Raw genomic sequence first — 288,358 nt, 5'->3', positions numbered from 1 at the left:
TCTAAATTCATACAAACCCTGGACCAGCACCCCCTAAATTAATACAGACCCCTGACTAGACCTTCTATTATCAAGCAGACCCAAGATAAGACCCTGGACCTTAAGCCCCTAAATAAATACTGAAAAGTCCTGCAAAGTAATACTAATCCCAAACCATACCCTGGTACAGCAGCCCGTAAATTAATACAGACCCCAGACCAGAACCCTACATTATACAAGTCCAGTACCAGAGACCTACATTATACAGACCCAGGACGAGAGCCCTACATTATCCAGACCCCAGACCAGAGCCCTACATTATACAAACCCCGGACCAGAGCCCTACATTATACAGACCCAGGACGAGAGCCCTACATTATCCAGACCCCAGACCAGAGCCCTACATTATCCAGACCCCAGACCAGAGCCCTACATTATCCAGACCCCAGACCAGAGCCCTATATTATACGGACCCCAGACCAGAGCCCTACATTATACAGACCCCAGACCAGAGCCCTACATTATACAGACCCCGGACCAGAGCCCCACATTATACAGACCCCAGACCAGAGCCCTACATTATCCAGACCCCGGACCAGAGCCCCACATTATACAGACCCCAGACCAGAGCCCTACATTATCCAGACCCCAGACCAGAGCCCTACATTATACAGACCCCAGACCAGAGCCCTATATTATACAGACCCCAGACCAAAGCCCTACATTATACAGACCCCAGACCAAAGCCCTACATTATCCAGACCCCAGACCAGAGCCCTACATTATACAGACCCCAGACCAGAGCCCTACATTATACAGACCCCAGACCAGAACCCTACATTATCCAGACCCCAGACCAGAGCCCTACATTATACAGACCCCGGACCAGAGCCCTACATTATACAGACCCCGGACCAGAGCCCTACATTATACAGACCCAGGACGAGAGCCCTACATTATCCAGACCCCAGACCAGAGCCCTACATTATCCAGACCCCAGACCAGAGCCCTATATTATACGGACCCCAGACCAGAGCCCTACATTATACAGACCCCAGACCAGAGCCCTACATTATACAGACCCCGGACCAGAGCCCCACATTATACAGACCCCAGACCAGAGCCCTACATTATCCAGACCCCAGACCAGAGCCCTATATTATACGGACCCCAGACCAGAGCCCTACATTATACAGACCCCAGACCAGAGCCCTACATTATACAGACCCCGGACCAGAGCCCCACATTATACAGACCCCAGACCAGAGCCCTACATTATCCAGACCCCAGACCAGAGCCCTACATTATACAGACCCCAGACCAGAGCCCTATATTATACAGACCCCAGACCAAAGCCCTACATTATACAGACCCCAGACCAAAGCCCTACATTATACAGACCCCAGACCAAAGCCCTACATTATCCAGACCCCAGACCAGAGCCCTACATTATACAGACCCCAGACCAGAGCCCTACATTATACAGACCCCAGACCAGAACCCTACATTATACAGACCCCAGACCAGAGCCCTACATTATACAGACCCCAGACCAGAGCCCTACATTATACAGACCCCGGACCAGAGCCCCACATTATACAGACCCCGGACCAGAGCCCTACATTATACAGACCCCAGACCAGAGCCCTACATTATACAGACCCCAGACCAGAGCCCTACATTATACAGACCCCAGACCAGAGCCCTACATTATACAGACCCCAGACCAGAACCCTACATTATACAGACCCCAGACCAGAGCCCTACATTATACAGACCCCAGACCAGAGCCCTACATTATACAGACCCCGGACCAGAGCCCCACATTATACAGACCCCGGACCAGAGCCCTACATTATACAGACCCCAGACCAGAGCCCTACATTATACAGACCCCAGACCAGAGCCCTACATTATACAGACCCCGGACCAGAGCCCCACATTATACAGACCCCAGACCAGAGCCCTACATTATCCAGACCCCAGACCAGAGCCCTACATTATACAGACCCCAGACCAGAGCCCTATATTATACAGACCCCAGACCAAAGCCCTACATTATACAGACCCCAGACCAAAGCCCTACATTATACAGACCCCAGACCAGAGCCCTACATTATACAGACCCCAGACCAGAGCCCTACATTATACAGACCCCAGACCAGAGCCCTACATTATACAGACCCCAGACCAGAGCCCTACATTATACAGACCCCGGACCAGAGCCCTACATTATACAGACCCCGGACCAGAGCCCTACATTATACAGACCAAAGACCAGAGCCCTACATTATACAGACCCCAGACCAGAGCCCTACATTATACAGACCCCAGACCAGAGCCCCACATTATACAGACCCCGGACCAGAGCCCTACATTATCCAGACCCCAGACCAGAGCCCTACATTATACAGACCCCAGACCAGAACCCTACATTATACAGACCCCAGACCAGAGCCCTACATTATACAGACCCCAGACCAGAGCCCTACATTATACAGACCCCGGACCAGAGCCCTACATTATCCAGACCCCAGACCAGAGCCCTACATTATACAGACCCCAGACCAGAGCCCTAGATTATACAGACCAAAGACCAGAGCCCTACATTATACAGACCCCAGACCAGAGCCCTACATTATACAGACCCCAGACCAGAGCCCCACATTATACAGACCAAAGACCAGAGCCCTACATTATACAGACCCCAGACCAGAGCCCTACATTATACAGACCCCAGACCAGAACCCTACATTATACAGACCCCAGACCAGAGCCCTACATTATACAGACCCCGGACCAGAGCCCTACATTATACAGACCCCAGACCAGAGCCCTACATTATCCAGACCCCAGACCAGAGCCCTACATTATACAGACCCCAGACCAGAGCCCCACATTATACAGACCAAAGACCAGAGCCCTACATTATACAGACCAAAGACCAGAGCCCTACATTATCCAGACCCCAGACCAGAGCCCTATATTATACAGACCCCAGACCAGAGCCCCACATTATACAGACTGCAGACCAGAGCCCTACATTATCCAGACCCCAGACCAGAGCCCTACATTATACAGACCACAGACCAGAGCCCCACATTATACAGACTGTAGACCAGAGCCCTACATTATCCAGACCCCAGACCAGAGCCCTACATTATCCAGACCCCAGACCAGAGCCCTACATTATCCAGACCCCAGACCAGAGCCCTACATTATCCGGACCCCAGACCAGAGCCCTATATTATACGGACCCCAGACCAGAGCCCTACATTATCCAGACCCCAGACCAGAGCCCCACATTATCCAGACCCCAGACCAGAGCCCTACATTATCCAGACCCCAGACCAGAGCCCTACATTATCCAGACCCCAGACCAGAGCCTTACATTATCCAGACCCCAGACCAGAGCCCTACATTATACAGACCCCAGACCAGAGCCCTACATTATACAGACTCCAGACCAAAGCCCCACATTATACAGACTGTAGACCAGAGCCCTACATTATCCAGACCCCAGACCAGAGCCCTACATTATCCAGACCCCAGACCAGAGCCCTACATTATCCAGACCCCAGACCAGAGCCCTATATTATACGGACCCCAGACCAGAGCCCTACATTATCCAGACCCCAGACCAGAGCCCTACATTATCCAGTCCCCAGACCAGAGCCCTACATTATCCAGACCCCAGACCAGAGGCCTATATTATACGGACCCCAGACCAGAGGCCTATATTATACGGACCCCAGACCAGAGCCCTACATTATCCAGAGCCTTACATTATCCAGACCCCAGACCAGAGCCCTATATTATACGGACCCCAGACCAGAGCCCTACATTATCCAGACCCCAGACCAGAGCCCTACATTATCCAGACCCCAGACCAGAGCCCTATATTATACAGACTGCAGACCAGAGCCCTACATTATACAGACCACAGACCAGAGCCCCACATTATACAGACTGTAGACCAGAGCCCTACATTATCCAGACCCCAGACCAGAGCCCTACATTATCCAGACCCCAGACCAGAGCCCTACATTATCCAGACCCCAGACCAGAGCCCTACATTATCCGGACCCCAGACCAGAGCCCTATATTATACGGACCCCAGACCAGAGCCCTACATTATCCAGACCCCAGACCAGAGCCCCACATTATCCAGACCCCAGACCAGAGCCCTACATTATCCAGACCCCAGACCAGAGCCCTACATTATCCAGACCCCAGACCAGAGCCTTACATTATCCAGACCCCAGACCAGAGCCCTACATTATCCAGACCCCAGACCAGAGCCCTACATTATACAGACTCCAGACCAAAGCCCCACATTATACAGACTGTAGACCAGAGCCCTACATTATCCAGACCCCAGACCAGAGCCCTACATTATCCAGACCCCAGACCAGAGCCCTACATTATCCAGACCCCAGACCAGAGCCCTATATTATACGGACCCCAGACCAGAGCCCTACATTATCCAGACCCCAGACCAGAGCCCTACATTATCCAGTCCCCAGACCAGAGCCCTACATTATCCAGACCCCAGACCAGAGGCCTATATTATACGGACCCCAGACCAGAGGCCTATATTATACGGACCCCAGACCAGAGCCCTACATTATCCAGAGCCTTACATTATCCAGACCCCAGACCAGAGCCCTATATTATACGGACCCCAGACCAGAGCCCTACATTATCCAGACCCCAGACCAGAGCCCTACATTATCCAGACCCCAGACCAGAGCCCTATATTATACAGACTGCAGACCAGAGCCCTACATTATACAGACCCCAGACCAGAGCCCCACATTATATAGACCCCAGACCAGAGCCCTATATTATACGGACCCCAGACCAGAGCCCTACATTATCCAGACCCCAGACCAGAGCCCTACATTATCCAGACCCCAGACCAGAGCCCTATATTATACGGACCCCAGACCAGAGCCCTACTTTATCCAGATCCCAGACCAGAGCCCCACATTATCCAGACCCCAGACCAGAGCCCTACATTATCCAGACCCCAGACCAGAGCCCTATATTATCCAGACCCCAGACCAGAGCCCTACATTATCCAGACCCCAGACCAGAGCCCCACATTATATAGACCCCAGACCAGAGCCCTATATTATACGGACCCCAGACCAAAGCCCTACATTATCCAGACCCCAGACCAGAGTCCTACATTATCCAGACCCCAGACCAGAGCCCTACATTATCCAGACCCCAGACCAGAGCCCTACATTATCCAGACCCCAGACCAGAGCCCTACATTATACAGGTCCAGGACCAGAGCCCCACATTATCCAGACCCCAGACCAGAGCCCTACATTATCCAGACCCCAGACCAGAGCCCTATATTATACGGACCCCAGACCAGAGCCCTACATTATCCAGACCCCAGACCAGAGCCCTACATTATCCAGACCCCAGACAAGAGCCCTACATTATCCAGACCCCAGACCAGAGTCCTACATTATACAGACCCCAGACCAGAGCCCTACATTATCCAGACCCCAGACCAGAGCCCTACATTATCAAGACCCCAGACCAGAGCCCTACATTATACAGACTGCAGACCAGAGCCCTACATTATCCAGACCCCAGACCAGAGCCCTATATTATACAGACCCCAGACCAGAGCCCTACATTATCCAGACCCCAGACCAGAGCCCTACATTATCCAGACCCCAGACCAGAGCCCTACATTATCCAGACCCCAGACCAGAGCCCTACATTATCCAGACCCCAGACCAGAGCCCTACATTATCCGGACCCCAGACCAGAGCCCTATATTATACGGACCCCAGACCAGAGCCCTATATTATACAGACCCCAGACCAGAGCCCTACATTATCCAGACCCCAGACCAGAGCCCTACATTATACAGACTGCAGACCAGAGCCCTACATTATCCAGACCCCAGACCAGAGCCCTACATTATACAGACCACAGACCAGAGCCCTACATTATACAGACCCCAGACCAGAGCCCTACATTATACAGACTGCAGACCAGAGCCCTACATTATCTAGACCCCAGACCAGAGCCCCACATTATACAGACCCCAGACCAGAACCCTACATTAAACAAACCCCAGACCAGAGCCCCACATTATACAGACCCCTGACCAGAGCCCTACATTATACAGACCCCAGACCAGAGCCCTACATTATACAGACCAGAGCCCTACATTATCCAGACCCCTGACCAGAGCCCTACATTATACAGACCCCAGACCAGAGCCCTACATTATACAGACTGCAGACCAGAGCCCCACCACCCGGCGCTACTGTGCACATATCTGTTAAGAAGCTCCGCCCATTAGGCACATTAAAGGGGTATTCCAGGAATCAGCATAATTCATATACAAGTGGGCACTCAAAATATAAGCTAATGTGTAATTAGTTGTTATTTAAAATTTTGCTCCCCTTAGCAGAAAATGCTGATGACATAGACTGTAATGAGGAATTAAAATGCTACTGGCCCTTTAATCAGTCCGTTAATTTCCTCCGCGCGGTCCGTTGCAGAAAAGAAGATGGCTGCTGGTCACATGTCCACATCACATGTCCTGTACCTGCCTGGGCAGGTCATGTGATCACCACTATGTTTGGCTGTAGTCGGTTGGTTGCAGTGCATCCAGTATGGCCAGTGTTGTGGTGATGGCACTTACACATCATTACTATGGTAACAGAGCAAGAAAACCTGTTACATCATCACTGTTAGCAGAGCATAAGTGGTAGGAGGAGTTACTGAGAACTAAAGGATCATGGAACTTGTAGTTTCCAGTGGCGGCCATCTTAGTGATAACTCCACCTACTTTAGAGAGGCCATAAATTTAGTAAATCATAAAATCATATTATTTTAGCTCCGTTTTGTGACTAATGACATTGAGTATTGTTGTATTCATTTATTTATATCATCATGGGTTTTTGTGTCAGACGTTCATATTCCCGGAATACCCCTTTAAGGTATAATAAATCTCCTCCATTGCTAGCAAACAAAAAGAGAGAAAATGTATCTTTACTGTAAATTATGGCATTTATTATACAGCTCCTTTATAGGCCTATGTGTCTCCATGGTAACAGACTACAAACAAACCTTGTGTAGTCAGATCCTATGATTTTAACAAAAATTTACCAGGGAAAAGTTACTTCCCTATAAGGGGTGAGATGGTCAATGTCCCCTTTTTATTGGTAACAGGGGTCCAGTTTTCAGGACGCTCCGTTACAGGTAGAAGGGACCCCCACAGAGAAAGCAAAGGGGGCCACAGCAAGAGCCAATATGATGGGTGGGGGGGGGGGCTGTGTGCATGTGGGTGCCTGGCACATGGGTGGCCTCCTTTCAGCTCCCTAATAATCCACATGTGGGGTCTTGTTTGTAGTTCCTTCATTTCGTTTGGAGTTTCGCCACATTCCCTGGTGAACGGCGACGGACGTCGGAAATCTCCTTTACATCTTAGGAAATAATGAAATAAATCTTGAAAATAATTTTCCATCGCGTTTTCATCTTTTGTTTATTCCCAAACACTAAACGGACAGATGAGAAAGATTCAATTAGTAAAACTAATAACTTATTCCCTCCAGGAGGCAGATGTAGCAGAGCCCAGATCTGCTGTGCTGAGTATTACACTGGGAAGGGATTGTCCACAGCAGCACAGAGTATTTCAGGGATGTACTTACCTATACGGGGCGTGTGGCCAGTGACTTATCTGTTCCTATGAGAGGCAGAACTGCAATGACATAATATAAGAAGCGGAGACAAGGGAGAAAGAGTCATGCAGCAGCACAGAGTATTTCAGCAGATTAACCACAGCCGAAGGGAAGTTTCATGGTCTGTCACAGCAGCACAGAGTATTTCAGGAAACAAGTGTGCTAATTTGAATATGGGGGGAACAGCACTGTGAGAAGAAGCTCCCGGGTCTCACAGCAGCACAGAGTATTTCAGCACATAAATACATGGATCAGGTGGAAAGCATGACACCCCATGTTAAAGGTGCACCAGAAAAAAACTGGTGCACTCTGTTGGGCCAGTGCAGGGGGCGACAAATTCATGAAAACCGGGCGCCAGAAATCCTGAATATGCAGCTCCCTGACTATACACAGGCAATGTACCGTATTTTTCGGACTATAAGGCGCACCGGATTATAAGGCGCGCGATCAATAAATGCCTGCTAAAACGTCTAGGTTCATATATATATTAAGTGCCCTGGATTATAAGCCGCACCTGATTATAAGGATGAATGACCAGCCGGTGGCAGACCTGTGCACAGTTCAAGGCAGCCGTTGTCTGTAAGTACGGTTCATATATAAGGCGCACTGGACTATAAGGCGCACCTTTGATTTCTGATAGTCCGAAAAATATGGTACCCAGCAGCACAGAGCATTTCAGAATAGGATTATCCTAGTCTTGTAGGAGGTGAGGGATAACACATTACTACAATAACAAAACACTGCAGACTGGTGACATTTCAATAAACTTTATTTATAGAAAAGTAGACACAGGCCTGTTTTACTCTGGCTAAAGAGCTAAAGGGCTAAAGGGGTTTTCCCACTAACAAAAGTTAAGCCCTATCCACAGGATAGGGCCTATATTGCTGGTCAGTGGGGGTCCGATGGGGTCCCACATACCTCAGACGGACCCCTTGAGAGCGCGGCGCTCAGTAATTTCCGTCTGCTCCATTAGTCTGACAGAGCGACAAGGGGTCCGACGGAGGTATATAGGACCCGATTGGACCCCTCGTTTTCGTGATCCATGGGGATCTCATCACTGAGACCCCTACTGATCAACAAGTTAGGCCCTATCTTCTGTTTGTGGGAAAACCCCTTATAATTCACTGCATAAGATTGAAGGGTGCGGTCACACGTTGCAGTTATGGTGTGAACATGGCGTTTTTGGGCCGCTTTTGGGCCGTTTTTTGTTAGTGCGTTTTCAGATCGTAGCGTGGTGATAAGCCAGGAGGTTTCTGCTGATATGACTCATTGGGGCAGATTTACTTACCCGGCCCATTCGCGATCCAGTGCCGCTTTCTCTGCGCTGGATTCGGGTCCGGCCGGGATTTATTAAAGTAGTTCCTCCGCCGTCCACCAGGTGGCGCTGCTGCGCTGAAAAGCATCGGAACGCGCTGGAATACACCGAGCCGGGCTGAGTGAAGGTAAGTGCAAGCTCCACGACAGATTTTTTGTTTTAAATGCGGCGGTTTTTCCGAATCCGTCGGGTTTTCGTTCGGCCAGGCCCCCCCGATTTCCATCGCGTTCATGCCAGCGCTGATGCGCCACAATCCGATCGCGTGCGCCAAAATCCCGGGGCAATTCAGGGGAAAATCGGAAATATTCGGGTAACACGTCGGGAAAACGAGAATCGGGCCCTTAGTAAATGACCCCCATTGTAGTCGGCAGTTTGATGCTTTATGATAAATTGCAGTCTTTATAGAGCATATGACGCAGATTTGAGGTTTATCCATAACTGCAGTCAGTGAACCTCAGGATGTTTCCCAGGAGTGTGACCTCATAGAACTTTTACTTTCTCAGATTTTCTATTGTAGCTTTAATAGTTTTGGGTTAAAAAAAAAAAAACTCAAAGTCATAAAAAGTGCGGCCTAAGAATAACAATCCCATAAAATCACAAAAAAAATCATAAAAAGCCCAGAAGCCTCCGTCACCCTGGACCTTCAGCTTCTTTCGCTTGACCTTCTAAAAAATAATTTTTTTCTCTTATTTTTGACCCCATAATTGGGGATTTTCTTAGCAATTATGTTAATTACAGTGTGTTTTTAAGCAGCAATTTTGCGAGCGGAGCATGTGATTGCTATAATTTCCTAATTTGCTTGTATCATCCCGTAATTTCCTGAATTAATATCTGACTGTTTCCTCGATGTCGATCTCTCCCTTTCCCTTTTTCCTAAAAACAATAAAGAAAGTGTCATTCCCCTTCAGCTAAAAAGCAAAATCGGTAAAATGAAAAATTTTTACGGAAAAATTAGAAAATAAACATTTTTTAAAATTTGTGTTTGTAACCGCGAATCAAATTTTTACTTCCGGACTCGATTATCCCAATAAAATGTATTTTTGACTCTAACTTTTTAAATTTAATAAATTTTTAAAAAATTTGTTAAAACTATATCTTATAAAAAAAAAAGAGAGAATACATTGAGAATAAAATGTAAATAGTAGAATATTTCTTTTAATAAAAAAATTTAAAAAATAATGAAAGTATTAAGAAAAACAAATTTGAAAAAAATCGGTAAAATGATTCTAAAGTTAAATTCCATATAAAAACATCAAACAGGTAGGAGACATTTTTTTTTGACATGTGTCCGATTGTGATAAATGACTGCCCCTTCTCCTTTTACCCTAAAGCTGAAAAAATATTGTTTTTTTTTACATTTACAGATATAGCTCCAATTATTTACAATTTGGGACATAGAAATTTTTTGTTTGCCTCCCGGTCCTTTTCTTCAGGTTAACAGAAAAATGTTTGCATGAAATAACCAAGACATTTCTTTAAAAATTTATTTTCATTAAAAAAAATTATTTTTGCCAAATTTTCGTGACATTTTCTTAACAAATTCGCTGACTGCCTATATTTTGCTGTTTTTAAGCAATTGCTAAGACAGAAACTTTGTTTTAATTGGAAATATTTATGAATATTTTTCTATTTTTAGTTATGTCTAAAGATATTTTTCCCCAGATATAAAGTAAACATTTTCTAAACTTCATTAAAAAAACATTATGATGTGTTAAGAATAACTTTAAATGAAATCTACCATCAAAATCCATCACGATAAACCAGGGACACTTACTCATAGCTCCAGGCACCGTGACTGTGGCCTCCCTACTTGTAAAATAAACTTTTAAAATTATGTTAATGAGTCAGGGAGGCTCTGGGGGAGTTACCAGAGCCCCTGTGTGCTTTAGCTTCTCAGGCTGTTGTACTGTACTGGAGCTCTTCCTTTACTGTGTGAGACTACACCAAAAATCTGCAAAGTTTTCCAGGATGGGATAAGGAAAACAATAGGGGTCATTTAGTAAGGGCCCGATTTTTCCCAACGTGTTACCCGAATATTTCCGATTTGCGCCGATTTTCCCTGTATTGCCCCGGGATTTGGGCGCATGCAATCGGATTGTGGTGCATCGGTGCCGGCATGCACGCAACAGAAATCGGGGGGCGTGACCGAACGAAAACCTGACGGATTCGGGGAAAAGTGTTGCGCAACTTGCACTTACCTTCACCAGGAATAGGCCGGTGAACTTCAGTGCATTCCGGTGGGCCTCGGGGAACTTCAGCGCAGCAGCGCCACCTGGTGGACGTCAGAGGAACTACCTTAGTGAATCCCGGCCGGACCCGAATCCACCGCAGAGAACGCGCAGCTGGATCACAAATGGACCGGGTAAGTAAATCTGCCCCTATGTCTCTTCTAGCTACCTTGTAAGGCAGCTCCCTTGACATCAAGCATGACCTACAAGAGGCTTTATGACATGATGTGGGATTAAAACCAGGCAAAGGAAGTAGGAAAGTGCTGCTGGAGCAGAAGAGAAGACAGTACGTAGGGGTTCTGGTAACAACCCCCTCATTAGCATAATTTTAACAGTTGATTTTAGAAGGATCTAGGTCTATAATTAAGTGTCCCTGGTTTATCATGATGGATTTTGATTGTAGATTTCCTTTATCTTTGTAAAATAACTCATGCTTATATAAGAATTCACTTATTTATTCTTAAAACATTATTTTCTGCTGATCTTTTAAAAAATGTTTAAATTGATGTCATTTAATAGCTCTTAGGTGGAGACCTAGCTGCTGTGACTCACTCCCCCCCCCCCTCTTTTCTCCATAGACTTTTATGTAATCATATACTGAATATCATTGAGCTTCTGTCCACCCTTCAAGCAAGAGGAAATTCAGCAATGACTTCCTGAATGAAAATCATATTAGGATGGAAGGAAGGAGAATGATAAGAGATGATGTAAGTGGAGAAGGAAGCAAATTAATAATGCCATCATTATTAGGAGATCAATTTTTGGTGACATTGGTGTAGGATGATATGGACCATTGTAGATCCGGCTAGTACGTGCTTGACCCCCCGATAGAGCTGTATAGTAAGGGGGCATAAGATGTCTCTTACCTTTAAGGCCTGGTACAGAGTATGCATTGGACCCTGCATTGGAGTCACAGCAGCTAGGTCTCCACCTAGAAGCTCAGAAAGGACTGACAATTTACAGATAGATGCAGAGAAGAGAACTGATGAAGATCTTAAAGGGAACCTGTCACCAGGGACCTCTTTTATACTAAAGACAGGTTGTAAAAGCCCATGACACCTGCAGTGCACATCTGCCTCTCTGCCTTTTCTAAGCATTTGCATTACAATATAATTGTGTGTTATAACTTACTCTTACATCCTGACATAATCCTGGGGTAGTCACAGGGGTTGGACTTTGGTTTGGATGCATTTCAAAAAACAACATGTGACCAGGTTGTGACCTCTGAGAAGGAGCAGGGGGTGGAGCTGTACAGGAGCACAAAGGTGGGGGCCAAGCTGTGAGGAGGGAGTAACACAGACAAGTCACATGTTGTTTTTTGAAATGCATCCAAACCAAAGCCCAAGCCCTGTGACTACCCCAGGATTATGTCAGGATGCAAGAGTAAGTTATAACACACAATTATATTGTTATGCAAATGCATAGAAAAGGCAGAAAGGTAGATATGCATTGCAGGTGTAATAAGCTTCTGCAACATGTCTTTAGTGAAAATGAGGTCCCTGGTGACAGGTTCCCTTTAATCATGTACACTCACTGGACTACTGACTTATGATTTGTTAAAAAGTGAGATAAGCTTTAAGTAGTAGAGGCAAACAATATCAAAAACACTATTGCTCCAATGGCTAAATAATTCCGAAATTGACATCTATGTTGCTCCCCTCAAAATGAAGCACTGCCATCTGTGCAAAACAAGGCAAGAAGGAGACATAGTGAGAACCAGAAACAGACAGAAAGGGAGCAAGAAATGGCATCAGGAAAACCGCACATGAGGGCGGGAAGTGTCCAGGGTCAGAACCAAACACATAGCAACCAGAAAAGAAACAAGAGTAAGAACCAGGAACAGGAAACCAGTGCAGGATGTCAGAACCAGAACTCAGATTTGGCAGAGTCCAGGAGAAGAGTTGGTCAGAACAGACGGTGAGGCAAAAAAGTCCAAGAGATGTAAGAAGATGGACAAACCAAGGAACTAAATTGGAAGAGGCTAAGATGGAGCAAGGCGAGATGGAATACTGGATCACACTGGGTCATGACCAGGAAGACAAGGAAAGTCAAATACCAGGAGAAGGTCATGTTGGGGCCTGGAAGAGTCCATGAGAAGCCTGGGTGTGATTCTAGAAAAAGTCCAAGAGCTGAAACAAGATGGAAGGACAAAAGGAAACCAAAGTACCAAATAGGAGGAGGCCACAATGGTTCACACTAAGTCAAGGCAAGAAGAAAACCAAGTTAGAAGCAAAGCAGAAGCTAGGATCACCCTTGATTAGGACCAGAAAGCCAAGATGAAGGCACAATCCCAGAGAAGATCAAGTTGGAACCAGGAGAACAAGCCCCTGTATCTGCCCATTAAGGCTGTTAGTTTGATTATAGGTCCTCATTGGGATGAACATGGCTGACGCTTTTTAGCCCATGGAGCAGATCTTTCAGAGACTGCAGGGAATGGATGCTACACACATGTGAGTGCGGGTGGAGTATGGGGTTCATGTCAGTGGGGCATCTGCTGCACATGTGTCTTCTGATCATCATCATCAGGAAACAGCTGGAGACTGACAGCAAGAGACAACGATGGAACCCAGCCCTAGGGTGCGAGCGACAGACACTGATATAACTGGATCTACAGGGGATCTACATGTAATATCAGTTATAGCCCCAACCACAAAGACCTGTCCTCTGAGCTATGGAATAGTGAGCGCTGTAACTCGGAATCTCTGACGCCTGCCCTGACCTTGTGTCTGGACCTGACCATGAGATTGTCTGCTGTTCCTGTACCTCCATCTTGGCTGCCACTGCAGACAGGTCACGCCTGTGGAACGACCTGGTGGTACCACGCCGCAGCAAGTCCAACCCGCTTTGCGGCAGGCTCTGGTGAAAACCGGGTGCCATTTAGACTCCGCTCCCAGGTAGTGGCTTGTGTCATTGTCCGCGGTGGTCCAGAGGATCCACAACCCCTGAGCCTTACACCGTACAGTGTGCGCTGTGGAGGACAAGCGGCCATGACATCTAGCTGCGGTTCTGCCGGCTTTGGGGAGGACTGGGACAGTGACCATGGAGGGGCGCTAATGGCTCAAATCCGACGGCTCGAGTCCCCCGTGCCCCTCCAAGACTATTCTGTGAAGAAAGGAGCGCAGAGAGGAGGCGCTGGAAGGCAGGATCGGCTAAGGCTACTGGGGCGGGAGTAGCTTTTAAGCCACGCCCCTGTAGCTACGGCGGAAAATTGGCATAAATAAAAGATACGTTTTTTCTCTTCTTCTTATATAAACTTAGTTTAGACAAGGACTGTATAGAGATGAGGAAGAAAGAAGAAAACTACCATCAGATCCCTATCGCTAGGCCTATGGCCATTAGAGCAGAGGGTGGCAGGGATAGGGGCGCGGGGGTCGTAATTAATTTTATTATCTTTGCTGTATATTATTTAACCAAAAAAAAAAAAAAAGTATGGCATATAGTCTATTTTTTAATAATAATAATTATTATTATTACTATTTTTGTTATTTGTGCTTCAGAATAATTTGTGGGGTTGGGGGGGGGGGTTAAGGTCATTCTTTGGGCCATTTGCTGGTGGTTTATTAGTTTTATTAGTGGGAGTGGCTAAAGTTGTGGGTTACGGTATGTGGTATTATTATTATTATGATTTTTGGTGTAACTTTTATGTGTTCCTATTATATAAAGGAGGGTCTGTTAGTGGGTGAGAATGACGCCGGAGCAGCAGGTGAGCCAATAATTAAATTTTTTTACATATTGGGGCTCATTTACTAAGGGCTCTGCGGCCGCACTTTCATCAGGTTTCCCGAATATTTCTGTTTTGCTCCGTGATTTTGGCACAGGCGATCAGCTTTCACGCGACAGAAATCGGGGGGGGGGGGGGGGCCTGGCCATCGGACAAATCGACGGATTCGGAAAAGCTGCGAAATTTAAAAAGCAAAATGGGTCAGATTTACTTACTCGGCCCATTCGCGATCCAGCGGCGCGTTCTCTGCAGTGGATTCGGGTCTTCCGGCGATTCACTAAGGCAGTTCCTCCGACGTCCACCAGATGTCGCTGCTGCGCTGAAGAGCATCGGAACGCACTGGAGTACACCGAGCCGGGCTGAGTGAAGGTAAGCGCGTGCCGAGCGACACTTTTTTTTTAAATGCGGCGGTTTTTCCGAATCCGTCAAGTTTTCGTTCGGCCAACCTCCCCCCCCGATTCCGTCACGTGCATGCCGGCGCCGATGCGCCACAATCCGATTGTGTGCGCCAAAAACCCGGGGCAATACAGGGAAAATTGGCGCAAATTGAAAATATTCGGGTAACAGGTCGGGAAAACGCGAATCAGGCCCTTAGTAAATGACCCCCAATGTGTCGCAAGATCAAGCACTCACACGCACCGGGAAGAAGCAGGTGAACTCCGGTGGACCACGGCGCAGCAGCGACACCTGCTGGATATCGGGTGCACGACCTTAGTGAATCCCGGCAAAACCCGAATCCTCGTCGGAGAACGTGCCGCTGGATCGCGACTGGACCGGGTAAGTAAATGTGCCCCATAGTGTATAATAAGGGGGGGGGGGATGGAAATGATTGTGTTTATATCATTTATGTTATTGTTAATGTTATGATTAGTGTTATGTTCTATATGTTAATAATAGTATATAGTAAAGTACATTATATAGAATAATAGTATATCGATACAATAGTCAGGATTGTGGTCTCTCTGGTCAGTACTGGATGCTCATTATTCCTGCAGCTCCCCCTGTATAATCCCCCATATCCCTGTATACAGGGCATATACACAGGTCTCAGCCCTCAGTTGGGGTCCTAGTCCAGTTTGTACATAAGGCCAGTTAACCCTATGAACCTTTGTTGACTTGAGCCCCTTATAAAAAATGCAAAATTCCACCAAATCATATGGAGTCTTCTCCTTATGTCTGTAAGTGACCTTTAGCTTTTGCCCCCCGTCCTGCGAGGTCAGGAGGTGACCAGCAACATGTCATCCTCATACACACACATAGGGGGGAAATGTGCAGCATGGATTTTATTGAAGATTTCCCACTTTTGTTCCCGTAAAGTCACCGGGATTCCTGCTGTCTGGAGTCAGGAACATGGCAGGAGGTCGCAGCCAGCGCCGGAGGGGAGAGAGGTAGAAAGGCACAGCTGAGAAATCCATCACATCACTGTACAAGGCATAGAAGACAGCAGCAGCATGACTGTATATATGTAGGAGTGTTACTGTATAGTAGTTATATTCTTGTACATAGGGGCAGTATTATAGTAGTTATATTCTTGTACATAGGGGGCAGTATTATAGTAGTTATATTCTTGTACATAGGGGGCAGTATTATAGTAGTTATATTCTTGTACATAGGGGGCAGTATTATAGTAGTTATATTTCTGTACATAGGGGGCAGTATTATAGTAGTTATATTCCTGTACATAGGGGACAGTATTATAGAAGTTATATTCTTGCACATAGGGGGCAGTATTATAGTAGTTATATTCTTGTACATAGGGGGCAGTATTATAGTAGTTATATTCTTGTACATAGGAGGCAGTATTATAGTAGTTATATTCCTGTACATAGGGGGTAGTATTATAGTAGTTATATTCTTGTACATAGGGGGCAGTATTATAGTAGTTATATTCTTGTACATAGGGGGCAGTATTATAGTAGTTATATTCTGGTACATAGGGGGCAGTATTATAGTAGTTATATTCTTGTACATAGGGGGCAGTATTATAGTAGTTCTATTCTTGTACATAGGGGGCAGTATTATAGTAGTTATATTCTTGTAAATAGGGGCAGTATTATAGTAGTTATATTCTTGTACATAGGGGGCAGTATTGTAGTAGTTATATTCCTGTACATAGGAGGCAGTATTATAGTAGTTATATTCTTGTACATAGGGGGCAGTATTATAGTAGTTATATTCTTGTACATAGGAGGCAGTATTATAGTAGTTATATTCCTGTACATAGGAGGCAGTATTATAGTAGTTATATTCTTGTACATAGGGGGCAGTATTATAGTAGTTATATTCTTGTACATAGGAGGCAGTATTATAGTAGTTATATTCCTGTACATAGGGGGTAGTATTATAGTAGTTATATTCTTGTACATAGGGGGCAGTATTATAGTAGTTATATTCTTGTACATAGGGGGCAGTATTATAGTAGTTATATTCTGGTACATAGGGGGCAGTATTATAGTAGTTCTATTCTTGTACATAGGGGGCAGTATTATAGTAGTTCTATTCTTGTACATAGGGGGCAGTATTATAGTAGTTATATTCTTGTAAATAGGGGCAATTTTTATTAGTAGAAACATACAAAATACATAGTACATTCCAATCAGAATTTAACAGAAATCATACATTGAAATTAATAAATAAATGTATAATAAGTAACTTAAATGTCCATCATTGGTTAAAGGTAAAAGGATTAAACATAATTACATGATCCATTAGTCCAAACATATATTCCTCCATAACTTCATATTTCCATCTCTTTTTCCTATCTCTATGGATCGGATCCACCTGAGCTCAGACATGATGAGTGTGACTGCGGTCATGTGCTGGAAGGTCTCGCTATGGATGGAGACTCGGGTCCTGTTGTGCCAGTGATAATACTTTATGGTGGTGATAATGAGGTACATGGTCTCCCTGTTGATGCCATCTACATGTGATGTTACCCCATAGATGATATCTGGGTATCTGAGAGACAGTAGACGTGGTATTTTCAGCCTGCGGGACACCTCCTGCCATATCCGCCTCCCTCCCTGGCACTCGGTGGTAAAGTGCTCCATGGTCTCCTCCTGCTGACATCCTAGGGGGCACAAACGGTCAGAGACGCTCAGGAATTTTAAATTGCCCCTAACAAAGAGCCTCCCATGCAAAGACAACCAGGCGATGTCAAATAACTTTGCAGGAAGCCTAGGACTATTCAGAAATTTCAGACTCTCCTGCAGGGCGGTCGTCGTGCAGTCCCTCAGAGCTGGCTGTACTGTATAGTAGGTCTTACAGATATTAGTGTACAGCTCCTTCCTGGTCTTACTCTCCAGATAGGTCTTATCTATTCTCCACTTTTTCAAACACCTAAGACCATACTCCAGATACTGGGGGAGGAAGCCAGGAGTCCATCGGCCCCTCTTGAGACTGCCGCCTCGCACCCAAGACTCTGCAAAAGGCAATATCCAGTCCCTGACACTACTTACCCACAGGAGACCATTATTTGAGTCCAGGCAACCAAAATTGACTTTCAGAAACATGGAGTCAAAGAAAACCCTTGGATTTAACATATCCAGCCCACCCTCTCTCCTCTGCAGGTAGGTGATCCCTCTTTTTACTGGGTTCAACCTGTTCCCCCATAAAAGTTGGAAGAACAGGCTAAAGAGCCTAGCGGAGAAAGATTCTGGCAATGGAAAGACGACAGAGACGTAGAGGAAGACAGGGACCAGGTAAGTCTTCAGCAGAGTAACCCTTTCTCTATAGGTCAGCCTCCAGTTCTTCCATCGCTGAACCTTTACATTTCCGGCTTCCAATTTCTCTTCCCAATTTAGTTTGGCATTGTCTTCCCTCCCAAATTTCACCCCAAGGATCTTAATATGGGTGGAGGCCTTGGCGAACTGTGGCAGATCAAAGCCAGGAGCAGCATCCAATGTCCAGAAAGCCTGACTCTTCTCAAGGTTGACCAGAGACCCGGAGGCCTCTGAGTAACTTCTGATGGCTGCAGACAACATCTCCACCTCACGAGGTTCAGATATCACCACAGTCACATCATCCGCGTAGGCGACTACCTTCAAAGGCAAGCAACGGGGGACCGGCACCCCCTGAAAATCGCACCGCTGCAGTGATCGCAGAAACAAGTCTATGGCAAACACATACAGCAGTGGACTCAGGGGACAACCTTGTCGCACCCCTGCCTCTACTTCAAAAGTGTCCCCCTGCCAACCATTGATCAGAGGAAAGCTCTTCGCCTCTCTATACAAAGTTCTTAGCCAATCTATAAATTGTCCCGGAATACCGTACTTTGACAAAGTGGCCCATAGATAATCGTGATCAACCCTGTCAAAGGCTTTAGCCTGGTCCAGACCTACAACATATCTCCCACACCTCAGGGCTTTACATCTCTCAAACATCTCCCTTATCGAGAGGACTGCTCCAGAGATGTTCCGCCCTCTTACTGTGCCGTACTGAGAGCCTGCCAACAGTGCCGGGGACAAACAGACTAATCTAGAGAATAGAATTTTTCCCAGAATTTTCCTGTCGACATTCAAGAGGGCGATCGGCCTCCAGTTCTTGATGTCACTAGGCTCCTTACCTTTGGACAGCAGAATAAGGGAGGACACTCTCATGGATGGAGGCATCAGGTGATTTTCTAGACAATTTGTAAATACATCCACAAGGATCGGGGCTAAGAGGTCTTTAAACGTTTTATAGAATTCAGCTGTTATCCCATCTGGTCCTGGTGCCTTCTTCAGATGTAACTTATCAATGGCCTCTTTAACCTCCTCCTCTGTTATTCCTGCTGTCAAAGGAGAAAAGTCCAAATCTCTAGTGTCAGGGCCTGGAGTTGCCTCCAAGAATTGAGCCATTTTCTCTTTATCCAAAACCTTTTTCTGAAATAACTCAGCATAGTAGGATCTCACCACCCCCAGGATACCCTCCCGAGATTCCTGTAAAACTCCCTGGGAGTCAGTGAGACCTGTGATCGATTTCTTGGCCACACGTGCCCGGCAATTTTCATACAGATCAGGGACGCCTAGAGTCCCGTAATCTCTTTCTATTACCAGGGACGTGTAGCGGCTGTACTGATACTGCTTTATTTCAGATTTCAGTCGGTCAATATTTTGTTTGTCATCCCCACCCGCCGAATACAGTGACTCCAATTCTTTCCGCAGCTTCAGATACTGGCTGTACTTACTCTTACCCTTTTTCACTGACAGTCTCCTTAAGAGGGACCTGATCTCCTCCTTGACGTTCTCCCACCAGTCAGATATGTTGTCATAGAAGTCCTGTCTCTGGAGCTGGTCCTGAAAAAGGGAGTGGACACAGTTCTGGACATATACATCATCCAGGATGCTGGAATTAAGCCTCCATAACCCCCGTCCAATATCAGAACGGTTAGTGGCGCCTAGGTGAAACAATAAGACAAGATGGTCAGAATATGGGACGACCCTCTCAATCATCCCACTTACAGTCTCCGAGGGACTCACAAACGCCATGTCAATTCTACTGTTCCTGTCAGCACATGTGTAGGTATATTTAGGTTTCCTCCCGTCCAGGGTGAATACATCACATAGATGGGCCTGTGATACGATGTTCTGTAGTACTTTTGAGTCTCTGACCACTGCTCTGCCCGAGGACCTGTCACCCGATGTCATGGTAACATTAAAGTCGCCCGCCAATACTAAAGGGATCGAGGTAAAAAGATATTGTTTTACCTCGTTGAACAGCTGGATTCTCTCTGTCACTGTCTGTGGGCCATAGATGTTGATCAGCCGGAGCCGCCTACCATGGATGGTCACCTCCAGCACCAGGCACCTCCCCATAGCAACCTCCGTCAGCCTGTGCACCGTCACGTCTGTGGTGTTAAACAGTATGGCGACCCCGGCGTACGGCTCCACAGCCAGTGACCAGTAAGAAGGACCAGACCGCCACTCACGCTCAGCCTCACGGAGATGCCCCAAGGTGGTCAGACGGGTCTCCTGCAGGAAGATGACATCAGTGTCCAGATATCTTAGGTGGTCATATACAGCGTGTCTGGTCCTTCTTACTTTAATGCTGTTGACATTGCTAGAAGCAACTTTTAGAGAGAATCCAGCCATTACAATGATAAAGAGCAGAGCAGTGATCCCCATCATCATATGTCAGAGTCAGAGTCCCTCTGTACACCACCAGTCTCCATGTCCGACTCCTCAGCAGCCTCTACAGGAGGGGGCTTCTTCTTAGTTGGGGGGTCTCCTGTGTCCACCTCACACTCATTATCAATGCGCTGTAACTCGCGCTCATAATCACCTTCTGACTCAGACAGAACATCATATCTGTTAGATAGGACCATGACCCCGGTATCACCACTGGACTTTTTCCTGGTTTTTGGACCTAAGTTGCTTTCTTCCTCTGGTTTACGGGAGGACTTATCTTTTTTCTTTCTTTTATTTTTTTTTACCTCCTCATATTCACCAGGAGCTACAGAGGTGGCTGCCTGAGGCTGCTTCTGAATTACCACCCCCAAACTCCCCTGAGCACCATCCGACATCTGAGGTGCTGGTACAGCATCACCTGACCCCTGTACCTCCCGCCTGGTCAAAATTTGCCCTGACACCAAGGCCTCCTCCTCTAAGGCGTCTGCCTCCTGCACCATCTCATCATCTGAGAAGTCCCTGGCGATGTTATGCCAGGCCTCCGGGCAGTCCTTGTGCGGGTGGCCCATCTCTCCACAGAGGTTACATTTCACCCTCTCACAGGTGGCACTGAGATGACCGACCTCCCCGCACAGGTTACACTTCACCACTGTACATATATTGGCCACGTGCCCGATCTTACCGCACTTGAAGCACTTTCTTGGTTGCCCGGGATAAAAGCAGACACCTTTCTCTCTCCCTATGAAGAAGCTGTTGGGGAGGTGCAGGGTGATATTATTGTACTGCCTCAGTTTTACCAGAACCTTCCACCCACCAGTCCAGATGCCGTCGGCATCTCTGTTCTTAGTGAGGTCAGACACTAGGTCACAATGGCGCCTGAGCCACACTATAATATCCTGAGGGGGAACTGACTCGTTCCAGAATATCACATTGACCACTACGGTACCTGGCCTGGATATGGGGACAAACGTGAATTTACACCAGCCATCCTTATCCCTGAACCGAGGGAGTTTATCCCAGAACCTATCCAGACTGGACATGAGCTTAAAGCTGACATCGTAGCCCTGTCTGTCTGGAAGGTTGATGACTGCCAGGATATCATCTGGGGAGAACCCCATCTGGCTGCACAGGAGATCCCGGACCACAAACCTCCTATCTGGGAGATCTTCCTTGGTGCCCCTGTTTTTAAAGCGCACCACGTTCCTCCTCTTAAACGCCTGCCCTGTGTAGCGTGCGCTAGAGGTGAAGGAGGGAGCGCCGCGGCTCCAGGCGTTTCTGGGGGGTTCCTGATGGGGCTCACTCCGGGTATTGGGGGGAGGGTCTGGGCTAGAGCGACCTGACTCAACTGGGGGGCTCGATGTTATAGGGGGGAAGTCACTTACATTATCCTGTACCCCCTTTCCCCCATCCACCTCTATGTTATCCTCAGGTGACTGCACATCCCATACAGATTGAGGGTCCCCTCCATCCCCCGACCCCTCAGGAACATCATGATGTCCGCTAGTGTCCCCAGTGTCTGCTCCAGCAGTAGAACAGTCCTGGATCACCACATCACCCTGACACATAGGTGTATGTCCACTGTCCTGCTGCGGTGTAGTGCCTCCTGGGACTTGTGGTGCCTGTGCCTGCTGCGGTGTAGTGCCTCCTGGGACTTGTGGTGCCTGTGCATGCTCCTGCTGATGGACGGCTGCAGACCTTGGCAGCTGCTGTTTTCCCTTCTCGCCCTCATGAAACACAAAGCTTGGTGCCTGCAGTATGGGACGTGTTCCTCTCTCATCAGGAGACATGCTGGACACTGACGCAGCATCAGAGGGTCTGGACATGGATGCAATGTTCTGTCTGGCAAAGCGTTCCTTGTTCCTATAGGACTCAGACAGCGGCCCCATCTTCTCCAGGACACAGTCCATCTCTCCCACCACCACTGCCAGCTCTTTACTCAGTGAGTGCAGCTTGGAGTCATACAGGGCGCTACTCTCAGGGTGCGCAGTTTTTAGTGAGTACATGCAGTCTATTTGCATTTGCAGCATTTGTTTGTGGTGACTAAGCTCCCCCATCCTCCTTACCAGTGCTGGGATCTCCTCTGCTAGCCTCAGCTCAGGTGCTCGGGTGGTCTCCTTCACCTGCCGAGCTGGTCGCTGTAGTCCTCCAGGCTGTGTGCATCCACCTGTCTCCTTGTGAGTCACATCTCCAGGCTTGCTGCTTGCACCGGCCTTTGCAGGAACACTTTGTGGCTTCACAGCAGATCTGGTGCGGCCTGGAGCGGCCATGCTGGTCACCACATCCCTCTGCTGGAGGTTTTCTTGCAGGGTTTGTTTCTCTATGGACGTTCTCCTCTGTCTGGGTGCAGGAGTGGGGGGCTGTGCACCTGCTGCTGGTCTGACAATCTGCTGCTTCACCTGTGCTCCTCCACGCTGGGCTGGTGAGGAACTTCCTTCTCTGCTTGCTGCACTCACTTTCTTCACATCAACTTTCTTCTCAACATAACTGCAATTCAGTTGATTCTCTTGCTTACTGAGAACTTTTGGATTTGCATCCATCTTTAGAGTTATCTGGGAGTTCACTCCCGGTGTAGGCCTGGAAGCCTGGGCCTCGCTTGGGGAATCTCCCCACCCAGGGTGGCCCCGCCCTGGGCTAGCTCCAGACATCAGGAGACTCAGGAGCTCAGCTCTAACACAACCTCCCAGCAAGGGGGCAGTATTATAGTAGTTATATTCTTGTACATAGGGGGCAGTATTGTAGTAGTTATATTCTTGTACATAGGGGGCAGTATTATAGTAGTTATATTCTTATACATAGGGGGCAATATTATAGTAGTCATATTCTTGTACATAGGGGGCAGTATTATAGTGTTATGTTCTTGTACATAGGGGGCAGTATTATAGTAGTTATAGTCTTGTACATAGGGGGCAGTATTATAGTAGTTATATTCTTGTACATAGGGGGCAGTATTATAGTAGTTATATTCTTGTACATAGGGGGCAGTATTATAGTAGTTATATTCTTGTACATAGGGGGCAGTATTATAGTAGTTATATTCTTGTACATAGGAGCAGTATTATAGTAGTTATATTCTTGTACATAGGGGGCAGTATTATAGTAGTTATATTCTTGTGCATAGGGGGCAGTATTATAGTAGTTATATTCTTGTACATAGGGGGCAGTATTATAGTAGTTAAATTCTTGTACATAGGGGGCAGTATTATAGTAGTTATATTCTTGTACATAGGGGGCAGTATTATAGTAGTTATATCCTTGTACATAGGGGGCAGTATTTTAGTAGTTATAGTCTTGTACATAGGGGCAGTATTATAGTAGTTATATTCCTGTACATAGGGGGCAGTGTTATAGTAGTTATATTCTTGTACATAGGGGGCAGTATTATAGTAGTTATATCCTTGTACATAGGGGCAGTATTTTAGTAGTTATAGTCTTGTACATAGGGGCAGTATTATAGTAGTAATATTCTTGTACATAGGGAGCAGTATTATAGTAGTTATATTCTTGTACATAGGGGGCAGTATTATAGTAGTTATATTCTTGTACATAGGGGGCAGTATTACAGTAGTTATATTCTTGTACATAGGGGGCAGTATTATAGTAGTTATATTCCTGTACATAGGGGACAGTATTATAGTAGTTATATTCTTGTACATAGGGGGTAGTATTATAGTAGTTATATTCTTGTACATAGGGGGCAGTATTATAGTAGTTATATTCTTGTACATAGGGAGCAGTATTATAGTAGTTATATTCTTGTACATAGGGGGCAGTATTATAGTAGTTAAATTCTTGTACATAGGGGGAAGTATTATAGTAGTTATATTCTTGTACATAGGGAGCAGTATTATAGTAGTTATATTCTTGTACATAGGGGGCAGTATTATAGTAGTTAAATTCTTGTACATAGGGGGCAGTATTATAATAGTTATATTTTTGTACATAGGGGGAAGTATTTTAATCGTTAAATTCTTGTACATAGGGGGCAGTATTATAGTAGTTATATTCTTGTACATAGGGGAAGTATTATAGTAGTTATATTCTTGTACATAGGGGGGCAGTATTATAGTAGTTTTTATATTCTTGTACATAGGGGGCAGTATTATAGTAGTTATATTCTTGTACATAGGGGCAGTATTATAGTAGTTATATTCTTGTACATAGGGGGCAGTATTATAGTAGTTATATTCTTGTACATAGGGGACAGTATTATAGTAGTGATATTCTTGTACATAGGGGGCGGTATTATAGTAGTTATATTCTTGTACATAGGGGGCAGTATTATAGTAGTTATATTCTTGTACATAGGGGGCAGTATTATAGTAGTTATATTCTTGTACATAGGAGGCAGTATTATAGTAGTTATATTCTTGTACATAGGGGGCAGGATTATAGTAGTTATATTCTTGTACATAGGGGGCATTATTATAGTAGTTATATTCTTGTACATAGGGGGCAGTATTATAGTAGTTATATTCTTGTACATAGGGGGCAGTATTATAGTAGTTATATTCTTGTACATAGGAGGCAGGATTATAGTAGTTATATTCTTGTACATAGGGGGCAGTATTATAGTAGTTATATTCTTGCACATAGGGGGCAGTATTATAGTAGTTATATTCTTGTACATAGGGGGCAGTATTATAGTAGTTATGTTCCTGTTCATAGGGGGCAGTATTATAGTAGTTATATTCTTGTACATAGGGGGCAGTATTATAGTAGTTATATTCTTGTACATAGGGGGCAGTATTATAGTAGTTATATTCTTGTACATAGGAGGCAGGATTATAGTAGTTATATTCTTGTACATAGGGGGCAGTATTATAGTAGTTATATTCTTGTACATAGGGGGCAGTATTATAGTAGTTATATTCTTGTACATAGGGGGCAGTATTATAGAAGTTATATTCTTGTACATAGGAGGCAGGATTATAGTAGTTATATTCTTGTACATAGGGGGCAGTATTATAGTAGTTATATTCTTGTACATAGGGGCAGTATTATAGTAGTTATATTCTTGTACATAGGGGGCAATATTATAGTAGTTATGTTCTTGTACATAGGGGGCAGTATTATAGTAGTTATATTCTTGTACATAGGGGGCAGTATTATAGTAGTTATGTTCCTGTACATAGGGGGCAGTATTATAGTAGTTATATTCTTGTACATAGGGGGCAGTATTATAGTAGTTATATTCTTGTACATAGGGGGCAGTATTATAGTAGTTATATTCTTGTACATAGGTGGCAGTATTATAGTAGTTATATTCCTGTACATAGGGGGCAGTATTATAGTAGTTATATTCTTGTACATAGGAGGCAGTATTATAGTAGTTATATTCTTGTACATAGGGGGCAGTATTATAGTAGTTATATTCTTGTACACAGGGGGCAGTATTATAGTAGTTATATTCCTGTACATAGGGGGCAGTATTATAGTAGTTATATTCTTGTACATAGGGGGCAGTATTATAGTAGTTATATTCTTGCACATAGAGGGCAGTATTATAGTAGTTATATTCATGTACATAGGGGGCAGTATTACAGTAGTTATAGTCTTGTACATAGAGGGTGATGCTGCTCTAAATTCATTATTTTATATATTTATGTTAATTGTTGACCCCAATCTTAAATGTCTTTTATCTAGAGATGTAAGGATAACTGTATGGAATGTCTTATTGCTTAGATAAGACAAGGTTCCGGTGTTAGTACAGATTTTCCTATGTACCTTGGAACGTCTCGCTATCATTTATGCGCTTCCTCTGATACAATCTAGAACCTCAGACATCCCCAGTTTTACATTGCGATGAATGTGTTATGAAAAGGTTCAGATCTTCTATAAAATCCGTCCATTCATTATACAGTTTATTTTAATGATCTGTTCAGTTACGTGAAGCAGGTTGCGGTTTGTTTTTCCGCGAAGTGAAATGGTCCTTGCTATGACATGACGGCTGAGTTTTTCTCTCACCCAGTTACTATTTTCTGTCCATGTGTGAACCACACACAGGAGAAGGTGTAAGGTGTATATAGTCCAGATACAAGCTAAATGTATCTAGACATTAACCTGTTTCCGCTGCATGACATACTGTTACTGCATGGAGATCGACAGATAGCGCTCTATGCCGTAATAGTCAAAGAAGCTGAAGCGGCATTGGAAAACACGGGATGTCAGCTGTAACTTACAGCTGACACCCAGAGTAACTAGCACATTTAAATGGCTTTCTGGGGGTTTCTCCCCCACGATTGACCCCCCTCCTTGTCTTTGCGAGGCTACATTTGTTGATATGGCAACCCTGAGGTCCGATCAGGACCCTATGGCTGTCCACAAGCAGTGCCTGTTAGATCCTGTCTGTGACAGGATCTTACAGTCACAGTGTTAGCCTATGCGTATGGCATAGACTGACTTAGCGAATACCATGCAATACATCTGTATGAGTAATTTAAACAAAAGTAAACAAAGGTTTTAAATTTAAAAAATATATATTTATAAAATATATTTTATAAAAATGCCCATAAGCCCAATTAACATATAAAATTATATATTGTGCCAAAAAAGTATCATTAAAACTATAACACAAAGTCCACACATAGTATAGCATAATGACCTGTAGAATAAAAATAAATCATTATTGAACCCGCAAGATGAACACCGTAGAAATAAATGTTAAAAACCCACCAGAAAATTTGTGATTTTTACTTATTTTATCCCACAAAAAATTCTATAAAAAGTCATCAAAAACATGTATCTACTCCACAATAATACTGGTGTAAAGTAAACTTGTCCTGCAAATGCAAGTGCATTTAACTGCACTTGAATGCTAGAGTCTCACAGGACTATATACACCTCTTCATAAATTTGGTGTGAACATAGAACTACAGGCGGTCCCCTACTTAAGAACACTCGACTTACATACGACCCCATACTGTTAGTCCAACCACGTGCGAAGCCTTTGGGATTTTTGCAAAAAGTCCCATATTCTATACATTTCGAGACTTTTCTAACAGAAAGCAGACCATTTATTAACCCCTTTCCGACATGTGACTTAATAGTACGTCACACGTTGGGTCCCAGTGCATGGAAAGGGCTCACGGGCTGAGCCCTCTCCATAGCCGGTAAGTCTTTGCTGCATATTGCTTGCACCAATCGCTGATGTTAACCGCTGGCGGCTTAAAAAAAAATGACATCATTGAAGAGTGGCAATTGGTCGCCATGACAGCCTTGGGTCTTCTGAGGACCCAAGGCTGTCTCGTTTAAGCCCATTGATTACAATGGGGCACATTTACTTACTCGATCCATTCGCGATCCAGCGGAGCGTTCTCCGTTGAGGATTTGGGTCTTCCGGCGATTCACTAAGGTAGTGCTGATGTCCACCAGGTGTCACTGCTGCGCTGAAGTCCACCGGAGTACATTATCCTATTCCTGGTGCAGGTAAGAGCGTGTCAAGTGACACATTTTTAAAAAAAATTCCCCGGTTTTTCCGAATCCGTTGGGTTTTCCGATGGCCATGCCCCCGATTTCCGTCGCGCGAAAGCCGGTGCCGATGCTTCACAATCCGATCGCGTGCGCCAAAATCCCAGGGGAATTAAGGGAAAAATGGAGCAAAACAGAAAAATATGGGAAACCCGACGAAAATGCGCGAATCGGACCCTTAGTAAATGACCCCCAATGTGCAATTTGCACATTTTAAAGAATGAGGTGGAAAATCCCCATATAATGCCATACTGTACTGTAGTATGACAGTATATGGTAGGATCGAGCAGGCAACCTAGGGTTAAAGTACCCTAGGGACTCTGAAAAACAGTAAAAATAAAAATGTTTAAAATAAATTATTAAAAAAAACTAAAAATTCAAATACCCCCCCAGTAAAAATCATAAACACATTGCCTGATCTATCAACCTATAATAACAGTTTTTCACTGCTTTGAACCCTGTAATGGAAAAGTAAAAAAGGCACTTTTTTGCCATTTTGAAAAATATTAAAAATTCAATAAAAAGTGATAAAAAGGTCGCACAGTCCTATAAATGGAAGAATTGAAAACGTCATCAAAAGTCGCAAAAAATGACACCACCCACAGCTCCGTACAATGAAGTATGAAAACGTTATTAGTGCCAGAATATGGCAAAATAAAAAAAATTTCTTTGTACTGGAAGTTTTAATTCTTGTAAATGTATGAAAAAATTATAAAACCTATAGAAATTTGTTATCCCAGTGATCGTACCGACCCAAAGAATAAAGTAGACAAGTCATTTGTGGCGCATAGTGAAAATCGTAAAATCCAAGCTCACAAGAAAATGGTGCAAATGTGTGTTTTCACCATTTTCACTGCACTTGGAATTTTTTCCTGCTTCCCAGTACATGGCATGGAAGAATAAATACCGTCACTATGAAGTGCAATTTGTTATGCAGACAACAAGCCGTCACACAGCTCTGTACATGGAAATATTAAAAATGTATAGATTTTTGAAGGTGGGGAGTGAAAAATGAAAACGCAAAAGTAAAAAAGGGCCTCGGCGGGAAGGGGTTCTCCGTCGCTTAATTGGGTTCTGCCGGGATTCACTAAGGTCGTGCGCCCGATGTCCACCAGGTGTCGCTGCTGCGCTGAAGTCCACCGGAATTCACCTCCTGTGTCTCGCTGTATGTGAGTGCTATTTTTGCGACACAATGGGGCAGATTTACTTACCCGGTCCGTTCGCGATCCAGCGTCGCGTTCTCTGCACTGGATTCGGGTCCGGCCGGGATTCATCAAAGCAGTTCCTCCGCCGTCCACCAGGTGGCGCTGCTGCGCTGAAGTCCGCTGGAATGCCTCGAAATACACCGGCCTATCCAGGATGAAGGTGAGTGAAATTTTCGCGACACAATTTTTTTTTTAAATGCGGAAGTTTTTCCGAATACGTCGGGTTTTTGTTCGGCCACGCCCCCCGATTTCCGTCGCGTGCATACCGGCGCCGATGCGCCAAATTCCCATCGCGTGCGCCAAAAACCCGGGGCAATTCAGGTACAATCGGCGCAAATCGGAAATATTCGGGTAACACGTCGGGAAAACGCGAATCGGGCCCTTAGTAAATGACCCCCAATTTTTTTAAAAAAATTCTGCGGCTTTTCTTAATCCGTCGGGTTTTCCGATGGCCACGCCCCCAGATTTCTGTTGCGTGAAAGCTGGCGCTGATGCGCCACAATCTGATCTGGTGCGCCAAAATCCCGGGGCAATTCGGCGCAAATTGGAAAAATTTGGGAAAGCCGGCGGGAAAAGTGCGATTCGGACCCTTAGTAAATGTGCCCCACTGTGTCATTGGGCTATACAGTGAATACCAAAATAAATAAAGTCAAAAGTCAATTGCGAATTAATGTTTTTCTACTCCTCCCAAAATAAAAGTAAAAAAATTTTCAACAATAGGGCATAACAACATTATGCGCCCATACAACAAGTACCATCCACATGATTGGATCGTCGGCTAAATGTACATATTACCCAAAATATTAGACCCTTCTAAATTTCATCTCCATTCTGTTTTAACTACTATGCATTGTTCGAAGGGTTAAAAATCTTCCTAAAACTAGTTTTTATTAGTTTGCAGGATTTAAGTTTTTAAAATGCACGTATTTATGGGGGAATTCTAATAATTTATATTTTAAACACATTTCTAAAAAATAAGACCATCCCAAAAAAAGTAGAATTTCGAAATTTCAGGATTAAAAAAAAACGGGATTGTGAGCCGCCGAACACCGTTTTAGAATAAAAAACTTTTTTTAGATGACAATCTAAAGTTAAGATATGGGAAATGTTAGTTAGCAAATCATTTTGGCGGTAAAACTAACTCAAAAGCAGATAATTTTCAAAATGACGAATTTCTCAAAAAATTCTGCACATTTTTTTTTATTTTTATTTTTAATAAATTAAAGCAAAACTTATCAACCAGAATTTAGCACTAACATAAAGTACACACAAAAAAAAAAAACTTAAAAAAAAATCTAAATCATTTTGGTAAGTGAACATGTACAAATGTAAACCCATATAAAGGACACATATGCCAGATTAAAAAAAAAGAGGCTGAGCCTTAATGTATAAACTGGCGGTGTCCTGAAGGGGTTAAAATTATGGATGTTTATGCTGAGCTCTATCTTCCTGTGTTCTGATAAAGAGTTGCATAACCTAGTCATAACCACTAGGAGGAGCCGACTGAAGACAGATCCATCACTGAGGTCAATGTATAAACTTACTGCAGGAAACTCTTCAGCTCCCCCTTGTGGTGGCTGCAGGAAGGCAGATTAACTGATAGTTACTGTTGTTATTGAGAAAATAAAACTGATACAAGTGAATTTTAGCTCTTCTGTCTAGTGCCCATCATATTAGCATATAGTGGGATTATAAAGGGGGGCTCTGCCCATTTCTGTGTAGTTATCAGTCATATAGTTATGGAGAAATAATATAAGCCCCCCTGATTAGACATCATCTTAACTGCTAGGTTCCTCCATCTACATAGTGTCGGATATCAATCATATGATGTCACAGAACAGCATCACATGGGCATCTAAAAACTGTACCAGCTCAGCCTGCTGGGAGGACAGTGTGATTATCATAAGTATACAGTCAGGGAGACATCTCCTACATTATAAATTATAGCGTTAATGAGCACACAGCTCTGCAGAACAGCATCACATGGGCATCTAAAAACTGTATCAGCTCAACCTGCTGGGAGGACAGTGTGATTATCATAAGTATACAGTCAGGGAGACATCTCCTACATTATAAATTATAGCGTTAATGAGCACACAGCTCTGCAGAACAGCATCACATGGGCATCTAAAAACTGTATCAGCTCAACCTGCTGGGAGGACAGTGTGATTATCATAAGTATACAGTCAGGGAGACATCTCCTACATTATAAATTATAGCGTTAATGATCACACAGCTCTGCAGAACAGCATCACATGGGCATCTAAAGAATGTACCAGCTCAGCCTGCTGGGAGGACAGTGTGATTATCATAAGTATACAGTTAGGGAGACATCTCCTACATTATAAATTATAGAGTTAATGAGCACACAGCTCTGCAGAAGAGCATCACATGGGCATCTAAAGAATGTACCAGCTCAGCCTGCTGGGAGGACAGTGTGATTATCATAAGTATACAGTCAGGGAGACATCTCCTACATTATAAATTATAGCGTTAATGAGCACACAGCTCTGCAGAACAGCATCACATGGGCATCTAAAAACTGTATCAGCTCAACCTGCTGGGAGGACAGTGTGATTATCATAAGTATACAGTTAGGGAGACATCTCCTACATTATAAATTATAGCGTTAATGATCACACAGCTCTGCAGAAGAGCATCACATGGGCATCTAAAGACTGTACCAGCTCAGCCTGCTGGGAGGACAGTGTGATTATCATAAGTATACAGTCAGGGAGACATCTCCTACATTATAAATGTGTGACATCATCAGTAGTAGAAGTGATAGAAAACTAACCCTTGTTCTGACCTGAAGGCCATCATCTAAGATGTTCAATCTAGAAATTCTAGAGTGTTTTTTTTAGGTTTTAATAATAACACAGCAATTTGGGGCCCTATTTTTGATTCAATGGCAACTAATGTCTAGCTCAAACCAAATTTTTCTCGAAGTGTCCAGTCCTATTATATCAAGGAGGTCATGTGAGGTATAACTGGTTGTGATGTGTCCTTCAGCACCAGGTGACCCCCATCACGGGCGATCCTATAACTGATTACCATCATGTCTTGGGTGTACGGTTTCTCCTTCAGACTTGTGGTGCTTGAGTTATTTGTTGTTAAAATATCCTACAAAGACCAAATCACCTGGGGAGAGGGAGCCAGACTGACACTGTCACCGGCCTAACCTTGGAGTGACCTGCCCACCTAGATGCTATCAGTCCTGGTGTAATCCTATATCCACACTGATACTATGTAATGGATGGGAGGATCCATGTTTGTTGGGTTTGGTGACCACCACAAAGGATTACGAGGTCTGGACTGTAGATGTTTGGCCAGCTGTTGCCTGCTCGAGATGTCTCCTGTTGTGTTCAAACCCGAGGCCTTCAAAGAACATGACAAGCTCACATGGCCAAGTCCCGGAGTCCATGTCAATCCAAGGCTTGATGGATCTACAGAGAAATTCTTCTGATGGGTTATGTTCATGGTCCTGTCTATAGATCTTCAAGTAGAGCGAAGAGGTCTCCAAAATAGTTTCCGAGTCTGGAAACCCAAGCAGGTCCTATAATTGTGTATAGTTTCATGTTAGTCCTAATTGGTGGTCAGAGGTTCTGCATTTCCAAGTCGAGGCTTCAAATGATATCAAATTATGGTTTTCTCTTCCGATAATAACCTCGGGGACAATACGTGATTTTGAGTTTAAAATGTTGATACCAGAACTTGTTCATCCATGGTTTTGGTCAGAAATTCAAGTCATCGGGGCAGATTTACTTACCCGGTCCATTCGCGATCCAGCGGCGCGTTCTCTGCGCTGGATTCGGGTCCGGCCGGGATTCATTAAGGCAGTTCCTCCGACGTCCACCAGGTGGCACTGCTGCGCTGAAGAGCATCGGAACGCACTGGAGTACACCGGCCTATTCCTAGTGAAGGTAAGTGCAAGCTCCGCAACACATTTTTTAAAAAAATGCGGCGGTTTTTCCGAATCCGTCTGGTTTTCGTTAGGCCACGCCCCCGATTTTCGGCGCGTGCATGCCAGCGCCGACGCGCCACAATCTGATCCCGGGGCAATTCAGGGGAAATCAGCGCAAATCGGAAATATTCGGGTAACACCTCGGGAAAACGCAAATTGGGCCCTTAGTAAATGACCCCCATTGTGTTGAATTGAAAAATTGCATAGTGTAATACCTTGTTTCTCCTGTGGGAGTGCTGTGGGATAATTGAACACTCTGGATTGTACTATAGATGCCAGAGGATTGTTTTGGTCTTCTAGTAACAGTATTACAATATTGGTAGACAATACGTATATTTGTCCTTCTTACTGGCCAGAAAGAGCTAGGAAGAAAAGGTATGATCACACAGCTCTGCAGGGACAATACTTAAGACTGTCTTCATGGTCAGCCTCCTAACTCCTAGGTTACATTGGGTTTGTGTGCAACGTATATACGTCTTCTTAGATGTGGTCTACACAAAATATTTGGGAACATCCTCAATAGGTAAAACATGTCTGCTTTATTGAAGAAACAGCGCCCCCGTGGGTCACATCTGGTATTGCAGCTCAGTTTGAAAGACGTGATCAGGGCAAGGTTGCAATACCACATGTGGCCTGAGGATGAGTGTGGGGCTGTTTCTGGAAGATAAAAGCTGGATTTTTCCAATGCTGGACAACCTCTTTAAAGGGAAGGGTCAGGACAACCCCTTTAAAGGGACGGGTCATATTTTTGCCCTTGTCTTGATTATACAGACCTTGGAGATGTGATGTTAAGATTTAGGACAGATCCTCTGCAGGGGAAGGTGATACCAGATAGGAGCGCTCTTTCTCGTCTTCTGGGGGTTCACATACTTATCCAGACCACGTCTCATTTTACAGTAAATTGTTCCTGGAAGACAATGGACAATGATCCGGTAATGACAGACGCGCCCCCCTGAGCGGAATATCCCCGGCTCAGAACACAAAACCACAGACATGGAAATTAGTAAGAGACTCGTAATTTACATTCTGATCCCCCGACATAAGTCACGTCTTGGCGTTCTCTGGACGCCGCTGTTATTCCGGGCACTTGCCCCAGCGAGGCTTATTACACACGCTCTGCCAATGGTTCACCCTGGCACTGAGCGCGGCTGATGCTAGTTAAATCCATGGAGCGTGGCGCACCATGACTCCACTAACGCGCTGGGCATAATTCATCATAAGGTTGAGGGGTGGTTGTTATAGGTGGCAAACTAATCAAGTGCCTAGGGGGCCCCAAGGACTAACAGGAGCCAGCCCTATGTTTATTGCATTAAATCACCAGGGAGAGCATTAACAAACTTTACTGCCCTAGACCACCAGGGACAACATCATTAACACGCTTTATCACCCTATACCACCAAGGACAGCATCATTAACACACTTTACCACTCTAGACCACCAGGGAAAACATCATTAACATGCTTTACCACCCTATACCACCAGGGACAGCATCATTAACATGCTTTATCTCCTTAGACCACCAGGGACAGCAGCATTTACATGCTTTATCTCCCTATACCACCAGGAACAGTATCATTAACACACTTTACCACCCTATACCACCAGGGACAGCAACATTAACACACTACACTACCCTACACCACCAGCAACTGCACCCTCAAGTCCCTTTACTTTCCTAGACCACCAGGGACAGCATCATTAACATGCTTTACCACCCTAGACCACCAGGGACAGCAGCATTAACATGCTTAACCATCCTTAACAACTAAGGGTAGAACCATTAATAATGTGTTACCACCTTAGACCACTAGGGACAGCAGCAGTAACATGTTTGCCACCGTAGAAAACTAAGGATATCACCATTGTTAATGATTTAACATCTTGGACCACAAGAGACAACATCATTAACCTACTTCACCACCTTATACAACTAAGGGCAGCACCAACTAAGGTCTACCAATGTAGACCACCAGGGACAGCTTCCTACCCTAGGCTACCAGGAATTTTGGCTTTGAATCCTTTTACTGCCCTAGACCACCAGGGACTTTACTATAGACATTTTCTAATTTCCTAGTACAATGAACACCCTACCTTCTACTAACTTTACTCCTCACTGGTTTAGATCCCTGAGGGCTTTATGATGATGACATCGGCTCCACTAGACCACCAGCCACATTAATATTAACCATTTTACTGCTCTAGACCACCAGGGACATTAATATTACCTATTTTACTGTCCTAGACCACCAGGGACATTATGATGTACACACTTTACTGCCGTAGACCATCAGGGACTTTATCATTAAGACTTTCTTCTAGATCACCCAGGACTTTATTATTAACCCTTTTTCTGCCCCAGACCACCAGGGACCATCCAACTCATCTCTATTACGACACTTTACTACCTTAGACCACCAGTGGCTTTTCCATTATGGCGTTAATGTACCTCGCCCACCATGGACTCTCTGACCATGGACCCCCTAACCCTCATTAACCCCTTCACTACCCTAGTCCCTGCTATTGATCTGGTCCACCATGGACGCCGATCAGGTTGAGTGCGAGGTGATCGAGGTGATCCATCTTCTACATCTCAGTTAGAACCTTGCAGAACTTTTGTCGTTTATCAGTTTCAAGGTTCCGTGCAATGATAATTGGCTCTTAGACTAAACTTTATTGACAATTTTTAAAATGACGGCCCCCAGGGAGAGATTTCGATGACTGGTTTCCTTCACTGTCACTATACAACACATGGTGACGGGCGCTGATGGGTCGGATCAGTATAATTGGTTGTCATGTTCTGTCCTTCATGTCGATGAGCAGAGCGTGGCCCCCGCAGCTGTCGGCGCCTGGGCGTCATGGCCGAGTGTTGTGACTTTGTAAGGACGTGATTGGTCCCAGGTGGACGGTGGCGCGGCCTGAACATACATTGTCCTGCCGATTATCCTTGTAACTCATCAGCGGCCCCGGGGCCCCCCCAGCGTTCCCAAGGAAGGTCAATCCGAAAGTATGGAGGAAAAACGACACCGCGGGAGGGGGCGCAAACTTCAAAGGCATTCTGGGGAATTAATTGTAATAATTTCCACAAAGTATGTGACACTTAGGACATGTTATCCGGGAATGTGAGGGAGCCCGGGCAATTATTGGACGCAGCAGCTGTTCTCCGGGGATGGAAGGTGTCGGAGCGAGAACGCGCCCGGGGGAGGGGGTGATACAGTCACATATATCACTAATACTCAATATATAATATACATAAAGATGGACTAAAGCTTCTCAACACCCAGGGTAGTACCCGGAGTCCTGCTGGTATATCTGCCTAGTTATACAGACTTGCCGCTCAGAGCTTTAGGAAAGCTGGGTAACACAAGTATAGCGATCTAAGATTACATCCAGTTCTCTCTATTTTTAAGAGGTGGAAGGATATTTGAGGGTACAGCCCACTTATAGCACACCTGTACACCTGCAGCATATCCACATTAAAGCTGCAGCACATCCACGGAAAACATGCGCAGTATAACCACAGCTCATCTGCAGCATATCCACAGCACACCTGCCCCTTCTCATATCACATCTGCAGAATACTCACAGCACACCTGCCCCATACTCACAGCTCACCTGCCGAATACTCACAGCTCACCTGTAGTATATCCACAGCACACCTGCAGCATATCCACATTTAGGCTGCAGCACAACCACAGCTCATCTGCAGCATATCCACAGCACACCTGCCCCATACTCATATCACACCTGTACACCTGCAGCATATGCACTTTAAGGCTGCAGCACATCCACAGAACACCTTCCGAATACTCACAGCACACCTTCAGCACATCCACAGCACACCTGCAGCACTGTAACAACACACCTGCAGTATATCCACAGCACACCTGCCGAATATTCACAGCACACCTGCCCCATACGAACAGCACATCCGCAGAATACCCACAGCACACCTGCCCCATACTGACAGCTCACCTGCAGCACATCCACAGCACACCTGCCCTATACTCACAGCACACCTGCCCCATGCCCAAAGCACACCTGCCCCATACTCACAGTACACCTGCCCCATACTCACAGCACACCTGCCCCATACTCACAGCACACCTGCCCCATACTCACAGCACACCTGCCCCATACTCACAGCACACCTGCCCTATACTCACAGCTCACCTGCCCCTAATCACAGCACACCTGCCCCTAATCACAGCACACCTGCCCCATACCCAAAGCACACCTGCCCTATACTCACAGTACACCTGCCCTATACTCACAGCACACCTGCCCCATACCCAAAGCACACCTGACAAATACTCACAGCACACCTGCCCCTAATCACAGCACACCTGCCCCATACCCAAAGCACACCTGCCCTATACTCACAGCACACCTGCCCTATACTCACAGTACACCTGTCCCATACTCACAGCACACCTGCCCTATACTCACAGTACACCTGCCCCTAATCACAGCACACCTGCCCCATACCCACAGCACACCTGCCCTATACTCACAGCACACCTGCCCCATACCCAAAGCACACCTGCCCCATGCCCAATGCACACCTGCCCCATACTCACAGCACACCTGCCCTATACTCACAGTACACCTGCCCCTAATCACAGCACACCTGCCCCATACCCAAAGCACACCTGCCCTATACTCACAGCACACCTGCCCCTAATCACAGCACACCTGCCCCATACCCAAAGCACACCTGCCCTATACTCACTGCACACCTGTCCCTAATCACAACACACTTGCCCCACACCCACAGCACACCTGCCCTATACTCACAGCACACCTGCCCCATACTCACAGCACATCTGCCCTATACTCACAGCACACCTGCCCCTAATCACAGCACACCTGCCCTTCACTCACAGCACATCTACCTCATACTCACAGCACATCGGCCCCATACTCACAGCACACCTGCCCCTAATCACAGCACACCTGCCCCTAATCACAGCACACCTGCCCTATACTCACAGCACACCTGCCCTATACTCACAGCACACCTGCCCTATACTCGCAGCACACCTGCCCTATACTCGCAGCACACCTGCCCTATACTCACAGCACACCTGCCCTACACTCACAGCACACCTGCCCTACACTCACAGCACACCTGCCCTACACTCACAGCACACCTGCCCTATACTCACAGCACACCTGCCCTACACTCACAGCACACCTGCCCTATACTCACAGCACACCTGCCCTATACTCGCAGCACACCTGCCCTATACTCACAGCACACCTGCCCTACACTCACAGCACACCTGCCCTACACTCACAGCACACCTGCCCTATACTCACAGCACACCTGCCCTACACTCACAGCACACCTGCCCTACACTCACAGCACACCTGCCCTACACTCACAGCACACCTGCCCTATACTCACAACACACCTGCAGCACCAAAACAACACAACAGAAGCACTGTAACAGCACACCTGCAGCATATCCCCATCACCTCTACAGCAAATGCAAGGCCGATATATCTGGAGGTGCAGGTTTGGATTTTGTACATGTCACATATTAATCTGATGTGTGACCATAGAATCTTCCTATGAATAAATCATGAAGTCACATTACACCTATGAGCGGAGGGGCATAAAACCTGAGAACATGGCGTGCAGCTCCTCTGCAGGGACAATACAGCCGAAACCCGGACTGTAGCTCCTACAATCTGCCGCCAAGATCTGGACATGTGATTGAGTCGTATTATAGGAGGTTATTCTAACCCCGTCCTGACTCCCTCTGTATCAGTCATCAGATTCGGAGAGGTCCTGATTACATCCGGCTCTAGGAGCTGACACAATCCAACCTGGAGAAGACATGACAATCCTCCCCGGAGATGGCGGAGCCTCCACCATGACTCTCGCAGTAGTCGTGTTATGATGACTCTACATGGAGAGGTCTCAGGGGGAACAGCGGGAGAAACAAGTCAAAACAGATGAAGTTCTGGACAAGATTCTGAGGATTATTTTTTGCAGCTGCAGGAACAGACGAGATTCCGAGGAGAGAACATTCCATGAATCCGTGTGTCTGTCCAGGTATCCGCCAGACCAGGACTACGTCCTCACCACTGCATGACCAGCACTGGCCATAATGGCCACCAAGGAGAAGACAACCCTAGAGAGCAACCTATGGTTTTCAGAGCAGATTTTCAGTCTGTAACAGCAAGCAGAGATGTGATTGGCTGGTACATGCGGCAGCATGATGTACGCAGGCCTCCTGCCGTCCTGCCATCACATATATCCAGCTCAGCGTGAGGCGGCCATTCATCACCAGGAGACCGTCCCGCGCAGATGTTTTTATCTTTTGGGTCTCGTCAATGTGTAACCTCTTTCCAATTTGCTGTTGTGAATGTAGATGAGGTCGTGCCGGAAATATGCGCACAAGTCGTAAATCTGACCCGATATATCATGTCTGTCCGCTGAATCCTTATAGAGTCGTGATGACAAGAAATCCGGGGAAATAGATGGCTGCAATCTGGAGGACTTCTCGAAATTGGAATAACAGGCGCCGGTAGAGTCATATCTCGTTGATGTATCTCATTGTCTAAGAAAATTGATTATTTTTGGTTGTATTTTGTTGCCCAGGTTACAAAAAAACTTCTCGAAATATTGCACTTATCTTATTGGCCACATCGGAGGCTGACATTTCCTGTTTTTCTCTGCTTTGCTGCACAGCCCTAGTCATGTCTAGCAGAGTCATCTCAGATGTGACTACTTTATTGTACTGCTGGCCTGGAGGTCTTGATAAGGCAGGACAGTTACATTATACATTATACAGATCTGTATGTCTCTGTATACAGCTCCACCGTGACTCCCTAAACTTTCGGAGGATCTTTATATAACTGTCAACTTTTGGGATGTGGAAAAAACAGGGAGTTTTTAACCTTTTCCTGACTTCTTTGAACTACAAATCTGTGGAACCTGCCCTGACCTACAGCTGGTAACATGACTTTCTTTGAACTCCACCTGCCCTGACCTCGGCCTGCCCATGACTCTTCTCTGCCCGACCCCTTTGTGCCTCGCACCGGTATCTTTTGACCCGGTTAACTTCAAGAGCTTGTAGCCTGGGGATCATCTTGTAGATCTCTATGTAGGGGGTAACCCTAACTGGTTTAGGATTAGTCCAAAGTCAAACCAGTTAGGAGGTCCCATTCATCGCAGCAGCTGTAGAGCAGATACCTACTGAACTGAGACAAAAATAGTAGACTGGAGGGATTTGAGACTCCTCCCGGTATCTCCGCTACCCCTGTAGCTCGTCCAGTGACTCCTGATGGCCTGTTCATTACACATCGAGCAGATGCCTTGGGTTCGGCCTTTGACAGGTCTCGTTACATAGACCTGACATTTAGTAGGACGTTGGGATAATAAGACTCCTCGGCCAATCAGCTGCCTCCATTAAACCCCAATAACTTCTCCTTTTACAACCCGATCCAGATCTTTTACGTTCAACATTTCAAATTAAAGCTAATGACTCCAGATGTCCGACCCTTTACGAGGCCCTCTCCTCACCTCAATAAGAAAACACAAACTTTTTTTTTTTCGGAAGTGGCATTATTTGTTCTTAATGTTTTTCCGCAAAGCTTTTGGTAATTATGATTACGAGCCCGGTGCCCCCTCCACCCCTCCCCCGGTGATCCCTAGACGGCCGCTTCTGCCTGTTATAGGCTGTGGAGAAAGCGATATGGGAAGTGTAACTGTTTTGTGGGTCTCGGGGGGTTGAGATATAATTAGTTTTAATGATTTTTTTCCTTGAGCAACAATCAAAGTTTAATGGCCATGGAAGGGTAATTTTGGAGTTAACAAGTGATGGAGAAGATGAGGAGACTTTTGGGGTCAGAGTGAGGTCTCCTACCCGACCTGTGTGTTATATATGGTTGAATATGCTCAGAAATTAGCTATAAGGATTTAACATATTTGAAAACCCAAACACTATTATGGCACATGATAGGTAGCACCCACATATAGAATAAGCACCAGGAGCTGATCCAACGATCTCTTTGATTTCCTAAGCAATAATCTCCAGCTTCCTGTATGGGACCACTTTTACACAGGTACCACTAGGGGTATATCCTAAAATACAGATTATAGAGACACTACTATGTAAAGCCATTACTAGTGGAAGTTCACTATATAAAGATCAAACAGCCACCACTAGGGGGAGCTCACTAGATACATGTTATACACAAGCACTAGGAGGAGCTCACTACATACAGATTATACAGCCACCACTAGTGGGAGATCACTACATACAGATTATACAGCCACCACTAGGGGGATCTCACTACATACAGATTATACACCACCACTAGGGGGAGCTCACTACATACAGATTATACAGCCACCACTAGGGGGATCTCACTACATACAGATTATACACCACCACTAGGGGGAGATCACTACATACAGATTATACATCCACGACTAGGAGGAGATCACTACATACAGATTATACAGCCACCACTAGTGGGAGCTCACTACATACAGATTATACACCACCACTAGGGGGAGCTCACTACATACAGATTATACACCACCACTAGGGGGAGCTCACTACATACAGATTATACACCACCACTAGGGGGAGATCACTACATACAGATTATACACCACCACTAGGGGGAGATCACTACATACATATTATACAGCCACCACTAGGGGGAGATCACTACATACAGATTGTACACCACCACTAGGAGGAGATCACTACATACAGATTATACACCACCACTAGGAGGAGCTCACTACATACAGATTATACACCACCACTAGAAGGAGCTCACTACATACAGATTATACACCACCACTAGGGGGAGATCACTACATACAGATTAAACAGTCACCGCTAGGGGGAGATCACTACATACAGATTATACAGCCACCACTAGGGGGAGCTCACTACATACAGATTATACACCACCACTAGGAGGAGCTCACTACATACAGATTATACACCGCCACTAGGGGGAGATCACTACATACAGATTGTACACCACCACTAGGGGGAGATCACTACATACAGATTATACACCACCACTAGGAGGAGCTCACTACATACAGATTATACACCACCACTAGAAGGAGCTCACTACATACAGATTATACACCACCACTAGGGGGAGATCACTACATACAGATTAAACAGTCACCGCTAGGGGGAGATCACTACATACAGATTATACAGCCACCACTAGAGGGAGCTCACTACATACAGATTATACACCACCACTAGGAGGAGCTCACTACATACAGATTATACACCGCCACTAGGGGGAGATCACTACATACAGATTGTACACCACCACTAGGGGGAGATCACTACATACAGATTATACACCACCACTAGGAGGAGCTCACTACATACAGATTATACACCACCACTAGGGGGAGATCACTACATACAGATTAAACAGTCACCGCTAGGGGGAGATCACTACATACAGATTATACAGCCACCACTAGGGGGAGCTCACTACATACAGATTATACACCACCACTAGGAGGAGATCACTACATACAGATTATACACCACCACTAGCGGGAGCTCACTACATACATATTATACAGCCACCACTAGGGGGAGCTCACTACATACAGATTATACACCACCCCTAGGGGGAGCTCACTACATACAGATTATACAGCCACCACTAGGGGGAGATCACTACATACAGATTATACAGCCACCACTAGGGGGAGCTCACTACATACAGATTATACAGCCACCACTAGAGGGAGCTCACTACATACAGATTATACAGCCACCACTAGGAGGAGATCACTACATACAGATTATACAGCCACCACTATGGGGAGCTTACTACATACAGATTATACACCACCACTAGGGGGAGCTCACTACATACAGATTATACAGCCACCACTAGGGGGAGCTCACTACATACAGATTATACACCACCACTAGGAGGAGCTCACTACATACAGATTATACAGCCACCACTAGGGGGAGCTCACTACATACAGATTATACAGCCACCACTAGGGGGAGCTCACTACATACAGATTATACAGCCACCACTAGGGGGAGCTCACTACATACAGATTATACAGCCACCACTAGGGGGAGCTCACTACATACAGATTATACACCCACCACTAGGGGGAGCTCACTACATACAGATTATACACCCACCACTAGGGGGAGATAACTACATACAGAATATACAGTCACCACTATGGGTGCTCACTACCTACAGATTATGCAGTCACCACTAGGAGGAGCTCACTACCTACAGATTATACAGTCACCACTAGGGAGATCACTACATACAGATTATACACCACCACTAGGGGGAGCTCACTACATACAGATTATACAGCCACCACTAGGGGGAGATCACTACATACAGATTATACAGCCACCACTAGGGGGAGCTCACTACATACAGATTATACAGCCACCACTAGAGGGAGCTCACTACATACAGATTATACAGCCACCACTAGGAGGAGATCACTACATACAGATTATACAGCCACCACTATGGGGAGCTTACTACATACAGATTATACACCACCACTAGGGGGAGCTCACTACATACAGATTATACAGCCACCACTAGGGGGAGCTCACTACATACAGATAATACACCACCACTAGGAGGAGCTCACTACATACAGATTATACAGCCACCACTAGGGGGAGCTCACTACATACAGATTATACAGCCACCACTAGGGGGAGCTCACTACATACAGATTATACAGCCACCACTAGGGGGAGCTCACTACATACAGATTATACACCCACCACTAGGGGGAGCTCACTACATACAGATTATACACCCACCACTAGGGGGAGCTCACTACATACAGATTATACACCCACCACTAGGGGGAGATAACTACATACAGAATATACAGTCACCACTATGGGTGCTCACTACCTACAGATTATACAGTCACCACTAGGAGGAGCTCACTACCTACAGATTATACAGTCACCACTAGGGAGATCACTACATACAGATTATACACCACCACTAGGGGGTGCTCACTACATACAGATTATACACCACCACTAGGGAGATCACTACATATAGATTACTGCCCAGTTTCGGTGCCTAATAATAACACCCTAGTGGTGTTAACCGGAACTACATAATTTATAAAGCAAAGAACAGTTCTCCATTTAGATTTGTTATGACATCAATCAGCACAGAATTAGGACCCCGCAGTTTATTCGGCAGAGTTCTGGGACTTTTTCTCAAGATGTTTTTCTAATTATTCTTCTTATTAGTGGAGGAGTGAGACTGCAGCCGCAGTGTACACAGCGATATTAAGTCCTTCCCCATAAATCTGCCTAAATCTGTATATGTTAATCCACGTCCAGATGTAAGGGGGCTGCTGGGTCACCCCGCTGCAGGATCGGGCGAGGTGCCTAATACCGGGCTTCCGCATAGACTCCTGATAGTAAATCAGCCTCCGATTTCTCCTCAATCCTGCGGCCAAAATCTCCGGCTTTTCAAAGGAAATGAAGGTGAGTGGCTTAGCGGTCCTTGGCTCAGACTCACGGGAGCTCCGGGAGGACAAGACTCAAAAGAGGCTTCAAAAAGGAAGAAAAAAAAGTTTTTGAAATAATATTTAAAATGTGAAAAAAAAATGTGTTTATTATTTTTTTTTTTTAGTCATTTAACTATTTCAGTGGAGCTTTTTGTATTACTTACATGTTGGACAGTTGAAAGTTTTTTTCTTTTTTTTATTGTTTATATCAGGATGTTTTATTTTTAATATTAAAAGTTGAATTTGAAAACAAGTAGTTTTTTTTTAATTAAGTTTTTTTCCCCCTTAGTTAAAGGGAACCTGTCACCACATTTTCATATATACAGCTAGTGGCAGGATCCTATAGAGCCCTAGAGCCCTATTTACTATTTACTCATTTTAGCTAAAAATTGTTTCCCATAAAAAAAAAACTTCATATATTATAACTTATAACTTATATTACCTGGGATCAGGCCGACCCCTCCCATCTACTCCTCCCCATGCCTCTTCTCAGCATGCCATGTGACCAAGGTGACATCATCGCAGGTCCTTTAGCCTCCTAACATTAGGAAACTGTATACCATGCATATAGGAAAAAACAGGAAACCGGCACTCACCAGCGTCTTTTTCTTTAGTCCATTTTTATGAATGCATACTTACAAAAACAAAATCATACTGACGATTTTGTAGAGGGAGGGAAAGGTGCAGGGACTCATAAAACCGCAAATTGTCCATGCATATATCTGATCACATGAAATCACATCAGTCACCGTGGACTTCTTTTTCTCCACATCCTCCATGGAGGATGCGCAATGTTAATGTTGTTAGCACAATATTAATGCATGTGTTTTGTAATGTAATTAGCAATGTAATTAGGCAAATCTCCACTTCTCAGCTCTTGTGAGAGATTCAAAAATGCATGCGTTAATGCCATGTGTGAACACATCCTTAGAGATAAGGGCAATGCTTTTTACACATAGTTTTAAATGAAGTCTTTATGATGGGTTCTTCAAAGGAGTTTTATTTAAAGGGGTTTTCCAAAATTTTGATATCGCATTTTTTTAAAGATGGATCATCAATATTAGCTAAAGAAGGTCCTGATGGTCACCAAAAACTATAGCAAAAGTGCTGTGTATGTATATAGAGCAAAGTGGAGGCAGCTCTGCTCCCATTCAAGTGATGAGAGGTTGAGCTGTACTAATATGGGCAATACACAATGGGGGTCATTTACTAAGGGCCCGATTCACGTTTTTGCGATGGGTTAACCGAATTTTTCAGTTTTGCGCAGATTTTCCCTGTATTGCCCCGGGATTTTGGCGCACGCGATTGGATTGTGGCGCATCGGCGCTGGCATGCTGGCGACGGAAATGGGGGGCATGACCGTGAAAAAATTTGGAAAAGATTTGGAAAAAACGCCGCATTTAAAAAAAAAAGTGTTGCTCGACATGCGCTTACCTTCATCCAGGATGGCTCGGTGAACTCCAGTGCGTTCCGATGCTCTTCAGCGCAGCAGCTACACCTGGTGGACGTCGGAGGAACTGCCTTAGTGAATCCTGGCCGGACCCGAATCCACCGCAGAGAACGCGTCACTGGATCGCGAATGGACCAGGTAAGTAAATCTGCCCCAGTGTGTCAGGATATCTATTTCTACCTCCATACACTGTATATTTGAAGCTGTATGAATATTGATATAAGACATTCCATGGTTGTAGATTATCCAAGTTCACAGGGGACATGTCCTCACACTGCTGTGCTCTGTGCTCTATGCAGCCAGTGTTAGGTACTGTAGCTGAAGAGATGTACAATCAAACCTTTGTGTATGTTGTTGTTAGCAGCAGGACTGTGATATATGGATTTATATTTTAGGATTGTAGTATCTCAAAGTGCACTGGGAACACATCCTCACACAGTTGTGCTCAAAGTTCTCTGAAATCAGTGTTTGGTAGTGTCCCTGGAGAGATTTGTAATCATTCCTTTGGGTACATTGTTAGTAGCAGCAGAACTGTGAAATATGGATTTATATTCCAGAATTATAGCTTCTCCAAGTGTACTGGGAGCATGTCCTCACACAGCTATTATCTGTGCTCTCTGCAGCCAGTGTAATTTATTGTCCCTGGAGAGATGTACAATCAAACCTTTGTGCATGTTGTTAGTAGTAGCAGGACTGCCATATATGAGTTTTTGTAGCTTCCCCAAATACACTTGGGTGTGTCCTTACACTGCTGTGCTCTGTGCTTTTTACTTTTGAACCTAATTCTGCAAGGGGAGAATCACCATCATCATCAGAAGGGATTTGTCCACCTGCCACCATGTGGTTGATGTGGTCTGGGGGTCAGTATTCTGCGGTGGCTCTGGGGTCACATTACGGACTCGTCTTATTTACTTCCACGTTTATGGTTTTGCTTATATACAGATAGTGAATATAGGAGAAGATAGATGTGACAGAGAATCGCCTCCACCCGGACACTCGTCTGCAGCTTCTTCTCACTACAAAGTCTCTTTTACCTTCTATAAGAATCTAGAGGGCAGATGGCAGAATCTTCTATAACTTGTGGCCCCCTTATAATATAATACCCCCTGTGCCCCCACACTGTATAATACTTCCTTTGTGGCCCCCACAGTGTATAATACCTCCCTTGTGGCCCCCACAATGTATAATACCTCCCTTGTGCCCCCACACTGTATAATACCTCCCTTGTGGCCCCCACACTGTATAATACCACCCTTGTGGCCCCCACACTGTATAATACCACCCTTGTGGCCCCCACACTGTATAATACCTCCCTTGTGCCCCCACACTGTATAATACCTCCCTTGTGCCCCCACACTGTATAATACCCCCCCTTGTGGCCCCACAGTGTATAATACCCCCCTTGTGGCCCCCACACTGTATAATACCTCCCTTATGGCCCCCACACTGTATAATACCTCCCTTGTTCCCCCACACTGTATAATACCTCCCTTGTGCCCCCACACTGTATAATACCCCCCCTTGTGGTCCCCACACTGTATAATACCCCCCCTTGCTGCCCCCACACTGTATAATACCCCCCCTTGTGGCCCCCACACTGTATAATACCTCCCTTGTGCCCCCACACTGTATAATACCACCCTTGTGCCCCCACACTGTATAATACCACCCTTGTGGCCCCCACACTGTATAATATCCACCTTGTGGCCCCACACTGTATAATTCCTCCCTTGTGCCCCCACACTGTATAATACCCCCCCCCCCCTTGTGGCCCCCACACTGTATAATACCTCCCTTGTGGCCCCCACAATGTATAATACCTCCCTTGTGCCCCCACACTGTATAATACCTCCCTTGTGGCCCCCACACTGTATAATACCACCCTTGTGGCCCCCACACTGTATAATACCACCCTTGTGGCCCCCACACTGTATAATACCTCCCTTGTGCCCCCACACTGTATAATACCTCCCTTGTGCCCCCACACTGTATAATACCCCCCCTTGTGGCCCCACAGTGTATAATACCCCCCTTGTGGCCCCCACACTGTATAATACCTCCCTTATGGCCCCCACACTGTATAATACCTCCCTTGTTCCCCCACACTGTATAATACCTCCCTTGTGCCCCCACACTGTATAATACCCCCCCTTGTGGTCCCCACACTGTATAATACCCCCCCTTGCTGCCCCCACACTGTATAATACCCCCCCTTGTGGCCCCCACACTGTATAATACCTCCCTTGTGCCCCCACACTGTATAATACCACCCTTGTGCCCCCACACTGTATAATACCACCCTTGTGGCCCCCACACTGTATAATATCCACCTTGTGGCCCCACACTGTATAATTCCTCCCTTGTGCCCCCACACTGTATAATACCCCCCCCCCCTTGTGGCCCCCACACTGTATATTACCCCCCTTGTGGTCCCCACACTGTATAATACCTCCCTTGTGGTCCCCACAGTGTATAATACCTCCCTTGTGGCCCCCACACTGTATAATACCTCCCTTGTGGACCCCACACTGTATAATATCCACCTTGTGGCCCCACACTGTATAATACCTCCCTTGTGGCCCCACACTGTATAATACCTCCCTTGTGCCCCCACACTGTATAATATCCACCTTGTGGCCCCACACTGTATAATACCCCCCTTGTTGACCCCACACTGTATAATACCTCCCTTGTGGCCCCCACACTGTATAATACCCCCCCTTGTGGCCCCCACACTGTATAATACCTCCCTTGTGGCCCCCACACTGTATAATACCTCCCTTGTGGTCCCCACAGTGTATAATACCCCCCTTGTGGCCCCCACACTGTATAATACCCCCCCTTGTGGCCCCCACAGTGCATAATACCTCCCTTGTGGCCCCCACACTGTATAATACCTCCCTTGTGGCCCCCACACTGTATAATACCTCCCTTGTTCCCCCACACTGTATAATACCTCCCTTGTGCCCCCACACTGTATAATACCCCCCCCCCCCCTTGTGGCCCCCACACTGTATAATACCTCCCTTGTTCCCCCACACTGTATAATACCCCCCCTTGTGGCCCCCACACTGTATAATACCTCCCTTGTGCCCCCACACTGTATAATACCTTCCTTGTGGCCCCCACACTGTATAATACCTCCTTTGTGCCCCCACACTGTATAATACCTCCCTTGTGGTCCCCACACTGTATAATACCCCCCCTTGCTGCCCCCACAATGTATAATACCTCACTTGTGGCCCCACACTGTATAATACCTCCCTTGTGCCCCCACACTGTATAATACCCCCCCTTGTGGCCCCCACACTGTATAATACCTCCCTTGTGGCCCCCACACTGTATAATACCCCCCTTGTGGTCCCCACACTGTATAATACCTCCCTTGTGGTCCCCACAGTGTATAATACCACCCTTGTGGCCCCACACTGTATAATACCTCCCTTGTGCCCCCACACTGTATAATATCCACCTTGTGGCCCCACACTCTATAATACCTCCCTTGTGCCCCCACACTGTATAATACCCCCCCCCCCCTTGTGGCCCCCACACTGTATAATACCTCCCTTGTGGCCCCCACACTGTATAATACCCCCCTTGTGGTCCCCACAGTGTATAATACCACCCTTGTGCCCCCACACTGTATAATACCTCCCTTGTGGCCCCCACACTGTATAATACCCCCCTTGTGCCCCCACACTGTATAATACCACCCTTGTGCCCCCACACTGTATAATACCTCCCTTGTGGCCCCCACACTGTATAATACCACCCTTGTGCCCCCACACTGTATAATACCTCCCTTGTGGCCCCCACACTGTATAATACCCCCCTTGTGCCCCCACACTGTATAATACCACCCTTGTGGTCCCCACACTGTATAATACCTCCCTTGTGGTCCCCACAGTGTATAATACCACCCTTGTGCCCCCACACTGTATAATACCTCCCTTGTGGCCCCCACACTGTATAATACCTCCCTTGTGGCCCCCACACTGTATAATACCTCCCTTGTGCCCCCACACTGTATAATACCTCCTTTGTGCCCCCACATAATATAATACCCCCCTTTTGGCCTCCAGACTATGTAATGCCCTGAAGATTTGATGACTGTTCCATGACTGTGAGGGTCTCCCCTTGATCAGGAGCCCCCCAGCAGTTCTGGACAAAAATCATAATACAAAATATCAATTGAAGGTGGTGGAAGTCCATCATCAGAATTAATAGTTCCTCACACCATCCCTTTAACAGCACCTTCTAGGACACCTATGTGTCCTAGATTATCAGCAGGACAGTATATGCCATGGGGGAGGCAATATGTGGGTGCTCTGAGGATAGTATTGTGTGGGAGTTATGGGGTGGGCAATATATGGGGGCTCTAAGGATATTAGTATCTGGGAGTTATGATGCAGGCAATATATGGGTGCTCGGAGGATAGTAGTATCTGGGAGCTATAGGGCAAGCAATGTGTGAGTTTTCTGAGGATAGTAGTATCTGGGAGCTGTGGGGTAGGCAAGATATGGGTGCTCGGAGGATAGAAGTATCTGGGAGCTATGATGCGGGCAATATATGGGTTCTCAGAGGTTGGTAGTATCTGGGAGCTATGGGACAGGCATTATGTGGGTGCTCTGAGTATAGTAGTATCTGGGAGCTGTGGAGCAGAAAATATATGGGTGTTCTGAGATTAGTAGTATCTGGGAGCTGTGGAGCAGGCAATATATGGGTGCTCTAAGCATAGTAGTATCTGGGAGCTATGGGCAGGCAATATATGGGTGCTCTGAGGATAGCAGTATCAAGAAGCTTTAGGGGCGGGCAATATATGGGTGCTCGGAGGATAGTAGTATCTGGGAACTATGTGGCACTCAATATATTCATTTTCTGAGGTTAGTAGTATCTGGGAGCTATGGGGCATAAAATATATGGGTGCTCGGAGGATAGTATTATCTGGGAGCTATGCGGCAGGCAATATATGGGTGCTCGGAGGATGGTATTATCTGGGAGCTATGGGGTAGAAAATATATGGGTGCTTGGAGGATAGTAGTATCTGGGAGCTATGGGGTAGAAAATATATGGGTGCTTGGAGGATAGTAGTATCTGGGAGCTATGCGGCAGGCAATATATGGGTGCTCGGAGGATAGTAGTATCTGGGAGCTATGCGCCAGGCAATATATGGGTGCTCGGAGGATAGTAGTATCTGGGAGCTATGCGCCAGGCAATATATGGGTGCTTGGAGGATAGTAGTATCTGGGAGCTATGCGGCAGGCAATATATGGGTGCTCGGAGGATAGTAGTATCTGGGAGCTATGCGGCAGGCAATACATGGGTGCTCGGAGGATAGTAGTATCTGGGAGCTATGCGGCAGGCAATACATGGGTGCTCGGAGGATAGTAGTATCTGGGAGCTATGCGGCAGGCAATACATGGGTGCTCGGAGGATAGTAGTATCTGGGAACTATGGAGCAGGCAATATATGGGTGCTCGGAGGATAGTAGTATCTGGGAACTGTGGGGCAGGCAATATATTCGTTCTCTGAGGTTAGCAGTATCTGGGAGCTATGCAGCAGGCAATATATGGGTGCTCGGAGGATAGTAGTATCTGGGAGCTATGCGCCAGGCAATATATGGGTAATTGGAGGATAGTAGTATCTGGGAGCTATGCGGTAGGCAATATATGGGTGCTCGGAGGATAGTAGTATCTGGGAGCTATGCGGTAGGCAATATATGGGTGCTCGGAGGATAGTAGTATCTGGGAGCTATGCGGTAGGCAATATATGGGTGCTCGGAGGATAGTAGTATCTGGGAGCTATGCGGTAGGCAATATATGGGTGCTCGGAGGATAGTAGTATCTGGGAGCTATGCGGCAGGCAATATATGGGTGCTCGGAGGATAGTAGTATCTGGGAGCTATGCGGCAGGCAATATATGGGTGCTCGGAGGATAGTAGTATCTGGGAACTATGGGGCAGGCAATATATTCGTTCTCTGAGGTTAGCAGTATCTGGGAGCTATGGGGCAGAAAATATATGGGTGTTATGAGATCTGAGAAACATCGAGACACTGTATGACGAGACAAATCCTTACTCAGTGCTGAACTGGTAAGCAATTCTAGCAGCCGTATTGAAATGATTACCCATGGAGATTCTCTGCATTATCCCGTCCTCTCTTGCATTTATCTTTCAGGGGCGACCAGCCTTCTTGGGGGATTTGAATAGGCTGCGTTGAGGACAGTAGTGTTGGGGGCAATGCATTTGGTGCACCAGTGATCTGCAACTACATATAGCACTTACCACAAGGGGAGTAGGTAATGAAGATTTCACTGACTACCATGACCTAGGTCACGTACCCTGGATTTGGGGTGTGGAGCACTGTCACCTATGACCCCTGGCAATGTGATAGGGGTCATAGAGGAGGGGACGAGCACAGAGGAGACAGGTTGTCCTGCAATAACCAGAATAAACAGTTTTCTTTATGATATAATTACAGTCCGCAGGATATCACTACAAATAGAGACGCTCTGCATGTGCCACATTGTTATAATTAACATGAGAAGAGCGGGAGCCATCATAGATTCACAAGCCGATATACAGTGTCACCACGCTGCAGGGGCAGAATGGGAACTGACACCACCTCATTACATGTGTCTGCAAGAGGAAGCAGATAAAAGGCTCATACTGTAACACAAGATGGTGAACATATCAGGAGGCACAGCAGGACCCGGCCAGCACAGCCCCAGATCACAGGAAGACATACTGCAAGATCCATATTCATCAAAGAGGAAAAGTTATGTGCAATCTCATCCCCCCGTATGTTACACTGGATCTTATAAGAGAAGACAAGCAACATGTAAACACCCGTCATCCGTATATAAACCTTCTATTATCTCCAGATGGCAAGCAGGGCACAGTATGACAGATTTATAGCAGTTATACATGAGAGACAGCGTATAGCACGTATTTATATGTATATAGGGGGCAGTATTATAGTAGTTATTTCTTGTACATAGGGGGCAGTATTATAGTAGTTATATTCTTGTACATAGAGGGCAGTATTATAGTAGTTATATTCTTGTACATAGGGGGCAGTATTATAGTAGTTATATTCTTGTACATAGGGGGCAGTATTATAGTAGTTATATTCTTGTACATAGGGGGCAGTATTATAGTAGTTATATTCTTGTACATAGGGGGCAGTATTATAGTAGTTATATTCTTGTACATAGGGGGCAGTATTATAGTAGTTATATTCTTGTACATAGGGGGCAGTATTATAGTAGTATATTCCTGTACATCGGGGGCAGTATTATAGTAGTTATATTCTTGTACACAGGGGCAGTATTATAGTAGTTATATTCATGTAAATAGGGGCAGTATTATAGTAGTTATATTCTTGTACATAGGGGGCAGTATTATAGTAGTTATATTCTTGTACATAGGGGCAGTATTATAGTAGTTATATTCTTGTACATAGGGGCAGGATTATTGTAGTTATATTCCTGTACATAGGGGGCGGTATTATAGTAGTTATATTCTTGTACATAGGGGGCAGTATTATAGTAGTTATATTCTTGTACATAGGGGGCAGTATTATAGTAGTTATATTCTTGTACATAGGGGGCAGTATTATAGTAGTATATTCCTGTACATCGGGGGCAGTATTATAGTAGTTATATTCTTGTACACAGGGGCAGTATTATAGTAGTTATATTCATGTAAATAGGGGCAGTATTATAGTAGTTATATTCTTGTACATAGGGGGCAGTATTATAGTAGTTATATTCATGTACATAGGGGGCAGTATTATAGTAGTTATATTCTTGTACATAGGGGGCAGTATTATAGTAGTTATATTCTTGTATATAGGGGGCAGTATTATAGTAGTTATATTCCTGTATACAGGGGGCAGTATTATAGTAGTTATATTCTTATACATAGGGACAGTATTATAGTAGTTATAGTCTTGTACATAGGGACAGTATTATAGTAGTTATATTCCTGTACATAGGGGGCAGTATTATAGTAGTTATATTCTTGTACATAGGGGGCGGTATTATAGTAGTTATATTCTTGTACATAGGGGCAGGATTATTGTAGTTATATTCCTGTACATAGGGGGCGGTATTATAGTAGTTATATTCTTGTACATAGGGGGCAGTATTATAGTAGTTATATTCTTGTACATAGGGGGCAGTATTATAGTAGTTATATTCTTGTACATAGGGGGCAGTATTATAGTAGTATATTCCTGTACATCGGGGGCAGTATTATAGTAGTTATATTCTTGTACACAGGGGCAGTATTATAGTAGTTATATTCATGTAAATAGGGGCAGTATTATAGTAGTTATATTCTTGTACATAGGGGGCAGTATTATAGTAGTTATATTCATGTACATAGGGGGCAGTATTATAGTAGTTATATTCTTGTACATAGGGGGCAGTATTATAGTAGTTATTTCTTGTACATAGGGGGCAGTATTATAGTAGTTATATTCTTGTACATAGAGGGCAGTATTATAGTAGTTATATTCTTGTACATAGGGGGCAGTATTATAGTAGTTATATTCTTGTACATAGGGGGCAGTATTATAGTAGTTATATTCTTGTACATAGGGGGCAGTATTGTAGTAGTTATATTCCTGTACATAGGGGGCAGTATTATAGTAGTTATATTCTTGTACATAGGGGGCAGTATTATAGTAGTTATATTCTTGTACATAGGGGCAGGATTATTGTAGTTATATTCCTGTACATAGGGGGCGGTATTATAGTAGTTATATTCTTGTACATAGGGGGCAGTATTATAGTAGTTATATTCTTGTACATAGGGGGCAGTATTATAGTAGTTATATTCTTGTACATAGGGGGCAGTATTATAGTAGTATATTCCTGTACATCGGGGGCAGTATTATAGTAGTTATATTCTTGTACACAGGGGCAGTATTATAGTAGTTATATTCATGTAAATAGGGGCAGTATTATAGTAGTTATATTCTTGTACATAGGGGGCAGTATTATAGTAGTTATATTCATGTACATAGGGGGCAGTATTATAGTAGTTATATTCTTGTACATAGGGGGCAGTATTATAGTAGTTATATTCTTGTATATAGGGGGCAGTATTATAGTAGTTATATTCCTGTATACAGGGGGCAGTATTATAGTAGTTATATTCTTATACATAGGGACAGTATTATAGTAGTTATAGTCTTGTACATAGGGACAGTATTATAGTAGTTATATTCTTGTACATAGGGGGCAGTATTATAGTAATTATATTCTTGTACATAGGGGGCAGTATTGTAGTAGTTATATTCCTGTACATAGGGGGCAGTATTATAGTAGTTATATTCTTGTACATAGGGGGCGGTATTATAGTAGTTATATTCTTGTACATAGGGGCAGGATTATTGTAGTTATATTCCTGTACATAGGGGGCGGTATTATAGTAGTTATATTCTTGTACATAGGGGGCAGTATTATAGTAGTTATATTCTTGTACATAGGGGGCAGTATTATAGTAGTTATATTCTTGTACATAGGGGGCAGTATTATAGTAGTATATTCCTGTACATCGGGGGCAGTATTATAGTAGTTATATTCTTGTACACAGGGGCAGTATTATAGTAGTTATATTCATGTAAATAGGGGCAGTATTATAGTAGTTATATTCTTGTACATAGGGGGCAGTATTATAGTAGTTATATTCATGTACATAGGGGGCAGTATTATAGTAGTTATATTCTTGTACATAAGGGGCAGTATTATAGTAGTTATATTCTTGTACATAGGGGGCAGTATTATAGTAGTTATATTCTTGAACATAGGGGCAGTATTATAGTAGTTATATTCTTATACATAGGGGGCAGTATTATAGTAGTTATAGTCTTGTACATAGGGGACAGTATTATAGTAGTTATATTCTTGTACATAGGGGGCAGTATTATAGTATTTATATTCTTGTACATAGGGGGCAGTATTATAGTAGTTATATTCTTGTATATAGGGGGCAGTATTATAGTAGTTATATTCCTGTATACAGGGGGCAGTATTATAGTAGTTATATTCTTATACATAGGGACAGTATTATAGTAGTTATAGTCTTGTACATAGGGACAGTATTATAGTAGTTATATTCTTGTACATAGGGGGCAGTATTATAGTAGTTATATTCTTGTACATATGGGGCAGTATTATAGTAGTTATATTCTTGTACATAGGGGCAGTATTATAGTAGTTATATTCTTGTACATAGGGGGCAGAATTATAGTAGTTATATTCTTGTACATAGGGGCAGTATTATAGTAGTTATATTCTTGTACATAGGGGGCAGTATTATAGTAGTTATATTCTTGTACATAGGGGGTAGTATTATAGTAGTTATATTCTTGTACATAGGGGGCAGTATTATAGTAGTTATATTCTTGTACATAGGGGGCAGTATTATAGTAGTTATATTCTTGTACATAGGGGGTAGTATTATAGTAGTTATATTATTGTACATAGGGGCAGTATTATAGGAGTTATATTCCTGTACATAGGGGGCAGTATTATAGTAGTTATATTCTTGTACATAGGGGGCAGTATTATAGTAGTTATATTCTTGTACATAGGGGGCAGTATTATAGTAGTTATACTCTTGTACATAGGGGACAGTATTATAGTAGTTATATTCTTGTACATAGTTGGCAGTATTATAGTAGTTATATTCTTGTACATAGGGGGCAGTATTATAGTAGTTATATTCTTATACATAGGGACAGTATTATAGTAGTTATATTCTTGTACATAGGGGACAGTATTATAGTAGTTATATCCTTGTACATAGGGGGCAACTTTTTTTGGTGCACACTCCTGTCGGACCTTGCATGATAAATGTGTCTCATGGTCCGACTGAGCACCGGAACGCCACCTTCAGTGACAAAAATTTGTGTCTTGTGTGACCCATATGGGGCGCGGACACTTCTTAAATACCTGTGTAAGCAGTTTGCACAGAAAAGAACGTGCAAAGTCCAACAGAAAACTGGCGCAAGGACCTTAATATATGTGCCCCAAAGTTTGTGTACAGTTCAGTAAATGTATCAACACTTTCTTCTATTCTATTTCTCAATGGATGGAACATATGATACATAAAACTAAGTATTTCAATCTGGATATCAAAGAGCAGCAGTTATGAATGTGCCTGGTGATAGGGGGTCCATGGAATGAGCTCCATTCGGGGCTCGTGATAGTTTTAATTTGCTACTGATGTCTATTAAAGTCATTCTCTTTGGTCAGATCTTAATCTAATCTCTGCCTTGTTACGAGCTCGCAGCGGATAAGATCTGTGTAATGTGACAACCTGCTACAAATCATCGCTCCAGATACATTAAAGTAACAATTTATTGAATTAGGATGAAATATGTGACTCAATAAGTACCATGCCGGGTCCTGTTCCAGATTTGATGTCTCTACAGGTCCCAGCTTAGGAATGACAAGCTTTCCAATTATGGCTTTATAGAGAGAAGATGTCACAGGTTATTATTTCCCCCATCCATCCCACATAATGCAATATAGGATAATACATTGCAGGCCGCTCCCGGGAAGACGTCTCCTATTAGATGGAGCGAGGAATCCTTTATTCCTAGTTGGATACTGGATAGTGGAGGATTATCTACCGTCACATCAAAAAGATGTACATATAATTAATGGAGGATGAATAGAACAACAAGCGGAGATCACGGAGGCTCTTCTGAGAAATGGAGATGGAAATATCCATTCCTTACTGTCCCCTCCAGCCTCATCCTAGTAAAACTTGGTGCAGATGGTGAGACAGACTCAAACACAAGCCTGTGAGATACTTTCATCTGTGCAATACTAGATACTATAGATACTAGAGAGCCTTTACATGGAGAATGGATAGACCCCAGTGTGTCTCCCCAGAGACATCTCCCAATTTCCCAATTTCTATGTCCCCTCCAGACACTACTATGTCCTGCAGACTCTGCTGCCCCTTCCTCCAGACCTTTGTGCCATTCAGTACCCTCTATCCCCTTGTCAAGACTTTCCTCCAAACCCTTATATCTCCTCAAGACTTCAACCACCTTTGTGGCTTCCAAACCCCTTCAGACCCCTAAATCGCATCCTCTCATAGGTCCCTCTATAGGTCCCACTGTTCTCTTCCAGATCCCTCTGTCTCCTGCCCCAGGCACCTGTTCTGTCCAGACCGCTGTATCCCCTCCAAACTGCTCCTTCCCATGTTTGATACCAATGTGTCCCCTGCTCTAGACCCATGTTCAGATGCCCTCTCCAAATGCCAGTGTCCCCTCCAGAGCCCTATGTTCCCCTCAGACCCCTTAACCCTTTCCAGTCTTTTATTTCCCCATCTTTGAGATCCGTGTGTCCCCCTTCTTCTGACCCATGTTTCCCCTCCAAACCCTGTTTCCCTTCCAGACCCCTCTTTATGCTGCTCCAGAACCCTGTGTTCCCTCTTTAAGACTCCCATGTCCCCTTCTCCAAACCTTCATTTCCCCTCCAGAATTCCTTGTCTCCTCCAGGCTCCCTCTTGAAGACCCATGTACCCCCTTCTTTTAACCCATGTTTCCCCTCCAAACCCCTGTGTTCCCCCTAGACTCATCTTTCCTCTGCTCCAGACCCCTGTGTCTTCTTAAAGGAAATTTACCATCAAAATCCATCATGGATAAACCAGGGACATTACTCATACATACAGGCACTATGATTGTGGTATCTTATTATATTTCTTATCCATGGCGTCCATCCTTCTAAAATCAACTGTTGTTATCATGCTATTGAGCCAGAAAGGCTCAGGGGTGCGTTACCAGGGCCCCTCCATGCTGAAGCTTCACAGGCTGTTGCACTGTGCAGGAGCACTTCCCCCTCACACTTTGTGAGTTCACATCAGGTGGTGAGGGAGGAGATGTTGAGGAATTGAAACACAAAATATATCAGAAATGTTTATTTTTTATTATTTATAATTATTACATTATTATTATATATATTATATACTATATTATATATATATTATTATATAATTATTATTATTATTAATTAAAAAATATGCGTGACTTTTTGTGCTTTTTACTTCGGGCTTAGGAACTGTAGTCTGATTAACACTGTTATAATTAATGCTAGAACTTAGTTTTAACTTTTTAACATTCTAATACTGACCCCCAATTATTATCCTTGAGGAATCCAAGACACAACATTATAGGGTGGCTACGGGGGCTACAGCAAGATAGTATGATAGGTCTTAGAAAGTTCAAAAACATGGGCTTTCCCGCTCTGGTAATGCTAGGGCTTGAGAAACAGATTTGTAATTGTTCCTATAGGTTTCCTATTAACTAAATGACACCATTCTTTGAGCTAAAAATTGTTTCCATCACATCCCCATAAAATCCTACTACTTTACTTTACCCACTAACATTTGCAAAATCTACCTTGTGTATGTAACTGATCCCATGACATCACAGTAGGCTCCTTAGACTTCTTCCTCTCCCCATCCTCCATGGAGTGATTTCATGTGATCAGATGCATATATGGGGTAGATTTTGCATATAGCAGTGGATAAAGGACCTTAGCTGACATCACCCTGGTCACATGACATGAAGTGCTGAATGGTGAGAAGGAGACATGAGAAGGAGCACCTGGACTCAGCCAAGCAGGACACACCCCCTCTGACTCGATCCAAGATCTGGCTGTATGCCAGGAAAGATAACAAAGTTGATTTTATGGGGCTGTGAGGGAAACCATTTTTAGCTAAAAGAAGGGGGGATTTAATAAATAGGGCTCTATTGGGACCTATCAGTGACCTTAGTTTGAAAAATGTGGTTTGGGAAAATCTCACAAAAATTTGTAGCGATTTGCTTCACTCATGTCTAGTTACATAGCATTCTACAGTCAGATACTAGAACATTGGGGGAGATTTATCTAGCTGCCTAAGAGTAAGAATGTGCATAGTTGCCCAAGGCAACCAATTACAGCTCCCCTGTATTCATGAGCACTGGTACAATGAAAGCTGAGCTGTAATTGGTTGCCATGGGCAACTAAGCATATTCTAAATCTCCCCCATTGTGTTATGCTCTGGTGCGAGAAGTGGCCACAGTAGAATGTAACGTCCATGGTATCACAAACAAACAGGTTGTCCAACACTGATGGATGTATGGAGCCCCTGAGGCCACATTTTGTATATACAGGGTTTAATATCCATGAAACAGTAATGTATCAAAGTCACCATTATTAGAAGATCAAAAAGAGAAGGCAAAGTAAAGTAAAGATTTCATCAACATCCCCCCCTTGATGTTCTGCTCCAAAGTCTTTGCCTAATTCACACTTTCTTATTTACTTACTTAATCAGTGACCTGTTGTCTGAAAGCCACAAGGATCCAATCACTAGACATCACCCGTGGGCAATGTGCAGGGCCAGCTCTGTGATTGGTTCCTGCTGAGAGTTAAAATACGGGTCGAGGTTCATCGGAGCCGAGCAGCGCCCTAATTATTTCAATAAGGGTTTTAACAAACATAATAACATACCAAAGCAAGAATGAATAGTTTCCTCCAGCAATCATTTGTATTTATGTATACACCAGCCCAGCTCCGCAACCCACGTCCCATGCCAAGATGTGGTCACATAAAAAATGTCTCGCTTTATCAGCTCCGCAATCGTAACTGATCCCGGACACAATATCCAGATGAAGTGGAATGAGAGAGGGGATTTAGCAGATTTTATGTGCCCTTGATGGGCGATAAGGACAATTAGAAACGAACATGTGTAAAATCACATCGTAAAAAAAAAGTATGGTGGAACCATGACGAAGACTTCCATGCAAGACTCAACTGAGATGTGAGGCTTCAGTCTTGAAAGGTCAATGAGACCAGGAGATCAATGATAAAACCAGTAGAGCAGGTTCTATCATATTAGAGGAGAAGTAACCTACATATTAGGGCCATGTGGGTATGGTGGACCCAGGAAGAATACTGCATGCAAGACTCAACTCAGATGTGAGGCTTCAGTCTTGAAAGGTCAATGAGACCAGGAGATCAATGATAAAACCAGTAGAGCAGGTTCTATCATATTAGAGGAGAAGTAACCTACATATTAGGGCCATGTGGGTATGGTGGACCCAGGAAGAATACTGCATGCAAGACTCAACTCAGATGTGAGGCTTCAGTCTTGAAAGGTCAATGAGACAGGAGATCAATGATAAAACCAGTAGAGCAGGTCCTATCATATTAGAGGAGGATTAAACTACATTTTAGGTCTCTAGAGAAGCCGAGGTCCAGGGCCGATTCTAGCATATTTGCTGCCTGAGGCGAATATTAAAATTCTGCCCCCCCCCCCCACTCCCTGTTAAGTAAATCCTTAAACTTTACTAACAATTAACAACCCTACAGACAGCTCCCTGACACTGTGTGACTGACTACAGGATCTGAGAGGCATTAGTGGCATCTAGTACCTTATAGATGACAATCTCTTCCATCAGGAGGACTTCATTCCGGGTTCTCCAATCCATGACGTATCAAAGGTGAATTCACAGCCGGATATCTTCAGCTCCGTGCAGCATCTCCACCCGGCGTCCCTAAAAATACCACAGTCACTTACAGTATAAAGTCTCCTGGATAACACACTGTGCTCCTAAATAATATATACCCCTCACAACACAACTGACCGCACACTACCCCACATATAACACATCCCTCATTATATAGGGATAAAATCTATATACATATAATATACTGTATCCCATATACAGCCCCTGCAGCTAAGTAATATACTGTACCCGATATACAGCCCCCCCCAGCTTAGTAATATACTGTATCCCATATACAGCCCCTGCAGCTAAGTAATATACTGTACCCCATATACAGCCCCCCAGCCTAGTAATATACTGTATCCTATATACAGCCCCCCAGCCTAGTAATATACTGTATCCTATATACAGCCCCCCAGCCTAGTAATATACTGTATCCCATATACAGCCCCCCAGCCTAGTAATATACTGTATCCCATATACAGCCCCCCAGCTTAGTAATATACTGTATCCCATATACAGCCCCCCAGCTTAGTAATATACTGTACCCCATATACAGCCCCCCAGCTTAGTAATATACTGTATCCCATATACAGCCCCCCAGCTTAGTAATATACTGTATCCCATATACAGCCCCCCAGCCTAGTGATATAGTGATATATAATATATACAGCACCCCCCAGTATAAAATGATTCTGGCCCCATATAATATATACTGAATCCCCCCAGTATAAAATAATTATAGCCCCAAATAATATCTATAGCACCCCCCCCAGTATAAAATAATTATAGCCCCAAATAATATCTATAGCATCCCCCCCAGTATAAAATAATTATAGCCCCAAATAATATCTATAGCATCCCCCCCCAGTATAAAATAATTATAGCCCCAAATAATATCTATAGCGTCCCCCCCCCCAGTATAAAATAATTATAGCCCCAAATAATATCTATAGCATCCCCCCCAGTATAAAATAATTATAGCCCCAAATCCCCAAATAAAATATACAGAAACCCCCCTCCCACCCCTAGTATAAAATAATTCTGGCCGCATATAATATCTATAGCATCCCCCCGGTATAAAACAATCATAGCCCCAAATAATATCTACATATAGCATTCCCCCCAGTATAAAATAATTACGGTATAGCCCCAAATAATAAAAATATATATAGCATCCCCCCCAGTATAAAATAATTATAGCCCCAAATAAAATACATAGCATTCCATCATCCCCCCCCCCCCCCCCAGTATAAAATAATTCTGGCCCCATATGATATATATAGCGCCCCCCCCCTCCCCCCCGCAGTATTAATTATTAGCCACAATTAATTAAATACATGAAAAATAATAAAAATCCTACTCACCTGCAGGCAGCTGCCCCCTCGGCGCGGCTCCGGTGTTCAGCGCTGCCGGAAAGGCGCTGCGTCGCTCCGCATATAAATCGCGCCTGTGTCTTAAAGAGACAGGCGCGATTTATTTAGCTGGTTGGCGATTCGGGCGTTAATGGACGCCCGAATCGCCAACTTTAGAGCGGCGAATTTCGCCGCCCATTACAGGGACCCGCATTCTGCCGCCTGAAGCGAGATTTTCATCTCGCCTCATGGCAGATGCGGCCCTGCCGAGGTCAATGGTAGATCCACAGTGGACCCACGTGGGTATGGCAGACTCACAACAAAGACTGCCATGCAAGACTCAACTGAGATGTGGGGCTTCAGTCTTGGAAGGTCAATGAGGTCCCAAAGGACTCAGAAATCAACGATACAACCAGTAGAGCAGGTTGGTTCTTTCATATAGAGGAGGTGTAAACTACATTTTAGGTCTATAGAGAAGTCAAGGTCAATGGTATGCTCACAGTGGACAGACATGGGTAAGGCAGACCCACGTCAAAGACTGCCATGCAAAACTCAACTGAGATGTGGGGCTTAAGTCTTGGAAGGTCTATGAGGTCCCAAAGGACCCAGAGATCAATGATAAAACCAGTAGAGCAGGTTGTCTCATATTAGAGGAGAAGTAGACTTCATATTAGGTCTCTAGAGAACCTGAGGTCAATGGTAGATCCACAGTGGACCCACGTGGGTATGGTAGACCCACGATGAATACTGCCATGCAAGACTCAACTCAGATGTGAAGCTTCAGTCTTGGAAGATCAATGAGGTCCCAAAGGACCCAGAAATCAACGATACAACCAGTAGAGCAGGTTGGTTCTCTCATTTAGAGGAGGTGTAAACTACATTTTAGGTCTCTAGAGAAACCAAGGTCAATGGTAGGCCCACAGTGGACCGACGAGGGTAAGGCAGACCCACGTCAAAGACTGCCATGCAAGACTCAACAGAGATGTGAGGCTTCAGTCTTGAAAGGTCAATGAGACCAGGAAATCAATGATAAAACCAGTAGAGCAGGTTCTCTCATATTAGAGGAGAAGTAGACTACATATTTGGTCTCTAGAGAAGCCGAGGTCAATGGTAGACCCATGGTGGACCCACGTGGGTAAGGCAGACCCCCGACGAAGACTGCCATGCAAGACTCAACTCAGATGTGAGGCTTCAGTCTTGGAAGGTCAATGAGGTATAAACCACATTTTAGTCCCTAGAGAAGTTGAGGTCAACAGTGGACCCACATGGGTAAGGCAGACCCAAGACAAAGACTTCCATGCGAGACTCAAATGAGATGTGGGGCTTCAGTCTTAGAAGGTCAATGAGGTCCCAAAAGACCCAGAGATCAATGATATTAGATGGAGAAGTAAACTACATATTAGGTCTCTAGAGAAGCTGAGGTCAGTGGTAGACACACGGTATGGTGGACCCAGGATAAATACTGCCATGCAACACTCAACTCAGATGTGAGGAGCTGTGGTCAAGGCTGGGAACCATTGGTTGTGTAAGTCATCATTCACACAGTGGTACTATGGATGGAACCATGTTGTGCCCCTGCTATGTACCCCTACATGTAGCTCTATGTACAGAGGAATATGAAGGCCCTTATTTTATGGTGTGATTCATTGTATTAAGGAAATCAAACTGCACTATGAACTTCTTGTGCTGCACCAACTCCCGATCCCAGGGAAATATAAGTAAGTAGTAAAAATGAGTAAGTAGACCCCAAGCTACCATGATGGGAATCTTCATGCCTATATGCATCTCCTACAGCTTCTCCCCTGGTACCACATTAGACGGTTTGGGCACACAGTTTGTCATAAAGGAAATCTATCAACAAAAACCATCAGACCATTAGACCAGGGACACTTACTCATAGATCCAGGCTTATATTTGTTATCCATGGTCTCCTTCCTTCTAATATCAACTTTTAAAATTATGCTAATAAACCAGGAGTTACCTTAACCCCTCCATCCACTGGCTTCACAGGCTGTTACACTGTGCAGGAGCACACTTCCCCCCTCTGCCTGCTGTAAGTAATATAGGGGAAAAGAACTCATCTGGACACACTGCTTCTTCAAGAGAAAAGTCAACTCCATGCACGGACCTGTAGTGCCACAGTCTTAATATCATCAAACATAAATATCCTGGACAACTGCCCCCAAGTGGCCAGCGGAACTCGCTGGCCACCGACAGGATGGCACAAAAGGGGGGAGGAGGGGGGAAGCAGGAGGGACCGTGCTCTTAAAGGTAAAGAACACGGTCAGTCCTGCAGCCTCCCGGCTTTGGCAACCCGCGGGCTGAGCATCCAAATGTCTCAATTATACACCAAAGAAAAAAAACTCGAGATAAAGATACATGAGTCCTAAACTTGTCTGGAAATTCAAAAATGTTCATTGAGGATTGCGTCTGCGTTCCACATCCAGAGGAGACCACGGTAGTGGCCCCACATATGCAAGAGACTCCATTATAATAACATTTTTGAAGATTTTTTTTTTTTACTACATTTTTAAATGTGTAAAAATCTTTTAAACCAACAGGAGTGCAGTCCATGAGGCCTCTAATCGGAGCAGGAAATTACAAAAACTATATATGTTTTGCATCTACGTGATCTTATTGACCCACAACATAAAAAGGAGTTGTCATTCACACAGTAAAGACTGTAAAAACAAAGACCATATACATATGGCACAGCTGTTTTTTTGTCAATTATACTGCATTTGGATTCTTTTTTCCAGCTTCCCAGTACATGGTTATTAAATACTGACACTAGGAAGCACAATATGAGATAACAAGACCTTATATGGCTGTATAACCAGAAATATTAAAAAATGGACAAGACATGCAGTGTTAAAGGGGTAAAATAATGTAAAAGTAATTAGGGGGGGGCACCAGCCATGAGGTGAGTTGAGCCTCTTGCCTCAGGCAGCACCACCTGCAGCAAGTCGGGGGCAGTATCAGCAGCAATCACCTGCTATTAAGCTGAACCGGACACTTAAGAGTAGCGTTTGTTCACACCAGATGTCAGCACGGGGGAGAGATGCTGCATGGAGAACCCATGAACTAAAAATAACCTGATATATTGGGCGGAGGGGGCACCATTCTTTAGCTTACCTCAGGATCTAGTGCAACTCGATGCCCTTCTGAAATGAAATCTTAGTAAAAATTCTAATTATGGAACATTTTGCACATTTTTGACCCATTCATCTAGACTGGAAGCAGCAAAAATAATTGTCAATTAAGATTATATTTTCTAAACATTAAATAAGCAAATAATTGGGACTTTTTTATTTTTCGGGATAGACATTGGAGAATTATGCTCTTTGAACAGAAAGAACAGATCAATCAACTTTGTACAAATAAAATCGGAACAGGTTTTCATAAAAACTTGACCCCTTTTCTACCTAGCCAGAAGGATTTTGACCTGCTTTGACCTTTCACCAGAACAAAACTCCACCTTACAGAACGGAGCATTCTGCCGATATTTCCTTGATTGCTTTCCTAATTGGTTCAATCCATAAAATTGGTCCCCACCATATAATTATCCGATCTCTCCGAGGGTCAAATAAGTTTACTCCATGTTGCTAAAAGTTGCGTAAGAAAATCTGAGGAAGACCCAGATCTTGTCTCTGCGATCATCGGGGTTGGGGAACCTTTATGGAAAGTTCTTTGAACGGAATGAAATGTGAACCTCATGACTGCAAGTTTTTTTGGAATGTGAGTTGAGAGTTTGACAGTGGTATCAAAGGTCCTACAAGTGATTGACAAGGGTTAGGTTACTCTGTATGGTCAGATAAGTCTTATGGATGAAGTCTTCCACATAAGTTTTTGATTTAGGTCAGAAGAAAACATTTAGCACTACTATGTTATTGCAGTTCTGGAGTAAAGGATCCTCATTGTGAGATCAACGTTGATGAAATATTTCTGTATGGTTTTTCCTCTGGATATTAACCTTGGGGTCAACATCTTAGAATCTAACCTGATGTTTCTCTTTTCCAATATTTGCTACTATGGACAGTAGCCGACCACTAGACACATAAGATTGTGCCCAAAATGTACTTGTTTTGCCTACTTCAACCTAAGTACGATTGTGTGGCTTCTTCTAATTCGAGTGTGACTGCTCTTAAAGCAGAGAGCTCCATTGAGTAACTACTCTTATATTAGAGATCACCGTAGTTTGATTACTCTAACGTAGAAAGCAACATTGTGTGACTACTCTTTTTTGGACGTAATAATCTTAGATAACTCCAATCAGACTTGGAATCTCTTCGAGACTGCTTTCATGTCTGGTCTAGCAGTATTTTTGGAGCAGGTACCAAATCTGCCATCAAATAAATAGATATCAAAATACTTGTGTCTTCATATCTTCTCCTCTAACCAAGAACTTCTCATGGTCTGAAGGCCAAGTCAAAGGGCTTGTTTTGGATTTGAAAACCTTGAGTAACTTTAGTCAATCTTGGAATCTTCTCAAGATTTTTTTCAGTACTCATTGTTTTAAACACTGACTGAACAATTTGGGGCATCTACTGCCAACAATTTGTCCACATCTTCTTCTCCAGCCTAGAACTCATCAATGTAGGGCAAAACAAAAAAAGTTCTTGACAAACTCTAATCAGTGTTGAAATCTCTTCAAGCTTGGTTAAAGCCACTAAGCTTTTGAGTTAGGTGTCCCATCTTGGATCAGATACTTATTATTTTATTCTGTTGATGATCTTGGCATCTTCAATACTGCAAGCGGTTTGTCCACATCTTTGCTTCCAATCAAGAATTCCTCAATGTCTGAAGGCCAAAAATTGCTTTGAAACAACTTTTTGTACTTGAAAACCTTGGGTAACGGTAATCAGTCTTGAAAAATTATAAAGGCAGGTTTCTAGACTGATAATGACAATTTTTTGGGTGAGGTAAACTATTAAACTTCAGATGTTCAAGTATACTTCTTATGCTTTTACATTTCCCAAAATATCTGGACATCTACCACCAGTGGCTTCTCTGTATCTTCTCTTCCAACCAATAACTTCTCAACGTTTGATGGACTTACTGTCAAAAAAAACTTTTTGGATGTGAAAGCCTTGAGTAACTTTAATCAGTCTTGGAATCTCTCTATTCCTCATGTTGAAATCAAAACCTAACCATGAACCCATGAACCTCCACGATCTATCACTGCTTCATCACACATTTCCATGTATTTATATAGACTTCTACTTGGCCGTTCAACAGTCATGGCGTCAAGGAATTTTTTTCCCCCAGCAATACTGGAATTACCCTCACCTCCCCTTATTTCACGTCAGTTTCTATTAAGCTTAGTCTGGTTCTATTTACCACCAAATCCTCCGACCTCCATATCTAGGAATATATAAGGTTTCTGGGCTATCAACCGATGATGAGAAGTAAGTTCCTCGTAGAAGAGATAGACTTGGCTCATAACATACACTTGGAAAAAGAATGTGATACAGATGTGTCCCCGTGCGGGTGTGTGAGTGCACCTCCGAGAGGTACCTTAACCTCTAGTAATAATTTGACATCACGTTTCCTCTTCAAAAGAATAAATTAAAGTGCTTCGTTTTAGATCTGGAAACCATTACGAGGGTCTCGGGAGAGAAAGAGTCGAGAAACTCAAGGCGAGCCGGAAGACGAGAGGGGACTGTTGATCAGGTATAAGGTTTAGTGTGTGATATGGAATATCATATGAGATGGTTACGTTGTAGAAACATGTGGCAGGTTTATCAGGGATGGAGTCATTTCATTATATCCTATTTATATTGAAGGGGTCTGGATTGTGTATTTCTAGGGTCGCCCCAAAGTCAGGTGTTGTGTGGGGAGGTTTATGATTTTTTTAAAGGCTGATTGAAAATTCTTAGGAAGTATTTTAATATTCTGGAGGTTGATGTTGACTTTGCAAAATTGTGTAGTTGCTGGAAAGATTGGGTTACATTTATTGCACTATTTTTAGCATAAAGACGACAGAAACCTTGAAAAAAAACCATTGCATCCTGTTATAAGTCAATGAGATGGATTTGGTGGCACTGGTATCTGTTGATGGACAGCACTGGATTTCATTTGAAATCTGTGACATGGTGAGACCTGAGCTTTAGAACTAATATCAGGACCGGATTATAGGGTGGGCTCCAGGAGCGCATGCCCTGGGGCCCCCACCAGCAATGTCCCACAGTAAGCTCACAGCTCTGATGTGCAGCGGCGATGCCACCCTGCCACACAAGCTGTGACAGTGACTCACTGGCTCTGGTATCAGTGAGAGCATGCCCGTCTGTACTCTTCTCACTCAGCATGCAGTGTGCTTTTCAGCAGCTGTGCTGCATGCAGAGTGGCACCTGGCCCCCCCCCCCTTGACATTGGACAGCTGAATTCTCTCTTGTGAGAGCAAGAGAGAGAGCTCTTAGGAAAGCAGTGGCACATGGGACTAGTGTGGCAACTAGGACTCGTAGTAGGTATTATTGCCATTATGCCAGCCAGGCTAGCAGCTAGGCTAACACCACTGCCACTGTGCCAGCTAGGCCAGTAGCTTGGCTAACATGACCTGCCACTGTGCCAGCTAGGACAGCAGCTAGGCTACATCACTGCAACTGTGCCAGCTAGGCTAACATCTGTCAGGATCAGTAGTAGTGGATCCTCTGTACCAATGGGGACGATGACGTAAGCCAACATCTGGGACCAGAGTCTAATTGGTACCCGGTTTTCACCAGAGCCTGCCGCAAAGCAGGTTGGACTTGTCGCTGCGTTTTACCACCAGGTCGTTCCACAGGCGCAACTTACGTACAGAAACGTAAGGCAAACTCATGGTCGGGGACAGACAGGAGGTCGAGACAGGCAGCATAGGATCAGAGTCAGGAAGGGAATCAAGGTCACAACGAAAAATCGGGATAATCGCAGAGGGCTTGGAATACAGCTTTCTCTCAGGCATGGAAGCACAAAGATCCGGCAGGGGACATAGGAAGGGGCTGGAATTTATCAGGGCAGGCAGCTGGTCAGTGCCAATTTGCGGCGCACTGGCCCTTTAAGTTTTACAGAGTCGGCGCATGCGCGCTCCCATGTCCCAGAGTGCGGACATTGCAGGGAACGCCGCTGGAGCCGGGATAGGTAAGTTAGGGCCTGGGGCATGGGTCACAGGGGCACCCGTGACAACACCACTGCCACTGTACCAGCTAGGACAGAACTAGTTTTATTATGTTTGTATTTGTCCCCTATGATTTGTAAAGCGCTACGTAATATGATGGCGCTATATAAATAAAGATTATTATTATATTAACTAGGGTAAAATGTAAGAAAGTAGAAAGTTTAGTGTCAAATTAGGAACCCCACCCATCATAGATAGATAGATAGATAGATAGATAGATAGATAGATAGATAGATATGACATAGATGAAATATATAGAGAAATAGAAAGACAGAAAAAGAATGATAGATAAGTAGATATTAGAAGGATAGATGATAGATCTGGTTCTTTTCCATCACTGACCCCCATAGTATCTGTCATCCTCTAGTAGGTAGCAGGTCAGTGAGAGTTCACATATGACCCCCCAATAGAGTGTGATATAGGTGCAGTGTCTGGGATATGGACAGGACCTCTCAGTTTCCAGACCACCGTGACCTCTGGTAGTTGGGGGTCCTGCTGAAATTAGTTTTCTGTGTTTTAGTAGAACTTGAGAAGTGTTTGTCTTGTGATCTATGACTCCCCTGGAATAAGGAGACAGATTACTACATAGAATTAGCCGGAGAATCCTGGAAGCCATAATTCTACTCCTCGGCTCCTGTAGGCACAGCATGTTCTAATAACCTGATATTCCATCATGTGTAATGAGTTCATGGACACAATATCTGCTGTGTTCTAGATAAGAGGCGAGGATTGGGGTCTGTGGGGTCAGGTCATGGAGGGCATTAGATACTAGAGGCTGACACTGATCCTACTATTATTACCGTATATATGCATTACCCTTTATAGGTACGTAGATTCCTGAGGTGCAGAGCCGGTAATTGCACCTATTCCATCCCCTATACAGGTTGGGTGGGGAGGGGGCAGTGCCGGGCCATGCTGTGCTCCAACACGGTGCAGGATAAAATGTAATACTACGTCAGGCAGGACCTGAAGTAGGACTGAGCCGGGCATAATAAGACCCAAAGCAATTAGCGAAGGGGCGGAGGACTGTGGGGGGGGGGGGGGGATGGGAGGTTTCAGAGCCATTGGTTTAGCTTTTGGCTATTGGCCTAAGTGAGGTCACCAGGGGGCGGTTTTTGGGGTGGGTGAGGACCCACCCAGGATCTTTATAAAGTTTGAGAGCACGTAGGGGGGGCCTCTTTCCTTCTGCCCCCAGGACCGGAGCGACGAGAAGTCTCCCACCCACCTTGCCCTAAAATGTATCTCTTCTTACGTCACAGCATAGGTGGAGTTTTACACAGGCCCAAAGGCGTTCGGAAGTTTCCCAGATCTGCCGGTCCACAGCAGCCATTTGGACGAAATTTCCCCAAGATTGGAAGAAGTCGAATGGGCCTACCGAGTCTAAAAAATATTTACCAATTTATTATGTTATTTAATAATTTATGTTTCCTGTGAAAATAAAATGTTGTGGCCTACACTTAAGTTTCCCGGTCTTTAATGTTAGGTTGGGTTTTAGGTACAGGGCCAAGTGCCAGGTTTCTTGGTTGGTTTTACACTCCCTACAGTCCACGCTGGGACTGGAAATTGTGCCAGGAAATGCGACTTCTCAGCCAAATTCGGTGGGGAGTGGGTGGTCCTGTGCTATACAGTGGTCCGGCATTGCTGCCCCACCTGGAGCACTGCCTATGACCTGTGTCTGGCTATGGTGTCATTCTACGGCAGGTCAGGAAGACGGAGCCAGGGGTTGGGAGCAGCGTCACACACTGGTGCAATTCCCACCAGTGTATGATAAATGTGCCCCTTGGAGTTTATTCCATACTCTACCACTAGTTCTCAGGCCTAGATAAATAATTGATAGGTAAAAGATAAATTGATTGTGGGACAGATAAAGGACTACATTTATCAGGGATTGTACCCCTGAAATTGTGCCTATTTCCAAGTGGACATGGAGGTGTCTGAAGGGGACGTGGTCAGAGGATCAGTGGGCCCCAAAGTTCTCTGTAGAAGTCCCTCAGAGAACAAGGAAATCCATCTTCCACCTTTTTTGGAAGAACAACAGAGCCTTACTGCAGAGCAGGCAGAAGGGGGGACACCTGCTACAGCCGGTTGTTTTACAGAGGAGAGATGGATGGGGACATGTCTGACTCTATTCCTTTATAACTATTATATGAGGCAAATAAAATGGCTAAGCGGAAGCAGAGGATGAAGGGAGCAAGTTTAAGAATATTTTTATACATAGGCACATTTATTTGTGGTGCAGCGGCACTAGTTACCATGCGGCACAAATTAGGGAGTGTTCCGGCACTCAGTTGGACTGTGCCAGATTTAACATGCAAAGTCTGTGTTAAAGGTGCACCACAAAAAAGTTGGTGAACTCTGTTGGGTCAGTGCAGGGAAGCGACAGATTCATGATTTCTGGTGCCTGTTCTTCACGAGTCTGGCGCACCAAGAATTATACTGGGGCAGAGCACTGTGAATTTTACCACATTCTTAGTAAATGTGCCCCATTATACCCCAAGCCTCCTAACAGAACAAGTGGTTTCAGCAAGAATATTTACAACTTTTCAAAATTTTATTTGGTGAACAATTGATGGCCCCAACCTCTTTCCCTTACAATTTTATAAAACAATAAAACTATTCTGTTAAACTTTTACTTGGTTAATCCCAAAAAGTCCCAAAATCCTTGATATGGGATGAAAAGATGTAGCCACTTGTCTCTTTGGACAAAGTTACAACGTTTTATTAAGTCAGATACTGACAGTGGGGCTCATTTACTAAGCGCCGCGGATCGCACTTTCATCGGGCTCTTTGCCTTTTTTGGGGATTACATGGCTGGCACAGGTATTTAACAGGTGTCTACGTTGGGATTGTGTCGCACGCGATCGGATTATAGCGCAGCTGCGCTGGCTTCCATGTGACTCAAGTAGGGGGGTGGCTGGAACGATCCAACTGATTCGGACTGAGCATGTGATTTAACTTACAAATTGTGTAGCAAAATCAAACGCTTACATGCACCAGGAAGAAGAAGGAGAACTCTGTTGGACCTGAGCAGGGGAGCGACAAATGCAGGATATCGGACTCACGACCTTAGTGAATCGCGGCACAGTGCATTGTCGTCAGACAATGCACTTTTGGTGAACTCCAGCGAACGGGTAAGTAAATGTCCCCCTTTATGTCTCAATGATCAGATGGAAGAAGTCTGGCACCTAGAGCCCCACAGATTAGATCAGATGTTCTCAGCGATTGGAGCAGGATGCAGACAGCGCCATTGTGGTCAGACCAGGTTCCTGTAGACCAGGTCCCATTCACATGAATAGAGCTAGACTGCAATGACTCAGTTCAAACACTACACAAAAATGGCGCTGTTCTCTTGTTTCATTCTCAGCTCCTGCACAAAACCTGATTTCTGTGGGTTCTAGGTCCCAGCTCCCTCCAATGTGATACTGAGGAACTATACTAAAGTTAGGTCATCAATATTTTTAACCTGGAAAAACTCTTGAAGACTGCCTTAAGGTTCCTTTTCTTGTCCAAGCAACATGTTGATAGATACAGTGTGGATCATTTACTAAGGGCGCGAATCGCTATTTTTCGTCAGGTTTCCCGAATATTACCGATTTTCGCCGTTTTTCCATGAATTGCCCCGGGTTTTCGGCACACGCAAACGGATTGTGGCACATCGGCGCCGGCATGCATACGACGGAAATGGGGGGGGCCATGACCGTCGGAAAACCTGATGGATTCGGAAAAACCGCTGTATTTAAAAACAAAAATGTGTCGCTTGACAGGCACTTACCTGCACCCAGGATAGGATGCTGAACTCCGGCGAACTCCGGCGGACCGCAGCGCAGCAGCGACACTTAGTGGACATCGGGTGCACTACCTTAGTGAATCGCTGGAAGACCCGAATCCTCGGAGGAGAACGCACCGCTGGATCGCAAATGGATCGGGTAAGTAAATCTGCCCCAGTGACTACATCCCTCTATGAGAAGCCTGCAGGTCGACATAACTCCAAATAGTAGAGATTTTCATGCAGGTTCATCCAATGCAAACAGAGCCGCCCAGGGGACAGTAGGGGTTAAAAAGTTAAGTTCTAGCCTTGATTTCTCCAAGTTCTGCCATTTGTAGTTAAAATGATAATTTTTATAAAGCCCAGATAATCCCTATAACTGAGACCAGAACCCAAAATTTTCCAGATCCCCCGAAATGCCTGTAATGGTGCAGATTCCTGGTGCTCTCCAGCTGTTGGATATAAGACATTACATCATCTTTATCATCATCCTAATCATCATCATCATCTCCTTCTTCTTCTTCTGCAGCAGATTTGAAGTCGCTCCGACTTTACAAAAACAATCTTGTCGATACAAAGGATTTTTTTCATATTTGCAGAGAGATTTTTGCTCAGTATCCAGGGCGTAGATCCAATTTCAGCAATCAGGCCCCAGGCCCAGAGCTTTCCTCCTATATATATATATATATCTGATGACATGAACGCAGGTGTAGAAGATAGGGGGGGGGGGGGGCACAATCAGGACCCCCACCGCTGAAGCATAGCCTCATCAAAGGAGAAAGACCTGACCCAGCGAGACCGGAGCGTTCATCCTAAACTTCAAAGAGAATGACCCACAGTAAAGAAACATCAAATTGTGGAGGCCAATTATTATATAGAGCCAGGGGCACTGAAATACACGGAGAAGGGAAGAGCATGAAGAGCATGGCTTGGATTCAGGAGTTGTTTATAATTGTGTAGATAATATAGTAAGATACTGCCCCTATGTACAAGAATATAACTACTATAATACTGCCCCCTATGTACAAGAATATAACAACTATAATACTGCCCCCTATGTACAAGACTATAACTACTATAATACTGCCCCCTATGTACAAGAATATAACTACTATAATACTACCCCCTATGTACAAGAATATAACTACTATAATACTGCCCCCTATGAACAAGAATATAACTACTATAATACTGCCCCCTATGTACAAGACTATAACTACTATAATACTGCCCCTATGTACAGGAATATAACTACTATAATACTGCTCCCTATGTACAAGAATATAACTACTATAATACTGCCCCTATGTACAAGAACATAACTACTATAATACTGCCCCTATGTACAAGAATATAACTACTATAATACTGCCCCCTATGTACAAGAATATAACTACTATAATACTGCCCCCTATGTACAAGGATATAACTACTATAATACTGCCCCTATGTACAGGAATATAACTACTATACTACTGCCCTCTATGTACAAGAATATAACTACTGTAATACTGCTCCCTATGTACAAGAACATAACTACTATAATACTGCCCCTATGTACAGGAATATAACTACTATAATACTGCCCCCTATGTACAAGAATATAACTACTTTAATACTGCCCCCTATGTACAAGAATATAACTACTATAATACTGCCCCCTATGTACAAGTATATAGCTACTATAATACTGCTCCTATGTACAAGAATATAACTACTATAATACTGCCCCCTATGTACAAGAATATAACTACTATAATACTGCCCCTATGTACAAGAATATAACTACTATAATACTGCCCCCTATGTACAAGAATATACCTACTATACTACTGTCCCCTATGTACAAGAATATAACTACTATAATACTGCCTCCTATGTACAAGAATATAACTACTATAATACTGCCCCCTATGTACAAGAATATAACTACTATAATACTGCCCCCTATGTACAAGTATATAGCTACTATAATACTGCTCCTATGTACAAGAATATAACTACTATAATACTGCCCCCTATGTACAAGAATATAACTACTATAATACTGCCCCTATGTACAAGAATATAACTACTATAATACTGCCCCCTATGTACAAGAATATACCTACTATACTACTGTCCCCTATGTACAAGAATATAACTACTATAATACTGCCCCCTATGTACATGAATATAACTACTATAATACTGCCCCCTATGTACAAGAATATAACTACTATAATACTGCCCTCTATGTAAAAGAATATAATTACTATCATACTGCCCCCTATGTACAAGAATATAACTACTATAATACTGCCCCCTATGTACAAGAATATAACTACTATAATACTGCCCCCTATGTACAGGAATATAACTACTATAATACTGTCCCCTATGTACAAGAATATAACTACTGTAATACTGCCCCTTATGTACAAGAATATAACTACTATAATACTGTCCCCTATGTACAGTAATATAACTACTATAATACTGCCCCCTATATACAATAATATAACTACTATAATACTGCCCCTATGTACAAGAATATAACTACTATAATACTGCTCCTATGTACAAGACTATAACTACTATAATACTGTCCCCTATGTACAAGAATATCACTACTATAATACTGCCCCCTATGTACAAGAATATAACTACTATAATACTGCTCCTATGTACAGGAATATAACTACTATAATACTGCCCCCTATGTACAAGAATATAACTACTATAATACTGCTCCTATGTACAGGATTAAAACTACTATAATACTGCCCCCTATGTACAAGAATATAACTACTATAATACTGCTCCTATGTACAGGATTATAACTACTATAATACTGCCCCCTATGTACAAGACTATAACTACTATAATACTGTCCCCTATGTACAAGAATATAACTACTATAATACTGCCCCCTATGTACAAGAATATAACTACTATAATACTGCCCCCTATGTACAAGAATATAACTACTATAATACTGCCCCCTATATACAATAATATATATACTGTAATACTGTCCCCTATGTACAAGAATATAACTGCTTCAATACTGCCCCCTATGTACAAGAATATAACTGCTATAATACTGCCCCCTATATACAAGAATATAACTACTATAATACTGCCCCCTATGTACAGGAATATAACTACTATAATACTGCCCCCTATGTACAAGAATATAACTACTATAATACTGCCCCCTATGTACAAGAATATAACTACTATAATACTGCCCTCTATGTACAAGAATATAACTACTATAATACTGCCCCCTATGTACAGGAATATAACTACTATAATACTGCCCCCTTTGTACAAGAATATAACTACTATAATACTGCCCCCTATGTACAAGAATATAACTATTATAATACTGCCCCTATGTACAAGAATATAACTACTATAATACTGCCACCTATGTACAAGAATATAACTACTATAATACTGCCCCCTATGTACAAGAATATAACTACTATAATACTGCCCCCTATGTACAAGAATATAACTACTATAATACTGCCCCCTATGTACAAGAATATAACTACTATAATACTGCCCCCTATGTACAAGAATATAACTACTATAATACTGCCCCCTAAGTACAAGAATATAACTACTATAATACTGCCTCCTATGTACAAGAATATAACTACTATAATACTGCCTCCTATGTACAAGAATATAACTACTATAATACTGCCCCCTATGTACAAGAATATAACTACTATAATACTGCCCCCTATGTACAAGAATATAACTACTATAATACTGCCCCCTATGTACAAGAATATAACTACTATAATACTGCCCCCTATGTACAAGAATATAACTACTATAATACTGCCTCCTATGTACAAGAATATAACTACTATAATACTGCCCCCTATGTACAAGAATATAACTACTATAATACTGCCCCCTATGTACAAGAATATAACTACTATAATACTGCCCCCTATGTACAAGAATATAACTACTATAATACTGCCTCCTATGTACAAGAATATAACTACTATAATACTGCCCCCTATGTACAAGAATATAACTACTATAATACTGCCCCCTATGTACAAGAATATAACTACTATAATACTGCCCCCTATGTACAAGAATATAACTACTATAATACTGCCCCCTATGTACAGGAATATAACTACTATAATACTGCCCCCTATGTACAAGAATATAACTACTATAATACTGTCCCCTATGTACAAGAATATAACTACTATAATACTGCCCCCTATGTACAGGAATATAACTACTATAATACTGCCCCCTATGTACAAGAATATAACTACTATAATACTGCCCCCTATGTACAGGAATATAACTACTATAATACTGCCCCCTATGTACAAGAATATAACTACTATAATACTGTCCCCTATGTACAAGAATATAACTACTATAATACTGCCCCCTATGTACAGGAATATAACTACTATAATACTGCCCCCTATGTACAAGAATATAACTACTATAATACTGCTCCCTATGTACAGGAATATAACTACTATAATACTGCCCCCTATGTACAAGAATATAACTACTATAATACTGCCCCCTATGTACAGGAATATAACTACTATAATACTGCCCCCTATGTACAGGAATATAACTACTATAATACTGCCCCCTATGTACAAGAATATAACTACTATAATACTGCCCCCTATGTACAGGAATATAACTACTATAATACTGCCCCCTATGTACAAGAATATAACTACTATAATACTGCCCCCTATGTACAGGAATATAACTACTATAATACTGCCCCCTATGTACAGGAATATAACTACTATAATACTGCCCCTATGTACAAGAATATAACTACTATAATACTGCCTCCTATGTACAAGAATATAACTACTATAATACTGCCCCCCATGTACAAGAATATAACTACTATAATACTGCCCCCTATGTACAAGAATATAACTACTATAATACTGCCCCCTATGTACAAGAATATAACTACTATAATACTGCCCCCTATGTACAAGAATATAACTACTATAATACTGCCCCCTATGTACAGGAATATAACTACTATAATACTGTCCCCTATGTACAAGAATATAACTACTATAATACTGCCCCCTATGTACAGGAATATAACTACTATTATACGTTGGTTGTGTCACATAACCCTGTATGCTGAGTGTGTGGGGTATACAGAACACACAAGTGATATATAAGTCTCAGTCCATGTTATGTGCTCCTTCTCCTCTATTGTTCACCTGGTAGAATGATTTTTTCCCTCTGTCTATCGCAGGATTATAGTTTTTTATTGATATCCCTCTCGGCCGCGGCCAGAAACCTTCACTATAAAATCCTGAAATTCCTGTGTGTCAGATTGTGGTTTGAAGATCTCATTAAGACGTTGCAGTTACTCTCTGCGTTCAGACGTCCCATCGTACGGTATAAGATCCTCGTGTATGTAGCGTTCGGCAGCCTCTCGCAGATCCTTTTGAAGTAACTTTCACCGTCCCTTTAACAAAAACAGATTTTGTTAAAAAAAATTTTTATAAAAAGTTGTCTGTGGCCGTTCTGGTCAATAATGATGGAGTTTGCAGATTTTTTGGTCTTGGCTGGAGGTGAATGTTGGATTCTTAAGGGTTTTTAGCGTTCGAATTACGTAATGGCCTCATAAAAGCATGTAAGTGGTTATATACGGCGCACTACCTCGAGTTAATGTCCACATAAAACATTCCTTGGGATTTGTGATGGATGGGAATTTTACAGTACGGAGAAGTCAGAGAGAGATTGAGTCACGACTGAGTATTGGCTTCTCGTCAGGACTGTAAATCATGTACAGAGGTCTGAATATCCCTTTAACTGTAGTGTAGGGTCCTGATCAAGGCGATTCACTCCTGATATATAACTTAGGAGACCCCCAAAGGGACCTTTAGTGCACATTCTTAAGTTTCAATCTCCCATATTACATACTAGTGCACTGGACAGGTGTCCTCACACTGCTGTGTTCTTGGCTCTCTGCTTCAGAGCCCCTCCATTAGTCGTGAGTGCCTTCTGCAGTATAGAAGCAGCTGCTAAAGCTGTTATTCAGAGAAGACGTGCCATGGAGAAGCTTAATGCAGAGCTGAGGGCACAGCAGTGTGAGGAGACACACCGGCGGTTAGTGCCGCCACTAGGAAGTTTGGGTCCCCCCCGGACTGATAGTCTGGCCCTGTGTGCACAGTGAGTTCCCTACATCTGGGAAAAGAGGAGGTGTTTCTGTGACTTGGGGCCCCGTCTCCTCCTCAGGGCCCCTGAACACAGTCACACTAAACCCCCACTGATGGCGGCCCTGTCTGCGGTGTATTTGGAGAAGCTACAACCCTGGAATATAAATCCAAATTTGACAATCCTGCTGCTACTAACCACACGCACACACTAATAAAGTATGGTTAGAATTCTCTCTCCAGGGACAATACCGAACAGTGGCTACAGAGAGCACAGAGCACAGCAGTGTGAGGACACACCCACACTGGAGAAGCTACAATCCTGGAACATAAATCCAAATTTTACAGTCCTGCTGCTACTAACCACACACACTAATAAAGCATGGTTATAATTCTCTCTCCAGGGACAATGCTTAATAGTGGCTACAGAGAGCACAGAGCACAGCAGTGTGAGGACACACCCACACTGAAGAAGCTACAATCCTGGACAATAGAAAATATAACCCAAAACAAATCTAAATCGAGCCAGACTGCAAAACAAATCTCTCAAAGTAAATTCAGACAGAAGTCTAAACCCTAAAGCTCCGATCCCTGATCTAGGGATTTCCCAGGTCTCCATCAAAACTGAACGTGTATACGGCAGCATACGGTGCACAACTGTATGCAGCATGTATTTAGCCCGTATTTTATACGTTCCCATTGACTTCTATGTGCTGTACGGAATGGAAATTCGGTGGGAAATAGGACATGCTCTAGATTCTTTATATGTCCTGCTCACGGTGCGGTGGACGGTCGTATTGGCCATTGGAATGCATGGGGCCGTATGCCAACCATATATACGGCCGTTTTAATATGTTCTCTATACGTTCGTATGGACGTTCTGAGCTGCCTTGACAGCCTGCAAATGCAATGTGCCCAACTATCCAGAATCAACTTTGTATTACCCCCTCTCCCAAACCTGACCCTATGGGGGTCATTTACTAAGGGCCCGATTCGCGTTTTCCCGACGTGTTACCTGAATATTTCCGATTTGCAACGATTTTCCCTGAATTGCCCTGGGATTGTGGCGCATCTCGTGTGGCACGCACGCAACGGAAATCGAGGGGGCGTGGTCGAACGAAAACCCGACAGATTCGGAAAAACCGCCCCATTTAAAAAATAAAAATTGGTCGCACGCGCCATACTTACATGCACCAGGAAGAGATCAGTGAACTCCGGTGCAGCATCGACACATCGTGAACTGCACTTGCATCCAGGCTGATGATCTACATCCTGTGGCTCCCTCCAACTACATCTCCAGCATTCCACCATCCTGTTAAGGCACGTTGCTGCGGTTCCTGTCGGTTCCAATAAAGGACTGTAAGTTGTTTTTGTTCAACGTCTGCCTCCGTCTGGTCCCTGCTACTATGGCTGCCACCATCATGGGCACCCTGTCCACCACACAGAGACTCATACTCTAGTCACCAAAGGGTTGTCCCAGGGAGATCCGCTATAGCAGCCTCTCCCTCATCATTTCTTGCCAACACCACCCTGCTGGAGACCTGCCAGGCTGTAGGACAGCCCTCCGGTTCCCCATACCAAGCACCGTGACACTAGCTTGCCTAGGCCGCAACCGCCAGCCACTCAGGTACTGCGGGCCCCGGCTGACTCCAGGCCCCAAGAAAAGGCTAGGCCCCGGTGGGGGATGTTGCAGTTGTGTAAGCAGTAACATTGTTTTGCCTTGATAGTGATGACCTGATAGTTCCACTAATCTTTCTCATCCACGTCTGGTTGTGGCTTCACAAACTGCATGAGAAATCCTAATTGTTGGGACCTTCACATTTTTGGAATTATATGAATTTTGAAAGATTATGGGGCACATTTACTTACCCGGTCTTGTCGCGATCCCTGATCTGTATGGTCCGACGAAGATGAAGTCCGGTGCGATTCACCAACATCATGCGGCAGAGTTCCTGCATGTGTCGCTTCCCCGCTCTAGTCCGCCGGAGTTCACCTTCCTCCTTCCGGTGCTTGTAAGTGTGTGTCAAAATTTACGATGTTAAATCCTGTGCGTTGTCAGAATCTGTTGGATCGTCCAACGGTCTGCACACTGATTTGTGTCGCGTGGAAGCTGGCGCCGATGCCCCAAAATACGATCATGTGCGCCAAAAACCCCTGTTAAGTGCGGCGCTAATCAGAAATCATCGGGAAACCCGACGAAAATGCGCTCCGCGGACCCTTAGTAAATGAGCCCCAATGTGTTTTAGTCAGTAAAAAGGCTAACCCCCTTATCATTACCCCAGTACCCACCATCACCAGGGGTCCCAAAAAGAGCCAGGTACAATCCAATGCCTAAATTTGTATAGATGGTGAAGAACTGGCGTGGCCACAGGCTGCTGGGAAAGCCTAAAAACTGTGTGTTTTCCCTAGTAATGTCAGGCTGCTACTTTATTGTATTTTGCTGGTATTTTGCTGGTATTTTGCAAAATGGAGGCAACCCAAAAATTTTATTTTATTAAATAATTGAACTAAAACAATGTGAGGGCACCCCCAACAGAATCCAAATGGAGAGGAACACAGATGGCAAGATGTTTTGGGAGAATTGGCGATGTTGAGTAACCTATTAGCCAGAATCCCAGTTTGAGGGGGTCACATGCAGCAAAATTTCATGAAGTTTCTTCCCCTGGATGGTTAAAGTTGCATTCCACCAATATTTGGGCTTGTAGTTCTGCAAACAATCACGATTTACCTTTGAATACTAAACGTTACAGTTACACAAAGGAATTCCCAACCTCCTCCGCCACCACTGAATCTTTTGCCCTCTGGCGATGCTTGTAGCTTCTTTCCTGCCAAAAACCATAGACAATGTTTAATTTCCCCTTACACTCTTCTTCGTAATCCGGGTCAACAAAGCTCTTTATCTCTTTTGTCTCATTCTGGAGAAAATCAAACAGAAAACATATTAATAGATTGCCAATCCAACCCAAGGACAGATCTCGGGAATCCTGAAATAACATGGAATAGAAGTGCTGGAGACAATGACATGCCTGGACCACCTATCCTGCTAAAGTGGTCTTGGCATGGATGGTAATGAGGGTATGTGTAGGCCTGGTGCTGCCAGCACTTTACTAAAGCCACAAGTAAGTATTGTTTGACTCATCGCCTTCAACAGGCATTGTGGAGACGTTAAATGGCGTCCATTGTTCATCAATCTAAACTCGTCCTGCCAAGAGACTGGCAGCCATAAAGCGTGAATGCTCTCATGTGTTACACGGCTTTGGATGTTGTACACTATGAAATCAGTTCCTATAAAGAACATGAGCTCAACAGTCCCTGGCAATAGAGGAGGACATAAAAATCAGGACCTCAACCCTGGTGTTGCTCGTTACAATGTTCCAGATTCTCCAACTTCTGAGACGGAACATCATGGAGACCCAGGAAATGTTATTTACACTCCTCCCAGTTGTACAGGAAAGCCCTCCAAACTATCACAGACATAATTAAAAAGAAGATCTTAGATTAGACCACCAAAACTTCAGACCCCAGAACGAAAATCCTATATAAATTTGGGCCCCAGACCAGACCTCCTTAACTAATTCAGACCTCAAACCAGACTAAATCAATGAAAACAGGTCAGGGTCAGAGGTGGTGGACCCACTGAACCACCGAGAGCGATGATGTAAGCCTACACCTGGGAGTCTAAGTGGCACCGGGTAAGCATCAGAGCCCGCTGCAAAGCAGGTTGGACTCGCTGAAGGAACGTGGCAGAAGGTCACAATGGATTATACACAGGAATCGCAACAGGAATGCTTTCTCTAAGGCTATGAGGCACAAAGATCTGGCAGGGGTCACAGGAAAGGTTGGCTACTTATCAGGTCAGGCGGCTGGCAGCTCCAATTAGCGGCACTCTGGCCTGTTAAATCTCATAGAGCCGGTGTGCGCATGCCCTGGGAGGGGGGAACATGCACACCCTACCAGAGGAGCCGTCACTGGAACACGGACAGGTAAGTAAGGCTGTGGCTAGCATGGAGGGGCGCACAGAGGCACATGGGTGCGCCTGTGACCCGAGACATGGGTCGCAGCAGCACCCGTGACAGATTATACTTATGATTAGACCCCAAACCATAAAGTTTACCCACCCCAGACCCACCTAACCAGTGCCAGCTCCAGGTTTCAATAGGCCCCTTGGCGACAAAGCCTCAGTAGGCCCCTTTGCAATGAACTCAGGTGGTGGAATTAAAAATTCAGAAACTACAAATAAAGTCATGAATAATTACTGACCACAAGCCTGGTCCTTCAGAAAAATACTAAATCCAGACTATAAATAAATACAGCAAACCAAAACTGCTAAACTAATAGACTTCAGGCCACGACAGGACAGTATATACATCCCCCAGACATGACCTCCTAAGATAATACAGACCCCAAGTCTCACCTTTAAATAAATACTCACTTCAGGCACCCTTAATTACTACAGACCGCACAGACCAGACCCAAAAACTAATCCTGACCTCAAACTATACATGCGTACCCCAGACCTCCTGAAATAATACAGCAGGACACAAACCATTAGACTTTCAATATATATGAACCCTGCACCAGGCTCTTGGAATAAAGATGGATTCCAAAGGGAAATGTATCATACGCTGACGCGCAGTCACCGGTGTATGAGACAGTACTACGAAAGGTCTAACCTATTATAGATAAGCCTTAGCCTGCGCACAAATTCTGATAAATCCCCCCAATTTTTTTTTTTTACTTCTTTCACATTTTTGCTAAATTGTTGCTGAATCTCCAGTTATTAACATTTTATGCATCAAAAGTTCATCCAGACTACAACCATGATGAGTAACGGAGACTATTGGCAAATAGAAATCCCTGGACCATATTATAATTCTGGGAAAAGAGATGGAGAGGATTAAAGTGCAGATATCACTAAAGACTATCTAAAAATCTATCTATCTATGTCATATTTATCTATCATATCTATCTATCTATCTCATATCTATCTATCTCATATCTATCTATCTATCTATCTATCTATCTATCTATCTATCTCATATCTATCTATCTATCTCATATCTATCTATCTATCTATCTATCTCATATCTATCTATCTATCTATCTATCTATCTATCTCATATCTATCTATCTATCTCATATCTATCTCATATCTATCTATCCATCTATCTCATATCTATCTCATATCTATCTATCTATCTATCTATCTATCTCATATCTATCTATCTATCTATCTATCTATCTCCTATCTATCTCATATCTATCTATGTGTCTGTCTCCTATCTTTATATCTATCTATCTATCTCATATCTATCTATCTATCTATCTATCTATCTATCTCCTATCTATCTATCTATCTATCTATCTATCTATCTATCTATCTCATATCTATCTATCTATCTATCTATCTATCTCATATCTATCTCATATCTATCTATCTCATATCTATCTATCTCATATCTATATATCTCATATCTATCTATCTATCTATCTATCTATCTATCTATCTATCTCATATCTATCTATCTATCTATCTATCTCATATCTATCTCATATCTATCTATCTATCTATCTATTTATCTATCTCATATCTATCTATCTCATATCTATCTATCTATCTATCTCATATCTATATATCTCATATCTATCTATCTATCTATCTATCTATCTATCTATCTATCTATCTCATATATATCTATCTATCTCATATCTATCTCATATCTATCTATTTCATATATATCTCATATGTATCTATCTATCTATCTATCTATCTATCTATCTCATATCTATCTATCTCATATCTATCTATCTATCTATCTATCTATCTATCTATCTATCTCATATCTATCTATCTATCTATCTATCTATCTATCTCATATCTATCTATCTATCCATCCGTCTATCTCATATCTATCTATCTATCTATCTATCTCATATCTATCTCATATATATCTATCTATCTCATATCTATATATCTCATATCTATCTATCTATCTATCTATCTATCTATCTATCTCATATCTATCTCATATCTATCTATCTCATATCTATCTATCTATCCATCTATCTCATATCTATCTATCTATCTATCTATCTATCTATCCATCTATCTCATATCTATCTATCTATCCATCTATCTCATATCTATCTATCTATCTATCTATCTATCTCATATCTATCTATCTATCTATCTATCTATCTATCTCATATCTATCTATCTATCTATCTATCTATCTATCTCATATCTATCTATCTATCTATCTATCTATCTATCTATCACATATCTATCTATCTATCTATCTATCTATCTATCTATCTATCTCATATCTATCTCTATCTATCTATCTATCTATCTATCTCATATCCATCTTCTATCTATCTATCTATCTATCTATCTATCTATCTATCTATCTATCTATCTATCTCTCTCATATCTATCTATCTATCTATCTATCTCATATCTACCTTCTATCTACCTATCTATCTATCTCTCATATCTATCTATCTCATATCTACCGTCTATCTATCTATCTATCTATCTATCTAATATGTGTCTATGTCATATCTATCTCTCATCTATCTATTTTATCTTACTTATCTATCTACTTATCTTATATTTTTCTCTTCAAGACACCTTAACTACATGGTCTGGTAAGGTCACTGACCTTATTTAGAGGTGGGATACAGACATAATATATTGGGAAAGTGAGGAAAGGGATTCTCAAGTTTGGGGAACAGCCCAGGGTCCATGGTTTACATAATTTGAGTTTGACATTTTGTGTTGGGTCCAAGAAGCCTCACATTTCCCCTCTGGATACAAGTTTGTTTCTATCAGGTGGTTAGAAGCTTATTTTGCTCCATCAGCAATCTACATAAATGGGCCCTTGTTAACATCAAACATAAACCAGGCCCGTCCTGGGTAATCCATATCCATTATTAAACAAGACCCCATTCATGGTGGCTTATGGGTTTATCATGACATCATACTTTCCAGCCGTATGGATCATAGGTAATCAAATGCCCGGTGTCGGGGGTATTCCTGCATTGAAATCTGCAATCATCTATAACCCAGGAGGTGAAGGATAAACATAGTGATAAGTAAAACCCAAGGAAGGGGATTGATTGCTCAATAACCCCTTAATACAGTGTAAATAAACCGAGCGTTACGCCCCAGAGTGGAATCCACCAGACGTCCCTCTATGATCTCTCCATGACCTTGGTCTTAGTCCGTGATGTTGTTCTCCTCGGCACATTCCTGGTGCTTGGTTACCAGGCCCATTCTTTATTTAGGGGGGAAGTATAGATTTAAGGGGAATTACATCAAGTGCAAATGACCTTCACTCATAGAATACGTCTACACCTGCTATAAATTACTCAAAATCCTCGGCTCGTTCTTACGTCCCGTGAAGGTTCCCATCACAACAGATTATGACTCAACTGAAGTTGTACTGTAACATCTTCTTAATCTTAAGAAAACATTGAATGCAAGCCACGTCTTATTTGGTGTGGTGGACCCCTACTTAGCCCTTAAATCCAAGGTTTAACATCAGCCCCAAGTTGGCTCTGGTACAATTAGACAAGGTCAAGAATGGGCCATCTGGTTAACCGTTCCTCTGACAAGATGTCGTAGCCTAAGGCCAAGTCTAGGGAAGGGGATGTTAAATGCGTCTATGTGGTATGATTCAATGAATGTAAGAATGTGAATGAGGACCATTAATAATCCCCCCTAAGCCAGGGACTTTGTACAACCCAGTCAGGTGCAACTCTCTCAGAACTCTCATACTGAGCTCCATTATGTCCACCTTCAAGAGACGGGATTAATCTGACGGAAGCCGCTTTTATTAGAGCAGGATATCTTACCAAAAAGTCTTCTCTAACTATATCCGGGCTTAAGGACGTTAGATGTTAGAAGACGTCTTATTTCAAGTCACTTCTATAGATAGGTTTCAGTTTTCTGGTCGGGGGTCTCGTAAAGAACAAGACGTTAATTTCTCTTAGAAGTCGAAATAATACCTAAAACTCTGGGGGAAAAAAGTGATGGGTCAATGAAAAATAACTTAATAGTGTTTTGGTATTGTTTGGTGTTTTATGAGGTCAGGCACCATAAAACATGTTGTATTGACAAATTTTTTGAGAAATTTTAGACATTGGGGCTAATTTACTAAGGGTTTGAATTGCGCACTTTCGTCGAGTTTCCCGACGATTTCCGTTTTGCGCCGAATTGCCCCGGGATAGAAATGGGGGGGGGGGGGGGTGTTGGCCATCGGACAACCGGACGGATTCAGAAAAACCGTGGAAATTCAAAAACAATTTGTGTCGCAAGATCATCAGTCACATTCACCAGGAAGAAGAAGGTGAACTCCGGTGGACCTCGGCGCAGCAGCGACACCTGCAGGATATCGGGCGCACAACCTTAGTGAATCCCGGCAGACCCAAATCCTCGTTGGACAACGCATTGTGGGATCGCGACTGGACCGGGTAAGTAAATGTGCCCCATTATGCCAAATTTAGATGTCAACATTGGTTGCAGATTGAAAACATTTAGGTTTTGCATATAGAGGACTGAGTACTTTACACTTTAGGTAAGGGTTGGCCCCAACTAGTCATCTCAGATGGCAGGCAACGTTGATGCTAATCTTGACCTAGTTTTTTAGGATGGCTTTCTTCCTTGGATGGGTCACCTTGTACTTTGAGCCTTGGCTCCATTTCTGATGATGCCTTTGTCTGGGCTATAGGGCAGACTGTGTCTCCTACCATAGCTAGTGCACCCAAACCATGACTGATAGTTGGAGAACCTCCGGACTACACCAGAAGGGAGGTTTTCAGTATTACACTCATATCCTAGCTCTTCTCATTAGTAATGACTTGGCCAAACTTGTCACAATCCTAATTCTTGGTCCTATGGTGAAGGACGGCTCTATAACTATGTTGTTGCACCTGTGTTATCGGTTAACTGGTTCATGAGAACTGAGGAAACCAAGGAAGGTTTCCTCTGGAAGTAGATCTGGAAGTAGACAAGGCAGTAGGTGGGTGGGTAGAATGTAACACCCAATGGAAAAGTTCATTGTTCCCTCTACATTTGGGGAACATTATGACTAAGATGCTAACAATATAATTATCCATTTAAAGGTCTGACAATTGTATGATGACCTGACATTGACTATCTGTTTTCTTTACGGGTTGTGCAGTTACTATGGAGCAAGACTCTAGACTCTACAGATAAGAAGCAATGGGTTGTCTCTAGGAATTGATTATATAATTTCCACGGATATTATTAGTGTCTTAAGATGAGTATCACAAGAAGGAAGGGGCAAGGGCCAATTTCTCACGGTAACCTCATGGTCTTGGGGTAGTTTTATGTACTTTGAGAAATGAACACAAATGATGGATAGTTTCGAGGAGATAGCATAAAACTTTGCAAGTTGATGGATGGTTTTAATCTTGGATAGAAGAAGCTTTACACATTTCAGATTTCAATATTGAAATATTTATTTACTTCAATATACATAGAAGAAACTTATGGGATGTGCCGTGGATCGGCATAAGGATCATTTTCATGTAATGTTGGGATGATCTGCTGGTGATACTATGCAGATTCTATCTTATGGCAAGTAATCTGATTCGGTAAAATCTTTGACAAGAGGACATGTATGGGATATTATGCTAATGTGGCGCCATAATTTATATTATCGATATAGAGTAGACACCTATAGCAATTTCCTGCCTGAAGGAATACATTTTCCTGTAGAATATAATCACTGTCCAAAATCTGACATCAGTAGGTAAGATTGATTCATGGAAGGCACCAGATACCAGTTGAAGAAGGTGGAGATAGCTGTAGGCACCAAAGGTGGTACCCCCATCTATTGGGCAGATTGGAACACCTCTTTAAGCGATATCCTATCAATCCTGCTTGGATTTCTAGGCTGTGGTCCCCATCATGGTTAATCATTGGTGATGAGTATGCCGCTAGGACCATCTGGGGATGGTCAAGAAAAAGGGAAAGTCAAGAACAAAGAGCTGTTCAATGAGACAAAAACATAACCAGAAGGTGACATGGTTGGCAATGCAAGAAGAGGAAGATAGGTCTAAAGACAAGAAAAGCTAAAAAAATGAAAGGCAAGACTTAAGCCATTGAGAAGAAGTTGGTGGTACTGCTCCTAAGATCAACCCAAGTCCAAATTCGAGATATGTTGACGGGTAGCAGAGAGTCCAAAATATAGCTGCCCTAATAATCAGCACATGATGTATCTCCAGTTCCAAGAACAAAGATATAACTCAAGGATTTTAGGCTTAACTCTACAAAATAAACCAGCACTGAATCCATGACATGTCTCTCCTGGACTTAGAAATGCCTCCCTATAATCAAATTATTAGAAGGTAGTGAAGGTAATTCATAATTAGTGAGGTCCACCGCCCAGATGTTTCATATCTGGAACATGCAGAATGTTTTAAAGAAAATCTTTAATGCCTCATAATTTGGACAAATTTGAAAGAGAGCAGAAGAGAGCGAGTGAGCCAAGGTCAACGGAGCGGACAGGCCACGTCTATCATCGAAGAACGGAGGGAACGTGTTATTCTGGGAGAAAAGAATGATACAGGAAGAAGAATGGAGCGGAATGGTAAGATCACGTAACATATTATCATTACATTTCAGCTTCAATAGACTGATCCTGATGTTATGACACGACGGATACTACTACAGCGAGTGTCTGCCTCCTAGTCTGTCATATGATATAGTTGTAATAATTTTGGAAATCTGAACGAAAGTATAAAGGGATTTCCTTGCTTTAAGTAAAGTAAATCCATGATTCATGTCTACTCTAAAGGTTGTGTTACAATTCATCAATTCAAGATCTCTATTAGCTGTCAGTGAGTGAGAAGACTCCGGTAACCATGTATGTGGATAGTCTGGGACTAAGGTCAAGTGGAAACAATTGTATCCAGTCCTAACAGAATGATACATTGTAGCAAACTAGCAGTGAGATTTGTGCAGCTCCCAGTAATGCGTTTAGCTCACAGAGCATTGTCTAAGGTGGATACAATTATATTGTCCTCATCTTAGCTTAGATGAGGATACCATTGTAGTTCCAGTTGTAACAATTAAAAGACCTGGGGGGATATTGATCATGGCTCGTACACCGGAAAACACTCCGCCATCTATGTCAGTCGTGCCAGGCTGTGTTCCTGCGGCGGTGCCCCATGTTTGCTCATTGCCTATAGCCAGCGCCCGTTCAAGCACAGGTTAGGGCACAAATTTACACCGGGTCAGACCTGGTGTGGAAGTGTCATGGCGGTGCAGCGCTTTGGAGCTGTCTGCCGGGATTTATCAGGAGCCTCCTGATAGATCCATTACGTTTTCAAAAAACTTTTGGAAACTTTTGTATGAATCTGTATAATTGAGTTGCATGATGTATATCAGCTGTAATAACGCTACTGTGTCAGGCATCGCAAATCAAAAAGTGGCTGCAGACCAACATCCCAAGAATCGCAAGATGACGTCCATCTGGCCTACAGATGACCCTACATATCTTTAGCATGGTGCCTCCTAGAGGTCATGGCGAGCAGTCTAGTCTATCATTCTGCTTTATGGCTGAGTATTGATGAATTCCCACCATATCTCTATAATGTACCCGCTCTGATAGCAGAACTAGTTATGTCTAAATCTGTCATGCCAAGGAAATTATGGGTTGTTATCAACAATAATATCAACCGTTCCACCATAGCTGTAAATCACTTAGACATGAGGACATACAGTGAATTTCTAAGATTAGGGCTGACAGGAGCCTCGTTGACATCTCTATATTGGCTCGTCGACAACAGACCCAGCCGTCCATCCGTAGTCACCCCATGTAACCCAATAATCTTCAGGTTTGTGATGTCTCAGCTCAGCTTGATCTAGGTGGATAAATGGTCAGCAGATCGACTCCTGCTGATCAAATATTAACCGCCATCATAAGATTTAGGTGTCAATGCATTCAGCTGATTGATAGGGTGGCAAGAGTTGGTTCCACTACTGATCAAATATTAAAGGAATTTCTCAAAGTAGTTGTCAACTCATTGGGACACCTATTGATCCTAAGATTAAGTTGCAATACACATCAGAAATGAATGGCCTATCTGAAATGACTTGGTCCAAGTGGGGGAATTTCCATTGATGCCAAGAAAAGGATGCCTATTCATACAAATTATTGGTTGGGTTTCAAGAGCTGGATCCACTACTGAACAAAAATAAATGATCTGTTTCAAAGTAGTTGGGTCAAATAAGTGGGACCCCTATTGGTCATAATTTGAGATGAGAGGATGAGTTTGGATCTCTAAAATAAGATTAAGATGCCAATGTATTCATTCAGTAGATAGTCTCTACAGAGAAGATATTAGGATATTAATGGCCTATCTTAAAGGGTTTTATCCAAGTTGGTGGGATCTCCGTTGATGCCAAGAGAAGGGAGCCTATACATTCAATCCAATACCATCCAATATTAATGGCTGGTCTTAAAGGAGTTGGCCCAAATTGGAGGGACGCCCAAAGAAGAGTGCTGATGCCTTCAGCTGTTTGCTGAGGTGGCAAAAGATAGAGCTCTACTGATCAGATATTGATTTCTTGTCTCAAAGATGTTGAACCAAGATAGAAGGACTCCCTTAGATAAGTTAGGTAAGTTATTTCTAAGGGTGTCTATGCATTAAACTTATGGGCAAGGTTGTTGGAGGGCCACATTGGCGGGGCACCCATTAATTGCAAAGGAGGCATGCTAAAAAATTCAGTGGTTTAGGAGATTGGTGGGTGATAGAAAACTATTGATCAGATGTTGATGGCCAATCTAGGAGGGGTTGGAAGGACCCCTCACTTATCTGAAGAAAAGGGACAGCATACGATTGGATCAGTGTGCCATAAAGGCATATTGCCACTCCATCACTCTCTTTTACCTTAGGGATGAACTATGCTGTCTACGGAACCGAAGTTCCTTTGGAAAAAAGTGCATCTCGTTCTTGGGATTGGTGAAAGTCCTAGTGGTTAGACCCAACTGATTAGCAGGTTGTGACCTATCCTTTAGATATGCACATTTGCTTAATTCTTTTCAGGCTAGTCCATCACTAATATACACCTAAAATAACCGAAATGAAGTGTCAGTGGAGCCCCCTAGTGGATTGATAAACTAAGAAAAACCCATTGATATCACATCTGCTTCTGCATCATTTCTCTAACAGTAATTTCAGCTGAAGACCTGCAGGAGATGTAAAAGTCACATCTAATCGAATTACAGGAAACATACACAGGCATTAAAGCGTAAAGCAAATATGTTGAGGCGGATAATAAAGAAATATGATTCCTGGGTGGGCCGAGTAACTGCGCCGGTGGGGGTCACTAGAGAATCTTGGGAAAACCGCCCTGTAAGATCCCGATATTTACAATGGATACTAAAACAAAAGTGGCCGAGCATGAAAAATCAGGTACAAAAACTGGAAGGAAATGAGGTTGAGGCCATAAATCACCAGACGGGATCCAACCCAATCTCTATTTGCGTTTGTAACTTTTTTTGTATTGGATAATAACCCTCGCTTTGCCTTTAAAGAGCCTCTGCCTGGAAACTACAGAGGGTTGTCTGGCCATTATCCGAGGTCCTGGTGACAGACGTAGAACAGTTTGCAGGATCCCTGCATCTCGCAACATGTGGATGCAAAATAACAGAACGTTCCTAATGGGCTCGTATTGTTGTGTGCTCAGGGGGTAGGAGGAGGAAGGGGCGAGAGGGAGGAGCAATGTACTTGACTCTGAACATCAGGCTGAAATAAAACTCCTTTGATAGACTTTCCCTCGGCCGGCGGCTCGTTCCACAAGAGTTTATTATTGGTAACCGCAAAATCCCATCGGGGAACGGAGCCAGGAATGATCATTAGGCGGTGGTGTGTTCCAGACAATTAATTCGCTTTTATATGGAGTACACATCTAGGTTCTTCTATAGGGTTGCCCCGGGGCCAGGGTAATTACACACGGTGGAAGCCAATTTTGTTTTATTGCACTGTGAGAAGGGGGGGCGGATGTTTTTTTCTCAAGTTTATTAGTGTCCATGCTCTTTAGATTGTGACCTATTGATTTAAAGGTGATACTACACTTATAGGGGATTGGAAAGAGTCATCTGGGCCCTCAGCTGCTCTGTACACAGAAAAAGAAGCTTAGGGTGATGCCACACATGGTGTTTTTGGCCCGTTTTTAAGCATGCGTTTTCAGTCCATCCGTTTTTGTCTGTTTTTCCCAATTATCTCAATAGATAAACAGGTTGTAAGCAGCCAAACGCATGGTAAAATGATCAAAAAACGGATGCGTTTTAAAACACACGCTTAAAAACAGACCCAAAACGCCATGTATGGCATCACCCTAACCAACATGTGATATAGATGATCTATCCTTAGGAAGCGTTATTGATATCAGATTGGTGGAGGTCTGACACCTGGCACAGGTTTTACCCATAATGTAAGAGGTGGGATTCCAGCTATTCACCTAGGCAAGTGGTGGCGAACCTATGGCACGGGTGCCAGAAGTGGCACTCAGCGCCCTCTCTGTGGGCACCCACATCCTCAGCATAGAGTACATAAGACAGGACCCTGCATTCTTCTTGTACAGGGGACCCTGGAGGGACGCTACAATAATAATCTGAATTTCTCCTCCTTCTACTGTACTGATGTCCTCAGGACGTCAATAAGATTGAAAGCTTTGACAAAGCAATAAGCAATAAGTGTCACGGGTGCCCCGCGATCCCTGTCTCGGATTGCGGGCGCACCCGTGCCCCTCAGTCTCTCTCCAGAGCTCACTCATCTTACCTCCCCTGGCTCCAGCGTTGTCCTCTCCTGCTCCCGCGGCTCGGCGCGCCGGTAATTGGCGCTGGCCTGCTATAAGTTTCTGCCTCTTCCTGTGACCCATGCCGGATCTTCAAGTCTTCCCCATGAAGTGAAAGCTCTCCTGTGATTCCTGTGTCCCTGTGATTCCTGTGTCCCAGTCCGTTCCTGTGATCCTGCGTTCCTGTGATCCTGCGTTCCTGTGTGCCTGTCTGTTCCTGTGATCCTGCGTTCCTGTGTGCCTGTCCGTTCCTGTGTGCCTGTGCGTTCCTGTGATCCTGGGTTCCTGTCTGTTCCTGTGATCCTGCGTTCCTGTGTGCCTGTCCGTTCCTGTGATCCTGCGTTCCTGTGTGCCTGTCCGTTCCTGTGTGCCTGTACGTTCCTGTGATCCTGGGTTCCTGTCTGTTCCTGTGATCCTGCGTTCCTGTGTGCCTGTCCGTTCCTGTGATCCTGGGTTCCTGTGTGCCTGTCCGTTCCTGTGATTCTGCGTTGCTGTGTGCCAGCTCCTGCGATTCCTGACGTGAGTCCTACTGTGCATTCCAGTGCTATTCTCCTGCCAATACTCCGAGTACAGACTGTCTCCTGTGTTACCGCCTTGGCAGCCACCGCGGGCTAGTCGCACCTGTGGAATGACCCGGTGGTATCCCGCTGCAGCAAGTCCATCCCGCTTTGCGGCGGGCTCCCGTACCGCTCCCGTACAGGGCCGTGAGCCCATAGCGATGTATGGGGGATGTTTATCGGCCGTATATACGTCCCCCATACATGTGTGCGCATGTAGCCTTAGTCCGAATCAGTCCGGTTGTCCGACGGCCATGCCCCGATTTGTGTCGCATGAAAGTCGGTACAATTGCGCCAAAATCCGATTGCGTGCGCCAAAACCCCCTGTTAAACGTGGTACTAATCGGAAATAGTCGGGAAACCCGATGGAAATACGGTATGCGGACCCTTAGCAAATGTGCCCCATTGTTTGGTCCCTAGAATTGCCAGCAAAAGATTTAACCTTTACATTTTTTCATGTTTTGGTAAATGTGTTGTTTTTCAATGTAATAAACTTTGTCTAGACAGTCCTCCTCTCCCATGGAAGTGTTTCTTCGCTCCTTGACCAGATTCCCATTGCTTTACAATTTGGCAATGGATGTAAATGTGGTTTTCCGCAGACAATGTGATATGTGATGATGGGCCAGGACCAGCGCCGCGTCCCTGTATACTGAATGCTGAAACTGGATCTACAGACGTGTCCAAATGAGCCTGAGATATTAATCCAAATTAGAGGTTAAGAAACTGCAACAAGGAAAAACAAACCCTCCTTGCGCTTGGCGATATAATCAAAACAATAAGATTACCGGGGGGACCCCGAGCGCTGAGGAACGCCGCCCTATGTTTATTTGTATCTGTTCTAGAATCATCCATCACTCTAAGAATAATTCAGTCAGATTTCTCATTTACATCTATTGCGGCCTAGTGGGAGTTAGGCCTCGACGCCTGCAGTTTTGGTTATGTAGGCCCATGGCAACCAATCAGAGCTCAGCTTTCATTTTCCCACAGCTGTTTATAAAACGAAAGCTGAGCTCTTATTGGTTTCCATGGGAAACTAGAACAGTTTTACCTCAGAAAATTATAATAAATGTCCGCCATTGTATGTAATTTTGCCAAAAATCCTTAATTCGGGGTAGATTTCTAGCTGTGTCTTTGTTACCCATAGTAACCAATGAAAACACAATTTTTAATAAAACTGCACCTTTTGGGAACAGCATCTCCGCAGCCAGTGTTATTTATTGGTCCTTGAGAGATGTGTAAAAGTGTGCATGTTGTTACTAGTAGCAGCAGGATTGTGAAATATGGATTCCAGGGCTGTAGCTTCTCTTTGTGCACTGTGGGTGTGTCCTCACACTGCTGTACCTGGAGAGATCATACCTTTGTGTGTGCTGTTAGTAGCAGCAGGACTATGAAACATGGATTCAAGTCCAGGGATTGTAGCTTCTTCAAAAGCACTGGGCACATGTCCTCACACTGCTGTGATCTTTGCAGCACATCGTAGGTATTTTGCCTGGAGAAATATGTAATAATTACTTTGTGTATGTCGTTAGTAGCAGCAGGACTGTGAAATATGGATTTATATTCCAGGTTATAGCTTCTCTAAGTGACCTGGGGTTGTGCCTTCACCCTGCTGTGCTCTGTGTTCTTTGTATTGAGCTGGTCCAGATCTCCTACCATAGTCAGAGTCAAACTGAACTACATGGAAGGGCCGCTACCCAAGACATGGGTGTCAGTACTGCAGCCTCAGGATTTTGGCCGATCACTTCACAACACAGATCAGCGCATCTCCTGACTCCATGTACGTAACATTGTGTAGGTTTCGGGTTATGTGCGTCCAGGAATGTGGGTGTTGATGGCTGCAATGTGTGTGACCCGGCTTGACTGCCATATTTGTTATTATTCTCTGCTCCATGACAATGATTAATGAGGGGCTTATTATTCACATTTCTTAATATTAACCCTGTAGAGGATCTCTTCCCGACTAAAAATTTTTACTCCCGGGGTGTGATATCTGTCGGGTCACCCAGCTTTTCTAAAATCCTGAATGTTGAATCTGACCTGTCATGGGATGAGATATTTGCCAGTAGGCCTTGTGGGGTCACCCAGCTTTTATAGAATCCTGAATGTTGGATCTGCCTTGTCATGGGATGAGTTATTTACCAGTAGGCCTTCTGAGGTCACCCAGCTTTTCTAAAATCCTGAATGCCGGATCTTCCTAGTCATGGCATGTGATATTTGCCAGTAGGCATTGTGGGGTCACCCAGCTTTTCTAGAATCCAGAATGCCAGATCTTCCTAGCCATAGCATGTGATATTTGCCAGTAGGACTTGTGGGTTCACCCAGCTTTTCTAGAATCCTGAATGTCGAATCTGCCCTGTCATGGGATGAGATATTTGCCAGCAGGCCTTGTGGGGTCACCCAGATTTTCTAGAATCCTGAATGTCGGATCTGCCTAGTCATGGGATGTGATATTTACCAGAAGGCCTTGTGGGGTCACCCAGCTTTTCTAGAATCCTGAAAGTCATATCTGCCTTGTCAAATCACAATATACGTCATCTGGCAATGGATCATTGCATAATTAGCTAGATTTACATGCAGGATCTTGGGAAAGCTGGGTTTGTACGGAAATGCTTGTGATCGGGAATATATGCATTTCAAAACGCAACACAGACGCTGCGTGCAAATGGTACCTAATACACTAAAACCCAGTGACATCCTAGAACTCTCTACAGTTATACAAGAGAGGGGATGTCTAACCATATAAATACTCAAATTTGGCACCCAGGATCCTTGGAAAGCTGGGTGACGATCATAATAATAAATCATAGTTGCCGTCACCCAACATTTTTGGGTCGTAAAAAGGTAACATGGTTTAGTATAAAATAATGGGACATGTATAGATATGTAATTATGTAGATTTGCTATGCAGGAGGCTAGGAAAGTTGGGTTACAACCATTACAACAAATGTTAGTTGTCACTCAGCTTTATTGGGTCCCGAATAGGTAAGATTATCTAGTACGGATGTATCACAATATAGTAATGTATATTTGGCATGCAGGCACCTGGTAAAGTTGGGTTACAACCATTACAACAAATGTTAGTTGTCACTCAGCTTTATTGGGTCCTGAATAGATAAGGTTATCTAGTAGCGATGTATCACAATATAGTAATGCATATTTGGCATGCAGGCACCTTGGAAAGTTGGGTTACAACCATTATGACAAATATTAGTTGTCACCCAGCTTTATTGGGTCCTGAATAGTTAAGGTTACCTATTAGGGATGTATCACGGTATAGTAATGTAAATTTGGAATGCAAGCACCTTGGAAAGCTGGGTTACAACCATTATGACAAATTTAAGTTGTTGTCACCCATCTTTATTTGGTCCTGATTAGGTAATGTTGCTTGGCAGGGATGTGTTATGGTATAGTAATGTATACATGCCATGCAGGCACCTGGGAAAGGTGGGTGATAAGCATTTAAGAAACATTAGCCACTACACAGCTTTTTGAGTCTAGTAAAGCAATGATTTCATCACTATATAAATTATGCAGCTTTGACATGCAGAAGTCTGGGAAAGTTGGGTATAGATTCCAAAAACAGAGGTTCTGGTCACTTAGAATGTAATACAGGAGGATTTCACAAAAGCGGGGTGACAACCAATAGGACCCCCTATGCATGTAGCAGTAATAGAAATAGTCACCCAGCTTTTCTGATATGCTGAATGTCCAGGCAGCTTAAATATGTAGAAATATCACAAGACAAACAATTGTCAATACAAATTATTGTTAAATATAAATATATTCAGTTATATAATTCGAAAAAATAGGGCTCGTCCGGGATTTGAACCCGGGACCTCTCGCACCCTAAGCGAGAATCATACCCCTAGACCAACGAGCCGCACGCTGTAATACACTGCAGCCATGGAACATGTGATCACTGTCTGCCACTCCTATGCCTGTGATTGGCTGGACGGAACATGTGACTGTCTCCTTCTTTCCTTCTGTGCAGTATGTGCGTTATAAGGGTATCCTGGAGGTATGTAAGCAGGGGAATAATCTACATAGTTGACTATGAGTATGATTGGCAGATGAAAATGGCGGGAATGAGTGACGTGTAAAGTGGGCGGGGCTTTGGCTGCTGGATCGTATATAAGATGCTAATGGCGGTTTCTATCGCCTCAGATGTCTGTGGGACTTGGGGTGTCACAGTGTATTTGCGGTTCTGGTTTTGTTTATTTGATCAGGCTATAGCCACAACAATGATGTATAGTAAAATACTTCAGGTGTCTGATGCGCAAATTATGGTTTCATCACCAAAATGACAGAAACTAAGGACAGACTCATACGGACGCGTCCGTTTCTGTTTTTGGCCACATCCGTTTTATTTTTCACGTCCATTATGCGTTTTTTTTATGTCCGCAAAAGACAAAAAATACAATCTGAGGGTTCCCAGCATCGTCTGTGAAAAGAATACGGATTATCATCCGTATTTTTTGTGCTCCCATAGACTTCTATTGCATTCTGTAATCCACAAGTGTAAAAAAATAATAATTTCACAGACCAAATCAGTAAAAACAACTCAAAATGTAAAAACAATTGCTCACTAGGGGTACGGTGAAACGTAGCGCAATGACGCTGTGCCTCAGCCCCGAATATTTTCAGTGAAATGCCTGCGATCAGTAAAAAAATCGCATTTTCAATGGAAATAAGGTACGGCCTCCTGCGCTAGCGTTGTGTTTGTAAGCACTAGCGGTATGTGTGAAAATCATGGATGAGAAAAACAGCGCCAGTGTGAATAATCCCCTAATAAAATACAAGTCTCCTTGGTATAAGGGCCCATTCACACAGTTAGTGGTTTTTACCATGACATGAACTTTGCCTCATTGTCAGGCTGTCTACACAAGACGTGTGCAGGTTTACGGAACGCAAACGAGGGTCCTGTGGACCTCGAATCATCTGTGAGTGGGCTCACGTGCCGATGACCATTGAAAATGACTGCCCAGGACCAAAAAAAAACAAGCAGGAATAGGACCTGCTCTCGGGCAGTCGGCTCATAGGCAGGGCTGTGAAAATAACACGGACACGTCCCAGTTGTCGAAAATACGGCTAACACACATCCTCGTCGTGTGCAGGTGGCCTTAGGGCTCATTCACACAAATGTGATGGGATCCGATATGTGCCTGGTGCATATTGATGTCCTATATTTTGCTACATTACGCAGCGCTGGCTTCAAGTCCCAGGGTCAACATCTGCAAAGAGTTTGTATGTTCTCTATGTGTTTGGGTGGGTTTCCTCCAGGTCCTCTGGTTTCCTCCCACACTCCAAAACATACTGGTAGGTTGATTAGATTGTGAGCCCCATTGGAGACAGGGACCCATTTGGCAAAAATTTTGTAACTCCGATTTTCACTGGGTCAATTTTTTTGGGGGTCTGGATCTACCATTATAAAATGTGGCGTAACTAGGAGTGGCAGGGCCCCATAGCAGGCTTCGGGCTTTAGCATGGGGCCCCCCTTCCCACTTGAAAATTATACATATTTGTATACTCACACATGCAATGTTACAATCACACATTTGTACACTTATGCACATATGCTCATATAGAGCATATACACACACATACAGTATATGTAGACGCCATACACTGTATGTACATACAACATATACACATCATAGAGGCAGCATATATACATCACATATAGGTTATATACATATTATGATGTACAAAGTGCAGCATAATATGGATATAATGATGCACATCCCCCACTCTTTAGTGTGTCAGGTCGGATGCTGGGGCTCCCTGACACTGTGGGCCCCATAGCGGTTGCTATGGCTGCTACCACTGTAGTTATGGAACCTATCTTGTACATAACCCGGGGACTGCCTGTAAACCTTAGTATTGAGGCAGTTGCAGACAATCACTTTGTGAAACTTGGTCCTTGCTTCGGCTGTACAGGCGGTCCCCTACTTAAGAACACTCGACTTACATACGACCCTTAGTTACAAACGGAAGCTTTACTGTTAATCCTGGTTCTTATGACAACCCAACATTTTTAAAGTCCAGTTGTCACAGAGACCACAAAAGTTCTGGCTGGGGCTACAATGATAAAATATACAGTTCCGACTTACATACAAATTCAACTTAAGAACAAACCTACAGACCCTATCTTGTATGTAACCCGGGGACTGCCTGTATTCATCAACTCCTCATGTACCTGATCTGACATTGCTCGGCTTCCTGGTGTTTGGGCAGTTTATTGCAGTGACCCGGTGTGGCCGCTCTTAGGAAGAGATTTGGGATCAGTCAGCCACTCCTAGCGCGGCCCCGGCTCAGAGTGACCCATCTCCTGCCATTATGACAAGCCGCCTCCCATCTAATGCCTTGTGCAGATGTGTCGGACTCTCGCTGGCATGTTTGTGGTTTGCGGAATATTTTCCTGGATTAGGCTATCGCTGCTGTGTCATTGTGAAGGATGCAGAGGATCTCGTGTTCTCCCCTGACGATTCCGTCAGATATACAAGTGCAGCCATGGTGACCGCAATCTCTGTTTTGTGACAACAGTCTGATCCTCGCGTCTAAGACCTGATCTGCTGAATTAAAGGGGAACTCCACTTCTAATTCATGTATATATGACATTTCATCAACTGTTTGAATGCTTAAAGGGAACCTGTCACCAGGAGAGCCATTTTTAGAAATCCCCCAGTCCCCACAGAGCATAGTACATACACTGCCAAAGTGATTTTGTATTAAAAATTGGTTTTACAGAAAAAAAGATATGTTATATTGTACCTTTCATTAGCATCTGCTGTGTGACAAGGCAGTTGCCTTTTGGGAGGGGCTGGAAAGGAGCAGCTTCCCCCCACCCTTGGGAAACATGTGACCTTTTCAAATATATGAATAACTCCCCACACTCGGGATTGGCTGTAGAGGAGCAGGGGGCGTTGCTAAGCCCAGCGATGGGTGTTTTCATATATTTGAAAAGGTCACATAGAGAAGCTGTTTCCCAAGGGTGGGGGGGAACTGCTCCTTTCCAGCCCCTCCCAATTGGCAACTGCCTAGTCACACAGCAGATGCTAATGAGAGGTACAATATAACATAGCTTTTTTTCGCCCCCCGATTTCCGGATAGTAACGTCCATGCAGTGTTTTCTGGAAAATCAGGGTAAACTCTTAAGAAGAAAGCCATCACCTGTAATTACCCCCTCCGGCCACTAATCTCACATCTGGCACTTGTTTAACGTCGGCCCCTCTGTACCCGGATACAAATATTCCTGAATAATCCTAATATTGACGAGGGGGAGATGATTTATTTACTACAGTCCATACAGGCCATTTATCACCATGTCCTGACTGTAGATCCCGTGCGGTGACAGGCGGAGGTGCCCGCTACACAAATAAAGAACGCACTGATTTGTAGCAAATCCTCCGACCCATGATGAATGGATAAATAAACGCAAAGTGTTTGGAACAGAAAGTTACCACAGATCTCGGAATTTCTGCTAATATCTGTGAGTTCTGTCTCGGAGCCTTCACTTGTTACTACAAGAATCTAGATTGTTGACAAATGTTTACAGATTGAATTTAGCCGTTTTCTTTAAATCGCAATGTTAACACTAAGTGCAATCCGAACAAGCTCCTCCCCTCAACCAGTGTGAACACAGCCTTAGGCCTGGGCTGGAAAACGTTAAAAGCATGTCCCACATTACTGAGCTGAGTAATGATCAAACACTATGTCTTGAGGCAAGACACGTTGTAAAGAGGTTTGTACCAAGTCCGATTTTTAACACCTCTCTGCATAATTGGGGGGGGGGGGGGGGGTAACAGTCGAATGGGTGGGGGTCCAGCTACTGGGACACGCAGCAATCACGAAATGGAACCCATAAAGATCACAAAAACAGGAGTCCCATTCTCATTAGTTGATGGAACAGCAGATTGAGCAGTCCTATCGCTCCACTCAATACTGTAGCAGGGTTGGAAATTGCTAAATGTGTGAATATGAGCAATCTGTACTTACAAAAGTACTAACTGTGCTTACTTCATGTCCAAGGAGACATTATTATATGTGCTTACATCATGTACATGGAGGCAGTACTATTTGAGCTTACATCATTTAAAAGGAGGCAGTACTATCTGTTCTTACATCGTTTACAAGGAGGCAGTACTATCTGTTCTTACATCGTTTACAAGGAGGCAGTACTATCTGTGCTTACATCATTTACAAGGAGGCAATACTATCTGTTCTTACAACATTTACAAGGAGGCAGTACTATCTGTGCTTACATCATTTACAAGGAGGCAATACTATCTGTTCTTACAACATTTACAAGGAGGCAATACTATCTGTTCTTACATCGTTTACAAGGAGGCAATACTATCTGTTCTTACAACATTTACAAGGAGGCAATACTATCTGTTCTTACATCGTTTACAAGGAGGCAGTACTGTCTGTTCTTACATCATTTCCAAGGAGGCAGTATTATCTGTGCTTACATCATTTACAAGGAGCCAAGTACTATCTGTGCTTACATCATTTCCACGGAGGCAGTACTATCTATATTTACATCATTTACAAGGAGGCAGTACTATCTGAGCTTACATCATTTACAAGGAGGCAGTACTATCTGTGCTTACATCATTTACAAGGAGGCAGTACTATCTGTGCTTACATCATTTACAAGGAGGCAGTATTCTCTGTGCTTACATGATTTACAAGGAGGCAGTACTATCTGTGCTTACATCATTTACAAGGAGGCAGTATTCTCTGTGCTTACATGATTTCCAAGGAGGCAGTACTATCTGTTCTTACGTCATTTCCAAGGAGGCAGTACTATATGTGCTTACATAATTTATAAGGAGGCAGTATTCTCTGTGCTTACATGATTTACAAGGAGGCAGTACTATCTGTGCTTACATCATTTACAAGGAGGCAGTATTCTCTGTGCTTACATGATTTACAAGGAGGCAGTACTATCTGTTCTTACATCATTTACAAGGAGGCAGTATTCTCTGTGCTTACATGATTTACAAGGAGGCAATACTATCTGTTCTTACATCATTTACAAGGAGGCAGTACTATCTGTGCTTACATCATTTACAAGGAGGCAGTACTATCTGTACCTACATACTACAATGTTACATGTACAAGCAGATCTAGCGGACACTTTGCTATCACAGAACCCATCACTCGCTGTTGTCATTTAAAGGCGACATTGATCCGATCCATGTGGCAGGAGCGGAGTATAATATAAAGAGAGAGAAGTTACAGAATTGTCCTTTAAGTGCTCCAGACACTCTAATTTGTATCTCTTTGAAAGCAGCAATTGACTCTAATGTCCCTTTTTTCCTGTATAAGCGCTGGATACTTATCTTCTGGCTGGGAATGTGGAGCCCCTGCCGCATCTGGGCCACCCACCATTGTACTGTATATACCAGGGCCCGCACATTTATTGTTCCTTTATGATTAATGGAGCTTTTTATTTCTAGGAAGATATTTGAAATGGAGCCGCCGACACACGAATTTCATAATGTTATTGGTTATCATAGGAAATCTCTTGATTGTGCCGTTGAAAATATTTAGACATTTGCGGAGTGCGACTTTTACCATTTTTGATACGTCTCCTCTTTCATTATTGTGAATGGCTCGGATCCAGCAAACACGAAGATGATTGCCAACTTGTAAAAAAGTATAGGGGGGGGGGGCATGAACCTCGGAGGATGAGGAATAGAATCTACTAAGAGGTTATATAGCGGGAATTGTGTCAGCAGTATTTACATTTTGTGTTACACGAGTTTTGGAAATGTTGAAAGCCCAAGGCTGTAAATGGTGTTATCTGTGATATCATAGCCCGATGTGCTGCCCCGCTGCCTGATATCATAGATACACAGATTTATATCATCAGTTCTATCAAGAATATGTTTATACACGGAGACAGTCAGTATAAATGTATCATGTAACCATAATGCCCTTTAAAACATTGCTCTTAATGTATGTTTTACGGTTCCAAAATTTCTCAGTGACACGAATATAGTGACTATAAAACAGTATAACAACTATAAAACCGCCCCCCTATGTACAAGAATATAACTACTATAATACTGCCCCCTATGTACAAGAATATAACTACTATAATACTGCCCCCTATGTACAAGAATATAACTACTATAATACTGCCCCCCCTATGTACAGGAATATAACTACTATAATACTGCCCCCTATGTACAAGACTATAACTACTATAATACTGCCCACTATGTACAGGAATATAACTACTATAATACTGCCCCCTATGTACAGGAATATAACTACTATAATACTGCTCCCTATGTACAAGAATATAACTACTATAATACTGCCCGCTATGTACAAGAATATAACTACTATAATACTGCCCCCCTATGTACAAGAATATAACTACTATAATACTGCCCCCTATGTACAAGAATATAACTACTATAATACTGCCCTCCTATGTACAAGAATATAACTACTATAATACTGCCCCCTATGTACAAGAATATAACTACTATAATACTGCCCCCTATGTACAAGAATATAACTACTATAATACTGCCTCCTATGTACAAGAATATAACTACTATAATACTGCCCCCTATGTACAAGAATATAACTACTATAATACTGCCCCCTATGTACAAGAATATAACTACTATAATACTACTCCCTATGTACAAGAATATAACTACTATAATACTGCCCCCTATGTACAAGAATATAACTACTATAATACTGCCCCCTATGTACAAGAATATAACTACTATAATACTGCCCCCTATGTACAAGAATATAACTACTATAATACTGCCCCCTAGGTACAGGAATATAACTACTATAATATTGCTCCCTATGTACCAGAATATAACTACTATAATACTGCCCCTATGTACAAGAATATAACTACTATAATACTGCCCCCTATGTACAAGACTATAACTACTATAATACTGCCCCCTATGTACAGGAATATAACTTCTATAATACTGCCCCCCTATGTACAAGAATATAACTACTATAATACTGTTCCCTATGTACAAGAATATAACCACTATAATACTGCCCCCTATGTACAAGACTATAACTACTATAATACTGCCCCCTATGTACAAGAATATAACTACTATAATACTGCCCCCTATGTACAAGAATATAACTACTATAATACTGCCCCCTATGTACAAGAATATAACTACTATAATACTGCCCCCTATGTACAAGAATATAACCACTATACTACTGCCCCTATGTACAAGAATATAACTACTATAATACTGCCCAATGTAAGGATGGTTATACTGTATATATATATTGTATTGAGCGTCTTTGCTTTGTCTTAGAGGCAGTAGCACATCTATGGACTCTCACACGGCTTCCCATGTCACAGTCCTAACATATGTATGTATACTTGTGTATGTGTGGACAGTATGGATTTATGGTTGTAACATATGTTTCCAGCATTGTTATGATTAGAACATTCCAGGCTTTGATTTTTCTTTCCTTTCCATATCTCATCCCATTGTAGTTCCATGAGCTCCGCCATAACAGGATTAATGTTATCAGTTATTTGAAAGATGCCAACATTTTTCTTTGACAATTCTGAGTACAAAGACAGTGGCAAGTCTGATGTCAAGGCCGTGGCATGTAGTCAAAGCAGCGGCTCTTGCAAGTGGGAAAATTCCCTTTAAGGAATCTCACTGGAAGATTTTTGGAAAAATCTCCGTATGTCTGACTCATTAGGCCTCATTGTTTTCAACGTAAATGTTTCTTTTAGTGGTGTGTTGAGCAGACCTGCCAAAATCTGGTTTCGGTCAGGTTCGGCACAACCCAAATTCTATAACCCTGTTCAGATCCAGGTTTGGGTAACGAGCACCCCCCATACCCCCACAAGTGGCAGCCAAGATCGGTGCCAGCTCTGACATGCCGGCAGTACCGTGTGCCACAATTTTGGGGAATATTGTCGGTCATGAGGATTTCAATGCAATGCGATGATTCTCCCCAAAATGGCAAAATGGCGGGGCTCTGGACCAGCACGAGTTATGGGCTTCAACCGTAATGGGGGGAGGGGGTGGTTGAGCGAAACCTTCACCCGGTCCCAAACTCCTAATGAAGTTTGGGGTTGAGCCTGGAGGACCCGAACCTGCAAATTTCGGAAGGAACCTGAACTGTCTATTTGGAGTCCGCTCATCACTAGTTTCTTTCTGAAATAAAATTAGAAAGTTTACCTAAATTTCAGATAATACCGCTCTACAGTTCCGAAATTGTGGTACTAGAGGAAAAGAATGTAATGGAGTGAGTGTGGACCCACTACTGTTATGAACTTACATGACTTGGGGCTGCTGAAAATAGTATTGTCTAAGTGGATCCCATTTATTCACCCTTTAAAGGGCATCGACCACCAGGATGAAGGACTGTATGCAAATGAGCCTGAGGGGCTCCAGGCTCTATAGGTGTTAATGGAGCCTGGAGCCCTTCAGGCTCATTTGAATACAGTGTTTCATCCTGGTGTTATATGCCCTTTAACTCTTATACGGGGTGCTACCTCTTTGTTTAAGGTCACTTCCTTTCGGAGTACTCTATGTTTAGTGACTGTTGCCCTGGTAGTATAAAAGATGCTGGCACGCGGCATCAGAGTAATAAGCTGAGATGAACAAGGAGGTCGGTCAAGCTTAGGGAGAGCATAATGGTTATCCAGGCAGAGGTCTGAGCAGAGTTAATATGGGAATGTAGCAGATGTCATTACGGGCCGAAAAACAGGTTCAGAATTGTGTTAAAAAAGCAGAAGTCTTATGTAATTGGTGTAATATGGACAATCTAAGTCAACACCTTTGGTATGACATTACATGTAGCTTCCTGAGCTGTCCAGACTGGACTAATCAACCTGAGGTGGGGTATGGTGCAGGGATTGATTACTTCTGCCTTTCAGGCACAACACAGTGATTACATCATTCTCTGAAGAAGTGCATAATTAGGATAAGAGGATAAGCACCCAGCCAGCCACAGGAGGAACAGAGCCTCATTATCATAATTTTATAATAGTTTTTTTTTTTAGCAAAACCACTCAATTCAGGGATTAAACAAGAAATGTTTCTGCATCAGTGTAGCTACAGTATTCTCCAGGTATTCTCCAGGTATAATGCATGAAAACAAATGGTAGATTTTCTTTTAGGGCTGAGAAGTTTAAAACCTTAAAGTGCCCCAGGGGGGCAATATTTCATTGTGGGATCTCTCTGACTAATGACACTTCTACATCATCTTCTAAATTTTTCTGCACCTTTCTTCTTCACAAAGTTGGATGTCTGAGCCTTCATCTTGTTGGACCTTATTTACTTTATTTTTGTGCCCTTAGGTCACCGATTTTGTCACATACACCATTCAGAGTGTAGCGACCTACTGGAAAGTCCCTCCTAAAGTTTAGGGGGTTAGGAGTGGCCAACTAATTCCTCACACACCAGTTGCCCTAGCATTCCTGTTTCTAGGATACTACAATTTTTATACAAGAGTTGGTGGACTTAAGGTGGCAACCAGGAGGTTTAAGCCAGGAGCATAGTCTGTTCTCCTTCAGCGTCTAGACCAACCCAACAGTCTATGACCCCCTCTAGGATTTATGGTTCAGAGGAATTTGGAGAAATGTGCTGGACAATCTTCTTACAGAGACGGTGTATGCTAGACCACATCCTTGACTGCACCGTTTTACATGCAGCGCCCTTCTGGAAAGTCTCTTCTAAGGTCTACCGGTGGGTATTTGGGCCACCTATCTATTTAACCCCTCCAACAACGTTCTTCAAAGTTGTTCCCCTCTCTTCGAAAGGAATTTCTTGCTGGACACTAGGGTGGCAATCCAGGTAAAAGCCATGAGCACAATGGGCTCTATGCTTTGGTGAGAGGCCAACTATCCTTGATCCCATGCTGGACTTTTTGGCTCATTGGACAGGGGAAACTTTTTGGTCGATCATCTCCTTTTGGAGAAGTTCTGGACTATATCCAGGGTCTGGGAATTTTCTCCTACAGGGTTGTGTGGGGCCCCCATCTTTTCAGAAGGAGCTACATCCTGGTGGACCCTTGGGTAACTCCTTATAAGCTTAGGTGAGAGCGGGCCAACAACCCACAAACCTTGCTTGGCTTTTTGGCTTAAAGGATTGGAGAAGCTATTGACATTTAAGAAAGTAAACATCAGATCACTATAGAGACTGTGCATATAAAGCCGCCGCTGCTATGCTCCTGCCCTTATTTTCCACTTCATTGGCCTCCTGCCTCCTCGATTTGTCCAGCATTCGCATTATATTCCCATTAGTTAAGTCAGCAAATAAAATATTATTGTATATATGTGACCCGAGCTGGAGAGCAAGAAGAATGGCTGCATGTGCTGCTTCCAAAAATATTCTCCACACTCCCACATCCATAGATGATGAATGAAAGTGGATGTTTTATTAATTATTATTGTGGAATGTCCTAAATCTGCTGGGATAAAGAATGAGGTGGGATTACAGCCCCCCTCTCATGATCCCAGATATATATATACCTCTCACCTTCGCTGTCATTCTGCTTACACATGGATGGCTACATGTATGCTAGTACTGCTAAATTCATTTAAAAACTGGATGGAACTTGGGATCAGTACCGAATATGTAATGTCAATGAGGGTTGTCCTCATTGTACCGCTATTGCCTGTTATTGTATGTGTTTGTGATTGACCCATTCCTTAGGAGGGTTGATCATGGTCCGTTGGTGGAAGTCGCAATGGACCAGATGGTACCAAAAGCCACCTCTTAGGGTGGTAGCATATGGTGATGATGTCATTGTTTTTCTGTTCTATAGAGGGGACACACAGTGGGTGATGTCCAAGGCTGATTGCTACTCAGAGACTTTTGGGTCAAAGAACAACCAGGACAAGTTGGAGGGTCTCTGGCTGGGAGAGAGAGGGAGGTCCAGACTTTTCATAGTATCATAGTATATAAGGCTGGAAAAAGGAGCAAGTCCATCAAGTCCAACCTTTAAGAATTAAACAAATGTTTTTTTCCCATAACCCGTGATATTTTTGCTCTACAGAAAGTCATCCATGTCAGGATCATTGGCAGTGGATCCTCTGTACCACCACAGACGATGATGTAAGCCGACACCTGGGACCGGAGTCTAAGTGGTACCTGGTTTTCACCAGAACCCAACGCAAAGCAGGTTGGACTTGTTGCAGTGTGGTCCCACCAGGTCGTTCCACAGGCGCGACTTTGTCCGCGGTGGCGACCGTGACTAAGTACAGAATCGTTAGGCATGGTCGTGGTCGGAGACAGGCAGGAGGTCGAGACAGGCAGCACAGGAGCGAGGTCAGGAACGGAATCGAGGGCAAAACGGAAAATCAGGAACAAGCTTTCTCTAAGGCTATGAGGCACAAAGATCCGGCAGGGGACACAGAAAGAACCGCTTCTCTATGACTGACCTCAAACCCAGGACCTCTTTCACCTCATAGACATCGGCGGAATCCTCCTCAGGAACTGGAGGTGGAACTTGCCGGGAGATGTGGTTCAGGATGACTGGTATGGTTAGAGGGAGCCGGAGCTTATGGGCCACGGAATTGATACGCTTCAGCACCTCAAATGGGCCCAGATAGCGAGGACCAAGCTTGTAGCTGGGAACCTTCAGCTGGACGTATCTAGAAGACAGTCACACCTTATCACCTGGAGAGAAGACTGGAGGAGGCCTGCGTCACTTGTCGGCCTGGGTTTTGGTGCAGGCGGATGCCCGAAGTAGTGACTGCCGTGTTTGCTCCCAGATGGACTTGAGATCTTGAACCAATGCCTCCACAGCAGGAACATCAGAAGGCTCAGACAGAGGAAGAGGTAGGCGTGGATGTCGTCCAAAGACAACAAAGAAGCAAAAGTTCCCGATCACCAATGGAATAATTCCTCTATGCGGCTGAGAAGGTCTTAGAGAAGAAGCCGCAGATGAGGGGTCGCCCTTTGGGCCAATTTTGGGTGAGAATGGCTCCAGCACCAATGGATGAGGTGTCAACCTCCAGCTGGACTGGCTTTTCTGTATCAGGCTGTGTGAGAACTGGGGCGGAGGCAAAGGCAGACTTCAGCTTAGTGAAAGCTTCTTCCGCTGCTTAAAACCAGAATGTAGGATTGGCGTTCTTCTTGGTCATCGCCACAATAGGAGATACAAGAGAGGAGAAATGTGGAATAAATTGCCGGTAATAATTGGCAAAGCCCAGAAATCTCTCTACGGCACGTAGTCCCACTGGGCCAGGTCACTGAAGTACGGCTGACAACTTGGTGGGATCCATTGTCCTTTGTCATAAATGATGTATCCCAGGAACGGAAGATTACTTGAGCTTGGTATATAAGCCATTGGCCCTTAGGCGCCTGAGAACTTGCCAGACGTGGATCAGATGAGACTGTAGGTCATGAGAAAACACCAGAATATTGTCCAAGTAGACAACGACACAAATGTAGAGCAAGTCTCTGAAGATATCGTTGACGAATTTTTGGAACACCGCTGGGACATTGCAGAGTCCAAAGGACTTTACCAGATACTCAAATGCCCATCACAGGTATTGAAGGCCGTCTTCTACTCATCACCTTCACGGATGCGGATGAGGTTATATGCCCCCCCCTCCAGATCCAGCTTGGTGAATACCCTGGCACCCCATAGGCAATCAAAATGTTCAGTGATGAGAGGCAAAGGGTAGCGTTTTTTCACTGTGACTTTATTGAGACCATGGTAATTGATAGTATAGTATAGTATATAAGACTGGAAGGAGACGCAAGTCCATCAAGTCCAACCTTTAAGAATTAAATAAATGTTTTATCCCCATAACCCGTGATATTTTTTCTCTCCAGAAAGGCATCCAGGCCTCTCTTGAACATGTACATAGAGTCCGCCATAACAACCTCCTGCGGCAGAGAGTTCCATAGTCTCACTGCTCTTACAGTAAAGAACCTTTGTCTATGGTGATGGTAGAACCTCCTCTCCTCTAGGTGTAGAGGATGCCCCCTTGTCCTGGTCACAGACCGAGGTTTAAAAAGATCTTTGGAGAGATCCTTGTACTGTCCGTTCAGGTATTTGTACATTGTAATGAGGTCTCCCCTCAGTCGTCTTTTTTCTAAACTGAATAATCCCAAATTTTTTAATCTGTCAGTGTATTCTAGTTCCCCCATTCCCCTAATAATTCTGGTTGCTCTCCTCTGCACCCGTTCCAGCTCTACTATATCCTTTTTATACACTGGTGCCCAAAACTGTACACAATATTCCATGTGTGGTCTGACCAGGGATTTGTATAAGGGCAAAACTATGTCTTTATCATGAGAATCTATTCCTCTCTTGATACATCCCATTATTTTATTTGCTTTAGCAGCAGCCGCCTGGCTCTGGTCACTAAAATTAAGTTTACCATCCACCAATACCCCCAAGTCCTTTTCAGCTTCAGTTTTACTAAGTAATTGACCGCTTAGAACATAATTATACTTTTTGTTTCCATGGCCCAAGTGCATAACTTTACATTTATCTACATTAAACCTCATCAACCATTTCTCTGCCCATCCCTCAAGCTTCCACAAATCCCTCTGTAATGCTAAACTATCGACCTCAGTATTTATTACTTTACACAGCTTAGTATCATCTGCAAATATTGAAACTTGACTGTGTAAACCCACTACAAGGTCATTAATAAAAATATTAAAAAGAAGTGGCCCCAATACTGACCCCTGTGGCACTCCACTGGTAACATCAACCCCATCTGAGAATGTGCCATTAATGACCACCCTCTGTTTTCTATCACTAAGCCAATTACTTACCCAAATACACAGATTTTCTCCTATTCCCAGCAGTCTCATTTTATATACCAACCTTTTATGTGGCACGGTGTCAAATGCCTTTGAAAAGTCCAGATATACAACATCCACAGCGTCCCCCAGATCCAGTCGTGAACTTACCTCCTCGTAGAAACCAATCAGATTAGTCTGACAGGACCGATCTCTCATAAACCCATGCTGACGCTGGGTTATGCACGGCACAAAGAAGAATCCAGCACCAGCAGGGGAAGATGACTTGTGGATGAATCCCTTCTGCAAATTCCCCTTAATGTAGGCGGACATAGCCGGTTTAGGGCACAGATAATGGTTATACATGACCTCATGGAGGAGATCTTTCATCTGACCAGAGAGTCCCTTTTTTAAAGTCGCAAGCAAGGCCACCTCATTCCAATCCAGCTCGGAGACTAGAATACAGAACTGGACCACGTAATCTCCAACAGAGGAGTCCCCTTGCCGCAGACACTTTTGCCCGTTCTGTGGCGAACTGTGAAGGCATCAGTTCAATATGTAGGGAGCACTGGGTTATGAAGCCACTGCATAACTTGGCCTCACCATCATACATGCTGGGCATAGAATGACGCAGCCTGGGTTCAGTAGTAGACAACTCAGCTGTAGTAAAGGGAAGACGCTGGTGCTGGGTAGACAACTGCAACATGGCGGTGACTTGTCCAAGTTGCTGACCTTGAACGGCAGTTGGGTGAGACTGTTGAGCCACGACAGTGGTAAGATTAGCCAGGTTAGGTAGCGGAACCTCAGTGGGATCCATGGCCGAATCTTACTGTCAGGATCAATAGTAGTGGATCCTCTGTACCACCGCGGACAATGACACCTAGGAACAAAGTCTAAGTGGTATCCAGTTTTCACCAGAGCCCGCCATGAAGCAGGTTTGACTTGTTGAGGCGTGGTACCACTAGGAAGTTCCACAGGTGCGACTTTGTCCACAGTGGTGGCCACGATGAAGTACAGAATTCTAAGGCATGGTCGTGGTCAGGGACAGGCAGGAGGTCTACACAGGCAGCACAGGATAAGAGTCGGGAAAATCGCAGAGGGCATCAGGAACAAGTTTTCTCTAAGGCTATGAGGCACAAAGATCCGGCAGGGGACACAGGAAGGGGCTGGAATTTATCAGGGCAGTGACTGCACCAGCAGCAGAATAGTGAGTGCAGCTCTGGAGTATAATACAGGATGTAACTCAGGATCAGTACAGGATAAGTAATGTCATGTATGTACACAGTGACTGCACCAGCAGCAGAATAGTGCGTGCAATCTCATTCTGCTGTGAGCTGTTGGAGGGTGTGGTTGTTGCTGCTGAGCTCCTGCACCACCTGGAGCAAACCCAATCCACCCAGGCCTGCTCTCTCCTCCCCAGGGAGGGAGTGGGTTCTCTGGGATGAATCCTGCAGGAAAGTCCCAGGCTCCTGTCTCCCGGACCAGGCCGGCGGGGGGCAGGAGAAGCCAGTTACCGGCCAAATCGGAGGGTGTAAGAAGATCTGCCCGGAGCCAAGGACGCAGCGATGTGACCTCCGGAACACAGAAGATCAAGGCAAGTGACATCAGCCTGAGAGCTCCTCCTGGAAAGCTGGATGTATGTGCGGGAAAGCTGGGTGGTTCAGCTGGAAAGCTGGGTGCTCACGGAGGTGTGCAAAAAGCATGGGGTGATCTTAAGGCCCGGGAGTCTGCTTCCATCTATGGCTCCCGGATTGCTGAGCACCTCCGTGAGTACGAGGAAGCTGGAAAAGCGCTGAGGAGGCTCCAGGAGGAGATAAGGGAGACCTTGGCCCTAGCGGGGGTGGCCGCTAAGAAGAAAAAGTCTGATTTTCTTACCACCACTAAAAGCCGAGGTCACCGCTCTGCAGGAAAAGCGTCATCTTATCCGCGAGCACAGTGGTCCGTTTCGTGAAAAGTTGGAGAATGATGCGAGGTTTGATGACATGCGCCAGGGGCAGTTAAGAAAGCTGAAGGGGCTTCAGATCCAGGCGGATGATGGCGATGATGAGGAGGATGAGGAAGACCTGCCGTGTCCGTCTGGTGGCCTGCACCAACACCAGCAGGCCTCGCACGACAGGCTGCCTGCGGAGCAAGCGCCATTACCATCAGGCTGCGGCTCTGCCAACCTGGAGGAGGAAAGTGATGGCAGCGGCCAGGGAGGGGCGCTAATGGCTCAGATCCGACAGCTTGAGTCTCCAGTTCACCTCCAGAACTTTTCCTTTGGTGATGATATCCCGAGTGACGACCAAAAGAGGAAGAAGACGAGACCCAAGAAGACCAAGGCGTCTCAGGAGGTGAATCTGGTGTTTCGTCCCCTCCCTGTTCCCTCCGGGCGGGCAGCAGTGCCAGCCTGTCGTGTAGGCCCGTTGCCCAGCCCAGCACGAATCCTGCAGTGGACTCGGTGCCAGGGTGCGGGGAGAGTGCAAAGCCATCATGTTCCATCATGGCGCAGAGCACCAGCCTTGTTTGCAGTAGCAAGGATGGTGCAGGGAAGGCATCGGCCGAAAGGCCGGACAGTGAGGGCGATCCAGCAGGTCCTGGTACTGTGCGCTGCCCCCTAGTGGGAGGGGGGGTGGCCCGGTGCCAGGGGCAGTGGCGGTGGCTCCTGTGGCCCCTAGCACTGTGGCTGCATCTAGCTCCGGTGAGCAGCGGCAGAGTGATGGGGCTGCTGGGGCTTGTGGTGCGGCGCCTCCCAAGCATCCTGTGCAGCCTGCGGGAAAGGGCGCAGGAAAAGTGTTGTTTTGCATTGGATCATCAGACCCTGGAGAGGGCACAAAAAGACTGTCCGGAGTCTGCAAGGGCAAGCGGCCTCTTGCATCCAGCAAGCAGCAGAGCAGAAATATATAAAAAAATACTGGACAACAAGGGGTTAATGCCAATGAGGCAGAGGGCACAAGTAAGATCGGGGTTGGAGCTGCCTCTTCTCAGGCTGTATCAGCTATGGAGGTGGCTCTACCCCCAGTGCCCAGTGGCGCCGAGGCAACCCCAGGTCCTCCTGGCCCAGCTGGTGTGAGTGATGCAAGGAAGCGAGGCAGTATTGTACATAGTGTGGTGAATGTTGGGGTGGTGAATGGCGCTGAGGGGGATCCTGGTGTGAGTGCTGGTCCATCTGCACCCCCAGTGGTGGCCGCTCCCATAAGGAGCTATGCGAGTGTCACCTCTGGGGCAAGTGGGGTTAACTCCTTGTCTCCTGGCTCTGGGAACAGCGTTTTGCAAACGCGTCTTCTGGAGGCTCTCAGGAGAGGGGAAAAGTCAATCAATGTAGAGGGGAGAGATGGTGATCTGTCCTTCTGGACAGACAGGCATGGCCTGGCAGCCTTCCAAGAGAAAAGGGGGGGGGGGGGGAGACTGTATGGTCTTTACCCACAACCGGGCCCGGAGCTGCCCGTAGGAATGTGGTTCGTCTTCGCTGGAGGGGCAGTGACGCATGCCCACCCAGGTCAAGGGTGGTGGAGCTCCTCCTGAAGATGAACTTCAGGGCTAGTGACATCTTTGCCCTGATACATCCTTATGGTACTCCGGAGTTCGATGTCAGCTTTGTCCGGCCGGAGGGCTTAGAGCTCTTCTGGTCGAATTATGAGCTGGAAAAGAACGAGCCCGCATGGCGAGACTTTGCTGTGCAAGCAGTGTCTCGCCAAAACACATTCAAGAAAGTGACCGTTTTGACCCGTAACAAGTCACTTTCTTGCATGGACATCATGACTTGGCTCAGTCGTTATGGCGAAGTAGTTCAGGTACCTCAGAAAAACCGCGATGAATTTGGCATTTGGTCTGGGGCCTGGACCTTCATGATGAAGTTGAAGTGTTCAGGCGGCACAGTCGCCCACATTCCTTCTTCAGCCTTTCTTGGACGGGACAGAATCCTGATTTTCTACCAGGGGCAGCCGAAGGTCTGTCACAGGTGCGGTGACCCCACACACTTTAGCGCCAGCTGCCAAGTGCAGAAGTGCGCTTTGTGTGGTGGGCTAGGTCATCTCGCTGCATCCTGTAAGGACATTAGGTGTAACCTGTGTGGTGAGCTCGGTCACCCTTTCAGCCGTTGTCCTCGCTCCTTTGCCAATGCGGTTGTGACCCCAGTGGAGGAGAGCCATGAGGTTGCTTCTGCTGGGGAAGGTACCAGCAGAGGTGGAGGAGCTGAGGGGCCTGTGAAGAAAAGCAAGAATAAGTCACCTTCTCAGTTGAGGTGGCTTGAAGCCAGACAAAAAGGGAGAGAGCTGGGGAAGCCTCAGGTTGCTGGGGTGACCCTGGGTCCTTCCTCAGAGGCTGGTCATGCTACTGAGGCCCTGAGGGATGATGAGTTGGATGAAGAGGTCAGGAGGATGGAGCGCGAGAAAGGTGCCATGTCCTCCACGTCCTCCCATTATGAGAGTATGGATGAGGATAACAGGATTTGGCTAGAAAATAAGCGCAAGCAGAAAAAGAAAAAACGCGGCGTATCTAAGGTACCTAAGGAAGGGAAAACTTCCTCCCCTCTGGTTGAGCTTTCCAACCGGTTCCTCACCCTCGATGAGATCGCCTCCTCGGAAGGAGGGGCTGAGGGTGTGGTTCTGGAGGTGGCGGCGGAGCAGCCTGCAGGGGGCGCCGAGTCTCTATCCTCTGGGGAAGCCGGGTCCTCAGAGTGGGAGATTGACTCAGAGTCAGGAGACAAGGACGAAGGAGAGGGTGGTCCGGGTGGGTCCTTGGGGGGCAATAATAATATGGACACCTCGATTTCATTAAAGAGAAGTTGCCCTAAATCTAATGAGAAAAAAGAAAGGGGATCATCTTCAGAGGACAGTAGGGGGAAGGGAAATAGTAAGAAAAAAGCTGTTTAACTCAATCACTCATGATGGCGGCACCCACTCCGTTGACACTGGCGTCCATTAATGTCGCCAGCATTAAGTCTGATGCGGCTAGATTTGCGGCCTTTGATTTTCTCGGCCGCGTTGAAGCCGACATTTTATTTTTGCAGGAGACCAGGCTGCCAGATTTGGCGGCCGTGTTTAAAGCTAAGAGGGAATGGAGACACGGGCCTTCCTATTGGTCTCTTGCGGCCGAGCCGTATAGCGGAGTGGCGGTACTATTTACCGCACCGGTAGAATGCAGACGAGTTATTGAGTTAGAAATGGGGAGGTGCCTGATCCTGGATGTCCTCATGAAGGGACAAGAACTTCGCCTTATTAACATCTATGGTCCCCAGTCCAAGTGGGACAGAAAGGGGGTCATTTACTAAGGGCCCGAATCGCGTTTTCCCGACGTGTTACCCGAATATTTCCGATTTGCGCCGATTGTACCTGAATTGCCCCGGGATTGTGTCGCACGCGATCGGATTGTGGCGCATCGGCGCCGGCATTCGCACGACGGAAATCGGGGGGCGTGGCCGAACGAAAACCCGACGTATTCGGAAAAATCGCCGCATTTAAAAACCGAAAAAGTGTCGCTTGGGGACCGCTTACCTTCACCTGGTCCGAGGTGGTGCATTCCGGCGCGTGGAGATGATTTTCAGCGCAGCAGCGCCACCTGGTGGACGGCGGAGGAACTGCCTTCATGAATCCCGGCCGGACCCGAATCCAGAGCAGAGAACGCGCCGCTGGATCGCGAATGGGCCGGGTAAGTAAATTTGCCCCAAAGTGTCTCTTTATGAGGATCAAGCCCTACCTTTTTACAAGTCGGCAGGTGGTCTTTGGAGGGGACTTCAATGCTGTCACGAGGTCCCAGGATAGGGGAGGTTCCAGAGACAAGCTGACTTATGATAGCGTCGCTCTTAATAACATAGCTAGTGAGGCTCGCCTGGTGGATGTCCACATCCGGCACACCCCAGGCCACGCGGGGTTCACCTATTATAGGGGTAGCTGCAGGTCTAGAATAGACAGGTTTTATTTAAAGGAGGAAGCCATTTCTTCAGCAGTGTCCGTTGTTGAGGTGGAGTTCTCCGACCACTGTTTAATTTTGTTTTCTCTGAATGTTACAGAGACCCCCCGGATGGGAAGAGGCTATTGGAAGCTCAATTCGTCTCTCCTGGAAGAAGCGGAGATCAGACAATCCTTTGAGGACTTTCTTCAGAGCCAGGTACCATTGCTGGGCCTTTGTAGCAGTAAGTCAGAGTGGTGGGAGATGCTCAAGAAAAGGGTGGCGAGATTCTTCCGCCAGCTCTCGAGCCTCAGGAGCCTGGACAGGTACCGCCTGTATCAGGGCCTGAGGAGGAAACTCGAGCATCTCGTCTCGACTGGAGGTAGTCGTGAGGACATCTCCATCCAGAGTGAAATCCTTGCTGAAGAGGTGTCAGTACGATAGACACGCATCTTTGGTTTTTGAGAGGGATTACGGGAAATACCGCTCGCCCGACCCTTACAGAAACTGCAAGATGTCAGTGAATGGTAAAGTTGTCACGGGACTGGTTGACAGTACGGGATCCCTGAAAAGGTCCAGATCAGAGATTCTGGAGGTCGTCAGATCCTTCTACTCGCACCTCTTGGGAAGGAAGGATCTAGATCGGGATGTGATGTGATGTCGGCTTTCCTGGCTGAAACTGTCCCTGAGCCAGGAGTAGACCCCTCTCTTGATGTTTTGACAGAGATGATCAGGGAAGAGGAAGTCAGCCGGGCGATTGAAGGGCTCGCCCTCAAGAAATCGCCGGGTCCGGATGGCTTAACATCCGAGTTTTATAAGACCTTTAAGGACGCCTTGGTTCCCCTCTTGACTGAGGTATATAATGAGTGTCTTTCCTCGGGCGCTCTGCCGAAGTCAATGAGGAGGTCTGCCCTGATCATTCTGTCAAAGGGTAAGGACCGATCTCGTATTGAGAACTGGCGTCCCATAGCGCTTCTCAATACGGACAGAAAGGTTTTGGCAAAGGTGCTGTTTAATCGGCTGGTGCAGTTTGCGCCCCGGCTCCTTTCGGGGACCCAGCACTGCTCTGTTCCAGGCCGCAGTACATTTAGTGCTGTGCTTTGTGTCCGGGAGGCAGTGGAGCAGGGCAGGGCTGGTAACTGGAAGGGGTACTTGCTGTCCTTGGATCAGGCAAAAGCGTTTGATCGGGTTGACCACGAGTACCTCTGGTCTGTCCTTCTGAGGTATGGCCTGCCGGGGGAGTTTGTCAATTGGCTAAAGGTTTTGTACGCAGGGGCAGAGAGTTTCCCGCTTGTGAACGGTTGGATTGGCCGCTCTTTTGAGGTCGGGTCTGGTGTTCGCCAGGGTTGTCCTCTGAGCCCACTTTTATACGTGTTCGCGATTGACCCATTCCTTAGGAGGGTTGATCGTGGGCCGTTGGTGGGAGTCGGGATGGACCAGGCGGCACCGGAAGCCACTCTAAGGGTGGTAGCGTATGCCGATGATGTCACTGTTTTTGTGTCCTCGAGAGGGGAGGCGCAATGGGTGATGTCAGAGGTTGACCGCTACTCAGAGGCTTCTGGGTCCAAGATCAACCGGGATAAGTGTGAGAGTCTCTGGCTGGGAGAGGGGGATCCAGGGTTTGATCTCCCGGACACTCTTCCAGGGCCCCAAGACTCTGCCAAAGTTCTCGGCATCGATTTTGGCCAGGGGGATTACCCCATGCAAAACTGGGACGGCAGGCTTAAGATCGCCGCCCAGAAGGTGGACCAGTGGAAGGGTTGGTCTTTGACCCTCAGGGAAAGGGTGAACTTGATTAAAACTTACCTGCTCCCATTGCTGATATATCTGGGCAGTGTGTGCATGTTGCCAGAACCCCTCTGGACTCGAGTCTACAGTCTGTTCTTCCAGCTGTTATGGGGGAATAGGCTGAACCTAATCAAGAGGGAGGTTACTTACCGCACGAGGAGACATGGAGGGTTGTGTATGGTCAACCCTGTGGTGTTCCTAGTGAATACCTTTCTTAAGATCAATGTAGAAAACCTCTGGAAAGAGAGGGCTCCTCCGTGGGTATACTCTTGCAGGGGATGGTTTCGGCCTTTCTTCCAGGAATGGGAGACAGGAGGGCAAGTAAAGGATCTCCGCACACCGCATGGGCATCTTCCGGCTTATGCTACCCCGGTTCTGAAGGTGATTCGCCGGTGGGGTCTGGGAATGTGGGAGATCAGGACCATGTCGAGGAAACTCCTTGACAAAAGGGTTCTGTTTGCCCGTTTCCAGAAGCCTCTGGCCCTCAGGGATTGCCCAAGTCGGGATCTGGGGGTGGGTTTAGGTCCTTTGAATTCTATCCGGATCCCCTTGAAGTTTTGGGACTTGGCTTGGCGCTGCTTCCATGGTAAGCTGTGTGTGAGGGACAATCTGAAGTGTAGGAGCTCTGACGAAAGGGGTTGTCCCCGGGAGGAGTGCGGTGGCCTGCTGGAGAGCATGGACCACTTCCTGCTTCAGTGCCCCTTTAACACAGAGGTGTACAACCGGGTGGGCGCTTCCATCCATTGGCCCGGGTTGGCCGGTCTCTCCTATGCGGAGTGGGCCTATGGAGCATTCAGAGGCCTGGGTGGCCGGGACCGCTGCACGTTATTCCTAGTCAGTCTAGTGGTCAGGTACCACACGTGGAATGCACGGTGCTTAGTATCGACGCATCGTAAAATCCTCCCGGTGGATGAGGTGGTTAGGAACATTCTGGGTAACCTGGTGAAGGTGCGCTCTCTGGAGTATGAGAGGCGGGGCACGGGGAGGGCCTCTCTCCTTTGGAGGGGGTTCTCCTTTAGTGTCCCTTAACCTGTCATCTCCACTCCTGGTGTTGGGCTGATGCTGACACTGTAGATTTTTGTTTTGTATCTGAGCGTGTAGTGATGTAGCGTCTTGCAGGCGCCGATCCTGGGCTTTATGTGGTTTGGTTTTGTTATGTTGATTTGTTTAATGTGTTTGTATCTTGTGTACAGTGTGTATTTATGTAGTTATAGTTCATGTGTATATAGGCTGGTTGGTTTTGGGGTGTTGGTGTTAGGGTGTTAGGTTGGGAGGGGGGTGGACGGGATTTGGACTATACGATCCTGGGCACTGGTCTGGACTATATAGCGCAAACTTTGGACGTTAGACCAGTGTCTGGGTGGGAGGGTGATGGGCGTGGGATTTAGTTAGTTATATTTAATGTTTTTATTTCCTGTTTTATGTCTTTTTTTGCTGTGTATTCTTTAGTTATTTATGGGGAAAAAAAAAAAAAAATTAGGTGGTGGGACTGTGTGAGGGTTTTGGTTGTTCTCATGCTGAGTGTGTGGTGAGTGTGTGTGGCTGGGCCAGGAGGTTTTGTAAGTTTATTTTTGATTATATTTGTTGTAATTATTTTGCCAGAAGTTATGGCTTCATTTATGTTTATTGTTGTTATGTTTTTCATTTTTATATAAAATAAAAGATTTACAGGATGTAACCCAGGATCAGTACAGGATAAGTAATGTCATGTATGTACACAGTGACTGCACCAGCAGCAGAATAGTGAGTGCAGCTCTGGAGTATAATACACGATGTAACTCAGGATCAGTACAGGATAAGTAATGTCATGTATGTACACAGTGAGTGCACCAGCAGCAGAATAGTGAGTGCAGCTCTGGGGTATAATACAGGATGTAACTCAGGATCAGTACAGGATAAGTAATATCATGTATGTACACAGTGACTGCACCAGCAGCAGAATATTGAGTGCAGCTCTGGGGTATAATACAGGATGTAACTCAGGATCAGTACAGGATAAGTAATGTCATGTATGTACACAGTGACTGCACCAGCAGCAGAATAGTGAGTGCAGCTCTGGGGTATAATACAGGATGTAACTCAGGATCAGTACAGGATAAGTAATGTCATGTATGTACACAGTGACTGCACCAGCAGCAGAATAGTGAGTGCAACTCTGAAGTATAATACAGGATGTAACTCAGGATCAGTACAGGATAAGTAATGTCATGTATGTACACAGTGACTGCACCAGCAGCAGAATAGTGAGTGCAGCTCTGGAGTATAATACAGGATGTAACTCAGGATCAGTACAGGATAAGTAATGTCATGTATGTACACAGTGACTGCACCAGCAGCAGAATAGTGAGTGCAGCTCTGGAGGATAATACAGGATGTAACTCAGGATCAGTACAGGATAAGTAATGTCATGTATGTACACAGTGACTGCACCAGCAGCAGAAATTAAACCTCTGTATAGGACGATTATTAGCAACTGCTGATGTAGAACTAAAAAGTTCATGGCCCCTCAGACTCAGGACACGGAGGTCAGGGAGCTAAGTATCCAGACTGACAGGAGATGAAAGTTAGATCAACAATAATTCCCTGTAATACTTTTCCTGTGTAATCCCCTCCAGCTTTGTGCTGAGGATGGACAATACCACACAGGGTGCGGGGGCTATAATTAGCCGGACAGATTAATGTGGTGGTAAAAAAAACACTAAATTAGACATTAATTTTTAAGATCTCCCGGGGCTCATATAGTGAGTATGAAAAGTATCATATGGAATATACACAGTATGTTACTTATCCTGTACTGATCCGAGTTACATGATGGACTGTCCTGGTGTACTGACATTATCCCTTTCGCTGTCCTAGGCCACCGGGGATCCGGATATTAACACTTTCACTGTCCTAGACCACCAGGTATATAAGCATTAGATCTTTTACTGACCAAGACTATCGGAAGTCCTGCAGTCAACGGGAGAATGAGCTTTATGTAGGAATAGATTAGGAGTCACGGGGGCGGAGACAATGCAGGGATGTCCCCTCCTGACTTAATTGATATCTTAGATACTGCTTGGTATCGTATAATGTTCCCTTTGTGTTTATGTGGGTTTCTTACGGGTCCTCCGGTTTCCTCCCACACTCTAAAACATACTGGTAGGTTGATTAGATTGTGAGCCCTATGCGGACAGTGTCTTATGGGACATCAGTCAAGGCAGCAGAGGTCAGGATAGTGTGACTTTTCTCCGCCTTCTTGACTCTTTCTGGTCATTATATGGAGCAGTTTTAGTTTCCAGGACATAGATGGACATCATTGTGATGCATATCATGTTTAAAACTCTATTCACACTCCTGAAATTCTCCCAACATTCCGCACTGTTGCAATCCCTTTCCCAAGCTCCATCTCCCACAATGCAGTGCAGCAGAGCCCCCATGTATTAGAGGAGCTCAGTGACTCGTGGTGCCAGGATATTCACATAAAACACAGGAACATAATATTTAAAGGTAATGGACTCCGGCTTCCTGCCGTGTCGGCCGCAGCAGCAAATGGTCGGACTTGAGCGTTTAATGGTCTGACTGTCACATTCATCTTATTAACTGGGGATCAGGCTGATGTGGAATGTCGGGGTCTGGCATGTGTCACAAGCCCCCGATGACAAGCCCTCATCACAGGTGTAAAGCAAAAATACCATTCTCACCCTGCCAAAGCCTCGCTGCAGAGTATTACTGCCGCAGACCTGCTTCCCATTATCACTGCGCTGTAAATATAATGTATAAGTGTCATAAATGTTCAGCCTGAGCCTCCTAGTTCAGGAATAGAATTCAAGTGTACAGTAAATACTGATACAATATTGCAAACCAAAGAGCAGAGGAGATCATATTTTATCACTGTTCGATGGACTACAGGAAGTGCTAGATGAGGAGTCTGTGTCTCTCTTAAAGGGGATTTGTACTATGAATAGCCTACCCATAGGAATGAATGAGAGGGGTGCCTATAGATAGAGCTGTGACTGTCATGTAGTGGTACACTGGTACCACTGATGGCTAGTGTGCCTGCACCTCTCACCATTCACCTATTATACATTCACCTTTATGCAAATATGATGATTGGTGCTCTAGGGGCGGGGCCATGCCCTTTGAAGCACCTGTTTAATTGTTTCTACACCTTATTTCTTGTTACATTGTCATTCAGTGTCTTAAAGGGGCAGTAAGGAAAGAAAAAACAATTGCAACATAGTTCAGTCAAAAAAAAAAACCTCTCGTGGATATTAAGACAAATTGCTGCAGATCTTGGTTCAGTTATGTCTCAGGCAGATATGTAATTGATCACAGGTGTGGTCTGATCGCATCGTTATAAGGGAGATGTCAGACGTGCCGCATCCAGGCTAGAGCCGTATCTCATCTTGTATCCAGGCTAGAGCCGTATCTCATCTTGTATCCAGGCTAGAGCCGTATCTCATCTTGTATCCAGGCTAGAGCCGTATCTCATCATGTATCCAGGCTAGAGCCGTATCTCATCTTGTATCTAGGCTGGAGCCGTATCTCATCTTGTATCCAGGCTAGAGCCGTATCTCATCTTGTATCCAGGCTGGAGCCGTATCTCATCTTGTATCCAGGCTAGAGCTGTATCTCATCATGTATCCAGGCTAGAGCTGTATCTCATCATGTATCCAGGCTAGAGCTGTATCTCATCTTGTATCCAGGCTAGATATGTATCTCATCTTGTATCCAGGCTGGAGCCGTATCTCATCTTGTATCCAGGCTAGAGCCGTATCTCATCTTGTATCCAGGCTGGAGCCGTATCTCATCTTGTATCCAGGCTAGAGACGTATCTCATCTTGTATCCAAGCTGGAGCCGTATCTCATCTTGTATCCAGGCTGGAGCCGTATCTCATCTTGTATCCAGGCTGGAACCGTATCTCATCTTGTATGCAGGCTGGAGCCGTATCTCATCTTGTATCCAGGCTGGAGCCGTATCTCATCTTGTATCCAGGCTGGAGCCGTATCTCATCTTGTATCCAGGCTGGAACCGTATCTCATCTTGTATGCAGGCTGGATCCGTATCTCATCTTGTATCCAGGCTGGAGCCGTATCTCATCTTGTATCCAGGCTGGAGCCGTATCTCATCTTGTATCCAGGCTGGAGCCGTATCTCATCTTGTATCCAGGCTGGAGCTGTATCTCATCTTGTATCCAGGCCGGAGCCGTATCTCATCTTGTATCCAGGCTAGAGACGTATCTCATCTTGTATCCAGGCTGGAGCCGTATCTCATCTTGTATCCAGGCTAGAGCTGTATCTCATCTTGTATCCAGGCTAGAGCTGTATCTCATCTTGTATCCATGCTGGAGCCGTATCTCATCTTGTATCCAGGCTGGAGCCGTATCTCATCTTGTATCCAGGCTGGAGCCGTATCTCATCTTGTATCCAGGCTGGAGCTGTATCTCATCATGTATCCAGGCTAGAGCTGTATCTCATCATGTATCCAGGCTGGAGCCGTATCTCATCTTGTATCCAGGCTGGAGCCGTATCTCATCTTGTATCCAGGCTGGAGCTGTATCTCATCATGTATCCAGGCTAGAGCTGTATCTCATCATGTATCCAGGCTGGAGCCGTATCTCATCTTGTATCCAGGCTGGAGCTGTATCTCATCTTGTATGTTCATAAAAACCTCCTGCTGCTTCACAGAGCTCACAGCCTGGTGCGCTGACATCAGTGGGAGAGGGAGGAGCGGTACAGCAGCATAAAGGTGGGGGCTGAGAGCTGAGGAGTCTGCAGGACAGACAAGTCACAGTTTTTTGAAATGCATACAAACCAAAGCCCAACCCCTGGGACTACACAGAGGATTCTGTCAGGGTGCAAGGTAAGTTATAACACACAATTATATTGTAATGCAAATGCCTAGAGATGGCAGAAAGACATATGTGAAATGCAGGTGTGACGGGCTGCTGCAACCTATCTTCAGTGAAAATGAGGTCCCTGGTGACAGGTTCCCTTTAACACCCATGATTGGCACTAGTGGAACTTCTAGCGGTTAGGCTTAGGTGCCCCCATCTTGTCTTAGATCTGTGATGTCATCCATGACAATCAGTCTCAATCTGTCTCGGATCTTTGTTGTGTGACCAGTGTCTCATTGTAATAAATGATCAGTAAAATTCCCATACACTGCCGTACTTGTTCGCTATCCGGATGTGACGTGGATGCGCTCACTTACACCCAGTGTGATATTTTGTTATAATAAAGTATTTCTATTTCATTACTTTCTTACAATTTGTTGACTCAGTGGGGCACATTTACTTACCCGGCCCATTCGCGATCCAGCGGCGCGTTCTCTGCACAGGACTCGGGTCCGGCTGGGATTTAAGATGGTAGTTCCTCCGCCGTCCACCAGGTGGCGCTGCAGCGCCGAAAATAATCTTAATGCCCCGGAATGCACCATCCCATAGAAGGTGAAGGTGAGCGCTCCCCAATCGACACATTTTCGGTTTTTAAATGCGGCGGTTTTTCCGAATACGTCGGGTTTTCGTTCGGCCACGCCCCCCCCGATTTCTGTCGCGCGCATGCCGGCCCCGATGCGCCACAATCCGATCGCGTGCGCCAAAAACCCGGGGCAATTCATGTACAAGCGGCGCGAATCGGAAATATTCGGGTAACACGTCGGGAAAACGCGAATCGGGCCCTTAGTAAATGACCCCCAGTGTCTTTTGTGGGATTTTTTTCATCCTTCTGTGGAGGATAGACTTTATGGCATTACATGGTCGGATCAACCAGACCACATGGGGTTATAGTACCCTAGGACAGCGGTCCTCAACCACCGGGCTGCGAGCCAAGATTGGGTTGTGGAACACCTGGTCTCAGGCTGCGCCCAAAAACTTACCTCCAGCACTCCTCTTCACCCTGCGACTCTGGCTTCTTCTCTCTTCAGCTTCCTGAGAGTGCTGCTGCGCACCCGCTATGACGTGGTCGTGTCACCGGCAGATTACATCATAACGGGTGCCCGCAGACAGAAGAAGCCGGAGGCAAGAGGTGAAGAGGAGCGACGGAGGGCAGCATTGACTTTATTATTTTTATGGGGCCTGAGCTATTGACATTTCAGGGAGGGTTGAGCACTGCTGAGGACATTTTATGGGGGAACATTGTTGGGGATATTTTATAGAGTGGGGAGCACAGTGGGGGACATTTCATTAATGGGGGAGTTTCTGCTGCGGACATTTCATTGGGGATGGTTCTGTTGTGTACATTTTACTAATGAGGGGAGACTGCTGGACATTTTACTAATGAGGGGAATCTGCTGGACATTTTACTAATGAGGGGAGACTGATGGACATTTTACTAATGAGGGGAGACTGTTTCACATTTTATTAATGAGGGAGACTGCTGGACATTTTACTAATAAGGGGAGACTGCTGGACATTATGGGGCAGATTTACTTACCCAGCCCATTCGCGATCCAGCGGTGCGTTCTCTGCGGTGGATTCGGGTCCGGCCAGGATTCACTAAGGCAGTTCCTCCAACGTCCACCAGGTGGCGCTGCTGCACTGAAGAGCATCGGAACGCACTGGAGTTCGCCGAGCCGGGCTGAGTGAAGGTAAGTGCAAGCTCCGCGACACTTTTTGTTTTTTAAATGCGGCGGTTTTTCCGAATCCGTCGGGTTTTCGTTCGCCCACGCCCCCCGATTTCCGTCACGTGCATGTCAGCGCCGATGCTCCAAAATCCGATCCCGTGTGCCAAAATTCCGGGGCAATACAGGGAACATTGGCGCAAATCGGAAATATTCGGGTAACACGTCGGGAAAACGCGAATCGGGCCCTTAGTGAATGACCCCCTATATCTAATGAGGAGAGACTGCTGGACATTTTGCTAATGAGGGGAGACTGCTGGACATTTTACTAATGAGGAGAGACTGCTGGACATTTTGCTAATGAGGAGAGACTGCTGCTGTGTGGTTTAAATTAGGTGACCTTGGTTTACACTCAGGACAGCTCATAATTGTATATGTGGTATATATATGTGACAGGGGGGGGGGGGTTGCTATAGAAAAAGGGATATTATAGTGTCCCCTTTTCTGTAGCCTTCTTATCAGGACATTAAAAGGGGCTACAGAAAAAAGGGCACTATAGAGAAAAGGGGCAGCTGTAGCAAATGGGGCATTTTAGATCAGGGGGATACAGGAAATGGGACATTATATGGGTCAGGGTTAGATATGGACTATTTTTGGGGCACCATAGGAAGAGGGTTACCCGGCCCCTGGAAAAAAAAATTTGGGTGCAGCCGGTCCCCGTATGCAAAAAAAGGGGGGGGGGACCACTGCCCTGGGGGGGGGGGGGGTCTGAAAAATAGTAAAAAATAATAATAATAATAATAATAACTAAAAATTAAAATCACCCCTTTTCCTAGAACAGATATAAAAATAAACAGTAAAAGTTATACACACGTCTATCGCCGCTTCCCAAAATGTCCGATTTTTAAAAAATATAATAATGATTATTCCAAACGTTTAACCCCCGTAACCGAAAATAGCGCCCAAAAGTCCAAATCTCCCCTTTTTCACCATTTTGCTAAATTTTTGTAAAAGGAGATCAAAAGGCCGTAGAGTCCATAAATTGGTAACAATGAAATCGTCATCTCATCTTGCAAAAAATGACACCACCCTCAGCTCCGTACAACAAAGTATGAAAAAGTTATTAGCGCCAGAAGATTTTTTTTTGTATAGAAGGTTTTAATTAATAAAAAATTACCATATTGTAATCAAATGTGATGTTTTTTAAAAAAATTTTTTTACCATAAGTGCATTGGTAGAGGGTTAGCAGTGTATCCAAAACTCTATATTTTACCTGGAAAAGTTGGGAGTCTTCCTTGAGTGTTTGTGCAGATAATTTCTGATGTGATGACTAATGGTGCAGCCCCCAGACCCTAAACCTGAAGTTTGGGGAAAATTTATGTTTCCACTTTCTCCTAGAAATCATGTAACTTGTGACATCAGATTTATGACTCCGGCTCATATTACCCGGGAGCTGGATCCAGGTTTGGGGTTGGTATAAATCTTATCCATGGAGATAACTCCATTAATTTATGAAGATGCCGTCCCCGACAGGATGTTAACAAGCCGCACAATGGCCGCTCAGCCAAGAGTATTAATGCCAACTCGTCACTTCCCCGAGATTTACTGTCACCCAGATCCCATGTAACCGGACTCCAAGAGAGGCCCGCACCACAGAGCACTACTCACACCACACATGTCCTATCATCTCTATACTGCAGCAGCTTATAGTACTTATATTATTGTACATAGGGGGCAGTATTATAGCAGTTATATTCCTATACATAGGGGGCAGTATTATAGTAGTTATATTCCTATACATAGGGGGCAGTATTATAGTAGATATATTCCTGTACATAGGGGGCAGTATTATAGTAGTTATATTCGTGTACATAGGGGGCAGTATTATAGTAGTTATATTCTTGTACATAGGGGCAGTATTTATAGTAGTTATATTCTTGTACATAGGGGGCAGTATTATAGTAGTTATATTCTTGTACATAGGGGGCAGTATTATAGTAGTTATATTCCTGTACATAGGGGGCAGTATTATAGTAGTTATATTCTTGTACATAGGGGGCAGTATTATAGTAGTTATATTCTTGTACATAGGGGGCTGTATTATAGTAGTTATATTCTTGTACATAGGGGGCAGTATTATAGTAGTTATATTCTTGTACATAGGGGGCAGTATTATAGCAGTTATATTCCTATACATAGGGGGCAGTATTATAGTAGTTATATTCCTATACATAGGGGGCAGTATTATAGTAGATATATTCCTGTACATAGGGGGCAGTATTATAGTAGTTATATTCCTGTACATAGGGGGCAGTATTATAGTAGTTATATTCTTGTACATAGGGGCAGTATTATAGTAGTTATATTCCTGTACATAGGGGGCAGTATTATAGTAGTTATATTCTTGTACATAGGGGGCAGTATTATAGTAGTTATATTCTTGTACATAGGGGGCTGTATTATAGTAGTTATATTCTTGTACATAGGGGGCAGTATTATAGTAGTTAAATTCTTGTACATAGGGGGCAGTATTATAGTAGGTATATTCTTGTACATAGGGGCAGTATTATAGTACCGTATTTTCCGGGCCATTAGGCGCACCGGAATATAAGGCGCAACAGTCCGATGCGCCTTATATATGTAATAATTCCATATATAAGGCGCATCGGACTATAAGGCGCAGGGTCGGGGGCGTGGCGGAGGTCCGGGGGCGGAGCGGAGACCCGACGGGACGCGACGCCGAGAAGAGACGCGGAACGCGGGGAAGGTGAGGGGGAGGTAAAGAATAGAATACTTACATAGATCCCCGCTACCGGAGACAGCAGATCTCCAGCGGGAACTGCAGACCACGCGGCAGAAGTTGTTCGTGCCGCGTGGTCTGCAGTTCCCGCTGGAGATCTGCTGTCTCCGGTAGCGGGGACCTATGTAAGTAGGGTCCGCTGCCCTCATATAGGGCGCACCGGACTATAAGGCGCACTTTGGATTTCCAAGGAAATCCAAGGCTTTTAAGTGCGCCTTATAGTCCGGAAAATACGGTAGTTATATTCCTGTACATAGGGGGCAGTGTTATAGTAGTTATATTCTTGTACATAGGGGGCAGTTTTATAGTAGTTATATTCTTGTACATAGGGGGCAGTATTATAGTAGTTATATTCTTGTACATAGGGGGCAGTATTATAGTAGTTATATTCTTGTACATAGGGGGCAGTATTATAGTAGTTATATTCTTGTACATAGGGGGCAGTATTATAGTAGTTATATTCTTGTACATAGGGGGCAGTATTATAGTAGTTATATTCTTGTACATAGGGGGCAGTATTATAGTAGTTATATTCTTGTACATAGGGGGCAGTATTATAGTAGTTATATTCTTGTACATAGGGGGCAGTATTATAGTAGTTATATTCTTGTACATAGGGGGCAGTGTTATAGTAGTTATATTCTTGTACATAGGGGGCAGTATTATAGTAGTTATATTCCTGTACATAGGGGGCAGTAATATAGTAGTTATATTCTTGTACATAGGGGGGCAGTATTATAGTAGTTATATTCCTGTACATAGGGGGCAGTATTATAGCAGTTATATTCCTGTACATAGGGGGCAGTATTATAGCAGTTATATTCCTGTACATAGGGGGCAGTATTATAGTAGTTATATTCTTGTACATAGGGGGCAGTGTTATAGTAGTTATATTCTTGTACATAGGGAGCAGTATTATAGTAGTTATATTCCTGTACATAGGGGGCAGTATTATAGTAGTTATATTCCTGTACATAGGGGGCAGTATTATAGTAGTTATATTCTTGTACATAGGGGGCAGTATTATAGTAGTTATATTCTTGTACATAGGGGGCAGTATTATAGTAGTTATATTCTTGTACAATAAGGTTAGACTCTATTGTTTATGGTAACATCTATATTAGAGACATATAGACTTGAGCTGATATTCATGTATTCGCCTCTCTGGGTGAGTGTAGGAGTAGGACATCTGGAGAATAGCTGAGGGTGGGAATGACACCTTAGTCCTTAGACTAAATAAACAGGACAAAAGGACAGTTATTGCACTTTTAAGTTTCAGCCATTTTTATATGAAGAATTTGAGGGGATAATCTTGGTTCTCAGTAGGGGATTATGTGGAGGTAACCTAAACCCTGTGCTCCTGTCCTAGGACTGTGGGCACATAACAGCTGAACGCCTGCCTAATTCTCTGAGCTGTCCTGAAAGGTCATATGGAAATCAGACTTCAAAAAAGAGACCCCGCAGGCTGAGCAATGTCCCCGACTCTGGCTCGCTGAGCTTTCTTCATATTGGGCAGCACATGCAGATAATGTGATTGTACTGGTGGGAGATGTCTCACTGTGTTCTCAGGGCACAGATGGCTCCTCAGGAACCACCACTTCTATAATACTGCCCCCTATGTACAAGAATATAACTATTATAATACTGCTCCTATATTAGAATATAACTACTATAATACTGCCCCCTATGTACAAGAATATAACTACTATAATACTGCCCCCTATGTACAAGAATATAACAACTATAATACCGCCCCTATGTACAAGAATATAACTACTATAATACTGCCCCCTATGTAGAAGAATATAACTACTATAATACAGCCCCCTATGTACATGAATATAACTACTATAATACAGCCCCCTATGTACAAGAATATAACTACTATAATACTGCCCCCTATGTACAAGAATATAACTACTATAATACTGCCCCCTATGTACAAGAATATAACTACTATAATACTGCCCCCTATGTACAAGAATATAACTACTATAATACTGCCCCCTATGTACAATAATATAACTACTATAATACCGCCCCCTATGTACATGAATATAACTACTATAATATCGCCCCCTATGTACAAGAATATAACTACTATAATACGGCCCCCTATGTACATGAATATAACTACTATAATACAGCCCCCTATGTACATGAATATAACTACTATAATACTACCCCCTATGTACAAGAATATAACTACTATAATACTGCCCCCTATGTACAAGAATATAACTACTATAATACTCCCCCTATGTACAAGAATATAACTACTATAATACTGCCCCCTATGTACAAGAATAAAACTACTATAATACTGCCCCCTATGTACAAGAATATAACTACTATAATACTGCCCCCTATGTACAAGAATATAACTACTATAATACTGCCCACTATGTACAAGAATATAACTACTATAATACTGCCCGCTATGTACAAGAGCATAGCTACTATAATACTGCCCCCTATGTACAAGAATATAACTACTATAATACTGCCCCCTATGTACAAGAATATAACTACTATAATACTGTCCCCTATGTACAGGAATATAACTACTATAATACTGCCCCCTATGTACAAGAATATAACTACTATAATACTGCCCCCTATGTACAGGAATATAACTACTATAATACTGCCCCCTATGTACAAGAATATAACTACTATAATACTCCCCCTATGTACAAGAATATAACTACTATAATACTGTCCCCTATGTACAAGAATATAACTACTATAATACTGCCACCTATGTACAAGAATATAACTACTATAATACTGCCCCCTATGTACAGGGAATATAACTACTATAATACTGCCCCCTATGTACAAGAATATAACTACTATAATACTGCCCCCTATGTACAAGAATATAACTACTATAATACTGTCCCCTATGTACAAGAATATATCTACTATAATACTGCCCTCTATGTACAGGAATATAACTACTATAATACTGCCTCCTATGTACAGGGAATATAACTACTATAATACTGCCCCTATGTACAAGAATATAACTACTATAATACTGCCCCCTATGTACAAGAATATAACTACTATAATACTGCCACCTATGTACAGGGAATATAACTACTATAATACTGCCCCCTATGTACAAGAATATAACTACTATAATACTGCCCCCTATGTACAAGAATATAACTACTATAATACTGCCCCCTATGTACAAGAATATATCTACTATAATACTGCCCTCTATGTACAGGAATATAACTACTATAATACTGCCTCCTATGTACAGGGAATATAACTACTATAATACTGCCCCCTATGTACAAGAATATAACTGCTATAATACTGCCCCCTATGTACAAGAATATAACTACTATAATACTGCCCCCTATGTACAGGAATATAACTACTATAATACTGCCCCCTATGTACAAGAATATAACTACTATAATACTGCCCCCTATGTACAAGAATATAACTACTATAATACTGCCCCTATGTACAGGAATATAACTACTATAATACTGCCCCCTATGTACAAGAATATAACTACTATAATACTGCCCCTATGTACAGGAATATAACTACTATAATACTGCCCCCTATGTACAAGAATATAACTACTATAATACTGCCCCCTATGTACAAGAATATAACTACTATAATACTGCCCCCTATGTACAAGAATATAACTACTATAATACTGCCCCCTATGTACAAGAATATAACTACTATAATACTACCCCCTATGTACAAGAATATAACTACTATAATACTGCCCCCTATGTACAGGAATATAACTACTATAATACTGCCCCCTATGTAGCCGCCGGTTACTTTGCTCGCCAGATACTGCATTGAATATATTGATGCTTCCTGCGTGGCAGTGTACGGGTGGGGGTTCTGGACTTTATATTTAGATGACGAATCATGGTGGCGCATGACCACGGGAGCGCCGGAGACGTTAAGCATAAGTTCTTATTTTTTTACTTAGCCCGTCTGGCTGTATGTTTATATATATATATTTTTTTTTTTTTATTTTTTTTTTTACTTGGACAACCCCTTTTAGTCTTGTCATGGTGATTGTAGGAAGAATCACTACTTGAATATTGATTACTCCTGTGCCCTTTAGAACATCGCATCGGTAAAATGAAATGATGTTGGCAAATCCAGGGATCAGGCGATTTTCCGGTAAAGGAATATTCATCCCATGAGTTTCCGTGTCCTGTGACTCCGGGCTGAGAATCCTGGAAGTTTCATTAAGAAGTCATAAAGAATAATGATATTATGTTTCTCTTCAGATTGTTACACTGTATTCACACAGGGCGGTATTATATACTGTCATTGGTTGGCTTCAGCACATGTGACCTCTGACCCCTCACGGTATCTGTTTCTTAAATCTGTTAAAAATTGGCATTTTTTCTCAATATGTTTGTCCTGTCAGGATGAAGAATATGGGACCAGTGGCGGACCCCTACCGGACACATCCCTGGCTGGGGAAGGAATGTGCAGGATAGAGGGGTCAGGCTAGACTGGGTGTCAAAGGTTCACAGGAACGACTGCCTGGATAATGGGAAAAAGATTAAAGAGTCTATTATAAAAATATCTTTCTCTGTCATATCAGATGTCACCAGTGTAATATGTGTCCCTATGACAAAACTTCCTGCTTCTGTGTTCTCACTGCACACTGCTGTATTCTTTACTGTTTTGTTAGTGTACTTTAAGTCCTGTGTAATTTAAACTTGTACATAGGGGGCAGTATTATAGTAGTTATATTCCTGTACATAGGGGGCAGTATTATAGTAGTTATATTCTTGTACATAGGGGCAGTATTATAGTAGTTATATTCCCTGTACATAGGGGGCAGTATTATAGTAGTTATATTCTTATACATAGGGGTAGTATTATAGTAGTTATATTCTTGTACATAGGGGGCAGTATTATAGTAGTTATATTCTTGTACATAGGGTACAGTATTATAGTAGTTATATTCTTGTACATAGGGGGCAGTATTATAGTAGTTATATTCTTGTACATAGGGGCAGTATTATAGTAGTTATATTGCTGTACATAGGGGGCAGTATTATAGTAGTTATATTCTTGTACATAGGAGCAGTATTATAGTAGTTATATTCTTGTACATAGGGAGCAGTATTATAGTAGGTATATTCTTGTACATAGGAGCAGTATTATAGTAGTTATATTCTTGTACATAGGGGGCAGTATCATAGTAGTTATGTAGTTGTACATAGGGGTAGTATTATAGTAGTTATATTCTTGTACATAGGGGCAGTATTATAGTAGTTATATTCTTGTACATAGGGGGCAGTATTATAGTAGTTATATTCTTGTACATAGGGGGCAGTATTATAGTAGTTATATTCTTGTACATAGGGGGCAGTATTATAGTATTTATATTCTCGTACATAGGGGGCAGTATTATAGTAGTTATATTCTTGTACATAGGGGGCAGTATTATAGTAGTTATATTCTTGTACATAGGGGGTAGTATTATAGTAGTTATAGTCTTGTACATAGCGGGCAGTATTATAGTAGTTATATTCTTGTACATAGGGGGCAGTATTATAGTAGTTATATTCTTGTACATAGGGGCAGTATTATAGTAGTTATATTCTTGTACATAGGGGGCAGTATTATAGTAGTTATATTCTTGTACATAGGAGCAGTATTATAGTAGTTATATTCTTGTACATAGGGAGCAGTATTATAGTAGGTATATTCTTGTACATAGGAGCAGTATTATAGTAGTTATATTCTTGTACATAGGGGGCAGTATCATAGTAGTTATGTAGTTGTACATAGGGGCAGTATTATAGTAGTTATATTCTTGTACATAGGGGGCAGTATTATAGTAGTTATATTCTTGTACATAGGGGGCAGTATTATAGTAGTAATATTCTTGTACATAGGGGGCAGTATTATAGTAGTTATATTCTTGTACATAGGGGCAGTATTATAGTAGTTATATTCTTGTACATAGGGGCAGTATTATAGTAGTTATATTCTTGTACATAGGAGGCAGTATTATAGTAGTTATATTCTTGTACATAGGGGCAGTATTATAGTAGTTATATTCTTGTACATAGGGGGCAGTATTATAGTAGTTATATTCTTGTACATAGGGGGCAGTATTATAGTAGTTATATTCTTGTACATAGGGGGCAGTATTATAGTATTTATATTCTCGTACATAGGGGGCAGTATTATAGTAGTTATATTCTTGTACATAGGGGGCAGTATTATAGTAGTTATATTCTTGTACATAGGGGGTAGTATTATAGTAGTTATAGTCTTGTACATAGGGGGCAGTATTATAGTAGTTATATTCTTGTACATAGGGGGCAGTATTATAGTAGTTATATTCTTTTACATAGGGGCAGTATTATAGTAGTTATATTCTTGTACATAGGGGGCAGTATTATAGTAGTTATATTCTTGTACATAGGGGGCAGTATTATAGTAGTTATATTCTTGTACATAGAGTGCAGTATTATAGTAGTTATATTCCTGTACATAGGGGACATTATTATAGTAGTTATATTCTTGTACATAGGGGACAGTATTATAGTAGTTATATTCTTGTACATAGGGGGCAGTATTATAGTAGTTATTTTCTTGTACATAGGGGGCAGTATTATAGTAGTTATTTTCTTGTACATAGGGGGCAGTATTATAGTAGTTATATTATTGTACATAGGGGGCAGTATTATAGTATTTATATTCTCGTACATAGGGGGCAGTATTATAGTAGTTATATTCTTGTACATAGGGGGCAGTATTATAGTAGTTATATTCTTGTACATAGGGGGTAGTATTATAGTAGTTATAGTCTTGTACATAGGGGGCAGTATTATAGTAGTTATATTCTTGTACATAGGGGGCAGTATTATAGTAGTTATATTCTTTTACATAGGGGCAGTATTATAGTAGTTATATTCTTGTACATAGGGGGCAGTATTATAGTATTTATATTCTCGTACATAGGGGGCAGTATTATAGTAGTTATATTCTTGTACATAGGGGGCAGTATTATAGTAGTTATATTCTTGTACATAGGGGGTAGTATTATAGTAGTTATAGTCTTGTACATAGGGGGCAGTATTATAGTAGTTATATTCTTGTACATAGGGGGCAGTATTATAGTAGTTATATTATTGTACATAGGGGCAGTATTATAGTAGTTATATTCTTGTACATAGGGGGCAGTATTATAGTAGTTATATTCTTGTACATAGGGGGCAGTATTATAGTAGTTATATTCTTGTACATAGAGTGCAGTATTATAGTAGTTATATTCCTGTACATAGGGGACATTATTATAGTAGTTATATTCTTGTACATAGGGGACAGTATTATAGTAGTTATATTCTTGTACATAGGGGGCAGTATTATAGTAGTTATTTTCTTGTACATAGGGGGCAGTATTATAGTAGTTATTTTCTTGTACATAGGGGGCAGTATTATAGTAGTTATATTATTGTACATAGGGGACAGTATTATAGTAGTTATATTCTTGTACATAGGGGGACAGTATTATAGTAGTTATATTCTTGTACATAGGGGCAGTATTATAGTAGTTATATTATTGTACATAGGGGACAGTATTATAGTAGTTATATTCTTGTACATAGGGGGTTGTATTATAGTAGTTATAGTCTTGTACATAGGGGGCAGTATTATAGTAGTTATAGTCTTGTACATAGGAGGCAGTATTATAGTAGTTATATTCTTGTACATAAGGAGCAGTATTATAGTAGTTATATTCTTGTACATAGGGGGCAGTATTATAGTAGTTATATTCTTGTACATAGGGGGCAGTATTATAGTAGTTATATTCTTGTACATAGGGGGCAGTATTATAGTAGTTATATTCTTGTACATAGGGGGCAGTATTATAGTAGTTATATTCTTGTACATAGGGGGCAGTATTATAGTAGTTATATTCTTGTACATAGGGGGCAGTATTATAGTAGTTATATTCTTGTACATAGGGGGCAGTATTATAGTAGTTATATTCTTGTACATAGGGGGCAGTATTATAGTAGTTATATTCTTGTACATAGGGGGCAGTATTATAGTAGTTATATTCTTGTACATAGGGAGCAGTATTATAGTAGTTATATTCCTGTACATAGGGGGCAGTATTATAGTAGTTATATTCCTGTACATAGGGGGCAGTATTATAGTAGTTATATTCTTGTACATAGGGGGAAGTATTATAGTAGTTATATTCTTGTACATAGGGGGAAGTATTATAGTAGTTATATTCTTGTACATAGGGGGCAGTATTATAGTAGTTATATTCTTGTACATAGGGGGCAGTATTATAGTAGTTATATTCTTGTACATAGGGGGAAGTATTATAGTAGTTATATTCTTGTACATAGGGGGCAGTATTATAGTAGTTATATTCTTGTACATAGGGAGCAGTATTATAGTAGTTATATTCCTGTACATAGGGGGCAGTATTATAGTAGTTATATTCCTGTACATAGGGGGCAGTATTATAGTAGTTATATTCTTGTACATAGGGGGCAGTATTATAGTAGTTATATTCTTGTACATGGGGGCAGTATTATAGTAGTTATATTCTTGTACATAGGGGGACAGTATTATAGTAGTTATATTCTTGTACATAGGGGCAGTATTATAGTAGTTATATTATTGTACATAGGGGACAGTATTATAGTAGTTATATTATTGTACATAGGGGGAAGTATTATACCAGTTATTGCAGAGTTATATGTAGTAGTATTATACTACTTCTTCTATTTATCTCTGTTCCTTTTATGTAGAATTGGTTATATTGCTGTATATCTGCTATTGCAGGGAGAGGTGGCTTTTTGGGACAGGACAGATTGTTGTCCTGGAAATGACCCATCCAGACATCCTCAGGTCAGTGACTTGAATATCTGAGGTCATACTCATCATATACAAAGCACAAGAAGACAATTGAGCTGAATCTGAGGTCAGTGACAGGCGCACATAATCGCCAGTATGAGGCTCAGTGCGTGGAGACAGGTGGTCGCGGGATCCCGGGATACTGGGACCCCAGGAATCTGGAAGAAATATGTAGCAGAGGAGATTTAGGCTGCTCCATAGATCATCAGTGGTCATCGTGGGAAAAGCTTCACTTGTTCTCATTATCATGAATAAGCCCTTAATTCCAAGATACTGTCATTGAGTAAAAATATCAGAATGGGATTGTCTGCTGGATAATGACATGAATCAAAGCCAATGGACAGAGATCTCACAGGACTGAAGCAGGAGAACATAGAAAATAGTATAAAAAAAAGTATATTGGGTTATTTTCTCAGCCTCCAGACATATGTTCTATAATGATAGAGATGAATCTGCTACCCTTGCTCTACAATTATACAGATGACTCTTCTGACCTTGCTCTATAATGATAGAGATGACTCTTCTGACCCTGATCTATAATGATAGCGACAACTCTTCTGACACTGCTCTACAATAATAGAGATTAATCTGCTACCCCTGCTCTACAATTATACAGATGACTCTTCTGACCTTGCTCTATAATGATAGAGATGACTCTTCTGACCCTGATCTATAATGATAGCGACAACTCTTCTGACACTGCTCTACAATAATAGAGATTAATCTGCTACCCCTGCTCTACAATTATACAGATGACTCTTCTGACCTTGCTCTATAATGATAGAGATGACTCTTCTGACCCTGATCTATAATGATAGCGACAACTCTTCTGACACTGCTCTACAATAATAGAGATTAATCTGCTACCCCTGCTCTACAATTATACAGATGACTCTTCTGACCTTGCTCTACAATGATACAGATGACTCTTCGGACCCCACCCTACAATGATTTAAATGATTTAGATGACTCTCCTGACCCTGCTCTATGATGATAGAGACGACTCTTCTTACCCTGCTCTATAATGATAAAGATGAACTTTCTGTCCTTGCTCTATAATAATATAGATGACTCTGCTGACCCTGCCATCTTATGATACATGTTTGACATAAACTGTACTTCTAAGGAGAGGACTCTGCTGACACATGATAGAGACGACTCTTCTTACCCTGCTTTATAATGATATAGACGACTCTTCTTACCCTGATCTAAAATGATATAGATGACTCTTATGACCCTGCTCTGTAATGATGGGGATGACACTTCTGACTCTGCTATATGATGATAGAGAGGACCCTGCTGACTCCGCTCTACAATTTAGAAATTACTCTACTAATTTGCTCTATAACGGTAGAGATGAATCAGCCGACCCCACCCTACAATTATACAGATGACTCTTCTGACCCTGCTCTGCAATTATAAAGATGAATCTGCTTAGCCTCTCTACAATGATAGAGATGACTCTTCTGAGCCCACCCTACAATGATATAGAGGACTTTGCTAACCTAATTCTAGAGCGATAGAGATGACAGTTCTGACACTGCTCTATAATGCTAGAGATGACACTGCTGACCCTGCTCTACAATTTACAGATGACTCTACTGCTCTGTGATGGTAGAGATGACACAGCTGATGCCCCCCTACAATGATAGAGATGACTCTGCTGGCTTCTCTCCAACAATAGAGATGAATCTGCTAACCCTGCTCTACAACGATGGAGATGACTCTTCTGACCCCACCCTACATGGATATTGATGCCTCTGCTAACCCAACTCTAGAATGGATTGAGATGATTCTGCTGACCCGGGCATCTAATGATAACAAGATTACATTTTTGAAACAACCCTATGATAATATTGATATGACTCTGTTGACCCATGATAGAGATGACTCTTCTGACCCCACTATACAATGATAAAGATGAACTTTCTGTTCTTGCTCTATAATGATATAGATGACTCGGGTGACCCGGCCATATAATGATAACAAGATTACATGTACTTATAAGGAGATGACTCTGCTGACACATGATAGAGACGACCCTTCTTACTCTGCTCTATAAGGATAGAGATGAATCTGCTGACCATGCTCTACAATGATAAAGATGACTCTTCTGACCCTGCTCTATAATGATAGAAATGACACTTCTGACACTGCTTTATAATGATAGAGAGGATCCTGCTCTACAATTTAGAGATGACTCAGCTGACCCCACCCTACAATGATACAGATGACATTTATGACCCTGCTGTATAATGATAATGAGATGACTCTGCTGAACCTGCACTCTAGTGACCATGAGATGACTCTTCTGACCCTGCTCTCAAATTAAAACAACATCATATTGTAGGATTATTACCACCAGTAGAATTATTGGTGGTAACTTGGTGTCATTTAAGTAAAATGACTTTGCATGCCACGCCCTCTAATGAATATGAGATGACTCTACTGACAACGCCTTCTATTGATAACGAAATGGCTCTGCTTATTCTCTACCAGTCTACACAGTAAATAACACTTTGGGGCAGATTTACTTACCCGGTCCATTCGCGATCCAGCGGCGCGTTCTCTGCGCTGGATTCGGGTCCGGCCGGGATTTATTAAGGTAGTTCCTCCTCTGAAAAGCTGCGGAACGCGCTGGAGGTCACCGAGCCGGGCTGAGTGAAGGTAAGTGCAAGCTCCGCAACAGATTTTTTTTTTAAAGTGCGGCGGTTTTTCCGAATCCATCGGGTTTTCACTCGGCCACGCCCCCCGATTTCCATCGCATGCATGCCAGCGCCGATGCGCCACAATCCAATTGCGTGCGCCAAAATCCCGGGGCAATTCAGGGGAAATCGGCGCAAATCGGAAATATTCGGGTAACACGTCGGGAAAACGCGAATCGGACCCTTAGTAAATGACCCCCATTATCTGCAATATAACTGGATGTGTCCTATAATTTATAGACTTGAGAAAACTAAAAATCCAATTACAATTTTCTCAAATTGTTTAGATTTTTTTTAGCATTAAAATATCCAAATTATCTAGAACAGAAATCCGATTTTTCTTAACCCTTTCCCCTTTGGACCAGTACAGGAAAACAGTAGCATGATACTTGCTGTGACTTCGCCTCTCAAGACCAACCATAAATTATAATGTCTCGTGAGAGTCTTAGCTTTTTCCGGATAAACCTACAAATTTTTCCCCCCCCCAAAAAAACAAATATTCAAAAAATCTGTTGTAATTTATCTTTTTTTTTTGAAGAATAAACACGTAGAGGTTCAGCGCCAGCAGTGACATTGAATTCCCTTTCAGTCTTCAAAGCCTTCAAAGTGATAATACTCCGAGTGAAAGTCGTGTCTTTGTGTCAGCGCCCGCTCTACAAGTCTCATCTTGATGGGAGTATTTGGCGCTGTTCACACACGTGTGGTCCCCCCTTCGCTGGGCCATCTGAGGTCCACTGCCTGCCACCTCCTGCCACCGGCCTCATTTTCACCTGCACGTCTCCGACATAATTAACAAGAAAGATGTATTCTTCCCCGTTCGGCTCGGTATTTGCTCAGCTGCATACACAACTCATTTATTAACACCATCCAGAGCAAGAAAAAATAAAAAATAAAAAAAAAATTGAAATAACAAATCTGAGAGTGTGAAGTGCCAGGGCTTTGATAGATGTCTGCTTTTTATGTCAAGCACAATGGCCACGGAGGGTTGGGCAAGGATGGTACATTTTGTGCGAAAGCTAAACATGTACAATATTCTATTTATATATAATAAAAAGTAAAAAAAAATTTAAAAAATTGCTGAAAAATTTTAGCCTTGTTCAGAAATGTGAAAAATAATAAAGCTATGTTAAAGGGGTTTAATACTGTATGGACTATTCATAGTATAGACCTTCAGTAGCTGCTCCTGGGGGTTGACACCTGGGCCATGGGAGAAGCATAAAAACTAAGATCTGTGTTCTGTGTAGTGGTCAAAAGCTGTAACTACAACCTACACATTTACTAAGGGTCCGCAGCCGCGAATCCATCGGGTTTTTCCCGAATATTTCAATTTTGCGCTGTATTTCACGGGATTGTGGCGCACGCGATCGAACTTTGGCGCAATCGCGCCGACTTTCACGCGACAGAAATCGGGGGCCGTGGCCGCCGGACAACCCGAAGGATTCGGAAAAAACGCAGAATTTAAAAAGCCATTTGTGTCGCAAGATCAAGCACTCACATACACCAGAAAAAAGCAGGTGAACTCCGGCGGACCTCGGCGCAGCAGCGACACCTGGTGAATATCGGCGCACGACCTTAGTGAATCCCGGCAGAACCCGAATCAGCGTCGGAGAACCCGCTGCTGGATCGCGACTGGACCGGGTAAATAAATGTGCCCCACTGTTTCCTTCAGAGGAAGTTGTGAAACACAAAGCCAACTGCTTCCGACTTGCAGTGTATGACATCCATAATATTTCCCTGACTACCTTATATACTCGAGTATAAGCCAACCCAAGTATAAGCCGAGGCCCCTAATTTTACCACAAAAACTTATTGACTCGAGTATAAGCCAAGGGTGGAAAATCCAGGCGCTACTCATTAATAAAATGTACTGTAGTCTCCGCTTAAAATTAAAAAAAAAAAGTTCATTTTATAATAATAATTAATAAAATAAATAAAAGTCCCCTAATTACCCCAGTTACATATAAGATCCAAATAAAGTATATAAAACACAAAAACAGAAAAAAAAAACATATATATTTGGTATCATCGTGTCCATATTACTCTATCACATATTAGCTGAAGAGTGATTTGCCTAATTAAACAGCCGTTAACAAACACATGTGTCAACCGCGATGTAAACGCATGCGTTAACAATGTGTTAACAATTGCGTTTTGTAAACACACGTGTCAACAGCTGTTTAATTGGGCAAATCACTCTTCAGCTATTGCAATGCGGTTTGAAACGCATGCGTTTAACGCGACGTGTGACCGCGCCCTTAAAGTCACTTTAAAAGCAGAGTTGTCCCTCAAAATGTGATTTTTTGCCGATTTTCATGAAAATTTGAAAAGTTCTGCGCCTTATAACATCCTAGAAAAATGAGAGGCCACATAAAATATCGTTCTGATACAAAGCAGACATTCCGCAAATGTTAGTTTTTTTTGGGTGGTTTATCTGCCTGGAAAGCAGAACATTTCAAACTGTGAAAACGAAAAAAATTTCCAAACTTTTGCCAAATTTTAATTTTTTTCAGAACGAAATGCAAAACTCATCTCTTAAATTTTACAACTAACATAAATTACAATGTGTCACGAGAATCTCAAAATCAAACAATCTCAAAATCACCTGGATATGTTAAAACATCATTAACCCCTTAAGGACGCAGCCATTTTGTAGCTTAAGGCTCAGCCCGTTTTTTTGGATTCTGACCTGCGTCGCTTTATACGGTTATAACTTTTGAACACTGTTACTTATCAAAGCGATTCTGAGATTGTTTTTTCCCCACATGTTGTACTTCATTTTAGTGGTAAATTTTGGCAGATAAGTTTTGCGTTTATTTACAAAAAAAATGAAAATATGATAAATTTTTGGAAAAATTTGCCATTTTCGAAATTCAAAATCATTGCGTTTTCAGGCAGATCGATTTACCACCTAAATAAGTTGCTGAATAACATTTCCCATTTGTCTACTTTACATTTTCATAATTTCTGAAATGTCTGGATAATTTATTTTGATGTCACGCGGCTTACAAAAAGAATATCGCTTTTCCGGATTTTCAGAATTGACTATTTTGGGGATAAATACAGTTTGGAATGAAATTTTACATATTTAGCATCAAAACCCCCCTATATAACCAACCCATTTTCAAATCTGCACCCCTCAAGCTATCAGAAACAGCTTTTACGAAGATTGTTAACCCCTTGAGATCTTCATAGTAATTGAATCAAAATGGAGGTGAAATTTAGAATGGTCATATTGTTCCCTTATACGTTCATTTAGCCCTAAAATTTACACATTTCCAAAAGATAAAAAGAGAAAACCCACCATACAATTTGTTCTGCAATTTCTCCTGAGTACAAAGACCCCCCACATGTGGCTGTGACTTGTTTTATGGGGGCACAGCGAGGCGCAGAAGGGAAGGAGGGCCCTGCAGCTGCCAGGATTTTAGTTTCCTCATTGGCCCCTTTTGAAGGCTATAAAATTTTTGCATTTTCGTTATTGGGGCCATGTGATGCCATTTTTTTTGCAGGATGAGATGCTTTTTCCAATGTTACCATTTTGGGGTTTGTATCACCTATTGTTGAAAATTTAGGAACTTTTTTTGAGGACAGGAGTAGAAAAGCATCAATTCTGTACTGGATTTTTTACTTCTTTTTTTTTTGGTGTTCACCGTATAGACTAATAATCATGTTATCTTTATTCTATGGGTTGATACGATTACGGGGATACCAGACATGAATATATTTTCTTACGTTTTACTAAATTTGTCAAACAAAACCCTAATGTGGGGAAAAATCTATCATTTATGTATTGCCGTCTTCCAAGTGGCATAACATTGTTACATTTTTGGCTACGGAGCTGGTTGATGGCTTGTTTTTTGCGGGACATGTTGTACTTTGCACCAGTATCATGTCGCAGTACATATGGTTTTTTGATCACATTTTATAGCATTTTTTGTGGGATTGAAAAGGTAAAAATCATAATTTTTGGAGGGTTTATAACAGTTTTTTTTTTACGGCGTTTATCGTGCGGGTTCAATAATGATTTACTTTTATTCTACGGGTTGTTACGGACGCGGTGATACTATATATGTGGGGTTTGTCTTATGATTTAGACTTTTTTTTTGAGTTATATGTCTCTTTATATGTTTTGGGGGTTTGGGGCATTTTTAGTGATTTATGACTTTATTTTTTTACTGAATAACTTTTTTTTTTACTTTTTCACTTTTATACCATGGGACATGAAGAAGCAATCATCTGATTGCTTCTTCATGCTAATATTCTGCAATACTGATGTATTGCAGAGTATTATCAGTGTCAGCCTATACACTTGCATAGGCTGGCACTGTGCCAGTAAGATGACGTCACAGACGCCATCTTACTGGCAATTCTTGCAGGTAACTCTGGGGTCCAGATCGGACCCCAGAGTTACTATAGCAACGATCGGCGCACCCCGAAAACGGTTCGGGGGGGCCGATCGTGGGGGAAAGAACCCCCAGCTGCATGTTAGATGCCGCGGTCGCGCTGACCGCGGCATTTAACGGGTTAAGCACCCGCGATCGGAGACAACTCCGATCGCGGGTGTTACACTGAGGTGCCGGCTATCAGTCACAGCCGGCACCCCGTCTTTCCCGATGCCGGTTCGGCTCAGATCTTGAGCTGAACCGGCATCAGCTCAGCGTCCGATATATCGGACGCTGAGCGCTAAGTCACTGCGCTCAGCGTCCGATATATCGGACGCTGAGCGTTAAGAGGTTAAAGAGGACCTGTAACCAGATTTTGCCTTCCCCCTTGACTTACAATGCCTACTGATAAATTGTTACAAGTCCTCCCTATATCACCTAAAATTAGCTGCCAGGGGGCCCTGTTCCTTATTTACAGACAGTTTTCTGATATGCAAATTAACTTTTTTGACTCATCTCTGGCAGCCTGAGAGAGGAGAAGAGTCATAGATACCAGTGAGCCACACCCCCTTATTCTGACTGACTGCTCTGTGTCTCTTCAAATCACTGCTCTGCCTCCTTGTACTTGGGGACCGTCTGCTAATATTCAACTACAGGCATATAAAGCTCTATATACAGATGGGAAATATTGTGTCAATCTTTTTATACTGTGCCTTGTGTTACATTCATGACATGTGACCAGTGACATCATTGCAGGTCCTTCAGACTTCTAAGAATAGCAAACTGTACACCATGTATGTGATCACATGAAATCACAGCAGCCTCCATGGAGGATGGAGAGAAGTAGAAGTCCATGGAGGCTGCTTTGACTTCATATGGTCCGGTACATGCATGAGGTACAGTCAGGGCCGGCGCCATGGGTAGGCAAAGTGGGCAATTGCCATGGGCAATTTTTATATATAAAAGATGGCAGTTTAACAGTTAATATCTCCGTTTTCCTGAAACTTAGAAACACAAATTTAGATTCATATAAAAGAGGAGACTCTCTTCTTTCATAGGAAAAAAGAGGTGAGGTTCTATGTGTCACAGAGCCAGAGATACAGCCCCCTGAAGTGTCCCCCCTCCAGATTCTTAGCCATCAGGCTGCAGGGAGAATTTGCTGCACACAGGAGCTGCTGCACCTCACAGATAATGGAAATATTCACTTTATATGTTACTACATTTTGAGAAGGAATAATATCAACTAATGTTCATGTTTTTAACCCTTCTCTATGCAGAACTATCTAAGAACACACTTTCTCTCTTATTGCCTTTTATTTCTTGATAGTTTTTTTTTTTTGCGAAAATTGACTGATATGATGAACATTCGATCCTCTTCTCCTAATGTTGCCGCATATTAACAGCAATTAACAGCATAACACCACGGCCCAGAACATGTCTATAAAGCTATATGTAATAAATAATAATTTGACATGCTTTGTGTGCGTTATATAAATAAAGAATTATTATTTAATATTATTATTATTATTATTATTATTATTATATGTAACACCAAAAACACACACATGTTCTGGAATAAAGTTTTTATTTCACACCATCCTCCATTATTTACACCTATGACGTTCTCACTTTAGTTTTTTTCTTTACTGTAGCTTTTTCTTTTTAAAGGAGTCCTACATCTGCAAACACCAAAATGATATATAGAGAAATTACAAAAATACATGACCTCATACAGTGGCTATGGGGAAAAAAAAAAAAAGTACCAAGATAAAAAAAAATCTATATAATATAAAATAAATTAATAAATAAATAAAATTAGTTTAGCTCAGGGTCAATTAAAATATATAAAAAAAATCTCCAAATTTCTATGGCTGTACAAAATTGCAAAATTAATAAAAGTTAAAAAAATTTTATAAATAGTGTTATCAATATGGTGATAAGAGCCGCCCCTATACTCCAGCTCCTCACATGAGGACTGTGGACAGCATGATGAAGTATCAGACGTTACTTAAGTGCATCCCTGATCTACTGCCCATGGATGAAGGGATTAAGTTGTATTAAAATCAGCGTGTGAAGGAATGTTATAATCTCTACTAGTGATTATACCACGGGGTTCTTTCTCTTAAAGGGCCCAACCATTAAAAAAAAAAAAAACATTGGATTCCCAAATAAAGAATAACTTGTCTCAATTCTGGTAAGAAATACCCAAAATTTGCTATAAAATTGAGTGTGAACGCAAATTAGCATACAACCTTCTGGTATGTGGTCTGGATTACGTCTCTCACTACAAGTCTGTGAAGAAGTCTCCAAGTCACCATCTCAAACTCCAAACCTACAAGAGTCCTGATATCATCGTGTTCTCTGTACACTATCAGAGTAATATGTTCATGAAAACACACAAATTAAAGATGCAGGTCTCGTTAAATATGATCATTTTAAAAAATCGGGATGAGATTTGAACTCAAAGTTCCAAAAACATGTCTAGATGTCATGTTATGGTGCTTCATGAACCTTATAGTCAATTTTTTCCAAGACAGAGATCTACATATGGAAGTGGAAGAGAGGGTAGCTACACAAGTGAATAGCCACTGAACTCTGAACCTGGAGCTCCACATGCAGGCATAGCAAACCGTATAATAAATACATTATTCAGCCAGTACCATAGGACTCCATGAATTTTATAGTTAACCTCCCCAAGAAATATAATATTTGTATAGGCTTTATGAAACATGCTCACAGAGCTCTGAACCTGTAGGTCCACAAGCATGTCTAGAAAATAAGAAAAGCAATTCATTATTTAACCAGTAACATAGCAAACAAACCTAAAAAAAAAATTTGCACAATTCCTATTTCCATGAAAACAGTGTTCTTAGGTTGGGCTAATGATGTACCGGTAGAATAGAGAGAATTTCTCTATACAGAGAATTTTTTACTGAGCTCTGAACTTGCAGTAGCACTAGTACGTCTAATAAATTATTCATTCAGTAGCATAGCAAATACTATATTTCCATGACATGAGGTGTAATTAGGCTGGACCATTTACCGTAAACCGGTGAGAGAACTTATTAACGTGGATTGCTAACTGAGCTCTGAACTTGCAGTACTACAAGCAAGTCTTTGGGTAGCGTTGAAGCCACAGAACCTTGTAGCCAAACTATTCAGGAAAAATCATCTTTTTATGACAAATGAATCCATTCACTTTGTAAAGTTGACTACCTTGGAATTTGCTGTGTACAGATGGACCAATATCCCAGAATTTTCCCAAATTTTTGGAAAATTGATTCTATTGGCCCATAAACCCTAAACAATGTATGTGTGAGATGCTGTGAACGTTCCACAATGTTAATGCTCCTTCTTTTTGTCCACCACCCTCCCCCCCCACTCTCCAGCACCATCCAATGTAAGAAGCAGACAGCATAAATCTGTAAATCACAGCTTCTCTGAAAGAGATTAGTGCTGTCTGCTGTTGGAAGTGGCGAGTGATGCCTTCGCTTCTGGGCCCTTCTTTATCTTTATTTTTAGTCTGAAACAAGTACCAGTAACATCATTCCATGGCAGGGGATCTGAGCGCTGCTAGACGCTCAATGATTTGTACTAATGGCAGCATTTTATCATGTCTGACCTGCTTTCCCACCATGATTGAACCGATAGTTTTAGTTTGTAAAAATTTTTTGAATTTTTTTTGCAATTTTACATTCACATTCCACGCTGGTATCACGGGTGTAATTATACCTTAATTGGATGGTTAGAACCAATCGCTAATTTCTTCGTGGTCCAGAAACATGGTCCTGTTTCTACTATATTTGTTGTCCTTTGGTACTTGGCCACATGTTTGACGACCGAATTATGTCACCTCAACCAGGTGACATCACCTCTGGACCTTTTTTCTGAGCCTCAGGTAAGTGTTTTACATCCAGACCCTGGTTTGCTATATTACTATGCACTGCCCTTCTAATTTCTCTTCTTATCGACCTTGGCTCTATGTTTGAGTTTGGTAATTTTGTCCAATTTTTATCTTCCTAATATAGGTCATTGGCTTCTGAAGTGCACCTAATGCCGATTAATGACTTCAAATGGGCAGTTACCTGGGAATTCAACCATACCGGGATGTGAAAGAAGACACTCAAGGTCTTGGGACTCAAAGACTCATGGTCAAGAGACCATTGGTGGATGTCAACCACCATGGATCCTTGACTAGATCAAGTAGGATTCTCTAATTTGACTCATCTATGAGCCTGAAGACCTTTTATGCCAGTCTTGGCACGTTATGAGAAGATCAGGGTAAGAGGACCCACTAAAGTAGCGGTAGAACCTCTCAAGGGCTTAAAGGACATCAACCATCAGATTGATGGTAGACTAGTCCTACTCACAAGCTGCTTCGGATTTCTCCTTCTGGGAACTTCTTTTATTATATTCCTGAATGGCGCGATATTGCTGGAAAAAGTTTTCAAAATTATTCCAATTAGTCTGAGGCTAACATCACCGGAGCGCCTCTTAGCACGGTGGTTTATAATTTCTTCACTCGCCCTCACTCGTCTAGTCCCTGGTTTTACCAGCTCTCTGCAATCTCAAGGGTAATCTAAACCAGAGCTCCCCAGATTAATCTGCCGAACTTTTAAAACTTTTGTTTGGAGAAATTCTGCCGTTTGGGATTATAGTTCCTAGAAGAAGAAATCATAGTTAGCATGTGAGTAGGACTTGTCTACCATCAGTTGATCTGCTAGTAGATGTCATTTAAAGGAAATATATCATCGAAATCCACCATGATAAACCAGGGACACTTACTCCTAGATCCAGGCTCTGTGACTGTGGTGATCTTCTTATATTTGTTATCCATGATCTCCTTCTTTCTAAAATCAACTTTTAAAATTATGCTAAGGAATTTCTAGAAGAAGTCATATCTCATTGGTTGACTTTGGAGATACTGGGGGTCATTTACTAAGGGCCCGAATCGTGTTTTTCCGGTGGGTTACCTGAATATTACCGTTTTGCGCCGATTTATCCTGAATTGCCCCGGGTTTTTGGCGCACGCAATCAGATTGTGGCGCATCGGCGGCGGCAAGCACGCGACGGAAACCGGGGGGCGCGGCCGTAAGAAAACCCGACGGATTTGGAAAAACCGTTGTTTTTTTTTTAAAAAAAGTGTCGCTTGACACGCACTTACCTGCCCCCATCGTAGCTTGGTGAACTTCAGTGAACTCCGACGGAATTCAGCGCAGCAGCGACACCTGGTGGACATTGGGCGCACTACCTTAGTGAATCGCCGGAAGACCCGAATCCTCCACTGAGAACGCGCCGCTGGATCGCGACAGGACCGGGTAAGTAAATCTGCCCCACTGACTTGCTACTAGGGTCTATTCCTTTATGGGATCATTCACACATAATAATACAAAGTTCCTATTCAAAGATTTGCATTCAGATGAGTTGAAGAGAAGAAGATGACCAAAATAGATGGAGAAAACCAAGTACCGTATTTTCCGGGCCATTAGGCGCACCGGAATATAAGGCGCATTAGTCCGATGCGCCTCATATATGTAATAATTCCATATATAAGGCGCATCGGACTATAAGGCGCAGGTTCGGGGGCGTGGCGGAGGTCCGGGGGCGGAGCGGAGACTCGACGGGACGAGACGCGACGCCGAGACGAGACGCGGAACGCAGAGAAGGTGAGCGGGGAAGGTGAGGGGGAGGTAAAGAATAGAATACTTACATAGGTCCCCGCTACCGGAGACAGCAGATCTCCAGCGGGAACTGCAGACCACGCGGCAGAAGTTGTTCGTGCCGCGTGGTCTGCAGTTCCCGCTGGAGATCTGCTGTCTCCGGTAGCGGGGACCTATGTAAGTAGGGTCCGCTGCCTCATATAGGGCGCACCGGACTATAAGGCGCACTTTGGATTTCCAAGGAAATCCAAGGCTTTTAAGTGCGCCTTATAGTCCGGAAAATACGGTAATACCTCATGGAGACCTAAACGGAAGACAGGACGTGAAGCTGTTTTCGTTGTTATCAAGAGTCAAATTGAAGTTGCCTGCACAAAGTTGTAGATTGCGCAGACACATCACATGTCCAATTCCAATACAAGTAAAGAGCAAAGTATGTAGACGTCTGATAATCTTATCAGAATGTCACAAACAATGACCATTCCCGCAAGATAAATTTAGGAAGTGTCCATTCCCTCTACAGCTTGTAGCATTAGTTGTCATTAACTTCTTATCCGAAGCACAAATTCTGTAAGGAGAAGTTGAAAATCCTTATTTGGTAACTTTTGAGTGATGTTATTGGGCAATATTTATAAAATTGTTTTCCCAAAATTAGTTATGGTTCCAATTTTATTAAATCAGTCATCAGTTTTGATTTTGTCTGAATGAAAAAGGGACCTTTTTGCCCTCAAGAGATATGTATCACTGTCAAAGCAGTGAAAGGGGTGCGGGCCCTGATCACACCCACAACCCCAATTCTCTACCAAATAGCTTTGTAAACCCTAGTGGTAAGGGACTACTGATCGACAATCCCTACTTTTGGTATGTGCGAAGAATGGAAGTAAAATTAACAGAGAGACAGGCATATAAATATACAGTCACAAGAGAATCGGGAACAGACTCAGGAATGGGGTTCAGATTTAGGTAGGATTAAAGTATGGGTTTGGAGTTCCGGGTTCCAGATCAGGCAAGATTCAGGGTTTGGCATCAATCAGTATACAGGTTTCAGAAGCAGGAAGGATACAGGTACAGGGTCATGGTTCTAGATTAGGTTGGGTTTCAAGGTTCTTGATCAGGCAAAATCCAGGCTGAGGTACAGATTCAGGTTTCCATATCAGGCTGGAAATCAGGATTCAGATACAGGTATGGAGTTCAGTATCTGGCTGGGGTTCAAGGTTCGGGATTAGGCAGGATCCAGGCCTGGTTTCGGAGACTGGGGTTCAAGGATCTAGGGCAGTGATGGGCAACCTTTTGAGCTTGGTGTGTCGAAATACGCCCAAAAAACGAGCATAACTCGGGTGCCGTGTCACCTTTAGAAAAAAAAACTTATTTTGTAATAACATGTCCAGCAGCGGCCTCCCCTTACTAATAACATGTCCAGCAGCGGCCTCCCCTTACTAATAACATGTCCAGCAGCGGCCTCCCCTTATTAATAACATGTCCAGCAGCGGCCTCCCCTTATTAATAACATATCCAGCAGCGGCCTCGGCTCCTCCAGGTTGCACCGCGCGCCTCGGGTCACGTGACTGACGTGACCTGACGTCAGGTCGCCTCAGTCACGTGACGAGCAACGCGCATTGCAGCCTGGAGGAGCCGGAGGAGTTGCAGACGGTGGGCGGACCAATGCGGCGCCGGACAGGTAAGCAGGTGGCAGAAACACAGGGACGTGTGCTGGACATTAACACAGGGGCAGCACATTACACAGGTAGGGGGCGGACCGTGGGCGCTGGGCGGCCGCGTGTCACCAAAAATGGCTATGCTTGTCAGTGCTGACACGCGTGTCATAGGTTCGCCATCACTGATCTAGGGTCAGGTACAGGTTCAGGTTTCCATATATGGCAGAATCCAGATACAGGTTCAGTGTTCCAGATCAGAAAGGATCCAGGTTCAGGGACAGGTTCTGGATCAGGCAGGATACAGGCTCAAAACACACCAATCACAGGAGAAAGTAAAAACTACCCTGAGTGGACTGCATATTTAAGGCATTCTTTGATGCCACCCTAACAGCTGACTGGCTAGGTAGGAACACTTCAAACCCCTAAAAGAGTTCCAAAGACTGTGATCCCTGGTCTTTAGAATTCAGAACCATGGAGAACAAAGTTCAAGTTTGGATTATCCAGGTCTGAAATATTTTGAGTATTCATAACTAATTTGAATTACGCTTAATTGATGCTATCATCTAGGCATAAAATAGGTCCAACGTTACTTTATGAATCATAAGAGGGAATAATATCCCTTACTCAAGAAGAAAGGTCAAAGAAGACATCCTAATGGAAGCTCCAAAACTAATGAAACAATTGTGGCACTGTCCCTTTAAACCGCTGGTCAGACCTTCACAGCTTGGATTAGAGGCAGACACATCAGCTTAAGATTTCTAAGACTAGAAATAGAAGTCATCTCTTGAGCATAAGCGTATGAAGCATGAAGAAGACTATTGGGAGCCCAACGCTAATTCATAACCTTCTCGCCAAGAAACATGCTCTACCCTCCAAGCACCATAGAAGCCTTTTGCTCACGTTTCCCCCCAATTCTTGCCTCCATAAGTAGTTTGATGTTGCTTAGGGTCATCAAAGAGAATGAGGACTTAGAAGACCCTCATTAGGTCAAGGAGACAAAAAACAATGGGGGTCATTTACTAAGGGCCCGATTCGCGTTTTCCCGACGTGTTACCCGAATATTTCCAATTTGCGGCGATTTTCCCTGTATTGCTCCGGGTTTTTGGTGCACGCGATCGGATTTTGGCGCATCGGCACTGGCATGCACGCAACGGAAATCGGGGGGGCGTGGCTGAACAAAACCCGACGGATTCGGAAAAGCCTTCACATTTAAAAAACCAAAAGTGTCGCGGAGCTTGCACTTACCTTCATCCAGGATAGGCCGGTGTAATCCAGTGTGTTCCGATGATCTTCAGCGCAGCAGCGCCACCTGGTGGACGTCGGAGGAACCACCTTAATGAATCCCGGCCAGACCCGAATCCACCGCAGAGAACGCGCCGCTGGATCGCGAACGGACCGGGTAAGTAAATCAGCCCCAATATCTTGTCCTTTTGCCCCAAAATGAGTTGTGAAGGCTTCAATTCCATGGAGATTCGACCAAGTCTAGAAGGCTCTTCTATAGGTACACCCCAATCCTTTTTTTAAACTAAACTTTATATCTAGGCAAAAAGATGGACCCAACAATCTCTCCATGAAGAGCGTCTCTGATACTGAATCTAGAGCTAAAGACTGGAACATTTGGAAGACATCATGCACCTGCCGTATGGATAAAATCAAGATTTAATTGAATTATCGGGGAAAAAAACGTAAGATTTACTCGTCCTGAACCACAGAGACCGCTACGTGTGAATTTACGACTTATGTCACTGATTCATATTTTTCAATATTACAATTTTGGCGCAGTGTAACGTCCCAATTAAGATGGAAGGATCCAGCAGATGTTTATAACATGCGGCCAGGTAATTGGCGTGTATGTAAGGGATAGACGGCCGGATGGTTCCTCCGGATAAGACGGCACAATTTACGACGCAACATGTCGAGCGCCTAATGGGAAACTAGGATCCTGTAAGGCGTTGGGGCTGAAACGGTAACAAATGTTAAGTGTCCGAGGTGTTATTCCATATGATTACATGGATATATCGTGGCCAATGACACAAGCCAAGGCTGACAGAGAATTTCACAGATGTCTGGACACGTTTTGGGACGGTGGGAAATCGGTAGCAGTGCACCCACCACTCACTTTCTACTACAGCTCTACTTTTGTGTCCGTCCTATTTGGGAATCAGATGGCTCAGGATGAACATTGCTATGCTTGACAAATTATTCTGCAATACATGGAACTGTAGGAAGGCAGAATACATGGACATAAATGGTCAGACCAGATACAGAGCTTCATCCGTTGATGCGACCTCTCTGGGGATCCTTGCGTTTTTCTCAAGAAATCTCCAGTGAATAAGGAAGTTTTCCGGTTGTATCATTGTGGAATGTTCTACATCCCCCCCATCACAATCACATCTCATGGATTGCTGACACAGATGACACGGACCCCGGTGACATGTGACAACATATGAAGCACTCGTGTTAAATTGTAACAAGTCATAAAGATAAAAAGACTCCGATAGGTCAACTTTTTTCTAAAGTAAGTGACCTCCGCCACAGGTTATAAGTCTATCCCTGCTGTGACAGATGGTGACTAGGATAAAGCACGGCATTGTGGAGTCATACGGCCCATGGGTAGACTGAGGATGTATACAAGGGTCACCGGGAGATCTGACAGCGCTTAAAGGAACTTATAGATCATAAGTGCAGAAATGCAAACTGTTCTGAATTTGCCAAGACAGTCCTTTGTTTAGAGAGACAATGGGTTGGGGCTTGTGAAATCGGCTCAAAATTGAGATGCTCTGTCTGGTGGTCTTTAGATGGGTCACAAATGATGCCTCTGTCTGCCGGTATATATCTATGGGTATGCTCAGTGTATATGCTGAGAGGTGTGAACCAAGCCTAATGCAGTTTCTGAGAAGGGGTGGGAAGAAGACTAATGAAGCTTCTCTATCTATATCTATTAGAGGAGAGGAGGAGACTAATTCAACTTCTCCCTCTGTATCTATGAGGGGGAGTGAGCAGGAGACTACTGCAGCTTCTCCCTCTGTATCTAGGAGGGGGAGTGAGGAGGAGACTAATGCAGCTTCTCCCTCTGTATCTAGGAGGGTAAGTGAGGAGAAGACTAATGCAACTTCTCCATCTGTATCTATTAGAGGAGTGAGCAGGAGACTAATGCAACTTCTCCATCTGTAATTATTAGAGGAGGGGCAGGAGACTAATGCAGCTTCTACCACTATCTATGAGGGGGGAATGAGCAGGAGACTAATGCAACTTCTCTCTCTGTATCTATGAGGGTGAGTGGAGTGAGCAGGAGAATAATGCAACTTCTCCATCTATTAGAGGAGGGGCAAGCCTAATGCAGCTTCTACTTTTGTATCTATGAGGGGGAGTGAGCAGGAGACTAATGCAGCTTCTACTTTTGTATCTGTGAGGGGGGATGAGCAGGAGACTAATGGAGCTTCTCTCTCTCTGTATCTACAAGGGGGAGTCAGCAGGGTACTAATTCGGCTTCTCTCTCTGTATCTATGAGTGGGAGTGAGGAGGAGACTAATGCAGCTTCTCACTGTAATTATGAGAGGGAGTAAGCAGGCAACTAATGAAACTTCTCTCTCTGTATCTATGAGGGGGAGTGGAGTGAGCAGGAGACTAATGCAACTTCTCCATCTGTATCTATAAGAGGAGGGGCAGGAGAGTAATGCAGTGTCTACCTCTGTATCTATGAAGAGGAATGAGCAGGAGACTAATGCAGCTTCTCTCTCTGAATCTATGAGGGGGAGTGAGCAGGAGACTAATGCAGCTTCTCCCTCTGTATCTATGAGGGGGAGTGAGTAGGACGCTAATGCACCTTCTTCCTCTGTATCTATGAGGAGGGGTGAGTAGGAGACTAATGCAGCTTCTCTCTCTGTATCTATGAGGGGGAGTGAGTAGAAGACTAATGAAGCTTCTCTCTCTGTATCTATGAGGAGGGGTGAGTAGAAGACTAATGAGGCTTCTCTCTCTGTATCTATGAGGAGGGGTGAGTAGAAGACTAATGAAGCTTCTCTCTCTGTATCTATGAGGGGTAGTCAGCAGAACACTAATGCAGCTTCTCTGTCTGTATCTATGAGGGGCAGAGTGGTCAACAGATGCAAACAATCTTGATTGGGTACATTGAGGCTTCAGGGAAACCTGTATGGTTTATTATTAGGATGCCCTAAGGAGCAAATAAATGTAATGGTATGTATGAGCATTTCCTAGTCCAGGAATAGAACGCCGGCTCGGCTGTGAAGACTGACACAAGACGTCAGTCTGTATAAACCTTTCTGTTTGTAGGTATGACTGCTGTCTGTCACTAAAAAGAAGTCATATCTTATTGGTAACTAAAGTAAGTGGTCACCTCAGACAGATTTAGCAGTGCTGAGATTGCTCGGGTTGAGCTGAGTTTGTCATACACTGACATTCTAGCATGGGATTATAGGACAAGCTGTATAAATGTAGCAGAACTAGGTTCATCTCTGATACATGCATGGAGATGTGGCAATGAACGTAACTAAGAGCTATATACGGATCTTACTGCTCCAGCTGCTCACCAGATGAAATGGGAACCCTAGCAAATGCCTAGTGGATGCATATAGCGCCCTCTATGGGCCACCTATAGATGCAGCTGTTTAAAGAGCACCTGTCCCATCACTAATCTGTACAGTCTACGGGTAATGAATCCATTCGCTACAATTTATCACTACCTAGTCCATGCTAATGACTCCGTCATACATAGCATACACGTACCGCAGTCTAACAAGTATGCAGCTCCCCTCCCAAGTAATATTACATGACTGGGCGCAGTTCAGATGTCAATGACAAATCATTAACCGGTATTTAGGGTTTTACTAGGAGACACTTTGTTGCTCTTTGTAGAATACAAAGGTCGCCGACTACCTGCAGCCTTCACGTAAGACACATGTCACCATCGGCACTGACTTGGCCTTGGAATTTACTACTCTATAATATAAGGTAAGTTCTTATTCATTCCTATTTTTCTCTTATATCATTCAGTTTGTGACCGGAAGTGTTGTCAGAGGGAAGAGTCATAAATACTAAACAAAAGGTGACAGCATTTCTAATTTCAAGGAAGTTCTCCCCTTCTTGTAGCTAATTCTTGCACCGGCAATCATGGAGGCGACTCAGTTCTTACTTCATTCATTCTGTTTGTGAATAGAATGCAAGAGCTGCAGTGATCACTGACACACCCTTACGCCATTCAGGGTGCGAGGAAAGCTGAGTTACAACGCAAGAGCTGCATTAATGACCGACACTAAATGAACTTGATTCATATTCCTTATGCCATTCAGGGTGCGAGAAAAGCTGAGTTATAACCCCTAAGATTGATGAGTCAGTATCAGCATCCTGTGCCCCCTCCCTGACAGGCAGTGATGCCTTTTAGTGGATCCTGTACTTATGTTGATTCCTTTTTAATAGACCAGCACTTAAGTGTCTGCCTCTGATGACCTTGGACAAATCACTTTATCTCCTAATGACTCACACACTGCCCGGTGCAAACCCAAAAATAGAAGCTGCATCATTGATGTGTGGTTCCCTTTAAGAACTTACATACACTTGTACTTAAAGTCACTCTTAAAGGGGCCATGCACCATTAATGGGACTAGTTAAAATATCTACCTATCTAATTTTATGCAGATTCTTTTCCCTGCTCACAAGAGCTTACACTCTAAAGTTTATCTTAAAATCTTTTTCTAGAAGCGCTTATGGTCTGTAATTCCCTTTAAGGCTGGTGTCACACATTCAGTTTTTGGAGCCTCAGTCTAGATGTAGAGAGAAGAAGCTGATAAGTCTCTTCTGTCGTTGTATTTAATCACAAAAAAATGCACCAAAAACTGCAAGTGGGATTTCAGCCAAAACTGGCCCAAAATTGTGATATGAACTCAACCAATATAATGGCCGATGGAGCAATAATTTAAGAGTCCATTGTTTATGATTGATGTAAAGGCTCTTATATATATCTGGGGACACATGTAGCAGGATTGTAGGAGCATTACCCATTGTATCCCATATGGAGTCACCATCTCAAATAATGCCGGAAATAGGACGGTTTCTGCAGCAGAAATTTTCTATGGCGCCCAGAGATCTACACTAAAAATCTGCAGCATAATGATTTGTTATTACTGAAAAAGCTTCATCTGGATGTTACATCAAAACCTATTTGGACACAAAGAATAAGAGATGTATCAGTCTGTGATTATATATCAGAGATGTATTAGTCTAATCTTATATATCAGAGATGTATCAATCTAATCTTCTGTATAAGGGATGTGTTGATCTAATCTTATGTAATACTGTACTCTTATATATAAGAGATGTAACATTGTTTTCTTATATACAGGCAGTCCCCGGGTTACATACAAGATAGGGTCTGTAGGTTTGTTCTTAAGTTGAATTTGTATGTAAGTCGGAACTGTATATTTTATCATTGTAATCCCAGCCAGAACTATTTTGGTCTCTGTGACAATTGGATTTTAGAAATGTTGGGTTGTCACAAGAATCAATATTAACACTAAATCTTCATTACAGGCACCTGATAACTGTTATAGCTGATCATTGTAGCCTAGGACTAAAGTACAATAAATTACCAATATCCAGAGGTCCGTTTGTAACTAGGGGTCGTATGTAAGTCGAGTGTTCTTAAGTAGGGGACCGCCTGTATCAGAAATGTAACAGTGTATTCTTATATATCAGATGTATCAGTCTAATCTTATGTACCAGGGATGTATTAGTTGAATATTATGTATCAGTGTATTCCTCTGTATTAGAGATGTATCAGTCTCATGTATTACAGATGTATTGCTCTATTGTTATGTATTACAGATGTATTGGTCTATTATTATGTATTAGAGATGTATTGCTCTATTGTTATGTATTACAGATGTATTGGTCTATTATTATGTATTAAGGATGTATCAGGCTAATCTTATGTACCAGAGATGTATTAGTTGAATATTATGTATCAGCGTATTCCTATGTACAGGCAGTCCCCGGGTTACGTACAAGATAGGGTCCGGAGGTTTGTTCTTAAGTTGAATTTGTATGTAAGTAGAAACTGTATATTTTATAATTGTAGCTCCAGAAAAAAAATTTTTGGCCCCAGTGACAATTGGAGTTTAAACATTTTTTGCGGTAATGGGACCAAGGATTATCAATAAAGCTTCATTACAGACACCTTACAGCTGATCATTGCAGTCTAGGACTTTAGTAAAACATTCAGAAAGCTTCACCAGAGGTCAGAGGGGTCTGTATGTAACTATGGGTTGTCTGTAAGTCGGGTGTCCTTAAGTAGGGGACCGCCTGTATTAGAGATGTATAAGATTAATATATCAGAGATGTATCAGTCTTCTATCAAATACTTTTCCTCCATTTTGGATCTACTCCATATCTTGGCTCAAAAACTGCACAGCCTACAGCCTCACCCCTACCCACCTACCTACCTACCTTGGGTCATGAAAATCTGGTTTTGACTTTAATCCCGTAGAAAATCATTCAGATGACAGCTAGTCTATAGAATATGATATTATGCACCTTACATAAAAATAAAAAAGACAATGTAAAATGATAATGATCATAATTATAAAAATATAATATGGAAAAATGTTTCTCTGTACTCAAATCCATGTCCATTGTTACAGACATGGCATGAATATTATTAATATTAAATAATACTAGAAATAAAAAATGTTTTGAAAATAAGTTAGCAAATTAATGTTCTTGAATAATACAAAAATATCTAGTCCCATAACACAAAATATTATTTTCTTATTACCTTTAATTTACTGTATTGCATTATTATGACTGCTGTTTTATTATTGTCAATTTATTTATTTTCATTTATTGTTTTGACTATTTTATTATAGAAGTTTCTTTATTATTGACTTTCATGATATTATTTTTACATTTTGTGTTTTTGTTACTCTATCATTCTTTTTTAACGTTTTATGCTATTATTATTATTTTATATATTTATATTTTTTGTTTGCATTGTTTTTAACACAGATATTACCAAAAAATCTCATAAGGATTATAATATTATAACTTTGTGGTTAGAATGTTATTTGTGTTTTAATATTTATGACATTTTACTGTATTGATTCTGGTATTGTTGTTGTGCTATTATTAATTTCATATTGTTTTTTTGATATTCTTCTCTATTAAAAGATAGTATATTATTATTATGTTCTCTCCGTGTTTGCGTGGGTTTCCTCCGGGTCCTTCGGTTTCCTCCCACACTTCAAAACATACTGGTAGGTGAATTAGATTGTGAGCCTATGGGGACAGGGACTGATTTGGCAAACTGTGTGCAGCGCTGCAGAATCTGTAGGCGCTATATTAATAAATAATAATAATAATTATTATCTATTGATGATTCACATTGTTTTTTTTCAATTCTCTATTATAAGATAATATATTATTATCGTTTATTATCTTATTATGTCATTCTCTAGAGTTTGTATGCTCTCTTTGTGTTTGCGTGGGTTTCCTCCAGGTCCTCCGGTTTCCTCCCACACTCCAAAAACATACAGGGACCAATTTGGGAAGCTCTGTGCAGCGCTGCATAATCTGTGTGTGCTATATAAATAAAGGAATTATTATTATTATTATGTATTGATTCACATTTTTTTTTAAATTCTTCTCTATTATAAAATAATATATTATTATCATTTATTATTTTATGATGTAATTCTCATTATGTATCTGTTTTTTTATGGGCATTTGATTATCATTCCTCCCCCTGCTGTTCCATGTTTTGTATCTTTTTAGTATTGCTCCATGTTCCTATGATCTGGCTTGTCTTGCTACTCCCTGTGGATAGATACAGAAGCCCCCCATACTATTAGTAGTAACATGCTGTTCTATGTTTTGTATCTTTTTAGTATTGCTCCATGTTCCTATGCTCTGGCTTGTCTTGCTACTCCCTGTGGATGGATACAGAAGCCCCCCATACTAGTAGTAGTAACATGCTGTTCCATGTTTTGTATCTTTTTAGTATTGCTCCATGTTCCTATGCTCTGGCTTGTCTTGCTGCTCCCTGTGGATGGATACAGAAGCCCCCCATACTAGTAGTAGTAACATGCTGTTCTATGTTCTGTATCTTTTTAGTATTGCTCCATGTTCCTATGCTCTGGCTTGTCTTGCTTCTCCCTGTGGATGGATACAGAAGCCCCCCATACTAGTAGTAGTAATAGTCAGCAGCAGCTCAGGGTCACCTCCCTCTGCAGTAGTCTCTCCACCCAGCTGACCTGCAGCACATTGCATCTCCCCTCTGTCCCTGTGGCTGCAGATGCAGGAGGTGCTGAGGAATCTGCACATTCACTGAATACATCAAACACTCATTTGTAGCTGCAAATCCGGAGCCCTTTGTTATGTTAATGCAGCCTGACATCACTCCTGTGATCAAAGCCAATGACAGGGCATATAAGCAGGTCCCCCAGCAGCAGCAGCAGCATCAGACTGGCCTGTAGCTGGCAGCAGAGCAGTACTCTGCAGCCTCAGCTCCTCTGGATATACTCACTGCTCACTGACTGGGACTTACTACAAGGGGGGATTGCAGAGTTTGGGGATCACTTGTAACCTGGGAGTCTTCCTCAGCTGGATTGTCTTCCTCCTGTGCACAGGGCACAGCAGTGTGAGGCTGCACACATCATGGTGAGTGACTCTGCTCAGCTTTGCTTCGCTTGTGGACGAGTTTTTGGAAGTTTCTGTGCGGAGATGTGATCGCTGATGTTACAGGAGGACATGGAGAGGGACGAGGCTGAGGAGTAAGGAGCTTGTAATGTCCTCCCTGTACTCCTAGTAAGAGGATAGAGCCGGCACCTTCCTCTCCTTCACTCCTATATATATATATATATATATATATATATATATATATATATAAAACCAGTGTGTGTATATCTATAACCTACCTCATATCTATCTATTATCTATATTTCTACTTCACATGTATCTAATTATTTCATATCTACAATATATCCATGGATCTATCTGTCTTCTATCACCTATCTATCATATTTATCTAGTTATCTCATATCTATAATATATCAATCTATCTATCTATCTATCTCATATTCATATACTTATCTATCTATAATAATCAATAGGTATATCTTTTATCTATCTGCCCATCTCCTATGTATCTAGTTCATATTCATATAATTATCTCACATCTATCTATTATAATCCATATACCTATCTAATGTCTATCTATGTCCTATCTATATCTATCTATCTATCAATCTATCTATCTATCTATCTATCTATCTATCTATCTATCTATCTTTTTATCTATATATCACATATCTATCTATCTATTACATATCTATCTCATATCTATATCTCATATCTATCTATCTAGCTCATATTCAATAAATTAACTCACATTTATCTATAATAATTTATAGATCAATCTGCTGTCTTTCAATATATCTATCTATCTATCTATCTATCTATCTATCTATCTATCTATCTATCCATCTCATATCTATCTATCTTCTATCTATATCTACCTCTCTCATATATATATCTATCTATCTCATATCTATCTATCTATCTCATATCTATCTATCTCATATCTATCTATCTATCTATCTATCTATCTATCTATCTATCTATCTATCTATCTATTTATCTATCTATCTATCTATCTATCTATCTATCTATCTATCTATCTATATGTACCCCTCTCATATCTATCTATCTATCTATCTATCTATCTATCTATCTATCTATCTATCTATATGTACCCCTCTCATATCTATCTATCTATCTCATATCTATCTATCTATCTATCTATCTATCTATCTATCTATCTATCTATCTATCTCATATCTATCTATCTATCTATCTATCTATCTATCTATCTCCTATCTATCTATCTATCTATCTATCTATCTCATATCTATCTACCTACAGTATCCATCTATGTCATATCTTCTATTGATCAAAGATCCATTCATTTCTTTCAAATCTATCTTCTATTTATCTATTTATTGGTTATCTTTTAACTATCTTTTTCATATCTATCATCATGTATTTTTTCTATTATCGATCATCTACAGTGTATTTAGCTTTTGGAATTATATATATTTGTATGAAAATAGATTACAGTTTATTTCTTTACCTTTTGTACCATTTATCCTAATACATTTTATAAATGGCTGGCGAGTGGATATGATGGAAAGCAGGTACGGCACTTAATAATTAAATCATAGAAATAATAGATAGATAAAAGATATATGAGATATATAAAGTTAGGCAGATAAACAGGCAGGCATGGGTTGGTTAAGGATGATACAGGGTACAAGGAAGTAGACTTGATTGATAAATACTTTGGGGGTCATTTATCTTTTTCCCCCTTCCCTGAGCTCTTTTTGAGCCTTTTGTGAGTCTATTTTTTGCACCTCATTTGTCTTTGTAGTTTTGGCTCTTTGTCAAATGCAGATTTTTTTTAAAGGCTTTTTTTTAGGCACAAATTTTTGCTCAACTCTTACCATTGCTTTTCCTACGCTCGGTCGGGACAGGACTGTTTTTACGCAATTATGTGCAACCTATTGATTTGAAATCACTAAAATACAACCAAAAAATGTGCAACAGATATATTTGCCCCTTTCTATAGAATTGAAATAGATATACATGAGACAGACAGATTTATAGGGGGGGGGGGGGGTAGATAGATGATATTTATGATATAGAGAGATATGAGATAGATAAATATGAGATATATAGATATATATGAGATAGATATATAGATAGATAGATAGATAGATAGATAGATATGAGATAGATAGATATGAGATAGATATGAGATAGATAGATAGATAGATATGAGATAGATAGATATGAGATAGATATGAGATAGATAGATATATAGATAGATATGAGATAGATAGATAGATATGAGATAGATATATAGATAGAAATGAGATAGATATGAGATAGATAAATATGAGATATATAGATATATATGAGCTAGATAGATAAATATGAGATATATAGATAGATATGAGATAGATAGATAGATATTAGAGATAGATATGAGATAGAGAGATAGATATGAGATAGATGGATAGGCGACAGATTAATGGGGTAGATGTATCTTCGTTTTGCATTTTGCGCCTGTGTGTGATATTTTTAGCACTGCTGCTCTTTGATTTGTCTTGATTTCCATTACTTAAATCATGTGCTTTTTTTTTTGCGCAAATGTTTACAAAGGTGCAACCTTTAGCAAACTGTTTCCTATGCCTGGTGGGGACTAGAGTGCATGTGTGCTTTCTGTTTTTACGATTTTTTCTGCACAAATCAGTGATAAATCATGTGCTAACATCTGCCAGAAGGCATCGGTCGAAGATGAAATTGGCACGAAGCAGGAAAACCAGAACACGGTGCATGCAAAAAGGAAAGAAAACGCAAAAAAGAAACATCTGCCCTAATACATTTGAAAGAAAACATATGAGGTAGATAAATAGATATGAGATAGATAATAGATAGATATGAGATAGATAGATATGAGATAGATAGATAGATAGATAGATAGATATGAGATAGATAATAGATAGATAGATAGATAGATATGAGATAGATAGATAGATAGATAGATATGAGATATATATGAGATAGATAGATAGATATGAGATAGATAGATAGATAGATATGAGATAGATAGATAGATAGATAGATAGATATGAGATAGATAGATAGATAGATAGATATGAGATAGATAGATATGAGATAGATAGATATGAGATAGATAGATATGAGATAGATAGATATGAGATAGATAGATATGAGATAGATAGATATGAGATAGATAGATGTTAGATAGATGTGAGATAGATAGATGGATAGATATGAGATAGATGGATAGATAGATAGATATGAGATAGATAGATGGATAGATAGATGGATAGATAATTAGATAGATAGATAGATAGATGATAGATAGAAGATGGATAGATAGATAGATGGAGGCCTCTGAATAGGAGCTGAAACGTTGCACTCTGGGAATAAAGTAAGACACTTTTTTGATGACCTATTTGGTTTGTTGCCATTTTAAGAATCTTATATTTGGAGGATTTATAAAGTCCAGGATGTGCACCCGAATTTTATGGACTGGTGCTGCTAAATACCTTTTGACTTTCTAGATAAATAGACGTTAGAAAGACTGATAGATAAGTGAATATGTAGGTATACAAATAGTTCCATAGTTAGATAATATATAGATTGATAAATACATGATTGATAAGTAAATAAATAGTTAGAGGCTGTAAATCCCGGATTGCTGGGAATAATTGGTAGACACTGGGCCGGCAGTGAAAGTGATGGATACGGTGACGGGAGAATACAGGGGGGACTTAGTGGATGAAGAAGAAGAGCAGTAAGAGAGAATGGAGATAATGGGGCAGAACAATCAGCGGAGGACAATGGCGGATGCCTGAGAGGGTAATCATTAAAGAGGGGATCTGCTGAGGAAGGAGAACCCGAGTGTGGGAAACACATGATGGACAGCGCTTGGGTCCTGAGGATTGTGGACTATAGAGGTGACCCCCATCATAAGATCCATCAGTCTGCACCACAATCCACCTCATTAATCTCCATGGGAAATCCAGGTCCGTCTTGGCGCTGAGTTTTTGTTATAAAAAATTTTCTGGTATAAAAGTCGTAGTAGAATGGAGGGGTAATATGATTTTCGGTGGAGATCCATGGCATAGCTGCATGTAGACGAGCCTTACGGGTTATCCGGCTTTTTACGCCACCTTCAGGTTTTTTGCCCCTATTTGCGCCTGAATGAAAAGTCGCTAATGAAGAATCATTACTAATGAAAAATCTGGATAGAAGGACACATGAGGAAAACAGGGTTATTTTCGATGCGTCGCTAGTTTGGTGTTTAGTCGCAAAACTGCTGCAAAAGTAGTGCGACATTATTAAAAGTCGCTAGAACAACAACAAAATGAAGGTTATAGATAGATTATACATACATGTAGATCTAATGTACCTAAGACTGCCATAGGTTATATAGACTCCTAAACTATGTATCTAAATGTATCCTGTGTGATACTGTCTACGCCAGGCGTGTGTCATATTGTCCCCCAAGACATGTATCTAAGTTGATAATTTCAGATATGATCTGCAGAGCCAATTCTGTCTGTTGAGACATGTATCTAGGCCTTCTATGTGCGGTACATTCTGCTGAGCCAGGGTATCTACGTCAGCTATGTTTGATATGATCTGCTGAGCTGTGTATCTAAGCTTATCTTGTGTGATACTGTTTGGCAAAGTGATATTTGTAGGCCTTTCATGTGTGATAATATGTGCTGAGCCATTGTATTTATCCTCAAGTTTCTGAGGTAAAACTGTTCTAGTTGCCCATAGAAACCAATCAGAGCTCAGCTTTCATTTTATAAACAGCTGTGGGAAAATGAAAGCTGATCTCTGATTGGTTGCCATGGGCAACTAGAACAGTTCTGCTCTAAGAGACTTATGATAAAGCTCCCCATTAATAGGGGGCAATTTATTATAAGTTTCAAATGTTATATTATATCTATCAATATAATTCAAAGAAACTTTATTGGCAGGACCATATACAGGTTCATCATCTATCTATCTTCTATCAATCTAACTCATATCTATCTATCTATCTATCTATCTATCTATCTATCTATCTATCTATCTCATATCTATCTATCTCATATCTATCTATCTATCTATCTATCTCATATCTATCTATCTCATATCTATCTATCTATCTATCTATCTATCTATCTATCTATCTATCTATCTATCTATCTATCTATCTATCTCATATCTATCTATCAATCAATCTATCTATCTCCTATCTATCTCTTATCTATCTATCTCATATCTATCTATCTATCTATCTATCTATCTCATATCTATCTATCACATATCTATCTATCTATCTATCTATCTATCTATCTATCTATCTATCCATCTATCTCCTGTCTATCTATCTATCTATCTATCTATCCATCTATCTCCTGTCTATCTATCTATCTATCTATCTATCTATCTATCTATCTATCTATCTCCTATATATCTATCTATCTATCTATCTATCTATCTATCTATCTCATATCTATCTCATATCTATCTATTTCATATCTATCTATCTATCTATCTATCTATCTATCTATCTATCTATCTATCTCATATCTATCTATCTCATATCTATCTATATATCTCATATCTATCTATCATCTATCTATCTCATATCTATCTATCTGTCATCTCATATCTATCTATCTATCACATATCTATCTATTTACGGTAGTAATCATCTACCAACAGGATGTATCATCTTATATCATATGACCGTGTTATTACTCTGTAATGTATTCTATATGTATATATCCCCCATGGTCTGTACAGCGCTGCAGAATATGATGGTGATATATAAATACAGATATATTATTAATTTAGTTTTGATATCATAGATAGAAAACTACCAAAGACTGAACTGTAAATGAGATCCCTTCTGGTTGTCCTGATGGGCTACATATTGGAGCCTAGCAGGATATCTGCCTGCTCCATCCACTGCTCCGCTCCATCCACTGCTCCGCTCCATCCACTGCTCCGCTCCATCCACTTCTTCGCTCCATCCACTGCTTCGCTCCATCCACTGCTCCGCTCCATCCACTGCTCCGCTCCATCCACTGCTCCGCTCCATCCACTGCTCCGTTCCCTACAGGATTTATTGGTTTTGGATCTCCCTAATAATCTCATCCACCATCAGGATCCATTGTGATAACCCCTCGCCCGTGTGGCTGCGCGGCGCTGTGTATATTTGTGTACAGTCTTGCGGCTGTGTGTGTCTTCATGACCCGCTGGTATGCAGCCACCCTGCGGAGTGATGTCAGATGTTATCCCGGAGCAGCACTCCCTCCTGAACTCTTCCCTGCACTTCACCAGTTGTTATATCAAGTAACAAAGTGAAAAACGTTCCGTTTTTACCACCAGACAAATGTAGCAGAGTTACATTGCTATATTACTAGGACAAACTCAGCTCAGTACAACAGAATTGTGAATGCAGCTTTGTAGCACTTGGTCCAGCAGCCTCTGGGGGGCGCCACCAATGACCTGACCCCATCCAATGAGCTTTATTCTATAGCAGGATTATGTAGTGGCGGTATATTGGTGGTGTATTATTAGGTTGCAGTATATTGGTGTCATGTGAATACTGTGCGGTGTATGCTGTATTTCATCGTTTGGTCATTTGTGAGCACTATATGGGGGTATTATTGGTGACTGTATATTGGTAATACCTGAGCACTTTATGGGGGTATTATCTGGTTACTGTCTATTGGTAATACCTGAGCACTGTATGGGGGTATTATCAGGTCACTGTGCATTGGTAATATGTGAGCACTGTATGGGGGTATTATCTGGTCACTGTATATTGGTAATGTGTGAGCACTGTATGGGGGGGTATTATCAGGTCACTGTGCATTGGTAATATGTGAGCACTGTATGGGGGTATTATCTGGTCACTGTATATTGGTAATATGTAAGCACTGTATGGGGGTATTATCTGGTCACTGTATATTGGTAATACCTGAGCACTGTATGGGGGTATTATCAGGTCACTGTGCATTGGTAATATGTGAGCACTGTATGGGGGTATTATCTGGTCACTGTATATTGGTAATATGTAAGCGCTGTATGGGGGTATTATCTGGTCACTGTATATTGGTAATGTGTGAGCACTGTATGGGGGGGTATTATCAGGTCACTGTATATTGGTAATATGTGAGCACTGTATGGGGGTATTATCTGGTCACTGTATATTGGTAATATGTAAGCACTGTATGGGGGTATTATCTGGTCACTGTATATTGGTAATACCTGAGCACTGTATGGGGGTATTATCAGGTCACTGTGCATTGGTAATATGTGAGCACTGTATGGGGGTATTATCTGGTCACTGTATATTGGTAATATGTGAGCACTGTGTGGGGGTATTTTCTGGTCACTGTATATTGGTAATATGTGAGCACTGTATGGGGGTATTATCTTGTCACTGTATATTGGTAATATGTAAGCACTGTATGGGGGTATTATCAAGTCACTGTGCATTGGTAATATGTGAGGACTGTATGGGGGTATTATCAAGTCACTGTATATTGGTAATATGTGAGCACTGTGTGGGGGTATTATCTGGTCACTGTATATTGGTAATACCTGAGCATGGTATGGGGGTATGATCTGGTCACTGTATATTGGTAATATGTGAGCACTGTATGGGGGTATTATCTGGTCACTGTATATTGGTAATATGTAAGCACTGTATGGGGGTATTATCTGGTCACTGTATATTGGTAATGTGTGAGCACTGTATGGGGGGGTATTATCAGGTCACTGTATATTGGTAATATGTGAGCACTGTGTGGGGGTATTTTCTGGTCACTGTAAATTGGTAATATGTGAGCACTGTATGGGGGTATTATCTGGTCACTGTATATTGGTAATATGTAAGCACTGTATGGGGGTATTATCAAGTCACTGTGCATTGGTAATATGTGAGCACTGTATGGGGGTATGATCTGGTCACTGTATATTGGTAATATGTGAGCACTGTATGGGGGTATTATCAAGTCACTGTACATTGGTAATATGTGAGCACTGTATGGGGCTATTATCAGGTCACTGTGTATTGGTAATATGTGAGCACTGTATGGGGGTATTATCTGGTCACTGTATATTGGTAATACCTGAGCATGGTATGGGGGTATGATCTGGTCACTGTATATTGGTAATATGTGAGCACTGTATGGGGGTATTATCAGGTCACTGTGTATTGGTAATATGTGAGCACTGTATGGGGGTATTATCAGGTCACTGTATATTGGTAATACCTGAGCATGGTATGGGGGTATGATCTGGTCACTGTATATTGGTAATATGTAAGCACTGTATGGGGGTATTATCAAGTCACTGTGCATTGGTAATATGTGAGCACTGTATGGGGCTATTATCAGGTCACTGTGTATTGGTAATATGTGAGCACTGTATGGGGGTATTATTTGGTGACTGTGTGTTGGTAATGTGTGAGCACTATATGGGGGTATTATCTGGCCACTGTATATTGGTAATATGTGAGCACTGTATGGGGGTATTATATGATGGCTGTGGTATTTGAGCACTGTAAACACAGTAAAGACGTATAATTTGGTCTCAGTTGGTGCAGTGTGAGCACTGTATGGTGGTATTATTGTATTCTTTTGTGTATTGATAAAATATTAGCTTTGTATCAGGGGTAATTGGTCACCAAATGTTGCTGATATGTGAGCACTGTATGGGGGTATGATCTGGTCATTGCATATTGGTAATACAGGCGGTGCCCTACTTAAGGACCCCTGACTTACAGATGACCCCTAGTTACAGACGGACCCCTCTGCCCCTGTGACCTGTGGTGAAGCTCTCTGGATGTTACTATAGTCCTAGACTACAATAATCAGCTCTGAGGTGTCTGTAATGAAGCTTTATGGATAATCCTTTTTCCAATTACAGCAAAAAATTTTAAACCCATAATTGTCACTGGGGCAAATAAAAAAAATTGTGTAGAACTTCCATTTTAAAATATACAGTTTCGACTTACATACAAATTCAACTTAAGAACAAACCTCAGGACCCTATCTTGTACGAACCTGATCATTGTATGGGGGTATTATCTGGTCACTGTATGTTGGTAATATGTGAGCACTGTATGGGGGTATTATCTGCTCACTGTATATTGGTAATATGTGAGCACTGTATGGGGGTATTATCTGCTCACTGTATATTGGTAATATGTGAGCACTGTATGGGGGTATCATCCGGTCACTGTATATCGGTAATACCTGAGCGTGGCATGGGAGCATTATCTGGTGACTCTGTATTAGTAATATCTGAGCGCTTTATGGGGGAATATCTGGTCACTGTATATATTGGTAATACCTGAGCATGGTATGGGGGTATTATCTGGTCACTGTATATCAGTAATACCTGAGCATGGTATGGGGGTATTATCTGGTCACTGTATATCAGTAATACCTGAGCATGGTATGGGGGTATTATCTGGTCACTGTATATCAGTAATACCTGAGCATGGTATGGGGGTATTATCTGGTGACTCTGTATCGGTAATACCTGAGCATGGTATGGGGGTATTATCTGGTCACTGTATATTGATAATATGTAAGCACTATATGGGGGTATTATCTGGTCACTGTATATTGGTAATACCTGAGCATGGTATGGGGGTATTATCTGGTCACTGTATACTGGTTATACCTGAGCATGGTATGGGGGTATTATCTGGTCACTGTATATTGGTAATACCTGAGCATGGTATGGGGGTATTATCTGGTCACTGAATATTGGTAATATGTGAGCACTGTTTGGGGGTATTATGTGGTCACTGTTGGTGAAATCTAAATACTGTATGGTAGTATGATGTGGGGTTGTCAATATATAAATTCTGTTTGATGGTGTGATATTGTTACAATACATTGGTGTTATGTGTGCACCATACAGGTTTTATTTGGGAAGCTGTTGGTTTGTGCTGTAAGAGCACTGTGTGACGGTATTATTTGGTCACAATGTGGTGCTGAAATGTACTTATCAAATGTTGGTATTATCTATTGGTTCTATTTGAGCTCTGTGCGGAGTGATTATTTGGTCACTGTGTATTGGTAATACATATACAATAATAATAAGCAATTGAATAGTTTGATGTGTGCACTGTATGGTGGTATTATTTGCTCACAGTATTTCGGTGTTATAAGTGCACTGTACGTGGTTTATTTACTGTTCTACGGTATTATTTTGTTCCAGTATAATGTTGAGCACCATATGGTGGTATTATTTGGTCACAGTAAGGTTGCACTGTGTGGCGGTATTTATTTGTGTTATATGCAATAAATTGATGTTCCTTGACTAAACAGGGGCGGGGCTTATACTTCCAGTAGATGATCATTATGCCAGATATCAAGTTCTCATAACACAGCTGTAATCTGTTACAGTGTATCAGTGCAGGAAACAGTAATCAGCACTCACTGAAATAGTCATGAACCATGTATAGTCTGGAAAAGCTGAGTGACAACAGGGAGTGACAACCCCTTTAAGAGCCTTACTAGCAGCTATATTGGTTGTCGCCCAGCTTTCCCCCCGGGGGTGGATATAACAAGTAATTTAGGGAATTTGAGAAATCTTGAGTCAATGGGAGAGATTTATCAGAAGTGTCTGAGATTAGAACTGGTCTAGTTGCCCATGGCAACCAATCAGAGCTCAGCTTTCATTTTTGCACAGCTGTTTGTAAAATGAAAACTGAGCTCTGATTGGTTTCCATGCGCAACTAGAACAGTTTGACCCTTAGAAACTTCTGATAAATCTCCCCCAATGTATAGAATTTTCTGAGCGCACGGTGGGTGACTATACGTTGTACGCCCGCCACACACGGGGCGCTGTCCTGTCTCGTAGAGATATTTATTTGAGTAATAATCGGGTGTTGATAGAACCGCAGGAGAGCCGGGCGCAGGGAAACTACTGTGCAGTCCTGGACACATCCTCTGACGTCAGGACTTTCCATACTGCTGTCTCTTGATGGTGAATAGAATGCGAGGACTGCAGTTTATACTGACACACAAGTCAGTATACACAAGTCGTGTGTCAGTGTAAACTGCGGTACTCGCATTCTGCTCATCATCAATGACCACAGTACAAGCAGAGAAGTGCAGCCATGTCGCATCTAAGTCTCAATTAAAGGGGTTGTAAAAAAAAACAACAACAACAAAAAGCCGCCCCTTTACATGAAGGTTTTGGTTGTATCAAAGGGCTTCACATCCTACTGTGTTATTTGCCGGGGCGGAGGGGAACATCTGATGCCTCTTTATAATGGATGGAGGTGATTTGTTGGGATCCACCTTAAATCTTTTCTTAAAGGCACAGTAGGAGACGTAAAATCTGCTGGAGGCCTCACGATGGGAACGTTTATTAACTCCAAGGGTGGAGCACAGAGGCTTCAAAGGTGCGGAAGGATCACTTTATAGGAGGCATCTGAGGATTCGGGGAATCTCAATTGTCTCCTGCTTGACCGAATGGCGCCATTATATAGACTATGTATTACAGTGTTATTTTGGTACAGTATGGGGCCATTATATAGACTATGCATTACAGTGATATTTTGGTACAGTATGGCGCTATTATATAGACTATGTATTACAGTGATATTTTGGTACAGTATGGCGCTATTATATAGACTATGTATTACAGTGATATTTTGGTACAGTATGGCGCCATTATATAGACTATGTATTACAGTGATATTTTGGTACAGTATGGGGCCATTATATAGACTATGTATTACAGTGATATTTTGGTACAGTATGGGGCCATTATATAGACTATGCATTACAGTGATATTTTGGTACAGTATGGCGCTATTATATAGACTATGTATTACAGTGATATTTTGGTACAGTATGGCGCTATTATATAGACTATGTATTACAGTGATATTTTGGTACAGTATGGCGCCATTATATAGACTATGTATTACAGTGATATTTTGGTACAGTATGGGGCCATTATATAGACTATGTATTACAGTGATATTTTGGTACAGGATGGCGCCATTATATAGACTATGTATTACAGTGTTATTTTGGTACAGTATGGCACTATTATATAGACTATGTATTACAGTGTTATTTTGGTACAGTATGGCGCCATTATATAGACTATGTATTACAGTGTTATTTTGGTACAGTATGGCGCCATTATATAGACTGTGTATTACAGTAATATTTTGGTACACTTTGGCGCTATTATGTCTTTCCAGTCAGGCACTATTACATAATGGACGTGATTATGTAATTTTTGTAAGATGCTACTTTAAGACCATATTGATGGCTTTATTTGGATGCAGTATGTAACCATAATGTATTCATAGTTAGGCTCTATTATACACAATACATTATGGAACTTCTCTAAATAATTATATATATTGTCCAAAATAATAATAATAATAATAATAATAATAATAATAATAGCAATAAAATGTCTTGAAAATTGGGCCCTAGTGGCTGGCAATTATACTGTAATAAGACTGACAACATATTAGAGGCATAGACTGCTTACATAATACTGCCATATGCTTCTTATATAATAATGCCATCCACTGCTTAGATAATACTGCTATACACTGCTGATATAATAATCCCATATGTTGCTGTTATAATACAGGGAAACACTGCTAATATAATACTGTTATACACTGCAGATATAACACTGCCATACACTGCTCATATAATACTGCCATAAGCTGCTGATGTAATACTGCCATATGCTGCTCATAAAATGCTGTCATTGACTGCTGATATAATACTGTTATACACTGCTAGTATAATACAGCCATACAATGCTCATTTACTAATAGTATCCACTTCTCATATAATACAGCCATAAGCTACTATCCTGCCTATATACTAATTGCGCGATAGCACCCCAGTGCTGACCATGCTCAGGAAAGGCAATGGTATGATTTGTTGAAAACAAATGGCGCCTTTTTTAAAAATTTGCGCCTAATAAGGCACAAAAAAAAAAAAATCCTGCTTCATTATTTTCTTATTTTTGCAACACAAGAACATTTCACTATAGAATGTCAAGAATTCCGTCCCCACAAATAGCGCAGGAAAACCTCGAAAAATATCCAAATAGATCGCCAAGAACGTCCGAGAGATAAATGACGAGCGCAGGAAGACAGACAGACGCGGTAGTGATGGGTCATCCGAGAACGAGCCGGCACAAAGAGCCGGCTCTTGTTCGTGAACGACCTGAGCAAGCGCCCATCGGTGAGCCGATGGCTCACTAAACCCCGCCCCTAAACAGCTCACTACGCCCCCTTTAACCCGATAAAATACGATAAGTAGTGCCCCCTCCCATTCAGGTGCAAATAAGGGCAAAAAACCACTCCAGCCGGAATGTGGCGTAAAAATCAGGATAACCCCGGCGCCGGATAACACTTACCTCCACTGCAGCAGACGCGTCCTAGTGACCTGTGGAAATGTGATTGTACAATCCCCACTTTATCCGTCATGTACTTGTGTGTTTGTCTATTTCTGGTTTTACAGTATAAAGTTTTATCCTCTCGATATGATTTATCGTATTATCCTTATGGGGGTCAATATCCGATTTTTAGTAACTAAAGCAATTTTACTATTGGCCTATGGATGGCGCTGCCTGAATATTGCACTGAATATGGTGTCTGCATTAGTGGAATGTAAGTCCTCAGACACTTTGGGGATTTTTTTTTTTTTGTGGCCACGTACTGCATCTCCTGCCCTCCCTGGGGGGTCCACGCTGGGGTCTTCAGTAATATTGGTGGCTGGTAAGTCTGTCGCAGAATCATTACTGTTCGGGCACTGAGGTGATGGAGGTTCTTAGGAGAAGTCCTACTTGTCCTTGTAGTGGTCCTGCTCTGCTGTTTCCTGCTCATGTGATAGACGGCGTGGGATTTACCTTTTGCACCATACTTCATACATAATAATATAATAATTCTTTATTTATATAGCGCACACAGATTACGCAGCGCTGCACAGAACTTGACAAATCAGTCCCTGTCCCCATGGGGCTCACAATCTAATCAACCTACCAGTATGTTTTGGAGTGTGGGAGGAAACCGGAGGACCTGGAGGAAACCCATGCAAACACAGAGAGAACATACAAACTCTTTGCAGATGTGGCAAAAACAAAACGAGAGTGCTTCATCTGTTATACATCTGACCCATAGTATCTAACTTTCTATCTCTGTAATGTATTGATATCATTTGTCTTGCCTATCTATCTATCTCCTATCTATCAATCTCCTATCTATCTATCTCCTATCTATCAATCTCCTATCTATCTATCTCCTATCTATCAATCTCCTATCTATCTATCTCCTATCTATCAATCTCCTATCTATCTATCTCCTATCTATCAATCTCCTATCTATCTATCTATCTATCTATCAATCTCCTATCTATCTATCTCCTATCTATCTATCTATCTATCTATCTATCTATCTCATATCTATCTATCTATCTATCTATCTATCTATCTATCTCCTATCTATCAATCTCCTATCTATCTATCTCCTATCTATCAATCTCCTATCTATCTATCTATCTATCAATCTCCTATCTATCTATCTCCTATCTATCTATCTATCTATCTATCTATCTATCTATCTATCTATCTCCTATCTATCTATCTATCTATCTATCTATCTCCTATCTATCTATCTCCTATCTATCTATCTATCTATCTATCTATCTAGAAGAAGTAAAATCCAAGTCAGCACAATCTTATGGACTCCTAATAAGGAGGGGTGCAGCGCCCCCAAAGGGTCTGGCTTGATCCTCTTGTAGATAAATAAAGTAAAAAGCGGGCAGCACTCCATGGTTCAAATTTCAAAATAAAAGGTGAACTTTATTGAACAAGTGGCGACGTTTCGGTGTGTGACAGGCTTGATGAAGGTGTCACACACCGAAACGTCGCCACTTGTTCAATAAAGTTCACCTTTTATTTTGAAATTTGAACCATGGAGTGCTGCCCGCTTTTTACTTTATTTATCTATCTATCTATCTATCTTCTAATTATCTATCTATCTATCTCCTATCTATCTATCTACTATCTATCTATCTCATATCTATCTATCTATCTATCTATCTCATATCTATCTATCTATCTATCTATCTATCTATCTATCTATCTATCTCATATCTATCTATCTCATATCTATCTATCTATCTCATATCTATCTATCTATCTATCTATCTCATATCTATCTATCTATCTATCTATCTATCTATCTATCTATCTCATATCTATCTATCTATCTATCTATCTATCTATCTATCTCATATCTATCTATCTATCTTCTAATTATCTATCTATCTATCTCCTATCTATCTATCTACTATCTATCTATCTCATATCTATCTATCTATCTATCTATCTATCTATCCAATCTCTCTCTTTCTTCTGGGGTCGTCCCCTCTTCTTTCAAGCATGCTATTGTTACCCCTTTACTAAAGAAACCTTCTCTGGACCCATCCAATGCTACTAACTACCGACCAGTTTCTAACCTCCCTTTCATCTCCAAACTCCTGGAACGCTTGGTCTATTCTCGACTAACCCGCTATCTCTCAGCTAACTCGCTCCTTGACCCCCTACAATCTGGTTTCCGCTCTATGTACTCCACTGAAACTGCTCTTTCTAAAGTCTCCAATGATCTCCTCACTGCAAAATCCAAAGGTGACTCTTCTCTCCTCATTCTCCTGGATCTATCCGCAGCGTTCGATACTGTGGACCACCAGCTCCTCCTTAGGATGCTTCACTCCATTGGCCTAAAGGGCACTGCACTCTCCTGGTTTTCTTCCTATCTCTCTGACCGCACTTTCAGTGTCTCCTTTTCTGGATCTTTCTCTACTCATCTTCCTCTCAGTGTCGGGGTTCCTCAGGGATCAGTCCTAGGTCCTCTTCTCTTCTCTCTCTATACTGCCCCCATTGGACAAACCATCAGCAGATTTGGTTTCCAGTATCATCTTTATGCTGATGACACCCAGCTATATACTTCTGCACGTGACATCACTCCTGCCTTAATACAGAACACTAGTGATTGTCTCTCTGCTGTCTCTAACATCATGTCCTCTCTCTTCTTGAAACTTAATCTTTCTAAGACTGAACTTCTTATCTTTCCACCATCTACTAACCAACCCAACCCTGACCTCTCCATCTCGGTCTGTGGGATCACTATAGCACCGAGGCAGCAGGCCCGCTGTCTTGGGGTTGTGCTGGACTCTGACCTCTCCTTTTTACCATATATTCAATCTCTTGCTCGCTCTTGCCGTATGCATCTCAGAAACATCTCCAGAATCCGGCCGTTTCTGACATTTGAAACTTCTAAAATGCTAATTGTTGCACTTATTCACTCTCGACTAGACTACTGTAACTCCCTACTAATTGGTCTTCCACTCGCGAAACTCTCTCCTCTTCAATCTATTCTTAATGCAGCAGCCAGGCTCGTCTTTCAGGCCAAACGCTACACGGATGCCTCCAGTTTGTGCCAATCACTGCACTGGCTACCTGTCTCCTTCCGTATTCACTTTAAAATAATAACCCTCATCCACAAAGCTCTGAATAATGCTGCACCTCCCTATCTCTCTTCTCTCATCTCAGTCTATCGCCCTTCCCGTGCTCTTCGATCTGCCAGTAACATTAGATTAATCTCTACCTTAATTCGAACCTCCCATGCACGTATCCAGGACTTCTCCCGAGTTGCACCAATTCTCTGGAATGCCCTTCCCCAGACTCTGAGACTAATGCCTACCCTCCAAAGCTTCAAACGTGCTCTTAAAACCCATCTCTTTAGGCAAGCCTATCACACTCGCTAACTGCTTGAAATGTCAACTCTCCCTTTACTAATCCATCCTATGTCCTATCTCCCATCTGTTATCTGGCAAACAGCAGATATATACCAAGCTCCAGGCTTCTCTGCAGTCTTTTTCACCTAGGACCCTGTAAATAAGATGGAGGCTGATGGCTGGTCCAAGCAGCAACATCGTTGTTTAGTAAATTATTTATTAAATTATTTTATATTGTTCCCTTATAAAGAATGGCTGGACCATTATACAACCTCTTGTGTCACCCCCTCATCCTCATAGACTGTAAGCTCTTGTGTCACCCCTCATCCTCATAGACTGTAAGCTCTTGTGTCACCCCCTCATCCTCATAGACTGTTAGCTCTTGTGTCACCCCTCATCCTCATAGACTGTAAGCTCTTGTGTCATCTCCTCATCCTCATAGACTGTAATCTCTTGTGTCCCCCCCTCATCCTCATAGACTGTCAGCTCTTGTGTCACCCCCTCATTCTCATAGACTGTAAGCTCTTGTGTCACCCCTCATCCTCATAGACTGTAAGCTCTTGTGTCACCCCCTCATCCTCATAGACTGTAAGCTCTTGTGTCACCCCTCATCCTCATAGACTGTAAGCTATTGTGTCACCCCCTCATCCTCATAGACTGTAAGCTCTTGTGTCACCCCTCATCCTCATAGACTGTACGCTCTTGTGTCACCCCTCATCCTCATAGACTGTAAGCTCTTGTGTCACCCCTCATCCTCATAGACTGTAAGCTCTTGTGTCACCCCCTCATCCTCATAGACTGTTAGCTCTTGTGTCACCCCTCATCCTCATAGACTGTAAGCTCTTGTGTCACCCCCTCATCCTCATAGACTGTAAGCTCTTGTGTCACCCCTCATCCTCATAGACTGTAAGCTCTTGTGTCACCCCCTCATCCTCATAGACTGTTAGCTCTTGTGTCACCCCTCATCCTCATAGACTGTAAGCTCTTGTGTCACCCCCTCATCCTCATAGACTGTAAGCTCTTGTGTCACCCCCTCATCCTCATAGACTGTAAGCTCTTGTGTCACCCCCTCATCCTCATAGACTGTAAGCTCTTGTGTCACCCTCTCATCCTCATAGACTGTAAGCTCTTGTGTCACCCCTTCATCCTCATAGACTGTAAGCTCTTGTGTCACCCCCTCATCCTCATAGACTGTAAGCTCTTGTGTCACCCCTCATCCTCATAGACTGTAAGCTCTTGTGTCACCCCTCATCCTCATAGACTGTAAGCTCTTGTGTCACCCCTTCATCCTCATAGACTGTAAGCTCTTGTGTCACCCCTCATCCTCATAGACTGTAAGCTCTTGTGTCACCCCCTCATCCTCATAGACTGTTAGCTCTTGTGTCACCCCTCATCCTCATAGACTGTAAGCTCTTGTGTCATCTCCTCATCCTCATAGACTGTAATCTCTTGTGTCCCCCCCTCATCCTCATAGACTGTCAGCTCTTGTGTCACCCCCTCATTCTCATAGACTGTAAGCTCTTGTGTCACCCCTCATCCTCATAGACTGTAAGCTCTTGTGTCACCCCCTCATCCTCATAGACTGTAAGCTCTTGTGTCACCCCTCATCCTCATAGACTGTAAGCTATTGTGTCACCCCCTCATCCTCATAGACTGTAAGCTCTTGTGTCACCCCTCATCCTCATAGACTGTACGCTCTTGTGTCACCCCTCATCCTCATAGACTGTAAGCTCTTGTGTCACCCCTCATCCTCATAGACTGTAAGCTCTTGTGTCACCCCCTCATCCTCATAGACTGTTAGCTCTTGTGTCACCCCTCATCCTCATAGACTGTAAGCTCTTGTGTCACCCCCTCATCCTCATAGACTGTAAGCTCTTGTGTCACCCCCTCATCCTCATAGACTGTAAGCTCTTGTGTCACCCCCTCATCCTCATAGACTGTAAGCTCTTGTGTCACCCTCTCATCCTCATAGACTGTAAGCTCTTGTGTCACCCCTTCATCCTCATAGACTGTAAGCTCTTGTGTCACCCCCTCATCCTCATAGACTGTAAGCTCTTGTGTCACCCCTCATCCTCATAGACTGTAAGCTCTTGTGTCACCCCTCATCCTCATAGACTGTAAGCTCTTGTGTCACCCCCTCATCCTCATAGACTGTAAGCTCTTGTGAGCAGGGCCCTCACTCCTATTGTTCCATATGACTGTTTGTTCTTTGTAATGTAATATAGTTGTATATGTCCCCTATGATTTGTAAAGCGCTACGGAATTTGATGGCGCTATATAAATACGGATTATTATTATTATTATCTATCTATCTATCTATCTCCTATCTATCTATCTATCTATCTATCTATCTATCTATCTCATATCTATCTATCTATCTATCTATCTATCTCATATCCATCTATCTATCTATCTATCTATCTATCTCATATCTATCTATCTATCTATCTATCTATCTATCTATCTATCTATCTCCTATCTATCTCATATCTATCTATCTCCTATCTATCTATCTATCTATCTATCTATCTATCTCATATCCATCTATCTATCTATCTCATATCCATCTATCTATCTATCTATCTATCTATCTCATATCTATCTATCTATCTATCTATCTATCTATCTATCTATCTCATATCCATCTATCTATCTATCTATCTATCTATCTATCTATCTCATATCCATCTATCTATCTATCTATCTATCTATCTATCTCATATCCATCTATCTATCTATCTATCTATCTCATATCCATCTATCTATCTATCTATCTATCTATCTATCTATCTATCTATCTCATATCCATCTATCTATCTATCTCATATCCATCTATCTATCTATCTATCTATCTATCTATCTCATATCTATCTATCTATCTATCTATCTATCTATCTATCTATCTCATATCCATCTATCTATCTATCTATCTATCTATCTATCTCATATCCATCTATCTATCTATCTATCTATCTATCTATCTCATATCCATCTATCTATCTATCTATCTATCTATCTCATATCTATCTATCTGTCTATCTATCTATCTCCTATCTATCTATCTATCTATCTCCTATCTATCTATCTATCTATCTATCTATCTATCTATCTATCTCATATCCATCTATCTATCTATCTATCTATCTATCTATCTATCTCATATCCATCTATCTATCCTTTCATGTATGGATCTTTCTATTTATTTTTTTAGCCTCCTCTTATCTATCTCTGTAATGTATTTAGATTGTAGTTATCTCACATATACATTTTTTTAAATCTAATTTTTATTAATCCAAAACAAAAAATTAGGTAGAGAGAAGAGCAGAAAGAAAAACAATCATTCCCATTTAGGGCAGATCCTCTCGTTTCCCTTTATTCCCCCTTATTGGGACTCTCCCTACGACCTACTAACACATTTACACAGTTTTACCAAAACAATATTAAACCCTTTACTTATAATGTCTTAATGTCATCTCTAGACCCTCTGCACAGCGCTGCCTTATAAAACGCCGCCTCCTGCAGCCACCACTAGGGGGAGCCCATTTAAATTACCAAAAAAAAATCTCAAAGAAGAATGTGAGGAACATGACCTTAATAGGGTGGAGCGGCGCGGTGGAGACATTGTATGTTTGTGTCCCGGGCTGAGAGAGTAAATGAGGCGCAAAGCGACCAGAAATTACCGACACCTGATCCCATCCTATAGATTCTATAAGACACGTGTCACGTATAAGGAGGGGACCCAAATCCTGAGCGGGTGTAAGAGGCCGGAGGAAGGGGCACCGTGCCCTCATTTCCACTGTACTGACATCATTTACTATGTACTGGGATCAGGGTCGGAGGTTTTCCATATGATTTGTGCCTCCAGCTCTGTACACAGCATAAATAAACAGATATATGAACCCAACCATATGTACAGCGAGCGAGCACTCAGCCGAGTAATCCAAGCCATACCCCGGCCTTATAGGAAGAAATATGCTACACGAGCTTTACAGTACATTATACTCCAGAGCTGCACTCACTATTCTGCTGCTGTGTACATACATGACATTACTTATCCTGTACTGATCCTGAGTTACATCCTGTATTATACTCCAGAGCTGCACTCACTATTCTGCTGCTGGTGCAGTCACTGTGTACATACATGACATTACTTATCCTGTACTGATCCTGAGTTACATCCTGCATTATACTCCAGAGCCGCACTCACTATTCTGCTGCTGGTGCAGTCACTGTGTACATACATGACATTACTTATCCTGTACTGATCCTGAGTTACATCCTGTATTATACCCCAGAGCTGCACTCACTATTCTGCTGCTGGTGCAGTCACTGTGTACATACATGACATTACTTATCCTGTACTGATCCTGAGTTACATCCTGTATTATGCTCCAGAGCCGCACTCACTATTCTGCTGCTGGTGCAGTCACTGTGTACATACATGACATTACTTATCCTGTACTGATCCTGAGTTACATCCTGTATTATACTCCAGAGCTGCACTCACTATTCTGCTGCTGGTGCAGTCACTGTGTACATACATGACATTACTTATCCTGTACTGATCCTGAGTTACATCCTGTATTATACTCCAGAGCTGCACTCACTATTCTGCTGCTGGTGCAGTCACTGGGTACATACATGACATTACTTATCCTGTACTGATCCTGAGTTACATCCTGTATTATACTCCAGAGCTGCACTCACTATTCTGCTGGTGGTGCAGTCACTGTGTACATACATGACATTACTTATCCTGTACTGATCCTGAGTTACATCCTGTATTATACCCCAGAGCTGCACTCACTATTCTGCTGCTGGTGCAGTCACTGTGTATATACATGACATTACTTATCCTGTACTGATCCTGAGTTACATCCTGTATTATACCCCAGAGCTGCACTCACTATTCTGCTGCTGGTGCAGTCACTGTGTACATACATGACATTACTTATCCTGTACTGATCCTGAGTTACATCCTGTATTATACCCCAGAGCTGCACTCACTATTCTGCTGCTGGTGCAGTCACTGTGTACATACATGACATTACTTATCCTGTACTGATCCTGAGTTACATCCTGTATTATACTCCAGAGCTGCACTCACTATTCTGCTGCTGGTGCAGTCACTGTGTACATACATGACATTACTTATCCTGTACTGATCCTGAGTTACATCCTGTATTATACTCCAGAGCTGCACTCACTATTCTGCTGCTGGTGCAGTCACTGTGTACATACATGACATTACTTATCCTGTACTGATCCTGAGTTACATCCTGTATTATACTCCAGAGCTGCACTCACTATTCTGCTGCTGGTGCAGTCACTGTGTACATACATGACATTACTTATCCTGTACTGATCCTGAGTTACATCCTGTATTATACTCCAGAGCTGCACTCACTATTCTGCTGCTGGTGCAGTCGCTGTATGTCACATTACTATTCAGTTGCTCTGTACATATTTATCACATGGATGTTTGTGACTTTTATATATTTATTACATATGTTCTGTCTCTTCTGTAGGTTCCTCCTTTGATGATCTTGGAATAACAGTGATACCTCTGCCACATTTCTGGGAATTGACAGTTCTGGCCTTTTTTTTTTTAACGTTTTTTTTGTTTGGATTTTTGTGGTTTTTTGAGTTTTTGAAAATGAAGATTCATTTTTTCGTTGGGACGATATTAACATTTATTCTCCATACAAGGATCTGTCAGAGCATCAAATGGCTGTGAGTATCTCTCTCCATCTTATACAATCACACTGCACACTCGTGGATGACAACGTGTAAAGGTGTGCTCATTATAGTGCCACCTGTAGGTGGAGCGCAGTACTGCATGACACACAGCAATTCTGGTACAGCCACCAGACCTCAAAAGTTGTCCTTTATAACTCTATAAAGGGAACCTGTCAGCAGGTGTCACCATACAGACTGCAGCCAGTGTTATGGATTGTCCCTGGAGAGATGTGTAATCAGACCTTTGTGTGTGTTGTTAGTAGCAGCAGGACTGTGAAATATGGATTTATATTCCAGGATTATAACTTCTCCAAGTGCATTGGGAGTGTCTCCTCACACTGCTGTGCTATGTGCTCTCTGCAGCAAGTGTTTGGTATTGAACCTGGAGAGACCTCTGTGTCTGTTCTTAGTAGCAGCAGGACTGTGAAATATGGCTTCATATTCCTGGATTGTAGTCATTATTAGGTATTGTCCCTGGAGAAACGTGTAATCAGACCTTTGAGTATGTTGTTAGTAGCAGCGGGACTGTTAGATATGGTTTTATATTCCAGGATTGTAGCCTCTCACACTGCTCCACAGTCCCTACTTTTTTCACCGCTTGACAGTTGTATTAGCCTGCTACAGATTTTACTCAGATTTTGCTCTACATGGTGGCACCGATTCGGTGCTATAGGGTGGTATTATTTGTATTCTATATGGTCAAATTTATTTATGTGCCATATGGCGATGTTATTTCTGTGCTATATGGTGCTATTATTAAGGTACTGTATGCTGCTGTTATCTGTACTATAAGGTGGTATTAATTGTGTGCTATATGCTGTCATATCTATGTACTATATGGTGGTATTATTTATGTGCTATATGTTGGTTTGATCTAGGTACTATATGGTGGTATTATTTATGTACTATATGCTGTTGTTATCTAGGTACTATATGGTGGTATTATTTATGTACTGTATGCTGTAGTTATCTAGGTACTATATGGTGGTATTATTTATGTGCTATATGTTGGTTTGATCTAGGTACTATATGGTGGTATTATTTATGTACTATATGCTGTTGTTATCTATGTACTATATGGTGGTATTATTTATGTACTATATGCTGTTGTTATCTAGGTACTATATGGTGGTATTATTTATGTACTGTATGCTGTAGTTATCTAGGTACTATATGGTGGTATTATTTATGTACTGTATGCTGTAGTTATCTAGGTACTATATGGTGGTATTATTTATGTACTGTATGCTGTAGTTATCTAGGTACTATATGGTGGTATTATTTATGTACTGTATGCTGTAGTTATCTAGGTACTATATGGTGGTATTATTTATGTACTGTATGCTGTAGTTATCTAGGTACTATATGGTGGTATTATTTATGTGCCATATGTTGGTTTCATCCAGGTACTATGTGGTGGTATTATTTATGTACTATATGCTGTTATCTATGTACTATATGGTGGTATTTTTTAATCTTTTTCCTGCACTGTCGGGTGATGTCATTTAAGCCCACCCACTCAAGTTATATCACGCCCACTTTTTTGCTACAGTTTCCCGCTGCATTGTTCTTTATCCCATGGCATGTTGTCAGTAGGAGAATGTTTATGGGGTAAAAAATTTAAACCACTAAATCTTACTTGCCCTTGGGGCCATTTTTTTTTTTTTGCTGGACCTTGATTTCTATTGGCTCTTTATCAGTTTTACCTGTGATGTCCCTGTCTATTCCCCGCCCTCACTATACCATGTGTTTTTTTTGAAAATGTTTCGGCATCCTCATCTTTTCTAAGGCAAGACAAAAGCGCGGAATAGTCGTCCGATGGTTTGTGCCTTTCTCTATCTTTCGTCTTATCTCAGGTTTTTTTTTCCTCTTATATTTTCAACTTTTTTTTTCTTGGCATGTTTACGCCAAAACTTTGCAACTTTTCCATTCACCTGGTAAAGTTTTTCAAAATCCAAATGTGGAAGAAACCCCCCCCCAAAAAAAGTTACAATTTTGGCACAAATCACTGCAAAAAAAGCTGCAACTTTGGCACAAGTGAACTCCAGTCCTGAGCAGGTGGAGGAAACAATTTCAAAGGGGTTGCAGAATAATTTATAAAGCGTTGGCGCCATATAAATAAAAATTACTATTATTATTGTTAAAGGGAACCTGTCATCAGGAGCCCACGTCCACATAGAGAATAGTGTACACATTGCCAAAGAGTTTTTACAGTAAAACTGGCTCCCCCCCCCCCAAAAAAAAAACATAAGTTAGATATAAATTTGCCTTTCTGTATGCAGAGCTGCGTCCCGTATCCCGTGGGAGTGTCCACTGAGTGCCCCTCCCCCCTCGGGGTAACACCTCCGTCATGCATTAATTTCAAATGAAAAAACCCTCCCGTGCCCCCCCATATCTCCTCCAATTTCTGCATTTTATATAACTTTTGCCGCAACCTATTCTAAACACTTTCCTACGACTGGTGGGGACTGGAGTGAGTTTGAGACATGAGAAAGCGCCTGTTTGTCGCAAAAACGGCTTGCCGCGGCTGCATGTCTCTCTCCGTACAACACCACCCTGCTGAATAAAATTTGGATACGTCTTCGGTGCCGCTTCACTTTTTTACTTGTTTGTTAGGGACTGGGGAAATGTATTCGCGCATTTTTTGCCACTTTGCAGGTGAGAAATGGTGCTCCAATATCAGCCACCGGGCGCAGTTCAATGATAAATTTGGCACAAAGTAAAAAAAAAGTGCGCAAAAACATGGAAAAGTCGCCAAAACAATGCAGAAAAAAACCCACAAATTCGCATAAAAGATACATCCTCCCCTAAGTGCCGCCCCCGACAACCGCCGGATCTATCAGGAAGCTCCGCCCGCTAGGCGGCAGTGCTGCGTACTGCCAGCAGGGCACTTTTACACCTGGAGAAGAATTTTGACCAAGCCTTGTCTGAATGTGTGCAGGCTACAGACAGTGATCCGCCCAGGCGCGCACCCATCACGACCACTTTGCATGGATGTTGGGTAATGGAGGAAATAGGCACAATTCCTGGCAAATGCACCTATTTTAGAGCATGTGCCTCATATTTCAGGTATAGAAGTCCTGATTAATGTGTCCCAAAGTTGCAAATAACCCAGTGAGCGCTCCTCACCCCTCCCCTCTCCATAGAAAGATAAGCAGCCACCCACTCCGGTCGCAGTGCGGTGAGACACTATGGGGCTCATTTACTAAGGGTCTGGGGAGCGCATTTCCGTCGATTTCCGTTTTGCTCCACATTTAACAGGGGATTGTGTCGCACACGATCGGATTTTGGCGCATCGGCGCCGGCTTGCACGCAACACAAATTGGGGGGGGGGGGGGGGGGCGTGCCGACGGATTCGGACTAAATGCGGAATTTAACATTTCAAATTGTGTCGGAAAACATGCACTCACATACAGAAGGTGAACTCCGGCGGACCTGAGCGGGGAAGTGACACATGCAGCAACTCGGGCGCACGAGCTACGTGAATCGCGCCGGACCTCATCTTCGTCGGACAGTCCGAATCGGAGATCGCGACAGGACCAGGTAAGTAAATGTGCCCCTATATGCCCACCGCACTGTGACCGGGTGCCATAGAACTCGGCCAGATCATGACCCCCATTGCGGTTAAGACAAGCTGTAAATTTTTTCCCCCAAAATTCCCCTTGGATTGTTAGAATTGTTTGTTTTATGAAATTTGGAAACTTTGTGTCACTTTTACCCGGTGAATAGTGACTGATCCTACGTCGTCCCTCTTGATGTTTTTAGTGCAGATCTTTTTGCATTCTTGCGGAGCTGCAGATACTTTCTTCCTACCCCGGGGGCTGGGAGGGAGGGGGGGTAGTTACTTGTATTGTTGCCTGGATGATGTTATTTGTGAGGCTCTCTTATTCAGTGTGAATTGACACAAAAGAAGCTTCACTCTGACGGAGGAATTCAGCTGTGGATAAGCATTAAAAAGAAACGATCCGGGCGATTGACTGCGCACAAAGCCTTCCCGCCGCCGCATTGTCCGCCCTCCGCTCAGACAAATGTTACGCTTTTGAAAACATTGCCGCGGAACAATCGGGCGTCACTCATGCACCTAATTATCGGAACATATCTTGGATGGAAAATGGAAAATATATATCTATAAAAAAAAACTTTTTCCATCTTTATTTGTCGTTTACACGCTCTTGTCAGATCTGGTTGTCTTTACACGTTTTCTTAAAGGATCTGGCGCAGGAATGCGCGGTTAATCTCGCCAGCTCCCTTTAAGCCAGCGCACACACATGGAATGAAAGGCGGCAATCAATTACGTTGACAGGCACATGGCGCGCCTCGGAGGTAGCAGAGCCCAAAATGTTATGTTTACTGTACATGAAGAGATATAACTAAATAGGTGGAACGCGCTGTAGATTACAGGCATGGTGTCCCGTGACTGTATAGAGCTGAGGGGTTGTTACATTGTATCAATCAGTGATTTCCTACACTTAGGTTACAGGGAATTCCTTGTAGATTCTGTTACTTACTGATATAAATTGAGTGATTTTCTTACTGGATACATTGTAGCCAAATATGCTACAGGATGACTTGGATGTCACCCAACCCCTTTAAGAGAGCCCCTGCTTAATAATATAATAATTAATAATTCTTTATTTATATAGCGCACACAGATTACGCAGCGCTGCACAGAACTTGCCAAATCAGTCCCTGTCCCCAATGGGGCTCACAATCTAATCACCCTACCAGTATGTTTTTGGAGTGTGGGAGGAAACCGGAGGACCCAGAGGAAACCCACACAAACACGTAGAGAACATACAAACTCTTTGCAGATGTTGACCCTGGGACTTGACCCCAGGTCCTCCAAATATGACAATCACTAAATGATGAGTCATACCCTTTAATGGGAACTGATAATCCGATGAGACCATACACACTGCAACCATTGTTAGGTTTTGTTCCTGGAAATATGGGAAATCGGACCTTTGTTTATGCTGTTAGTAGCAGCAGGAATATGAAATATGGATTTATGTTCCAGGATTGTAGCTTCTACACTGGGGGAGCGTCCTCACACTGCTGTGCTCTGTGATCTCTGTAGGAAGTGTTAGGAGCGATGCGTAATTATACCTTTGTGTTGTTAGTAGCAGCAGGACTGTGATGTATGGATTCATAATCATGGATATACTAGGGGACGTGTCCTCACACTGCTGTTCTCTGTGCTCTCTGCAGCCAGTGTTAGGTATTGTCCCTGGAGAGATGTGTAATTATACCTTTGTTTATGTTGTTAGCAGCAGCAGGACTGTGATGTATGGATTCATAATCATGGATATACTAGGGGACGTGTCCTCACACTGCTGTAATCTGTTCTCTCTGCAGGCAGTGTTTTGTCTCTGGAGAGATGGGTAATTATACCTTTGTTTATGGTGTTAGTAGCAGCAGGACTGTGATGTATTGATTCATAATTATGGATATACTAGGGGACGTGTCCTCACACTGCTGTAATCTGTGCTCTCTGCAGCCAGTGTTAGGTGTTGTCCTTAGAGAGATGTGTAATTATACCTTTGTTTATGGTGTTAGTAGCAGCAGGACTGTGATGTATTGATTCATAATCATGGATATACTAGGGGATGTGTCCTCACACTGTTGTAATCTGTGCTCTCTGCAGGCAGTGTTTTGTCTCAGGAGAGATGGGTAATTATACCTTTGTTTATAGTGTTAGTAGCAGCAGGACTGTGATGTATGGATTCATAATCATGGATTTACTAGTGGTGTGTCCTCACTCCTCTGTGCTCTGTGGTCTCTATGGTATTGTCCCTGGAAAGATATGTAATCAAGCCTTTGTTTATTGTAGCAGCAGGACTGTGAAATATGGATTTATTTTCCAGGATTGTAGCTTTTCAAAGTGAACGGGGGGCATGTTCTCACACTGCTGTGCTCTGTACACTCTTCAGCCAATGTTAGGAATTTTTCCCTTGAGAGATAGGTAATCAGACCTTTGTGTGTGTCGTTAGTAGCAGCAGGACTGTGATATATGGATTTATATTCCAGGATTATAGCATCTCAAAGTGTAATTAAATCTTCAGTAGCAGGAGGACTGTGAAATATAACTGTATATCCTAGCCGGTCGGCTTCTTCTAGCACTGGGGAGGGGAGGGATCCTCACACTACTGTGCTCTGTGGTCTCTGCATTAAGCTGCTTCAGATATCATCTCTGTCTTATGAGAGACAACTGTAGTATCCAACCGGTGCGATGCTTCAACTATTAGTCAGAACACAAGGAATAAGCTGTGGTGGAGCTCAGTGCACAGAGCTAAGTGCACAGCAGTGCAGTGTTTATCAAAGTGCACTTGGAGAAGATGAAATCCAGGAATATTAATCTATATATCACAGTCCTGCTGCTACTAATAACACAAACAAACACACAGGTTTGATTACACATCTCTCCAGGGAAAATGTAGAACAGTGGCTGCAGTGAGCACAGAGCACAGCAGTGTGAGTACACTCCCCCCCCCCCCTCCTCCCCAGTACACTTGGAGAAGATACAATCCTGGCATATAAATCTGTATATCACAGTCCTGCTGCTAATAAGAACATACATAAAGATATGATTACACATCTTGCCAGAGACAGTACTTAACACTGTCTGCAGAGAGCACAGAACACAGCAGGGTGAGGAAATGCCTCCAGTGCTCTTGGGGAAGCTAAAATCCTGGCATGTAGAACAGTGGCTGCAGTGAGCACAGAGCACAGCAGTGTGAGTACACTCCCCCCCCCCCCCCTCCCCAGTACACTTGGAGAAGATACAATCCTGGCATATAAATCTGTATATCACAGTCCTGCTGCTAATAAGAACATACATAAAGATATGATTACACATCTTGCCAGAGACAGTACTTAACACTGTCTGCAGAGAGCACAGAACACAGCAGGGTGAGGAAATGCCTCCAGTGCTCTTGGGGAAGCTAAAATCCTGGCATGTAAATCTGTATATCACAGTCCTGCTGCTAATAAGAACATACATAAAGATATGATTACACATCTTGCCAGAGACAGTACTTAACACTGTCTGCAGAGAGCACAGAACACAGCAGGGTGAGGAAACGCCTCCAGTGCTCTTGGATGAGCTAAAATCCTGGAATATAAAGTCCTGCTGTTCATAAACAACATTGACAAAGGCACAAGTACTCATTTCTATAGGGACAATACTAACGCTGGCAGCAGTCAGTATGGTTACAGCTGCTGACGGGTTCCCTTTAAATAAGGGATGTAGTTCTCTCTTTAATCCTATATAAACAAAACAGATAACGAATATGAACGGTCCCAAGTAACGAATTTAGCCTTTGCTGCATCCAGCCAGTGAGGGGTTAATGAGCATTGTTTGTGAGTAGCATGTGAGGCGGCCATGACGGATGAGAGTTGTGATTGGATGCTATGTGAGGTATGGGCCGCAGCCAGATGCACTCTCCCCGCACTCACACCTGTTGTGTATTGGCTGGAAATGAATTCTTAGATTTGATTTCATGATCTGGAAAGGTTCCCGCGTGGGGATCGCAGTAACGTGAGATCTATCTGCCCATCAATATCCTGTCCAGCGAGGCCTGCGTTCACATGTTAACCCTTTCCAGAATGCAAATATACAATACAGAAACTTCTGTTGTTAACTTAGTATTTCAAAGATGGTCCATCCTAACAATGGTCTACTCCATATGGTCCAAAGAATATCACCAGAACGTTCTAAAAAAGCCAGCTAGGACATGAGGAACCAATTGCTCAGGAACCTTCTCCAGTTGGGTATGTTCATCTGGAGAGATTGTATGGAGATGACTATGGACCATAAGGACCAAACTTGGAGATGTCTAAGGACCTTAATGGCCAAAGTTGGAGATGATTATGGACCTTCTGGACCAGAGTTGGACCTTTTTGGTCCATCCTAACAATGGTCTACTCCACATGTTCCAAGGAACATAAACCAGAAACCAACATCTTACAAACCAGCTAGGACATCAGGTACCAAATGCTCAGGAACCTTCTCCAGTTGGGCGTGTTCATCTACATGGCAAGAGACCATATGGACCAATGTTGAAGGTGACAGTGGTGCTTACGGACCAAACTTGAAGATGTCTATGGACTTTAATGACCAAATTTGGAGATGATTATGGACCTTTTGGACCAGAGTTGGACCTCTTTGATCTATCCTAACAGTGGTCTACTCCACATGGTCCAAAGAACATAAACCAGAAACCAACATCTTACAAACCAGCTAGGACATCAGGTACCAAATGCTCAGGAACCTTCTCCAGTTGGGCGTGTTCATCTACATGGCAAGAGGCCATATGGACCAATGTTGAGGATGACAATAGACCGTAGGGACCAACAGTTGAAGATGAATATGGACCTTACGGACCAGAGTTGGACCTCTGTGGTCCATCCTAACAATAGTCTACTCCACATGGTCCAAAGAACATCAAACAGAAACCAACATTTTAAAAACTAGCTAGGACATGAGGGACCAATTGCTGAAGTACCTTCTCCAGTTAGGCATGTTCATCCACATGACAAAATACCATACGGGCCAATGTTGGAGAAGGCAATAGACCGTAGGGACCAAAGTTGAAGATGAATATGGACCTTACGGACCAGAGTTGGACCTCTGTGGTCCATCCTAACAGTGGTCTACTCCACATGGTCCAAAGAACATAAACCAGAAACCAACATCTTACAAACTAGCTAGGACATGAGGGACCAATTGCTGAAGAACCTTCTCCAGTTGGGCGTGTTCATCCACATGACAAAAGACCATACGGGCCAATGTTGGAGATGACAATAAACCGTAGGGACCAAAGTTGAAGATGAATATGGACCTTACGGACCAGCGTTGGACCTCTGTGGTCCATCCTAACAATGGTCTACTCCACATGGTCCAAAGAACATAAACCAGAAACCAACATCTTACAAACTAGCTAGGACACGAGGGACCAATTGCTGAAGAACCTTGTCCAGTTGGGCATGTTCATCCACATGACAAAAGACCATACGGGCCAATGTTGGAGATGACTATGGACCTTAATTACCAAAGTTGGAGATGACTATGGACCTTATGGACCATTGTTGGACTTCTTTGGTTAATAATAGAAGTGGAATATATGTGTCACCCTCCTTTTTTGGACCATTGATTACCCCTTTTTGTGACACCCTTGAATGTTCCATTACAATTTGAAAGCTTGATTTAATTTTTACATTTAAAGTAGGGACTGTGATGATACTTTCTATGTTGCGTTCTCAGAGTTGCCCCCAATAGGAACCGATCAAAAAACAAAAAAATGAGAGTATAGAAATCTAATGTCAGGGTTCACAATAAAATAAATGCAGGTCCAAACATTCCTGGTCAAAATCTTGGCAAATATACGAAAACCAAGGAACCTCTTGCTCAGGCACTAGCTGAGTACTCACCAACTGATCACTAGGACCATCTCTTTCAGTAGCTTACATTTATGCTATTGTTTGGTGATAAATGGTTGGGAAAGATTTGCAGAAATATGCTTAGAGCTGTTGTCAGGCCTCAGATATGGAATGTGGACCTATTGTGCCACCCAGAAGCGTAATTTTAGGGGATGAGGTGGCTGCAGTTGTGTCCAGACCCTGGAGGCTCAGGTGGTCTGTGAGGTGTATCTTTCCCATACAAAGAGACCAGGACTATAAATAATACATTACAGTTTGGGGACTTGGTACCAATTTGGAATTGGGGCCCAGTGCCTTCCGGTTACACCACCTGTGCCAGCTTAAATTAGGGAGTTTGGAATTTGTGAAGGAGGAGGATTCTTAGGGGTCTTTCTGTCTTCACCATTGACCATCTCACACATGTGGAGATGAACATACCATAATGTAGAGGCTGCACAGAGGCACTTTGAATTTTCTTTCAACCAGCCCCACCCACCCACAAGACAATTGTGCAGATCTCAGTCCCTGTATCTGATCATTATAATCCTCTCCACTGTCAGAGAGGAGAAGTTGGTACAGAGGTAAGGGCTTTTTTATGATAATTTTTATACTTGTCAGAGAAGATTAGCATAAAACATGTCCCAGCACTTCCTCTCTGAAAGAAGTGGATTATAATTGTCAGATACTTGGACTGATATCTTAGCAACCGTGGGGGCTAGAAAGAAAGTTTAAAGTGCCCCTGACTCTGTATAGGAGCCCCTACAGAATGGTATTCACTTAGGGTATGGATTTTATCAGGGATTTTCCCCATGTAATACTGTTGCAGTCTATAGCACCCACTGACATGGAGCAGATATGCTTTGTTGATCCAAGGAACCTATTGTTCAGGCACTAGCCGAGCTTACATTTGTACCACTTTAGAGAGGTTAGTGGTGATAAAGCCTTGCAGTAATGTTCTCAGAAAAGTTGTCTGGCTTTAAGGTAACATAGATGCAGGTTAAGGTACTCCAGTAAATAGTAACAAAGCAAGTCAAACAGGAACCAAAGAACCTATTGCTCAAGCACTGGCTGAGCACACACTGGGCAACAATACTCGAGTTGTCAAACCATTATGTGACTATTAGATGTTGTGGCTGTGGGTTAGGGATGTAAAAAAAAAGGTAGGAGTCATTGGGACCCTCTTATTAGGGTATGGACTATGGTATAGGGACTTGGCTTATTAGGGTATTCCCCAGCTGCATCCCCAAAGTAGTCTCCAATAGTAACCACTGACTGCTTGATGAACAAAAGCATGGTCCAATTCTGAGGACAGGATATATATATATATATATATATATATATGATAATAGAGGGTTGGTCAGTTTTAGGCAGGAAAAGCCTATCAGGAACCTATTGCTCAGGCAATGGCTGAACACACTAAGGTAGACTTTTTTTGGTTGTTTCAGAGCTTGGTGTCCTGAGGCCAGTGGTAGTAGTGGTCACATTGGGGCAGATTTACTTACCCGGTCCATTCGCGATCCAGCGGCGCGTTCTCTGCGGTGGATTCGGGTCCGGCCGGGATTCACTAAGGCATTTCCTCCAACGTCCACCAGGTGGCGCTGCTGCGCTGAAGTTCCCCGAGGCCCGCCGAAATGCACTCAAGTTCACCAGCCTATTCCTAGTGAAGGTAAGTGCAACTTCTGTGACACTTTTTTTTAAATGCGGCGTTTTTTCCGAATCTGTCGGGTCTTCGTTCGGCCACGCCCCCCGATTTCCGTTGCGTGCATCCCAGCGCCGATGCGCCACAATCCGATCGTGTGCTCCAAAATCCCGGGGCAATTCAGGGGAAATTGGCGCAAATCGGAAATATTCGGGTAACACGTCAGGAAAACGCGAATCGGGCCCTTAGTAAATGACCCCCATTATGTTGTCACTTCCCTTCCCCCGCTCTTCTTGGAAAGTAAGGGGCGGAATATAAAATCTATGCCCCCAACCTGATGGATTATGGAAGAATGATAAAACCTAGGTACAGAATTTTGTTTTAAACGTATAGGTTAAAAAATGTTCCTACAATGGAGTTGCCCTTAAATAACGACGTGTTTGGTGACCATCTTTCTTCTCGGAAGAATAGCAAATGTTCCATCTCGGAATGAGCGACATCTCTGGTATCTTCTTACCAAACATGGAGTCTCCTGAAACCGAACGCCCTAAGAGGTCTCACAGCTAGGTGCACAGTAACGACCTGATGAAGGAGTATGATCCATGGGAAAGCGCCGCCTTTGTTCTCATGAAAGGGCGACGACACCCGATAGCCACCACCTTGACGTGTGAATGGATAGGTGAGGCCCAGACCGTCTAAATATATCACCCACATCCATCTCAGCAGATCCTCCCCCCAGCCCGGACCCGGCTTGTTAACGCTTCCACACATCAAAGGATGAGGATTCCTGTGGAACAGGTGGATGGACACGGATCTGATCGCCCTGCCGTGCCTCGCCCGCTGAATTGTTTTGATCCAAGATCATCCGGGCAATTCGTATGGATGACTTTCTTAAAGGAGCTATTCCTGGAGCCCTCATACATTATGAGATGTAAAGTTGGTTGCTGATGATTATCTTGCACGAGGCTGAGTGTGGGAGTGCAGTTTATAGCTCTGTTCATCCTGAGCTACCTGGTGCATGGATAGGACGTTGTCTCTGATGTTAGTAGTTTACAACACAATGGCACTTTATGTCTCTAGGACTTTGAAGACTGCTGCTGAATTAAATACCTTCACTGTATAATGCACACATTCTCATAATACTCGCCACAGCTGCTGATGCACCTCCTCATACATTTTAGGTGCTGCAGGAACTAATAATAGACACATTAGCTGCTGCAGAAACTCATTAAACACACCTCAGCTGCTGAAGAACATCAAAATACACACCTCAGATACTGAAGGATATGATAATACACACCTCAGATACTGAAGAATATGATAATACACACCTCAGATGCTGAAGAATATGATAATACACACCTCAGATGCTGAAGAATATGATAATACACACCTCAGATGCTGAAGAATATCATAATACACACCTCGGCTGCTGGAGAACATTATAATACACACCTCGGCTGCTGGAGAACCTCATAATACACACCTCAGCTGCTGCAGGACCTCATAATAGACACCTCAGATGCTGAAGAACATCACAATACACACCTCAGCTGCTGGAGAACATCACAATACACACCTCAGCTGCTGGAGAACCTCACAATACACACCTCAGCTGCTGGAGAACCTCACAATACACACCTCAACCGTTGCAGAACATCACAATACACATCTCAGCTTGTGCAGGACCTCATAATTTACACCTCAGCTGATGCAGGACCTCATAATACACATCTCAGCTGCTGGAGAACCTCACAATACACACCTCAGATACTGAAGAACATCACAATACACACCTCAACTGTTGCAGAACATCATAATAAACACCTCACCTGCTGCAGGACCTCATAATACACATCTCAGCTGCTGCAGAACATCATAATACACACCTTAGCTGCTGCAGGACCTCACAATACACACCTCAGCTGCTGCAGGACCTCATGATATACACCTCAGATGCTGCAGGACCTCATAATACACACCTCAGCTGCTGCAGGACCTCATAATACACACCTCAGCTGCTGCAGAACATCATAATACACACCTCAGCTGCTGCAGAACATCATAATACACACCTCAGCTGCTGCAGGACCTCATAATACATACCTCAGCTGCTGCAGAACATCATCATACACACCTCAGCTGCTGCAGGACCTCATAATACATACCTCAGATACTAAAGAACATCATAATACACACCTGAGCTGCTGCAGGACCTTATAATACATACCTCAGCTGCTGCAGGAGCTCATAATACACACCTCAGCTGCAGCAGAATATCATAATACACACCTCGGCTGGCACAGAACATTATAAACACACCTCAGATGCTACAGAACATCATAATATAAATAATGTCAGAAGAGCCTCATAATACACATCTCAGCTGTGCAGAACCTCAAAATACAAACCTCAGCTGCTGCAGAACCTCATCATTTACCCTCTTTACTATGTAATGCATGTGCCTGTAATAATTGAGCTGCTATGTTTTTTTATCCTCCTGCAGAGCATTGTCCAAAACCTCCGCCTCTCTGGCCATGAATCAGACGCAGCACTGTAAGCAGCTGGACGGTCTGGTCTCCTCCCAGATGCAGCTCTGCCGAAGCAACCTGGAGTTAATGCAGACCATCATCCAAGCCGCGAAAGAGGTGAAGAAAACCTGCATCAAAGCCTTCTCAGATATGAGGTGGAACTGCTCCTCCATAGAGTTAGCACCAAACTTCAACCAGGATTTGGAAAGAGGTAACATGAAGATCGCATCACTTATTTCGTACCATTTATTCAGGATTATCAAGAGATGCCCATATAGAAAGCAGCTCTCTCTCACCCCCTCTCACAGCAGGAAGTCCCAGCATGATCTCCATTTCCAGTCAGCAGAATCATATCGAGCCAACCATCCACATGTAACCAAACCCTTGTTTTTCCGTGTAGGCGCAGTAACTCCCTGCAAGCCACCTCCTTCCACACTCAGCAGGGTTTAGCATTTGTGTAAAGTCAGCAAATTCTTCTCTACTGAGAAGGGAAGACATGGTTTTGATTGACTGATGGTCCCTCTTTTATAGGGTTATTGGCGGCACACAGTAGGTGAACATTTCCATCTTGGTGGACTGTATTGCAATCTTGTTCGGTCCCTCAACTATAACTGCAGGGCCTGATGGGAGTAGTAGCTTTGTAACATCTCGAAATTCACAGGCTGTGGAGCACTGTCCATGTATTAGATAGTTGAGTAGACAAAAAAATGCCCAAGCATCTTGGAGATACGGACGTCGAATGACATGTGATAGGGTCATAGCAGTGGAGGGCTTCTGTTGGCAGTATCGCCTAGATATAGGACAACTAAACTCATCAACCTCCATAAACACTTCACTTCCTGGTTACCTGTCCAGTAGATACATGCTAGACCCAACACCATGACCATCAATCACTCTGTGGTATCATCGACCAGCTCCATGGACATGCTCAGCCAAAGCTCCATCCTACTACAGCCTCATATGGATGTATTTGGTTCCAACTTCTTAAAACTAGTGGTGGTCCTTTCGAGAGAATTGGAGGCGATTCAAGTAGATTCAAGTTTGTTCAGCTCAAACTTTTAACCACATTTTGGTTTCATCGTAGATGGCACCCATTCAGTGGGCAAGAGTTAGGATCATACTAGTCCACATAAAACTAGAGTGTACTCTAATCGGCAGAAATATAAGAAAAACTTAGAATCCACCAATTTTATTTGATTTTTATATGTAAACTGTGCAGCCATTTCTCCATTGAGCCGTCTTGTTCAGGAGATGGAAAGCTCTTGAGATGCCTTCAGACTTATGAGTCAACTTTTCTAAGGGCAATACTCCTACAAGTTTTGGAGAACCTTAGAGAAGTCATTAAGAAGCGGAGACATGTTTAATAAGTTTCATTGTAGATACTACCCATTCAGTGGGCAGAGTTGGGATCATACTAGGCCACATAAAACTAGAGTGTACTCTGTATAGGAAATATAGCAAAAACTTACAATCCACCAATTTTATTTGATTTTTATATGTAAATTGAGCCGCCTTGTTCAGGAGATGGGAAGCTCTTGAGATGCCTTCAGACTTATGAGTCAACATTTCAAAGAACAATACTCCTACAAGTTTTGGAGAACCTTAGAGAACTCATTAAGAAGCAGAGACAAGTGTAATAAGTTTCATTGTAGATACTACCCATTCAGTGGGCAGGGTTGGGATCATACTAGGCCACATAAAACTAGAGTGTACTCTAATCGTCAGAAATATAAGAAAAAACTTAGAATCCACCAATTTTATTTGATTTTTATATGTAAATTGAGCCGTCTTGTTCAGGAGATGGGAAGCTCTTGAGATGCCTTCAGACTTATGAGTCAACTTTTCTAAGGGCAATACTCCTACAAGTTTTGGAGAACCTTAGAGAACTCATTAAGAAGCAGAGACAAGTGTAATAAGTTTCATTACAGATACTACCCATTCAGTGGGCAGAGTTGGGATCATACTAGGCCACATAAAACTAAAGTGTACTCTATATAGGATATATAGCAAAAACTTACAAGCCACCAATTTTATTTGATTTTTATATGTAAATTGAGCCGCCTTGTTCAGGAGATGGGAACTTGTGCAGGAGATGGGAAGCTCTTGAGATGCCTTCAGACTTATGAGTCAACTTTTCTAAGGGCAATACTCATACAAGTTTTGGAGAACCTTAGAGAAGTCATCATGAAGCGGAGACAAGTTTAATAAGTTTCATTGTAGATACTACCCATTCAGTGGTAAGACTTAGGATCATACTAGTCCACATAATACTAGAGTGTACTCTATATAGGAAATATAGCTTAAAAAAACGTACAATCCACGAATTTTATTTGATTGTTATATGTAAATTGTGCAGCTCTTTCTCCATTGAGCCGTCTTATTCAGGAGATGGGAAGCTCTTGAGATGCCTTCAGACTTATGAGTCAATTTTTCTAAAGGTAATATTCCTACAAGTTTTGGGGAACCTTAGAGAACTCATTATGGACCAGGGACAAGTGTAATAAGTTATGTATATATAGAAATTTATTGAAATCCATAATACTGGGGACTAAGGGTCATTAAACCATGTAGCCTCCAGGGGATGACTGCCCCCCCCATTGGGTTTCAGTACAACAAGTCAAGTGATTTCTGAATGGGAACACAGGGTCTGCGTCATCAGAATGAGAGGAAGGTCGTGTAGACATCTCTGTTTGAACAACAAGCAAATCCTCCCATCAGTCATGACCAGTGATTGTCTAGGAATACAGCGGCGGAGACAGACTGACAGCTTAAAGCTGAGTGGGGGGGAGTTTTTCGACAGTTGGACACTTGTAAAACAAATCAGTACTTATATTCCTAATTTTCAAATACATTTACACAAATTAAAAAAGCTAAACATTTTTTAAATAATTTTTTTAAAACCAAATTTTTTCAAATTTTTAAAATTCAAAAAGTTATTTTTCAAAACACACACACAGATTTAGGGTCCCTAGGCACACATATCATGATAGTAATACACTAGGACAATCCCTTGCTCAGCCCATTATTTAAAAAAAAAAAACTGAAAAAAATGAACTAGGTCTGCAATATTTTTTAATTTTTTTTGGAACTGATTGTTCACTGTGTGTAAAGAGGGAAGACAGGAGGGACAATGGAAATAAAAAAAAATAGTGATTGACGGACTGAGCGCGAGTGGGAGATGGAAAGACAGATGGGAAGACAACAAAAAATAGATGAATAGGAAAGAGAAGAAGAGAGGCAGAAACTTAGGAGTCAGTTAGGGAGTCAGTGACGGATTACAGTTCGGTGGAGTTGTATAGATTAGGGATGGTTAAAACCCCCAAACTTTAAAAATATATTTAAAATTGATACATATATATATACTGGCAGTCCCCGGGTTACGTACAAGATAGGTTCCATAGGTTTGTTCTTAAGTTGAATTTGTATGTAAGTCGAAACTGTATATTTTATCATTGTAGATCCAGACAAAATTTTTTTTTGCCCCAGTGACAATTGGAGTTTCAAAATTTTTTGCTGTAATTGAACCAAGGATTATCAATAAAGCTTCATTCCAGACACCTTACAGCTGATTATTGCAGTCTGGGACTATAGTAACATCCAGAGAGCTTCACCAGAGGTCAGAGGGGGCAGAGGGGTCCGTCTTTAACTAGGGGTCCTCTGTAAGTTGGGTGTCCTTAAGTAGGGGACCGCCTGCTTGTCTACAGTATATAATAAAAATGAGACAAAAATAAAATAAAGCCCTAAATAGAGGTTACCTGAGGTCAGGCAGGTGACAGTGTCGTGTCGTGTTTACACCTTTATGGTTTCCTTCCAAAATTATACTCAAGGGAGTTTTAATTTAGCCAAAGTTAATATTGAATCCTGACATAGCAAAAAGTTGGAAGCTTTAAAAGTAGACAATCACGGAAGCAAAAACACACATAAACAAATGTAATAGAAATAGTAAAGAAGGGTTTCCAACACCTAAAATAAAAAACATTAAAAACTAAAAAAAAAAAAAAAGCCAAAATCGAATTCTGGTAAAAGCAAACATGAAGATCCAAATGGAGAACAGGAGATAAAAGAGGAAATAAAGAAATGAATCAAAATATATCGGAACATAGTAAATATTTCAAAATAAATTTTTTTATTTCGATTTCCCTTTGCATTAAAAATCGAAGCAAATCGAAAAGAATATATGGTCCGTCGGTTTCGTTCATCTCTATAAACTGTTCGGGAGAGGTGGGGCGGCCGGGGGTAGGTGGGCTGGGATAGTAGACATAATAGGCTTTATTTGGTAAATTTGGATCATAGTTATGTATTTTACGTGGAGGGGATCAGGTCACCGGCGGCTGTTGTAGGGACATGGAGCGTCCTTGGTGTGAACTGTCGACCTTGTGTATAGAGCGCACACAAACCAGCACTGCCCCTTTAATGGCATTTTGACTACAAGAGGGTGCGGAAAAGTGAACGGGTGATGGAGGAAGGAATGTGGGGGGGTAAAAGGGGAAAGGTCAAATCAGAGAGAAAAGATATAATAGGACGGAGGTGGATATCAATCATTGCAATTATTTGGGTTTTTTTGCTTTTTTTTTGTTTTCAAGGGGAGGTGTAAATGCTTTCTGTTGCCTATTGTGTTGTTTTGGGTTTTTTTTTAAATCTACCAGCACACATTACATAGAGATACAAAAAAACCTTGAAAATAATAAGAAAAAAATGCTAAAAATCAGAAGAAAACAATATGGTAACATAAATGATCAAGTTAATAAAAAAAAAATTGAAAAACTTCCCTTGAATTACAATGAACCACATCATAGATACAACTAAACATAATAAAATGTAAAAAAAATAATTAAAAATAAAATCACCGGTTTATGTTTTTTGGTCTACTGATGTTAGTGTCATGGATCTCACTCATAACCGAGTTAGTTATGTCATAACACATAGCAATGAATCCCAATGGACCCCATCAACATGTACCGGGCCTCGTCTACCTGCACAGGTAACAATCAGTAACAATCAGAATAGATGTATCCAGAGCTAAGACTGGGAACAAATGTATCAACACAAATGTGAAGAAAATGAGAATATCCATCTCTCCCTGAATCAGATGTCACAATGTAAAAGGTAACTCAGGGGATAGTGGAGTTTAATCCGATACACACAATGTAAGATACCCTGCTGTCCTAGATTAACATCCCAGAATTGTCAAGGGTATCGTTAAGCACAGCAGATGCAAGTGCGTTAAACAAAGTCCTGTCCTTGGTGTAGAGCTCTACTGTTATCTGTACCCACTATTTATTTTTAATGCATAAATTTACATGGTTAGACATATAACAATACTGCCCACCATATACAAGTATATAACTACTATAATACTGCTCCCTATCTACAAGAATATATCTACTATAATACTGCCCCCTATGTACAAGAATATAACTACTATAATACTGCCCCTATATACAAGAATATAACTACTATAATACTGCCCCCTATGTACAAGAATATAACTACTATAATACTGCCCCCTATGTACAAGAATATAACTACTATAATACTGCCCCTATGTACAAGAATATAACTATTATAATACTTCCCCTATGTACAAGAATATAACTACTATAATACTGCCCCCTATGTACAGGAATATAACTACTATAATACTGCCCCCTATGTACAGGAATATAACTACTATAATACTGCCCCCTATGTACAGGAATATAACTACTATAATACTGCCCCCTATGTACAAGAATATAACTACTATAATACCCCCCCTATGTACAAGAACATAACTACTATAATACTGCCCCCTATGTACAAGAATATAACTACTATAATACTGCCCCCTATGTACAAGAATATAACTACTATAATACTGCCCCTATGTACAAGAATATAACTATTATAATACTTCCCCTATGTACAAGAATATAACTACTATAATACTGCCCCCTATGTACAGGAATATAACTACTATAATACTGCCCCCTATGTACAGGAATATAACTACTATAATACTGCCCCCTATGTACAGGAATATAACTACTATAATACTGCCCAATATGTACAAGAATATAACTACTATAATACCCCCTCTATGTACAAGAACATAACTACTATAATACTGCCCCCTATGTACAAGAATAGAACTACTATAATACTGCCCTCTATGTACAAGAATATAACTACTATAATACTGCCCCCTATGTACAGGAATATAACTACTATAATACTGCCCCCTATGTACAGGAATATAACTACTATAATACTGCCCCCTATGTACAAGAATATAACTACTATAATACTGTCCCCTATGTACAAGTATATAACTACTATAATACTGACCCCTATGTACAAGGATATAACTACTATAATACTGCTCCCTATGTACAAGAATATAACTACTATAATACTGCCCCCTATGTACAAGTATATAACTACTATAATACTGACCCCTATGTACAAGGATATAACTACTATAATACTGCCCCCTATGTAAAAGAATATAACTACTATAATACTGCCCCCTATGTACAAGAATATAACTACTATAATACTGCCCCCTATGTACAAGAATATAACTACTATAATACTGCCCCCTATGTACAAGAATATAACTACTATAATACTGCCCCCTATGTACAAGAATATAACTACTATAATACTGCCCCCTATGTACAAGAATATAACTACTATAATACTGCCCCCTATGTACAAGAATATAACTACTATAATACTGCCCCATATGTACAAGAATATAACTACTATAATACTGTACCCTATGTACAAGAATATAACTACTACAATACTGCCCCCTATGTACAAGAATATAACTACTATAATACTGCCCCCTATGTACAAGAATATAACTACTATAATACTGCCCCCTATGTACAAGAATATAACTGCTATAATACTGCCCCCTATGTACAAGAATATAACTACTATAATACTGCCTCCTATGTACAAGAATATAACTACTATACTGCCCCCTATGTACAAGAGTATAACTACTATAATACTGCCCCCTATGTACAAGAATATAACTTCTATAATACTGCCCCCTATGTACAAGAATATAACTACTATTATACTGCCCCCTATGTACAAGAATATAACTACTATTATACTGCCCTCTATGTACAAGAATATAACTACTATTATACTGCCCCTATGTACAAGAATATAACTACTATTATACTGCCCACCTATATACACGTATTTAACTACTATAATACTGCCCCCTATGTACAAGAATATAACTTCTATAATACTGTCCCCTATGTACAAGAATATAACTCCTATAATACTGCCCCCTATGTACAAGAATATAACTACTATAATACTGCCCCTATGTACAAAAATATAACTACTATAATACTGCCCCCTATGTACAAGAATATAACTACTAGAATACTTCCCCCTATGTACAAGAATATAACTACTATAATACTGCCCCCTATGTACAGGAATATAACTACTATAATACTGCCCCCTATGTACAAGAATATAACTACTAGAATACTGCCCCCTATGTACAAGAATATAACTACTATTATACTGCCCCCTATGTACAAGAATATAACTACTATAATACTGCCCCTATGTACAAGAATATAACTACTATAATACTGCCCCCTATGTACAAGGATATAACTACTATAATACTGCCCCCTATGTACAAGAATATAACTACTATAATACTGCCCCCTATGTACAAGAATATAACTACTATAATACTGCCCCCTATGTACAAGAATATAACTACTACAATACTGCCCCCTATGTACAAGAATATAACTACTATAATACTGCCTCCTATGTACAAGAATATAATTACTATAATACTGCCCCCTATGTACAAGTATATAACTACTATAATACTGCCCCCTATGTACAGGAATATAACTACTATAATACCGCCCCCTATGTACAAGTATATACAGGCGGTCCCCTACTTAAGAACACTCGACTTACAGACGACCCCTAGTTACAAACGGACCACTGGATATTAGCAATTTACTGTACTTTAGCTCCAGGCTACAATAACAGCTATTACAGGTATTAAAGGTGTCTGTAATGAAGCTTTATTGTTAATCCTGGTTCTTATGACAACCCAACATTTTTAAAATTCAATTGTCACAGAGACCACAAAAGTTCTGGCTGGGGCTACAATTATAAAATATACAGTTCCGACTTACATACAAACTCAACTTAAGAACAAAGCTACAGACCCTATCTTGTACGTAACCCGGGGACTGCCTGTACTATAGTTCCTGTCTATCTATCTGTGTATCATCTACAGATATGTATTAATAGCCTGTAGGCGGTGACCCTGAGCGTGTAGCGTGTGTAGTAGAGATCAGTGTGACATGCTGCAGCCGGTGTAGATTCGGTGAATGTCTCTGATGTGCGGCCAAACTGTAAAACTTCTGGACACCAATCAAATGCCCCTAACAGTGTGTTTGGAGGGAGCGCAGGGACTGGAATGAGTCTTCTAGATGACAGAGGTGGCACATGGACAAAAGATTGTGCTGATTCCTCCAGGCTCCCGGAGCTTACACCCAGGAGATACTGAGAAGTCGGGTCTCATGGACTTCCAGTTAATGCATGCCTGGATTATTTGCGTGTTTCTTCCTCCAATGATTCTTGTATTTTGGTGTTGTGGTTCTTCAGATTTTGGTTGTCACAACAAGCTGGAGATTGTGATAGACCCTTGGGTTACCTCGTAATGACCTTGAGGCAGTAATGTATCTCCCATGTCCTCGGGGAGGTAATAATGTTGAGTATTTTCCTACCAGAGCTCTTGTTTTTCGGTTCACTCTCAGGAGTAAGCTCGGCATATTTGACATTGTGATCTACAAAATTGTCTAATCCCAAAAAGTTACGTAGAATTTTTGAATCATATTTATGATGTAGACATCTGTTGAGCAGTAATTTGACCAAAACATTTCCGTAAGTTTAAGGCAACTGGTGTCTATAAAAGTTGTTTCTTTAGATCAGATATGTTTTTAAAGGACCTTGTACCATCAAACATGGGTTTGCCTTAGAGAGTTTGTAACCACAATACTGCCACCTTATGGTTGGATGACTAGACGATATGTCATTTCTGTATAGGACGCTGTGCCCGGCATGGACTCTCGGGGGAGGTTGGGGATTGACCGATGCTGTACCACCCATCGAAGTCAGTGGTCTCTTTGCAGAGATGATCAGGAATGTAGATCTTGATGTAGTCATTAAAAAGCACATGCATGTTCACACTTGGTAGGGCAATTCTGTTTTCTTACCATTGTGGGGGTAGTAAGTGGAGGGTGCTCATCTCTCGGATCTGTCGGTGCCCACTCTAAAGGATTGCACAGGCGTGGAAGACGCTCAACTCTTGGATCAGCGTTTGCTGGGTCCAGCCGCGGCAGCTGCTCCATTCAGGTCATACTTCGAAGTGCAGGAAGTGAAGGGTGGAGAAGAAGACCCTATTGCCATGTGTGGGGGAGGTGGGATGACAGAGGTACCAAAAAAGAAAGTAAATACACCTTGCTGCTTCCTGCTTTGGTCTTCTGGCCAGGTGGTCAATGCCGAGGTCCCATGTTCTAATGTTGAAGCCAAGGATCCCATGACTCCCAACACCTATGGCCAAGTGGTCATTGCCCGGAGTCACAGATCCCTTTTTGGACAATCAGTCACCTTTTCGAACCACATTACATTGCATCCTCTCACATCTCAAATGATGTCCCATGTTCAATTGAGGACAAGTGAGTCCCATGACCCCCAATGATTATGGCCAAGCAGACACAGCTAAAGAGCGGAATCACTGTCACTGCATCTTGGAGTAGGACCAAGTTTTATATTTTTTTTACCCAGTTTTCATAGGATTTCCGGAGATCTCCTTTAAGATCCATCTAAAAAAATTAGAATTATTTGCTATATTTCCTTTTAAAACAAATGACTTTTTCTTCAACAATTAAAGTTCACCTATACAAAAAAAAACGGCCTCCTCCATAACCCCATAGCCATCCTAACCATCACCAGTTTAGCTGTATTTTTTTGTTACCATTTTACATTCTAAATTTATGGAGCTCTTTAATTTTATAGATTTTTGTGGTATTTTTTGTAATTACTCTCTTACCAGTGAGGCTCCCCCACGACATGGAAGCTTCTTTCTTTTTTTTCCTACTTTCTCTCCTCATCAGCTCTCAGGAAATTCAGTGTAACATTAGCCTCCAGAAAGTCATGGACCATGGAGATCCATCAAGGGTTTGGTGGGATCTCGGCTCGGTGTGAGAGCTGCTCTTCATTAGTATTAGCGCGTCGATGTTCTGACTACGAGGGTTGTGTTATTCTTCTTCATTATGTGGTTTACAGAAGCTAAACACGGCCAGGAAATGACAACTTTCCTTCACCGAGCACAAGAAATATTCCGTACCTCAAATTTTGGAGAGGAGCGTTAATAATCTGAGGGTTACTTGTGAAGGCAATGACTGCTAGAATAACACGGCTGATGTTCTCTTCCGCATTTTTGGTGTCCATTAACTATGATTAAGCTGGTGTTGGGTCATGAAGTGGTTTAGTTATAACGTGACTGAAGCTGTGTTGGTTTTGAGATATTCCTGGGAGCTGAGTACATGTAATAAGACAAATTCTAATTGTAAATGAAGAGTTTTTATTTAATAAAGCTAAGTGAATTTAAAAAAAAAATAATTCATAGATTATTTTTACCTGGATAATACATTTTTTTTTTACAAATATTTTTTTTATCTTCTTTTTTCTTTAATATTCAGCATTTTTCAAGATTATATATTAAAATGTAGAACGTTTCTATTTTTTAGATTCTATACAGCTTTTAACATTTTTGAAATTTATTGAATTATTATTCAATCTTTCAATCTTTTTTTAATCTAACAAAATAATCAGCATTTTGATAAATAATAATATTTTAAATTTGAGTTCAATATTTCTTTTCTTTTTGTAATTTTCAAAAATCATCCCTTCCTGGATCAATCAAAATGCGTGTTACTTTTTTGTTTTTGTTTTTGAATTACATTTTTAAAATGTTCCAAAAATTATTTCTGCCTAGAATGTAAATATGTTTTGGCACTGAAATACTAGTTGGCAATTAATCTACAAATCTAGACTTGCTGTACAGTGGTAAAGACCTATTCATTCTTTTAGGGTCGACCGTTGGTTAGAGATGAGAGGACCCAAAGTTTCCGCTCGGGATCGGGATTCAGGTCCGTTGGGTTAGGGAATTTGCAAATAGCCAATTCAGCAAATTTATGCCCCTAGATACAAACCATTGCTGAGTGGCCAGGGGTGTTCACCTAAACAATCACAGTCATGGCTAGTCATGTTCAGGTGCCAATCAGTCAATAGGTCTTCATGCAGGATGCACCCCAAACCCAAAACATTTCAAATGTTGACCTCTCTTTCCCACTTGGAATCCGGTGGCTGAAATATTGGATTCTTTGTTACAGTCGTTGGTGTTTTTGTTTTTTCTGGATAACCTCCTACATTCCAGTTTCCAGACGGTTCATTGACGTTCTTGGCTGGACCAGAAATGGTAGCAGTCACTGGACCTGTTCTTGTAACTACCCTGGTCTAGCCCAGATGGCAATGTCCACAAACTGACTGGAAGCCGGAGTAGGGTAAGTAATTGTTGTTTTTTTTTCCTTACCCAAAAGCTGACAGCTATTTCGGCCAGAGGCCAAAGCTGATAGCTATTTCGAATTTAGGGAAGGCTTTGAGCAGACATGACTTTTTAAAAGTTTTAAAACACTGTAATATTGTGGCCATGTATTTATATGGTTCTATACTGTACCAAAATATTTTGGACTTGTCTGTAATGTACTGTATTATAAATCATGGGTAAGATGCTTCCATGGTTTAGTAACTTAAGATATCACAGCACAAAGATGCCACGTGGGAACATCTTGTCAAGTGTTTGGAGACCTCCACTAAAATATCAAAGCTTGTTCCCAATAGTCGTGGTTATCAGTCCACAGAATCTCATGGAGTTTTTGACGACGATCATAGTCTCTTCTAAAGATTACATGAGGATCTAAAGACTAAGTAGAATATAATTTTGTTTTTCAGGGACAAGAGAATCTGCTTTCGTGTACGCTCTGTCTGCTGCTACCATAAGCCATACGATTGCTAGAGCTTGCACCGTTGGGGACCTACCAGGTTGCTCTTGTGGACCCATACCTGGGGAAACACTGGACCAAGGTTCTCGATGGGGAGGATGTGCTGACAACGTCAATTATGGTCTTATGATGGGATCTAAGTTCTCGGATGCCCCGATGAAGATGAAGAAGGCGGGATCTCAAGCAAATAAACTCATGCACCTCCATAACAGCGAAGTGGGGAGACAGGTGAGAAATCGCTACCAAGTCTACCTATACAATCAGGTTATATCCTCCTAGAGAATTTTGGCCTATCTTGGGAACATTTTGTTGGGGGAATTTTGGATCTTTCTACCAATGAAAGGGTCCAAGTCTGTTGTGTAACTTTCTTTAAGACATGGAGATGTTTCCATACTTGTGTTTTCTTACAACTTAGTTGTATTAATGAATAAAGTTTTCTAATCCAGGTGCTGAAATCCTCCTTGGACCTGAAATGTAAATGTCATGGGGTTTCGGGTTCCTGCTCAATCAAGACATGTTGGAAAGGTTTGTTGGAACTTCGAGAAATTGCCTTGGATCTTAAAACCAAGTACCTATCAGCAACAAAAGTGGTTCATCGACCAATGGGGACACGGAAACAACTGGTGCCAAAGGACCTAGATATTCGGCCGGTACGCGAATCGGAACTTATATATCTTCAAAGTTCTCCCGATTATTGTCTAAAGAATGAAAAACTTGGATCACATGGGACACAAGATCGGTGAGTTTGGCTTCAAACTAGGCAAAAGTGTTAACTTAAAGTGGGTCAGTAGTTGCCTTGGATCACCGGGGATGACATTATATTCTTTGAAAGTTGTGTCTTTAGAAATGTCATTATTAGTCCATCTACAGTAAGTCCACTGACGTGAAATGTACTGTGATGCCATTGTCAGCCTTCCATTGATCCCATGCCAACTTCTAAGCTTTGTTGCTGGAACTTCATTGATAGTAAGGAAGTCCATGTCCTGAATGAGCAATATCAGCAGCTTATCATATTGCATGTCAGACAAGGATGACGGCCTACCGTTGGTCTGAAATGGTCTTGAGTATCTCTTGTTCTAAGTGTCAATAAAAGATCCAGTAGGCCACAGTTACTTCCCACCATTTTGGACAACTTTGTATGCTAATAAGTTGCTAGCACCTAACTGATTTGACTTGGGACTACTCCTGAGGGTATTGTTTTAGTGGCACACGGGGTATTTACCCCTTAAACCCCTGTACAGAGATTTAGACTTCACTGCAGGAAACCACAAAGTTGCTACCTCTAGAGTGCTTACAGTTTAGTGATGTCTAATCCAAGAAGATCTGGAGAAAGCACCAAGGGGGTAAACATAGATCCTGGTTAGGAAACAAGCCAAGGTCAGGGCAGGCAGAAAAAGTTGTCAAGGCAGAAGTGAGAGTGGGTCAAACAGGGTTAGGAACCAGGTTGGTCTGGAATGGTGAGGTTACAGGTCAAGGCATGATTTTTTGGTGCTAGGACCAAGCAGTGACCAAGCAATGTCAAGAGAGAGAAGCTAGTGGCCGACGCTGGAACCTACTAGCAACAAGCATTACAGGTAACTGGTGACCACATAGAGTTTCTATATCAACCATGTTTATATGGAAATACTAATAAGATAATGGGGGTCATTTACTAAGGGCCCGATTCGCTTTTTCCTGACGTGTTACCCGAATATTTCGGATTTCCGGCGATTTCCCCTGAATTGCCCCTGGATTTTGGTGCACGCGATCGGATTGTGGCGCATCGGCGCCGGCATGCACGCGACGGAAATCGGAGGAGTGGCCGAACGAAAACCCGACAGATTTGGAAAAAACGCCGCATTTTTTTAAAAAATTGTGTTGCGGAGCTTGCACTTACCTTCACTCGGCCCGGCTCGGTGTATTCCAGTGTGTTCCAGGGAACTTCAGCGCAGCAGCGCCACCTGGTGGACGTCGGAGGAACTGCCTTAATAAATCCCGGCCGGACCCGAATCCAGCGCAGAGAACGCGCCGCTGGATCGCGAATGGACCGGGTAAGTAAATCTGCCCCAATATCTAAAAAATATAACAAGAAAAAATTAACTAATAATTGAACTAAAATCGAAAAATTCTAGACCAAACATTATGTTGAACGTTCAGAATTAAAAAATTATGAAGGCCAAATTATTTTGAATTAAAAAAAAAAAATCTCCAAACACAAGTTGTTGTTTTTTTCTATTTGCGTAAAATAGAAAAATTCCAGAAAATCTGAAACCAGAAGCTGAGATGCCATGAGGACAAGGTTTCTAGCCCAGAATTTTCTATATGTGATTACTCCCCCCGCCCCCCCACGAAAATAATGAGTTAAATATCCATCATTTTGGTCAATAACTCTTCTAAATTCACATGAAGAATTTTAATTACATGAGTTTGCAAAAAAATTGGATCCGACAGACGTAACAACTTATCCCCGGGTTCTATAAAAACCGTTCTGTGTGTGAGTCAAGGTGGAGAGAGAATTTTTCTGGTGTCTGAGCCTCTTAGGTTGTGTCTCACATAATCCGGCACATGATTTGTGTCTACATCTTATGATAATGAAAGGGTCTTAGTGACGGCTGAAAGCTGCAGATTCATAACGTGCCGTGACTCACCGATGCATCAACCGAGTCTACACAAAATATACAGGAAAAAATACTCTGGAGTTTTGGGAAAAGGGGGATATTATTGGAAGTGAATCAGGTCCATAGAGTTCTATTGCATAGGAGCTTATCCTGTAGACATGAGAGTATAGGAGACCCTCACTCTACAGAGAGTCTATACATAGATAAGGGAGTATTTTACATCCGTCATCACCAGAAACATGTGCAAAGTCCACGTAAACACTAGATTTCACTCCAGAGCTGCACTCACTATTCTGCTGCTACAGTCACTGTGTACATACATGACATTACTTATCCTGTACTGATCCTGAGTTACCTCCTGTATTATACTCCAGAGCTGCACTCACTATTCTGCTGCTGGTGCAGTCACTGTGTACATACATGACATTACTTATCCTGTACTGATCCTGAGTTACATCCTGTATTATACTCCAGAGCTGCACTCACTATTCTGCTGCTGGTGCAGTCACTGTGTACATACATGACATTACTTATCCTGTACTGATCCTGAGTTACATCCTGTATTATACTCCAGAGCTGCACTCACTATTCTGCTGCTGGTGCAGTCACTGTGTACATACATGACATTAGTTATCCTGTACTGATCCTGAGTTACACCTTGTATTATACTCCAGAGCTGCACTCACTATTCTGCTGCTGGTGCAGTCACTGTGTACATACATGACATTACTTATCCTGTACTGATCCTGAGTTACATCCTGTATTATACCCCAGAGCTGCACTCACTATTCTGCTGCTGCTGCAGTCATTGTGTACATACATGACATTACTTATCCTGTACTGATCCTGCGTTACATCCTGTATTATACTCCAGAGCTACACTCACTATTCTGCTGCTGGTGCAGTCACTGTGTACATACATGACATTACTTATCCTGTACTGATCCTGAGTTACATCCTGTATTATACCCCAGAGCTGCACTCACTATTCTGCTGCTGGTGCAGTCACTGTGTACATACATGACATTACTTATCCTGTACTGATCCTGAGTTACATCCTGTATTATACCCCAGAGCTGCACTCACTATTCTGGTGGTGGTGCAGTCACTGTGTACATACATGACATTACTTATCCTGTACTGATCCTGAGTTACATCCTGTATTATACTCCAGAGCTGCACTCACTATTCTGCTGCTGGTGCAGTCACTGTGTACATACATGACATTACTAATCCTGTACTGATCCTGAGTTACATCCTGTATTATACACCAGAGCTGCACTCACTATTCTGCTGCTGGTGCAGTCACTGTGTACATACATGACATTACTCATCCTTTACTGATCCTGAGTTACATCCTGTATTATACTCCAGAGCTGCACTCACTATTCTGCTGCTGGTGCAGTCACTGTGTACATACATGACATTACTTATCCTGTACTGATCCTGAGTTACATCCTGTATTATACCCCAGAGCTGCACTCACTATTCTGCTGCTGGTGCAGTCACTGTGTACATACATGACATTACTCATCCTGTACTGATCCTGAGTTACATCCTGTATTATACCCCAGAGCTGCACTCACTATTCTGCTGCTGGTGCAGTCACTGTGTACATACATGACATTACTTATCATGTAATGGTCCTGATTTACATCCCGTATTATACTCCAGAGCTGCACTCACTATTCTGCTGCTGGTGCAGTCACTGTGTACATACATGACATTACTTATCCTGTACTGATCCTGAGTTACATCCTGTATTATACTCCAGAGCTGCACTCACTATTCTGCTGCTGGTGCAGTCAATGTGTACATACATGACATTACTTATCCTGTACTGATCCTGAGTTACATCCTGTATTATACTCCAGAGCTGCACTCACTATTCTGCTGCTGGTGCAGTCACTGTGTACATACATGACATTACTTATCCTGTACTGATCCTGAGTTACATCCTATATTATACTCCAGAGCTGCACTCACTATTCTGCTGCTAGTGCAGTCACTGTGTACATACATGACATTACTTATCCTGTACTGATCCTGAGTTACATCCTGTATTATACTACAGAGCTGCACTCACTATTCTGCTGCTGGTGCAGTCACTGTACATACATGACATTACTTATCGTGTACTGATCCTGAGTTACATCCTGTATTATACTCCAGAGCTGCACTCACTATTCTGCTGCTGGTGCAGTCACTGTGTACATACATGACATTACTTATCCTGTACTGATCCTGAGTTACATCCTGTATTATACTCCAGAGCTGCACTCACTATTCTGCTGGTGCAGTCACTGTACATACATGACATTACTTATCGTGTACTGATCCTGAGTTACATCCTGTATTATACCCCAGAGCTGCACTCACTATTCTGCTGGTGCAGTCACTGTGTACATACATGACAGTAGTGATCCCGAGTTTCTTCTAGATTATTAGGATTCTCTCCTTTTCTAAAAGGAATCAAATTACAGTCAGGTAAAAGAAACTTATTTTTAAGCTACAGATTTGGAAATGTGTTTACTTTGAGTCTTGGCCTTGCTGCTATTGTTTCTGGTTACACTAAGCCACGGTTTATGAGTACTTTTAGTTCTGTCTCTGATTTCTTTCTTCTGCTGAAAATTGATCTGGAGTCAAATACCCAGAGGATCAGAAAACATAAAACAAGCCCCTGAATTTATGACTGTCAATAAGCGGAGAAAATCCCATCACAGAACGGGGACGTTGTGTTTCCTTAGTGTTTCGGTCATCTTGTAAGAACACACCCTATAAGTTACCTTTAATGAGGTCTTACCTCGCCCCTGGAAAAATCATTATCTGACATCCAATTCAGGTCACGATGTCGGCAAAATATTTGTAAATACAAACTATGTCCTGATTGGTGGGATCTCTCCGAAGCCTATAGGGTCGTCAAAATATTTCCATACAAAATATACAAAGTAATAAGAACCAGGTTTTCCGGGCGGACATCTGCTGCTTTTTACTTTATGAAGAGTCATTACCCTTAAAAAACGATTTGCCGAAATATAATTATCAAGTCGTAAACTATAGCCGATAATTGATTTTCTTTCCTTCATTACTATGGAAATTGCATTTGGTATAATTCAGGTTTTTATTGTAAACATATTTATTTGCCGTTTATTTTTTTTCCATGATATAAATTCTAAAATATTGTATTTCTAACAATGGCCACTAGAGAGCTTCCAATGGTCTTGCAATTCAACTTTTCTGCTTATTAACTTTGCTGTGTAGACTTGGACACGATGAGCAGAGTCATCTCATTGAAGGCGGATGAGTAAATGGCAGCTTTCTTATACTGTTCTAGCTTTGGCCATGTGCAAGCTCACACTTATCTTACACTTTCTCTCTTCTCCTGCTCGCTTATCAAGCTTTACTGTGTACACCTGTACGGAATGAGCAGAGCCATGTCATTATTATTGGAGGAGGATGAACTGAAACTCTTATCATTGGCGCTGGAGAGCTTGGATTGACCTTTTTCTGCTGTCTGCTTGTCGACTTTACGGTGTAGACTTGTGAGGCTTGTCTTAAAGGAAACCTACCACTACGGATCTACCTATTAAGGTAGATCCGGTGGTAGGTGCATCTAATGTATGTAAGGATAGGCCTTTTTAGGGCTAATCCTTTACTTCCCACTCTATTTTTGAAAATTTTTGATCAGACATCTTTAATCAGACATCTTCAGCACGCAGGCTACAAGGAGCTGCACGCACTTGTCTGCGAAGCCGGAGTTCTGCGCATGCGCAAAACACAGGCCGGCAGCTGCGCAATCTCGGCTCCAAAGCCGGAGCTACTGCGCATGTGCAGAACTCCGGCATGGCAGACCAGTGTGCCCACCTCCTTGTAGCTGCGCGCTGAAGATGTCTGGTAGGAGGATCAAAGAGGCTACTGGGGAGAGGAGTAGCCGCACCGTGTAGCCTCAGCTCCGACTACTTAATGCCCCAGTAGTCCCTTTCAAAAATTTGCATTTTACCCTGATTAAAGATTGGCAAACATAGATGGGAGTAAAGGATGTGCCCTAAAAAGGGCTATCATTACATACGTTAGATGCACCTACCAGCGGATCTACCTTAATCGGTAGATCTGAATGAACCCATGCTGCCCACCCTGAAATACTGCCTGTTTCTTGACTAACCTTAATCTCCGCCTATTTGGATGAGATTTATGTACTTTGCAGTTCTTCATACTTGTAGTGTTTGTAGTATGAAAAAGTTGGGACCTATCAAAATGATGACCCAGAAACCGACCATAGGTTAAGGTACCAAAGACTCCATTGATACCCAACTAATCTATGATAGAGGACAAACAGGGCATAGTGGAGAGGGTAGCAGAGGGTGTAGTCATGGGCCAGTCTGAGGACCCATACTTGTCCATTGATGAAAGATGCTACAATGGATATGGGGCAGAATAACCATGGGGTAAAGGAAGATGGTGTCTGGTCTGATGGATGATATGTTCAGCCTAGTGTATGTGAGTCTCTTACCTTGGGAGAGATAGCATCAGGATGCATTATGGGAAGATGTCAAGCCTAGAGAAATGTTCTGCTGAAAAACTATGGGGCTCATTCACTAAGGGTCCGAATCGCGTTTTTCTCCGCCCGGTTTCCAGAATTTTACCGTCTTGTGGCAAATTGCCCTGGGTTTTTGGCGCACGCGATCGCATTGTGTCGCATTGGCGGCGGGTTGCATGCGACGAAAAGCGGGGACGTGGCCGGCGAAAAAACCCAACGGATTCGGAAAAATTGCGCTATTTAAAAAAAAAAAGTGTCGCTTGACAGACACTTACACGCACCAGGAATAGGATGGTGAACTCTGACGGACCTCGGCGCAGCAGCGACACCTGGTGGACATCCGGCGCACGACCTTAGTGAATCGCCAAAAGACCCGAATCCTCGTCGGAGAACGTGCCGCTGGATCGCGACAGCACCGGGTAAGTAAATGTGCCCCAATATTTGGAGACACTTTTATGCCACTTCCTGACTGGAATGAGGTTACAAATAGAGATGAGAAGACCCAATATTCCCGTTTGGGGTTCGGCAATGTGACCCAGACACATTGCCGGATTGGCGGCCAGGTGTTCTATCTGGAAAATGAACGCCCTAATAACTAGCCATGGTTATCAATGGCCAGGGGGTCAATCTATAGTTACAAAAGGTTTTGTGGATCTAAATTTGGAAAAGATACTTACCTCTCCTGGTTTCCTAACAGCAGCTTAGTGTCCTCCTCAGCTGCTCATCCAGTGTGATGACATCATCACAATGCGCCTCCCTATCCCAGCCGCACACAGCAGTGGCACAATGATGATGCAGAGAGCCGACAGTCAACTCTATTTACTTCTAGAGGACCGACCTCCTGCTTCCTAGGACAGAAGGACAGACTTTAAAATCCAAAATATTTGGGAGGCATTGCCATATTTCTGCCCATGGATGTTCCGCTGATAGCTTAGATGACAACCTCTGGTCCAGCACTTGATCTGGAGTCTTCGCTCGGTGCACTCACTCATTTCCCTACTGGAATCTTGTATATTGTGGTCCTAGTAATGTCAGTGGATCAGTACATAAAGTCATCTGCGCTAATTTCTGCAGTTACACATATTTTTACGGGCCGGGTTAGCGCTGCCAGATGGCACCCGGCTCAGTTTATGATTGAAAGAACTGGCCGGACATGAATGCATCTGGTCTGAGACTCGTTCTGAAGACTAAATGCATTAATATGTTCCTATAAATCATCATGACTTCAAAAATAAACACGAGAAGACGGCAAAATTGTAACAGTTTTATCCTAATTTACCCTTTTTTTTGCCACAAGCTGTAAATGGTAAGAGATGAATAGAGCTGTAGAGGGGGTCAATGTTGTCATTAAAAACTCCTGTGTCTCCTATAAGATCAAAATCCCAAAAAGTCATTAGAAAGTAGAGATACTTAATATACTGCTAAAGGGGTTCTCCAACCTTGGGCCTTGTGTAATATAGTGGGCAGGGCCCCACTAGTTATGTAATGCTCCCCCTATGTACACAACTACTACTACTACTACTAACATTTCTGGATCAATTCAGGTCATTTAGGTGTGTTTTATTTAAATATGAGTGTGTGCAAATAGACCATGAGTAATGGCCACATGTAAAGACCCGAAACGCGTAGTTTTGACTACGTTTTACGATATTATTGAATTTTATCTTTGGATTATGGTTTAAATAAAGGTACCAAGATTTTTTACCATTTTTTTTTGTGTGCTGGAGGAGTAAATTTCTTCCTTTGGATCATATTCACACTGTTGGCCGATGCGGTTGACTTCCTCCCTCTACCTTCCTCTGTGCACTGGAAGGACTTCTCAGGTGGTTTTCAGTGCATTATAAGGTCGTGTGACCATATTTACCCCCTATGTACAAGAATATAACTACTATAATACTGCCCCCCATGTACAAGAATATAACTACTATAATACTGCCCCCTATGTACAAGAATATAACTACTATAATACTGCCCCCTATGTACAAGAATATAACTACTATAATACTGCCCCCTATGTACAAGAATATAACTACTATAATACTGCCCCCTATGTACAAGAATATAACTACTATAATACTGCCTCCTATGTACAAGAATATAACTACTATAATACTGCCCCCTATGTACAAGAATATAACTACTATAATACTGCCCCCTATGTACAAGAATATAACTACTATAATACTGCCTCCTATGTACAAGAATATAACTACTATAATACTGCCCCCTATGTACAAGAATATAACTACTATAATACTGCCCCCTATGTACAAGAATATAACTACTATAATACTGCCTCCTATGTACAAGAATATAACTACTATAATACTGCCCCCTATGTACAAGAATATAACTACTATAATACTGCCCCCTATGTACAAGAATATAAATACTATAATACTGCCCCCTGTGTATAAGAATATAACTACTATAATACTGCCCCCTATGTACAAGAATATAACTACTATAATACTGCCCCCTATGTACAAGAATATAACTACTATAATACTGCCCCCTATGTACAAGAATATAACTACTATAATACTGCCCCCTATGTACAAGAATATAACTACTATAATACTGCCCCCTATGTACAAGAATATAACTACTATAATACTGCCCCCTATGTACAAGAATATAACTACTATAATACTGCCCCCTATGTACAAGAATATAACTACTATAATACTGCCCCCTATGTACAAGAATATAACTACTATAATACTGCCCCCTATGTACAAAAATATAACTACTATAATACTGCCCCATCTGTACAAGAATATATCTACTATAATACTGTCCCCTATGTACAAGAATATAACTACTATAATACTGCCCCCTATGTACAAGAATATAACTACTATAATACTGCCCCTATGTACAAGAATATAACTACTATAATACTGCCCCTATGTACAAAAATGTAACTACTATAATACTGCCCCCTATGTACAAGAATATAACTACTATAATACTGCCCCCTATGTACAAGAATATAACTACTATAATACTGCCCCCTATGTACAAAGATATAACTACTATAATACTGCCCCCTATGTACAAGAATATAACTGCTATAATACTGCACCCTATGTACAAGGATATAACTACTATAATACTGCCCCCTATGTACAAGAATATAACTACTATAATACTGCCCGCCTATGTGCAAGAATATAACTACTATAATACCGCCCCCTATGTACAAGAATATAACTACTATAATACTGCCCCGTATGTACAGGAATATAACTACTATAATACTGCCCCCTATGTACAAGAATATAACTACTATAATACCGCCCCCTATGTACAGGAATATAACTACTATAATACTGCCCCCTATGTACAAGAATATAACTGCTATAATACTGCCCCCTATGTACAATAATATAACTGCTATAATACTGCACCCTATGTACAAGGATACAACTACTATAATACTGCCCCCTATGTACAAGAATATAACTACTATAATACTGCCCCCCTATGTACAAGAATATAACTACTATAATACTGCTCCCTATGTACAAGAATATAACTAATATAATACTGCCCACTATGTACAAGAATATAACTACTATAATACTGCCCCCTATGTACAAGAATATAACTACTATAATACTGCCCCCTATGTACAAGAATATAACTACTATAATACTGCCCCCTATGTACAGGAATATAACTACTATAATACTGCCCCCTATGTACAAGAATATAACTACTATAGTACTGCCCCCTATGTACAAGAATATAACTACTATAATACTGCCCCCTATGTACAAGAATATAACTACTATAGTACTGCACCCTATGTACAAGAATATAACTACTATAATACTGCCCCCTATGTACAAGAATATAACTACTATAATACTGCCCCCTACGTACAAGAATATAACTACTATAATACTGCCCCCTATGTACTAGAATATAACTACTATAATACTGCCCCCTATGTACAAGAATATAACTACTATAATACTGCCCCCTATGTACAAGAATATAACTACTATAATACTGCCCCCTATGTACAAGAATATAACTACTATAATACTACCCCCTATGTACAGGAATATAACTACTATAATACTGCCCCCTATGTACAAGAATATAACTACTATAATACTGCTCCCTATGTACAAGAATATAACTACTATAATACTGCCCCCTATGTACAAGAATATAACTACTATAATACTGCCCCCTATGTACAAGAATATAACTACTATAATACTGTCCCCTATGTACAGGAATATAACTACTATAATACTGCCCCCTATGTACAAGAATATAACTACTATAATACTGCCCCCTATGTACAAGAATATAACTACTATAATACTGCTCCTATGTACAAGAATATAACTACTATAATACTGCCCCCTATGTACAAGAATATAACTACTATAATACTGTCCCCTATGTACAAGAATATAACTACTATAATACTGCCCCCTTTGTACAAGAATATAACTACTATAATACTGCTCCTATGTACAAGAATATAACTACTATAATACTGCCCCCTATGTACAAGAATATAACTACTATAATACTGTCCCCTATGTACAAGAATATAACTACTATAATACTGCTCCTATGTACAAGAATATAACTACTATAATACTGCCCCCTATGTACAAGAATATAACTACTATAATACTGTCCCCTATGTACAAGAATATAACTACTATAATACTGCTCCTATTTACAAGAATATAACTACTATAGTACTGCACCCTATGTACAACAATATAACTACTATAATACTGCCCCCTATGTACAAGAATATAACTACTATAATACTGCCCCCTATGTACAAGAATATAACTACTATAATACTGCCCCCTATGTACAAGAATATAACTACTATAATACTGCCCCCTATGTACAAGAATATAACTACTATAATACTGCCCCTATGTACAAGAATATAACTACTATAATACTGCCCCCTATGTACAAGAATATAACTACTATAATACTGCCCCCTATGTACAAGAATATAACTACTATAATACTGCCCCCTATGTACAAGAATATAACTACTATAATACTGCTCCCTATGTACAAGAATATAACTACTATAATACTGCCCCCTATGTACAGGAATATAACTACTATAATACTGCCCCCTATGTACAAGAATATAACTACTATAATACTGCTCCCTATGTACAAGAATATAACTACTATAATACTGCCCCCTATGTACAAGAATATAACTACTATAATACTGCCCCCTATGTACAAGAATATAACTACTATAATACTGCCCCCTATGTACAAGAATATAACTACTATAATACTGCCCCCTATGTACAAGAATATAACTACTATAATACTGCCCCCTATGTACAGGAATATAACTACTATAATACTGCCCCCTATGTACAAGAATATAACTACTATAATACTGCTATTGTGGAGAAGAATCTTGAAATTTTAGTAATTGAATCTTTGTTTGAGTGAAGAGGAAATTGGGGGGTAAGTAGAGGAGAGGTCGCCTCTGGGGTGTCAGCAGGGGTCTCTGTGTTTTTATCTTCAGCTGTATGTAGTTAATAAAGTTGTGTCATTGGATCTGTGCAGTGTCGGGATGACTCTCGGGCTCCAGGTTCCTTACGTTCCAGCTTCTCATATAACCTCCTGGTATTTGCGTTGCTTTATCATTGATCTGGTCGCGCACACCCTGATATCTGGCCTGACACATTGTAGCGGTGTAATGTACATGAACTGTAAATCTGGTGCCGTTTCGCTCTGCGTTCCATCGTCCGTGCGCTTTGATTTGACAGGCGTATATTTTTCTGACCCCCGGTACATTACACAGGAGATGTGTGAGCGATGTGTACACTACGATTAACATTACCATAAAACATACACCTACCCTGCCTGTCAGGCTCCGCGCAGCTTCAGGAAGAGATTTTTATGGTTTTATAAATTTCATGGAATTTATAAATGGATCTAACTACTGATATTGAACACTGATCTGATGTGCTGCACCGGAATCAGGGGTGGAACACGATGACATTATTTATTTATTTTTCTTTGTCTTTGTTAAAGAGGACCTGTCACCAGATTTTGACCACCCTGAGTAACAATTCCTGCTGGTAAAGGGTTACTAGTCCTCCCCATATCACCTAAAATTAGCTCTCAGTGAGGCCCTGTACCTTAATTACAGATGGTTTTCTGATATGCAAATTAGCTTTTCTGACTCATGTCTGGTGTTTGTGACTCTTCTCTCTCTCAGGCTGGCAGTGAGCCACGCCCCATTATTCTGACTTACAGCTCTGTTTCTCTTCAAATCCCTGTTCTGCCTCCTTGTACTTATGGACCACCTGCTAATTTTCAACTACAGACATATAAAGCTCTATGTACAGATGGGAAATATTGGGGCACATTTACTTACCTGTCCCTGTGCGATCCCCGAGGTGCGTTGTCTGACGATCCTGCAGAGCTGCCGCGATTCACCAAGATAGTGTGCCCGATACCCTGTATGTGTCGCTTCCCCGTTGAGGTCCGCCGGAGTTCACCTTCTTCTTCCCAGTGCATGTAAGTGCAATTTTAAAAATTTGTGTTACCCGCCGGAAAAACGCGATTCAGGCCCTTAGTAAATGACCCCCATTGTGTCAATTTTTTTACACGGTGCCTTTTGTTACATTCATGACACGTTACCAGTGATCCTCGCAGTTCCTTTAACTTTCTAATAATAGCAAACTGTACACTATGGGGCTTATTTACTAAAGGTCTCGCAGTCCGCATTTTCTTCGGGTTTCCCAACTTTTCAGGGATCACGGCTAGGATTGTGTTGCAATCACGCCGGCTTTCGCGCGACACAAATCGGGGAGCGGGCCATCGGAAGATCCGACGGATTCGGACTAAGCGCAGGATTTAACATTTCAATTTGTGTCGCAAGACAATGCACTCACATGCACCGGGAAGAAGAAGGTGAACTCCTGGGGACCTGAGCGGGGAAGCGACACATGCAGGAAATCGGGTGCACGATTTTCTTGAATCGTGGCAGATGTGCATTCCGGCGGACATTCCGGATCGGGGATCGTGCAGGGACCAGGTGAGTAAATGTGCCCCTATGTATGTGATTACATGAAATCACAGCAGCCTCCTTGGAGGATTGAAAGTAGTAGAAGTCCATGTGGTCAGATACATGCATGGGGTACAGTTTGCTATTGTTAAGAGGCTAAAGGACCTTAGGTGATGTCACTCTGGTTGCTAGACATGAACTGTGACCAGTAAGGAAGCATAAGGCGTGGTGAGAATTAGATGGGAGGGGACGGCCGACTCCCCCCCCCTCCTTTTGATGCCAGTGAATATAACATAAAATGTGATTTATGTGGATGTAAGCGAAACAATTTTTAGCTAAAATAAGGATGTCAGTCAGTGAATAGAGCTCTATAGGAACCTGTCACTGGCTGTATATGTGCAAATGTGCTGACAGATTCCCTTTTTACTAGTTTTCTAGTTGTGCACCTGGGGGGAGGGTTATACTCGCGTCTCTTCTCGGCCCTTCCATTTCAGACAGCCATCAGTGATGACATCACTTTCATTGCTTATGTGATGCCGGAGCCAATCCCTGGTCTCGGTAGTCACTATTGGGGCCAGTGATTGGACCAGCAGTGGCATATGTGGAACGGAAGTGTCGGGAAGAGATGTGCCTGACAATGGACGTCGTCTCTAAATCCAATGATCATCCGCAGGAGAAAATTTAGCTTTTACTTCTATTTTGTCGCAAATTGTGGCCTTTTAGGGTCTTTTGGCAAAAGCAAAAATCCACTTAATTACGAACCTCTGTTAATTTGGTCGGACACTTCTTGGGTTTCCCTGTGATTTCTACTTCCTTTTCCCTCTGGATAAACAGGAAATGACTTCTCAGCCAATCAGTGGCAGAGATAGGTCACAGAAATGGGTCACCTCTGGAGTTTCTGATTGGTTCAGTGGCTACTTCCTGTACATCAAGAAGGAGTAGGATGTTGAGACCAGGGGGGGTCTCAAGCAGTGTTATATTGGGGGTAGCAGGGAATCTATGAGACCGGTAAAGCTTCCATTCTTATAACCGATTCTGCCTCCCCACCAGAAACCCCCTTTAAATTGTTGTGTCGTACTCCACCCTCTAGGTGTTGTGCCTATTGTCTTTCTTCAAATATGGGTGCTATTCATTGACTTCAAGACTTAAAGGGGTTGGCCCAAGTTTTAGTGCCATTTGGTGGTGGTCTGACCACTGGTACCACATCCAATCCTTGGATAAGGGATAATATTACCACATGGGGCAAACCCTTTTAGTTGAAAGTTCTGGATTCAATGTAAAATCTGTAGAGCTTGGGCAAATGTTTCCTACTCAAGGGACACCAGGTTCTCCATGGTCACCGTAGTCCCTGGGACCTGGGTGTGACAAAGCTACACCCCATCAGCTCATCAGATACTGTACCCAAACATCTTCAGGCCTAGGGTGGATATCCCTGGCCCTGGGGTATGTATCCGCTCTTGACATGGTGATGACATTGCATTTGTTGCACATGGGACATCTGTGCCAATCCCTGGCCTAGAACCGGCCGGTTAATGTCAGGGATCGGTCATGATGTTACGGTGAATGGGACATCATCAATAATGGTGATATGTGGAAGATACCAAGGGAGCCACAATGTCCTCTCCATGGGCTCGAAGAAGTTTAGCCTTTTTGTCAATTGACTGGCATCGGTTGTAGGTGTTACCGATTGGGGTTGAACCTCAACGATGAACTGGATCTTCTGAAAGAAGTCTGGGTTTGGGTCCTTGACGCCGACTAGAACATTGTGGTTCGGATCTTCTCAACACTGCTCGGAAACCAAAATCTCCTGTATCTGTGACTAGTATTGATTTCCCTGTGTGTCTTGTCCTCCGTCCATTACTCCTCTTATCGTCTTCCCATTGTCCTGTAGATGGAGACTTTCCGGCTTTATTCTATCTCCTCGTTTTATGTTCTGCACAATGAAAACCTCTGATAACCCCTACACCCCCCCCCCCCAAATAAATGTTATCTGCCAGCGACCTGACCCACATCTACAGAGAGTCATCTCTCTATGATTATTATCATTATTAGGGATGTTTTATTATAGAATTCTAGTAATTATTACTATTATTTTATATGACTCTATTATATTCCACATCAGGTCAGTGATATTATTCCATCTTATCAGTGTATTACGCTACACATCACACATTGTGCCGGGTTATATGATTATTTCACGAGGGATAGCACTATGTTATTTTTAGTCATTCCATTTTCTATTGGTGGTGCAGTAAAAATGGTGGAAATATTATTTCTTCTTTTGATTTTTTTGTTAACAGATAATAGGAATTAGTAGTAGTGTCTTACATTATTACTATAATTGATAGTATTTTGTATTATTTAGAACATTTTTTTGCATTATTATTTATTATGTTATTGTTTATATTATAGTATCATTATATATATATATATAAGTTTATTTTGCATTTTGTATCATTTTTATCATATAAATTAATTTATTATTATATCAATTAATTTTTTATTAATTTAATTCATTTATTACATTATTAATTTTTTTTTTTTGTAAAGAATACAATACAAGGTTCTATTCCATCTACAAGATCAATTACATGGAAGGTCATTTTTACAAAGAAAAGTTTTCCTTTTTTGAAGGAATTCTGACATCTAAATCCATCATGATAAACCAGGGACACTTACTCATAGATCCAGGCCCCCGGGACTGTGGTATCTTCTTATATTTGTCTCCTTCCTTCTAAAATCTAATTTTATAAATGAGCCCCTCTGTGATGTAGCTTTACAGACTGTTATACTGTCTCACTCGCCGACTTGCTGCAGGAAGTGCCTACTACACAAGTGCTGAGGTAGCAGGAGCAGATTAAGTCATTGTAACAGCCTGTGAAGCTGCAGCACCGAGGGACTCTGGTAACATATTTTAGAAGGAAGGAGGATAACACATATAAGAAGGGGGCTGCTATGGTCCTAGCATTGGTACCCCCAATCCTGTATAATACACCAGTATCCTAACTATGTAATGGGGGGGGGGGGGCTGCTGTGGTCCTTGTATTGGGACCCCACTTCCTTTCACTTTTGTATAAGACATCAGTATTAGAAGTGGTCCTTGCTATGTAATGGGGGGCTGCTATGATCCTAGCATTGATACCCCCACTCCTGTATAAGACACCAGTATTAGAAGTGGCCCTTGCTATGTAATGGGGGGCTGCTGTGGTCCTGGCGTTGGTACCCCCACTCCTGTATAATACACCAGTATTAGAAGTGGTCCTCGCTATGTAATGGGGGGCGGCTGTGGTCCTAGCGTTGGTACCCCTACTCCTGTATAATACACCAGTATTAGAAGTGGTCCTTGCTATGTAATGGGGAGCTGCTATGATCCTAGCATTGGTACCCCTACTCCTGTATAAGAAACCAGTATTAGAAGTGGTCCTGTCTATGTAATGGGGGGCTGCTGTGGTCCTGGCATTGGTACCCCCACTCCTGTATAATACACCAGTATTAGAAGTGGTCCTTGCTATGTAATGGGGGCTGCTATGGTCTTAGCATTGGTACCCCCACTCCTGTATAAGACATCAGTATCAGAAGTGGTCCTTGCTATGTAATGGGGGGCTGCTGTGGTCCTGGCATTGTTACCCCTACTCCTGTATAAGAAACCAGTATTAGAAGTGGTCCTTGCTATGTAATGGGGCGCTGCTATGGTCCTAGCATTGGTACCCCCACTCCAGTATAAGACACCAGTATTAGAAGTGGTTGTTGCTATGTAATGGGGGGCTGCTATGGTCTTAGCATTGGTACCCCTACTCCTGTATAAGACACCAGTATTAGAAGTGGTCCTGTCTATGTAATGGGGGGCTGCTGTGGTCCTGGCATTGGTACCCCCACTCCTGTATAATACACCAGTATTAGAAGTGGTCCTTGCTATGTAATGGGGGCTGCTATGGTCTTAGCATTGGTACCCCTACTCCTGTATAAGACACCAGTATTAGAAGTGGTCCTGTCTATGTAATGGGGGGCTGCTATGGTCTTAGCATTGGTACCCCTACTCCTGTATAAGACATCAGTATTAGAAGTGGTCCTGTCTATGTAATGGGGGGCTGCTATGGTCCTAGCACTGGTACCCCCACTCCTGTATAAGACACCAGTATTAGAAGTGATCCTTACTATGTAATGGGGGGCGGCTGTGGTCCTAGCGTTGGTACCCCACTCCTGTATAATACACCAGTATTAGAAGTGGTCCTCGCTATGTAATGGGGGGTGGCTGTGGTCCTAGCATTGGTACCCCCACTCCTGTATAAGACACCAGTATTAGAAGTGGTCCTTGCTATGTAATGGGGGCTGCTATGGTCTTAGCATTGGTACCCCTACTCCTGTATAAGACATCAGTATTAGAAGTGGTCCTGTCTATGTAATGGGGGGCTGCTATGGTCCTAGCACTGGTACCCCCACTCCAGTATAAGACACCAGTATTAGAAGTGGTCCTTGCTATGTAATGGGGGGCTGCTATGGTCCTAGCACTGGTACCCCCACTCCAGTATAAGACACCAGTATTAGAAGTGGTCCTTGCTATGTAATGGGGGGCTGCCCCCTCCCCCCAGTTAATCACTGTATGACTTCAGCCGTAGACTATACAGAACACACAAATAAATTTTGCTTTTAATTGTTTCAAGTTTATGATCTCATCTAAATACAATCTCCATAAACTTAAAGTACCCAGCTGCACGTGCCCACATGAAAAACGAGAAAAAGACCATAAAAAATGAAAAGTAAAAAAATAACTTAATAGCAAACAAAAAAAAGAGGGAAATATATGGCAGCTCCGTTACATCTGGTGCCACTAAGTGCTGCTCCGCTTCCCATCGCTCGCTTCCCTCTGCGCATTCCATGGAGCGGCGGCATCTGAGGACATTGAAACATTGTATCAGCCATGGACTGTGTATTAAAGGGGCGGCGTGCTTGTTTTTGTCTCTTTTTGTTGCCGCAGGATCGGCTGATGTATCTGCTGCCAGGTTATGTTTGACATTAACTCGTCCGCTGAATGCCCCCATATGTTCAAGTAAAATTAACCCCCCATTGTCTCATTGTTCTCTTTCAGACAATGCAATAAAACCTCACCCGGGAGCGACAGTTGTGACCTGATGTGCTGCGGCCGAGGATACAACCCTTACATGGACACGGTGGTGGAGCGCTGTCACTGCAAATACCATTGGTGTTGCTACGTAACGTGCAAAAAATGTGAGAGGACCGTGGAGAGATATGTTTGCAAATGAAAAAAGACAACAGGAAAAAAAAAAACAAAAACATTTTTGTATCCCTTACAGGACCTCACCCAAAACAAACAAAAAAAAACAACAAAAACCAAAGCACTAGCCACGGTCGGGAAGTTCTCCTGAATGGAGACGTTCAATGAATTGTGCCAAATGAGATACTAAGTAAGGAAAGCGTCAGGACCGACATGAATGTTTTTAAAATTACACAAAACCCCCCCCCCCCCAAAAAACTCTGGTGGCCACGACCACCTCCGAACACTTCCGGGTGTCTGCCATATTGTAAATACTCATGGCTCACGTACTTTGTGGAGAGGTGGGTCAACCATGGTACTTCGGTGACCGACGAAAAGGGATTATTTTATAAGAAACCTGTGAAGAAAAAATATTCTGAACTGGGCTCCGTAGCTCTTTTTTATTATGGGCACTAGCTGGAAAAAAAAAACTGAGTGCAATGAAACCCGTTTCCAGATCACTTTTTACGAAAATGTAACGCTGGACCGGAGATACAAAATAGAGGATGTTGAGAAACCTCCAACCACTGCGGTGGGGGACAAGTCAAAAATATAGGAAGCTATCAAAGAAATTTTGCCAATTTTTTTTTACAGTATTTGAGAATTTCCAGTAATGGGGGAAGGGAATGTTTTTGAAAATTTCATAATATATTCTACAAAGTGACCCAAACTGGAGTGTCCTCTTTAAAGAGGGACGTTCGCCGACCTTCACAAACTCCGATAGGTGGCGTTTTGTTGATTCTGGAATAACTGGAATATTTTCTCTAGCCCTCACCGTCCCCGACTAGTCAGAGGCATTCGTTTTAGCACCCAGAATGCTCCATGGGTTCAGCCCACTTGACCATGTAGCTCCTCATTTACAAACTAAAGATTCTGATAGCTCGTGAATAGAGATGCGCACGCCCAACCTTCGAGTTCGGCATTTGGAGAGCCAATCCGGCAAATGGACAAACTAATGATTAGCCATGGCTAAGATTGGCCAGGAGGGCACCCATGGACACCCCGGCCAATCATAGCCATGTCTAGTAGTAAGGGGCATCCATTTGCTGGATTGTGTGTTCGACCACCAATCCAGGAATATGCCCAGGTCAGGCGGCCGAACCTGAACTTGAACGTTGGGACTGGTCAACTCTACTCGTGAAAGATGAGGGCTAGAAAAAAAAATTCCGACTGTGCCGAAATCAGTGGGGCGACACCTATTAAAGGAGGAAAAGAGGTGGAGTTAGAGGAGGTGGTGAAAAGTGCCCTTTACGTATTGTTTACATTCTTCAGAATTCCGTTCCAAGCATCTCAAGTCGAGGCCCAGACAACAGTGTCCTGCCACTGTCGGTGGATGTACAAATTTTTGTTTTTTTTTGTATGCAGAACCTACAGAGAGAGATATTTATAAATATAGCATTTACTTTTTCTTTATTCTACCTTTTTATATATATTATTATAAATGTAAGTAAACCGCTTAACGTTTGTATGAAATAAAAGCCAAAAAAGGTGAAAAAAAAATACACACAATGGTTTCCTCAATTAGAAGTTTTATATTCATTACATTTAACTGTTTTATGAAAAAAAAAACTATTTGTGGGTTTTCGTGAGAGTGGGATGTTTAATTTTGGAGACTCACATAACAGCACTTTTTATGGATATCAAAAAATAAACAATTAAAAGGGTGGACAATTAATGTCTACTTTAGAATTATCAATATTTTGCCCGGGAGTACTGAAAAAAGAACAACCAATGGAGAAATCAAGAAGGCTACCCATCCACGGGATAGGGCCTAACTTGCTGATCAGTGCTGAGACCCCCCCCGCAAATCACGAAAACAAGGGGTCCGATGGGACCACGGACCACGTACCTCTGTCGGACCCCCTGTCGCTCCTCAGACTAATGGAGCAGACGGCCGCACATGACTGTTCTGCTCCATTACTCTCTATGGAGCTGACGGAAATTGCGCCGCGCCGCGCTCACCGATCTCCGTCAGCTCCATAGAGATTAATGGAGCAGAACAGTCATGTGCGGCCGTCTGCTCCATTAGTCTGAGGAGCGGCGAGGGGTCTAACGGAGGTACATGGGACCCCATCATACCCCTCATTTTCGTGATTTGTGGAAGTCTCTGCATTGAGACCCCCTCTGATCAGCAAGTTAGGCCCCATCCCGTGGATAGGGCTTAACCTTTTTTTCTTGGGAAAACCCCTTTAAGGGTGCTGTTTGCATTGCAATCCCAAAATCTTGGTGGCCATACACTCTAGATAGATAGCTGTCAACTCAACTGATTTTTTCAGGACTGGCCAACCCACTAGTGTCTATAATGATAATGCCCCAACTGTCCTCTGATGGTAGACGCCAAGGAAAGAAGGGTCGGCCATTTTGAAATTCAACATCCCTGATTCTTTCTTCTCAAAGTAGATGAGTCAGTGTTACACAGGTATACAGGGGGTCAGTAAAATATCTGAACAGAAACTGACTAAGACGAGTCAACTACCTTATATGTTTGATGTTGCTGATGACTCTCCTCCAATGGTAGATGTTGAGAGAAAGAGTCGGACATTTTGAACTGCAATATTTCTCAATATAAACCAGTAGAGCGTAGAAGTCAGACCATTTATCAATCCAAAAATCACGGGAGGCATGAGTACAGCTTCCGGACACCGCTCCGGCCTTCTGTATGGCCGGTATTACTTACTACACATAGTAAGGGTTATCAGTGTAATATCATATATAGGAGAGTTGTGTGATAAATAATATGGATTATTTTTAAGATTGTGATTTAAAAAAACTTAAAAAATGTAACAGATGCCACAACTTGGAACTGATGACCAGGTGATTAGGAGACTTTTCAGGGGGAAATGATCAGAAATGGATTCATTAATCCTACAACGGAGACATTTGGTCTAACTCGTGGAGTAACAAAGTATTGGAGGAAACGCATTATACGTTTCCATTCAGTTTCTGGAGTAAAACTTAAAAAAATTATACAGCCATTTTTTTCAGCAAAACTTGTGATTTTTGTAATAATTGACGTCAAGATGTTAGCCGGGTGGGCATACATTCGGCACCATGGATAGAAGGAGGTGTGACCCCTCCCCTCTCCATGTCCTATCTCTTTCCTGTGTACGGAGTGGTATGGGTCCACTCAACACTAGTTGTGATCATTAATGGAAATAATGTTGCATTGTATTTAGGTTCTTAAAGGGGATGTCTGGTTAGAAAACTGATTCACAATCACCCTATAAGGGGAGTCTGATTTTCCTTGCCTGAAGCCGTGATGAGGTAAGAGCATCTCTCACTGGTAGAGGGACTTGATAGATTCATTACATCTCAGTCTATTGATTTCCGGGAGGATGGTGTAACGCCTTTATTCTCCTGGTGAGGCGCTGCAGGGAAAATGAACACTTCCTTGCACAGATGACAGCTGATCACTATGGAAAATAATATTTCACCAGGTCGTTTTGTGTATCCTGCCAAAAGCAGAAAGTGGACGATCCCTTTGAGAAATAAATAAGCAACCTGTAGGATGTAGAGAACCATAATAGGCCCCTTTAAAATGGTTGGCGGGTTATTAAGAGTGGATGCAACAAGCGCAGGTCTTGATATCCATCTTCAGTCGCACAATGGGCCAAATATACTCAGAGGCTACAGAATTTTGCTATAGCCTGCTCCCCGCTCCAACACGCCCACTGGGTGTGGAGGTGGCATAAGCGCAAAAAGCCACAATACCTGGCTGCATGGCAAGAATTTATGACTTTATTATACCTTGTACATCACAATATCCCGTCCCCCTACACCTACATGGTGTAGTGGCATCACATGGTACCATTGTATGGTATCAGCTATGAACCCTTATGGAATATTATAACTCATGCTCCCCCCTTCAATGCGGTCTAGAGATTCCTCATGGAACTATTTGTGTAAATTACCATACAAGTGCCATGTGTTAGATATTACTTACTATTGAAGACATCATGACTTGTACGCCAGTCTATCCAGGGGCGTATGCCACCGCCTGCCAGATTTACTATAGCCTGTGCCAGAATACTCGCCAAGGTCAAAGATGAAATATATGCCAGGTAGGACCTGGTATAAATTTAATTTTGGCGAACTAGTCCTGTATAGTATTTACCAAGAGGTCGGACCCTCCTAATATACCCGGTGCCGGGATACCATGTGCCGGTGCTGGGATTATTAAAGGAAACCTACCACCATGGATCTACCTACTAAGGTAGATCCAGTGGTAGGTGCATCTAACGAATGTAAGGATAGCCCTTTTTAGGGCTAATCCTTTAGTCCCCACAATCTTTTAGAAAGTTTAATGGCCTTGATATGCAAATTTTCCAAAGAGGCTACAGGGGTGTGGAGTAGGCGGGGCTGAGGCTACACGACGCGGCTCTCCACGCCCCAGTAGTCTCTTTGATCCTCCTACCAGATATCATCAGCGCGCAGCTACAAGGAGCTGCGCGCACTCGTCCGCAACGCATGAGTTCTGCTCATGCGTATTAGTTCCGGCTTTGGAGACGAGATCGCACAGCCGCTGGCCTGTGTTCTGCGCATGCGCAGAACTCCGGCTTCGAGGACGAGTGCGCACAACTCCTTGTAGCTGTGCGCTGAAGATATCTGGTAGGAGGATCAAAGAGGCTACTGGGGTGTGGAGTATCCTTGCCTTGTAGCCTCAGCTCCAGCTACTCTATGCCCCAGTACCCTCTTTTGAAAATTTGCAAGGGCTATCCTTATATTCGTTAGATGCACCTACCACCGGATCTATCTCGGTAGGTCCGTGGTGGTAGGTTTCCTTTAAGAATGGCAAAGAAAAGCCTTATCAGAGCGCAGAGCTTCCTTACTGGCTCTTATCCTCCTCCCTCCTTCTTTCACCATCTGCTTTTGCACTCAGTAATCTCTGCTGAATTCTATCTTGCTAGCAACAAGACAGAAGCTCAGTGAGGTGTTATATTACATAGAAGTCTATGGAGAGAGAGCAGCAGTGAGTCACAGCAGCTAGGTCTCTTCCCATCAGCCTAGAGAGGACTACAAAACCTCAGATACAGTGGGGGGAAAAGTATTTAGTAACCCCCCCAATGGTCCAAGTTCTCCCACTTAAAAAGATGAGCCTCAACTATGAGAGACGAAATGTGAAAACAAACTCAGATTGTCCCATGGTCTGTTTGATTTCTAAAGAATTTATTTGCAAATTATGGTGTAAAATAAGTATTTTCGTCTTATAACAAAGGTTCACCTCACTACTTTGTTATTTCCTTTGTTGGCAATGATCATCATACGTTTTCTGTAAGTCTTCACAAGGTAGGTACTCACTGTTTCTGGTATGTTGGTCCACTCCTCCATGAAGATCTCCTTTGGAGCAGTGATGTTCTGGGGCTGTCGCTGGTCAACACGGACTTTCAACTCCCTCCAAAGGTTTTCTATGGGGTTGAGATCTGGAGACTGGGGAGGCCGCTCCAGGACCTTGAAATACTTCTTATGACCCCGCTCCTTTGTTGTCCTGGCGGTGCTGGGGATCATTGTCATGCTGAAAGACCCAGCCACGTTTCAGTTTCAATGCCCTTGATGATGGACGGAGGATCACACTCAAAATCAGTTTCCACCAAACATGGCAAGTTGTGTTCTACTTTGTGTTCTACTTTGGTTTCATCTGACCATATGACCTTCTCCCAAAGATCTTCTGGAACATCCAAGTGCTGCCTAGCAAACTTCACATGGGCCCAGGTATGTACTGGCCCCATCAGGGGGACACATCCGGCACTGCAGGAGCCGAGTCCCTGGTGGCCTTGTGTGTTACTGATGGGAGCCCTTGTTACATTGGTCCCAGTTTTCTGCAGGTCAGGAGGTCCCCCGTGTGGTTCTGGGATTTTTGCTCACTGTTCTTATGATTATTTTGACCCCGCAAGGTGGGATCTTGTGTGGAGCCCCTGATGGAGGGAGATTATCAATGGTCTTGTAAGTCTTACAATTTTGAATGAATTCCATTATTTCTCCCACAGTTGATTTCCGCACACCGAGCTGCTGCTTATTGCAGATTCAGTCTTCTCAGCCCGGTGCAGACGCCCCCCCTCCATCACCAGGGATGTACACATCGGGGTTTCCCCAGGGAGAAACCTACACTTTCAGCCGCTCCCTCCATTTCCTTGCTCACATGGCCTGCTAGAGACCTGCCAGGCTGTGTACACGGCCTCCGTACCTGATACCAAGCCCTGTGATCATCGCCTTGTGCCAGGCCGCACCAGCCAGCCACTCAGGTAATCAGGACCCCGGCTTCTTCCAGCCACCGAAAAAGGCTAGGGCACGGTGGGGGATGTTGCAGATACAGAGACAATCAGAGAGAGACAGAGATAGTCTGAGACAGACAGATACAGTCAGAGACACTCAGAATCAGAAAGGGCCAGAGACAATCAGAGACAGTCGTAGTAAACTGGAGTCAGAAACGGTCAGAGAGAGACAGAGACAGACACAGTCAGAGAAAACCGGAGTCAGAGACAGAAACAGACAGTTGAAAACAGACAGACAGTTAGAGACACTCAGAGACAGAAAGGGTCAGAGACAACCAGAGGCAAAGACAGTCAGAGACAGTCAGTAACAGAGGCAGTCGGAGACAGAGACAGTTAGAGACAGCTAGACAAAGGCAGAGACACTCCGAAACAGAAACGGTTAGAGAGACAGTCAGTCGGAGACACAGAGACAGTAGAAGAGAGAGAGAGAGATGCATGTAAAACATTTTTGTTAACCCAATCTATTTGTTGGCTTACAGCAGTTATTTGCTATCTGGGGCAATGCCGGGGGTTACAGCTAGGTAGAAAAATATATATTTATATTTTTTTTTTTAAGAAAAAGGGTTTTCTGGTAATTCCAGCTTCCTGTCTGCAGGATATCCACATTCTCTATGGGACTGTCATATATAACTGGAATGCCCCTTTAACATCTTCAAGGACTTGATCTACCCAAAAATGTATATAAATGAAGCCCTAGAAGCCATGATGGATCTCACACTGACTTACAGGTAACCTAAGGACAGGACTGACACACGGCGTGGAAGTTTTGGGGTGGAGTAACATTTCTCGACTGTGATTCATTGTTTTTTAGCAATTAAATTTCATTAAAATCACTCCCCCCCTCCCCCACCCTCCAGTCACTCGGCTGCAGGTTTGGGCCAAGGTTAGAAAAATAACTTTTCTGTGTTCCCTGATTTTATACAGAGACTAATGATCACACAGAGATGAAGAACATTGAGTATAAAGATGGCGGAGATAACATCTGCAGAGAGAGGATTAGCACATGCTACCTCCCAGCTATATACTGCACCACACAGCCCTGCCAGGGAATATAGGGGGGGTCAGGTCACAGCTGGGGTCAGCGGAGATACAGGGGATATATACTGCACCACACAGCCCTGCCAGGGAATATAGGGGGGGTCAGGTCACAGCTGGGGTCAGCGGGGATACAGGGGAATATATACTGCACCACACAGCCATGCCAGAGAATATAGGGGGGGTCAGGTCACAGCTGGGGTCAGCGGGGATACAGGGGATATATACTGCACCACACAGCCCTGCCAGGGAATATAGGGGGGGTCAGGTCACAGCTGGGGTCAGCGGAGATACAGGGGGATATATACTGCACCACACAGCCCTGCTAGGGAATATAGGGGGGGTCAGGTCACAGCTGGGGTCAGACGGGATACAGGGGGATATATACTGCACCACACTGCCCTGCCAGGGAATATAGGGGGGTCAGGTCACAGCTGGGGTCAGCGGGGATACAGGGGGATATATACTGCACCACACAGCCCTGCCAGGGAATATAGGGGGGGTCAGGTCACAGCTGGGGTCAGCGGGGATACAGGGGGATATATACTGCACCACACAGCCCTGCCAGGGAATATAGGGGGGTCAGGTCACAGCTGGGGTCAGCGGAGATACAGGGGGATATATACTGCACCACACAGCCCTGCCAGGGAATATAGGGGGGGTCAGGTCACAGCTGGGGTCAGCGGGGATACAGGGGATATATACTGCACCACACAGCCCTGCCAGGGAATATAGGGGGGGTCAGGTCACAGCTGGGGTCAGCGGGGATACAGGGGATATATACTGCACCACACAGCCCTGCCAGGGAATATAGGGGGGTCAGGTCACAGCTGGGGTCAGCCGGGATACATGGGATATATACTGCACCACACAGCCCTGCCAGGGAATATAGGGGGGGTCAGGTCACAGCTGGGGTCAGCGGGGATACAGGGGGATATATACTGCACCACACAGCCCTGCCAGGGGATATAGGGGGGGTCAGGTCACAGCTGGGGTCAGCTGGGATACAGGGGGATATATACTGCACCACACAGCCCTGCCAGGGAATATAGGGGGGGTCAGGTCACAGCTGGGGTCACCCGGGATACAGGGGATATATACTGCACCACACAGCCCTGCCAGGGAATATAGGGGGGGTCAGGTCACAGCTGGGGTCAGCGGGGATACAGGGGGATATATACTGCACCACACAGCCCTGCCAGGGAATATAGGGGGGGTCAGGTCACAGCTGGGGTCAGCGGGGATACAGGGGATATATACTGCACCACACAGCCCTGCCAGGGAATATAGGGGGGGTCAGGTCACAGCTGGGGTCAGCGGGGATACAGGGGGATATATACTGCACCACACAGCCCTGCCAGGGAATATAGGGGGGGTCAGGTCACAGCTGGGGTCAGCGGGGATACAGGGGATAAATACTGCACCACACAGCCCTGCCAGGGAATATAGGGGGGGTCAGGTCACAGCTGGGGTCAGCGGGGATACAGGGGATATATACTGCACCACACAGCCCTGCCAGGGAATATAGGGGGGGTCAGGTCACAGCTGGGGTCAGCGGGGATACAGGGGATATATACTGCACCACACAGCCCTGCCAGGGAATATAGGGGGGTCAGGTCACAGCTGGGGTCAGCCGGGATACATGGGATATATACTGCACCACACAGCCCTGCCAGGGAATATAGGGGGGGTCAGGTCACAGCTGGGGTCAGCGGGGATACAGGGGATATATACTGCACCACACAGCCCTGCCAGGGAATATAGGGGGGGTCAGGTCACAGCTGGGGTCAGCGGGGATACAGGGGGATATATACTGCACCACACAGCCCTGCCAGGGAATATAGGGGGGGTCAGGTCACAGCTGGGGTCAGCGGGGATACAGGGGATATATACTGCACCACACAGCCCTGCCAGGGAATATAGGGGGGGTCAGGTCACAGCTGGGGTCAGCGGGGATACAGGGGATATATACTGCACCACACAGCCCTGCCAGGGAATATAGGGGGGGTCAGGTCACAGCTGGGGTCAGCCGGGATACAGGGGATATATACTGCACCACACAGCCCTGCCAGGGAATATAGGGGGGTCAGGTCACAGCTGGGGTCAGCGGAGATACAGGGGGATATATACTGCACCACACAGCCCTGCCAGGGAATATAGGGGGGGTCAGGTCACAGCTGGGGTCAGCGGGGATACAGGGGATATATACTGCACCACACAGCCCTGCCAGGGAATATAGGGGGGGTCAGGTCACAGCTGGGGTCAGCGGGGATACAGGGGATATATACTGCACCACACAGCCCTGCCAGGGAATATAGGGGGGTCAGGTCACAGCTGGGGTCAGCCGGGATACATGGGATATATACTGCACCACACAGCCCTGCCAGGGAATATAGGGGGGGTCAGGTCACAGCTGGGGTCAGCGGGGATACAGGGGGATATATACTGCACCACACAGCCCTGCCAGGGGATATAGGGGGGGTCAGGTCACAGCTGGGGTCAGCTGGGATACAGGGGGATATATACTGCACCACACAGCCCTGCCAGGGAATATAGGGGGGGTCAGGTCACAGCTGGGGTCACCCGGGATACAGGGGATATATACTGCACCACACAGCCCTGCCAGGGAATATAGGGGGGGTCAGGTCACAGCTGGGGTCAGCGGGGATACAGGGGGATATATACTGCACCACACAGCCCTGCCAGGGAATATAGGGGGGGTCAGGTCACAGCTGGGGTCAGCGGGGATACAGGGGATATATACTGCACCACACAGCCCTGCCAGGGAATATAGGGGGGGTCAGGTCACAGCTGGGGTCAGCGGGGATACAGGGGGATATATACTGCACCACACAGCCCTGCCAGGGAATATAGGGGGGGTCAGGTCACAGCTGGGGTCAGCGGGGATACAGGGGATATATACTGCACCACACAGCCCTGCCAGGGAATATAGGGGGGGTCAGGTCACAGCTGGGGTCAGCGGGGATACAGGGGATATATACTGCACCACACAGCCCTGCCAGGGAATATAGGGGGGGTCAGGTCACAGCTGGGGTCAGCGGGGATACAGGGGGATATATACTGCACCACACAGCCCTGCCAGGGAATATAGGGGGGGTCAGGTCACAGCTGGGGTCAGCGGGGATACAGGGGATATATACTGCACCACACAGCCCTGCCAGGGAATATAGGGGGGGTCAGGTCACAGCTGGGGTCAGCGGGGATACAGGGGATATATACTGCACCACACAGCCCTGCCAGGGAATATAGGGGGGTCAGGTCACAGCTGGGGTCAGCCGGGATACATGGGATATATACTGCACCACACAGCCCTGCCAGGGAATATAGGGGGGGTCAGGTCACAGCTGGGGTCAGCGGGGATACAGGGGATATATACTGCACCACACAGTCCTGCCAGGGAATATAGGGGGGGTCAGGTCACAGCTGGGGTCAGCTGGGATACAGGGGGATATATACTGCACCACACAGCCCTGCCAGGGAATATAGGGGGGGTCAGGTCACAGCTGGGGTCACCCGGGATACAGGGGATATATACTGCACCACACAGCCCTGCCAGGGAATATAGGGGGGGTCAGGTCACAGCTGGGGTCAGCGGGGATACAGGGGGATATATACTGCACCACACAGCCCTGCCAGGGAATATAGGGGGGGTCAGGTCACAGCTGGGGTCAGCGGGGATACAGGGGATATATACTGCACCACACAGCCCTGCCAGGGAATATAGGGGGGGTCAGGTCACAGCTGGGGTCAGCGGGGATACAGGGGGATATATACTGCACCACACAGCCCTGCCAGGGAATATAGGGGGGGTCAGGTCACAGCTGGGGTCAGCGGGGATACAGGGGATATATACTGCACCACACAGCCCTGCCAGGGAATATAGGGGGGGTCAGGTCACAGCTGGGGTCAGCGGGGATACAGGGGATATATACTGCACCACACAGCCCTGCCAGGGAATATAGGGGGGGTCAGGTCACAGCTGGGGTCAGCGGGGATACAGGGGATATATACTGCACCACACAGCCCTGCCAGGGAATATAGGGGGGTCAGGTCACAGCTGGGGTCAGCCGGGATACATGGGATATATACTGCACCACACAGCCCTGCCAGGGAATATAGGGGGGGTCAGGTCACAGCTGGGGTCACCCGGGATACAGGGGATATATACTGCACCACACAGCCCTGCCAGGGAATATAGGGGGGGTCAGGTCACAGCTGGGGTCAGCGGGGATACAGGGGATATATACTGCACCACACAGCCCTGCCAGGGAATATAGGGGGGGTCAGCGGGGATACAGGGGATATATACTGCACCACACAGCCCTGCCAGGGAATATAGGGGGGGTCAGGTCACAGCTGGGGTCAGACGGGATACATGGGATATATACTGCACCACACAGCCCTGCCAGGGAATATAGGGGGGGTCAGGTCACAGCTGGGGTCAGCGGGGATACAGGGGATATATACTGCACCACACAGCCCTGCCAGGGAATATAGGGGGGGTCAGGTCACAGCTGGGGTCAGCGGGGATACAGGGGATATATACTGCACCACACAGCCCTGCCAGGGAATATAGGGGGGGTCAGGTCACAGCTGGGGTCAGCGGGGATACAGGGGATATATACTGCACCACACAGCCCTGCCAGGGAATATAGGGGGGGTCAGGTCACAGCTGGGGTCAGCGGGGATACAGGGGATATATACTGCACCACACAGCCCTGCCAGGGAATATAGGGGGGGTCAGGTCACAGCTGGGGTCAGCGGGGATACAGGGGATATATACTGCACCACACAGCCCTGCCAGGGAATATAGGGGGGGTCAGGTCACAGCTGGGGTCAGCGGGGATACAGGGGATATATACTGCACCACACAGCCCTGCCAGGGAATATAGGGGGGGTCAGGTCACAGCTGGGGTCAGCGGGGATACAGGGGATATATACTGCACCACACAGTCCTGCCAGGGAATATAGGGGGGGTCAGGTCACAGCTGGGGTCAGCGGAGATAAAGGGGGATATATACTGCACCACACAGCCCTGCCAGGGAATATAGGGGGGGTCAGGTCACAGCTGGGGTCAGCGGGGATACAGGGGATATATACTGCACCACACAGCCCTGCCAGGGAATATAGGGGGGGTCAGGTCACAGCTGGGGTCAGCGGGGATACAGGGGATATATACTGCACCACACAGCCCTGCCAGGGAATATAGGGGGGGTCAGGTCACAGCTGGGGTCAGCGGGGATACAGGGGGATATATACTGCACCACACAGCCCTGCCAGGGAATATAGGGGGGTCAGGTCACAGCTGGGGTAAGCGGTGATACAGGGGATATATACTGCACCACACAGCCCTGCCAGGGAATATAGGGGGGTCAGGTCACAGCTGGGGTCAGCGGGGATACAGGGGAATATATACTGCACCACACAGCCCTGCCAGGGAATATAGGGGGGGTCAGGTCACAGCTGGGGTCAGCGGGGATACAGGGGATATATACTGCACCACACAGCCCTGCCAGGGAATATAGGGGGGGTCAGGTCACAGCTGGGGTCAGCGGGGATACAGGGGATATATACTGCACCACACAGCCCTGCCAGGGAATATAGGGGGGGGTCAGGTCACAGCTGGGGTCAGCGGAGATACAGGGGATATATACTGCACCACACAGCCCTGCCAGGGAATATAGGGGGGGTCAGGTCACAGCTGGGGTCAGCGGGGATACAGGGGGATATATACTGCACCACACAGCCCTGCCAGGGAATATAGGGGGGTCAGGTCACAGCTGGGGTAAGCGGTGATACAGGGGATATATACTGCACCACACAGCCCTGCCAGGGAATATAGGGGGGTCAGGTCACAGCTGGGGTCAGCGGGGATACAGGGGAATATATACTGCACCACACAGCCCTGCCAGGGAATATAGGGGGGGTCAGGTCACAGCTGGGGTCAGCTGGGATACAGGGGGATATATACTGCACCACACAGCCCTGCCAGGGAATATAGGGGGGGTCAGGTCACAGCTGGGGTCACCCGGGATACAGGGGATATATACTGCACCACACAGCCCTGCCAGGGAATATAGGGGGGGTCAGGTCACAGCTGGGGTCAGCGGGGATACAGGGGGATATATACTGCACCACACAGCCCTGCCAGGGAATATAGGGGGGGTCAGGTCACAGCTGGGGTCAGCGGGGATACAGGGGATATATACTGCACCACACAGCCCTGCCAGGGAATATAGGGGGGGTCAGGTCACAGCTGGGGTCAGCGGGGATACAGGGGGATATATACTGCACCACACAGCCCTGCCAGGGAATATAGGGGGGGTCAGGTCACAGCTGGGGTCAGCGGGGATACAGGGGATATATACTGCACCACACAGCCCTGCCAGGGAATATAGGGGGGGTCAGGTCACAGCTGGGGTCAGCGGAGATACAGGGGATATATACTGCACCACACAGCCCTGCCAGGGAATATAGGGGGGGTCAGGTCACAGCTGGGGTCACCCGGGATACAGGGGATATATACTGCACCACACAGCCCTGCCAGGGAATATAGGGGGGGTCAGGTCACAGCTGGGGTCAGCGGAGATACAGGGGATATATACTGCACCACACAGCCCTGCCAGGGAATATAGGGTGGGTCAGGTCACAGCTGGGGTCACCCGGGATACAGGGGATATATACTGCACCACACAGCCCTGCCAGGGAATATAGGGGGGGTCAGGTGACAGCTGGGGTCACCCGGGGATACAGGGGGAATATATACTTATCTATTACTGTGTTTAGTATTTTCATCTAAGGAGCTGGGAAATTGTTGCAAAGACTAAAAGGAAGCCTGTGAGTCCTCCTTCCTCAACTCCTAAAAAAAGCCACTCATAGAGAAAGCCTGTGAGGCCTGCTTCCCCCACCCACTCAGAGAGAAAGCCTGTGAGTCCTGTGTCCTACTCCCACTCATAGAGAAAGCCTGTGAGTCCTGCTTCCCCCACCCACTCATAGAGAAAGCCTGTGAGTCCTGCTTCCCCCACCCACTCATAGAGAAAGCTTGTGAGTCCTGATTCCCCCACCCACTCATAGAGAAAGCCTGTGAGTCCTGTGTCCTACTCCCACTCATAGAGAAAGCCTGTGAGTCCTGCTTCCCCCACCCACTCATAGAGAAAGCCTGTGAGTCCTGCTCCCCCCCACTCATAGAGAAAGCCTGTGAGTCCTGTTCCTCCCCGCCACTCATAGATAAAGCCTGTGAGTCCTACTTCTTCCACCCACTCATAGCGAAAGCCTGAGTCCTGCTCCCCCCCACTCATAGATAAAGCCTGTGAGTCCTGCTTCCTCCAAACACTCATAGAGAAAGCCTGTGAGTCCTGCTTCCCCCACCTACTCATAGAGAAAGCTTGTGAGTCCTGCTTCCCCCACCTACTTATAGAGAAAGCCTGTGAGTCCTGCTCCCTCCTCCCTCTCATAGAGAAAGCCTGTGAGTCCTGCTCCCCCCCCACTCATAGAGAAAGCCTGTGAGTCCTGCTTCCCCCACCCACTCATAGAGAAAGCTTGTGAGTCCTGATTCCCCCACCCACTCATAGAGAAAGCCTGTGAGTCCTGTGTCCTACTCCCACTCATAGAGAAAGCCTGTGAGTCCTGCTTCCCCCACCCACTCATAGAGAAAGCCTGTGAGTCCTGCTCCCCCCCACTCATAGAGAAAGCCTGTGAGTCCTGTTCCTCCCCGCCACTCATAGATAAAGCCTGTGAGTCCTACTTCTTCCACCCACTCATAGCGAAAGCCTGAGTCCTGCTCCCCCCCACTCATAGATAAAGCCTGTGAGTCCTGCTTCCTCCAAACACTCATAGAGAAAGCCTGTGAGTCCTGCTTCCCCCACCTACTCATAGAGAAAGCTTGTGAGTCCTGCTTCCCCCACCTACTTATAGAGAAAGCCTGTGAGTCCTGCTCCCTCCTCCCTCTCATAGAGAAAGCCTGTGAGTCCTGCTCCCCCCCCACTCATAGAGAAAGCCTGTGAGTCCTGCTCCTCCCCGCCACTCATAGAGAAAGCCTGTGAGTCCTGCCCCCCCCCCCCACTCATAGCGAAAGCCTGAGTCCTGCTCCCCCCCACTCATAGAGAAAGCCTGTGAGTCCTGCTCCGCCCCCCCACTCATAGAGAAAGCCTGTGAGTCCTTCTTCCTCTACCCACTCATAGAGAAAGCCTGTGAGTCCTGTTTCCTACTCCCACTCAGAGAAAGCTTGTGAGTCCTGCTTCCCCCACCCACTCATAGAGAAAGCCTGTGAGTCCTGTTTCCTCCACCCACTCATAGAGAAAGCCTGTGAGTCCTGTTTCCTACTCCCACTCAGAGAAAGCTTGTGAGTCCTGCTTCCCCCACCCACTCAAAGAGAAAGCCTGTGAGTCCTGTTTCCTACTCCCACTCAGAGAAAGCTTGTGAGTCCTGCTTCCCCCACCCACTCATAGAGAAAGCCTGTGAGTCCTGCTTCCCCCACCCACTCATAGAGAAAGCCTGTGAGTCCTGTTTCCTACTCCCACTCAGAGAAAGCTTGTGAGTCCTGCTTCCCCCACCCACTCAAAGAGAAAGCCTGTGAGTCCTGCTCCTCCCCACCACTCATAGAGAAAGCCTGTGAGTCCTGTTTCCTACTCCCACTCAGAGAAAGCTTGTGAGTCCTGCTTCCCCCACCCACTCATAGAGAAAGCCTGTGAGTCCTGCTGCCCCCACCCACTCATAGAGAAAGCCTGTGAGTCCTGTTTCCTACTCCCACTCAGAGAAAGCTTGTGAGTCCTGCTTCCCCCACCCACTCAAAGAGAAAGCCTATGAGTCCTGCTCCTCCCCACCACTCATAGAGAAAGCCTGTGAGTCCTGCTCCCCCCCCCCACGTTACTTTAAATATTGTATCTAATAGACATTAAATTATATTGTTTTTACATTTTTGTTAAATAAATTTGGACAATACAAGAGTAATCAGAGATCTTCAGAAGGCAGATCCCCGCATTTATATAACCTTGATTTTGTTCTAAAGTTTACACAACCTTGTCCGCGTCTGTCGTAGAAATATGTGCGAACATTAAAATTCCTAAAAAAAAAAAAATAAAATCCTGTCCGCTCCGGTCCTTATAAGATAAGAAACACATGTCAATAGTCTTATATTAACCACTTGTTCTCAGTGAAAGGGCAGACATGTTTTCCCCGGGGAGAGGGAGAACGTCAGAAGAAATATTAGAACCCAATTTTTTTTTTCCCCCCGTCTTAAAAAAAAAATGTTCAAGAATTTCATCAAATCCTTTAAATTAAAACCAACAGTGCGGTAGTCAAAATGTAACCTGCTCCACGGACCGACTGGGGTGTGAAATAAAAGGACCTCTGTGAAGAGCGGACGGGGCTGGCAGGATCTGTCTGTCATGTTCTTATGCTGGGGAAAAAAAAATTGAAATTTTTGGTTTTAAAGGGATTTATTATGGTAGATCTCAAAAATATGTTTTTTTTTCTCTCCTATATATTGTAAAGAAGAAATGTGACAATAAGAGACACATAAAATTCCATACTTCTGTTACCCTTCACAAAGTAATATTTGCCCCCCATAGTACTCCAACTAGAGTACTGATCAGACTCGGGTAGAAGTGGTAAGTAGTAACTTACAGGTGACAATCCAATCTGCCCCTTTGTGTATAAAAATGACTTATTTCTGCTGTATTCAACACTGGATGTCTTCAGATCCGTGTATCACATACTCCACACTGCGCACCTAAAAATACCACAGTCATTTACATATACAGGGTAACTTCGGGGTCGGTTCCACTAAATGATCACAAAATTAATAATAATAATTTGTTTATTTATATAGCTGCACAGAGTTTGCCAAATCAGTCCCTGTCCCCATGGGGCTCACAATCTAATCAACCTACCAGTATGTTTTGGAGTGTGGGAGGAAACCGGAGGACCTGGAGGAAACCCATGCATACACAGAGAAAACATACAAACTCTTTGCAGATGTTGACCCTGGGACTTGAACTCAGGTCCCCAGCGCTGCAAGGCTAACCACTGAGCCACCGTGCCACCCCTAAAATTAGGAAGGATTACATTACTGCTGAACGTCACCTGTTTCTGTGACTGATGCGAACATGTGACTGCCAACACTCTTAGCCCAGGTCCTTCAAGACCTCGAACCATTTCCAGTAGTGAGGTCACCACCTTTCTTTTTCCATCCGCTATTCATCCCACTTACACGCTGTACCAAAAAATCCCTGTGAAAGGGAACCTGTCAACAATTATTACCCCAATAAACGAGCAGCCCCTTTCAGGTCGTTGATTAAATATCTTATTTGGAATTCCCACTTTGATGTATCATCTGATCCATTTGTCTGTGAAAATTCTCCTACAAAGTGATGTGACAAAGAGCAGAGAAGAGTCATGTCTTACCTGAGATGAGTCAAATGTAGAGGCTCCAGGAGAAGAGTCAATTCAGACACTACTATCTTCAGTTCTTTAGTACCTAGAAAAATGCTACCGGTCTCATATTAAAGCTGAGGATCTTATCTTTCAGAGCACATCGGGCTTGTGGTTCTGTGATCTACAAGCAATTAATACATACAAAGACCTCATTTAAAAAAAATTTTAACTGCCCGTATCTCTGGTTCTGTACCACAAGGCTGATGTGATCTGAAAGATGAGATTCCTATCTTTAATATGACACCATCAGCATGTTTCTAGGTGACATAGAACAGAATAAAGGCACTTCTCAATGAACTCTCTCCCTCTAAACTTGACTCGTCTCAGGTAAAATATGACTCTTCTCTGTTCACTTCACAGGAGAATTTTATTTTTTAGGTAAATGAGTTTTCACATAAAAGAGGAAATTCTGGAAAGGATATTTCATCCCCTACCTAAAGGGGCTGCTAAAATCTAGTGACCTTACAGAAACAAAAATTACTGTTAGGCCATAAAACTTTTTAAAAATTTGACCCAAAGATTTCTATTTCCAAGAATTTTTATAAAATCTCCCGTCATCCAGTTTGTTATAGTGGAATTTGTTTCTGTGTTCTGCTTGTATCCTGGTTTGGAGTATATTTTGGAGGCCCCCCTACCCCCCCGCTATACCTGGCCCCACAGTCCCGGTCCTCCACATTACTTCATGTGTTGTAAAGTCTGCAGAAATTTCCCATAAATATCCGAGTGTAACAGGTCCCGGCAGAGCTGGGCTGCAGTATGAAGCATTCTGGTGCGCGCTGTTTATCAGTCCCCCGGGAACTCATATAGTTGGTGAGGCTGAAAGATCCACAAGGAAAATCTCCGCTCTACAAAGACTTCTCCGGTGTCTGCGAGAGATGGAAATCACATCCCGGGAAACCAGAGCGAGAATAAACCGAGGGGACGGGGAAGGGTAGATACCAACTGGGGGACTAGCAGAAGACAATGCCACCCCAACACACAGGTGTCACCCTGCTATTATGGGGGCACTGTTACTCAGAGGTGGATTAAGACCACCCCGGGCCCTGGGCTGTATGAATATTATGGGCCCTACAAGTCTACAATCTTACATGTGGTACTTGAATCAGCTTCTTGGGGAGTGGAGGATGTGTCCCTTCTGCAGCTTTCAATATGGGGTTTCAGGACCTGTGGAGGACCTTCAAAGGTCCTAAAATGGCTCTTGTGTACATGAGAGCAGGAACAGATGTACAAGGATTTCATTTGGCACTGTGTTACTGTGACTGCTGTGGGGGCACTGCGTTACTGTGACTGTTGTGGGGGCACTGCATTACTGTGACTGCTGTGGGCGCACTGCGTTACTGTGACTGCTGTGGGCACACTGCGTTACTGTGACTGTTGTGGGGGCACTGCATTACTGTGACTGCTGTGGGCACACTGCGTTACTGTGACTGCTGTGGGCGCACTGCGTTACTGTGACTGCTGTGGGGGCACTGCATTACTGTGACTGCTGTGGGGGCACTGCATTACTGTGACTGCTGTGGGTGCACTGCGTTAATGTGACTGCTGTGGGGGCACTGCATTACTGTGACTGCTGTGGGTGCACTGCATTACTGTGACTGCTGTGGGCGCACTGCGTTACTGTGACTGCTGTGGGGGCACTGCATTACTGTGACTGTTGTGGGCGCACTGCGTTACTGTGACTGCTGTGGGGGCATTGTGTTACTGTGACTGTTGTGGGGGCACTGTGTTACTGTCATTGTTGTGGGGGCACTGCGTTACTGTCACTGTTGTTGGGACACTGCTTTACTGTCACTGCTGTGGGGCACTATTATACTGTCACTGTTGTGGGGCACCATGTTACTGTGACTGTTGTGGGCCCACTGCGTTACTGTGACTGCTGTGGGGGCACTGTGTTACTGTCACTGCTGTGGGGGCACTATGATACTGTCACTGTTGTGGGGCACTGTGATACTGTCACTGTTGTGGGGGCACTATGATACTGTCACTGTTGTGGGGCACTGTGATACTGTCACTGTTGTGGGGGCACTATGATACTGTCACTGCTGTGGGGGCACTGTGTTACTGTCACTGTTGTGGGGGCACTACGTTACAGTGACTGCTGTGGGGAAATACACTGTATTTCCTACTGTCTGCATTTTATATTCTAAGCACTGGGAAGTGGGAAAAAAAAAAAATCAAATTTGGTGAAATTAACAAAAAACTGCATTTGCGCCATTTTCTTGTGGACTTTTATGGCTTTCACTGTGCGCTCCAAATGACACCTCCGCTTTATGCTTTGGGTACGATCACAGAGATTCCAAATTTCTATAGGTTTTTATTTTTAAAAAATATATATTATTTTGTTACAAAATTCCTTTTTACACTCTTTGGTGTAGGGAGTTGTGTGAGGTGTCATTTTTGGGGGGTGAGATGACATTGCACAACCTTTTGACCCTTTTCAGTCAAATTTGTATGTGTTGCAAAATGACAAAAAAGTGTTGATTCGGACATTTTGTTGGTATTTTCCGTTACGGGGTGCACCATGGGGAATAATTGGTTTTATATTTTGATAGTTTGAACATTTTAGGACCGGTGACACCTAATGGGGCTCATTTACTAAGGGCGCGAATCGCTCATTTTCGTCGGGTTTCCTGAAAATTACTGGTTTGCGCTGTTTAGCTCCGGGGTTTTGGCGCACGCGATCGGATCGTGTTGCATCGGTGCCGGGTTTAATGCAACGGAAATGGGGGGGCGTGGCCGTCGGAAAATCTAACGGATTCGGAAAAAACGTGGTATTTAAAAAAAAAAAAGTGTATCGCTTGACACGCGCTTACATGCACCAGGAAGAGGACGGTGAACTCCGGCGGACCTTGGCACAGCAGCGACACCCGGCAAGCTCCGAATCAATGTCGGACAACGCGCTGAGGAATCGCGAATGGACCAGGTAAGTAAATGTCCCCCAATATGTTTATGTTTGTTTATTTATCTTTATTTCGGTTTTATGGAAAGGGGACCCCTAGAGGGTCTGTATAGGGACACTGTTATGGGGGATCTATGGCTGTTGCTGGTATCTATGGTTCTTCTGATGAGGAATCTTCAAGGTTGGATATGAAGGTGCAGATTAAAAATTGCCATAGGGGGCACATCGCTATACACTATACACCCACTCGGCATCTCAGGACCCCAGAGCCCACACACCTCCTACAGATCTGGACTGGAAATTCTCTGTCTTCATGTCAAACTGCTGGCAGCCCAGAACCGCTCAGCCCAGTTCTCCGTCTTAGGTTGCTTCATCCCTAATATCCTACACATCAGCTCTGAGTAGAATGAGTCCCAGTTTCCTCCGGATCCGGGGAGGAAGCAGCTTAGAGCGCTGGAGGCTCCTCGCCCCTGGCTGCCGCAGCTCTCACACTCTCCAAAAGTTGTTGTAAAGACAAAAGCTGCAGAAAGTTTTATCACCATAGAAGAGTCCTGCCAGGGTGTCATAACACGGGGCAAAGGGAGGAGCTGTACAGGGCCCAATAGTGGGGGGGGCCCTGTAAGTCCCAACCTCAACTCTATCTGTATCCACAGTACTACAACTCCTATTCTATATATATGGACACAGCACACTACTACTACTCCTATCCTGTATATATGGGCACAGCACATTACTACTACTCCTATCCTGTATATACACTCACCAGCCACTTTATTAGGTACACCATGCTAGTAACGGGTTGGACCCCCTTTTAATAATAATAATAATAATTCTTTATTTATATAGCGCACACAGATTACGCAGCGCTGCACAAGCATGTCAAATTGGTCCCTGTCCCCATGGGGCTCACAATCTAAACAACCTAACAGTATGTTTTGAACTTCAGAACTGCCTCAATTCTTTGTGGCATAGATACAACAAGGTGCTGGAAGCTCCTCAGAGATTTTGGTCCATAGTGACATGATGGCATCACACAGTTGCCGCAGATTTGTCGGCTGCACATCCATGATGCGAATCTCCCGTTCCACCACATCCCAAAGATGCTCTATTGGATTGAGATCTGGTGACTGTGGAGGCCATTTGTGTCCAGTGACCTCATTGTCATGTTCAAGAAACCAGTCTGAGATGCTTCCAGCTTTATGACATGGCGCATTATCCTGCTGAAAGTAGCCATCAGATGTTACAGGGTACATTGTGCTCATAAAGGGATGGACATGGTCAGCAACAATACTCAGGTAGGCTGTGGCGTTGTACCAAGGGGCCCAAAGACACCATGACACCAGCACCACCAGCCTGACCCGCTGATACAAGGCAGGATGGATCCATGACACCACCACCACCAGCCTGAGCCGCTAATACAAGGCAGGATGGATCCATGCTTTCATGTTGTTGACGCCAAATTCTGACCCTACCATCCGAATGTCGCAGCAGAAATCGAGACTCATCAGACCAGGCAACGTTTTTCCAATCTTCTACTGTCCAATTTCGATGAGCTTGTGCAAATTGTAGCCTCAGTTTCCTGTTCTTAGCTGAAAGGAGTGGCACCCGGTGTGGTCTTCTGCTGCTGTAGCCCATCTGCCTCAAAGTTCGACGTACTGTGCATTCAGAGATGCTCTTCTGCCTACCTTGGTTGTAACGGGTGGCGATTTGAGTCACTGTTGCCTTTCTATCAGCTCGAACCAGTCTGCCCATTCTCCTCTGACCTCTGGCATCAACAAGGCATTTCCGCCCACAGAACTGCCGCTCACTGGATGTTTTTCTTTTTCGGACCATTCTCTGTAAACCCTAGAGATGGTTGTGCGTGAAAATCCCAGTAGATCAGCAGTTTCTGAAATACTCAGACCAGCCCTTCTGGCACCAACAACCATGCCACGTTCAAAGGCCACAAATCACCTTTCTTCCCCATACTGATGCTCGGTTTGAACTGCAGGAGATTGTCTTGACCATGTCTACATGCCTTGCCGCCATGTGATTGGCTGATTAGAAATTAAGTGTTAACGAGCAGTTGGACAGGTGTACCTAATAAAGTGGCCGGTGAGTGTATATGCACAGCACAGTACTACTACTCCTATCCTGTATATATGGCCACAGCACAGTACTACTACTCGTATCCTGTATATATGGGCACAGCACAGTACTACTACTCCTATCCTGTATATATGGGCACAGCACAGTACTACTACTCCTATCCTGTATATATATATATATATGGGCACAGCACAGTACTACTACTCCTATCCTGTATATATGAGCACAGCACAGTACTACTACTCATATCCTGTATATATGGGCACAGCACAGTACTACTACTCCTATCCTGTATATATGGGCACAGCACAGTACTACTACTCCTATCCTGTATATATGCGCACAGCACAGTACTACTACTCCTATCCTGTATATATGAGCACAGCACAGTTCTACTACTCCTATCCTGTATATATGAGCACAGCACAGTACTACTACTCCTATCCTGTATATATGGGCACAGCACAGTACTACTACTCCATTCCTGTATATATGGGCACAGCACAGTACTACTACTCCTATCCTGTATATATGGGCACAGCACAGTACTACTACTCCTATCCTGTATATATGAGCACAGCACAGTACTACTACTCCTATCCTGTATATATGGGCACAGCACAGTACTACTACTCCTATCCTGTATATATGGGCACAGCACAGTACTACTACTCCTATCCTGTATATATGGGCACAGCACAGTACTACTACTCCTATCCTGTATATATGAGCACAGCACAGTACTACTACTCATATCCTGTATATATGGGCACTGCACAGTACTACTACTCCTATCCTGTATATATGGACACAGTACAGTACTACTACTCCTATCCTGTATATATGGGCACAGCACAGTACTACTACTCCTATCCTTATATATGGGTACTGCACAGTACTACTACTCCTATCCTGTATATCGGGGCACAGCACAGTACTACTACTCCTATCCTGTATATATGGATACAACACAGTACTACTGCTCCTATCCTGTATATATGGGTACAGCACAGTACTACTACTCCTATCCTGTATATATGGACACAGTACTACTACTCCTATCCTGTATATATGGGCACATCACAGTACTACTACTCCTATCCTGTATATATGGGCACATCACAGTACTATTACTCCTATCCTGTATATATGGGCACAGCACAGTACTACTACTCCTATCCTGTATATATGGGCACAGCACAGTACTACTACTCCTATCCTGTATATATGGGCACAGCACAGTACTACTACTCCTATCCTGTATATATGGGCACAGCAGAGTACTACTACTCCTGTTCTGTATATATGAGCACAGCACAGTACTACTACTCATATCCTGTATATATGGAAAAAGTACAATACTACTACTCCTATCCTGTATATATGGGCACAGCACAGTACTACTACTCCTATCCTTATATATGGGTACTGCACAGTACTACTACTCCTATCCTGTATATCGGGGCACAGCACAGTACTACTACTCCTATCCTGTATATATGGGTACAACACAGTACTACTGCTCCTATCCTGTATATATGGGTACAGCACAGTACTACTACTACTCCTATCCTGTATATATGGGCACAGTACTACTACTCCTATCCTGCATATATGGGCACAGCTCAGTACTACTACTCCTATCCTGTATATATGGACACAGTACAGCACTACTACTCCTGTCCTGTGTATATGGGTACAGCGCAGTACTACTACTCCTATCCTGTATATATGGGCACAGCACAGTACTACTACTCCTATACTGTATACATGGGCACAGCACAGTACTACTACTCCTATCTTTATATATGGGCACAGCACAGTACTACTACTCCTATCCTGTATATATGAGCACAGCACAGTACTACTGCTCCTATCCTGTATATATGAGCACAGCACAGTACTACTACTCCTATCCAGTATATATGAGCACAGCACAGTACTACTACTCCTATCCTGTATATATGAGCACAGCACAGTACTACTACTCCTATCCTGTATATATGGGCACAGCACAGTGCTACTACTCCTATCCTGTATATATGAGCACAGCACAGTACTACTACTCCTATTCTGTATATATTGGTACAGCACAGTACTACTACTCCTATCCTGTATATATGAGCACAGCACAGTACTACTACTCCTATCCTGTATATATGGGCACAGCACAGTGCTACTACTTCTATCCTGTATATATGGGCACAGCACAGTACTACTACTCCTATCCTGTATATACGGGTACAGCACAGTACTACTACTCCTATCCTGTATATATGGGCACAGCACAGTACTACTACTCCTATCTTGTATATATGGACACAGCACATTACTACTACTCCTATCCTGTATATATGGGCACAGCACAGTACTACTACTCCTATCCTGTATATATGGGCACAGCACAGTGCTACTACTTCTATCCTGTATATATGGGCACAGCACAGTACTACTACTCCTATCCTGTATATACGGGTACAGCACAGTACTACTACTCCTATCCTGTATATATGGGCACAGCACAGTACTACTACTCCTATCTTGTATATATGGACACAGCACATTACTACTACTCCTATCCTGTATATATGGGCACAGCACAGTACTACTACTCCTATCCTGTATATATGGGCACAGCACAGTACTACTACTCCTATCCTGTATATATGCGCACAGCACAGTACTACTACTCCTATCCTGTATATATGGGTACAGCATAGTACTACTACTCCTATCCTGTATATATGGGCACAGTTGTACTACTCCTATCCTGTAGATATGGGCACAGCACAATACTACTACTCCTATTCTGTATATATAGGCACAGCACAGTACTTCTTCTCCTATCCTGTATATATGGACACAGCACAGTACTACTACTCCTATCCTGCATATATGGACACAGCACAGTACTACTACTCCTATCCTGTATATATGGACACAGTACTACTACTCCTATCCTGTATATATGGACACAGTACTACTACTCCTATCCTGTATATATGGACACAGTACTACTACTCCTATCCTGTATATATGGACACAGTACAGTAGAATTACCTGCAGGTACAATACACACGAGTGAATACTCCCATCATCTGACCGCAGTCCAGGACAATATATAAATGTGGGGGGATCCAGAGGCGACTGATTTAAAGGTGATTTGATGTAATGTTCGTGTGAAATGTGTATAATAGATGAGAGAATCCCCGGGCTCAGGTCACGACACCCAAACCAGGGAGGGAAACAATTACTCTAGTTCTGCCGAATCTTGCCAACATTTAAACATTAACTGGACAGGAACCTGGTGAATCCGAAGATGAATGAACCCAGAGATAAAAGTCTGGACAAAAGAATGCGCTTTGGCACCAGACTAAGAGGAGAAGGAGAGACCCCCACCCAAAATACCGAGTGATACCAGCAACATGTTATACATAGTGGCCATATATAATATTACATCACCGCATACTATGTTTTATACCCCAGAGCCGCACTCACTATTCTGCTGCTGGTGCAGTCACTGTGTACATACATGACATTACTTATCCTGTACTGATCCTGAGTTACATCCTGTGTTATACTCCGGAGCTGCACTCACTATTCTGCTGTACATACATGACATTACTTATCCTGTACTGACCCTGAGTTACATCCTGTATTATACTCCAGAGCTGCACTCACTATTCTGCTGCTGGTGCAGTCACTGTGTACATACATGACATTACTTATCCTGTACTGATCCTGAGTTACATCCTGTATTATACTCCAGAGCTGCACTCACTATTCTGCTGCTGGTGCAGTCACTGTGTACATACATGACATTACTTATCCTGTACTGATCCTGAGTTACATCCTGTATTATACCCCAGAGCTGCACTCACTATTCTGCTGCTGTTGCAGTCACTGTGTACATACATGACATTACTTATCCTGTACTGATCCTGAGTTACATCCTGTATTATACTCCAGAGCTGCACTAACTATTCTGCTGCTGGTGCAGTCACTGTGTACATACATGACATTACTTATCCTGTACTCATCCTGAGTTACATCCTGTATTATACTCCAGAGCTGCACTCACTATTCTCCTTGTGCAGTCACTGCGTACATACATGACATTACTTATCCTGTACTGTACTCCAGAGCTGCACTCACTATTCTGCTGCTGGTGCAGTCACTGTGTACATACATGACATTACTTATCCTGTACTGATCCTGAGTTACATCCTGTATTATACCCCAGAGCTGCACTCACTATTCTGCTGCTGGTGCAGTCAATGTGTAGATACATGACATTACTTATCCTGTACTGATCCTGAGTGACATCCTGTATTATACCCCAGAGCTGCACTCACTATTCTGCTGCTGGTGCAGTCACTGTGTACATACATGACATTACTTATCCTGTACTGATCCTGAGTGACATCCTGTATTATACCACAGAGCTGTACTCACTATTCTGCTGCTGGTGCAGTCACTGTGTACATACATGACATTACTTATCCTGTACTGATCCTGAGTTACATCCTGTATTATACCCCGGAGCTGCACTCACTATTCTCCTGGTGCAGTCACTGTGTACATACATGACATTACTTATCCTGTACTGATCCTGAGTTACATCCTGTATTATACCCCGGAGCTGCACTCACTATTCTCCTGGTGCAGTCACTGTGTACATACATGACATTACTTATCCTGTACTGATCCTGAGTTACATCCTGTATTATACTCCAGAGCTGCACTCACTATTCTGCTGCTGGTGCAGTCACTGTGTACATACATGACATTACTTATCCTGTACTGATCCTGAGTTACATCCTGTATTATCCTCCAGAGCTGCACTCACTATTCTGCTGCTGGTGCAGTCACTGTGTACATACATGACATTACTTATCCTGTATTATACTCCAGAGCTGCACTCACTATTCTGCTGCTGGTGCAGTCACTGTGTACATACATGACATTACTTATCCTGTACTGATCCTGAGTTACATCCTGTATTATACTCCAGAGCTGCACTCACTATTCTGCTGCTGGTGCAGTCACTGTGTACATACATGACATTACTTATCCTGTACTGATCCTGAGTTACATTCTGTATTATACTGCAGAGCTGCACTCACTATTCTGCTGCTGGTGCAGTCACTGTGTACATACATGACATTACTTATCCTGTACTGATCCAGAGTTACATCCTGTAAATCTTTTATTTTATATAAAAATGAAAAACATAACAACAATAAACATAAATGAAGCCATAACTTCTGGCAAAATAATTACAACAAATATAATCGAAAATAAACTTACAAAACCTCCTGGCCCAGCCACACACACTCACCACATACTCAGCATGAGAACAACCAAAACCCTCACACAGTCCCACCACCTAATTTTTTTTTTTTTTTTTTTTTTTTAATAATTTTTTTTTTTTTTTTTTTTTATATATATATATTTTTTTTTTCCCATAAATAACTAAAGAATACACAGCAAAAAAAAAGACATAAAACAGGAAATAAAAACATTAAATATAACTAACTAAATCCCACGCCCATCACCCTCCCCCCAGACACTGGTCTAACGTCCAAAGTTTGCGCTATATAGTCCAGACCAGTGCCCAGGATCGTATAGTCCAAATCCCGTCCACCCCCCTCCCAACCTAACACCCTAACACCAACACCCCAAAACCAACCAGCCTATATACACAAGAACTATAACTATATATAACTATAAATAAATACACACTGTACACAAGATACAAACACATTAAACAAATCAACATAACAAAACCAAACCACATAAAGCCCAAGTTCGGCGCCTGCAAGCCCCTACATCACTATAACCTCAGGACACAAAACAAAAATCTACTGTGCAACATCAGCCCCAACACCAGGAGTGGAGATGACAGACTAAGGGACACTAAAGGAGAACCCCCTCCAAAGGAGAGAGGCCCTCCCCGTGCCCCGCCTCTCATACTCCAGAGAGCGCACCTTCACCAGGTCACCCAGAATGTTCCTGACCACCTCATCCACCGGGAGGATTTTACGCTGCGTCGATACTAAACACCGTGCGTTCCACGTGTGGTACCTGACCACTAGACTGACTAGGAATAACGTGCAGCGGTCCCGGGCACCCAGGCCTCTGAATGCTCCATAGGCCCACTCCGCATAGGAGAGACCGGCCAACCCGGGCCAATGGATGGAAGCGCCCACCCGGTTGTACACCTCTGTGTTAAAGGGACAATGAAGCAGGAAGTGGTCCATGCTCTCCAGCAGGCCACCGCACTCCTCCCGGGGACAACCCCTTTCCTCAGAGCTCCTACACTTCAGATTGTCCCTCACACACAGCTTTCCATGGAAGCAGCGCCAAGTCAAGTCCCAAAACTTCAAGGGGATCCTGATGGAATTCAAAAGACCTAAACCCACCCCCAGATCCCGACTTGGGCAATCCCTGAGGGCCAGAGGCTTCTGGAAATGGGTCAACAGAACCCTTTTGTCAAGGACTTTCCTTGACATGGTCCTGATCTCCCACATTCCCAGACCCCACCGGCGAATCACCTTCAGAACCGGGGTAGCATAAGCCGGAAGATGCCCATGTGGTGTACGGAGATCCTTCACTCGCCCTCCTGTCTCCCATTCCTGGAAGAAAGGCCGAAACCATCCCCTACAGGAGTATACCCACGGAGGAGCCCTCTCTTTCCAGAGGTTTGCGATATTGATCTTAAGAAAGGTATTCACTAGGAACACCACAGGGTTGACCATACACAACCCTCCTTGTCTCCTCGTGCGGTAAGTAACCTCCCTCTTGATTAGGTTCAGCCTATTCCCCCATAACAGCTGGAAGAACAGACTGTACACTCGAGTCCAGAGGGGTTCTGGCAACATGCACACACTGCCCAGATATATCAGCAATGGGAGCAGGTAAGTTTTAATCAAGTTCACCCTTTCCCTGAGGGTCAAAGACCAACCCTTCCACTGGTCCACCTTCTGGGCGGCGATCTTAAGCCTGCCATCCCAGTTTTGCATGGGGTAATCCCCCTGGCCAAATTCGATGCCGAGAACTTTGGCAGAATCTTGGGGCCCTGGAAGAGTGTCCGGGAGATCAAACCCTGGATCCCCCTCTCCCAGCCAGAGACTCTCACACTTATCCCGGTTGATCTTGGACCCAGAAGCCTCTGAGTAGCGGTCAACCTCTGACATCACCCATTGCGCCTCCCCTCTCGAGGACACAAAAACGGTGACATCATCGGCATACGCTACCACCCTTAGAGTGGCTTCCGGTGCCGCCTGGTCCATCCCGACTCCCACCAACGGCCCACGATCAACCCTCCTAAGGAATGGGTCAATCGCGAACACGTATAAAAGTGGGCTCAGAGGACAACCCTGGCGAACACCAGACCCAACCTCAAAAGAGCGGCCAATCCAACCGTTCACAAGCGGGAAACTCTCTGCCCCTGCGTACAAAACCTTAAGCCAATTGACAAACTCCCCCGGCAGGCCATACCTCAGAAGGACAGACCAGAGGTACTCGTGGTTAACCCGATCAAACGCTTTTGCCTGATCCAAGGACAGCAAGTACCCCTTCCAGTTACCAGCCCTGCCCTGCTCCACTGCCTCCCGAACACAAAGCACAGCACTAAATGTACTGCGGCCTGGAACAGAGCAGTGCTGGGTCCCCGAAAGGAGCCGGGGCGCAAACTGCACCAGCCGATTAAACAGCACCTTTGCCAAAACCTTTCTGTCCGTATTGAGAAGCGCTATGGGACGCCAGTTCTCAATACGAGATCGGTCCTTACCCTTTGACAGAATGATCAGGGCAGACCTCCTCATTGACTTCGGCAGAGCGCCCGAGGAAAGACACTCATTGAATACCTCAGTCAAGAGGGGAACCAAGGCGTCCTTAAAGGTTTTATAAAACTCAGATGTTAAGCCATCCGGACCTGGCGATTTCTTGAGGGCGAGCCCTTCAATCGCCAGGCTGACTTCCTCTTCCCTGATCATCTCTGTCAAAACATCAAGAGAGGGGTCTACTCCTGGCTCAGGGACAGTTTCAGCCAGGAAAGCCGACATCACATCCCGATCTAGATCCTTCCTGCCCAAGAGGTGCGAGTAGAAGGATCTGACGACCTCCAGAATCCCTGATCTGGACCTTTTCAGGGACCCCGTACTGTCAACCAGTCCTGTGACAACTTTACCATTCACTGACATCTTGCAGTTTCTGTAAGGGTCGGGCGAGCGGTATTTCCCGTAATCCCTCTCAAAAACCAAAGATGCGTGTCTATCGTACTGACACCTCTTCAGCAAGGATTTCACTCTGGAGATGTCCTCACGACTACCTCCAGTCGAGACGAGATGCTCGAGTTTCCTCCTCAGGCCCTGATACAGGCGGTACCTGTCCAGGCTCCTGAGGCTCGAGAGCTGGCGGAAGAATCTCGCCACCCTTTTCTTGAGCATCTCCCACCACTCTGACTTACTGCTACAAAGGCCCAGCAATGGTACCTGGCTCTGAAGAAAGTCCTCAAAGGATTGTCTTATCTCTGCTTCTTCCAGGAGAGACGAATTGAGCTTCCAGTAGCCTCTTTTCATCCGGGGGGTCTCTGTGACATTCAGAGAAAACAAAATTAAACAGTGGTCGGAGAACTCCACCTCAACAACGGACACTGCTGAAGAAATGGCTTCCTCCTTTAAATAAAACCTGTCTATTCTAGACCTGCAGCTACCCCTATAATAGGTGAACCCCGCGTGGCCTGGGGTGTGCCGGATGTGGACATCCACCAGGCGAGCCTCACTGGCTATGCTATTAAGAGCGACGCTATCATAAGTCAGCTTGTCTCTGGAACCTCCCCTATCCTGGGACCTCGTGACAGCATTAAAGTCCCCTCCAAAGACCACCTGCCGACTTGTAAAAAGGTAGGGCTTGATCCTCATAAAGAGACACTTCCTGTCCCACTTGGACTGGGGACCATAGATGTTAATAAGACGAAGTTCTTGTCCCTTCATGAGGACATCCAGGATCAGGCACCTCCCCATTTCTAACTCAATAACTCGTCGGCATTCTACCGGTGCGGTAAAAAGGACCGCCACTCCGCTATACGGCTCGGCCGCAAGAGACCAATAGGAAGGCCCGTGTCTCCATTCCCTCTTAGCTTTAAACACGGCCGCCAAATCTGGCAGCCTGGTCTCCTGCAAAAATAAAATGTCGGCTTCAACGCGGCCGAGAAAATCAAAGGCCGCAAATCTAGCCGCATCAGACTTAATGCTGGCGACATTAATGGACGCCAGCGTCAACGGAGTGGGTGCCGCCATCATGAGTGATTGAGTTAGACGGCTTTTTTCTTACTACCTCCCTTCCCTCTACTGTCCTCTGAGGATGATCCCTTTTCCCTTTTCCCTTCAGAATTGGGGCAACTTCTTTTTAACGAAATTGAGGTGTCCATGTTATTACTGGCCCCCAAGGACCCACCCGGACCACCCTCTTCTTCGTCCTTGTCTCCTGACTCTGAGTCAGTCTCCCACTCTGAGGACCCAGCATCCCCAGAGGATAGAGACTCGGCGCCCCCTGCAGGCTGCTCCGCCGCCACCTCCAGAACCCCACCCTCAGCCCCTCCTTCCGAGGAGGCGATCTCATCGAGGGTGAGGAACCGGTTGGAAAGCTCAACCAGAGGGGAGGAAGTTTTCCCTTCCTTAGGTACCTTAGATACGCCGCGCTTTTTCTTTTTCTGCTTGCGCTTATTTTCTAGCCAAATCCTGTTATCCTCATCCATACTCTCATAATGGGAGGACGTGGAGGACATGGCACCTTTCTCGCGCTCCATCCTCCTGACCTCCTCATCCAACTCATCATCCCTCAGGGCCTCAGTAGCATGACCAGCCTCTGAGGAAGGACCAAGGGTCACCCCAGCAACCTGAGGCTTCCCCAGTTCTCTCCCTTTTTGTCTGGCTTCAAGCCGCCTCAACTGAGAAGGTGACTTATTCTTACTTTCCTTCACAGGCCCCTCAGCTCCTCCACCTCTGCTGGTACCTTCCCCAGCAGAAGCAACCTCATGGCTCTCCTCCACTGGGGTCACAACCGCATTGGCAAAGGAGCGAGGACAACGGCTGAAAGGGTGACCGAGCTCACCACACAGGTTACACCTAATGTCCTTACAGGATGCAGCGAGATGACCTAGCCCACCACACAAAGCGCACTTCTGCACTTGGCAGCTGGCGCTAAAGTGTGTGGGGTCACCGCACCTGTGACAGACCTTCGGCTGCCCCTGGTAGAAAATCAGGATTCTGTCCCGTCCAAGAAAGGCTGAAGAAGGAATGTGGGCGACTGTGCCGCCTGAACACTTCAACTTCATCATGAAGGTCCAGGCTCCAGACCAAATGCCAAATTCATCGCGGTTTTTCTGAGGTACCTGAACTACTTCGCCATAACGACTTAGCCAAGTCATGATGTCCATGCAAGAAAGTGACTCGTTACGGGTCAAAACGGTCACCTTCTTGACTGCGTTTTGGCGAGACACTGCTTGCACAGCAAAGTCTCGCCATGCGGGCTCGTTCTTTGCCAGCTCATAATTCGACCAGAAGAGCTCTAAGCCCTCCGGCCGAACAAAGCTGACATCGAACTCCGGAGTACCATAAGGATGTATCAGGGCAAAGATGTCACTAGCCCTGAAGTTCATCTTCAGGAGGAGCTCCACCACCCTTGACCTGGGTGGGCATGCGTCACTGCCCCTCCAGCGAAGACGAACCACATTCCTACGGGAAGCTCCGGGCCCGGTTGTGGGTAAAGACCATACAGTCTCTCCCCCCCTTTTCTCTTGGAAGGCTGCCAGGCCATGCCATTCTGTCCAGAAGGACAGATCAACCTCTCTCCCCTCTACAGTGATTGACTTTTCCCCTCTCCTGAGAGCCTCCAGAAGACGCCTTTGCAAAACGCTGTTCCCAGAGCCAGGAGACAAGGAGTTAACCCCACTTGCCCCAGCGGTGACACTCGCATAGCTCCTTATGGGAGCGGCCACCACTGGGGGTGCAGATGGACCAGCACTCCTACCAGGATCCCCCCCATCACCATTCACCACCCCCACATTCACCACACTATGTACATTACTGCCTCGCTTCCTTGCATCACTCACACCAGCTGGGCCAGGAGGACCTGGGGTTGCCTCGGCGTCACTGGACACTGGGGGTAGAGCCACCTCCATAGCTGATACAGCCTGAGAAGAGGCAGCTCCAACCCCGATCTTACTTGTGCCCTCTGCCTCATTGGCATTAACCCCTTGTTGTCCAGTAGTTTTTCGCTGCTCGCTGGATGCAAGAGGCCTCTTGTCTTTATTAACTCCGGACAGTCTCTTATGGTCATCTCCAGGGTCAGATGCACCAATACAAAATAACACTTTTCCTGTGCCCTTTCCCACAGGCTGCACAGGACGATTGGGAGGCGCTGCACCACAAGCCCCAGCAGCCCCATCACACTGCCGCTGCTCACCGGAGCTAGATGCAGCCACAGCGCTAGGGGCCACAGGAGCCACCGTCCCTGGCACCGGGCCACCCCCCCCTCCCACTGGGGGGCAGCGCACAGTACCAGGACCTGCTGGATCGCCCTCACTGTCCGGCCTTTCAGCCGATGCCTTCCCTGCACCATCCTTGCTACTACAAACAAGGCTGGTGCTCTGCGCCATGATGGAACGTGGCTTTGCACTCTCCCCGCACCCTGGCACCGAGTCCACTGCAGGACTCGTGCTGGGCTGGGCAACGGGGCCTACACGACAGGCTGGCACTGCTGCCCGCCCGGAGGGAACAGGGAGGGGACGAAACACCAGATTCACCTCCTGAGACGCCTTGATCTTCTTGGCTCTCTTCTTTCTCTTTAGGTCGTCATCTGGCATATCATCGCCGAAGGAAAAGTTCTGGAGGTGAACTGGGGACTCGAGCTGACGTATTTGAGCCATTAGCGCCCCCCCCTGGCCGCTGTCATCACTTTCCTCCTCCAGGTTGGCAGAGCCGCAGCCTGATGGTAATGGCGCTTGCTCTGCAGGCAGCCTGTCGTGCGAGGCCTGCTGGTGTTGGCGCAGGCCACCAGACGGACACGGCAGGTCTTCCTCATCCTCCTCATCATCGCCATCATCCGCCTGGATCTCAAGCCCCTTCAGCTTTCTCAGCTTATCCTGGCGCATTTCTTCAAACCTCATGTCGTTCTCCAGCTTTTCCCGGAACGGACCGCTGTTGTCACGGATAAGCCGACGCTTCTCCTCCAGAGCGGTGACCTCGGCTTTAAGCCTGTTGATGGTGATAAGAAGATCAGGCTTCTTCTTCTTAGTAGCCACCCCCGCTAGGGCCAAGGTCTCCCTTATCTCCTCCTGGAGCCTCCTCAGCGCTTTTCCGGCTTCCTCGTACTCACGGAGGTGCTCAGCAATCCGGGAGCCATAGATGGTAGCAGACTCCCGGGTTTTTAGATCTCCCCATGCCTTTTCCACACCTCCGTGAGCACCCAGCTTTCCAGCTGAACCACCCAGCTTTCCCGCACATACACCCAGCTTTCCAGGAGGAGCACTTAGGCTGATGTCACTTGCCTTGATCTTTTGTGTTCCGGAGACCTTGCGGCTTCCCTGGGTCTTGGGGGTGGCAGCCGAGGTCACATCGCTGCGTCCTTGGCTCCGGGCAGATCTTCTTACCCCCTCCGCTTTGGCCGGTAACTGGTTTCTCCTGCCCCCCGCCGGCCTGGTCCGGGAGGCAGAAGCCTGGGATTTTCCTGCAGGATTCATCCCACAGAACCCACTCCCTCCCTGGGGAGGAGAGAGCAGGCCTGGGTGGATTGATCTTCCTCCAGGTGGTGCAGGAGCTCAGCAGCACACAACCACACCCGTCAGTAGCTCACAGTGGAATGAGCCAGCACGAACTATTCTGCTGCTGGTGCAGTCACTGTGTACATACAGGACATTACTTATCCTGTACTGATCCTGAGTTACATCCTGTATTATACTCCAGAGCTGCACTCACTATTCTGCTGCTGGTGCAGTCACTGTGTACATACATGACATTACTTATCCTGTACTGATCCTGAGTTACATCCTGTATTATACTCCAGAGCTGCACTCACTATTCTGCTGCTGGTGCAGTCACTGTGTACATACATGACATTACTTATCCTGTACTGATCCTGAGTTACATCCTGTATTATACTCCAGAGCTGCACTCACTATTCTGCTGCTGGTGCAGTCACTGTGTACATACATGACATTACTTATCCTGTACTGATCCTGAGTTACATCCTGTATTATACTCCAGAGCTGCACTCACTATTCTGCTGCTGGTGCAGTCACTGTGTACATACATGGAGAATCACCCGTAGGGAATTGCTTAGTGGTTTGGCAGATGAAGAGTAATAAGTGAGGTAATGGTGTCTGGCACTGGGATTTGGGATGGATACAGTAAAGGCGGGATTGACATTGTGCCAGTGATAAGGTGGTTACTGTGTCTAAGGTGGGACGTGATGAAAAAGGGAATTATAATGTTAGCGAGTAGACGTTGAATATTATCATTCCTCAGGATTATCATCTTACCTGCTTATAGTAAATGCTCTGCATACACAGACCACGGCAACAAATGCTCATCACCTATAGGGGTCCTTTAGGTGCAGCTGGAATACTACTGCATGATTTATGCTTACCTGTCAATTATAGACACATCTGGCAATGGTCAGGGGTCAGCATGGGCACTCTGACCCCTCTGTGACTACACCCCCATACACAGCGAGCTGCCATGTCCTGTGTGTCCTGACACCTTTCTATCATAACCAGCAGTGGTCAGGGGTCAGCATGGGTGCTCTGACCCCTCTGTTACTACACCCCCCATACACAGCGAGCTGCCATGTCCTGTGTGTCCTGACACCTTTCTATCATAGCCAGCAGTGGTCAGGGGTCAGCATGGGCGCTCTGACCCCTCTGTGACTACACCCCCCCATACACAGCGAGCTGCCATGTCCTGTGTGTCCTGACACCTTTCTATCATAACCAGCAGTGGTCAGGGGTCAGCATGGGTGCTCTGACCCCTCTGTTACTACACCCCCCATACACAGCGAGCTGCCATGTCCTGTGTGTCCTGACACCTTTCCATCATAGCCAGCAGTGGTCAGGGGTCAGCATGGGCGCTCTGACCCTTCTGTTACTACACCCCCCATACACAGGGAGCTGCCATGTCCTGTGTGTCCTGACACCTTTCTATCATAGCCAGCAGTGGTCAGGGGTCAGCATGGGGGCTCTGACCCCTCTGTGACTACACCCCCCCAATACACAGCGAGCTGCCATGTCCTGTGTGTCCTGATACCTTTCTATCATAGCCAGCAGTGGTCAGGGGTCAGCATGGGCGCTCTGACCCCTCTGTGACTACACCCCCCATACACAGCGAGCTGTCATGTCCGGTGTGTCCTGACACCTTTCTATCATAGCCAGCAGTGGTCAGGGGTCAGCATGGGCGCTCTGACCCCTCTGTGACTACACCCCCCATACACAGCGAGCTGTCATGTCCTGTGTGTCCTGACACCTTTCTATCATAACCAGCAGTGGTCAGGGGTCGGCATGGGCGCTCTGACCCCTCTGTGACTACACCCCCCATACACAGCGAGCTGCCATGTCCTGTGTGTCCTGACATCTTTCTATCATAGCCAGCAGTGGTCAGGGGTCAGCAAGGGTGCTCTGACCCCTCTGTGACTACACCCCCATACACAGCGAGCTGCCATGTCCTGTGTGTCCTGACACCTTTCTATCATAGCCAGCAGTGGTCAGGGGTCAGCATGGGTGCTCTGACCCCTCTGTGACTACACCCCCCCAATACACAGCGAGCTGCCATGTCCTGTGTGTCCTGACACCTTTCTATCATAGCCAGCAGTGGTCAGGGGTCAGCAAGGGTGCTCTGACCCCTCTGTGACTACACCCCCCATACACAGCGAGCTGCCATGTCCTGTGTGTCCTGACACTTTTCTATCATAGCCAGCAGTGGTCAGGGGTCAGCATGGGCGCTCTGACCTCTCTGTGACTACACCCCCCATACACAGCGAGCTGCCATGTCCTGTGTCCTGACACCTTTCTATCATAGCCAGCAGTGGTCAGGGGTCAGCATGGGTGCTCTGACCCCTCTGTGACTACACCCCCCATACACAGCGAGCTGCCATGTCCTGTGTCCTGACACCTTTCTGTCATAGCCAGCAGTGGTCAGGGGTCAGCATGGGTGCTCTGACGCCTCTGTGACTACACCCCCCATACACAGCGAGCTGCCATGTCCTGTGTGTCCTGACATCTTTCTATCATAGCCAGCAGTGGTCAGGGGTCAGCATGGGCGCTCTGACCTCTCTGTGACTACACCCCCATACACAGCGAGCTGCCATGTCCTGTGTGTCCTGACACCTTTCTATCATAGCCAGCAGTGGTCAGGGGTCAGCATGGGCGCTCTGACCTCTCTGTGACTACACCCCCCATACACAGCGAGCTGCCATGTCCTGTGTGTCCTGACACCTTTCTATTATAGCCAGCAGTAGTCAGGGGTCAGCATGGGCGCTCTGACCTCTCTGTGACTACACCCCCCATACACAGCGAGCTGCCATGTCCTGTGTGTCCTGACACCTTTCTATCATAGCCAGCAGTGGTCAGGGGTCAGCATGGGCGCTCTGACCTCTCTGTGACTACACCCCCATACACAGCGAGCTGCCATGTCCTGTGTGTCCTGACACCTTTCTATCATAGCCAGCAGTGGTCAGGGGTCAGCATGGGCGCTCTGACCCCTCTGTGACTACACCCCCATACACAGCGAGCTGCCATGTCCTGTGTGTCCTGACACCTTTCTATCATAGCCAGCAGTGGTCAGGGGTCAGCATGGGCGCTCTGACCTCTCTGTGACTACACCCCCCATACACAGCGAGCTGCCATGTCCTGTGTCCTGACACCTTTCTATCATAGCCAGCAGTGGTCAGGGGTCAGCATGGGCGCTCTGACCCCTCTGTGACTACACCCCCCATACACAGGGAGCTGCCATGTCCTGTGTGTCCTGACACCTTTCTATCATAGCCAGCAGTGGTCAGGGGTCAGCATGGGGGCTCTGACCACTCTCTGACTACACACCCCATACACAGCGAGCTGCCATGTCCTGTGTGTCCTGACACATTTCTATCATAGCCAGCAGTGGTCAGGGGTCAGCATGGGTGCTCTGACCCCTCTGTGACTACACCCCCCATACACAGCGAGCTGCCATGTCCTGTGTGTCCTGACATCTTTCTATCATAGCCAGCAGTGGTCAGGGGTCAGCATGGGTGCTCTGACCCCTCTGTGACTACACCCCCCATACACAGCGAGCTGCCATGTCCTGTGTGTCCTGACACCTTTCTATCATAGCCAGCAGTGGTCAGGGGTCAGCATGGGTGCTCTGACCCCTCTGTGACTACACCCACCATACACAGCGAGCTGCTATGTCCTGTGTGTCCTGACATCTTTCTATCATAGCCAGCAGTGGTCAGGGGTCAGCATGGACGCTCTGACCTCTCTGTGACTACACCCCCCATACACAGCGAGCTGCCATGTCCTGTGTCCTGACACCTTTCTATCATAGCCAGCAGTGGTCAGGGGTCAGCATGGGTGCTCTGATTCCTCTGTGACTACACCCCCCATACACAGCGAGCTGCCATATCCTGTGTGTCCTGACATCTTTCTATCATAGCCAGCAGTGGTCAGGGGTCAGCATGGACGCTCTGACCCCTCTGTGACTACACCCCCCATACACAGCGAGCTGCCATGTCCTGTGTGTCCTGACACCTTTCTATCATAGCCAGCAGTGGTCAGGGGTCAGCATGGGTGCTCTGACCCCTCTGTGACTACATCCCCCATACACAGCGAGCTGCCATGTCCTGTGTGTCCTGACACCTTTCTATCATAGCCAGCAGTGGTCAGGGGTCAGCATGGGCGCTCTGACCCCTCTGTGACTACACCCCCCATACACAGCGAGCTGCCATGTCCTGTGTGTCCTGACATCTTTCTATCATAGCCAGCAGTGGTCAGGGGTCAGCATGGGCGCTCTGACCCCTCTGTGACTACACCCCCCATACACAGCGAGCTGCCATGTCCTGTGTGTCCTGACATCTTTCTATCATAGCCAGCAGTGGTCAGGGGTCAGCATGGGCGCTCTGAGCCCTCTGTGACTACACCCCCCATACACAGCGAGCTGCCATGTCCTGTGTATCCTGACACCTTTCTATCATAGCCAGCAGTGATCAGGGGTCAGCATGGGCGCTCTGACCCCTCTGTGACTACACCCCCATACACAGCGAGCTGCCATGTCCTGTGTGTCCTGACACCTCTCTATTATAGCCAGCAGTGGTCAGGGGTCAGCATGGGCGCTCTGACCTCTCTGTGACTACACCCCCCCATATACAGCGAGCTGCCATATCCTGTGTATCCTGACACCTTTCTATCATAGCCAGCAGTGGTCAGGGGTCAGCATGGGCGCTCTGACCCCTCTGTGACTACACCCCCCATACACAGCGAGCTGCCATGTCCTGTGTCCTGACACCTTTCTATCATAGCCAGCAGTGGTCAGGGGTCAGCATGGGCGCTCTGACCCCTCTGTGACTACACCCCCCATACACAGCGAGCTGCCATGTCCTGTGTCCTGACACCTTTCTATCATAGCCAGCAGTGGTCAGGGGTCAGCATGGGCGCTCTGACCCCTCTGTGACTGCACCCCCATACACAGCGAGCTGCCATGTCCTGTGTCCTGACACCTTTCTATCATAGCCAGCAGTGGTCAGGGGTCAGCATGGGTGCTCTGACCCCTCTGTGACTACACCCCCCATACACAGCGAGCTGCCATGTCCTGTGTGTCCTGACATCTCTCTATTATAGCCAGCAGTGGTCAGGGGTCAGCATGGGCGCTCTGACCCCTCTGTGACTACACCCCCCTTACACAGCGAGCTGCCATGTCCTGTGTGTCCTGACACCTTTCTATCATAGCCAGCAGTGGTCAGGGGTCAGCATGGGCGCTCTGACCTCTCTGTGACTACACCCACCATACACAGCGAGCTGCCATGTCCTGTGTGTCCTGACACCTTTCTATCATAGCCAGCAGTGGTCAGGGGTCAGCATGGGCACTCTGACCTCTCTGTGACTACACCCCCCATACACAGCGAGCTGCCATGTCCTGTGTGTCCTGACACCTCTCTATTATAGCCAGCAGTGGTCAGGGGTCAGCATGGGCGCTCTGACCTCTCTGTGACTACACCCCCATACACAGCGAGCTGCCATGTCCTGTGTGTCCTGACATCTTTCTATCATAGCCAGCAGTGGTCAGGGGTCAGCATGGGCGCTCTGAGCCCTCTGTGACTACACCCCCCATACACAGCGAGCTGCCATGTCCTGTGTATCCTGACACCTTTCTATCATAGCCAGCAGTGATCAGGGGTCAGCATGGGCGCTCTGACCCCTCTGTGACTACACCCCCATACACAGCGAGCTGCCATGTCCTGTGTGTCCTGACACCTTTCTATCATAGCCAGCAGTGGTCAGGGGTCAGCATGGGCGCTCTGACCTCTCTGTGACTACACCCCCCCATATACAGCGAGCTGCCATGTCCTGTGTATCCTGACACCTTTCTATCATAGCCAGCAGTGGTCAGGGGTCAGCATGGGCGCTCTGACCCCTCTGTGACTACACCCCCCATACACAGCGAGCTGCCATGTCCTGTGTCCTGACACCTTTCTATCATAGCCAGCAGTGGTCAGGGGTCAGCATGGGCGCTCTGACCCCTCTGTGACTGCACCCCCATACACAGCGAGCTGCCATGTCCTGTGTCCTGACACCTTTCTATCATAGCCAGCAGTGGTCAGGGGTCAGCATGGGTGCTCTGACCCCTCTGTGACTACACCCCCCATACACAGCGAGCTGCCATGTCCTGTGTGTCCTGACACCTCTCTATTATAGCCAGCAGTGGTCAGGGGTCAGCATGGGCGCTCTGACCCCTCTGTGACTACACCCCCCTTACACAGCGAGCTGCCATGTCCTGTGTGTCCTGACACCTTTCTATCATAGCCAGCAGTGGTCAGGGGTCAGCATGGGCGCTCTGACCTCTCTGTGACTACACCCACCATACACAGCGAGCTGCCATGTCCTGTGTGTCCTGACACCTTTCTATCATAGCCAGCAGTGGTCAGGGGTCAGCATGGGCACTCTGACCTCTCTGTGACTACACCCCCCATACACAGCGAGCTGCCATGTCCTGTGTGTCCTGACACCTCTCTATTATAGCCAGCAGTGGTCAGGGGTCAGCATGGGCGCTCTGTCCTCTCTGTGACTACACCCCCCATACACAGCGAGCTGCCATGTCCTGTGTGTCCTGACACCTTTCTATCTTAGCCAGCAGTGGTCTGGGGTCAGTATGGGTGCTCTGACCCCTCTGTGACTACACCCCCCATACACAGCGAGCTGCCATGTCCTGTGTGTCCTGACATCTTTCTATCATAGCCAGCAGTGGTCAGGGGTCAACATGGGTGCTCTGACCCCTCTGTGACTACACCCCCCATACACAGCGAGCTGCCATGTCCTGTGTCCTAACACCTTTCTATCATAGCCAGCAGTGGTCAGGGGTCAGCATGGGTGCTCTGACCCCTCTGTGATTACACCCCCCATACACAGCGAGCTGCCATGTCCTGTGTCCTGACACCTTTCTGTCATAGCCAGCAGTGGTCAGGGGTCAGCATGGGTGCTCTGACGCCTCTGTGACTACACCCCCCATACACAGCGAGCTGCCATGTCCTGTGTGTCCTGACATCTTTCTATCATAGCCAGCAGTGGTCAGGGGTCAGCATGGGCGCTCTGACCTCTCTGTGACTACACCCCCCATACACAGCGAGCTGCCATGTCCTGTGTGTCCTGACACCTTTCTATTATAGCCAGCAGTAGTCAGGGGTCAGCATGGGCGCTCTGACCTCTCTGTGACTACACCCCCCATACACAGCGAGCTGCCATGTCCTGTGTGTCCTGACACCTTTCTATCATAGCCAGCAGTGGTCAGGGGTCAGCATGGGCGCTCTGACCTCTCTGTGACTACACCCCCATACACAGCGAGCTGCCATGTCCTGTGTGTCCTGACACCTTTCTATCATAGCCAGCAGTGGTCAGGGGTCAGCATGGGCGCTCTGACCCCTCTGTGACTACACCCCCCATACACAGCGAGCTGCCATGTCCTGTGTCCTGACACCTTTCTATCATAGCCAGCAGTGGTCAGGGGTCAGCATGGGCGCTCTGACCCCTCTGTGACTACACCCCCCATACACAGCGAGCTGCCATGTCCTGTGTCCTGACACCTTTCTATCATAGCCAGCAGTGGTCAGGGGTCAGCATGGGCGCTCTGACCCCTCTGTGACTGCACCCCCATACACAGCGAGCTGCCATGTCCTGTGTCCTGACACCTTTCTATCATAGCCAGCAGTGGTCAGGGGTCAGCATGGGTGCTCTGACCCCTCTGTGACTACACCCCCCATACACAGCGAGCTGCCATGTCCTGTGTGTCCTGACATCTCTCTATTATAGCCAGCAGTGGTCAGGGGTCAGCATGGGCGCTCTGACCCCTCTGTGACTACACCCCCCTTACACAGCGAGCTGCCATGTCCTGTGTGTCCTGACACCTTTCTATCATAGCCAGCAGTGGTCAGGGGTCAGCATGGGCGCTCTGACCTCTCTGTGACTACACCCACCATACACAGCGAGCTGCCATGTCCTGTGTGTCCTGACACGTTTCTATCATAGCCAGCAGTGGTCAGGGGTCAGCATGGGCACTCTGACCTCTCTGTGACTACACCCCCCATACACAGCGAGCTGCCATGTCCTGTGTGTCCTGACACCTCTCTATTATAACCAGCAGTGGTCAGGGGTCAGCATGGGCGCTCTGTCCTCTCTGTGACTACACCCCCCATACACAGCGAGCTGCCATGTCCTGTGTGTCCTGACACCTTTCTATCTTAGCCAGCAGTGGTCTGGGGTCAGTATGGGTGCTCTGACCCCTCTGTGACTACACCCCCCATACACAGCGAGCTGCCATGTCCTGTGTGTCCTGACATCTTTCTATCATAGCCAGCAGTGGTCAGGGGTCAACATGGGTGCTCTGACCCCTCTGTGACTACACCCCCCATACACAGCGAGCTGCCATGTCCTGTGTCCTAACACCTTTCTATCATAGCCAGCAGTGGTCAGGGGTCAGCATGGGTGCTCTGACCCCTCTGTGATTACACCCCCCATACACAGCGAGCTGCCATGTCCTGTGTCCTGACACCTTTCTGTCATAGCCAGCAGTGGTCAGGGGTCAGCATGGGTGCTCTGACGCCTCTGTGACTACACCCCCCATACACAGCGAGCTGCCATGTCCTGTGTGTCCTGACATCTTTCTATCATAGCCAGCAGTGGTCAGGGGTCAGCATGGGCGCTCTGACCTCTCTGTGACTACACCCCCCATACACAGCGAGCTGCCATGTCCTGTGTGTCCTGACACCTTTCTATTATAGCCAGCAGTAGTCAGGGGTCAGCATGGGCGCTCTGACCTCTCTGTGACTACACCCCCCATACACAGCGAGCTGCCATGTCCTGTGTGTCCTGACACCTTTCTATCATAGCCAGCAGTGGTCAGGGGTCAGCATGGGCGCTCTGACCTCTCTGTGACTACACCCCCATACACAGCGAGCTGCCATGTCCTGTGTGTCCTGACACCTTTCTATCATAGCCAGCAGTGGTCAGGGGTCAGCATGGGCGCTCTGACCCCTCTGTGACTACACCCCCATACACAGCGAGCTGCCATGTCCTGTGTGTCCTGACACCTTTCTATCATAGCCAGCAGTGGTCAGGGGTCAGCATGGGCGCTCTGACCTCTCTGTGACTACACCCCCCATACACAGCGAGCTGCCATGTCCTGTGTCCTGACACCTTTCTATCATAGCCAGCAGTGGTCAGGGGTCAGCATGGGCGCTCTGACCCCTCTGTGACTACACCCCCCATACACAGGGAGCTGCCATGTCCTGTGTGTCCTGACACCTTTCTATCATAGCCAGCAGTGGTCAGGGGTCAGCATGGGGGCTCTGACCACTTTCTGACTACACACCCCATACACAGCGAACTGCCATGTCCTGTGTGTCCTGACACCTTTCTATCATAGCCAGCAGTGGTCAGGGGTCAGCATGGGTGCTCTGACCCCTCTGTGACTACACCCCCCATACACAGCGAGCTGCCATGTCCTGTGTGTCCTGACATCTTTCTATCATAGCCAGCAGTGGTCAGGGGTCAGCATGGGTGCTCTGACCCCTCTGTGACTACACCCCCCATACACAGCGAGCTGCCATGTCCTGTGTGTCCTGACACCTTTCTATCATAGCCAGCAGTGGTCAGGGGTCAGCATGGGTGCTCTGACCCCTCTGTGACTACACCCACCATACACAGCGAGCTGCTATGTCCTGTGTGTCCTGACATCTTTCTATCATAGCCAGCAGTGGTCAGGGGTCAGCATGGACGCTCTGACCTCTCTGTGACTACACCCCCCATACACAGCGAGCTGCCATGTCCTGTGTCCTGACACCTTTCTATCATAGCCAGCAGTGGTCAGGGGTCAGCATGGGTGCTCTGACCCCTCTGTGACTACACCCCCCATACACAGCGAGCTGCCATATCCTGTGTGTCCTGACATCTTTCTATCATAGCCAGCAGTGGTCAGGGGTCAGCATGGACGCTCTGACCCCTCTGTGACTACACCCCCCATACACAGCGAGCTGCCATGTCCTGTGTGTCCTGACACCTTTCTATCATAGCCAGCAGTGGTCAGGGGTCAGCATGGGTGCTCTGACCCCTCTGTGACTACATCCCCCATACACAGCGAGCTGCCATGTCCTGTGTGTCCTGACACCTTTCTATCATAGCCAGCAGTGGTCAGGGGTCAGCATGGGCGCTCTGACCCCTCTGTGACTACACCCCCCATACACAGCGAGCTGCCATGTCCTGTGTGTCCTGACATCTTTCTATCATAGCCAGCAGTGGTCAGGGGTCAGCATGGGCGCTCTGACCCCTCTGTGACTACACCCCCCATACACAGCGAGCTGCCATGTCCTGTGTGTCCTGACATCTTTCTATCATAGCCAGCAGTGGTCAGGGGTCAGCATGGGCGCTCTGAGCCCTCTGTGACTACACCCCCCATACACAGCGAGCTGCCATGTCCTGTGTATCCTGACACCTTTCTATCATAGCCAGCAGTGATCAGGGGTCAGCATGGGCGCTCTGACCCCTCTGTGACTACACCCCCATACACAGCGAGCTGCCATGTCCTGTGTGTCCTGACACCTTTCTATCATAGCCAGCAGTGGTCAGGGGTCAGCATGGACGCTCTGACCCCTCTGTGACTACACCCCCCATACACAGCGAGCTGCCATGTCCTGTGTCCTGACACCTTTCTATCATAGCCAGCAGTGGTCAGGGGTCAGCATGGGCGCTCTGACCCCTCTGTGACTACACCCCCCATACACAGCGAGCTGCCATGTCCTGTGTCCTGACACCTTTCTATCATAGCCAGCAGTGGTCAGGGGTCAGCATGGGCGCTCTGACCCCTCTGTGACTGCACCCCCATACACAGCGAGCTGCCATGTCCTGTGTCCTGACACCTTTCTATCATAGCCAGCAGTGGTCAGGGGTCAGCATGGGTGCTCTGACCCCTCTGTGACTACACCCCCCATACACAGCGAGCTGCCATGTCCTGTGTGTCCTGACATCTCTCTATTATAGCCAGCAGTGGTCAGGGGTCAGCATGGGCGCTCTGACCCCTCTGTGACTACACCCCCCTTACACAGCGAGCTGCCATGTCCTGTGTGTCCTGACACCTTTCTATCATAGCCAGCAGTGGTCAGGGGTCAGCATGGGCGCTCTGACCTCTCTGTGACTACACCCACCATACACAGCGAGCTGCCATGTCCTGTGTGTCCTGACACCTTTCTATCATAGCCAGCAGTGGTCAGGGGTCAGCATGGGCACTCTGACCTCTCTGTGACTACACCCCCCATACACAGCGAGCTGCCATGTCCTGTGTGTCCTGACACCTCTCTATTATAGCCAGCAGTGGTCAGGGGTCAGCATGGGCGCTCTGACCTCTCTGTGACTACACCCCCCATACACAGCGAGCTGCCATGTCCTGTGTGTCCTGACATCTTTCTATCATAGCCAGCAGTGGTCAGGGGTCAGCATGGGCGCTCTGAGCCCTCTGTGACTACACCCCCCATACACAGCGAGCTGCCATGTCCTGTGTATCCTGACACCTTTCTATCATAGCCAGCAGTGATCAGGGGTCAGCATGGGCGCTCTGACCCCTCTGTGACTACACCCCCATACACAGCGAGCTGCCATGTCCTGTGTGTCCTGACACCTCTCTATTATAGCCAGCAGTGGTCAGGGGTCAGCATGGGCGCTCTGACCTCTCTGTGACTACACCCCCCCATATACAGCGAGCTGCCATGTCCTGTGTATCCTGACACCTTTCTATCATAGCCAGCAGTGGTCAGGGGTCAGCATGGGCGCTCTGACCCCTCTGTGACTACACCCCCCATACACAGCGAGCTGCCATGTCCTGTGTCCTGACACCTTTCTATCATAGCCAGCAGTGGTCAGGGGTCAGCATGGGCGCTCTGACCCCTCTGTGACTGCACCCCCATACACAGCGAGCTGCCATGTCCTGTGTCCTGACACCTTTCTATCATAGCCAGCAGTGGTCAGGGGTCAGCATGGGTGCTCTGACCCCTCTGTGACTACACCCCCCATACACAGCGAGCTGCCATGTCCTGTGTGTCCTGACACCTCTCTATTATAGCCAGCAGTGGTCAGGGGTCAGCATGGGCGCTCTGACCCCTCTGTGACTACACCCCCCTTACACAGCGAGCTGCCATGTCCTGTGTGTCCTGACACCTTTCTATCATAGCCAGCAGTGGTCAGTGGTCAGCATGGGCGCTCTGACCTCTCTGTGACTACACCCACCATACACAGCGAGCTGCCATGTCCTGTGTGTCCTGACACCTTTCTATCATAGCCAGCAGTGGTCAGGGGTCAGCATGGGCACTCTGACCTCTCTGTGACTACACCCCCCATACACAGCGAGCTGCCATGTCCTGTGTGTCCTGACACCTCTCTATTATAGCCAGCAGTGGTCAGGGGTCAGCATGGGCGCTCTGTCCTCTCTGTGACTACACCCCCCATATACAGCGAGCTGCCATGTCCTGTGTGTCCTGACACCTTTCTATCTTAGCCAGCAGTGGTCTGGGGTCAGTATGGGTGCTCTGACCCCTCTGTGACTACACCCCCTATACACAGCGAGCTGCCATGTCCTGTGTGTCCTGACATCTTTCTATCATAGCCAGCAGTGGTCAGGGGTCAGCATGGGTGCTCTGACCCCTCTGTGACTACACCCACCATACACAGCGAGCTGCCATGTCCTGTGTGTCCTGACATCTTTCTATCATAGCCAGCAGTGGTCAGGGGTCAGCATGGACGCTCTGACCTCTCTGTGACTACACCCCCCATACACAGCGAGCTGCCATGTCCTGTGTCCTGACACCTTTCTATCATAGCCAGCAGTGGTCAGGGGTCAGCATGGGTGCTCTGACCCCTCTGTGACTACACCCCCCATACACAGCGAGCTGCCATGTCCTGTGTGTCCTGACATCTTTCTATCATAGCCAGCAGTGGTCAGGGGTCAGCATGGGCGCTCTGAGCCCTCTGTGACTACACCCCCCATACACAGCGAGCTGCCATGTCCTGTGTGTCCTGACACCTTTCTATCATAGCCAGCAGTGGTCAGGGGTCAGCATGGGTGCTCTGACCCCTCTGTGACTACATCCCCCATACACAGCGAGCTGCCATGTCCTGTGTGTCCTGACACCTTTCTATCATAGCCAGCAGTGGTCAGGGGTCAGCATGGACGCTCTGACCCCTCTGTGACTACACCCCCCATACACAGCGAGCTGCCATGTCCTGTGTGTCCTGACACCTTTCTATCATAGCCAGCAGTGGTCAGGGGTCAGCATGGGCGCTCTGACCCCTCTGTGACTACATCCCCCATACACAGCGAGCTGCCATGTCCTGTGTGTCCTGACACCTTTCTATCATAGCCAGCAGTGGTCAGGGGTCAGCATGGGCGCTCTGACCTCTCTGTGACTACACCCACCATACACAGCGAGCTGCCATGTCCTGTGTGTCCTGACACCTTTCTATCATAGCCAGCAGTGGTCTGGGGTCAGCATGGGCACTCTGACCACTCTGTGACTACACCCCCCATACACAGCGAGCTGCCATGTCCTGTGTGTCCTGACACCTCTCTATTATAGCCAGCAGTGGTCAGGGGTCAGCATGGGCGCTCTGTCCTCTCTGTGACTACACCCCCCATACACAGCGAGCTGCCATGTCCTGTGTGTCCTGACACCTTTCTATCTTAGCCAGCAGTGGTCTGGGGTCAGTATGGGTGCTCTGACCCCTCTGTGACTACACCCCCCATACACAGCGAGCTGCCATGTCCTGTGTGTCCTGACATCTTTCTATCATAGCCAGCAGTGGTCAGGGGTCAGCATGGGTGCTCTGACCCCTCTGTGACTACACCCACCATACACAGCGAGCTGCCATGTCCTGTGTGTCCTGACATCTTTCTATCATAGCCAGCAGTGGTCAGGGGTCAGCATGGACGCTCTGACCTCTCTGTGACTACACCCCCCATACACAGCGAGCTGCCATGTCCTGTGTCCTGACACCTTTCTATCATAGCCAGCAGTGGTCAGGGGTCAGCATGGGTGCTCTGACCCCTCTGTGACTACACCCCCCATACACAGCGAGCTGCCATGTCCTGTGTGTCCTGACATCTTTCTATCATAGCCAGCAGTGGTCAGGGGTCAGCATGGGCGCTCTGAGCCCTCTGTGACTACACCCCCCATACACAGCGAGCTGCCATGTCCTGTGTGTCCTGACACCTTTCTATCATAGCCAGCAGTGGTCAGGGGTCAGCATGGGTGCTCTGACCCCTCTGTGACTACATCCCCCATACACAGCGAGCTGCCATGTCCTGTGTGTCCTGACACCTTTCTATCATAGCCAGCAGTGGTCAGGGGTCAGCATGGACGCTCTGACCCCTCTGTGACTACACCCCCCATACACAGCGAGCTGCCATGTCCTGTGTGTCCTGACACCTTTCTATCATAGCCAGCAGTGGTCAGGGGTCAGCATGGGCGCTCTGACCCCTCTGTGACTACATCCCCCATACACAGGGAGCTGCCATGTCCTGTGTGTCCTGACACCTTTCTATCATAGCCAGCAGTGGTCAGGGGTCAGCATGGGCGCTCTGACCCCTCTGTGACTACATCCCCCATACACAGCGAGCTGCCATGTCCTGTGTGTCCTGACACCTTTCTATTATAGCCAGCAGTGGTCAGGGGTCAGCATGGGCGCTCTGACCCCTCTGTGACTACACCCCCCATACACAGCGAGCTGCCATGTCCTGTGTGTCCTGACACCTTTCTATCATAGCCAGCAGTGGTCAGGGGTCAGCATGGGTGCTCTGACCCTTCTGTGACTACACCCCCCATACACAGAGAGCTGCCATGTCCTGTGTGTCCTGACACCTTTTTATCATAGCCAGCAGTGGTCAGGGGTCAGCATGGGCGCTCTGACCCCTCTGTGACTACACCCCCATACACAGCGAGCTGCCATGTCCTGTGTGTCCTGACATCTTTCTATCATAGCCAGCAGTGGTCAGGGGTCAGCATGGGCGCTCTGACCCCTCTGTTACTACACCCCCATACACAGTGAGCTGCCATGTCCTGTGTGTCCTGACACCTTTCTATTATAGCCAGCAGTGGTCCCCTGAACGTGCATATTAATAATGTTGAGTGAAATTGCAGGGCAAACCTATCTGGTGCCACTTTTCACAGTGAAAGTCAGTTTGAACAGTGTTAGTCAGTGGTTGATCCTAGAGTGAATGGTATAGCTAAACATCGGGAGATTAAGATGCTGTAACCTATAGCAGCAGAAAACAAAAGTTGCCAAATTTTACTATTTTAGGAGAGAACCGGTACACATTATGATCTTACCTACAAATCTCAATATATTCTACAAGTACTGTATATTGAGTACTCTGAAATTCAAGAAGGTCACCACTTTGCTAGAGGATTCACATGTCATTGCAGTTTCCTACACGCCCCATAATGCCTTGCATATAGCTTCTTCTGGTTGATGCTGCCAGAATTATCTCATTATCTTTGTGCAGTCTCCTTCGACCTACAATATACACTCTGACTCTGACCTGACAATTTGCTCCGGGTACCAATGATATGTGGTCCGCTACATTGTAGTCTTTTAAAAATCTTTTAATTTCCTCCACTTTCATTCCCCCTCCTTCACGTCTTCTCCGCCCTTCAACTCGCCGTTTCCTCTTCTTTGTCAGCCAAGCCGGTAATCTAGTTATAGAATCCTACAAAACACGCTCTAAACAGTCACGATTCACATTGGGCCAACTCTTCGAGGATTTCATGTTGCGGTTCAGTTCCTTACGATAACAATATGTACATTGTGACTGAAGACGGCAAGAAGAATGAGAACCATTAAGATAGAGATGGACTGGTTCCACGGGAATGATGTAGGGGAGGGATGGATTCCATGAGCCGGGACATGACGGTATCTGTCAGTGCTCGCCATCATGGCATAGCAAAATCCAGCGGCAGCGCCAAGTTCTACCCCAAATAACGAGCTACGGCCTGGGATGGTTTTTGTGTTTTATTATATATGTGCGGAAAGAACTGGGAAGCGATCCCCTTAATGTACGGAGGAAAGTTTTAAATCTGTCACATAATTGCTTCCCGTGTCCTGGGTAATGCGCGCCCCATATGGTCCTGCTTAATCCTCACCAATTATTCCCCATTTCAAGGGGAAAAAAAAAGTATAAAAAGATGAAATTCTGGAAAGATCCATCACACATAAGGATGTACTGGAGGAACGGACGCCCAGCCATGCTCATACTTTATTAAACCCATATGTTTTGTGTAGAAAACCCAAAATTCCTATTTCAGAGAGAGAGAGAGTCTATAAAAAGCAGGATTTACAGGTAATTAAAGGCACATTTTCTGTTATCTCTGGATACTTTTTTGCAATTGTGTGATCTGGGTTGTAGATATTGTATCATAGTCAACATCAAAAACTCAGTAACATCTGTGTCTGCATCATCCTCTCTCTGTAAAGTGCAGCAGAAGATAAGTGTCAGTTTGTTACATTCTTTGCTAGTCTGTACACTGGTATATTCCTTTCCTATCAGCCTTTCCACCACAGCCATTTGTCTCCTGTGAACTTTGCTCTGGTTTACTAACAGTTAATCCAGTTCACCATCTTTTTTGTGGTGCAGCTTTAAATTCGGCGTGCAAAACAATTTGCAAGTTAAATACGGTGCTCGGTCCAAATCAGTTGGACCGACCGACGGCACGTCCCCTAATTTGTGTCGCATGGAAACCAACGCAGCCACAAAAACTTATGTGCGGCATAAAGCCCTTTGTAAATGTGTCCCAATCTCTCCCCACACTCACCGCTGCCCTGTCTGATATCAGAGAACTGATCCAATCACCTTCTGGACTAGGGCTCTGGTATCTCTTAGAAGGCTTTCTAGAATAGTGTTCTTTGTTTGCCGTAGTCTTGCTTTACTGAGCTAGCTAGTGTTTATTCTGTCTTCCGTTTATTGGAATTTTTGAGCCTTTTGTTTGAGTCTCTGACTATCCGTTTGTGTAGTGATTTTGTTCTGAATTGTTCTACTGGTTCTGGCTCTCTGTTTGTATTGTCTATTTGTCTCTGTGTTTCAACTTTGGTGCAGGAAGGGAATGTTGACCAGTTGTCTTTTACCACTTATGGTAGTTAGGGCAATTAGTCAGGGAAAGGTGGGTAGGGGATTTAGTCTTACGACCTTGTCTGTTTCACCAGTCTGTTACCCTGGCTCATCTAATATAATGTTTTTCGAAAACATGTCCACCAAAAATAAAAAAATCTGTGTCCTCTTACATCAAGGCAGATTTGTTTTTAGAAAATAATAGGTTTGACATTTGGAGTCGTAAATGGCAAAACTACTGCAACAAATTTGGGTCACCCTTATACCCCATTATGGACTACTGCAGAATTTAGTCTCACCTAACAGGTACCATTGTTAAAACTGGGATCTACTCCAATGAAAGAACAGCCTTTGGGTCCCCTTGGGCACCAGGACCTGGGTCCAACTGCTACCTATTCCAGGCGGCCTGGATGTGGAATTTTTTTCCATTAATGGGAATGGGATTTTTAGGAAGTAAGTCAGAAGATAACTTTTCCTATCATTCAAGAACTGGACCCGTAAGCTACGCTAGATACCAACCACAGAAGCTCAAAAGATTAAGACATGTCTGTAAATGACTGTGTGGTCTTCAGCCTGAAAAATTTAACACGCGAATCATGAGCGAATCCTTCAAGAAGCTTCACTGAATTTATCATAAGGCTTGGTTCAGGTTTAATTGGTCTCAGCCAATTTTGCTACTGGAAACTGATATATAACCCATAATCCTTTTATAAAAAGGTCCTACAAGAACAGAAGGGACACATCACTGCATACGGTTCAGTGATTGTTAAAATGATTGAATAGTGTCGGGAATTGGGTGTGACTCTTATATGTACTGCTGTGGATTCCCATGGTTTGTACTGTGTACTAGTAATGTGGCGTCACTGTGTATTATCTAGATCCCGATTAAAGGAAGGGCACCCAAGACGCGTGCCCCTGGGCCCCCACCACTTCACAGAAGACCAGAGCTGCAGGTTTGAACTTACCAGTCTGCTGTTCTGCTGTACAAGAGTTCAGGGGAAGAAGCAGCAGCTGTTGGAACAATACAATAATTTTGGAAGAGATAATTATTGTGTTCAGTAGGTGACAGCATTGCTCATTGATGCTACCTTCTGCTAGGACTGCTGACAGCCGATAACATGGAGGAGCTGGAGGGAGAGGAGGAGAAGTGGGTAATCTTCAGCTGCCTGCACAACACAACATACACATAGCTCCTGCTTCCCCAGCATCTCCCCCTGACCAACTCTTGCACCCCCTTGACGCCATGACACCCACTAATTGCCCCTCCCACCAAGCCACAGTAGTTGCATTGGTTTTCATTGCTAAAAAGTCTCACAGGACTACATCCACCTTCATTAATGTGGCCTTAACATAGAACTACTACTAGTGCAACATTGTGGAAAGCCAGATTCATGACTTGAGACTTTTGCAAAAAGTCTTATAAAAAGTCTCATAGTCACTCCAGTCCTCTGCTGGTCTATAAGACGTTTTATGCATTTTTAAGACTTTTTTGGAACTTTTGAAAAAAAAAAAAACCCCAGACAAAAATTATATCATATGCACATTTATTAAAGGGCCAAAACCACTTTGATCAATCTGTTGGGCTTTGGAGCTCCAAAATTAGACATAGAAGTGTTCCAAGGAGCTGGTCTAATGATAAATAACCCCCATTTCACTATTTATATTAACACGTAAACATTGATGCTCCACATCACATGTAACCTGCCCCTCTTTCCAGGGCCGTTGCCAGCATTGAGTATGACTGGGTAAGTGCCGGAGCCCAGGGTTCCTGGGGGCCCACATAAGGCTGTACATAAGGAATCTATGAGGGTGATGGAGGCTGTATCTAATGAATCCATAGGGATTGAGGGGGGCTTTATATAAAATAACCATGAGGGGGCTATTTGGGATGATAAACTACAGTAGGGAATATTTTAGGGAAGTAGACTGTTGTAATTTCTGAATTTTAAATGCCATCACATGAGTTCCCTGCAAAGGGGTCAACTAAAGGTCCGTCGACCAGGGGCCTACTGAAACATGGAGCTGACCCTGCCTCTTTCTCCTATCACATGCCATTCCCTTTTCCTATCCCCGTGACAAAACCATGCCATTTTGTTTTCCCTTTATCACCACTAAAATTACTTACTATGGGATACTGGGGATCATTGTCACTATTGGCTATTTGGAGCATTGTGACTATTGGCTACTGGGAGCATTGTGACTATTGGCTAATTGGGGCATTGTGACTATTGGCTACTGGGAGCATTGTGACTATTGGCTACTGGGAGCATTGTGACTATTGGCTACTTGGGATATTGTGACTATTGGCTACTGGGAGCATTGTGACTATTGGCTACTGGGAGCATTGTGACTATTGGCTACTGGGAGCATTGTGACTATTGGCTAATTGGGGCATTGTGACTATTGGCTACTGGGAGCATTGTGACTATTGGCTACTGGGAGCATTGTGACTGTTGGCTACTGGGAGCATTGTGACTGTTGGCTAATTGGGGCATTGTGACTATTGGCTACTTGGAGCATTGTGACTATTGGCTATTGGGAGCATTGTGACTATTGGCTACTGGGGCATTGTAACTATTGGCTACTGAGAGCATTGTGACTATTGGCTAGTTGGGGCATTGTGACTATTGGCTACTGGGGGCATTGTGACTATTGGCTACTGGGGGGCAAGACACATTACTCAAATAATCTGTGCCTCAGCCCCCTGCACCGTGCAGTGATGTACTGCAGAGCAGATGAAACCTCAATTCCTTCTCAGACTCATAATTGCAAACACAACAATAGAAATATTCGCCTCTGATATCGGATCACGTTCGTTATTAGGAGATTCCAAATTCCGGGAAGTCGTTTTTCTGTTATTTTGATTTGAAATTTGAAACAAAATTGTAAAATTTGCCAGTTTTTGGAGGATCTGGACTCATTAGCAATTTGCAAAAAGTTTTAAAAATAAGTTGTATTATGTTTCGGCTCCTCGTTGCGGTGATGGATACCAGACCAGACAATTACTGTGATAGATGAGACATTTCTAGCACCGCTCTCCAAACATCCATTTACCAGGAGAAATTTCTTTTGCTAGAAGTAATAATAACCCATCCGTACGTCTCCTCCCAGGACGGATACTGGATGTGGCATTAACTCTTTACATCAAAGGGGTCCCAGGGCCATGTGTATATCTATGGGGTCAGGTTGAGGTTTTTACTCCTCAGTCATGTTGGTGGGACTCTCCAGTTATTTATGTGAGGGAAAAAGTGTTTATGATGGAAGATGAGGCAGGAACAGGCTGTAAG

The 288,358-nt window shown here is 44.2% G+C and overlaps 1 protein-coding gene and 1 non-coding gene across 4 annotated transcripts; one reads left to right on the top strand and one right to left on the bottom strand.

The window, feature by feature from the left end:
• Positions 1-99,883: 99,883 nt before the first annotated feature.
• Positions 99,884-99,955, bottom strand: TRNAP-AGG (transfer RNA proline (anticodon AGG)). The gene has a single exon. It is a non-coding gene; the product is annotated as a tRNA-Pro (tRNA).
• Positions 99,956-100,050: 95 nt separating this feature from the next.
• WNT11 (Wnt family member 11) lies at positions 100,051-232,643 on the top strand. 3 transcript variants are annotated; one of them, XM_072133918.1, is made up of 8 exons: positions 100,051-100,093; positions 151,847-152,099; positions 156,673-160,101; positions 187,079-187,283; positions 200,852-201,087; positions 212,946-213,223; positions 213,442-213,734; positions 232,258-232,643. In XM_072133918.1, the coding sequence occupies exons 4-8, from the start codon at positions 187,207-187,209 to the stop codon at positions 232,430-232,432; spliced, it is 1,059 nt and encodes a 352-aa protein (XP_071990019.1). In that variant the 5' UTR covers positions 100,051-100,093; positions 151,847-152,099; positions 156,673-160,101; positions 187,079-187,206; the 3' UTR covers positions 232,433-232,643. The 3 variants fall into 3 exon arrangements, with proteins under 3 accessions (XP_071990019.1, XP_071990020.1, XP_071990018.1); XM_072133919.1 differs by lacking the exon at positions 156,673-160,101; XM_072133917.1 differs by lacking the exons at positions 100,051-100,093; positions 151,847-152,099; positions 156,673-160,101 and adding an exon at positions 164,429-164,799.
• The last annotated feature ends 55,715 nt before the right edge of the window (positions 232,644-288,358 follow it).

This window comes from Engystomops pustulosus, chromosome 2 (genome assembly GCF_040894005.1).
Source record: "Engystomops pustulosus chromosome 2, aEngPut4.maternal, whole genome shotgun sequence".
NCBI classification, from domain to species: Eukaryota; Metazoa; Chordata; class Amphibia; order Anura; family Leptodactylidae; genus Engystomops; species Engystomops pustulosus.
The sequence above is the reverse complement of the archived record's forward strand: the minus strand, read 5'-3'. Positions and strand labels throughout refer to the sequence as shown.

What these genes read in the sequence shown, in the direction of transcription:
- WNT11 (XM_072133919.1), top strand. Translation starts at nt 187,207, where the DNA reads ATGAAGATTCATTTTTTCGTTGGGACGATATTAACATTTATTCTCCAT. An exon ending in TGTCAGAGCATCAAATGGCT is followed by an intron (nt 187,284 to 200,851) that starts GTGAGTATCTCT and finishes ATCCTCCTGCAG; the next exon opens with AGCATTGTCCAAAACCTCCG. An exon ending in ACAGCGAAGTGGGGAGACAG is followed by an intron (nt 213,224 to 213,441) that starts GTGAGAAATCGC and finishes TTTCTAATCCAG; the next exon opens with GTGCTGAAATCCTCCTTGGA.